A 281998-nucleotide genomic window follows, 5' to 3' on the forward strand; every position below is an offset into this window, starting at 1 on the left:
CCAGGTTCAGGGCATGAGTCCAGAGGATGCAGAATGACTTCATTTAGTGTATAGATCGATGTACAGGCTGCAGCTTCAATCATGCTGAACAAGATTATGAGAATCTCCATCCCAAATCTCCCAGGAGCCTATTTATCCCTCTTCTTCCTCAATCTCCCTGACACAGGAAAGTCTGACAGGAGACTCCAGCTGGTGTGAAAACAACCTGGGGATATTCTTCCCTGGTCCCTCAGGGTACCAAACTGATAGTCTGGGACACCACTGGACAGGTTAAGTCAGAGCAGCCCTCAGGCAGCACAGGACTGACTGAGGACAATTCCTTCCTAAGTCAAGGCCCAGAAATGGCACCCAAGGATACAGGTTCCTTCCCAACCCTGTTTTTTATCAATGCTCTTTTTCATCAACAGCATTGAAAGATTTTCAAGGTAGTTCCTTCTTTCATGACATGGTTTAAATGGAAGCTGTAGCACTGTAAAAGCTGTGACAGTGTAAAGTAGGTATCTATTACCTTTTCTACACAAACCCCCCTCCTTTTTGGAAATGGTATTCACAGTGTGCATCTAACCTGAAAACTCACTCCACCTGCATCTTCCCCCCCAGCAGGCTATAACTCCATGTGGATTTTCTATCTGCAGCCATTTTGAGTCCTCAGTGGAATGTGAAATGGAAGTACAGAAGGGAGTCAGAGACAGGAAATCAGGAGTCCTGCACAGTAACTTCAAGTAGGGTCAGCCAGGGCAACTGAAATAAAGTGAACTGTTGGACCATGAAAAGGTGCCTGCCCTGAGATGCAAAAATATGAAACCTATTAAACATGCAAATGGCTGAAAGGTCAGGTAACTCTTCTGATCCTAAAGCAGCAAGAATATTTTGAGTAAGGATCTTGGCAGCAGAACATTTTTTTGCTTCATCTTTAGGGAGAAGCAGGCAAAAAAGGAGCAAAGTGAAAAAAAGGGGAGGGTGTATGTGCGTGGGAAAAGTATTTACATGCAAGGATAGCAGTCTCAAGGGACAGTGGTGCGAGTAAATCTTGCAGGGCTCAGAAAGTAGTAAACAGTTCAAAAAACCCCAAGTGGTTACTGTGATGTCAGTCAATGCTGACACCTCCTCTCCCTGAAACAGGCTTCAGCTGCAGTTCTTTTGGCAAACTGTTTCTCACTGTGACTATCCAGGAGGAATCCAGTGTTTCCATTTCTCACTGTGACTAGACAGGAGGAATCCAGTGTTTCCATTTCTTACTGTGCTCCCTTCCAGTTCTCATTTTTTCCACATTCTTCCCCTGCACCCCGTACTCAAATTCCCACTGGCACTCCTTTAACAGCACGAAGCTTCTTTAGTCAGCCATAACATCCCACAGCAAGAGTCTACCTACACCTCAGCAGTTCCTAGATGTCCAGACCTCGGCCTTTTGCAACACAGCTAGAGAGCGCTATGGTGATAAGCGAATTATGGGCGAGTGGGGGCTTTTCACAGGCCTTTTCTGGCACTAATGGAAAAGCTCTAGGGGCGGAGCACGGCATAGCTGGGAGGCAGATGTGCACGCACAGGCGGGGGCTGGAGGGGAGCCCTGGGTACGCGATGTTTCCGAGGGAGGTGCTGGCGTAGCCCGGGGTTGTTTGTGCGCCGGGGGGACCCCACCCTGGTGACAAACCCAGCCCCAGCGGTAGGGGGCAGACCAGGGAGGGCAGGAACAGAGGGGTCCGGCGGCGGCCGCTCTTACCTGAGCACTGGGCGATGTCGCAGGATCGCCGCTCGGGGATCCCGGCAGCGCCTTGGATGTAGCACCAGGGCGCGGCGTCGCCGTCCGGGTTCCTGCAGCTGTTGTGGTCCTCATCGACTGCTAGGGAGCAGCGGGCCGTCAGCGCGGCCGCGCCACCCTCCGCTCCCCCGAGAGCCCCTCCCGCCGCGTCCCCCGGCCCCGGACCCACCTGCCGGGAGCGCGGCGCCGGGGCCGTTCCGCACCATCAGCCAGTTGAGGCACGGCGCGCCGCCGGAGGCCACTTGCCGGCTGCCGCGGTAGGACGCGCCGTTGCCGCGGAGGCATTCTGCGGAGAGACGAGCCGAGCCTTGCGGGCGGCCCGAGCAGCCCCCGCCGCTCGGGGCAGCTCTCCAGCACGGCCCCCGCCTTCCCCACGGGGGTGTTCCCCCTCCCGAGACCGGCCTTTGTCCCCCACAAAGCCGGGCCGGCACTCACCCTCGGCGCCGCGGGCGGCCCCCAGCAGCAGCGAGCTCAGCAGCAGCGCAGCGCGCAGCGCCCACCGCGGACCCCCGGGCAGCATCCTCGGCGCGGAGGGCGAGGAGCCGCCGCCAGCCCGGCCGCGCAGCTCGGCTCCGCTCGGCGCCGCGGCGAGACCTGCCCCGGCGCTCCCCTCCCCGGTAAACAACCGCCGGGCTGCGCTTCCCCCCCCCGCCCCGCAGCCGCCGCCGGGTCCTAACGCTGCCGCTGCCGCCGCCCGCCCCCAGGAGGGGAAGGGGCGACTGCCGCGGGGCAGGGCTCGGGGCAGCCGGGAACCTGCTGCCGCAGAGGGTCCTTCGGCCCGGGACCGAGCACGGCGATGGGTGCTCGGTGCTATGAGGTTGTGTGGCTCGAGAGGGCTCCGCATCTCCGGGCTTATCTCCTACAAGTCGCAGGAAAAGTCTTAGACCAGAAGAGGAGACTTTCCACACGGAACTATGCTTGAACAACTGCCTGTGGCAGGAAAAGTGTTTATCTTCAGAGACTTAAAACTGTTCTCTCCCCTAAAGAATTATCATGGACTAAATCCTACTGCCCTTACTCTCCCTTTGGGTTCCCTTAGCTTTAAAGATACGTTATAGCGGCTACACGCTGCCACGGAGGCTGTGCAACTCCACCTTAAAGGGGTTTACATTCTCGCCTCTGCCAATCCATTACTTTTCATTGACTCTATGCAATTACTCCAAGACCTGTGCCTGCTTATAGAAAAAACTCAGATAAACAGCATGAAGATGGTTTAGAGTAGTTCTACTGCAGGCATCCAGCCACTGTGATAAAGCCTCTCTGCAGACATTTCACACGGCTTACAGTAGACACTTCTGTTTCTGAACATGCCAAGGGATTCAGACAGTGCAGCGCCAGAGCCTGTACACAGCATCTGGGGTCCTCAGCACTGTTTCTATTTTACACCAGCGAAAAACAAGCCACTGAATAGCTGGTCCTGTTCAACAATGAGCTTGCAAAGTTGGCCTGGGCCAGCTGATGGGTTTGTAGCCAAGGCACAGGCCTGCAGCACAAGGTGCTATTTCTGGCTTTCCCACAGAGCTCTTCCTGACCTTGGCCAACCTGCCTGCCTCACTTCTCTTTGCACTTTCCCTTCCTTTTTGTTACATGAGGGACAATCAAACCGTCCTTCTTAGAACAGGACAGGGAAGTTCCCTTCTTTTAAAGTTCTTTGAAATCACATGGAAACCATTGAACACATAAGAACTATTTCTATGCCAGGAAGATGCTCCAGTGTTTGATGAATCACTTTTCAAGGCAGTGCTTGGCTGGAGCAGTGGTCTTTCCCTTCCACTCCCAGATGTTTCCATCCTGGCAGTCCTCTCTGTCAGGCTGCTACAGGTAATTGCATAACAAACCTGCTCAACGTTCTGATCCAACCCAACTTTTTCCCCTTTTTGACCAGGTCATGAATACTTTAAGCCATTACAGCCAAGTCACCTGCTGCATCCAGTCCACAATGGAGAACAAAAACATCGATGTACCAGCATGAGAGATGGATAATAAGGAAACCTTATTAATTAATAAGGTCAATTAAGCAGCACTATCACCAAGTATGAAACCACAGGTCTTAGCATACATTTGTTTGACTCACACTTTAACAACGTGATTTACCACTATAGAAAATTTAGTTTAGTAATGTCAGATTTAAGAAAAACATGGTTGCAAAAAATCAAAACAGGAAACCAAAAACCAACTGTATGTGCCAGTCCTGACTGACATCACCAGCTAAGATGCAGCCTTTGTGCAATTATGCTCGTTTTCTGCACAGACACCTTGCTACTGCATTTCTGATGCTCTCCAGTTACTCTCTGTAAAGGCAAGGCTAACTGAAGTCAGCAAGATTTTTTTATAAGGGCTATTCAATCAAGCTGCCTATTTGTAACAGCTCTTCATCAGATTTTATGAGACAAATTCCATTCAGCAGAAACTGCAGGGCCACACATGCATCCAGAGGCACTGCCTGTCCAAAACCTTGCAGATGGACTGCCAACCTCCACAATTAATGTCTTTTTGCTCATTTCACGAGACTAACTAATGCTTCCATGCCACCTAGCACAGAAAGCACCTCCTTCTGTACATACTGATCCAAGAACTGTAGTAATCTCTGTGGAAACAAATCTCAGACCTTCCTAGCTCTCTCTCCTACTATGTAACAAGATAAATTTGCACTTCTCATTACACCCAGCCAAGTTCCAGCAAACAATTTGAGTTTCTAGTCCACGGAAGGACAATGGGGAATCTGGAAGAAATGCAGAAACCTTCACATTAATGGTAAAGATCAAAGTCTTTTCCACAACTGACTTCTAAGCATAATTTTTTTCTTTCATCTCTAGCTTTCTCCAGGATGAGAAAAGATTTATGCCTGGCAGTTTCACAGAGTTAAGTTTAATAGGATGCCAGGTGGCAGCTGTCACAGACAGACTCAATTGCTCTTTGCACTGCTTAGGAATGGGTTTGCTCTTCTTGCTACACTTCTAGAGATTAAACATGACATTATTTCCTAGGACTTGATTTTAAACCACCCAAACTATAAGTACGTTAATAGCTTTGCAGCTACTTCCTCACATAGTTTACACTTAGATGTCTTTTGGTATATACACGTACATGTATCACAACACATCCCCACTTTTTACAGGAGAATATATACATTATTTTTAGGAATGAGGGACATTAAACATCTTCGCTAAACTCAGTGTGAACCAGTTTCAGCTGTGTGCTGGTACCTTTCTTTATACAGGTTCCAGAATAAACAATGTCTGCTTTCTCTCTCTCCTGTCTGTCAGCTGCTCTTTCTTGTTTATTTGTTCTACATTTTCACCTGTGGAAAAATTCAAAGTGTTGAGATTAAAAAAAAACAACAACCAAACAAAAAAAGGAATCTAACAGCACAGCACTCTGTGCCAAGGGAGACAGCCCCAGATCTATAGCTCTGGAATGACTCTGCAAGGGAGCCATCAAACCCATCCTGCTTCTCTGGTCACAGCCAAGTGTGTTCAGATCTTGCCAGGCAGAAGTTCATCTAACCTCCTAGGCAAGAACTAACATGCTTTATTACTTAATCTTACTAAATAAGACACTGAGGGGAGTAAACAAAATGAGTTTTCTAATCTGAGTAATCTTTCCTAGCCAAATTAACATGGATTGCTTAAAATGGAAAAAGTTGACCATTGCCCTCCTTGCAATAGGACGTACGTCATATTCCCATAACCTCCCTTTCTTCTTCTTCTTCCTAGGTAATCAAAATAATTGTTCCAATTTTCCCCAAAACTCCTTTTTCTCAATTTTCTGGTTCTTTCACAAATGGCAATGCTTGAGAATGACGATAGTACAATTCTGAGACTTCACCATGAAAAGAATATTAGAGCAGTTTGTGCTTAAGCTTAAAAAGCTGCAAGCATTGAATGTTAGTAAACACTATTAAGTACTTGAGTACTTGCAACTCTAACAAAAGCAATGGTTTTATTTCTTTGCTGCCTCTCTCTTGATCATGAAAACAACTCTGGGTCTCACCTGTAAAAAGCCTTCTGTAAGCAATGATGTAGGAATTGGAAACAAATGTGTTTCATTTCTAACCTAGATACAATTTGCATGTAATTAAAGAACATCAGGGCTGTAACAAAAGGATCAGATATTGACTTTATGAAACTGAGCCGAGTATAACCAAAAATCAAGACAGGGGCAGTGACTACAAAGGAGTCGCTGTGGAGCGACAGGAGTATCTGCTGGCACTGTTGCATCTGACATGCTCAAGGAGAGGCTTTCTCCTCCCCCTTCAGTCTGACAGGATGAGCTATTGCAAAGTAAATGCCAGCCACAGCCTCCAAGGACTAACAAGGAAGTCTGCAGAAGCAAAACAACCATATGCGATATTCGAACTGGTTCAGACTGGTTCAGAGTTTGCTCCACTAACTCAGAGTGCTTTCTCAGATGAGTTTTCTGTGTGGGCTGTAATAAAAGGCCAGAGGCCCCAGGAGGGCAATCTGGGTCCTATTGTTTACTGGGGAGAAGCATCAAGAGATTATCTCTAAATACTCTCGGCAATCAGTGACTTCAGAAATGTCAGACACTGAGTCCTCTTAACAGCATCATTTTTTTTGTCCTTTTGTGACATGAATTGCCCAGTGCCTTTCCAGTTTTCTCACTTTTAAGGGCCCAAGTGCTGACAGACATCTGTGTTCACACTGGCCCACTGCAGCAGTGGTGAAGGTCCCCATGGATCATCCCTCAGCTCTTTCCCTGGCTGCAGCATTCCAATCTCGGTATCTGGATCACAGATTGCTTCACCTGCTATCCAACCAGTGGGTGTGTCTCATAGCAGGATACCATAAAACCATAGCAGTATTGTTAGGAATTGGGTACAGCTGTCTAAAGATGTTTCAGTCTCCAGCCGCACTGGTTTTTGATGGGTTTTTTGTTTGATTGATTGGTTTTTTGCTACAGATGCAGGCTGCTACTGACAAAAGCCAGAGCACACATTTCTAAGGGTGGAGGAAGGGAAGCTATTCTGAAAGATACTGTGATCTACTCAGATAAAACATAAGTCTGAGCCAAGAGCAGAAGCTTTACTCTCAAATTTTTAATGATCTTTGCCCGACCTTAGCTTCTGCCTTGGTTTCCCATATTAGTATTAGTAATGTCACAGAGGCAGAAATGATTATATGTCTGCAAAGCACTTTGGAAGCTTCAGACATCCAATACCTACCTTACAAAACAGTTCTGTAGGGGAAGGAATCCTGGCAACAGATATACAGGAGATGTTCTCAAGTTCTACATGCGTAGTGCTGACTTAGATGAAAGTACAAATAAGCATTGATGTAGGAATTAATTTAAAGAGGAGAATGTGTTGTTTGGTTGTTTTTTAAGGTATAAACGTACTTTTGTAACTTTCTTATATCTCAAACTGCAGTTGTGCCCAACAGTACCTGGCAAAGCTAAGCAGTCTGATAACCCAGTCTGTTTTTGTTAGAAAATGCCTACCTTAAAATAATTGTTTATTATTTGCACATGAGAAATGTCAAAAGGCAGCATCAAAACAACTGGAGATTTCAGTCAAAAGGAATAAAGATTTCTGTTCTGATATCTGTTCAAATGAACCTCCAGTGAACTGGATGGGATTATAAAATATCCTTCTACCAATCTTTCACTCACTATGGAAGCCAACTTCACAGTGAAAGCCCAAAACTCTGCTGTTTAAACCTCAGTAATAATGAAATATTACCACAGTAAAAGTTAGATTTCATTGTGGAAAACATGAGGTTAAAGTTGCACTTAAATATGCAAAACTCCTACTCTAAATAGCATTACCACTCATGTGACCTCTACCCCAAGCCATCAGAAAGGTTGTAAGGTTATAAAGTTGAACACATAAAAAAGCCAAACATGTATTTTCTTCTCTCTCTAGGGCTTTGGGACTAGGACTGGAGTCATCAGCATAAGAGCAGAAGCAGAGACTCATTTTGTAATGGGTCTCTGTATTCAGTGTGAGCAGAGAAGCAGAGACCAAACCTGGCAGTGGAGTTACTGCTTTTTCCTCATAAAGCGCAGGATTCAGGGACATTTACAGTGCAGAGCTCACAACTCTGGATTTTATTTCTTAGCTGACCTGAAAGCAGATAAAACCACTGGCACACAGGTACTGCGAAAGACTCCACAGGTGTTTGTCTGAAGGCTGTGGGAGAAGATGTTCATTTTGGGAAGTTGCCCTTTCTTTCCTGTTGAAGAAAGGCAAATCTGTGTTTTCTCTGGGTCACACACATGCCATAAGCATGCAGAGATAGCCTTTTTTATGACTGACATAGGCATGTGGACTTTTTTACATCTATTTACAAAAGCAAAGACACTGTTCCTTTAAGTATGTTTACAGAGCAGGGCAAACCTCTGTTGTTATTTTGGTCTTGAGTTTGCCATTCTTTTAGAAAGTTAAGGCTCCAAATGGTAACACCATGAGGTAAAAAGCCAGGAAGAAACAAAGGTTTAATCAAGTTTCACTTAACATTTGCACTTATTTCTTTAGTATAGTGGAGTTAAAACTCTCTGCATTTGACCAACACCCCAGCACCTGAGGTAGGCAGGCCAGAAGCAAAACTCTATTTATATGACCTCTGTTTTATTTCACTGCCATTCGGTGAGGACAATACCAAACTTCACAGATACTTGTTACTCCATCCACTTATGCTGAAACAAGAAATCTCACCACACAGTGCCAGAGAAAGGATTTCCTAGTTGAAATAAGGCAATCCTCATACACAGTTTTGCAACCTGCCCACCACACTATGAATTCTCACACAGAGCTGTGGAAATGTGCAAAGGCAGAACTGTCTCTGAAAAGAGGAAGATTTTGAGATATGAGAAGTCCAGGCCATCTCTGTGCACTCATGGTCTCTACTCTCCATCTCCAGGAAATGAATGCATGCAGCCTGCAGAGTTTAATTCTCTTTTGGTTTATTACTATTTAAAAATCAGGTTTTGTATCCCCTTCTACAGAGGCTTCACCTTCCAACAGAACATACAAAAAATACACACAATAGAAAAAAAAAGATAGGTAGGTAAGTTGCTTTATACAAACAGGTCCCTAAGAACCCAAAAAGGCTAAAACAGGCTCGGTTTCAATAGAAGCAGGCCCATAAATAGGCAAGAGACTTCATTCAAGTAGGGAAAGAGTCATCCATCCTCACCTAAGATCCTTTCTTGCTCCACTGAAGACAATGGGAGAATTCCCAGCAACTTCAGTAGAAGCAGGATTGGGATTCATCAGAGCCAATGACAAACTTTTCTGCTCCTTCCCTTCCAAGGCACTGTCTCTTCCGTATGGCGTGCAGCCAGGGGAAAATACCAGTTTTCCTGGCTCATCCCACACTCATGTTTCAGTTGTTCACTCTACAAGACATCTAAGAACAGCCTTTTATTTTCTCTCTTACTCTGGTATTTGCACTAATTGCAGCAAACTTTCAGATTACAACAGTACCGAAGAAAAATTCTGAGCCCAAGAGCAAGGCTTGGTTGATTCCTTAAGAGCCAGCAGTCAGTCTGACAGCTTTGCAGAGGGCATGTAAAATTTGCCTGGAGAAGGCACCAGTTTGTAGACACAGCAGCCAAAAAGGTATTAGCAAGCATGAGATTGATTTATTATAAAATCACTTACCCAAGGTCACTATGTGACTGCAGGATGCTCAAGAGCATTTATGGCTGCATGAAGTGACTCCATGGTCCACATGGAACACAGGAGCTGGGAGGGAGTCACTGGCACATCAGTGAGTCTCCAGGTACCTCCCTCCTTCAGCATAGCTTGGCTCAGGTCTCCAAAATTGCAGTACAAGTATGGAGGTCACTCAGGAAAAGCTTTGTTCACATAAACCCTGAGAGCAGATCAATAGTGCCAGGCAGTCTTTAAATAAATTTAAATATCCCACCTTTCAGGAAAAATGTGGCCAAATGTTTGTTTAACTTTGCATTACATCTGAAGTCAGTGAGGCCAAACATTTGTGACAGAGTTCAGCAGCATAATTGTGCAGCACAATTTGGCACATCAATTAAACATTGGCACGTTCTTACCCAAAGGTTATCATCATTTCATCTCACAGACAGGAACACAACACAGGAAGAGGCTAGAGATGACACAGGGAGTTAATTCTTGGCAAACAGGCCATCACTGCCTGCCACCACAGAGAGCACAGCTGTGGTTTTTCACTGACATGCCATAACCATTCCAACCATCACCACAACCCCTCACAGCCAGGGCTCCTGCTCCTGGGCTGCATCACTCTGCAGTTATGTCATAGCACTCTAATTTTAAAGTGGTGCTTCTTCTTTTTTCTTCTCAGCCAAATAGCTCCTGCTTTGTTTCAGAGCCAACAGCTCTTTGCAGAGCTGCACACATCCGAGCAGGCACCACACTGCACAGGATGTGTGGAGGGTGAGGATGGAAGCAGCAGGCACACAACACTCTGCCAGTGCTGGGGCTGACTCTGTACCAGTACCTGTGGCTGCAGCCCAGGAGCACTGCCTGTCCCCTCCCTCTGGATCCCAGGCTCAGTCCTCTGGAACATGCTGCCTTCTCACAGGGACAGGGAGCTGTAGCAGATTGGGCTGGAAGCCAAATCTGTTCCCAAGGGCTCATTCACAACAGCTGAAGGATCTTGTTATGAAAAGGATGTTCAGGACAAAAAAACGAGGTTCTTTCAAGAGACACTGGAGCCTTCCAGAATTTGTTTTCCTTTTTAAGTTTTCCTAGTGGGTTTATTTTTTCCCCCTCTTTGCTCATTTGTTTTGTCTCTCAGGGCAGAATTGAGAGCCTAAGCTCAGAGATTCACTGTGAGCTTCTGCTCTGTTCAAATAAAACTCAGGTATCGTGCCCAAGAAAAAGGTGAGCAGTACTAAGCTGGCTTCATTTACATTTGGGTATGGACAATGCTGTTAAGGTATAATCATAATGCTGAAAAATCCAGCACATTGTGTTGTTTGGCACTTGCTCTCAGATTTTATGCCATGGTGACTATTGAAAATATTTTATTATTTTTGTGGATGGTAAAGAAAAACCTTTCCTGTTTCATTACTTAGAATTTTTGTGGCTGTTTTTTACTTTGTCCATTTATCTCTCATGAAACCCAAGGAGAGCTCTTGCTCTCCATTCATTCTTCCAACACTGAAGTCTGGAGTTCCTTTGAAGTTTACTTTGGCATCTACTTCCTCAAGCAAGCACCTTAAAAAAAATTAAAGCTGAAAGTGGTACCCCACTCCCGACTCAAGACGTAAGTTTAGATACTGAATTCTAGGAACAAAGATTTAGTGAAAAAACAAGACACTAAAGTTACAACAGAGCCTACAAAATCTAGGTTAGCTTTCATACTAGCAATTCAATTAGTTGAGTTATAGACATTCAGTTACACAGCTCTTCTATTCAAGTCATTCCTTACTGCTGACAGCAGTTGAGGGAGGAACAATAATTTCAGGGAATACATGGGAAATAACAAATATTCCCTAAGTCACTGGCACTCAAACAGGTCTAAAATTGTGACTGGGCATTTACAATTATTCAAAAGATTGGTAGGAAGACCAACTCCACACCATCTTAATTGTTCTAGGCTTTAAAAACCAAAAAAACCCCATCCCCCCAACATATAATATTTGCCCTACTATAATTAAGGCACTGGATTGAGAGAAGGAAAGATCTGTGTTCAATTTCTGGTTCTGCTATCAATTTCCCATATCATCATGGGCAAATCACTTAGGATTGAGAGCTCACATGCACACTGCCATGTTTCAGGTGAGCCATACTGTTTGCACACATTTAAGACATGACAAGTGCAAGGTCATGTCATCTAATTTAACTCAGTATGGAATAAATTCACATTAAATTGCTTTACCTTGCATTTTTTCTGGATTAACATTTATAAATTCAGGCAACAAAAGAAGCCTGAGAAGTTTATACCCCCACATTTAAGACAACACTTAATCATGCATGCAAGTGGTTTTTAGTCCTTTATCTTTCACTCATTCTCTTATAAGCATCTATTCCTTTCTTGACTGTCTTTAATATTTAGATTATGAATGACTGAAGATATTTTCATCATACCTAATACACAAGGCTTGAGCCTCAGATGAGAGGTTATGGGACTCCTATAATACAAACAAATACTACAAGTCTGATTATATAAATTTGCAAGAACTGAAGTTTCCTTCTTGACATGTGCACCAACTCAAACATTGGCTTTCAGTCCCTCCAAAGGGGAAGGCAAGGAAGAGAGGGTGGCCCAAATCAGAACTATCATCTACACACCAATTAAAAATAAAATGTAATAGCAACAAGCTGCAGCTCAAGGCATGTTACATATTTCCCTTTGAACTCTGAACTGTGAGGCTGAGTTTTCTGTTTGGATCTGTCTCATGTTCTGTAAGAACCAGGCATTTCCCAAAGTACAGAATAGAAAAAAATTTGCGTGTAGATTAAATTACTGTCCAGAAAGGAACAGTATGCCCCAAAGAAGCAAAAAGCTCTGAAAACACACCACAGCTAAAGATCTTCCCAACTTCCTACTGGCACTAGCCTGCACCAGCCTCCTGTGTTGGTACAAATCTCTCCCATTTACACTAGGATGATCTGGAACTGTCATTTCAGGATTGTTAACCCCCTGCCTAATTGTTTCCCTGTCCACTAGACTGAGAAGTAAGTAGTTTTCATTCAATGTATTCATGACAACTTAGTAAGCATTTTCTTTGACAAGCAGAATACACAGTGTTTTCGAAGGCTTCGTTTTCAGATAAAGGCTTTTGTTTCACCAGATCAAATCCTGTAGCATTCAAAATTAAATTCTGATAGATGCAGCCAAAATTCAACCCACTTGTAACACTAAAGTCAGGGAGCTAAAGGCAGGATGAAAGTATTCTATACTCTGGACTTAGCTTTTGGAGTTGAATGTTATGACTAATGCACCTTTGAGTGCATATAGGAACACTGGGGACAAAAACTTCTGCCTTCAACATACAGCCTCAGTTCAACTGAAGTTTCCCTTGTGGATTAATTATGAGCTATTAGTAAATCAGTGACTGCAGCTGCATTTGCTAATCCCAACGAATTGTTGTGCTGACTGGAAAGCCTCCTCTCTCCTGATTTGCTTGGCAGCTTACAAGGTTGTCTCAGCACTAGATTTGTAAGGTACTTTAAAATGTTTTGTCACTTTTCTAAGATGTTCTGTTTTTACCTGTCTACTAATCTTACCAGTACAAGAGCAATTCCATGAAGTTTTAGTGGTGGGGTTTGTTTGCTTCACTGGTTTTTCCTTTTAAATGAGGCTCATACCTATTCCAGGATTCTGGGAGGAGATGACTGGAGAAGAACATGTCCTTCAGTCTCCCAACACAGATTAATAGCAAAACATCAAGTCCACTGCAACATGCTCTCAATTTAGAAAGTGCTGGTGCTATAAAGAGAAAGCCATTGATTATTCACCCTTGATTTATAATAGTTGAGAGCAAGTACAAAAAGTAGCTTCTTACAAGAGGGAATCTGGGTCTTCTAACTCAGTAGAATTTAGAATGTAATTCCAAAATCCATATACTTACAAAGGCCTCTCTAATTGTAACATAAAAACAAATTGGGAATATCAGTTAAGCATCAGCTGCAGGGTTTGGATTAGAAGCACCTGGGCAATGCAGGCTGTGGTACAAGAACACTTTGTGTCTCTGTGCATGTTTACACAGACAGATCTCCTGCAGCAAATGAGAACCTGGTCCAAAGGGTCTGTCCTGCTCCAGCACTGTACTAATCATGGAGATAGATAGTGTTTATGGGATGCAAGTTTGGTGCAGGACATGGGCTCTTCAGACTGGCCATTTTAGAAACATTCAATACACAAAGCAGCTTACCAAATCACTACTTAAACCTTTGCTCAATAACTCTCTCAACAATTGTGATGTAGAGAAGATTCTTTACAGATAGAAAATTAAGGAATAAATTCAGGAAACTGTTCTATGTGACTTTGAGCATCAACAGCAGAACCATAATTAAAACTCAGAATATTCCTAACTCCGAACCCTGTGTTAAACAACATTTATACCTGGGTTTGGTACATAAAACCGTGACTAGTTACATGGAAGGAAAGGGAGGGTCAAGAAAGGACATTATTTCTGCACAAGTGGTATTTTCAGATTAAATGGAATGTCCAACAGCATGGAGTGCAGCTTCTTTGCATTTTGTAATCAATTATTTTTCAAAGATATGCTGTTTGCAATTCCCACCTCATTTGGAAAAGAAAGGATTTACAGTGGCTTTTGCAAACCTGACTAGAGACAGATCAGGAGAGCACGACTGGCCAAAAAGCCCAGCTCACTGAGAATACAGCACAGTGCAGAGTGGGATTCACATATTATTTACTGGCTCTCATTTGCACACCTTTTCGACAGGTGGCTAAACTGCTCAAAAACCAGACAAAACGAGGGGATGCAAAGTAACATACTAACTTCTTTAATAGAGTCCAATCCAATTAAACCAAAATCACTCTGTGAACCCCTGGGTTTATTCACACTAAACAAGTCAGTGGTACATAGTGTTAACCCGATAGCTGATCGTGTTCATCCCCTAGGTCCCCACATGAAAAATGAGCACCAGTCAACCAGACTGTAATGGTATTTTTCCTTCCTTTTTTTTTTTTTTCTTTTTTTTTATTTTCATAAAAACTATTTCTTTCATAGACTTAAAACAACCAACTAGCCAAGTTATTAATTATGGTACATCTAAAAAAAATATCATACTAACCCTAATGTGACTGCTGCTTTACGAGTGCTCTGTGTATCGCCTTAGACTGGCTTTTCAGTAGCAATTCACTACAACAGGTCCTAAAATAATAATAATAAAGAATTAAAAACCTGACAGCAAGTTTAATGGTCAAAAGTAATAAAAACAACCTGTTCTGAAAGGTGATTTTTCTCAGCAGTTCAGTCCTGCTGCAGCACTCACAGCCTCACAAAGGCAGAAGAGGATCAAATTCTCTCACCTTCTTTAAATGTTTCTGGTTTTAAAAGGACAACTGCATTGTAAACCTGCTAGGAACCATGGGGCATTTTACTTAATGTTATATTCAATAATGGGTCTGTTTTTTAAACTTACTGTTTTTCTGGGGGAGTTTAGGGAGGGCAGGGGAATAGAGAGAGAACAAAATCACAGCTCCCTGTAGCTGCAGCTCCCCAGGTGCCTTGATCACTAAGACTGCCTCATTCTCAGACCAGTGCTGGTAACTTTTGATTACTCTCAAAGAACACAAAGAAAACACCACCAGCAGCCTCTAAAGCTCCATTTGTTTTGGGTCATGTCTCCTATTCAAGGCCACCATCTTCTGTAATTTATCAGCTAAAGAAGCATTTTCTCCCTCTCCCCAGTGAAGGTTTAAAGGTGGGGTAGGGCATGAGACAAAGAAGGAAGCTAAAATGAATAAAAAAATTCTCAGCTATAGAACCAAATTTCATTATTTCCTCTTTCATTCACAGCATCTTATCATTATAGCCAGACTGCTGCATTGCTTTGTTAAGATCCAACTGATCTCATTTCCCCTCTGGCCCCATTGGTTGCTGGTCGACCTCTGGATCCACTAGGGATGATGCAAATGCTGACTGGACGATCTGAAACCCAAACGACTCCAGAAGAGACATGTTCTGTTGGGGTGAGAAGGGGGATCCCAGAGCAGGACCCAGGTCCCCCAGTGGGCCACCAAGGGCTCTGACGTGCACTTTCTGTATGTGTTTGTTCAGATAAGACTTTGATCTGAAAAAGCTGCCGCATTCGGGGCACGGGTACTTCTTCTCTCCTTCCATCTCCATTTTGTTTTTGCTGACTGCCAGGTCACACGAGAAGGACCCATTGGTGCTCTGTTTCTCAGGAGTCTTGAGGTCACTGGTGTCAGAGAGGTCTCCATATGAATCAGAACTCTCAATCGGGTCCGAATGTGAACATTTCTGGCCTTCTACGGGAAAAAGAAAAGAGAGAAGTTTTCAGAATCTTGGCTCCTAAAGGAAGATATTTAACATGCATTAAAATAAGTTAATTGGTTACCACCTGATCACATTAATGCCTGTCACAACAGAACAATACACACTTAACATCCAATCCCTCATGTCCTAAAGCCCTTGAGCATAGGTCCCCTTTCCAAACCACCAGGCTGCTATCAGAGCAACAGCTGGGGTTTCATTAGGGATTTGCCATGGTACTGAATGCAACCATACGGGTCCCTAGTTCATATAACACTTCTTCAATCCCAAGGATGTCTCACAATGTTTACACCTCACACACTACAAAGGATGGACCTAATGATGAGTTTTCAACTGTATAGTTCACTTGCACACTTCTGAAATGCCGTTGATACTTTGGGGGAGAGCCTAGAAACTTCAAGAAGTACAACAGGCTGCAGCAAGATGTGAAGAAACCTGGAAACACTCAGCAAAACAGCAGTGAGCTACTGCAATTTAGTAAGTGCAATTCCATTTAGTCTCAAGGAACTCTTTTTCACAAGTGCAACACCCTTAGAAGTTAACTTCACAACCTAAAATTGTTCTATATTTGAATACTGCAGTGTGAAATAGCAGAGAGGTTAGGGATGTTATTTAAGTTATTTGAATATATTTCCTGGCAAAGCCATTGGTATGTTTGGAGTCTTCCCCATTCTCCTCTGGCATTATGCCAAGGAAGTCTGTCCACACTTTTTTGCTCAGTGCCTGTGAATGAGCGTGAGAAACCCAGACGCGCTCACTAAAGGAGTCTCTGAATACAAACAGGCTGTACCTACTATTAACTCTAAGAGACCAAAGAACCACTTGGCACAACCCAAAAGACAGATTTGCTCTGGACTCAGCATTACAAACCCAACAGGATATGCATGAAATCAATACACCACTGAGCTGGAATAAACCTCTTGTTAAGTCAGCACACCACCCAAAACTAAAGGGCTTCTGTAGTAACCCTATCAAGACTTCAACAGAAAAAATTACACAACTTGAGCTTTCTGCTGGCATAGTGTTTGTTTAACCCAGCCCGCTGTGTTCTCCTGGGCAAGAAAAAAAACAGGACAACCATGGCTTTGAAGAATTTTCTGATGTTTCACTTTCACCAGGAATACTGACAGCTCAAACCAAGAAGCAAAAAACTATTCTACACAGGTAAACACACTGCTTTACTTATTCAGAAGTTAAGTACTCCTCAGCTATGCTTACAATAACATCCTTTTATTCCCCCCCACCAAGTTAAATGAATGCCAAAACAAGAAAGCACCAGTACCATTATCCCCCTTCACGTCTTCTCCCCAACAACTGCATTTAGAAGTGTAAGTTTAGCTACAGACAGCTGGCTGCATGTACAGTACGGCTCCTAGCAAAACCAGAAACAGGGTTTGACTGACGCGAGATTCAAGTGCAGTGGGACTAACAAATTTGCCCTCAGGCAAAATTCAGATGCTGACTGCTCCAAGGAAGAGGGTCAAGATGAACTAACAGCTTTTTCAATCTTCCAAATTGAAGAAGCTGCCAAAGCTTTACATACTCTTCTGTGTCCATTTCCTTCCCCTAGACTTGTTAAATCGGCTATCCAGTGACAGGTATTACATCCTACGTGATGCTATGGAATTTCTCTGCATCTCCCTAAGCTTCTCTCCAGTATTTCCCTGTCCTTCCTCCCTCCCCTTTCTCGTGCCCAGCCCAACACCCCACAACACAAAGTTCTGCACAGAGCAGCAAGGTGCAGAGCAGCGAGTCTCTTGCCTTTGATGCCATAGGTCCTGACGCAGTGGAACGCTGCTCCCCCATTCGGGATGGACTCCTGGTGCCTGGAGACCTGGGGAAGGGGAACACCGTGGTGGGTTTTAACATGGACCTTTAAGTAGGAGGCAGAGGAGAAACCTAAACAAGATAAAAGGAGATGAGATCCTGCCACCAGCAAAGACACACATCTGCCTTCCCTGTTCCTTTAATCTTTCTCTTGCTCCTGCTCCCTATTTTAAAGCTGCTGCTCCACCAGTTCCCTCTGACATGCTCACGTAGGAGTCCTGTCATCCTCAGGCAGTAAAGCAATGCACACTTTTCATCAGACTCAGCTTGCTTTTTGTTAGTCACAAAGAGAGAACAGCCTCCTTAAAAACAAATTCTGTCTAAGCAAACCTAGCAGGTGACATGAAACTTTCTGGGAAAAAAGGCAGAAGAGACATCATACAAAAAGGCACCCATGTCTCTTCACCATTTTCCTGCTGTTTTATTTATTTTAATTAAAAATGCTTTTTTCACCTGATAATACATTGGAAGATAGTTCCAATTAGTTGATTTTGTGCTGTTAAGATCTGAAGGAATGCTATTTAGTAACAACCCTTGTTGGTTTAGTGTGCTTTTCCCTTAGGTTTCTATAGCACTTATAGTGACTTCTAGAAGGCAGAAAGCTGAAACTACTGACTTTTTAAGTTATACACTTTTGCTCAATAGTAATTTTAAAAAAAAAAAATTTCCTGCAGTCAGCTCACCCTGAGTTTAAAAAAATATACTAGAATTCATATTTTGTCTACAGTTAACAAAAAGACTAAAAATAAATTTCAGTATTTTGATTAGCTCTGATCTATAAGCGCCAAACACTGAAAATAAAAGCATATATATCAAACAATTGATTTCTGAACAAACCAATTTTTTACATTTGTGCATGTGCTTTTTAAAATGCTTCTTTAAGTCTCGTGTAGTTTTTCTTTAGTGCAATGAAGTATCTCACATATACTTTGGAAAGTTTTCCAATTCAACCTCAGGAAGATTTACTGCAGTTACATTTGGACCATATACGAGGCACAAGGAGGACAGAGTTTTAAAGAGTTCCTACAGAGGTAAAGCTGCCACCACCAACCAGCTTAATTTTCTGTTATACTTTGAACAGAGTATTGTGGCACTTTCATGTTAGAAACATTTTCCACTAACAACTAAGAACATAACACGAGGTTCAGCATCACAGACCCAGAGCTGCAGGTTCCCTTTCTGGAGAGAGAAAACCCAAGCCCTAGATTCCTTTAAACCAATATAGCATTTACAGCACAAGTCCTTGCAAGAAAACTTTCATAACAATAATTTCCTTAAAATATGAGTAGGTATTCTACCATAAAGCCATTTTTATAGTGATATAACTGCATTTACATTTGGTGATATATAATAATATATTAGGAATGCTGCAAACCAAACACTACACACCTCTCTGGGGTGGATTTTCTGACTGCAGCTGTTAGTTTCAGGTGCTGAATTTAATAATGAATGTGGCTTTACACTAGATTTCCCTATGCCTAGCACAAAGAATATCCCTCTACCCTGACTATTATCCAGAGGTTATTAAGAATTATATATACAGGACCTGCAAAGCAAGAACTCCACAGCAACCTGCTGAAGGAAAAAGGGGCAGGCTGCTGAGAACGAACAAGAGGTAGTTACTGTGGACCCCTGAGCTGAAGATAAAAGTACAGAAAGTAGATACATCACAACTGGAGAAACCAAGAACATATGACTCTCAAAATACAATGGAGCAGAATCACCAAGGCCAAGTCATTCATGGAATTAATGTAAAGATATTATCCTCTGAAATAATGCAAGACCTACCCTCAGACACAAAACGCTGCACTGAAAATCTCACTGGGCAGCAAGAGAATGTATTCTTACAAATACCAAAAATTCACTGTAGACCTGAAAGAACCAGTCTTTGACTGCTAGAGAAAAGGGCACAGTGTACAGATATAATGGTGACACTTCCACCGGTGAGGTACTTTCCTTATTTCACACATGTGGCCAATAACCACATGCATGCTGAGATAAACCTCTTTGATGCAGCAATGCATTAAAATCTCACTGCCAACCATTAAAAAAGGACTACAATGCAGGTATTCAGTGTTTTTCTACACCACAACTGACACAGGAAAATCTGAACTTGTCATCTCTGCACACAGGATTTTTACTGAACTCTGCAGTTCTATTTGCAGAGTACATTGTTTTATAGAATGAAAACTGCTGCAAAGTGTGTTAGCTCCCCTTTATGCACTTGGCACATGAACATGTGAGTCATCAACTTCCATCAAAACCATAAGAATACCAACTGTTTCATGGGAAGCTGTTTAAAGGAGACTTTTTGGGGGCGTTTTCATCCTGATTTTTTCCTGAAGCACTTAGCACTGGCCTTTTTATCTCCACCAGACTTTAATTATGAATGCCTGTCCTAGGAAGATGGGGGTTTATAGACCATAATCCTTCACTCTTAAGTCTCTTTCAGAGCAAAGTCAGACTAATCCAGAGGATAAAGTGGCAGTGTTTCTCAGAGCAGGAATGTATTTATTGCTTTACTCATACACATCTCTCCACTTTGCAAGACAGGTTATTTCTTCATACCAGAAGAACCAATATTAAAAACATGCATAGAGAGGAAATGTACTCCTTTATATAAATGGGACCTGCCCCTTGATCTCTTAGATAGTATCTATAAGGAGATAAACTACAGCAATAATTGCAGGATAACTCCTTTATATAAATGGGACCAATGGGACCTGCCCCTTGATCTCTTGGATAGTATCTATAAGGAGATAAACTACAGCAATAATTGCAGGATGCTCCTTGTTCAAAAATTTTAATTTGGGTTTAGCTGGAACATGAGGAGAATGTGTCTTTATTTACTGGACTCTGTCCCTCATGAAATATGCAAGAACTCAGCAGTGGGGGGGCAGGGGGGGAAATTCTCATTTGTGATTTGAATATTTACCCTTTTCCTAACTAATTTGATTCTGTGAAACAAACAATGTGCATGTTTTTGAAACACAACCCCAAACTTCTGAGTTGCAGGTGTCATTACTAAGTACCAAAGTCATTAATCTCTTGAATACTTTGAAAAAGCCCACACAAGCAAATAAAGTTCCTAAGGATGGTAACAGATTGTGTAACAATGCAACAGGAGCATATCTTCTTTATTTAAACTGATTAAAGAGAATTTGTCTAAAAATGTGAGGCTTGAGGATTAGTTTTTTTAAGCACATTTTAGACAAATTCTTTAAGAAAAAAACCCCACAACAACAAATTACCAAACCAAAAAAGAAAAGGAAAAAAAAAACCCCAAACAAAAAAACCCCAAAATCCCAGGGAAAAAAAAAAAAGAAACAACATCAACTCCCAGAGAACCACTTCACTGTTTCCCTGATTTAACAAGATTTAATTACTACCATGATTACTCTAAGCATAAAGACTTGGAGTAAGAAAACAACCTGGAAAAAACATCAAATCACAGCTGGTAGTTTTTTAAAATTATACTGCCACATTGTAAAAGACACAAGTATGATAAACAAATGAACCACATGACATGGCAAACTACTGGCTACTGCTTTCTGCCAGGTACCGAGTTCCACCCCTATCTCCTAAAGCCATTAAACCTTTAAAACAAGATGGGACACTTCATTAAGTTCCACAGAAAAGCCTTCAGTCCAGTGGGATAAACTGAGGGAGTCTGTCTTTAACACCAGCAATGTCACCTTTTCATCCACTTTTTTTTTAAGTGGCCAGCATCCAAAATCCTCTCCACAAGCAGCTGGAGCTTGTAGAGTATTCTTGCTTGACAATTACTATATCCAGAGGCTGACAATTACTATATCCAGAACCAGCTAAGTTTCAGTTAAAAAATACATCAGCACATTAGCCAAGGGAAGAATAAACAAACTCTCTTTGCACAAACACCTCAGCCATAGCACAGCTGTGATGAGGTTACTGTGTGTGGCTTCTGACTACACCAATGCCTATCAAATAGATATTTCTAATCCAGAAATTTTCCATTAGACTTCATCTTGCCAGGCTCTACAGTTTAAAAAATAATTATTTAAAACAATGAACATTATACTTTGATTCTAGAACACCCGAGAGTAAAAATTCTACTGTCATTGATAATAAATCTATAATCAAAACTTAAGAGCATAAAAAATGAGTTTACAACACAATTGTTTGACAAATCCAGTCTGTAGCTTACCATTCCTATGAATTTTCACACTTCCTATGAAATTTAACATTATTTATTATTCATAATTACATTTTTAAAATCCTGATGCAAACTGAAATTCACAGCAGACAATTCTGACAACCCCCATGAAATACACAAACTGTAAGAAGAAAGTAGTTGCTTAAAGTTTGCTGTACAACAGGTTCCCTATCCTTCTACAGAGAAATATATATTTTATTTAAATTCCCACTGTACATTTAGACTTGTAAAATGTGAATAAACCACTCAGTCATTTTATTGTTTGAATGCCGGGTCTGTCTTTGTCACACTGGCTCCATTTCCAAAGAGCTGCAGTGACATCCAGTGGTAGTCAAGCTGAAATTCAAGCTTACAAATCGTGGAAACAAGACAATTCCTCCCAACCCATCTGAGTTTCTGTTTGGCACTATGTTCAACGGAAGGAGAGCAGGACAGCACCTGGATCTCAAACAATATCTTCCATGTTGCTGCCACAAAAAGAATCGGGACAAGCTTAAGCTGTTTTTCAGAAGCCAGGCCTTCAGCTGAAAAGGAGGGCAAGCTTCATTTCACACCATCTACCCGGAGCTTCAAAACGTGAAGATTTTCAACCCAGATGCCTTTTCCATTCACAGTGATAACATCACTTTCAGGATTTACAGACTGTTCAACTAGGAAACACTTCCCTTGCAATTTAATGTCTCATTACTCATCAACTCTATAAGCTCCCTGTACAGTCTGCACATTAAACACAGAAGAGCTTTATTTTCTCAAAAGATTTCACCTCTCTTAAACTAGAAAAAAGAACATGTCAGGAAAAAAGACCCATGAGAAAAAACAAAATCCCAAAACACAGCAGCAATCTCTTCTAACACCTACTAGCCATGTATACATGTGTGAGCCAAAAAGGCATTTTGAAGTTGTGAATTAATCCCTCAAAAAAAGACACCAATAAGTCAAAATAATTTTTCCAGCTTGCCTTACATCCTGCAAAGCCTAAATTTCCACCTCTCTCCAACTGAAGAGTACCACAAAGAGATGGAAAAGCTTCACAAGCTTAGTCATGTGGCTTAGTTTTACATAGGGCTGCACGGAGCATGGAATTGGACCTGGTGATCTTTACGGGTCCCTTCCAACTGTGAAAAGCTGTATTTGTACAAATAAAGGTAAAACCACACTTCTAGTGCTCTTTACAAAGTATGTTTTAGAAATGTATACTAGTACAAAGCAATTAAGAGGGAGAAGCAGCTTGACTCTATTGCACCAGGAGGTTAAGTAAGAGTTAGTAACACAATGTAGATTTATGCTTAGTGTATGATTCTCAACTTGATGTGCATTTCAAAGACACAAAAACATTCTTCTTCCAAACTGACTGCAAGGGCTCAAGTCTAATCAAGTATAGAAAAAAAAAAAGTATGTTGAACAGCAGCAACATAAGGCAACTTATCATGATTATTGTATAGGGATCTGGCTATTTAGCAAATAAAATTTGCTTCAGATTTAAACTGTGTTTCTTTGGGAACTATCTGCCATGTGAAAAGGCCAGAGCTGTACTCCAGCAGTTTCAGGGTTAGGTACTCAGTAGAAAAAGCAGAGTACGTACACAAATAGGGTACAACCTCCTCCTGTTGCAGAGAGTCACGCAGCCTTACAGCTTCCCTCGAGGGCTGCCCCATCCCAGTGGAATAAAAAAATAGTTTCTTCATTACCTCGGTTACAGATAGTGCAGAAGTTGCTTGGTCCTTCACTGTGCTTCTTCAAGTGATCTGCCATATATGCTGCTCTCAAGTACTTCCCACACACCTGGCACGGGACTTTGTCTTCGTGACAGGCCAGGTGTGAGCGCAGCCGGTCACGAGTGGCAAAGGAAGCATTACAAGTCTGCAGGTATAATGAGAACCATGTGACTCATCAGCTCTGCTAACAGCACTGACATTGTTGAATATTTTTAGTATTCCTTAGAGTAAATACCTTAGATACTGTGCGAACACAAAAAATGACATGATGCAGAAGCCTTTTTCCCCCGATAAAAAATTCAGCAAACCAACTCATTGCACAAGACATAATGTTACTACTCAAAAGAATTAAAGCAGCAAGAAAACAGCTCTGACACACTACAGACAGTAAAACTCACACCAAGTTAGACTTGTAAGGTTTTACTCCTTTCTGAGGATGAAGATACTAAAATTTTAAGTAATATTTAACGGAAGAAATAGCAGAAACCACTTTGCTCTGTTTACAATAAGTTCTGCCATTTCACTGAGCCATTACAATCACTTTAAACCACTCAAATGTCCTCTTTGTCATTTGCCTAAATTCTACTCTTTGATGAGATAAATCTAACTACAGTACACAGAATTCTTTTGGAGTGTGAAGACATACAAACAAAGGATCACAGAATTATCTGGGATGACAACATGACGAGAGACAGTAGAAGAGTCGTCCTGGTATCCCACAGCAGCAGTGCAGACAAACCGTAGAAGTGAAGCCTCAAAACTGAGCAGATATCAAAATAACTGCATGACATTGTAATCTGCTTTAACTTACCCCTGGTCAAGGTATCATATTCCACTTACTGCCACAAAACAAGCTTGATTTGGCATAAGATAATATTGATTCTGTTTGCCTTTCCAGCTGAAATCCGTATGATAAGTGAAGGCTCCCTCCCATTTTTATAACCCCAGCAATGGGCAGGCAGGCAGGCTGTGCCCACAGCCTGTTCTAGTGGCCTGCCAGTTCTGAAAGGCTTGCTCTGTCTCTAATGTGTGAAGGGAAATAAATCACCAGCAATATGCTGCACAAGGGATTAGTTATAGTCTAAACCATTTCACAAGCGTAAGAGGAGAAACAAAAGCAAACACACATCAGAACGACCAGACCAAGCCAGAGCAGTGACATTCAAGAGTGAACAGTGTTTTTGTTTATACCAACTTCGTATAAAATATCACAGTTTTAAGAGATATAACCAGAACCACCAAAGAAATAACATGAGGCCATTCACTGTCTTGGGAACTGGGTATAAGCTGTATTTTTAAATATCAGTGTGTAATTAAACCACTGTTTAACAGAGATAAGACTTGTTAAAGTAACAATCTTAGTAAAATTCCAAAATTATAACTCAAGTAAGTGGAACTGATAATACAGAGGAGGATAATGTAATTACATAAAATTCAGTTAATCAAGAGCTTAATCCAAAAACCATTGAAGGCAGCTGAAAAGCACCTATCAATTTCAACAGGCTTTACACTCATTTGATCCTGTGAGATGCTTAAGTGTAGAAAACTCCCATGGAGCTGAGGCTGCTCTGCAGCTAGTACAAGACTTAACACCCCAGAGGATCAGGACTTAATGAAATTGAAAAGGCAACAGTAAAATTATCTGGATTTCTGTGACATACACAGTTTAACTAGGCCCACCAGACAAAGATTTATAAATTACAAGTATTGAGGTTTAAGAGGCAAATTCTTGAACATGAAAGATTTCTCTTCATTTGTAATCTCAGTACACAGCACTGAGCAAAACAGGTGCAGCTTTCACTTACTAAAGCGTTCTTAGAGGTAAGCACTCAAGGCAGGATTGCAGCACTGATACTAATCAATCTGCTGGGTATCAACTAAAGATACATGACTAGACTATCAACAATGGCAGCCAAGAGATCCATCATCAATAACTCTAAAGCTATAGAGCCACAGGAAGGTCCATACCCAAGCATTGGGAGTGCTTTAGCCAATGAGAAGCAGACCAAAGACAAATCACATAAATACAGCGATGCCAGAAGTAAAACCAAATCTATCCCACAGTGAACTTAGCAAGTTGAAAGCTTAGGCAAAAGCAATATAATAATTTATGTGTTTGATTTCTCACTGTTGCTGCTGAGTTGTGTAAAGCTCACCTTTGGATAAGCTATATAATAAATATATCTGCAACAAAGCTTAAAAACAATAATTAAGTCCAGTGGAGAAAGCAAGAACCAGTTTAGCTGAATCATAACAATGGGAGACAGGACTAGGGTTAAAGAAAATCCCAAAGTTAATATTCAAATAGTTAATATTTATAAAAGATATAGAGAAAAAAAAGTTTTATTTTATGAAAGATGTGAAGTGCTAAATGAGTGCTAAGTATTTGTCATTAATTGTTAATCATAGAAGAAAACTCTCCAGTGCTTTCCTATCAAACATTGCACAGGTATATAAATAGATCAAAAAGAATATATAAAGTTTAAAAAACATTGTTTAAGAAATACCTCTTGAAGTTTCAACTTTTCTATGGATGTGGATGTCTCTGAGCTTATTCCATGGTGGCTGCCATTTTCCTGCTAATAGGCAGGAAGTAAGAGAAATTAGGACAGGAAGAAACTCATTCTGCATTGAAATCAATGGGATACGCACTGGACTTGGGATGCCAATTTAGTTGTGCTTTAATTTAACCAACATTTTTCTTTTTTATTTAATTTGCCTGATGAACAACCTGACTTGTCTCGGAGAGGAGCAAACTTCAGTTTTCTCCCCTTGTTCTTTCATGTCCACAGATTTTCAGATCACTGTTTGCTCCCAAACTGCAGCCTGACTTTCACACATCGACGCGCCAAAGCCAACAGCTTCAGCCCATCCCGTGGGGTCAGTAAATGAGCTGCCCCATTCTGGCCATAAAACTGACTCACTCCTTCTCCTACAGCCAGCACTCAACTGTCAGACTGGGGAAAAAAGGTATCAATTCACCAGTGCAACAATCCAGGGGAAGGATCCAGAGTGCCATTTGCCTGGACACCAAAGCAAATTCTTGGATCTGATTTCTCAGCTGCTTTGGCTCTGTGGAGATATGCCCTAATCTGAGTCTGTCTTAACAGTAATGAAAAAGCTGGAGTCAAGACTTTGGCATCAGGTGCTAGAGGTGCTGGAAGTTAGGATACTTGTGAAAGATCTGTGAAGCACAGCCATTATTTTAGGGGAATGAGTGCAGAATTACAAACTGAGCACTGAAAACTATTGCTGTTGCAGGGATCTTCAGCTTAAAATTGTCCTGTTTCTCATACTTTCATTTTTTCTGAAGTTGGGTTGACATCTCCCCACTTTTGTTTTGGTACTCCAAAGTGTACTGTGATGCCACACCAACAAAACATTATATATCACCAGTTTGCAAAGATACCTAAGAGCTCAGGTAAATGGCCAGTTTGTTTATAACAGAGCACAAATTCCAAAAATGCCATTACAATAGAGGATTGGAGTGCTCTGCTGTTTACTGACAGAGTAATTCTCTTTTCCAGTAAACATAAACAAAGCATGACAATAACAGGAATTTTCAACGGGTACTGAACAGATTCAAAAAGGATGCTCAGTGCTTTTCAGGCTGCTCTCAGGAAGAGCTAATCTGCCAAATAAAATCAATGGAAAAAGGGAAGGGAAAATGGGCAAACAACATGCCAATATTAAGCTATTTTCCTTCTTGGTGGCCAGATCCTGTGTTAGATACATATAATGGAACAGATCCATAACTGATTATGAGATAGTCACAGGGAGAATGTCATCAATTTATTCATCAGTTTTTATATCTGAAACAGGTTTTCAGTGACTACATCCCTTCTGTGGTTTCTACAATGTATAGCAGATCTGTGCATATTCAAGAAGACTTTCTAAATCTGATAGGATATTGCAAAGCATTTTCTGCAAAGACACAAAACGTCACTAACAAATTTTCCGCTCCTTAAGATTCACAAAAAATTAACTCTTCAGGGCTAAGCAATCAAAAATCAAGAACAACCCAAGCCTGAAGGACAATCTCAACTCTGTCTTGATGATTGTAGTCTACAGCCTGTACCTTTTAACTGAAATAAACAGTATACAGTATTATGACACTTTAGATACACAGTAAGAAAGACTGTTCTTGGAAGCTGCTATCACAAAATACATGTGTGCAAGGAAATGGAGCTGAGCTCGGGTGTGCCATCTTAGCTTCCATGTTTCTTTACTTCTGAGCTCTTAGTGTATCCTCTGATTCACCAAAAGTTAGTATTTAATATTCTTCAATCAATGGTAAATTATAAAAGAATGATCAGTCATCAGCTGGCAAAGGACAATTCGTAGCAATCCATGTTATCTGTAAACAGTGTTCATCCAGTAATCTTGGTATCAACTAGCAGAAGACTGATGAGTGTCTGTTCATTTTGGGATGTAAACATTCATCATCAGTTCATCCACAGACCTCTTGCTGTCCCCACACTGTGAATTCTTTCTATGAGTGGAATTTTCTGATTTGTATAAATGTGTACCCATAAATCATCTCGAGACACTTGAGCCAATCTAAGGCTTTATGCAGGACACAGTTAAATCAATGTGACAGCTCTACGGCCTGACTTTCAAACGTGCTGGGCTTTCACAGATCATATGGATGTCAACAGAAACCTTTAGATGGCTCCATATGTCTGGAAAACTTCTCAGGATTCTTAAAATTAGAAAATATTTCAAAACTCTCACAATTTGAAGGAAATATAGGTGTGTCAAAACATGCAACAATGCAGATCAGGAGGCAGCAATCATGTAGGATTTTCTAGGTTTATAAAACGTGGTTAAATATTTTAGAAGAAAAAAATCCTCTAACCTTCACTGTCCTCAAAAGAAAAAAAAATACAATCTTGCTTCATCTTCTTGAAATAAATATTAAATCTTTCTTCAGAAGCCAAGCATGGAGATTATTATTAGCCCAACAACTGTTTTAAAAGTTTGCCCAACATCTCTCTGATGGCAATGTGTGATGGTGGAAGCGATTCTCAACTTTGTTTTAATTGATACTTCCAGGCACCTTTTAAATCTTTCTATAAATGGATTACAAAATATCTTCCTTCATTTGATCTTTCAAACCTTATTAACTATAAAAACTATATACAACATTATGACATTGTACAACAAAGGATATTGTGATGTCATTATTCATATTCTCCCTGAGATAAAAAAAGCTTCCAATTTTGCTCAGTGCAATGTTCTGAAGGCTATGCAATTTTAAAAAACAGTATCTTGACAAGTCATGATAACTACAATTTACTAATTTTTTTAAAGTTATTCTGAAAAAACGAAGTCAGCATTGGAGCCTCCTGATGGCAACAACTGCAATTAACAAAATGGAGGGAATCATCAGTGACATCAACTCCAAGCCCGGGCGGCTGGGTAAGAGATGCAGGGTGAGACTGGGACAGCACAGTAGGGAAGAGCACGTGGTAGAATGGGGAGAGGCAGGAGGACCAAAGCTGTAGATGAGGTGAGAGGGGATGGGAGGGATGTAAAGCAGATGTCACTGTGGAACACTGTTCTTTACAAACATTCATCCCAAATCACATATACATGGTATTTCTACTGGTATTTCAAAACTGTCTGCACACATAAATGCAATGCCAAAGATTACCCACAACACCAGTCTAAACCCCTCCGGCTCCTACCTGACACTTGTGAGGTCTCTCTGAGGTATGCACCTGTTTGATGTGTCCATTCAAGTGGTCTGGCCTTAAAGGAAAATACACATAAGCACACTTAAAACAAATACTAAAAATAAAGTTACAATTTTAACATGAAAAAAAAAAAATGTAAAAAAAAACAAAAAAAAATCCCAGTGCTGTATCTGTGACAATTGTAGTGATACTTAGCTTTCCAAGAACCAGATTGCCAACAACTGGGACTCTACCTTGTTATGCACCCTCTGCAACCTGCTAAAAAGGCAGCATTTTCTCAGGAAGAAATCATGACTGAATGATCAGAGGAAACAGGAAATTCAAGTTATGATTTTCAAACCTGCAAGTCCCCATCCAAAATCCTATTTAGATCTTAACAATCAGGGCACTTTGATTCATACTTGCTGAATATTTGAAAATCACACCCTTTTGGTTTATGTCCTAAACACAGATGTAGAAAGCCAACTTTAAGCACCTCTTGCAAAAAGACTATCTAAACTCTGTTGCTGTGACACATTTTCCACCTGCAAGATGAAAAATACTCCTAACTTACAACTTGGTAGGGAGACTGCATTAATACAAATAAAGCACTCTGAGCATTCCAACTAGAAAGTGCAATGGAAGAGCAAATTTTTACTGTAAAAAGTTAGACCGTTCTTCACAACCAGCAAAGCCTACTTGGAAGAAGAAAGGACTGAAGAGCTGCAGCTTGTCCTGGTGGGAGTTTCTCCTAGTGGGAAGAAAGCTTTTCATTGTATGAGACCAAAACTGCTTGGAAACAAGTTCTCCACCCTCTCCTCCCCCAACTTCCCAGCTGCACCAATGAGAGGGCACGGGATGGAATTCACGCACTGCAGACAGAAAATAGGCTGGACTTTGCAGGGGGGTCCTAAACCCGATGCTCCAGCGCTGGGCTGGAGCGGTGTAACCGGACAGACTGGTTGGGGTCCTTCTGGGTACCTCAAGCCCAGCAACCTCACGTGCTGAGCTACTGAATCCAGGAAAGGACACTAAAATTAGACATCACGCTTCCAACTTCCTTTGGCTGCTCCTAAGAGTGAACACTGAAACTTAAGAGTCTCTAGTTTTCATTCATACTTCGGTTTTACAGATACGCAAACGGTTTTGTTGTTAACTTTTATAACAGCATTCCCACCTGTTCACATTAACTTACTGAGGAAAATAAGAACTCAACGTGTATGTCTCACTTCCCCTTAATGACAAAAGCCTTTCATACAGCAACAGCAGAAATCTTTAAGTGTCAGTAAAAACAATAAAACTTGGCACACAATCCCGGGTAGTGCTATAATAAGAAAAGTACTTTCACTTCTAGCCACAGATGAAATTTTCATTTTTGTGACCTTCCATCACTCAATCTGCAGTCCTTATGAAGATGCATCCCTAATTACTGGCAATTTAAAAGAAAAAGGGGGGGGGGCTGCATTTTCATAATTTATTTCAATAACATAAAGTCCCTCTATCAGAAAGAGAGCAGGGGCAAAATGCCACAATTTACACAGCCTGGTGGCCTTTTGATTTGTTTTCAGATCTCAAGTCCTTCCCTCGCGTCAGAGCAAATCAACTGCTGTAGAAAACCGACTGCTGGTACAGAAATAGCAGAGTACATCCCCCTCCCCCCCACTACTTCTACACTCAAAGCGAGTGGCAAACTTCCAAAAAAGTTTCGAATTCATTAACTCAAGACTACAAGATACCACTAACACAACTACGTGTACCAAACTACTTATTAAATTAGCTCCCACAAACAGCGACAACAAAAAATCAGCAACATTAAATGCACAGATCTTACGTATGTTGCAGGGCAGAAACAGGATCCCCTTCAGAAGGATGTAAACCCAAAGGACACAAAGATCATGTATTAAAAGACACTTGATGCTGCAGCCTTTGAAATCTCACCTCTTCCTTCACATTTGGGTGATAAAAAACATTACGAACTAAGAGAAACGAAGGGAAGTTAAGAAAAAGAAAATTTAAAATGGATACGAGAAAAATAATAATCTTGAGATCTATTATTTTGCACTTCAACAGCACCTTCAAGCTACCTACACATCAGCGATCTCAAGACAGTTCTGTGAGGCAGGTAATTATTTCAATACCCATTTCACAGAAGAGTCATTTGAGGCAGAGACTAACTGATTCGCCCAAGGACACGCATACAGCAACTCTGGGACAAAGCTGGGAATGTTAGCCAGAAGCCAGCTGACTCCCAGTTCAAGGTCTTAATTACTTTTAAACCCTTCCAAGAGACTGCAGAATAGCATCTCAGAGGAAATTATGGAAGTCTCATTCCTTGAAACATTCTGAAGTGGAAGTCAAACTATTCTAAGTACATTTCCAAGGGATAAGAAAGTCAGCTTCCTAGGTCTCTGTTTGTGTCAATGGTCCATAGCAGCACTCTCTTACCTGGAAAAGCCTTTTCCACAGCTCTGGCAGATGTAGGGCTTTCCCACAGAGCCATCATGCGATCGAACATGATAGGACATCCTGTCTTTTCGCTTGAACCGCAAGCCACACACCGGACAAGAGTAAGGCTTCTCGCCAGAGTGTGACAGCTTGTGCCGATTCAGGTGGTACACGTCCCGAAAAATCTTGCCACAGATCTCACATGCCACCTGTTTCCTCGTCCTGCTTCTTTTTCGAGGCGCGTCAGGGTCATCCTGACCAGGAACACCATTTTCACCCAGTCGTGGGGGTGGGATGTCTATATAGCCCAGCTGTAAGCTTGTCACCCCATGTTGAGCCTCGTGCTGCCGAAGACGATTAGCATCTGTGAATACTTTCCCACAGAGACCACAAGGCAGGATACCAGCCTCTCGTAGGCCCCCTGGGCTACCAAACATCATGGAGTCCAAGAGATTGGCTTTACGGGGACGCCCTCTGCCCCTCTTGGTGCTTAAAGTGGGGCCACTAGCAGCAACATTCTGGAAGGGTGAGGCCAGCAGCGGTGGGGACAGAGGTCCTGCCACCATGGGCAGGCGGTCCACACCCTGCAGGACAGGTAGGGAGGACTGCGCAGCGCTGAGCGCAGCCCGCGTGGCCTCATCTTCAGGCATGCCAGCAATGCCGTTGCCATTGGGTGCCAAAGTGGCACCGTTGGTCATGTCAAGAGGGAAGCCGAGGTCAGCGGCACCCGGACGGAACAGCATGATGTCAGGGCGTGCGGGGGGCACGAGGAGCTGCACGTTGGACTGCTTGATGACCTCCTGGCAGATGTCGATCACGGAGCGCATCAGCAGGAATTTGGCGGCCGTCATGAGCTCCGGGAAGCTCTCCAGCCGCACCACGATGCGCGACGTGTAGGCGAAGTCCAGGATGTCTCCGAACACCTTGGAGCTGATGGTGTGCATCTCCAGCTCCCGCCCGCCCCCGGGGGCGCCGCCGGTCGCCGCCGCAGCCCCGCCGGCCGCCGCCTCCGCCGCGCTCCCCTCCGCGCCGCCGCCGCCGCCACTTGCCCCGTCGCCGAGCTGCGCGCTGAACACCGACTCGAAGTACTCGCTGCAAGCGGCCAGCACGGCGCGGTGCGCCGGGAAGCTCTCGTCGCCCACGCGTAGGAGCACGTCGCAGAAGCGGCCGCCGTTCTTGCGCTGCTGGTTGAGGCTGTGCAGCACGTCGGCGCTGTGCCGGCTCACCTGGTAGGTGTAGCAGCCCGACGAGGGGCCGCAGGCGGCGGCCTCGCTCACCCGCTCCATGGGGGCTGCGCCGCCCCGCCGGCGCCCGCAGGGGGCGCGCGCGCTCTCGGGCCGCCCGCGAGGCGCTGCGGCCGCGGAGCCGCCGCGGGAAGGGGCGTGCGCGGCGCGGCGGCTGCAGCCGGGAGGGACGGGGGTCCGGCGGCGGCTCCGGGCTGCCGGCTCCGTCCGTCCCTGTGTGTTTGGAGCGGAGGAAAGATGGCAGCGGCTGCACTTCCTCTTGCACTTTCACCCCTGGGGGGAGGAGAAGGAGGGGGCGATACCACCCCCCCTACAAAAATCCAGCGGGGGCCCCCCGGCTGCTGCTCCCCGACCAAGCGCCGCCGCCGCCGGCCCCGGTCCGGGCCCCGCCCGCTTCGACGCACCCTCACCACCGGCGCCGCAAACTTTCCTCTCTTCTTTGGACGAGAAGACCCCCACCCTATTCACAGAGACCCCCCCTCCAGCCACTCTTCTTCTTTCCCACGCCATGTTATTACCAACAATCCTCAGCCAGAGCCAGCAGGCCGGCCCCCACCCCGCCCGCCCGCGGGGGCTGGGGGCTGCAGTCTCCCCCTTCCCCAGCACCGATCCTCCAATGCCGAGCCGGCAGTGAGGCCCCCCCCCCGCTGCTCACGGGGGTGGTGGGGCTGCGCTCGCCCCCTCCCCCAAATATCCGGGCTGCAGCTCGCCCCCGAGACCCCCCTCCCGCTGGAGAGAGGAGGAGGGGCCGGCGGGGGGGGCTGCAGGCAACCTTCCCCCCTCCCCAGGCGCGAATCGTCCAATGCAAACCCTCCCGGAGCTGCAGAGGCGCAGAGCGGCCCCCACCTCCTCGGCTCGCCTGAGGAGAGCCGATCCCAGAGGGGCCAGGGGCTGCAGCGCAGACCGGCCTCCCCCCGGTCTTTCATTGCATTTCTCACCCCCAACCCCCGTACACGATCAACTCTCAGCCTCGCTAGAGGAGCGAGGCGCCGGCATTGTGGGGGAGGGAAGGGGTACAGCGGGAATTCTTCCAGTGCGAAAATGCCCTCCCCTTGGGAGCGGTTGGGAGAAGCGGTACCCGCGGGCCGGGGGCTGCGGGAGGCACGGGCACCTCAGAGCCCCGAGTGCGTCCATGTTGGGGAAGCTGCTGCCCGCGGAGCCCCTCCCGCGCACCCGGGGTTCCCACGGCGCCCGGAGCGCCCCACGCCCAGCGCGGCGAGGCTCCCGCTCCCTTAAGTTACCCTTCCCCGGGCCCAGGTTAAACGCTCCGAAATGCACTGCCGAATTCACTGCGCGGGGTTGCCTGGACTGTCCTAGTGCTGAATCTTCCCCGTGTGCTCGAGGTCTCCCTATGAAGAGCTGCTATTTCAGCATCTTCGTTATTCATTTGCATCTGAAATCTGCTTTCTGTTTCAGAGAGAGGAATTCTTCTCTACTTTTGAAAAAACATCTCTCCCCCCCCCCCCCCCCCCACATCACACACACACACATTCCCCAAACAGAGTTCTTTGTTTTGTTAAAGACGACGCTTGGAAAAAAAGTGTTCAAGGACACTTTTTTACATTTGTAACATCAAGCCTAATTAAGAATGCTTGGACCACCTATTCACTATCTAATATCGTCACTTAAACTATTCTGTGGAAAATAGTGAACTTGGCGCATGTGAGGGCATCACAAACTACAGAGCCTTCCAAAAGCTCAAACCCAGCACTTGAATTAAATAGTGGTGAAACTGAAAAAGCATTCTGGGTACTGATGTGCAAATGAGCGCACCAAGCTTCCAACTTTCAAAATATTACATTAACACTTAAGGCCACACAGTGCCCTCAGCCTGTACACCAGATTTCTTCTGCTTTCCATAAGAACTGTTTGTCTCTACTGCAGTCAGAATATTACCAGTAACTTTTTATTACCGCACTATGTGTGCGAACACCCTGATATGAACATATACTTTGAGAAATTCGAGGCGGAGTGGTAGCAATGCTGACAAACCCAGCTTAAATACACGCTATTATATAGATAACACAGTGCTCATATTCTCTTAAGTCTGTGTGCCACAGACACACAAGTTGTACTTGCTACAGTGAGGAAAATGATTATGTTTAACTCACTAGCCAGGCTGCAAGCACACACAGACATGGAGCAGCTAAAGAATCTGGAATTTGCTTATCTTTCTTAGTGGCTTTGGACAGTTGTGTGCCTTTCCCCCAGTGGTTTATTAATTTGCTTTTCTTTTAGCCCCCAGCCTCCTGATATGGTTCCTGCTTCCTATTTCAGTTCCCTCCTTGCCTGTTCTTTGTCTCTCCTCTAGGCAGGGGGAGGGGGGTCCTGCCTCTCTCACAGCACTTTCCTCAGAACTTTCTCCAGTTGCCACGGAATGTTCTGGTTTCAGCTTCCAGCCCTCCTGTTTAAAAGGCACCATCCCACACACCCTGCCTGCTTCACTGGGTAAAAGCTAAAAAAACCCCAAAGCACGGCTGTTTCTTGGCAAGTGACCCACTCACACTTGCCACGAGGATGCCAGATCAGCACACTGGGAGCTCACACTCCGAATAGTTGCTGGATGCTTGTTCAAGACGACTGCCAGCACCTTGCAGTCGCGGGTAATCACAAGGACACGGACACAGCCCTTTGCCTTGGCTCCTCAGCACTCTGCCATGGCAGTGGCTGCAGCTCTCCTCTTGGTACTTACAGTCTTTGTGCCCTGGCTCACCGCACCCTACAGCTCCGCCAGCACACTTAAAGGACTGCTGCTTAGAACGTTTTCTGGTCCCAAACTCACCCTGTCTCAGAATATAAGACTATCGAAGCAGTCACTCAACTAGCATTTGTTAAAACATTGCCAAATTTCTTCTGAAAATGAACAGGTACTAAACAAACTGAGCAAAAATTTGGCTCATCACTATGAACAGACTTGTAAGGTGAAGTTCCCTAAATTTAATGTGATGACTAAATGGCATTTTTCCATACATAACTGTGTAAGCAGGCAGGAGTGATTACCTTTGAACTCAATTAACCATCACAACTAGCAACTTACTTTTTGAACACAAAGTTCCAGATAATGTGAAAGAAAGTTTTAAATTTCAATTTTGAAATTTATGTTTTCTGTATCCAATATTTCCTTTCCTTTTTAGATTATTCATAATCTATTTTCTTTGATATCCTCTGCACTGGAATGAGCTGAACTTCTTTTGAATCCATTCCTCTTTTAAATAAAGGCATTTTCTTCAGCTACTTTATTCAGCTTCTCACTATTTCCTGTCTCACTTCTGCTCAAGGGAATTCCTGAGGTGTCCCTAAATGTTTTGCAGCTGCCTGGTGCCTGCTGAAGCACTTTGATTGGTATTTCAATAGTATTAATAATCTCCTTTTCTCCAAACATGTGTGTACCATTTGGGACTCCACATTGTACATTGCTCGCTTCACTGCAGATCAATTGCTACTGGCCTTACTCAGAAGTGCAGACCTTAAATTGGTGTGCAAATATAGGAGGTAACAAAAGACTGTTACAGTTGAATCTGTTCAAACATATTTGGGTATATGTTAATTAGAGTTGAGTCATACCTATTTGTTCAACACTTTCAGCTTGTGAATCTGTGTAGGTTTTGAGGCCACTGAAATTTTTTGGAATTATTATACTCTTTAAGAAGGTTAGTCACTATTTCACAGGGATTATAATATTAGCAGAGACATTTGTGCATAGCACTTGTGCCAGCTAATCAGTCATATGAACCATTTCCTTTCTATGCATGTTCCACAGAAATACACAGCACTGAGCAGTTTGTGGCACACGAAATTTCAGTGAGTAGCTGTCAGTTTTTCTGAGCTTTCACTGATATTTTAATTAACTGCTACTGATATAACAAGCAATTAATTCAGCATTACTTATTCGTTGATTATTACTTAAATTTAGTTTTTGAAGCTGGCTCAGTTTATTATTAGGAATCGTCCCATGAGAATGCCAACCCTAGCAGCAAGGATTCTCAGACTTGGAGACAGCAGTTTCCTCTGTAACCCAAACGTGGGTTTAGTGATTTGTCAGCTTTCTCCTCTAGAAGCAGATGAAAACTCTTTAAAAATACCCAGCACTCTCACAAAACTGACAGCAATAGGATGGTATATGATGCTCTGGAAAGTACACAGAAAGACTTACTTTAAAAAGAGAAAACAGCACTGTTTGGTTTTCCTCTTTTTGATCACTCTCCTCACTGCACCCATGTGCTGTGTACTCTGTGTGTTGCATGGCAGCCCACGACAAAGTGTGGGGAGTTGATGTTAAACTATACAACTTTCAGTTGTTATACTAATTTTACACAGTCTTGGAAGCCAACCCTTCATACTTAATCTCCCTTTTGTTCCCCTCATTTCTTCAGTCTGCTCAGTTTAACTTATTCTAGACTGCCTGAAACCAAAGCAACCTGACCCATTCAAAACAAGATTGCCACATTAGAGATCTGTGCAACGTGGAAATACAACCTAGGATTCCATCTCGTTGCCTCCCAGTGAATTAGGCATTCATGCCTACCTAAGCAAACCTGACAGACAACTTTTTCTCCTAAAACATACATTACAATACAATCCTAAATATGCAATGCAAGCACAAAGGTTTGGTATTTACAGATTAACAGCTAAACTACTGTGCTCTTCGCCAGGAAAACTCCTACCGAGATAACAAGTAAACTGGCATAAAAAAATTAATCCTAGAAGACAGCTAGGAATTGCTACATCTTTACATTTTACAACATTCAAAAGAGATGCAACTTTCTGTCTCTTGGTTCAAGAGTTAATTAAGATGTGAATTGCATCAATTCTCAGAGTCACTTCACCTCAGGCAATCAGTATTATGCTTCCATTGAAGATTCAGCACTATTGATTTAAAAAATCTTACCTTTTGATGGAACGTTTTCAAAATATCTTTCCTCCAAACAGTCATGAAGCTGGCCCTTAGTCAACTCATTATAGCTCATTATAGTTTTGTCTCTCCTTCAGCATGAGCAGTTCTTCCCTGAAATACAATGATAGGGTTAATTAGCAGCCAGTTCTCAAATCAAAGTACAATTCGTAGGGTAAATTTGCAAAACTGTAAAAATTAAATAAAACCAAACACCAAAACTGAACAAAAACCCACAGAAAAACCACGTTAAAATGAACCAATTCTCTATATGCCTTAAGCTGCAGTTACTCTTTTTTAATGAGGGAGCTGTGGCAGGTTGGTTACAGTCCCATATCCATAATTCTTAAAATCCTAAGAACTCAGATCACCGTCACTGTTTGATACAGATTATTTTTCCCTGGACGGGCGATCATTTCTGAGAGGATATGAATTTTCAAGATCCTTGCTTCATCTGAAATCATGATTTCATTTCTTCCCTGTCACCTTCTCCCCACTTTCTGAAATCCTGCAGAAATCCCACCACTAATCTAGAAATGCAGTCTGTAGCAAGCCCACAAACACACAGCATCAGCTGATTGCCAGAACAGTCTGCAGCTTCTGGCATGGGGTGAATTACCAAAACCACAAGGGTTGTACTACCAGAGTAGCTCTTAAGCTAAAATGACCTTCTCAGTGCACTGTGAATAAACTTGATATCCACAAGTATTTATTTATTAGAATATAAAAGAGGAGAAAAAACCCTCAAACCTGACTAGGTGAGCATGCATTGCTTATTTTTAACAAGGTACTTTATGTGATTTTAATGAAGCATTACATGACTTATCACAATTAATTTCATACTCACAGTATTTACCATGTATTGTACAATGATAAATTTTACATGGTTATCCAAAACACTTGCAAGCCTCTTCTCAGTACACTTTGTTTGCATCTCACTATTTCATGTAAGTAAAACTCTTAATCTAAAATACTAGTTGTTTTAGAAAGAATTTCAGAATTTGCCCCATAATGAAGTAGCTTATTTAAATTTGATAGTTTGACCTAAAACCTAAATGCATTAGCTCCTAAGCCTTCCTGTGGAAGTGAGCTACAGTTACCATACTTGCAGGGCAATGCTATGGAAACATGACAGTTTCAATCATTCTGCAGCAACTGCACATTCCTCTTGTGCAAAAATAAAACTGAGGCACAAGTAAAGGAAAAGACTAGCTCAAGATCAGTGTCAGCAGGACTGAAGCGTGTAGAAGATGAATTTCTGAAACCCATTTTTCTACAGCCCTCCATCATTCACATCTTGCTGATGAGGTATGTGCCATTTCAGTCACATTCCTGTCACTGTAGCTTGGTGAAACAAACACTCCTGGTTTTCCCCAATCATTGATTCCATTCTGTGTCGTGTTCCTGCAGTGTTTGATGAGACAGCCTTTCCATCAGATGCAGTCTTTGTCCACCTGCTGAATACCTTTTAGTATATTGCTTTCCTTATCTTATTAGAACATTATAAGAGAACTGCTGAGGGGATATACTTCCAGTTATTAGTTAGTCATTCACAGGACTGCGCGATCATTTGTGAGTTTTACTCCAGATCTGAACCTTCCTTCTGTGTCATCCATTACAGGCAATTGGTCCCAGGAGGGACTGACTGTTGTGCAAGTTACAGCCTCTGGAAGTATTCCCTCTGCTGCACTTCATCTAGATTTCCTAATGCAATGATTGCAATTTAAAAAACACACATGTACGTTTTCATAAAAAAGATGGCAATCCACATACTCCATCTTCCATCAGTGCCCACTAGAAAGCTCAATTAACCTTTTGAGCAGATCCCAGTCTCTTGCATCTCCTTTCATTTGCTCTCTGGTTCTACTGGGGGCTTTTATCTCTTCTGACATATCCAATTTTCTATTAATATTTTCCTTGATTTTTCCCCCTTCTCTGACTGACTTTTTTTTTTTCTTTTTATTTAATAAGGTTTTATTATTTGCACTCTATTTTCTAGTTTTGACTGCAGTCCTCAGGGGACATCATTTATCAATTCCCAGTCACCCACCCTTCAGTTATTTTTCCAGCTGTTGCACCTTATTTCCTATGGTAAGAACCACCCTGTTCTCTAAGCACCATATCACATAAACCACCTTTATATTGAAAAATTCACAGCAGTGCTCACAATAAATAAAAGCAATGTTACTCTGTTCACAACCTAGAAACAATCTCTGTTGAACAAGCTTTTCTGAAGCTTAAAAGATGATGCTGTTACAAACAAATATAAACTACTTTAAATATCCTAACCAATTAGAAAGTGTTAATTTGGCTACCAAAAATCAGACTAATTATCTTTATTAATTAAATTCTTTCTCCCTTCAGGTAATTGAGGACAATACTCAACACTGAAGGAAGTTTTTAGTTGCCTAAATTCCTTATACCCTTTGCTTGAGTAACTTTCTGAGAAAAAAAGAATTTAAGAGCTTACTGTGCAGCTGAGTGTTAAGAACACTGTGGAAACACAAACCAGGAACACAAAACCAGCCCGTTACTAAATTTTCACACCATGTGCTTTATTGACATCTTTGTTCATTCAGCCCCCACTTTGAAAAATAATTTTAAGTTAGACTCAATTTATGAGATTTGGGGCGAGTTTGTAAGAACAACTAGCAATAAATTCTGAAGTTAACTATGATCTACTGCACAAAAGAGGGGAGGTCTTAAATCCTGATTGAGCATTCAGAATCTGTATTCTTCTCAGTGTTTTTCCTTTTACTAAAAAGAACCACAAATGTGAACTGATTGTATGGCTGAATTCAGTTGAGGCATAGACAAGTTCAACTCCATCTGAAGTAAATAGGAAAAAAATTGTACCAGGGTCAAATCTCTGTCCCCTGTTGGAAAAGGATGTTGTTGACAAGGAATAATTAGAAAACCATGAACAAATGTACAGAGGGTAGGTGCATTTATATTTACCCTAGCTTAGCTGAACTAACATTACCAGGAATAGCAATTCCATTTTATTTGAGATTCTATTTTAGTAAGCTCTGTATAAGCTTCTATTAATGACAGTTCCTACTAGAAAGAGTTTATGACAATAAAGGCTGCTTTCTTGATTAAAATAAGACAAAAAGGGAAATGCAGAGGCAGAGACCACAAATAGCAGTGTGGTTCCCATTGCACTAGCACTCTTTTTTTCCCATTTCACTGTAAGTTAAAGAAGATTTAATGATTCCATAAAAATTCTATCATTGAAACTGTTGTAAGGTTAGTTCAATTTTGTCAGTGGTAACAAACTCAGAATTCTGTCTGAAGATATGGCAGGTGTGTCTGTACGTGCTCACACTACAGGCCCAGGAGAGTGTAGTTTTGGCTTTTTTCCCCCTAAAGTTAAGTTTTACATTTAGATACACCCTATAGAAACAGACTTTACAATAAGTTGAGATAAAAGAGCTTTCCTGGAAAGGATACCGAACATGGACAAAAAGGTTTATATAAATATTCGAATGTAGACAAAATATGACACAGAAACAAACTTGTAAACCGAAGTCCTGAACAACTATTAAATTGTATTTCCATGTCATAAAAATACTTTTAATTTGAAATCCAATTGTTTGGCTTCTTGTGAAACAGCCTAACGCTGGAAATGCTTGGCATTTTAAAGTGAAGCGGCCTTAAAAAAAAAAAAATCCTTTATTTAATTAGCCTGCATTCAGTGCAGAGTTACAGATGTCCCTCGGGTAAAGTGGTACGGTCAGGGCTCAGCTGAAAGGAGCCGTGAGAAAGCTCCGGCGTGAAGTCCCGGTGTGACAAAGCACCAGCTCGGGAAGGCTCCGCCGCGGGCAGTGCGGCAGCGCCGCGGCCGCGGGGCGCCACAAATACACACCTGGCTCTGAGCACAGCGGGCTGCGGGAAGGACGCGGGGAGGCTGGTCCGGTTTAACCCCAGGGAAGGGCACACGCCACCTCCCTTGGCGGACAGCGAGACCCCCGGCTCCTCTCACACCTGCGGGGCCGCTGCCTCAGCGCCCAGCTCCGTTCGCAGCGTCCTCTCACAGCCCAGCGCCCGGCTTCTCTCGGCGCCGCAGCCCGGCTGCCCCTCACGGCCAAGCGCCTCAGCCTCGCCAGCACCGTCCCCGGGCCCCCCTCAGGGCTCTCGCACACCCGGCTCATGCCGGCTCCCACAGCCCCGCTTTGCCTCGCACACATCACACGGACACGGGTCACAGACACACGGATCTCACACATACACGGATCTCATACACATGGACCTCACAGACAGATCCGAGAGATACATGAATCTCTCTCACACACAGGGATCTCACAGGCACACGATCTCTCGCACACAGACCCCTCACACACACGGATCCCTCACACATACATGGATGTCTCTCACACACACACACACACACACACACACACACACACACACACACACACACACACACACCCCTCCCTCACACTCGCCCCTCACAGCGTTGCCCGCTCTTTCTGTGAGGCGGCGCGCGCTCTGCACACGGCCCAGGGGGCGCTGCGCCGCCTCCCCTCAGGGCAGCGCGCGAAGCCGGCGGCGCGCGCCGCGTGCCCTTTCTCGCCCGCCGTCTCTCGCGAGAGGTCGCCACGCGCGTGCGCGGCCCCGAGCGGTGCGCGAGGAGCGGCGGCGCTGAGGGGCGGCCGGGCGGGCCGGGCCCGACGGCACCATGAGCGGCACCCTGGCCAAGATCGCGGAGATTGAGGCGGAGGTACCGCACCGCCGCCTCCGCGGGACGGGCCGGGCGAGGAGAGCCGAACGGGGCGGACGCGGGGCTCGGGCCGGGGAGGGGGACGGCCGCTGGGCAGCACCGTGGAGGGATGGCGGGGCCCTGTCCCCAGGCGTCGCGCAGGGGCCGGGGGCGGCAGAGCCCTCCCGGTGTGAGCCCTCGGTCCTGTGCCCTTGCAGATGGCCCGGACGCAGAAGAACAAGGCCACCGCCCACCATCTGGGGCTGCTGAAGGCCCGTCTGGCCAAGCTGCGCCGGGAGCTCATCACCCCCAAGGGGGGCGGCGGCGGCGGCCCCGGCGAAGGTGCGTTGTCTGTGCGGGAGGTGTGACGGAGATCGGTCTAACGGGGGGGCTCTTGTCCCACAAATCGTGTCAGGTTGTCTGCTAAGCAGTCATAGAATCACATAAGGGTTCGGGTTGGAAGGGACCTTAAAGAGCATTTCGTTCTACTCCCCGTCATGGCAGGGACACCTTCCACTAGCTCGGAGCCCTATTTAACCTGGCCTTGGCCACTTGCAGGGATGGGGCAGCCACAGCTTCTCTGGGCAACCTGTTCTGTCCTTGCTTTCTTTTGTCCTACCCGGTGCAGGGCCTCTAACCATCATTTGTGGCCCTTCCTAGGGCTGTGGGCTGGAGCACTTCCTGAAGTGTAGATGAAAGTGCTTTTGTATTATGGCTCATACAGTCTTTGCAGAAATGTTAAGGATTTTACACAAAGAAGCACCTTTGCAGCAGTCACTTGTTTTTATATATAAAGGTGTGAATTTCCTAAGCTGCAGTGCTTAAAGGGAATGCTCCACTTACACCGAAGTCAAACACAGTCCACTGTGAAGCTTTGCAGCCAGGGTTTGATTAGACAGGTACATGGCATGGAGTGTTACAAAGCGGTGCAAGGCAATAAAGACTCTGAACAATCTGTTTCCCACCCTCATCCTTCTTCTGGGATACTTAGGCTTACTTAGCCTTTTCTCAGGCAATATTAAAAATAATAGTGTGTCTGCTGTCCAGAACATTAGAAGATAGAAAATGTCAATAATTAGACAAATATTTTTACTCCTTATTTGCAGGTTTTGATGTTGCAAAGACAGGTGATGCCCGCATTGGGTTTGTGGGTTTTCCATCGGTGGGGAAATCCACTCTTCTAAGTAATCTTGCTGGTGTGTACTCTGAAGTGGCAGCCTATGAATTCACTACACTGACTACTGTGCCTGGAGTCATTAGGTACAAAGGAGCAAAGATCCAGGTGAGATCTTGTGTCTGTGAGGGAAGGATGGGCTATACAGGTGCTGTGCTCTTAGGGTTGAGTGGTCTGGCCTGACATCAGCAGGATAGAAGTGGTGTGTAAAAGTGCTTGAGAATACCTTGGAAATGTTTCCATGAGGTATGGATTTTTCCCTGCTTTTTACTTGGCTCTGTTCCTGTGGTAGTTCTAATTATTCCCTATGAGATAATGTGTTCCACTGGACCAGTGGGGCACGTGGGGTAATAGAAGATGTAACAATCAGATGGGAAACAGTCCTGTCGTCCTCTGTTCAGATTTGCAGTAGAGCCAGCTGGTTTAGAAGGGTAAAAGTAGGATTGATTTAATGAAGAATACTTTTCTCATGTGATACTTTCCTTCCTGCGAACAAACAGCTGCTTGATCTGCCAGGAATTATTGAAGGGGCCAAAGATGGCAAAGGCAGAGGACGGCAGGTCATTGCAGGTATGTTGGAGCTGGAGACAGCAGCCAGTCACTGCTTCATTTAACACAGTGCAGGAGAATGGGGGTTCACTCACTGTTCTGATGTCTTTAAAAAGCTGGATTGTTTGCTGGACTTGAGCTGTCTGCTGAGAAGCAGTAGCTGCTTTCATGCTGTTTTCAGTTCTGGCTTTGTGCACTTGCTGGCTTTGTGCTCTGCGCTGACACTTCAGTGAAAGCACACTGCCAGTTTTGCAGGCAGATGTGATCCCATCCTAAACAAGGCTGCTGTTTCCATTTCCTCACCCAGTTAATTGTCTTCAGTCTGGTGTCTGAATGGAGACAGGAAGATTTTTTCCAGCCTCTGTCATTCTTACAGCATGTAAAGATCTGTCTATCAGTGGTGCTTGGCCAGCACAATAAACTTCAGTCCTACACTGGTATTTTAAAATAACCAGTATGCTGGGCTTCAGGGGCTTTGTAGTGTCACCAGTCCACCCCATATTGTGGTTGTTATGTCTCAGGTTGTGTGAGCATGCTTCTTGAGAGGTGACTTTCTTTTTCTGGTTCTTAGTGGCTCGAACCTGTAATCTCATTCTGATTGTTCTGGACGTGCTGAAACCCCTTGGCCACAAGAAAATCATTGAGAATGAACTGGAGGGATTTGGAATTCGTCTGAATAGTAAGCCCCCCAATATTGGCTTTAAAAAAAAGGATAAAGGAGGCATTAACCTTACAGCCACAGTAAGTTGGAAGTTTTCTTTAACCAAAATTAAAAAACAAATTGCTTGAAGAAAGGCATTTGTAGTTGATGGTATGTCTGGGACCATGCTGTGCTGTGACTTCTTTAGGAGCTGAACTGCTGTACAGCTCTGCAGTCAGTTACTTTCCTTAGAGGAAAGTATCCTTTATCCACACCTCTCTGGAGCCTGACTGCTTCCTTGCCCTCAAAACACAGCCTTGGTGGCTTTCCACACATAACAAGTTTGAGATCCAAAGGAGAGTGTGCAAAAACTGCCTCTTACTTGGTGGCTACAATGTTCTTCTTGAGAGGATTGCTCAGAGTTTCAGGCCTTGCAACCCATTTACCTGACTCTTTAAAAGCATAGAAATAGCCAGGGATAGCAAAAGTTGGAACTCTGCACTCTAATACCTAAAGTGTAGTTGTCTGGGCTCTGAACTAGAAGGTACTTGGGTTTGTGTTGCAGCTGGTCCCAAACTGAAAGGAAGCACTGCTTCTGAAATGTCTGATTGCAGCTCTCAGTGGGGCATTAATGTAAATGAAGCTGTTAGGATTTAGGTCTGTTTTCCCCTCTCCTCAGACCAGCTATGGTGAAATCAGAGTCGTGTCCAATAACTTAAAATGCAGCTATTCTTTCTAGTAATGTACATGCAGTGGTTGCTAGGTGACAGCACTGCTAATTGCAGTGCTGGATTTGGCTGTTAGCTCTGCCTGCCTTAGCACTGTGCCTGTGTCTGTTCAGTGTCCTCAGAGCGAGCTGGATGCCGAGACGGTGAAGAGCATCCTGGCAGAGTACAAAATCCACAATGCTGATGTCACCCTGCGCAGCGACGCCACCGCCGACGACCTGATTGACGTGGTGGAAGGGAACAGGTACTCTGGCTTCCTGCCTGTGGCATTCCTGCAGTTTGTGTTACACAGAAAAGATTTGTCTTTGGAGTTTGCTTCCCACAGAAGCTGAGCCAGCAATGTGGCATCAGCATAGAGATAAGCCTTTTAAGAACATTTTTTCTTTGCAGTGGAGGTAGCAGCGTGCTGCTGTCAGGTTGCTCTGACAATTTCTTTCTCTTTGCAGGGTTTACATCCTCTGACAATTTCTTTCTCTTTGCAGGGTTTACATCCCATGCATTTATGTCCTCAATAAAATTGACCAAATTTCCATTGAAGAACTAGATATAATTTACAAAGTACCCCACTGTGTACCGATATCTGCTCATCATCGCTGGAACTTTGATGATCTGCTGGAGAAAATCTGGGACTACTTGAAACTAGTCCGGATGTGAGTCAAAATTGCTGCTTTCTGTGGAGTTAAGTGCATGGCTGAGACTAAAAAAGGTCTCAGGAGTGGATGAGGAATATTTTATAATGCTCTTCTACCAACTGGTGTTTGCTTTGTAACCCAGAAATTGTGCTCATCTTAGCTGTTGTGTGATAGCCATAAGTACTGTTTTGAATTTGTAGGGGAATTAAAGGAGAACTTTGTGAAACCAAGACCAAAGCACATCTTAAAAACATTCCTGAAAACATGGAGCTCTAGTCAGACTTTGTGGTAGCACTGTGATTCCAGATGTAATCAACTCTTCAGTCTGTCATGGATGCAGCTCTCTTGACAGAACTTAGTTCTTAATGTAGAATTTCAGAAATTTTTACTACAAGTTATTTCAGGTTTACCTCATAACTCTTAGGCATTTTAGATGAACCTATGAATGAATTTACTAATACTCCTAATACAGTAATTGTTGTCTTTTAAATTTTTATCTATCTTATTGTAATAATGTAGAATGTATTGTGAAAAGGCATTTCACAATTCCTGGTATCTGTGGTTTAGGTATTTATGCTGTAGACTTCATCAGGTGTCTTTGAGATTTTTACAGGAAAAAAAAAGGCAAGTTGGAACTATAATACTAAAGATGTTCTTTTCCAACAACTCTTGCCATTTGCTTTTTTAAAGCACCTTCAGAAAGCTCACAAGTGAGGAACCTTTGCAGTTACAAGGGAGAACCCTCTGCAGCCACTGGCTGCCCAGATGCATTTTCAGCTTAGGTCCACCAAACATTTTGTGGTGTATCCATTGTCACCACTGGAGTAGTGGGACTTGGCCCCCGTGCTGGGGGTGACTGTAAATCACTGATGAAATATCATGATGGGTTTGAAAAAGAAAGTTTTGGTATTGACTGATGGTTCCATCTGTGTTACAGCTACACCAAACCTAAAGGGCAGCTCCCAGACTACACCTCTCCTGTGGTACTACCTTACTGCAAGACCACAGTGGAGGATTTTTGCATGAAGATCCACAAAAATCTCATAAAAGACTTTAAATAGTAAGTATTATTGTAAAAGAATATATGGAATAGAAAATAACTTGCTTTCAGATACATTATTTAATCTTCTTCTAAACTGGAAGGGAATACCAGGACTTTTTAATGTTAAATTGACTAAATCTGCCTATGATAATCAAACTTAGCACTTCAGTTGCTGTATTTGATGTTCTCATGCTCTCTGCTACATGAATGTCCTCTGTGGAGACAAATGCATTTTGCTATTTAGAAGGAGCACTAGACACAGCATTGCAAGCCATTGTCCCATGCACTTGGGTACCCAGGACAACTTCAGGCTTTGTTTTGGTGTTTGTAGCCCTGGTTCACACCAACCACTCAGCCAGGTACTTGTAGGAGAATAAAAATAGCCCTGAAGCATTGCTTTCTGTGTTAGCTGTGTGACAGAAATAGCTGCTCTTCTGCTTGCATATCATACTTCTAAGCCTTTTAAATTTGATTTTTCTTCTTTCAGTGCGCTGGTCTGGGGTTCGTCTGTTAAACACAACCCTCAAAAAGTTGGTAAAGACCATACTCTTGAAGATGAGGATGTTATTCAGATTGTGAAGAAATAAAGTTATTCTTACATGGTTTGTTGCTGTGCCTGAAATTTGTCATTAATTGTAAGTGATAAGCCCCCCTGCCCCCTCCCAGTTTATATTTAGAAATAGCCTTTTATTATAGCACCTTGCTGCATGGTAGAAGTGATGTTTCTGGGCAGCTTACACTGCAGGGGCTTGTTCAGCAGAACTTGCAGATGAAAAACTCTGGTTAAATGACTTTCACAAGGGCAAAAATCTTACAGCAAGCTTTGATTGCAAGGTTCTGCTGCATGTATGTGTCTTTCCAAATTAGAAAAAAGGTCACACATCAGGAATCATTTTGTTCTAAGAACAAAATACGAAAAGCAGAGGCTAGACAATTATATCTTGTGAAACAATGCTAGAGGACAGAGTTCCAGCTGCCTTTATCTGAAAGTGTTCCTCTTGGAACACTTCAAGGCTATTAATAGTCCTGCAGTTGTGGAAAAGCTGGTCACTTCTGCTCAGGAGCAGTTGCTTTTTCAGTTGTTTAGACTAGTGGAAGTGAGCTAGCTGCTTGTGTCTGTATCACTGGAGGCTTCTAAGTTTCCTTAAAAGAATTTCCTGCCTAGATAAAGAAGTAATGTGCCCAAGAGAAGCACATTGCTCTTAGAGTGGTTCTGTTGCTTACTAGAGATAAAGAAGCTTTTAACTCATCAAGAGTGCTTATCAAAGCCTCTAGCATTTGCTCTCCTACAAAAAGGAAGTAGGGGTGTTTAATTATAGGGGTGTTTATTTAGATGCATAAAAAACCACTCCCCCTCATGTTGTTACACATTCAGGAAGACAGTGATTAGAGACACCCACTCAAGCACTAAGTCCTTGGAACAGTGGCTGCTCTTCAGCCTGGTAAGGAAACATCCAAGCTTTGATTCTGCTCCAAGCATTTGCACCTGTACTGTTTCTAGATCCCTCAGAAGTGAGCTGAACTGCAGGGTGCTTGGTTATGAGCCTGAGTGCAAGGGGTTGCTCAGATGGGGTTTCACTGCTGTTTCCTCACATTCACACTTTAACTGCAGGGTGCCTGGTTATGAGCCTGAGTGCAAGGGGCACAAGATGAGGCTGTTGCTCAGATGGGGTTTCACTGCTGTTTCCTCACATTCACACTTTGTTTAGAGCTGGTTAGTTTTACAGCTTCTAATACACTGAGCCTCATTCCTCACATTTAGCTGTGACATTTAAATGCAGCAATTCCATCCTGGGACATCAGTGAGGACAGTCACTCTTACCAAAGCAGAGTGATCCTCCCCACCCCTGGACTAACTGAAGTTTCCTGCATCTCAGCTCAAACTCTGGTTCCATCTGACCCACAAGAACAGGCCTAAAAGTTAATCAATACTCTGACATAATTTAGTACAAGAGCAATTGATACAGAGAGCTGGTAGAATCAACTTTATTTACAGAATGTTACTGGGAAAGTGTCAAGTTAAAAAAGTATGAAAACAATCTTACAAGGACAAGCTGGTGATTGCATGTTTTACAGGGATTGTTTTGGGAACAACCACTAGAAGAATGGGTGACCTCCAACAGCTTGCACGTTGGAGATTGCAGCTTGCTATTTCCATACAACTGTCTCTGCTGGACTGAAACAAACCCACCACAGCACACTGGCAAGGGTTATAAAATACAGACAAGTGATTTTTTTTTTTTTCCTGCTGCTGGTTTTGCTTTCAGTGAGACCTAAGAAAGAGCAAGTCTGTGAGAGTTCTGGTTTTACTTTCACCTCCTAAAAGAGCACAATGGCCTAAGCTAGGTAGGACATGACAGCAGTACTAGACTCAACACAAGTGAGGGAGTGAAGTGAGGAACCATGCACAAGGATGGAAGAGAACATTTAACTGTTCAGGGAAGTGAAACAGGCTTAAAAGGAACATAGTATTTTAAAACCAAATATACACAGTAAGATCACAAAACTACCCCATCCTCCCCCTTTCAAGCCACAGAACGAGACTCCAAGGCAAGTTTCACAGTAATGGCATCAGCAGATGCACACTAGATTGAGGGCAGTTCTTGGGACTCCCTTCTACGAACAGCATTGAAGGCAGTACAGAAGATCCACAGCTGTGACTGAGGAGTTGAAGGGTGAGGATTCCAAGGCTCCATTTTGATGACCTTTAGTAACTGGCTTGAAAGATTAAAACAAGGAAAATACTGCAGCTAAATAAGGAACAGCACCAGCCCTCTTGAAAGAGCAACAACCAGTAGGTACCTACAGACTGAAGATCTGGCTTTATCATGACTGCACCAGGTCCCATCCTCAAGGCTTTCGAAGACTAAACAATTCTCTCATTTGGTGGCAAGAGTCACAGGGAATCAGACCTTTGTTAGATAGACAGCAAGATGTGGGCTTTTACTTTGACACTTTAGCTACACTGAGTGCACAGTACGTGACAGAAAAATGTGAGAGGGAGACCTAGAGGAGATGAGCAGCAAGAAAAGGCAAAGCAACTTCATCCTGTTCACTCACACTTAGGATATGCAACTTTAATCTTAAACAAAGTCCCACACGTACAATGGAGAAAGGTCCAAACCATAGGCACAACTAAAGCTCAACTGTTATCAGCTACTCTTATGTACAGCTGTATAGATTCAAAAAGGCTATTCTAGGTGTGTATGTACAAAAGATTGTTTATACACAAGTCTGTACAGAAGGGTCTATACATGTAGTTTTCTGCAGAAGGAATCCATAGCTGCTACCTCTACACTAGAGAATATCAGCATTTCATTCACATATCTTACAAAAACAAACAAAAAAAAAAAAATAGACACTTCCAGGATTAAACTGGCTTCGTCGTGCATCTAAATTTCTTCAGGCTTCACTATCCAAGCCATAATGGATCCTTTAGTCTTGATGCAGACATGAGACCAGGACAGGTGCCATGTGCTTTAGTCTCTCAAAAGGAAATTCTGCACAGGAGTGCTAAAAATAAAAGCCCCAAAAAACCAAACAGAGGTGAAGTCCTGACCGTGGACATTCTCATCCAGTCTAAAGAATCGCAAGTGTTCCACCCAGTGGTCACTGTTCACTGCCGGAATTCCAGTTCATCGACACTGATGACTTTGGATGGCATGGATGGAAGAGGCTGCTGCAAGACATCTGAACCAAACCACTTGGCAAGGCCAATGGGAGAGCCACTTCTCTGGCTGGGGCGATGGTCAAGCTGTGTGTGCCCGTGAGATAATCCAGTCCGAGGCAGCACATTCTGAGGGGCTGTTTGTGCACCAGCAGGTGATCCCTGTGCTCCAGAGCCTGTGAAATGTAAAGCTGTTAGAGGTGCAGTAATACCCAGCACAGATTTGCCCCCGAGCTATCACCTGATAAGGCATGTGAGCTGAATGTGGCTTTTATTCATTGTATGAGCCCCAGGAAGTCCAGGTACCACGTGTTTATTTTCATTAGTACTCCCATAAATGGCCTGACACTGCCAGTTCCGGACACAGACGGGTTTGAAGGGAAGACCGGGATCAAATAGCATTTCCCTGGAGAAGGTGGGTGGCCCGTGGCCCAAGAAGGCTGAAAGCCTGCACACATGCTGCAAGAGTCAGATCTGTCAGTAGCAACACATGTTCTGAAACCAAACACTTCACTTGGACTTTGTTCTGGCATAACAGCTTGCATTAGCCCAAACCACTTGAGACCCACACAAGGTCAGTGATCATGAATAACTAAATTAAAGCAGCTTCCTGCTAGCACAGTGCACTCAACAGCCCAGAAAGCAGCCTCCTAGAACTCACACTTCTGCTGTCTGTTCTAGCCTACCTGATCGTTGTAGCTGCTGCTGCATCATGGCGAGCTGCAAAGGCGTCCCCGAGCGTGGATTTAAGATGTGATGGCTTGCTGTTGGTAGTGGATAAAAAGGCTGGCCAAGGATGGGAGCAGATAATCCCTGCAAGTGAGACAGGTCCACTCCAGGAGGAAGCATACCTGTTGAAAATGAGCAAGAAAACTTCTTACCTGATAAGCATAAGGAACTTAATGCAAAACAAAACATACGTATTTAGATGGGTTGGAATTTATTGTCTGATTTTCAAGTTAAGTTCTGATATAATGAAGACTACCAGTAGTATCAGTTTGTGCTGCTCCTAACAATCTCAAAGAGAACAGGCATGCACAGGAAAAAAGTAAGGATTACCTGCTTGCAGCAGAGGAAGATGTTGCGGATGGACCCCCTGTGCCATCATTCTCTGGACCAATCCTGGGTGCAGTTGATGAGCAGGTCGTACGAGTGGTACATGGGGAACAAGGGGTACTTGATGAACAGGACGAAGAAAAGGGCCTCCTGGTACTGGGGAGGCCATTGTAGGAGTCTTCCTACCAGCTGATTTGGGCCTGTAGTCTTGCTCTTTGGTGCAACGATTTGCTTGGGTAAGAGGTGTGGAACATGCAGAGCGTTGCAGTGCAGGTAGTTTGGTACCTAAGGTGGGCAAAGTTCCTTGATCTGCATTCTCCACAGAACTAGACAGTAGGTTATCTGTAGCTAGAATTGAATACAGCTATTACAGTCCACAGCTAGAGATTGCACCTAATGAAAATTAAGCTTAATGATTGGATTTGATAGCCAGGTTCCAGAACTAGCTGAACTGTAGTCATATATATTTAATAGTAAGCATCTTTTTTCTGGATGCTTATGGCCAAATTATTTCAAAAAGAGTAATGAGAAGGAATATATTCCACAGGAATCCCTGTATAGGAAACTTAAATTAGTTTAGAGTCAACAGTAACTCTGTTAACTTCTAATTCTTATTTTTCCTTCTGAGGAATTTTGAACTGGCAGCACAGATGAGTCAGTGCCAAAGGTGATGGGAGGTACAAGAGATCCTCCCTAGGCAAGATTATAAGTTGGAGTTGTGCCAGAAGTCTGGCCAAAGGTGGTTTTTCAGTTTAGCTGTGTTTGGGGGTTAACAGCAACCTTCTACATCTGACATCTGCTTAGCAAGATTTGGAACACAGCATACCTCCAGAAGCTACTCCCACAGACCGTCCAGATGAGTTAGAAAAGGCCTGAAATACCCTGGCATCAAGTACTACAGTAGAGGTATTTCAGCTGGACTGCTACCACAAACTGCAAGCTGCCTCTGCAGCTACCAGCACTGAAGCACAATCCCAGGCCATTGGCCATGTCAGTCTGACTGGGTCAGGCAACTGGTGTTGAGCATTTCTTTTTAACAGCCTCTTATATCAGTTTGGGTGACAAAATGCTTCCCTGGTCTGCTACACTTAAGAGCTTAATTGGTCTCAGCTTTGACTGTTCAGTTGTCTCAAGACAACTAAGTTTTCAATCATTGGTGTAGAGAGCTATGGCAGCATTGTCACTGCGCTTTTCATCAAGAAAAGTTGCAAACAGTTATGGTCCAGCCCTCTCAGTGTTTCTCAGAAATTGACAGGAAATAGAGATTAAGCCCCAGCACTAGTGGAAGTGTATGCCCTCCATAGCTCTGGTCCCTCCTCATCTCCACAGATCAGGAATGTCTAAAGGTAGCCTGGGTGTATTATGTGCTGAGACAATCTGAGTCTATTCCAAATCCCTTTTGTCTGTGGTATTTGAAAGCCATTACGATACCTTCATTTGGTCTCTGATTTTCATCTTTAACATCACTGATTTTCATTTTCCCAGAAACTGGATCCTCTTTGCTTTTCTCTTTGCTCTCGTACATCTTGCGAATCACCGAGGTAGGTGTGAAGGAAGGAGACAGCTGCAGAGAACACAGGAAGAGGCAGTGCTCACCCCGTGCTCATTATGCAGGCCACAGTATCTCAGCTGTGGGAGGACACCAATTCTAGCACATCCTTTCCATTTAAAGCTCTTTTGAATGAGCTGCTGTGTGCCCATGATTTTACTTCACCTCATTTCACAGCTTTCACAGTTTAAGCATTTCTCTTTATCTTTTTTGCAAGTTCAGTATCAAAATCTGCAGCTGTTCTCAGTTAAACGTACCTTAACAGGCTTGAAACCAAATAGCTGAGCTGTAGTGTAAGTTCCAGCTGTTTCCTCTTTGCTATTGGTTCAGAAGAGCAACTCCATAGGAATTCCTACAGAGCTGCTTCATCTGCATTAACTCAGGGCTGATGTTCTGCAGAGAGCTATTGCCTCATTTGGGTTTCCCCCCATTCAGAGTTCCATAGCACCTGTGGAAGTCACTCATTGGGAATATAAACCTGGATTACTTGTTTCCTTTGGCAGGTAATGGTCTGTGTCAGTCCTGAGCTGCAAGTACCTGATTGACTAACTGGAAAATTTAGATCAAAACTGCATTCTACACAGTACTGAAGGCAGAGAGGCAACAGCTTGGCTTGAATATTTTACTCATTTTCAAAGTAACCCTGAAGGCATTATTTCAATCCACAGACACTTAGGTCAAACACTTCATACCCAAAAACCAGTGTTCTCTAAAGCATCTCATGGCTTTCTGCACTTGTCTTCTTAAAATTTAAGTACCAAATTATGATGGCTTGGTTTTTCATAATCACCTCCACTTGGTTTCAGAACATGAGGTCAAGGTAACATTAACAGAATTTCTTTAGTTTTAGGTAAGACAGGGGTCAGAAAAGGCTCTTTTCCAAGGTGAGCACAGTCAGTTAAGCATGAAAGAAAACTTATTCCTGTGTCACATGGATACAACATGAATGTTATTAACTCGATGGCCTCCCTTTGTCCCATCGATTACCACTGCTGTAATCTGGTAACTGCAGACACTTGGACAGCTCTCCCTACAACCACTGAACACCAGGTACTGACCATGCTGGTAATGGATGCTGCAGGGGCTGGAGAAGATGCATTCCCTCTGTGTCCTGGTGCAGGGGATTTAGTCATTCTCTGCTGCCTGTGAAGGGACAGGGAGTCAGAAGAAGCTCTGCTCTTGGCACAGAATCAAAGGCAGCACTGCCAAGAACCAATGCAATCCTGAGTGACTAGTGCTAATGTCTAGTGAAAGACAATACTCACATTAAAAATCAGTTAACAGCATACCCCTTACATTTTGCAGTCAGACTCTCACCTGTTTCTGTAGCCATCTCTGCTTTTGTCCATTTGTGGTTTACCAAAGCCATGCTGATAGAAATTTGCTGCATGTATGGCCAAGTCATGTGGGAGTGCCAGTCCCTCTAATGCAGCTTGCTGGATCTCCAGGGGACTCATCTGAGGTAGAGTTGGATAAAAACCACACAAGTCAAAGCCTGTATTTAGCTGGGTTTTTTTAAGATATTGAAGATTGATTGCTACAGCTACTAATGTCTTCACCAACATCTGCCCACCAGCAGTCTCTGTTTTATTAACAGGCAATAAATATTTCAAAAAATTTTGTACTTCAGGTACTCTAAGATGGGCCAAATTGCAATGAGGTTTTGAGACTATACTAAATTAGACTTTGCACCCTCACACTCAGAGTAAACTTAAAGCACAAACATCTGGGTGCAACTGCTAAGCACAAGTTAGCTCTAGACCACAGAAGACAAAGACATGCAAATACATTAAACAAAAAGAATGTCATCTAACCTGTGCAGCAACTGGGCTCATGGGCTTCCTTACACCTGGAAAGGGATCACCAAGCAATTGCTGAGAACCTTGTCCAAAACCTAAAGAAAATGTAACGGTTGTATTCAAAAGTACTAACAGTTTCTTTCAATACACAGAATACATATCCCAAAGTAAAATAATGCTACATTAATTAGGATTCCTTGTGAGGACTCTCAGCTCATCCCTTACTCTACACAGAGCTACATCTCTTCCTTGTCACAGAGCCACAACAGAGGCTCGTGGTAGTGTTATGTAGTACAGATGACCAAGTAGACCTTGGAAGTTATTCTTACACAGTAGCTTTGCACATTATTCCTCACCAGAACTCACTGTGAGGTCTGGGTGATGAATTTAACATTAGAAACTAGTAAGTGAAAGGGCACTTAGCACTCAAAAGGCAGACACTACCCTAGTTGCCCACCAAGCCCCAGGAAGTTTTTATAGTTCTGTAAAGCAGTCTCAAAAATCCCTCAAGCAATAAAAACCCACTTTGCAAGCAGCCTCACCAATGGGTGAAGATATCCTGTGGCGCAGGTAATCTGCAGAAGCAGCTCGTGCTGGGAACACAGGAGGGATGGGGGGAGAGGGGGCTCTCTGTGTCAGCAGAGAGGCTGCGGGCTCCAAACCGCCTATCAGGCCACTTAAGACATTCGATGAAGCAGGTCTGGTAATGGGTGGACCAAGAAGTTCCTAAGAATAATTAAAGAAAGAACATTCAAAATATGACAAATTTACAGAAACCAGCTCATTTTACTACACACCAGACTGCCCTATTTATAGCAACTTAGAGACAAGGGGGACTTGTGCAACCAGACACACCAATCCTGGTTTGCCCAGAATTAGGCACTCAGCAAGCTTTTCACTTTCAAGCTGTAATTACAGGAAGTAACATAACAAGACAAATTTTTAGGTAAACTGATCTAGTCCCTGGCTCTTTCTTTATAGTATCTTGTCTGACTGTTGATCCCATAATTGCCTGAAATGCCTTATTTTCAAATAAAAGCATATCCTCAATGGGAAAACAAAAATTAAGTACTTCCCTCCCCCCAGTAAGAATACCTGCAGAATATTCTTTGACAGAGGCTGGCCTGACATTTCTGGAGGTGACATTAAGTGGCTTTCAAGGCTCTGCTAAGAAAATGAAAACACTGTAAATTAGACATAGATACAACCAAGCTCACTAAGAGACTATCTACATTTGTTTCAGTGACAGAAATAATTTCATCTGTTGTGTTAGAACAGCAGTTTATGCAACAGCCAAATAAAACTTCAGCAAAGTTAAAGGCTGAGCTGGCTCACAGATTTCCCCTAAGAAAAATGCCTGCACTAGATTGCATACAGATATTTCACTGTGCCTCATTCAAGTCTGGGTCAAATATATGAATTTACGTAATTGTGTAAACCAGAGATGGACTATTGAGCCATTGGTTAACTGAAAATAGGTACAAACAAAAAAGTGTTTGTATGTTAAAGAAATTATTTAAGATATTCTTCTGTGCATCAAAATTGCACATTAATGTAAAGAGACACCCAGAAACAAAAGTATTGGTTTAAGTCTGAAATCAATCTGCAAATTCTTCACAGGGCAAATTCACATTCTTCACTATCTTTTAGTGAAGGGGGATAAGTATAAAAGTCCTTGGACACAGTTTGGCAGGAAAACCACATGCTTTACACCTACTTGGTTGTTAGAAGGATCTTCTGGTGCCAGAAATATTTACTGACAGCTTCTGGGTCAAGCATACTGCTTAGGCAGTTAGTGGCAGGATGAAATTTCATCCTACAATCCCTTGAAGTCTAAACCTTACTATCATCTGTTGTTCAATACTAATCTTCCAGCTAACAAGTATTCACTTCAGTTTCATCTTAGTACAAGGGCTGTTAAAAGTCAAGTGCAAAATAACAGCCTGTTCATTGACATACCTCTCCTAAACAAAGGTCACTAAAACCATGTGGGCTCCAGTAAGGGCTGGCTGTTGCCCCCTGTAAACACAGGTCCCCAGAGGCACTGGCTGCACTTACACTGACTTTGGGCTGCGAAGGCAGAGTCCCGCTTGCCTTCATGCTGCTGACGAGTTTGTTAAATGCAGTCATATCCCCATCCTTCTTCATCTGTCTGGAGCCACTGACATTCAGGGCTTCTTCCATTTGCTCAGCCATAAAGGGAGTGGCAATTTTCCCCTCCTGATCCACTTTCAAACCTTTTAGCCCAGCTTCAACTTCCTCCACTGAAAGTACAACTCCTGAATGTGCTGAGAAATACAAGAGAAATACTGGTAAACCACAGTCCTGTTCTCAAGTGAGCTAATAATTCCTGTGCAGGTGTTGAATAGAAGTTGTTAGAAGACTAGGAACAGCTAAAAACTTATTTTTTGATACTGATACTAGCTGTCAAACCATGACTGATCTGGGTTTAGACTGACATTCTAACATATCCAAATTCAGAGAACTGACATGCACAACTACTGCCACGTAAAACTTCACAAGAACCTGTTTAGGCTTCAGCTACTAAATTCTCATTCTTTCATTTATCCTGCAAGAAACGTTGTTACTACATTGTACAACTTTGTCTGCATTCAACAGAGAATAGTCATGTGACAATTGAGTTGTTTCTTTTTTCAATTAGGAAAGTTTCATTTATATTACACTTCAGGAAACCAGATGATTTTACAGCCACAGTGCAAGCCATGTCAAATTTCTGAAGCCATCATAAGCAGAAAGAATACATACCTGGAAAACCTACATAGACTCAGTTACACACTTAAGCTCAGTGTGTATAAAGTTTGAAGTAGATTTTTTGCTCAGAAATTAAAGCCTCTTATAGAAAGATTTCACTGGCATAACCAGCCAGCACAAGGTACAGTGCTCTTAGCAGTATTTTTTTTTCTGTATATGCATATATATACACATATATAAACACCTACTGGTGCCTGACATCAAGGCTAAACATGCTTTATGGACCAGCTAACACACATCACAAGGTATGACACCTTAAAAGAAAAGAAGAGACAGAAGCATGCCATGGGTTGCAGATATTGGACCAAAGAAATAAGATTTACTGGAAATTTGGGCAAGGAGGTGGAAAAAAGAAACAATGATGCAGACATGCAGCACAGAACATGAGTAAATATGATGTTGGTGGAGAGGAATTGATCTGAAAACTCCACAACACTTGAAGAGCTGTACAGCATTTTGTGGGAACGCAGAGCCCCACATCAGGTACTTTTGAGTAAATGGAAGCTTCCCCACAGATTTTTGTTCCTTCATCCTTGGTTTGTGAGGATCAAAGTTGAAAAAGTTTTTAGTAGGAAAGTCAGACTAAGCAGAACAGAAATAGAACTACAAGTCTTTTTAAAGTGAAATTAAGGAAGTTCTCCACATGTTAGCCAACACTCCCTACTCCCAGACTGGATGCTTAAGAATATTTGCAGTGCTTAGATGCTTTCCTTCCTAGCTGCTTCACACTAATCAGAGGGCCATCACTTTTTCTTCAGTCCAGTTTACATGGCAATACATGCTGCTTGCCAAAGAGAAACCAATTTGGAATTAGACCTCAAGATTTCACAGAACACATGCATTTTGTACATTCCATGCATGCTATGGGCCCAGACATGCAAATCCCTACACTGGAGGCACCACTGAAAAAAAAAAATCCCATTCTCAAGCCAATGTACAAATCCTTAGATACTGACACTTAATGGATCAATGTGATCCATTACAGACACTGTCAAGGATGACTGACACTGCCAGTTTTTGGTAAAGCCAGAGTTTAAATGCCACAGTTTCAGAGCTGACACCAGTCACCAGTATGAAAAAACTGCAAACGCCATACACAAAGTTGGAAACTCCGATCAAGACTTGCATCATCTCATAATTGTTTCTGGCCACTAAAGCAGTCTGATAAAGTGATGTCATCCTGTGATTAGGATGAAAAGAGTCACTGATGATATTGACACAATTGAGAGCAGCTGAATACTGAGTACTGGGTACTGTAAGTAAATCTATAACACTGTCTACTCCTGGATTTGGGCAGTTGAGGTTTCCAGAATACCAAGCCTCTTGCTGGGAGATACTGCATCACAAGAACTTGACAATAGCTGAAGAGGCACTTACTGCTCTCTCTAAGCTTTTCCTTGTTGGCTGAAAGACTTGAGAGAAGAGGTTTTAAGTCCACTTTGGCTTTCTGTAGCATTTCTAGGATGTCCACTTTGTTTTCAGAGTGGTCTTCCAATGGAATGGGAGCAAAGTAGTTTCCAGAGTTCTGGCCAGGGGAGAGAATGGCTTGCTCTAGACCTGAAACAGCAAAACCAGGAGCACTGCGACATCAGTTTACCAACCCAATGGCTCAAGATGAACACACACTGGCAACCAACTTCAGCATGTCACTGCAAAGTTATGCCTCACACCCCTTGCCCAAGATCAGCTGGAAAGTCATCAGGAAGCACTGACAAGAACATTTATTTAAAAAGAACTTACAACTGCTTACTCTAAGAGCTTCCAAAAGAACGCCAAGTGCTTAAACTGTGGGAGAATTCACTGTCCTAAAGCTTTATCTGCCATCTTCTTATTGAATGAGTAAGAAAGAATGTGGAAGGAGGATACCTGACCTGCACTGTCCTGCAGCCTTACCTGCTAGCCTCTCCAGTTCCTCATGAGGGGTAGATCTCAAGCTGCTTGACCGACTTCCAGAACGACTGGGATTAGAAAACCACCTGCTGAACCTGCTGGCAGACACTGAACCTTCCCCCAGCACATCCTCAATCATCTAAGGGAGGGAAAAAAGAAAAAATCTTAACATAAACAAGATCAGCAACATCTCTGAGAAGCTTTACTGTGCAAGCAAAATTCTTCTGCTGCAAACAACTAGATGCTGCTCCCAGAGTTTCAAAGCTTTGATGTGCTTTTGTCCTGCAGACAGTTAATACAACCCAGCATACATCTCTAACTGACACCAAATATTTACTCTCAGTAAAACTGTAACTGAAAAAGAACAGTCAGAGCACCCAAAGACCATTAACTACACCATTTTAAAGTGAAAGTGTCAAAAGAACCCCAAGTATTTAAAAAACAGTGCATTATAAAAATATAACAAACTAAAGCTTCTCCTATCCTGCAAGGCAGTTAAAGCCTGGCTCAATAGGAGTTTCAGGTAGCATGTTTTCTTTTAGACAAAAGGAAGAGCAGCTTCTCCCTCTCAGAGAAATTGTTTTGTTTTGTTTTTACTGAAACAAGGAGCACTCAACTATTTACAATAGAAAAAATAGTATTGCTCCATTTGGTTTTGATTGTTTGCCTCTGACATATTAGAAGAATTAAGACAAGAAATGTACAAACCTATGTAACACCCGTCACAGACATAACACCAGTACAAAGAAATTCACTTTTATGACAAATTGTAACATCTGCCCACAAGCTTCATTAGCAGGTTTTTTCACTTGGGAAACCCCTGCTTTTAAAATGAGTAACCACCTCACCACCTCGCTGAAAATCAGAGTATCAAGTCTGAAGAACTTTAAACTTCCATAGGGAGAATGAACTCTCCTCCACGTATCTGTCAAATCACTGGCACCATATAATGACTCTTTTCTAATGCAAGCAGCTTGTCCACATTAAAGATTAGGTCGAAAGTCCATTTGCTTTTAAACCTCAACATTTCTAAACCATGTCAGTCTGTTTGTTTGCAGTCAGAACCCAATTTTTGACTTTTGACTGAATTGGCAGGCTTTGTTTATTCAACACAGGAGTAATAGTTCTAAAAAATTTATTAACCTTTTAAAGGCTTAAGTAATAAAGATTCAAACCCTTTCAGACATACATCCTTTCAGGCACTAGTGCCTCCAAGCTCACTGCCTGCCAGGAAGTCTGCTCAGGAGATCTGTTTGCTGCATTTCCCAGACTTAGACAGAAAAGGCTGTATTCAGCTAGAATAAATTTATACAGTGAATCTTCTCTAAACAGATCTTTAATAATTCCAAAGAAGCTCCACTCAGAATATCAATTTTAAGCCTTCAAGTAATGACCAAAAGAAAGGAAAAATGGTCAGCTAGTCTGCCTCCAACACTTATTCTGGAGATGGAGCCAGTCCCAGGGATAACACCTTGGCAGAAACACCCTAACACTCCAAAGCTAAATCTCTGCAAATTCATCTTAAACTTACACACTTCATAAAGGAACTGCCACAAAACAAGAAATTTTAGCTTTTACAGAATGCAGATGCAGCAAAAATGCTTCTCATGAATACACCCAGTCTTAAACCCCAAAAAACTCACTGAAGCCAGGCCAGGAACACTTTTATCCAAGTTAAAGAACTCATTGAAGTCAAACTCTCCTGGAGCTGGTTCTTGTAAAACAGCTTCTCTAGGAACTTCTTGATCTGCTGGAGTTTCATTGGCAAGGACAGCTTGCACTTCATCCTCTTCTGCCACTCCACCATTGCATTCTATGCCTTGAAAAGAAAACCAAGTGACTGCTGAATCACTGAACTTGACTATTTCCTGTGGGAACAGTGCCTGACAGCCAATGCACTTGCCCACGGATTAGAAGCACAGGCCCAAAAAATCCAGCCCCCAACTGATACCTCATCAGTTACGCTCCACTGGCTCCTGCAAGAGAAAACAGCACCCACTACAACTCCTAGCACACAGCTTCTAGTCTGGTAAGACTATCTAGCTCAAAAAAACAAGAAGTGCCATTGAACTGTGCACAAACAACTGCATCCTGATCAGCCTGGGCTGTTATGCCACACCAAGCACATACAGCTGTTGCAGCAAGTCAACAGCTGCTGCTGGTTTTCCATCAAGAATCCTTTGGCAGCTCCTGCCTTCTGGACGTGGGTTCTTAATAGTCACCATATAACAAATACTGCTTCTCCTCCTTCATCAAGAGCAAAGCACTTCTCACTTTAAAGACTTCTCAGCAAGCTTGCACAGGGCACTGCAAAAAAGCTGTGACATGGCTACAAACTCCTGTGCTGGGAACTGTGCTACAATCCAGTTCTGTTGTCCACCTGCAGAATTTCTAGCACTAAAAAGTCATCTCTCTTGCCGTACTGCAACTTGGTTTTTTGTCATCAGCCAATGACTGCACACAAATTTAAATTTACTAATTCAGTTTAAAGCTATGTTACTGGAAGCTGTATGCCCAGATCAGTGTTCCTAATGTTAGTATTACCATAAGGAAAAAAAAAACTTCAAGTAGCTCAGATCATTAGCTTAATTTAAACAGAGCCTTCAGCACCCAGCAGCATACACAAATTAACAAGACTTTTAGAGTAACCTGTCAACTTCTGATATCATTCAGCATCCATAAAATGTTTTTTTCCCAGCCTCTCAATTCCACCTCTTTGGAAAAAACCAATAATTTATCACCTAATTGTTCTTTCAGATTACAAATACCCATCATAGGCTTTACATCTTGTGCTTCAGGATGACCAAAAGCTATGCAGGCTTAAGATAAAGGCTCTCATTTACACTTGTCTGGATCTGTAACAGTCATCTCCACACCCAGCAATGTGCCCCGCTAGCAGAGCTTTTGAGAGATTTGCCCTTACCTTCTTTCAGCGAGGCTGTGCGTCTCCTCGTACGTTTTCTCCCTTTGTGATCTTCCTCCAGAATTTTATCATCAAAGCCTGTGAGCTCAATGGTTTCAGACTGACTTGTAGGCCCAGCAGAGAACCACTCAGGTTCCTCTTCAGTGTAGGAATCATTCCTTCTTCGCTCCCCAAAGACACGTTTGCTGTCACCAAATTCCCTCTGAAGGTGGATATTAAAAACATTAGCCTTAATAAAATTCTTCCCCGACTTCCACCTTTCACACCAGTTCTGTGTATTTTCACATGTGTATACAACCTCCCTGTATGTTCTGCAAGCTTTTAAATTTAAAGCTTCACAGCTGAATTTCTGCTTCATTACACCAAAAGCTATTGATCTGCAAGTGCTTCCATAAACTCAGTTTTGTAGCCTGAGAGTAAGCAGTTCCTTTTTTTAAAAAAAAAAAGCCTGAAAGCCTGGAAAGCTCCCATTTGCTGAGGTTAAAGACAATGCTTGCTGACAACTGCCAGGTCAAGAACTACAAATGAACTATTCTACTTTTGAACTTCTTGCTAGCAAAAGTCAGCCACGGGCAGGGTTTGTCTGATAAACAGCATTACATACATCCCTGTGAGCTCGCTGAAGGAGTGTAACCAAGTTTCCAAACACCAAGTGCTCACCCTCCACACCCTAAGAACAAAGGGCCTGCTTGCACAGAACACTCAGCTGCTGTATGCAGCTCACCTGCCCCAGTGCTTTTAGTGCCCAGGCGTCCAAACCCCCGATTTAACACGCAGCCAGGAAAAGAAGGAACAAACCCTGAAGCGTTTATCTTTGTAGTCCCTGTCACGATCCCGGTCTCTCGCGTCCCTGGAGTCACCGCCCCGATGGTCCTTGTCGAAGTTCCTGGAGGAGATGATCCTGCCACTGCCGATCCTGCGGCCGCCGATCACGCGGACACCGTCATCCTTCTCCAGGGGGCTCCCTGCCCGACGGGAGCTGACCGATGCAGTCACATGACAGCCACCCCCAAAGCTTCGCCTCTGGGGACTCAGGACTACGTCCAAGTCATCTTCTTTCACTCGCTCTCTTGGATCTGCAAGTCAGAGATCACACAAAAAGCACTGAATTTAATGTATTAGTAAAGACAAGTGAGTTGCCCGTACAGCAGCCCTCTGTTCTATAGCCTTGCTGCTATCCCAAGGCTTTTAAAGGAAAATGCTCAGGATTTATTTCTGTGAAGCTGATCTAGCTGACACCACAGGAAGTGCAAACAAAAAACTTACAGCTGGGTATTGAGGAACTACTGTGGTCTCCTAGAAGTACCTGCTTTCCCACTACAGACTTCTAAGTGCTCAGCCTCAAGTTGCAAAGAAATTGTCCCAGCACTTGCAGTTACATATGTATTCACAATTACATGGTAAGAACAGGAGGACATAACTGACTGTTGCACAGGTTTGTTCTTAGGTCCAGAAAACCCACTAAAGTCTAGTTGGGACTACCAAGATTTCTTTGACACTTATCCTGTGCAGTCAATTTTCAGGGACTTTGTTTGGCCTCCTTTGTGTTATCCCAACAGAGAAGTTTTGCCAACAGCCCGGGTTCAGTTTTGAGCAATGTGCTGTAGAACACACTCACCTACTATCCTACGCATAAGAGAAGTCCGGTCTGAATCCAGATCTTTTTTAAAGCTTTCCACTGGTGAAGTTCTTCCTGAAGTTGGATATAAAGATGCATGCCACTTCTCTGGATCCCAGACACCATCACTAGGAAAACAAAATTGCAGGATTGTTTGCTACCTTATAGTCTAATAAATACATAATGCTGCTGTGGGAAACCTAGGATTTACTGGTTAGAGACCAGTACAAGTGAATTATCCTTCATACTCAACTTCTAAAGCTGCCTTACTATGGCTTATTACTTCACACAAAGTATTTGGACCTCTTCTGTAATAGCAGGGAAGTATAATACCCAGTATCAGATTTTAAAAGACTAGTTACTGGCGAAGCTTGCCTGGTACACTGAAAAACAGTTCAAGCAAATCATATGGTGCTGCTCTTAAGCATTTGGGTAATTTTATCTCAATCTCATGCTTTCACAATAAATTCATCTGAGTAGTAAAGAAACTGCTGCTTAATAAACTTGCAAACACCAGCCAAGAACGCTCACCGCCATTTTTCAGTGAGGTACAGTGACAACATGGGAGAGTAATCCACTAAGCAAGGCAGCTTGTTACAGCCTGACCCAGTCTGTACTACACACCTGTCTATGTTCTTGGTACTTTTTTCTGCAAGTCTGTAAGACTTGTGTTGTGGGAACTTATGAGATCCAGCAGCAAATAATCTCTGTTCAAAGAACAAAATTCTTGGCCAGAGCATTGAGCCTTTCCTAGCAGATTAGTACTTCTGAAAACTGGACTCTGTAGCAGTCTGAACTTTATGGCATGTATACCTCCCATCAACATAAGAGCACTTCTTAGCTAAGAGTTTTTTGCAATTTAAACTTTTACTTTGAAAGAAATGTATATAGCCTTTGTATAACCAAGAAAATACCTGTCATATTTTTCAGAAAGACAAGAAGGTCTTTTCTTAGAGTAGGGACGCTCTTTAATATCCAGCAGTTCCTCCTAGGAAAAAAAAAAATCAAAAATCGAGACATGAGTTTCAATTCACACACAGACAAGATTTAAGTGACTCAAACCATCGATTCCAGAGTGCCCATTCAATTTAGTGTTTTAATTTGACAGCCCAGGTTTCCCAATATGTTGTTTCCTATACTGTGAAATACAGCACTGAAAGTTTATATTTCAGTTGTTCTACCAGTGGCCACTGACCAAACAGTTATTCAAAGCACTAAGCCTTACTAGGCCAGGTTCAGTTTCTTGTGAGCACTCCAAGGCTGCTCACACCATAAATGTTTATGTGTTCACTTCCCTGGACAGTTCAGCTTAAAAGCAACACAGGCATCATGGACACCAGAGCTGCTGAGTCCTCAAGAAGGAATCAAAACTGCTGTGGTTAATGCTACATAAGGTTCAGCAGGTAAAAAAAGCATTAGCACAATTTCAGTTACTGGTGTAGATTTGGGAATTCTAAACAAGCTTCCCATTTCTGACCATCACCAACTCCAAGATATTATGATGTGTTACAGCATTACCCATTCCACCCAACACCAAATCAATGCTGAATGATAACTTATTTTCCCACTTTCTACCAGCTTTGAACAGCCCTCAGCTTACCACTGCACACCCTGAGCAGCCAGTCACTCAACTGGCAATCAGTTCACTCCCACTGCAGTTTGCTACATTCAGAAAGCATTATCAATGATGTGACCATCAGTCCTTTAAATCAACATTAACTCTGCTGCAGTTAAGATGCACATTTCTAGTTACTCATTCTCCCAAGATCCCCTTTCTTCAACCTGCCTCACTCCCAACTGTACTGAATTGACTCAGAACTGTGCAGGGATCAGTGGGCAGCTGGAAGGATAAAGAAAGCCTAACAGCAGACACCATACATCACCCAAACTGAAAGATCTCTTTACCCTTTTCCCCCAAAAATACAATATCCTTCAGAACTTTTACATAATTTTTTCCCCACGTTTTAAAATTTGATTAAATTGATAAAACTGATTAAAATCAGTTCATTAACTATGTGAGTTTGACACTTGCTCTAGATGGCAATTTGGTAGCTGGACAAAACATCACCCAGAGCCCAGGCATCACCGTGTATTAGACCTCAGCAAAAAGAGTGCCATTAAAGGGAGCCTGGCCTCCCTGCCCACAGCTTCCCAAAATAAACCTCAATCTGTGAGGAACATCAGTGCTGTAATACTATCAGAGCCTGATGCAGACACTACAGGTATTAACAGCCCTGTCCATCACCAGATTGGGAACGGGTTGTTTTGCTGGCCACGAGAGGGAGTCCACAGGCTCTCATTCACATCCTATCACAATTCTTCCACTCAAGTGAGGAAAATTTGAATTGTTTCTTGCCTTTCACTCATTAGCTGTGCACCCTTGGGGGAACAGCTTCCCAAGAACTAGAGAAGACACAGCTTAAACTGTAGAGCACTCCTGTAACAGAGGAGATAAATGCTGGCACTTCCACCTGTGGGGTTTTAGGTTTAATTCACATACATTCTAAGCAGGCTGAGGGGAAAATTGTGCTTAGCTGTTATCATACAGTTTTAAGCAGACAGCTTAGAACTACTCAGAGAATGAGCCAGATTTTTTCCCAGTGGTAGTAAGTGAATATAAATCATTACAGGAAATCACTCCCCTTTCAAAATCAGCAGCACATACCCCAAAACAGTGATCCCTCAATCCCTAATCAGTAGGAAACTGGAACACATGAAAATGCCCTACAATGCTGATTACCTCACCACCTTAAAATATTTGAGCTGTAACATGTAGAGAAACCATATGATGTAAAGTATTTTAACACAGACTGATTTCTGGTACTTCTTGATTTAGGCTCCTTGGAAACCAACTGATAAACAAGACTAGGCACCTTCTGGCACTAGTTCTGCAACTTTATCCTGGTCAGAAACCATAGGTACTGAATTAACAAAACTGAAGCTACAAAGGCATTGCTTTCAGCCAACAGCCACTAGCACAGGCTGAACATTGCCCTAAAAAGCAGAGCAGAAACCACAGCTGAATTCAGTTGCTACACAAGAGGACTTAGGTAAAACTGAAAGAGAATAGAGACCACTTTTTCAGCAGGGGAGCTTTAAAAACAGCTCCTCTCTTTCACTTAGCAGTTAACTGACTATCCAGGTCTGAATGACAGTATACTTTGCATCCTCAAAAGTTAAGGGCACATCTTTTCTAAGAAGTTAGAGAGATTTAGAAAGCTGTACTATTCCCAAGAAGTTTTGCCAATTCTGAAGTACATGGTTTATTGTTGATGTCTACTTAAAATAAGCTAGAACTCTACTATCTCAACAGAACACAGCAACAATGATAACTTCTTTTTCCTTTAGAAAACAACCTACTAAAAAGCCAACAGCTCTGAATTCCTCAAGAAAGATAACACAGTCAGCAACAATAAACTATCTCACCCTGTTCCACACTTCAGGCCATTTGCTGCAAAGTATCTTAACAGCTTTTCACAAAGCAATGACCACCTGTTCCCACAGCTTGCAGCCATGGGAAAATCAACCACCATTACAGACACTTCCCAAAGGCATTTTCAGCAGTGGTACCAAAACCCCAAACAAAATTTGAATCCTAAACCCTACAGCATATCAAGCTCACTTAGTACTGGAACAACCTTTTTTATTTGCAAGTAATTTGGCCCTTCTTCCTCCCCTCAGACATATATTTAGGCATCACAGTTAAACAAAAGCACCTGTGTTAACGTTTGAACACTAAGCCTTGATTAGAGTCACAACTGTTTAAGCTTCCAGCAATCAAATATGAGCAATTCTAAGGTTACAAAAAGCACCCAGTAAACATATGAGAGGTACTGATAAGATCTAGTGTGCTACACTTTCCCAGGAAATGGCATCTAATGCAAGAAAATATTTTTGGTCAACTTCTCAAAAGAACACTGCTGAAAACAGAACTATGAAGTGCTTGAGAAAGCTGGTAGAACAACATACTTCAGTCTCTACAATAATCTCTCAGCACATGCTGTGGGATGTTCAGATATTAAAATAAGGTGGTGGGAATCAAAAGCATATCGAGGACAAGATTGCACAACTGCATCACATTTAACAAGCTGCTCATTTGATACCACTTTGTAAATCCTAATCCAGGCAAAGGCTTTTCAGCTTTCACCTCACTGTTTCCCTCTCACAGGAGCCTCCACCTCCCACTCTACTCCTGTGACCGAGACTTCCACGCACAACTCGGAGACGAAAGCAGATGAGCTGACCTTTGTGTAGCGATGTGGGTATTTAGTTGTAATTCTGTTCAGCTCCAGGAAAGCATCGCCATTTTCAGTTTCTGTTGCACCTCCTCTTTTATCCATGGTTACTTCAAAGTCTTTGACCGCGGAGCTAATTAAAAAAAACCCATCCCATCAGATTTCAAGACGTACCTTTCTAGAGGGTGCATTTTCTTTCCAGCCCGAGTCAGTTTAGCACTTGGGCACAGCAAAGTAGAGCCGCGCTCCCCAGCACCGCCTGTCCCCTCCCCACCCTGCCGCTTCCCCCGGCCCAGCCAGGCGGCTCTCGCTGAAGGCTCCGAGCCGCTCCGGCAGCGCGGCCGGCCCTACCCCGCGCTCCAGCGGCTCCAGCACAAGGAGTGTCGGTGTGCGGGCAGGGCCGGGGCGCGCGCCCGCCGGGACTCGCACCCCCACACACCCCGCGGGGCCCTGAGGGGCCGGGGAGCCGCTCGCCCCGCGGCGCGGCGGCACCGCGGCCCAGGCGCCGTCCCGAGGCGCCGGAGCCGGGGAGGGGAACGGCGGCAGTGGGGCAGGTGACTCAGCGGATCCCCGCCCGGCCGCACTCACCGGCGGGTGTCCCGCGCCGCTCCGCTCCGCTCAAGGCCTCACCGCCGCCCGCGGCGTTTCCTGCTCCGGCCGCCGGCCCCACTTCTCCCCCGCCCGCCGAGGAAAATTTGAATTCAGCCGCCGTAGCCGGGGCCTCGCGCCGCCCGCTCCGCACCCATTTAACGTCCCGCGCGCAGGCGCGTCGGGCGCGCGCGCCGGGGGCTCCCCCGCCTGCCGCCTGCCCGCGAATGGGCGGCGGGAAGCGCTGGCGGCGGCCGGGCTGCGCTCCCGCCCTGTGTCCCCGCCGCCGGCCGCCCGCGGAACCGGCGTCTCACCCTGCGAGCGGTGCGGTGGATGAGGAGAGGCGCGGGGCTCGGTGAGGGCCTGCAGGCAGTCTGGGCGGGCAGCCCTGCGGGGAGGCGGCCGCCGGCGGGATGCGGTGCGCGCCATGTGCGGGGCGGCGGCGGGATCGGCTCGTCCCTGTGCTGGGACTGTCGCCGTGTCCCCGTCTCGCCTCAGGGGCAGCGCGGGGTCAGAGAAGGGCGGGAAGCGGCGGGGCGGTCGCGGCTGAGATGGGCTGGGAGCGCGCTCGGCGGGCGCTCCCCTCGCCCCGCGCGTTCGCCGTGCTCACGGCGGGCTCGGGGGGCTGCCCGGGGGCGCCTTCGCGTCCCGCCGTGCGCGGCCCGGCTCCCGCGGCTGAGAGCGGCGGTCCGGCCGAGCCCGCCGCGCTGCCCAGCCCGGCAGTGTGAGCGCAGGGTCCCGGTGTTCTCAGCCCGCACCGGGCTCCTGTCCCGTTGGAGTCTGGCGTTCTGTGGGATAGCGGGACTAGGTTGGTGCGGTCAGCGGAGCAGCTTATTCGGAGCACAGCAAAAGTCTTTCAGTTTTTGCTTATGAGGAGCAGACACTGTTTTCAACATCAGTTTAAGGAGTTCACTGGGCGAGATCGCCTGCTCCGTTTGCCCACAGCTCTCCACAGGAGCCCAGCCGGGCCACAGGGTTTCCAAACACCCTGGGCAGCGAGGTCTGTGTAGGAACAACGAATTTCGTGTGGGATCTGGTGAATAAGGTGTTCTCTTCCCTGATCTCTAATGAAGTTGAATACCAGAATTTAAATCTGGTTACCTATGGAATGAGAGAAATATACAAGACATACATTTCTCACTTTTTTTGTGACAGAGTGCTGCATTATTAATGAGACAATACTGTAACTATTGCCAAGTCTCCTGAAGCCAGCAAGTGCTTTCCAAACAAATACACGGGGAGACTCCATAGCAACCGGTGGGCCACCAGCCTCGAGCTGAGTGGTTATTCTGAGATGCCGTAGGCTTTGAGAAGGCCTGAACTATGTTGTGTTTCACTGTCACCTTTGTGCACGTCGCTGTTGTGAGCTAAACCAGGTTTTTTGGCTCCCAAAGGCACATCTGCCACAGGTGCCTGTTACTTGATGCTCACAGCAGAAATGTCCAGTGGCACAGAAGTGGCAGAACACAGTTTGTTCCCAAGTGCAGCAACAGCTCCCTGCCGCGGCCGTTCAGTCCCTTTTCCTGCAGGGGTCGGCCCGTGCCTGCGGTCGGTAAATCCCGGTCACACCGGGGCCGGGACAGCGCTCGGCCCCGCCCCGCCGCACGGGGGCGCCCTGCTCAGGGGCTGGGCGGGGCGGGAAGCGCCCGCCCCTCATGGCGGGGCCGCCTCGGGCAGTGCTGGTGTATGCCTCCGCTTCTCTCCCGTTTGCGGTGATTTCTCCGCTGCTTTCTGCTCGTCTCGTGTGCCGGTGCTGTATCCGCCAGTCCCGGGATCCGTGGCGGCTCCAGCGGGGCGGGGGCGCCTTACGCGGCCCCTCACGGCGGGGTTGTGGATCTGCGTCGTGTGGGTCTGCAGTGTTTGTCCATAAACACAAAAAGCGTTCAGGGTACACTTGCCTGCTGAAGGGAATCTAGTGCAGGAAAACCAGAAAAATCTTGTGGGGTTTTGTTTTGTTTTCAAGCTGCTTTTGTCTGGTTGTTTTGTTTTTGTTTTTGTTTTGTTTGTTTGTTTTGGTTATCCTTGTTTTCAGAATTTTTGTGTTTTTTGTTTTGTTTTGTTTGTTTTTTTTTTAATGGCTTAGTGTGTCACACCATAACCAATGCTTATAGAAGAATCCAGTTTGGATCTCACACTTAAAAGGAGATGCCTGGCCGTAATTCCAGGTGCTTTCATGAAATAGTTTCAAAGGGAGTTAGGTCTAGTAGGTGTGTACAAGAACTTGTTGCTGAAAACTGTTTTGCATCAATTTTAAAGTGCCTGAAACTCCTCTTCAAACGTGCATAGAGTTTCCTTAACTGCGCATCTTGATGTGAACAATTCTCTTGTTGGCTGGACAGGGCAAACCTCTTTCAGAAAACATTCAGATAATATTTTATAGAACAAGAATTTCTCACACGAAATACAGGTCTTGTTTTCTTCCATTAACTTTTATTTTTAACTCTTGCCTGCTGGAACAAGCCAAAAATACTGTATTTCCTCCCAGTGATTTGTTGTTAATAGTGGTTATTCAGTTGAACTTTTGAAATGTGCATTGTTCCAGTCACTTTGTGAAAACAACATTTTCTTCTGGCTGCAGCCGTGTTTTCCCTAGCTCAGTTCAGGAGATCATTAGAGTGAGATTTCAGATTATCCTCCTCTTCTGGAACTCAAGAATGTGTTTGTGTTTCTAATGTGCAAATTTTCAGGGTGGTGGCAGCATTTGTTTTGGGAAAGAAGCTTCAATGGAACCGGTGCAGCAAGTTTTATCTGCATAGGTTTTTTTTTTTTATCCTTGTTTTCAGAAAATTACTGAGAAAAATATTTAGAATTCATAAAAACACACTTGTTATTTTTCAGATTAGAACTACACGTGAAAGTAAACTGTGTGATAGAAAAATATGTCTAATTTTGTTTTGTAATGATGAATATGTAAAAACAGGAAGAGATTTTCTGTTTGTTTTTATTTTTAAGGAGAAACACAGTTAAAATATGAACAAAACTAGGAAAGAGCTTGTAAAAGAGCATTTTATGTTAAAATGGAAATCTCACTTCAGTTCACTAGTGCTCAAGAGAATTTATCAGCAGTAGGCAGAATACCTTGATATGTTTGAGACTGAAAGGCAGAAAAACACACTCAGAGCTTCTCTGTCAAGACACTCTGTGCACACACAAATGTATTTCAGTGATTTTCTCGTTTCAACTTTAGAGGAGAAAAGAGTTGTCTGTGACATGATCACACTGAAATGTATCTTCCTGGTTGTGGTGGGGAAAGTTTAAAATTCCAGATACTGAAAAGCACCTGATAAAGAAACAAAAAATGTTTTAGCATTTTGTAGCTGTCGTGTTCTGTGTTTGATTAGATACCTTTGTTACAGACCAAGCTGTTGCAATAATGCCACTTCTTTGCAGGTAATAGTTTTTTACAAAATTTTTCTTCTTTCTTTTTAAGTTCAAAATCCCTGATGATGGATGAAATCCAGCAACCACCTGAGCATCAAGTTCATGCAGCTGGACAATCTGTTGCTCCCCAGTCTGCACCACATGAATTTCAGGACAGAGATCATGACAAGCCAGGTCAAGATGGGTATACCCAGAGTCAAAGAAGAATGTTAAAAAAATTCCAAAGCAGGTGATAAGTACAAAACATATTTTTCACTAAATGGAGCAGGGGATCAGACCTGAAAATATCTGGGTTTAGTAGTACCAGTGTAGGTTGCAGTAGAAGTTTTAGTTCATGGCCATGACAGACAGTTCTGAGGATGCTTTGTGGTGACTTGAGGACAAGGATTGACACTCAGATTTCATGTATTTTTTACTTTCAAAGGTAATTTTAAAAATGGCTATTTAATAATATCCTTTGATGCACTGCCAGAGGTCATGATTTCTTCTTGCCCTTCTCTAGTGTTTTTAATTTACTTCTTTTGTTTGTTAACAGAACCTTGACAAAGGTGGGATGTAATTGTGTAGAGATTAAAAAGATAAAAAGATTTGTTGAGCAGCTCAGACCTACTGAACCAGCTAGGCCTCCCTTCCTGGCTGAGTGCTGTAACTAATCACCTTGTGAAGCCTTTGGTGCTAACTGGGGCCTCCATTTGCCAGCTAACTCTGAAATTCATTGGGAAAAGAGAGGGGAAGGGTGATAGGGTCACAGTAACACATTTGTGAGCTGAGCTGGTGTTGGGAGAAACTTGTGGAGATGTGGAGCTGCTGAGGGAAGGTGGGAAGAAGGAAGATTTCCTGGCTTCAGGAAGGACCAGACATTAGATTGGCTGAAGTATTCTGGACTCAGCTGGCTGACCTGAGGAAACAGTGATGTTAGCACATTGAAACCTCAGAAAGGGCTCCCAGCCAGCCAGCACCCTGCTCAGCAGTACCACTGGGCAGAAGAGGGCTGCTTGGAAGGCATTTTGGCTACCCAGCACTCCTAAAGAAGTACATCCCAATTCAAGTTTTGCAGTTATGCTTGGGCCTCTTTATGCTTTATGAATTGCTCTGTTACAGGTACTAATTTCAGGGTCTAAATATTTCATAAATGCATTGATCTCTGAAAACTAGACCCTTACTTTTATTACTGAAACTAATAAAAATTCCTATTTTCAGTACTGCCTGGGAATTTGCAGAGGAGGAGTTCAAAGGCAACTAATCTTTCCTTGTATTCCAGATACCTAGCAAGGAAGTTTTTCTATCAGTGGGCAAAAATAACATTTGGACAAGTTCTCCCTTCCAAAGCCAGGTAGATAAAATTACAGAACTCAGAGGTGGAGTTATTTTTGTTTGTTGTTTGTTTGGTTTTTGTTTTGTATTTTTAGTAATTTTTTTTGTTCTCAGGTTTTTTGTTTTGTTTTGTTTGTTTTTTTTTTAATGGCTTAGTGGTAAATCACTGGGCTAAGAGAGTACTGGCTGCCAAGAAAATGTTTGGATGTATTTTGAGACCACTTGAAGATTTTCTTTGGGTACTTTTCTTGCTCTTGTTTTTTTTTTTTTTTGTTTGTTTTTAATAATCATGGTTAAACTTCTATTAACCAAATTCATAGAAACTGTGTTTTGATAAAGTTAACCAGTATGTGCATATAAATGATGGGATGTGATTGGGATACCTGCTTTAAATTTAGTTATTTCCCAAAGTTATGAAGACAGATTTCACAGACTGTTCTGAGTTGGAAAGGACCTACATGGATCACTGAGTCCAGCTCTTAATAGGAAATTCAGTTAATAATACTGTTTGTACTGTTGTTCTTAATGTATATCTGTGTATGTTTGGTATCTGTCTGACTTGGAAATACCTGTGGCAGATAATTCCTTTCTGCTGTCAGTGTTCTGTGAGCTACTGAAACCCCATGCTTTGATATCCATTTCTTGTTTTGCATTAATTTGCATGTTCATTCTTGCTTGACCACACCCTTGGGAACAGAAGCAGTTCCCAGTGGGAAGACTTCAGGTCCTTAGTCATTCAGTTTCATTTTTCTGTATCAAATATATTCTGTTTCTGCCTTTGTTGATAAATGGAAGTTGTCCTGTGAACCTCACCGTTCCTCTTGTCCCATCTACTGAGTTGGCACTTCTTTGGCTGTCTGTCAAGTCAGCACAATGATGAATTTATTTTTTAGGGGAAATAGGTTTTATAAAGACCAGCAAGGAGCACAAGCAATAATGAATTACCTTTCTAGATTTAAAAGTCCCCAGTTCTCCATAGCTGTAATACCTGTTAATGCATGTGCAATACTGTTAATACACCAAGTCCAAAAAAATAACATATAGTTCACTTCTTTTTTCTTTTTTTCCTTTTCTGCGTGAGTGCTTGGGATGACTTAACAGCTTGGCTCGGGGTAGGTGGCTGTAAATTGCAGCTTGTGAGAGGATTGATATGTTTCACTGAGAGACCTCTAGGTATTCTGGGTCTAATTCTGCTCTTATTACATGATAAAAACATCAGAGTATTATAAAATCTGTAGTAGCTTTTGTATTTATTTATATATATATATAATATTTTGTGTTAAAACAGCAAAGAACAAAATTAGAAAGGAAAATACATGTATTGTTATCTACTGTTCTGGTTGTTAGAGTAAAACCCAGAACTGAGGACAAAAGATGTGACTAGGTCTCAAGTCAGCTGGTACTCTTATGTTTAACAAGTTAACAACATCTGTCCTTTATTCCTTGTCTTTATGTGAAGTATTTACAGTCAGTAGAGTGATTGCTTCTTGCAGTACTTCGCAGAGTCTTGAAATAAAGTGTCACAGTAGGGAAGTTTTAAATGCAATTAGGTGTTGTTAGGCTACAGGCAAGCCTGGAGAAGAGGTGGTGTAATCTTCGTTAAAACTGATTTGTGGTCATTCTGGAAACCTGTATGACGTTTCTTCTGTCCAAATCCTTCAACTGTTCAGATGTTTTTATGGTCAGAAGATTCTTCAAAGGACTTCTGGAGAGTGGAAGGAGCAGTGGACACTTTGCAGAGACAAGGAGCTCAGCCTCAAAGCAGACAACCATTACAGGTTAGTGAAATGACTTCCCTGGGGTGTGTATGAGACATTTTCTGAAGGAGTTTTTAGTACCAGTGAGCAAGTTCCATCCATGGTACATCTAGGCCGAAAGCAATCTTTTCATTGCTTATTTTAATATTTTACTGAATGGCACTTCTTTAAATTTTTCAGGCATTCACTCCTTAATTTGATATTCAAGGCTTGGAGAGCCTATGTATGCCAACAGCAAGGAAAGAGGAACAAGTATTATGTTGCAGAGTCTCATGGTAAGTGAAGTGATGGTAATTAGCAGTATTTGGGGGCATATTGAGATGAAGTATCCACAGGGAATTTTTTACCAGAATCTGTGTCCCCGGGGCCTGTTTGCACCCTGAGCTCCCCCACCCCATGGTAGTGCAGTGCTTGCAGGAGCAGATGGCAGGAGGGTTCTGTTGTAGGGGTGTAGCTATATAGTAATTTAGGGATGTCAGTGAATAAGCTTAAGAGCCATCTGCTCTGGATTGCACTGGTTGTTTTTCAGCAGGTGGCTTGATTTTTGGTTCGTTTCTTGGTTTTTGGTTTGTTTTGTTTTTTTTTACTTAATCACAATATGTTTTTAAGTAGATATTTTTTGATCAAATGTTTTACTGGAATTCTCTGTCAACTGTTGCTATAGACATTAGATAGTAATTCCCTGTGCTTTTAACAGCACTTATTTTATATCTGTTGACTGTTCCTTCCAGCTGGTGTCTTGCAACTGAAAGAAGCCCAAACTTTTGAAGTGCCCTTTGTCTTATTGTGAGTGCCCTTTGTCTTATTGTGTAGGTTCTTTGCTCTGCAAGAGATTTGACTTGGATCTGTCTGTACTAGTAGCAACTTTCCTGGGTTCAGGGAATATGTTTGGTGAAGGGAGATTAACCCTTGTTTAGAGATGATACTGAGGTTTTGTTATTTGAAGAATAAGTTAACTGCTCTCTTTGCACATGAACGTAGCCTCAGAATGTCCCAGAGACTGGCACCTTTGGACACAAACTGACAGGCTACCCAGACTTCTTTATTACTGAGTGAGGCCAGAGTATTTACAGCAGAAGCTGTGTGTTACTTGGTCAAAAACAGAAAAAGGTGACTTGTTTCAAGGTAGGTTAATGCTTGATTCACGAGGAAGTCCTAAAAAAGAAAAGCTTGGGGTTCTTTTATGTGTGCATGTGAAGTGACATAGAATCAATGTGAGTTTTTTCTAGTAACGTTGCTTTAGTAGTGTCAGTTCTGACAAGCCAACCTGCTGTGGGGAGAATATGCAGTGTGCTGCACTAAGTGGTAAACTGGAATTTGTGACACCACTTCTGTTTTTAGCTGCATGACCAGCCTGCTAAATAAAGTTGACTTGTTTCTGGTTCATTTCTCTGCTTGTAGGAGAGAATAACTCTTGAAAAGCAACTGATGAACCTGATACACTTTTTTATTTTTAAACAAACCAAAGAGAATCCTCTAATTCTTACCCAGTACAGTCGTTATGCTGACTCTTGTTCTACAGTTATTTCCCTGTAAGCGCTGAAGACAAAGCGGTTATGGGCCATTGTCCGATAATTCACGCTGCTCTGAACGAGTGCCATGGACCGTGCTGTCAGCGATTCTGAGACTTCTCACTGTGACACCCTCGACCAGAGGGAGGGTCGCTGTCATTTCAGGCTTTTCCACAAGGTGTCCCTGCAGGTTGAGGACACCGGGTCGGGGGCGAGCTGTGATGGAGTGTTTGAGATGTGCCACATTCCGGAACTTAAGATGCTGCCGTTTTTTGTTATGCACAGCAAAGAAGCAAACTCTGCTCAGGGCCTGGCAGCACTGGCTGGTTTATGTTGATGTTCAAAGGACAAAACATGGGATGCAGTCTGTGGCACTGGCGTTCAGGACAAGAAGCTGTTTGTGGTAAGGATGGAATACAAATGGGCAGAGAGGCACTGACCATAAGGCCATGGCTTTTATCTGTGTTATGTTATCTTTTCCTGAAAGATAAAAAGTCACACCATGGCTTTGTTCGGTGTTTGATTTTTCTTTTAAGAATTCTGTTGTTTCTGGGATGTGTGAGTTCTTCTGGCACACCCAGACTGTGATTTTAAGAAACATTATACAGCAGCTTGCCAGTGCCTAATGGGAGCCTACAGGAAGGCTGGAGAGTGACTTTTGGAAGGGCATACAGTGAGAGGACAAAGGGGAATGGCTTTAAGTTGAAAGAGGGTAGATTTGGATTGAATAGTAGGAAGAAATTCTTTACTCTGAGGGTGGTGAGGCACTGAAATCTGGAGATTACCCACAGATGATGTTAATGCCCCATCTCTGGAAGTGTTCAAGGTCAAGTTTGGATGGTCAGTTTGGACTTGGAGCAGTGTGGGAAATGGAAAGTGCCTCTGCCCATGGCAGGGAATTGGAACAAGATGATCTTTAAGGTCCCTTCAACCCAACCCATTTGGTAGTTCGTTGAAAGGATTGTTGTTCATACCTTTTTCCAGTCAGATGAAAGTGATCTCTTGCGCCAGATTATGGCACCTCTGTTTGAACTCATCTGTAACATTGTTTTGGCAGCATTTCATGGGCAGTGTGGAGAAGACAGCACTACCAGAAATGCTCTGGACATAAAATGAATATTTTGGCTCTGCAACATTGGGCCCAGAGCCTGCAATTTCGAGTAAGTCTCAGGAGCTTCAGCTACTGCCATTTCTAATGTTTAACTTGCACACATGTGAAAATGTTGCAGATGAAAAAAAATTAGGCCTTGTACTCATTTACTTTGAAAATTGCAGTACTTATGATGGAATATCATATCAGGACATGGGGAAATGCAATGAAGCTGTGTCAGGGCAAGTTCACACTGGACATTAGGAAAAGGCTCTTCCTGAGAGGGTGGTCAGTCCCTGGAACAGACTCCCCAGGGAGGTGGTTACGGCACCAAACCTGTCAGAGTTCAAGGTGCATCAAGTCCAACTTCCTTCTTCTTGCAGGACTACTTAAAACTAAATCAGATGACTGAGAGTATTGTTCAAATGGTTGATCTCAGCTGAAGTGAAAACAGCATGGATTTCTTTTTTTCTTTCACTGGAACTGTGGCTTTTTGTCCATTTCATTAAAAGAAGGCATGGTATTTAATTTGACCTGCACTGTAAGATGCAGCATGGCAAATGCACTGTAAAATGCAGTGTGGAAATTTGGCCTGCACTGTAACATGCAACAGTACTGAAGAATAGTATTGTAGGGCAGTATTCTGCTAAGGAAAGAAACTTGTGACTTGGGAAGTCTTATAGTATCTCATGATGTGATTCCCTTTCATATGAAAATAATCTGAAAGAAAGCCTGTTGGCAAAAGAAAAGTATTATATTGGTCTTTTCAATGGGAAAAAGTGTGAACGTATTTAAAAGAGTGAAAAAAATCTTTGACGCTTTCTATGCTGACATTGCTTTGGTGTTTGTTTGGGTTTTGTTGGGTTTTTTCCCCTTTTTTGGGGGGGAACCTCATGGCTCATGGCTTTCACCTTTAGAACTTACATGGAATTTCTTATTGTGTGTGTGTTCTTCCTCTCTTTCTCTTTGTTCTACTTCCCTAATCTTGTCTGTTTTTTCCCATTACTTGTTACTGCCCTTAATTGTTCCTTCAGGCTTGGTTGCAGTGGCAAGAGCTGTATTCACACACCCAGAATGAAAAGCAGAAGTACACCAGGGCAGTAACTCACCATCAGCACTGGGAATTGAGGAGATGCATGGGAGCATGGCTGGGATACCTGAACCTCCACAGAGTAAAGAAATGCCAGAATGGTGAGTGAAAATGGTGAGCTGGGACAGAACAGGGCTCAGCCCCTTTGCTGAGGGCACGGTGATGGCTTTTTCTGTTCTAGGAGGCACTGCAATGTCTCTGCCCACCCAGGTCCTGAGATGCAGCTTGGGCTGTACACTGTGACAGACTTGGCTGGTTTAGTTCATATGCTGGACTGCCAGGAAGGTCACCTGCTTTCCACAGGATTTAAAACAAAATGCTCTACAATTCCCTTCATGAAAACTTGTGTATTGTCTCTTGGATTTTGACTGAGATATCTGTGAGAAGAATGTATTCAAGACTTGGATCAGTCAGTCTGTGAACTTTCTTGATAATCGGTCAAATCACAACTCCTATAGGATGGTCAAGATTATTACACCAGTTCCTTTGTTTCTTCCCTGGAATTTAAATGATATTTGTATGAATTACTTTTTGATTGTGACAGATATTTATATGAATTGCTTTTTGATTGTGGCAGTGGAAAAGAATCCAGCTTGGATGTGTAGGAACTAGTATGCTGAAATGCAAGCAAGTTTGAGTATGTTGCACAAGTAATGCATTGTCCTAACTTCCCTCTCTTAAGCCAGCACAGTAGGTTACTGCTTTAAAACTGCCTTTGTGATCAAAAGGAAGAATATGATCTGTAGCTGAGCGTTAATGTGAATTCTTGTAACCATTTCTCAGTGTTAGAGCTCATGTCACTTGTGAGCCAGTGGCTCAGATGCCAGGATCTCATCTGATACAAATGAACCTAGGACAGAACAAGCCATGAGTGATTTGTCTTTGTCTTCCAGAGCTGGCCCAAGAGTTTCACCAAAGCAGGGTGCTCCGGAGGTGCTTCTCTGATTGGCAGCTGTCATGGGAGTGCAGGAGAAGAATGCATGCTCATGGAAGGGACCTGGAAAAACGAGCAGCAAGGATTGCCTTATGGAGAGTCTTTGCACACTGGAAGCATTGTATCCAGGCTGTGTTTAGTCCCTAGCAAAGCCATGTTAGAAGCATTCCCGAAGGGGGAAGATCCAGTTAATAAGCAGGAACGTTGTACAGTAGCACGAGTGACAACAAACATGTTGTCATTAGGTGTATGTAATGCCATACTAACAATTAAACTGTTGTAATTACAGTATATTAGCAGCTGTATAAGAGTGTATTAGAGCCTGCAGAACATAATTTATGGTTGTTACTTAAGAGTGAATCAGAAATATGTTGTAATAAGTCAGCAAAATCTAAAAGTTTAACTGTAGTCAAAACTTCTGCAGATAGCAGTGCTGGACATGCAAACATTGAAGCCAATTTAGATGGAGATGTAGTGCCCCTCTGTGGGAGAAGGTTGTTCTGTGTAAAACATACTTTAACTCAGTGACAGATGTGCTGTGTGTGGAAGAGGCTCAGCAGTGTGAGCTGGCTGAAAAGCACTACAAGTGTCACCTGTTGGTAAGAGCAGTCATGTGCTGGGTGGGAGGGGCTGTGGAGTGTCCCTGAGTGTGCAGTGTAACACTGACAGTGGTGAGCGGGTCTTAAGTGGGATATACACCATGTTTCTAAATTTCAACTGTTCTGGAATCTGCCAACTGAATCCAAATAGGGAAACTGTGCTGATCTCCAGAACAGCTATTCATCCATTAGTAGATTGAGAGTGATGGGTTACCTGCTCCCTGGTACTCCACCATGAGACTGACTTTTCCCCTTGATTTTTTCTTTTTCTTACACTGTTTGCTACAAGAATTATTTTTATTTCTCTGCAGTAATGTGTGCATGGTGGTTTTCACAGGAGACCAAAGATAGCTTGTTGCAGGCGCAAGTAGTTGATGTTTTGGGGTTTTGTTTAAGTTTTTAGGATTTTTTTAAAAGAAAAAATAAATCCCTGAAGGCTATCTGAAAGGTGGGCACAAGCAAGCCTCCAGCTTTTTGGAACTGAGCTATTTTCAAGGTTGGATCAGTATGGGTCATTAAAAGAATACCAATAAACTGGTTTGGATCGTGAAAACATTAGTGATCATAAAAGCAGGATGATTAGTGATTTGAAGCAGGATGCTCTCATAATGCTATTTACCATGTTCTGCCTCCACTCAAGGGATTCTAGGGTTGCACATCAATTCTAAATTACCTGATTTGGATTACAAATGAAAGTTGTGTTTATTTCTTGTGGTTACAGGAACTTGGCCTTAAGGGTCTTCGGCAGAATGTCCTGGACACTCGTCTTCAGAGAATGAGAACAAATCTGTCATCCTGTCAGCATCGAGTTACAGTGAGTTGGACTTTCTGTCAGTTGGTCTTGAGCTGTCTGTTGACTTCCACTGTCACCTACAAAGTACTTTTTTATTACAGCAGTAGCTTTAAATACTAATAGCCACAGAAAATCTGTGTGAGTTAACTGCCACTCTTATGTATGTTTAGTTTTTCATTCCCCTGTGTTTATGGTGGATTTTTTCTTTTACCAGAAAAACTTGTAGGAGGTTAAAAAGTTTGGTATATGAAGCAGTGCAGAAGACAACCATTGCAATATGCAGTTTGTTAGGACTTCAACAATTTATTTATTTGCATTCTTCTCCTCACTGGAATATCTTAGGGGGGTTTTGTGTCTTTCTTATTTTATTTCAGGTGCTGCAGAAGTACTGGAACCGTTGGAAGTCCCGTTTGGAAGACAAGGAGGAAGAACAGCAGCAGGCCTTAACAGCAGTGGCTCATGCCCGTTACAGGTATGCAGTGAAATATTAATACAGACTTGTACAAATGTGGAATCTCTGGGCCTTTGGTTCTCTTCTTAAGCATGGTAGTACCTTTGGGGGCATAACTTTATGGCAACTGCTCTGACATTTTCTGTGAGTAGTGAACAAATTATATCTCGTGCTTCTCTCTGGATGTAAGAGGGAGATTGGTTAAACCTAGCTCTGAGATTCATTTAGTCAGATGACATTCAAAAGACCAGTATGTTTTCTGGAGGAATTGTCTCCTGTGTGCTGACTTTCTCCCTTTTTGCTTGCCAGGAGGGTGTTGATGAGACAGGTATTTGACACATGGCTGCTGAAGGCCTGCAAGCTGCAAGAATATCGAATGGGAGAGAAGAGGGTAAATGTAACTCTTGTATCTTGCTTAGGAAATAGAGGGGATGATTTCATAGTCACTGTCTGAATATGAGTTAGCATGAGATGGACTTGGTTGTTGTAAATTCCTTTTCCCTGGTGAGGGAATCAAGTTAGGGGAAAGGGATTACAACCAGTATTTACTGATGACCTTTTTTAAGTTAAGCAGCTTGTTAATAATAGAAACAAGTTATTAGAGAATTGCCATTCACATAGCTCATTCAGTTATTCTCTCACATGTAAATGTGTGTGTGCTCTCTCTCTCACACAATCTCATAGTTACTTTGTTGAAATAATAATAATATTACTAAATGGCCAACCCCAGTCATTTAAGAATTGCAGGATTGTACTGAGAAATTAGCTGCTTCTAGGTAGGTGTCCATAAAGTTCTTTACAGGGCCCTTCATTTTTTAAGGGTGTGTGTGTATATATGTATATAGTCCTGGAGTCTTTACATGTAGCAGACACCATGGCCTTTATGTGGTCTCTTACAGAACTCCAAGTTGCCAGTAGCACGTGTGGGTGTCTGTGCAGATATGGCTCACCCTTGGTGAAGGGAGATTATCAGTTCTTGTACATTCAACAGGACTAGTTTCTGGAACTTATCAGTTCTTAGGAGTCCTTCACATGCTATTTATCAGCTTGTGTTTTTCCTCTCTTTGGCTTGCTGTTTTTTGGTAACAGCTCCTCCACCCACATGCACACAGGTACCTGCAGAGCACGTTACGTAGCCTCACCACAAAGGGGCTTTGGTGGTGTGTCCATTGCTCTTCAACCTCAGAAAAACAAACATTGGACAGTTCCATGCATGTCATCTTTAAGGAGATGCTTCTTGTTGTTTGTAGCTGCCTGTGCTGTGCATTCATTGCCTCCCTCCCTCCATCTCAGGCTGTCCTCCATTTTGAAAGGCGGCTCTTGCGCTGCTCGTGGTGCTGCTGGCGGAGAAGAACAGCTGCACGTTTGGAGGAGCAGGAGGGCTTGGTTCATGCAGGAGATCACTACAGTAACCAGCTGCTGCTAAAGGCCTTCTGTCTCTGGAAACAAAAGACTCAGGAAAGAGAAACAGAGTAAGATTTATTTTGAAACAGAGAATGATTTGGATTGGTGCTGTGGCAGCCTCCTTTGGACAGCATTTAATTCACAATGGTGCTCACTCCTTTTTTGTGCTTTGGAGTCTACTGAGTTGTCTTCAGTAAGTGAATTACTGAAAATAACAAATGTGGATTCAAGTCTGTGCTAGAGGTGTCCAGTAACATGGATTGCATTGTAGGACAAATAATTATTTTTCTTATAGGAGGCGCAAGGAGACAGAAGCATTAAGATTTCACTGTTCAAAGTGTCTGCAGCAGACTTGGAACAAGTGGAGAGAGGTAAGAGAGTTAGCAGATGGGAAGGAGCGTGAAGTCTTCCTGTTGTGTTTTAATTGCTTGTACCCATATGGCTAGAAGTTAAATTGTTTATTTTAAACACTAGTCATTCCTAAGCTCTCCTCCCTTTTCATATGGATAAAACCAATTTGATGTGGGTGGAACAGGAACTGTGTAGGGAGAAGAGAGAATTCTTTTTGTTTATGTGTGTAGATATGGTGAGAATAGGAATATGGTTTAGGTGCACCTGGGAATGCAGTTGGAGTTAGTAGACAGTACTGACTGTCCCTAGTCAGTACTGGGTGTGTTCTTCTCAAGAGTTAGAAGTTTGCAGCCAGGACTTTGTGTATGACCTGTATTTGTATGACAGGTTGTCACAAACACAGAATACTTTCATGGTGGGCCTCTTTTCCTTACCATGATTTGAGGTACCAGATGTGCCTTGCAGCATGTCTTGAAAATCTATGAGAAATTTTATAGTTGAAGCTATTCTGTTGGTGCAGACCTGCTAACTTGAGTGGTTTACGTCAGTCTTCAAGAGGATTCCTACAAAGGGCAGGAAAAAAAGGGACCTCAGATAGGCCTTTTGGGGACATAGGAGAGTGCAGCACCAGTTTGAGTGAAAAGCTGTTACAGCAAAGTGAAGGATTGATTCTCCAGAGAATGGAAATGGTCTTTTTCCCTCCTCTCTCTGCCATTACTTGTTTTCCCTCCTTCATGTGTACGTATCTTTTGTTTTTTTTTCATTTCCTCCTTCTAGTATGTGAGACATCAGCGTGAGAAATGGAGGAAGCTGGTGCAAGCAGACCTGCACTATGGACATGTGTTGTTGGGCAAGACCTTGGCAGCTTGGAAGGTAGGATGGAGCAGCCAGCCTTTTTGAGACACTTGTCTGTATGTGCTGTAGTGTTTCAGTGAGAGCTGAAGAGCTCCCACGCTGCTTCACTGGAGGCACATACACACCAGATGTGCAAGGTAGAATGGAGGCTCTTGTATGTAGGGCTCTATGAGCTCTGGTGCTGCTTTTTGGAGCAGAAGAACCAAGGTAATCCTGTAGCACTGGTGAATGGTATATCACAGCTAGCATTAACTATTGTGTAGTGACTGCTTGCTACAGCAAAACAGCATTTGGTTTTAGTGGCTGTATTTTTTCCCCTGTACTTTACTGCCAGTATTGAATTATTGCCATAATTCAATACTTATGAATTAGTAAGAGTTAGTTAGGTGCTAGTTAGAATTTCTAGATGTTTCCTCACGGGTGTTAACAGTTGAGGTAAATTTACCTCTCAATACTATTTTTTTCCAGATTTACCAACAAAACGTGCAGTGCATTCTGTATCAAGTAGCTGAGAAGGAGAAACAGCACACTCGACTGCTGCTGCGGTGAGCCTCCTCCTGGGCAGCATCAGAGAAGTGACTGCACTGCAGTCAAATTCAGTACTTCCTTTCACTGCCACCTTTGTAACTTTTTGAATGTTCAGTGCTGGGAGTTGACTCTGCCATGCATTGCTTTTTCTTTGCAGGAAGTTCATCTAGTTAAAAGAAATCAACCTCTTCCTGTTTGCTATCTGTTTTGCTTGAATATTTTTTAAATCCCTGTTTAGTCCTGCAAGAGTCATCAGACAGCAAACTGCATCTTTATGCTATTAACTACATCTGTTATAGTATTAAAGCAGCCTGGAAGATGCAGAGCCTGTCTTGCATTACAGTGAGGAGAGTGATTAAAGATACTAGCACATTGCATTGGTTGTAGTTATTTAGTTACCTTATTTTAATGCTGTACAGCTTGAGTCACTTGCAGAGCCTGGCTGGCTCAGCTGAAGCTGCTGGATTTCAGACTGTGTTCTGTTTTGCACTGCCTTCTCTTCAGCAGAGACCTGAAGGGGCAGAAGTTGATTTGCATGACTGAGTTTATAGCTGGTTTTGGTTCCCTTGTGAGTAGGAAAGTACCAAGTGAACAAGTAAGAATCATTCTTAATGGATTTGTTTTTAACTTTTGTGTGTATTTTTGCCTTCAGACAGGTGGTGTGTACGTGGAGAGAAAATGCTCTTGCTCTTATACATGAATCTGAGGCAACTACTCGGGCAGATGAGCACTACAGGAGGGCAATCCTGTCAAAGGTAGGTTCTGTACAGCAGGTGTCAAGATCTCAGTACAGCTGCTGGTTCAGGCAGGGGTCAGATAATACAATTAGAAGGACCAAAAACTTAAATCTGAGAGCCACTGCTAGGAGAGATCTGCAAAGTGGGAGTCTCATCTTGTTTTTACAGGTGTCTCTGAATCTTGTCTTTGTGAGCTCATGGCTTTTTTTCTTCCTTCCTCTCATTCCTTAGAAGGAAGGAGAAACCAGTAGCATGATATAGCATAGTAGAATTGGTGAGTGGGGCAGGGAGGGGATGGATGAAAGCGAAGAGCGCCTTGAAAAAGGCCATGGGGACTCTCTGAAATACTTCTGCCTTTAATTTGTAGGAAATTCTGTCTGATGAGCCTTGTGTGAAGAATGAGGTGGAAATGGTTATGCTACCAGTGATGTGGGGAGCACGCTGTGTCCCCTTCCATTGCAGTGCCAGTCTGTGTCCCATCTCCTGTTTGCATTGTATCCTTAGGTGCTGCTGCAGTGGAGAGACACTGCCTGGCTACGAGCGTGTCACCGCCACCTGAAGGTGACAGCTGTGGTGGAGGCCAGAAAACAGTTGGATTTAGGTGAGCTGATGTAGATGTTGAACTCTCAAAAGTCCTCATTGTCTGTGAATGAGCCAAGGGCAGTGTGTTGTGTCATCTGTACAGATGAAGTGACTGGATGATCTGTTGTTATGAAGGATGTCCCCTCAGAATGGAGAGTGAATTGGGACTCCAGCGATCTGCTGAATGCTGCTTGTGTTACTTTTGTTTCTCTGTTTGTCCTTTGTGCTATATAACGGATGGTAACACTTCCTTCCTCAAAGGAATTTTCCATTACTAATTTTGAGAACCTCAGACATCTGTTTTGAGGGCAATACGGGTGGTCTTATCAATTACTGCTTCAGTCTTTCTCTAGTAATTCTTACTGAAAGACCCTCAAATTCTGCAAGCATTTTCATGGTACCGTGGTACATTCTTGACACGAGGACTCTGAAACACAGAGGGCTTTCCTAAAGGTTGTAAAGAATGTCAGTGGCAGCAAGGAAGACTTGCAAGTCACAGCTCCCTGTGTGTTACATGAAGTTTTTCACAGTTCTTCCAATACTGAATACTGTCAGTGCTGAGTGTTGTCCAAGTTGAATATTGCTGAAACAGTTGGGAAGAGTAGCTGATCACTTGACACTCTGAGATTAATAGTCTCCTTTTGGTACATGAATTAATTTATCTTACCCTAACAGTGCGTTTACAGAGCCTGTTTCTGCACTGGAAGGAGTTAATGAGGGATTCTCTGATGCTGAGGGCTCAGCACCACAGGGCAGTGCAGCACCACCAGCAGCACGTGCTCCAGAAGTACCTGGTGAAATGGAAAAATTATCATCAGCAGTGCCTTGGGAAAAAGGTGAGAAGGATCAGCAACCTCCCCAGCCTGTGGGAAGTTATGCGTATGGAGGAACACACTGTGCTCCCTGGTGAAGGGAATGGCAGTCTGGGCTGAGAAGGAGCAGCCAGTGTACTCCTTTTGTACTGAGGAGGACGGAGCATGGCTGTGTCTTGCCTGAAGAAACTGATAGAAGTAACAGACTTAACAAGACAACCTGAGCTTACTGCGAATGAAATCCCTGCTGGGCTCATAGATGTCTGCACATGGGATTATTCTGTAGGGCACTTGGGTATTGAGGGTGGCCTCAACAGAGCAAAGCAGGGTGATAAAGGCTGTTTACTAGCTGTTCTTATAGCATGTGGCTAGATAAATGGGGTTTGTCTGCAAGTGACTCACTATTTTGGTTGCCTTTCAGCTGCTGCAGAGGAGGGGAGATGAACTAATGACTCATAGACTTTGCTCTGCTTCCTTCTCTTGCTGGAAAACTCGGGTAAGGAATTTTCCCCTGGGTAGACACCTAGCTCCTTACTAGTCATTTTCTCTTCTCCTTCATGTTCTGTTTACACAAAGGCCAAGAAAAGTTTATTTAAACATTTTCAGGATTTTTTGGTTCAGCTAGCACAAGAGACACCTTGCCATAGACTGGGTGAACTGAGGGTTTTTCTGCTCTGTCTCTACCATCACTTCCTCCTTGCTTGGTGCTTTGGCTGGTATTCCTGGTGTTGAGTATGTGAACTCCTAACCTGGTTGCTGTGCATTTTCTTTCCCTAACAGCTGTTGCAGCAGCAATGGGAAAAGCAGAGGACAGTGCAAGCATTGTGGCACTGGTCCCTTTCAGTGCAGAGAAAGGTAAGGGGCTGTGCAGGGCAGGGGCAGGCAAGTGAGTTTGATGATGTGCAGATCATGTGCAGATTTGGCTGCAGTCAGCAGAGTGCACACTGAATGTCTGTTTCCTTTCCTCTTTGGGGTTCTGTATGTTACTTTGGGATGCTGGAAGACCCCCTGAAATTTCTTAGCTGATTAAAAAATATGCACATTTTCCCCCATCTGGCCTCAGCTGACTTAAATCTCTGTCCCTTTGTTGTTGTGGCAGTGTCCTGCTGTTGCTGCAGCTCTGCTTATTCCTATCCAGTGGAAGGGAGAATGTTGCTGTCTGCAGGGGGAGTGCCTGGCCTGGAACCTGTCTGTGTAATAGCTCTCATTGTTCCTGTTGTAGGTATTTGATGCTTGGCTCAGGTTTGCCAAGGGGCAGCAGGAGAAGAAAGATGGCACTGAAAAAGTCACAGGAGTTCACCACACAACTCCTTTGAGAGAAGGTGTAACCTGTGCCTTGAGAAACACTGCTGGCATCAAACAGCTGCAGGGACAGCTCCATACTCAGCCCCAGGTGGAGGTGAAAGAGAGATTGCTCAGTTATATATCCAGAACTGGGCTGCTCTGCTCTCTGCTCTGTGTGTGTGTGTCTGTGCATGTATGTATCTTGTAGTTCCACATCCCAGCTATTGTTTAGATCCTACATGCACTTCTGTCTCTGGTTCAAAGCATTTCATTCATCTGAGACTAGAGGGTTTCAGACTCATTAGGAACCTTTCTTAACGAAACTATTTTAAAACTGGCCAATTTCTGCCATAGCCAATACTCTTGATTGAAACCTTTGCATGTGGGTCAGGTCTCTAAATTCTGTGCTAGAATGAAGCATTGGAGACTACATCTGATCTTGTCTTAGCTTCAGCACTGCTTATACCTTCATATGTGGGCTTGTGTCACTTCTGCCTATGAGTATCAGCCCAGCTCTGTGTGTGAAAAGGATGCCTGGATTGACTGCTCTCTTCCTGCTTCTGGGCAGCATTCCCAGCTCTTTTCCAGGTTTTCAGGATACCAGTTGTTCCACTTGCTAATGTGCAGCTTGCCTTGGTGCAGAAGTACCCAGTTAATTCTCCTCACTCAAATGTTACCACAGAGGACCTTTTGATTTAGTTTAGAGAGCTGGTATGGCTTGGAGGGCATCAGAAATCTTGGTTCCTTCTCTGGTGCTTCCTGCTCTCAGCCATCAGATACTCTGCTATTCTTTGTGTTGGCAGGGCAGCCTGCAGTCTTCACCAGTCATTGTATTGTTGTGCCATGCTGTGGAAACAGAGGCTGTCTCCCAGAAATTAAATAAGCCTTTTTCTTTTTTATCATCTCTGAAGAAGCAAGTGACATTTAAAAGGCCTGATGTTAGTCCTGAGACAAGAGGACATTCATCAGAGGAAGAGCCATGGCCTTCAAAGTGCAGACATCTACCACTGCACCCTGCTGAGGGAGACTCAGTGCTCCGTGGCCTGTGAGTGTATATTTCCAGTCCCTCCCCTGTTTCTCTGGCATATAAGTAACTTTGCATATGTGTAATCCATCTACACATGTCTCATTTTTGTGTTTCCAAGTTTTCTCATTGATGACTTAGTTCCATGCATTCTCCTTAGTGCTGGCTCTGTATCATGTGGCTGGTGGTACAGAGTTATACAAGAGCTGCTGTGTAATGCAAACATCAACCCACACATAGGGAATGTATTTGTGACTGTACTTGCCACTGCCAGGTAGAACCAGCTCAGCTATGGACCTTCCACTTTGTGGTTTTTTAGGCAGAACTGAATTTGTGGAGCATTGGCCGTTTGTCATAGGAACAGTTATATAGAGAAACACTGAAAAATACCTTTGATGGGACTTCAGACATTGGGAGAGCTTATCTTACCAAGTGACCTACTGTCACTGGAGCTCTTGTTTTTTGCACTGAAGTCACCTGATGAAATGATGAATATCAAGATCTTGGTGTATAGAAGTTGAAGTTTCTTCTTGCCCCTTTCTTTTCTCTGTGGAAGCTATTCCTTAAAAAATTCCTATTGATCGTGGGACAGTTGCAAGGAAGAATTGTCTATGAATCTTCTCAATGCAGGACAGGAACTCTACAGGGAAATAAGATTGTAACTTCATATTGCTGTAAGCAAGTATATGCTGCCAAAAGAAGAGTTTCTACCCTGTTCAGTTGTATCACTTCTATCACTTCCACTATTCTTTGTGTTGGCACCACCATTCACATGGTGAACTAGATTCTCACATTAATACAAGTTGACGTTTAATCTTCAAGAATCAGGATTGCATGCAAGGAGAATGTTGCAGAGCAGGGATGAATGATGAAACAGGACTGTTTCCTTAGCTGCAATGCCAGCTCATGCCAGTTTACAATAATCATAAGTCTGGAGCATTCTTGGTTTTGTTTTTCTTTTCAGAAATGCCATTCAACGAGCCAGGTTAGCACCACGGAAGCCTGACTTCCCTCTGGAATCTCTAGAAAGCAAGGAACTGCTGGGACCTCCTTTTATTAGGTAGAAAATCTAATTTTAGAAGTAAAGAGGTTGACTTACAGTGGGCATCGTAGAGCAGCTAACTGGAGAGTTGTATGCAAGGGAATGACAGGAGTCTCCCCTTTTTTGCACTGACCCAAAGGACAAGGCCAACAAGTTGCAGTGTATAGTGACCTTATCCTTCTTCCTGTACAGGTCAGAGGTGCCCTTTCAGCAAAAATCTGTGAATAAATGTCCTGCACAGACTGGGAACTTCATGCTGACGCCTCACACGGAAGAAAGTACCTGTAAATGTCTGTCTCAGATGGACGGTGCTGCTCATCCCCATCCCTCGCTCACTTGTGCTTCTCTTCCCCTGTGGACACAGGACAAGCACAGAGCTGGGCAGGGGCCAGAGCTGTGGTCTCCTGCATCTTTCATGTCCCACATGAAAGCTGGCTCAGAAGAGGTGAGTGCATTGCTGAAGGAACAGTTAGTGTGTGTGCTGGGCTGCTGCCAGCAGGCCCATTGCTTGCTGCTGTGTTTTCTTGTGGTTCTTCTGAACTGCCCTGGTTGAGCTGGTTTTCACTTGTTCTAGATGTTATCTTTAAAGCTGACCAAGTGAACTGCCTCTGAATGCCCAAGAACTGTTTACCTCTAGTCTGAAGCAATCCACATGTGGGGTTCTGTATTTCATGTCTTTTTCCTGTTTGTCTTCCTAGCCAGATTTTTCCTAGCAAGAGGTGTGAGGGTGCTGCCTCTTTGGAGTTCAGAGCAGTTACAGTTTGCTGTCCAGATTGCAGGGATTTAAGAGAAACTCAGCTTAGGAGCAGTGTGTGTGTGTGTCTGACAGCTTCAAATAATTGAAAGTTACTTAACCTGCAAGTAGGTGCTTGCTTTTTGAATTCCTTGTTCCACACAGAATGGGAAGTTTTAATCTTGGTGAAATATTTCCATGCTAGTAATCAGAGTCCATCTTTTAAGCTATGCTTCTTCTGTGGGATTTGATGAGAGGGGCTTAGCACCTACAGGAGTTTTCTGAGTGGGAGTAGGACCAAGTAGGTCAGGCATATCCTACTTGTAGGGTTTACTTAGGAAAACCCTCTGAGGAAAACCCCAATATCATTCTCACCTTCTAGAGAGGAGGTCAGCCTGCCAGTGGTCACAAAGGAGCCCATTCCCAAGACTCGCAACAGAATTTTGTGAAGAAGTTGCCACCAAATTTGCAGCCACATTTGCTGTCATCTGAAGACTTGGTGGGAAAAGGGAGTCACCAGACTGCAGGTATATCCTCAGATCCAAACTGTAGCTGTTGCTCATCTTCCTCTCTAATCTGTGTGAGACTGCAAGTCCCTGCCACAAAATGTATGGGAGACAGGGCAATCTTGTGTGCCATCATCAGGAGGTACAGGGTACCAGTACTCCTTTCTGGGAAGGTAACTGCAGTTGTGTGGATTCTGCTGAGTCTGGGGGCTAAAGCCCTGCTCTAGGCATTGAAGGATGGGAACTGCTTGAACATTCTTTTAGCAAGAATGTGCTCAGGTGCTGGGGTGTTCACATGTACAGCAGAAACTTGCCTCAGGACAGAAGTTCATCCAGTAGATGAACTCTGAGATGTCCCTGTACTTACAGTATGGCTGTAAAGGGGACAGATGGTGTCTAAGTACCTCCCATTGTGGTATTTTAAATGACATCAGAGCATGACATTTGTTCTGCAGGACTACTGTACTTAATTACTTAATTACTTCTAGACTAAATGTGAAAGACTAAATCCTGAACAGGCCAAAACAGTATCTGTAGTACTGAACCAGAGCATTTTGTATCTTTTGTGTGCTCAGACTGAGTCTTCAAGAGCTTATTCAGTTGTCAGAAGTCCTGCCCTCTCACTGTACCTGATTCTTTGGGGTGAACAGGCACATGTCACAGGGTAACCAAACACATGAAAAGCAGTTGGGAGGGTTCCTTTTTTCCTGTCATTAAAAATATTTTCTGATTTTTTTGATAAGAAGAAAGAGTGGATGTCTGTTCTACCTCCATTGCTTGTGCCTTATATCTTCCATTCAGCTGAAGGGGAAGAGAGAGAACACAATTCCAGAGAAGAAATGATGTTGGAGAGAAAGGTGGAAGTTGAACTCTGGCATATGCAGCAGCAGATGCAGTACTACTACAGCAGGAAGCAGGAACTCAAGTAATGCCCCTTTAACCAGCCTTTTGTCACGTTGTCCACTCTGTTGCACTTTTTCTGAGTATCTACCCTAGAAATAATCAGTCTGTCCACAGTAGAGCTGTGAATGACACAGAGAAAAGTTCCAGAGGTTTTTATTTTCTCGAGTTCACTCCAGGTGAAGGAGAGTGTGTGCATAACTACTTCTGTAGTCAGCCAAGTGGTTTAATTACACCTTTGGCAGCTCTTGCAGAAGCATGTCAGAGGTATCACTGGGTGTAATCAGGAGACTGTACAAATGAATAGGGCAGAGCAGTTGAAATTTAGCTTTCAGTTATTTTATCAAGAGGAGTGAGGACTGAGCTTTTCCGGCTTTCAAATAAAAAAATTAAATATGGCTGGTATTTGATAACTGCTCTACTAGAACAAGAAAACAGAAATGCTCAAAAGAAATTGGGCTTGGGGGGGATTTAACTGTCAGGAAAAGAAGTAGTCAGGGGCTAGAAGCAGGAGGTGGAGATGTCAGATTTCTCTGCTTTCCAGCATCTTTTGGGTTTTTTTACTTTTTTAAAAAAGATTTTAACCATTGACTGGTTTGAGACAAAAAAATGGGTCTTATTGCAAGTATCAATTGCAAGTCTAAGTTGGCTCAGACTGTTGAGCTCTTAATTTGGATAAGAATCCTTCTAATCCATTTTATCAGGTGCTGTCAGCAGCAGGCACAGATTCTGCAGCAGTGGCTGGAAATGAGCAAGCAACCAGGAGCCCAAGATGGCATGCAAGGAGTTCAGGAAGAATTGGGTCAGGTGTGTACACAGCATTTAAATTGAAGCTACTGAAGTGATTATCACTGTGCCATGCACTTAGCCTGAAGGCTGATAGTAGCTGCAAGGAATTGTGTAGTAAGCTGTTAGTAAAATGCCAAGGAAAATTTGTAGTCAGAAGTAGGCTGAGAAGCAGAAGAGGCTGTGTAGATGCCTCTTCCTGTTTGTTCAGAAGTGTAACTCCTGCTCCAGTAGACCTTTCTGAGGCTATTTCCAAGTATGGATCAAGCTTTCATAGACTCAATCTCAAAATTTTTCTGCAATTTCTCAAGACAATTCCCTGTGTGCAGACTGGACCTGCACTGCTTTCAGGCCCCAGGTTCACACAGCCAGGTGTGGGTACTGGTACTTGACTCCAGCCAGTCCTGAGCTGTTCCTGAGTGACACAATCTGTCATGTACTGGCGCTCAAGTGAGAGAATACAAAAGCTGCTGGAGCAACTCTGGCTGTCAAAAAGACTAAATATTGTCTCACTGTACAAACTTATGCTGATGCACTTGTGTTCCTTTCAGTTGCAGGTGAGGATCAACGCTCTCACCAAAGCACAGCTGGCTGAGAGACATCACGTGCAGGCCCTGCTTGCCCGCCTGCAAGATATCCAGCTTGCCCTGGGTCTGTAGTGCACCTTCCAGCTTCTCAGCTCAGGGGTAGGACTTTATGCCCCTTTCATAGCAGGGGACAATGGAAGAGATGTATCCATTCACTTAGTTCTATGTATGGAATTTATATTTGATAAATTAAGTGAAAATAATTTTGCTTTTTTATTGTTACTCTAGCTGATCAAAACCAAACTGGAGCTACATCTACCTCATGCTGCACTTGCAATACCTAGTTTACGTTACCTGTCATGCCACAAAGATAAGCAACACAGATAAGACTCTTTATTTCAAAATGTTTGCAATTAAATGAGTTCATGTCAGTAAGTCATACACTTTGACGTACAAAAATACCGTGCTACTGATACAGTTGAATTAAATGGATTCTCCATGCAGGAGAAATTCACAGCATTATCAGTACCCTTGAGGAACTTTTTCACTCCTGGGGTGCATTGCTGGCCCCTGCATCACAAGCAGTGTTGGTTTATTAGCTCGCTCTGCACAGTATTAAAACCATCATAACAACAGCCACTTGCATGCTGAATCCTCTCTTTCTTCTGAGATTTCTAATAAAGCAAACATCAAGCAACCCATCCTCCATCACTAGGCTAATATTTACCTTCAGATACTATAGATGATGCTGCTAAGTAGGAAGAAATTAAAGCTTAAACTTCCTTTGGCTCTGTCTGGATGTCACAGACCTCAGTGGAAAAGAAGGAAAATATTCAGTTGTCTTTTTCTCTCATCTACTGGAACAAATTTGCTTTCTCTTGTTAACATGACATTGACATTTAATCAGAAAGCTGACTCTAACTTTATCCTCTTGGTGCTGATATTTGCCTTACTCTTTTCTCTCTCTCAAAGATTTAAAAAGACTTGTATCTGATACTATACTGCTGCAGGAGTAAACTTGCTAATACCAAGAATTATACAAGATAGGTGGCTGAGAGCCACTTCAAGCTTTCAAACTCCTCCCTGTGTGAGGAAACACTGACTCCTGGAGCCAAATGAATTTTCTCCTGCTTGTCACCCAAACAGCCACCCTCATCTGACTCACGCCTGGGCTGCATCACTTAGAGGCAGTCTGTCATCCCTTCCTTCCCGATGACAAGCTAAGCATACAGGACTTGGCAAACTGGACATTTGTACAACAAAATTATATTCTATCTTCTGCAGTGCATACAAAGAAGGGTTTCTTTAGGAGATCAGAGCTCGTCAAAGCCTCTCATCTCCTTGAAGTAGCAGAAAAGAGCTCAAGCAAGGAAGTAGTAGGAGAAATCTTTCAGAAAGCACAAAGGCAGGTTTCATAAGCGTGTCCACTCCAACAAGCTCTGGATAGCAAAATCAGTTCTAAATGTTTGAGTGCTGGGACTTGAAACAGTTTATTCTCAAAAAACAATTTATACATTGCTTTAAAACTCAATTCCTCTTCACTCTGGCAGTGGTTTTTGTCAGTGCCACATGCAGTAGATCCAAGGTGTCAGATTTTAACTCTTCTTGATGTGAAGTCACAAAGAGGCTTTAAAATTTTACAGCACAGATTTCAGCCCCCAGCACATTCCTAGCATTAAGTAGGAGGGTACAAGTCAGAGCCAGTGTGGTTTTTTGTTTTGTATTTTGAATAAGATGAAGTTGTTGCCCAGTTAAGGGAGGGCCAGATTGGTACCTGGGAAGTAACATGGGGTTTCTTTAAAGAGCCATAAATATTTTAAACACAGTCAGTGCATAGGCATAGGGCATTTCACTCTCTACAATAAAAATTGGTCCTGAAGTAGCTGAAGCTGTCCTTTAAGAGAGGAACTAATTCTTCAATAATTTAGTGACAAAGTAACAAGATACATAGCAGAAAGAAAAAGCATACTTTAGTTGCCATCACATCACCCAGCAAAACTATGCCCTGTGTCTTCTAACTCTTTAATCCAAGAGATGAAGTTAACTGTCTTTCATAAAGACAAAAACTTTAAGGCCTGGAATAGCAAAATAAAACAAACAAAACAATGGATTAAGAAGAGGACACAGAGCTGTGTCTGTCTTAAAAGAAAGAAAGAAAATCTCAATATGACAAGTTCTGTTGTCTGGAATGTAGACACTTTTTCAGGTTTAAAATACAGTGCAAAGCCCATTTTTAAAGGGACAATGTCAGACAAAAGAACTAAAGTTGTCTAACACTACAAAACTCAGGATGAGGGTCACTCATTGTACTGACTGACTGTTACACATTTTGCTTTGTTTGGGCCATGAAGCCACACCAGCAAATTTTACTGTTTGGCCATCTGTGAATTCAGAGACTGCTTTTATCTAGCAACTTGGGTGGAGTTTCTTAGAATAAAATAAATATGAGAATATATTCTTTACTCAAGGTCTGAAAAACAGATACTGTAGAGAGGAGGTACAAGGTCTGACTCACCTGTCAGTGTCCCTTTAAATACAGGTAATCTCTACCTCCACCCTTTCCCACTGCACCTGCCTAGGAAGGCTTAAAAGGGACTTAGAGGCTCTAAGAACATAATTATCCTGTGGCACATTCAGGGGAGAACATGAAAGACTACAGGCACAGGGTGGGCCTGAAACCACCATGGGCAACATCTTTAAAGGCAGCTGTACCCGATACATCCATGATCATTCAATTCAGTTTCTACATTCAGCAGCAGGTAAATGTAGACCAAACACTATCAAGTTTAATGCAGCAGTGACATCTTCCTCCTCACCCAGGTCCTGCTGAGTGATACAAACTTGATAAGTGAAACACTCAATGGTGTGAAAAGAGTCCCTTTTTATACAAAATCTTCTTGCTGAGACAGTTCCTATAGAGAGCCCAGTGCTTCTCCAAAGCGGATTTTCTGTCCAGCTTTGAGGTTGAATCTGAAGTCCTTGGGTGCCTCAAAGATTAGTACGATCGTAGAGCCTAAGTTAAATTCCCCTAAATGTTCCCCTTTCCTCATGGGGATTCCCTCCTTGTTGTTGTTGGATATGAAGCTGAAGTCATTGTAGGAACCTTTAGAGTAACTTGGACTGTTCGTGTGCAAGTCCTGTACAGAGAAGGAAGAAGAGAAGGATTTACTGGAGGATTTCAGTGCTCTGTATTCATTCATCACTACAGCCATGGACTGTACACACTTGTGCATTTTCCATGCATGAACTCACAGTTCAAAGGTGCAATAGGAATATTTTAAAAATTGTCTATATTGGAGACAGCACTGTTCAAATCAGTCTTAGAATATCAGTACTGTGAAACACCCTAATTTCAGGGTAATAAATTTCTTTTTTTAGATTTTGTTATGCTGCACCAACCTCAATCATTAACACCAGAAAGGTGCCTGCTATGATCCTGCTCACCTGGTCGAAGTAGATGCGGATGGAGCCCACGTTTGTTGCTCCTACAGCTGTTAATGAGAAGAAGCCATGTTTCCAGTCACCTGTAAGAACAACCCGTTCATTGTGGCAGAACAGTTCCTTGATCCAGCGAGCAACTCCAGGATTGACAGACATCAGAGAGCCTGAAGAAGTGAGAAAATATTCAGGTTAGCTTGTCTGGTTTGTAGCAATATTGTAATGCCACTCAGATGGTGTTTTCAGTGTAACTGGAGCTGATCCAGTAAACAACTCTGTCAGTTACTTGTAGGAAGAGAGGCAAGTGCCAGGCAGAGCAAATGAAAGAGAAGTCTGTGCTGAAAACAAAGGGGTCACAGAAGGATGCGTGTGGTGGGCCAGTCTCTCTCTCATGGTGTTTGAAACCAAATCCAAATACTTAGGGTTTTGCTAGATACCAAGAAGTAAAATATTTTTATCTGCAAGAACATCCAATCCCAGCTCCAGTAGTGTAACTGTTCAGTTGCATTTTCTTTGCCAAGTACAAACAGAGATCATACTTTAGGCTACTGTTTGGTGTGATCTGCAGAACTATCTATATTTCAAACTGAATAAACATTGTTTGGAAACGAATCAGGTCAACATGAATCCAGGGGTACTTCAAAGAACTCAAACAGTTTGAATACAGTATTGCTGTTTTTACCATTTTTATGTGATTTGCTCTGGTAAACTATACAGCTGCAAAACTCATTACTGTTTGAGACTAATCACTTTTCTACCATTGTATATCATGTTACTGTACAACTTCTGCACTGCTGTGTCTCATTCTGCAGAGGCCCATAGCAGTGCTTCCCTCCATAGCTGCTCTGCAGCTGTTTCCTAGGAACAGAAACCAACCTGGGAAATGCCGTCGGTGTGACACTGTCCAGTCCGTGGGCGAGTGGAAGCAGTGATAATCCCCTGGTGCAAGGTAAATTACACAGTGGTAGAGCTCATTCCCCTCCTTTGTGACCAGTTGTTGCTGAAAAGAGTTACCAGGTGGGGCTGCAGAAAAAGCAGGGAAAGGAAGGGGTTAAAGATACTCCTTCTCAAGTCACCTACCATAGCCAGGCAGTCTATGTTGGAGCCAGTGCAATAGTAGAGGATTAAATGCACCCCACGTGGATTGTGAGGCTACAAACATAGGTTTCATGCAGAAATCCAGTATTCCAAATGTTCCTTTCCCTTTACAAGAAAATTAGTGAGGCTGCAAACATAGGTTTCATGCAGAAATCCAATATTTCCAAATGTTCCTTTCCCTTTACAAGAAAATTAGATCCTGGATTGTTTCAATCACAGTGAAAAATTTTCTTTTGGAGTTTGCCCTTCCCTAAGCAAAATAGCAGAAACCGAAATCCAGTACAACAATCCAGAATTTTTATTAAAGCTACCCTTTAAGAACAGAATTTGTGGAGAGTCCTCTAAGTCATTAGAGGGATAGTGCTTGAGCATGGATCTTGTTAAGGAGTAGCTTATCCAGTTTTTGCCAGCCAGTGCTTGGGCTCATTTCAGTGTGACAGCAGGACTGCTGCAGCCATGGTATAGCAACGGATCTTGGAGTAAAGTGTAGGAACCAAGCAACTCAGTTCAGATAATCAGAATGAGCCAGGCATGACTGTATAAAGCCATTGGTGAGAAAGAGAAGAACTAGAGCAGCAACACGGTTACCCGCAAATAAAACAAAGCAAAAATCAGACTTGCTTTTGTTCCTGACAGTGCAAGAAAGTGTTACTTTTTTCATCTCTATTAGTCTTATGATTTCTGAGAACACTGAAAGGGCACAGCAGAACTGACACAGAACTCACCCTGGTTAAAATGCATTTCCTCTGTGGAGATGCGAGGTCCCAAGAAAGATTCCAGAGAATAAGTAACCCCCTTTACTTGCTCCACTTCACAATTTTTTACCTGTCCAAAATTAAGGATCTTTCCATCAGAGGGACTAATCTACAGCAAAAAGAAAAAATGGGAACAGTTAGCAGTTCATTATTTCCTCACGAAGCAGTGCCATTGCTCTGGGGGCTGAGGGAACTGGCAGTGCTGGGTAAAGGCCTCCCTTCCTTTCACTCACCACACTGTGCACACAGCACACCGGCCGCGCCTGCGGTTTCAGCTTCCTGCGGAAGAACTCGCTGAGGTTCCTGTAGTGATGCAGATCCTCCACAGCTGCCTCCTTCATGTTCACCCCGAAGGTCCAGATGTACAGGCTGTACACCGGCTTGCGCAGCCACGTGGGCAGCTCCACCTGGTTCAGGCGACCCCAAGCCCGGGAGAGCAGCCGCGTTGGCACCGACTTGTACAGGGCAACCTGAAGGGAGAATCGCAGCGGGTCAGTGTTCTCCCCACTGAAGGCCTCCTTACTCCTCCCCGTAACACAGGAAGGATCAAACTGTTTCTGCAAACCCCTCCCTTGAATTCATGGGTTACAAGCAGCATTTAGGCAGCAAAAAATGTGCACTGCACTTCATTCCCTCCATGATGAGAGACGGGATGAAACTTAATATAATTTTAAAGTGAAGCCAGAATTTCCAGTCCCTTGCAGGCTGAAGCTCCACATTGAAGTTATTGGAAACTGCCCAATGTGGGGCTTACAGAAAAAAGAGACATTGCACATATTATAGTAGAATGCTAATCAAAAAGGTTTAACATTACCAATGTATAAATTTTTGTGAATATTGACTGGAAAATGACTTCTCAGTGTTGGATGGCATGTTCCTCAGATGCAGCTGCTACTGAAGGTGTTTCCCACACCCAGTACTGTGCTGTATGCTCTAATGACACAAGTACCATCAAAGAAATGTACCCACTGGATGCAGCTACACAGGCGTAAACTTATACCGGCCTTACTCCTTCTCTCATGACAATGGGAGTTGCTAATTACAAGAATATTAAGTGCCTTTACTTCTCTAGAAATACACCTTTGGACTTGCACTAAAACCCAAGTTTTAGCAAGGAAATCAAATGAAACAAAGTTGGCAAGAGTTATCTGCTGTTGATGGAAGTGGAGAGATGACAACATCTTTCTGTTGATAATTCCAGCAGACAACTCTTCTGGGGTTTGTGGTACTTGCTGTCAGCCAGGAAGCTCACATGGCTATGATGTAACTGGGGGAAGCTGGGGAATATGGACCAAGGGAACTGAGCACTCTGAAATCAGCTTTGCAAAGGAAGTGATGATCTGCTGACTGGTGTTTTTGAACAGCTTGCAGATAAACCTTGGGATTTTTCTTAGTGAGAGTCATTTGTTCTCAATCATATCCTTCATTATTAAGTCTTGCAAAACACAGCCATAAACACAAACAGAAGTATGCACTGGCTCCATCATACCAAATACAGCAAATTAAGATTTTACTTACAAATAACCATCCTGTGTACATACAGGGATATTTCAGAAAGGAAGTACCAACCTAATCTTACTTCAGATAAAACCTTCTAAATGAACAGCGCTTTAGATTATCTAAGCTGAAGGATTGAAGAAAAAAAATATTTCCATTTTATTTGACATGCCCTATACTGGATTAATTTCTAAAAATTAACTTTGCTGTTTTCCACCAACACCAAAAATGTACATACAACTATACAATCACACCGATTGTCAAAAGCAGCATTTCCTAGCAGCCCCTTCTCTTCAATGGAGGCTGGTTTTCAAGCTGATGGGATCAAACAGAACAGATGTTCAATGAAATAGGCTTAAGAATGGCAATTTTGTTCCTGTTTGCAATCAAAATACTTACTTGGTTGTTGGATTCTGAAATTGCATTATTTGTGGGGAGAATTACTACATGCAAGGCATCCCATATGCCGCTCTCAGCGGTGTCAGAGCAGAGATTTGTTTATCATTTGGACATACTGGACTACGAATGCTCAATGAACTTGAGGAACAAACTCTCTTGGTGTGAAAATAACAAAAAACAAGAGACCATTTCAACAGGACCAGGAAAAGGAACTTGCCAGAAGGTTTGGTCTTCCTTGTCCTAACCCTGATAGTGTGAGGTGACTGAATTCCTTCAGAAGTTTCTGTTGACTTTCCCTGACTGTTAGAGGACAAAGTAATTCTCTGCTCCTGAAAAAGTCACTTGTCTGTGAGGCAGTTAATCAACACAACCACAGCAAAAACTAAAGAGACGCCCGAATTGCACCTCTACTTTCACACCAGTGATCACCAGGCTGTCCTGCATGCAGCAGCTCTCCCCCCAGCTGCTGCCAGCTCCTCCAGGACACAGCTCCCAGACATGGCACACGAGAGACCTGCTCACACTTACCCTGCTCATAGGCCTCCATCCCACTCTGGTCAAGGGTTTAAGAGCACCGAAAGGCAGAAGGTAATAGAGAATAGTCAGAGGCCAAGAACGGAGTTTCAGAGCAGGCCTAGACATACAGCTCAGCTGGCCCAACCTTCGCCTCAGGGCCAGCTGGGGGAATTGCAACCTGAAAGATTACATACACAACATCAGAGGGTCAGGCATCTCAGCTTCCCACAGCTGGGGTGAGTTATTCCTGCTAACGTTTCTTAATCTTTGATACTACAAGTCTTTACTTCTTGATTTCGATCAGTTCTCCCCCTTCCCAAAATAGAAGAACTGTTTATCTAAAAAATAACAGTCTTCTATCCAAATAATGGTGTTCCCCCTCACAGGTCACATTTTAGGAATGACACCCTCAAACATTAAAGGTAAGACCAGTTTCCAGGTCTTAAAGCCTTCAGTGAATATCCTGGTTCCAAATAGGGAACATGTGGACAAAGCCAATATTGCTACTAGGCACAATTCAGTGAGTAATCCTGGTTCCAAATAGGGAACGTGTGGACAAAGCCAATATTGCTACTAGGCACAACAATCTAGTCTCCATAGCCCCATAACCAACTACCCTGCCTCAAACCAGCTGTATCTCTGATTTTTTTTGTTACATGGATGTCCTGACTGAGAGAAACCTCATTTTGCACAAATGACCATGAGGAGAAGTTGACCTTCTCTCACAGGGAAAAGCTACTCAGCTTCTTAGCAGAGGACAGGGCCGCAGTTCAGACCCTTGCAGGAGGTCTGGATGCAAAACCCTTCAGCTCCTCATTTATTCTTTGGCTTCTGCTCATGAAAAAACCACTGATATTTCCAAGGTCACATTATCAAATGGAAATCTGTCTACCTGAGGGCAAACTATTCAAATGACTGACTGAACTCCTGGCTAGGAGACAGTTCTGCCACCAGGACACAGCGACATGCACACACAAACTGAAGTGGCACAGTCTGCCTGCTCCCAACAGCTCGCTCTCTCAGGGGATCCTGTGACATGTAAGAGGAAGTACAAAATACTGTGTATGTCTTTCCAAGATGGAAAGAAGCTGAGAATTTTAAAGGAAATTTTCTTGCCAACTTGTTATTTTCAAAACTTGGATCAGAATTGAAATATCAGGCAGACAGGTATAACTGTCACTACTTTGGGATGCAAGATGGTGCTTTTGGCTCAGAGATCTTTTTTTTTCTGCAGTGAACACAACTTCTTTCCTCTGAAGAACTAGTAAACAGAGAATGATCTGTGCATCTTAATGCAACGGCGAAAAAGAACCCTGAGCAGAAGTGCTGTCTTAGCAGAGTTAATGCAGGCTTCTCAGCAGGAGGTAAGATTGACTGACATGGGAATAGGAAGGGACACTTCCCATTCTCCCTCCCATCCCTACTCCCCAGCAGCCTGCAAGGGCTGGCGGGCCGGGAGCCGGGTTGGGCCCTGTTCTCCCCCTCCTGCTGCTCTCCCCCCCTTCACTGCAGTCGCTCCTGGACCAATCCCTGCAGAGCTGCATCGCGTTGGAGCCCTCGGGCTTCTCACTGCCTTGGCCTGGTTTCAGAGCGGCCCCTCAACTAATTTTTCCATTCTCCTAGTGATAGAGAGTAGAAGGGAAAGGAATGAAAGCTTCCCCATTCCCCTTGTCATGGAACAGCATGCCCTTCTCTGCCAATACAATGTATAAGGAGCTTTATAGTAATTAGGCCAAACAAAAGCTTCGCAGACGGCTCCCGCTCCTTCTGCCCAGAAACCCTCCCAGCCTCCCTCCCGCTTCAGTCACCATTCCTGCAAAGCAGAAAATACTGAACTGTACCTGAAACGAGTTCTCCTACTTGGTGTCCCACCAGCAGAGCCAGCTGGGCCTGGACTCTCCAGCTGTGGGTGCTGGTCCCCGGCACAGCTGCTGCTGCCGCCGTTCCCTGAACGCAGCCTCCGGACATGAATTTTAACTTTGTGGAGGTTGTAGCAAGAGGGTGGAGGGTTAGATAAAGCTTTGTAGCATCTCACCATTTCCCTGTGTGGAGCTCTGGTCCCTGCAGGGTGTTTGACTGACACATCGTCAGGGTGACGGCTGTTGCAAGGCTCAGTCTTTTTTCCTCTACCTCTCTTTCCTTTGCTTGCTCCGGCACAGGAGAGAGGACACGGCGTCACAGTTCCTAAATCCCCCGCTGGTTTGTCTCTGGATTCCCTCTCTGTTTCCCACTTGAATCTCTGCTACGAGAGTTGCAGCTATTGCAAACAAACAGGCATTGTGTCATATTTCAACATCCCACTACAAAGCCGACTCTGCACACGATAAAAATGAGCTGTCCATATGAGCAGTCCTTGCTTCTTGCTAGTCCGGGTGGCCATTGAAGCCCAACTCCCCAAAAAACACCCTGCAGTCTGTCCCAGGCTGCTGGGCAGCAATGCTCTAGTGAGAGGAGCAGCCAGCTGGCCTTGCACAGCTCATCCCAGCGCCAGCCTGAATGCAAGACTGGGAGGAGGAGCGGGGCGGAGAAGAAGAGGAGGAGGAGGAGATAACTCCCAGCTTCAATTCTGCAGTGCAGCAGCAGCTGCTAAGAGTTCTGCACTGTTGGGCACCAAAAATCCTTTCCTGCTCTTAGTGTCCAGCTTGTAAAGAACAGAACAGAAAGGAATGTCTTTCTATTTTACAACTCTTGCCGGACACAAACATCCATCTGCGGAAATCTCCTTCCATCTCAAAACACTCAGTTAAGGGAACAAGTAATGGACATTCTTCTACAAATAACCAGACACGTACAAAAAAAGCCAGTTTGAGGGCCAGCTTGAGAATTGGGTAGAAAAGAAGTGTTACGTGTCTATTATGTGACTTTCAGTACTGTCACAGTTCTGTGTCCAGTAGAAGTAAAATACAAAACAGTAGGAAAGGAAGCTGCTTTGATTTTTAACGACAAAAGGCTGCACTGTTTCTATCTAAGAGAAATTTCCCTCTTTACTCCTACAGAACACACCTCAAACATTGGTGACTAGGTTTGGATTGTTGAGCCCTGCTTCAAGAAGTGGAAGTCAGAGAGCTACATATCACCTCAAGATTAAACCAAATATTCAGGACAATTTCAGGGCTAACTTTCTAGTGGTTACATTTCACTTCTGCTTTCTGCTAAATCTGGGCTGAAAACAAAAAAAAACCCTCCTTGTTTCCAAAGCCTTCTAAGCACCATGAAAACTCTGTGGCTAACAGAGTAGATCAAAAAGAGCACTGTTGCTCTGATTGAGGGAAAGGCTTGTATTGTAATAGGGATAAGGCAGAGGAGTGGGAGGACCAGCAGGAAAAACGAGAATTAACTAGCTAATGGCATCCTAGTCAGGCCTCAAAAGGAAAATATTCAAGCAGTAATTGTGTATTTTGATTGGCCTTCAACTCCAAATATTACAGATAGTCTCTAGAAACACCTCTGGAGATCCTGCAGTAGAGTATTCTTCTCGGGTAGAAAACCTCTGCATGGTATTCTGTGTGTCAGGAAGTTCCAAGACGTGTGTGCATGTTGTTCAAGCTAAATTTGAACAACTGCAAATTAAAAAAGAAACCCAGCTAACTGAAAGAAGGGAAATTTAAGTTCAATGAAAGCACTCAAAACATACTCCTTCCTCCCTGAGCCTTGTGCCAACTCTTTTTGTTTTCCTATTTAAAATATCATTTAGTCTTTCTCTGGCTGGCACAAGAAACTCCTACACAACAAAAATGATGCCATCTGTATAGTAAAATGCTAAAAGCAGTTAGCCAAAATCCTATCAAAATTCAAAGAAAAGCAACAAGGAGCACAGGGGACTGCTTCTCGATTCATGGGGAACATTAGAAATTAGTAAATACTTAATTTTAAACAGCAACAAGCTAAATCGACAATGTTTCAAAAGAAACTTCATCTGACAAAGACAAAATTATTTTTCACACTGAACACATGTTCACAGAACTGTGGGGAGAGAATTCGTTTGGAGCTGGGCAGGAGCAGCAGAGCACCCAGCCCAGCAGCTCCTGCAGCCAGCGTGGAACCTTGCCCCCCATCCCATCTCCTCCTGTGCAACCTTCACCCTTGCAGAGAGAGAGAGCAAACACATCTTATCACTTCTACTTCAGTGCTCTTCCCTTCAGGATAAGGGAGGTAACCCACAAGCTCTTGCAGTAAAATTCAGTTTTATCCCTCAAAACACTTTTAAGGAATTATTATATTCCCAGCTGCCTAACCATGATTCTGTGGAAGCATGTAGCCAGATAAACAGCTGACTTGCTCCCTACAAAACCCAGACACTGAAATGTTCACCAGCCTGATGAAGTGGGTAGTACCACCTTTCAGTCCAAAACAAAAAATGTGGGGCAAGAGAGATTCCTCTCCAGGAAGGGAAAAACATGGGTGTTACCAGTTTTTTTCCTCCACTTCTTAAAAAAACTGTGCGCAGCCAAGTAAGAAGTTTCTCTTAAGTTCTGTTCTACTCCCCTCATGACCAGGATGCCAATACCTGAGTCCTGCTGAGGTGCTGACATGCCTGCTCTGGCTGCCCCAGAAACATGCAATTCCTACAGTGTAAGAAGGCTGAAATGAAAAATCCACCCTGAATTTACCTGTGTTCCATGGAGAAAGAAACAAGAACTGCTCCTCAGACAGCTCATGACAGAGGAACTCATATAATGGCATTTCAACAGCTAGACCTCTTGGGATGTAGGCAGTGCCCACAGCCTGTGTCAGCTTAGACATCATCAGCTTAGACAAAAGTCTTTAAAATGTCTGGTTTGTAGGGGTTGCACACCATTCCCAAACTCCCTCGCCTGTCTGAACTCACCCAGAATCCACACTGGGCAGATGAAACAGCAGTTACCAGCAGGTATGAATTCACAGAGAATTATTATCTCATAGAGAACTGCTAATCTGCCAACTATGCAACAGCTTCTACTCTGTCAGCTCAAATAAGCATCAAATCCAGTGACCTCTTTTGTCAAATAGTTAACCACTCAAATCCTCATCTCAAGTTTTAAAAAATGACACAGCAAGGCAGTTGCAAGAAAGACTAATATTCAATCGAACTGCAAACCTGTAGCCTCGGTTTTAAACCGTAAGCATGAATCACTAGGCTTGGAATGTGCTGGTCAGTGCTCAAAGCCCTCTGGTCAAACTTTCTACATTTGGTCACAGAACTACTGTTTAAAAAATGCACTGAATGCATCCCAGTGCTGTACTCAAGTGCCAGCAAAAACTGCGGTCTTGCGCTCAGGGGCGAGGTGCTCGGTGACGGTCGTTAAAGGTCCCGTTCCTTTCCCAGCAGTAACTGTTTAATATCACAAACGTTTCCCTGCTCCCACCCAACCTTCTCCGCAGGCGTCCCGGCAGGACAAACACTGGATACTCCACACCCAGGCAGGAGCTCCCGGACTCCGAGAGCACAACAGAACCGCCCGATGCGGCCGGGAAACCTGAGCGCAGGCTGAGCGTCTGCCAAGGCCACGGGATTGCTGGGCAGCGCCCTCGGGCCGGCGCTCCCGGGAGTTTTCCAACGGGACCGCTCTCCGCGATCGACCAGCGCTGGCTAAAGAAGCCTACCGTGCTCGGCTGCATCTACCCTGCACTGTACTGTCTGAAATTCTTTACTTCTCAATACATTTTTACTTTCTATACATTTTCTCTTTGTGTTTTAGGAAAAAACCTTTTTATTGCTTTCCCCTAACTTCACAATGCTGTTTCAGTTACTTTGTATAAATAGAGCAAGGAGAAAAAAAGAAATTTTTTAGGATAGCCTAACTGGACGACTGGGTTCTGAATTTTTTTACACAGTCTCAAAGATCTTCCGTGAAGCAAGGAGATAAAGCTTTATTTATTTTACAAAGTGACATGAAATTTGATGGCACGCTTTTAATACTTTGTAGTAGTAATTTCCAACTAATGGTTTAGAACAACACTCCCCCAGTACCACCCCCTACTATCGCCCCATTATTTTAGTTCAAGATATCACTAAAGCAAGCTCTCAGCTCTATAAAGGATCCCTAAAGGAAGCATGAGCAGCGTTACATCCTCCCCACACAGCAGCGGCCGGCGGAAGCTGTGCAAAAGCTCCGGCGGCTCCTCGGCCCCCTGCCCGCCCCGCGGGACTCTGGACTCCGATAAGGCTGGTCCAGCAGACTCGTTTTGTTTAAATCTACTCAAAGATTACTCATGAGTCGACTTTGGAACATCACCTGAAACTTCCAGCAAGCCAGAGTGAATCACCCCTTGGCCACCAACCCTCGCACATCTGCTCTGCGGTCCGGTAGCCCTTACCTGATGCCCAGGGAAGTCTCCTTCGTCCCGGCTTTCCGCCTTCAATCGCCAAAATACGACACCGACCCTTCCTTTCAAAGCAGTTTTCAGACACGTGAACAAAGTTCAGCGGACTGCGAACCCCCCCCCCACCGCACCGCAGCCATCCCGCCCCCGGGGCCCCTTCTCCGGGCAGGGAGCGGAGGCGGCCACAGCCGCATCCCCGTCCCGGCCGGTCCGCTCCTACCTCCCGCCGCAGGCACCGCTCCCGGCCGGCCGCGCTCCCGCTCGCTGCGCCGGGCGGTGCCGGCCCGTCCCAGCCTTAAGGAAGCGGCGCGGGCCTAGCTCTGCCCCGCCTCGCCTCCAGCCACTGGCGCTGCTCGGCGGCTCCTTCCCGCAGGGCCCCGGCCCCTTCGGAGGAGGGGCCAGGGCAGCACAAACGCAAAGGAAGAAAGAGCGGAGGGCTCCTGAACTCGGCGGGATAAGGGGCTGCCCCGGGAGGGTCGGGCACTCCTGGGGATCAGCGCTCAGCTTCCCAAAGATCCGCTGGCCCGGACAACGGGGAAAGAGAATTGTCGGGGAGCAAGGCAGCGGTGCGGATTCTGTGCATTGCACAGCTTCCCTGAGACAGCTTCCCACCGCGTGTCCGGGAACACAACCCACACAGCACTGGCAGCCAAAGCAGGAAAGTGTGCTCCAGTCTCACAAACTGCTTCCGAAACGCTCAGATAAACTGCTCCATAAGCCCAGCAAGACGCTCAGGAAGATGCACAGGAAGTCGCACGACGCAGAACAGACTCATCTAGTAAAAAGGCCTTCCCACTGTTTAGATTTAAAAAAAACCCCACAAACCCAAACTGGTTTTATTTGGTTCCATTGTCCAGGACAACCGAGAAAAACATTTACACCACTGCAGCCTTTACACAATCTGATGCTGTTGAAATACCACTGGTTTTAACATTTTCTGACCATCTTTCTTGTGTACTTGAACCACTTTACAAGGATTTTGTGTTTTTTTTTTCTAATTGCATAGATGCTCCAATAAAACTCCAAGCATCAGAATCTGGGAGCAAGAATGAGGAATAAGAGACCAATGAGATTATATTTCTTCTGAAGTCAAATTAAAAAAAATAAAAATCAGATATTCTTCCATTATTAGCTCTTTCCTGAACTTGAAACACACCTCTTACCATAACACTAAATGTCTCCCTTGGGCCAAGAAAAGCACCTTCTGTATTGTACTGCCATATGAGCTCCAGTATCCTGTGTTACATAAATACAAGCACTTCCTGCCATCACTAGGAAAGGCTGTTGTTCTTACCTCTGAGAATCCAGATCCTAAACCTATCCTCAAACACTTCCCATGTGAATTAAGTTGTTTTCAAAAACTGGCCTGTGACAATTAGCTGCAGTCTGAACACTGCAGCTCACTTCCAGAGATGTTTACTGTGCTTTCCTGGCACATGTCACTCCAATGTGCTTTTTCCTTACACAGAACAGAGCAAACTACATGACCAAAGGACAGCTACAAGTTCCACTCTCAAAACTCTGGTTCATCTGGTCACTCTGTTCCTCCAAACTCCCCCTCTGGCCAAGCTTTCCCACAGTAATTATTTGATCCTGTATCAACAGTGCCCTGGTGCCCAGGTAAGAAGAAGCAAAATGCCTCTAGTTAGCATATGAATGGCATGCCATGCATGCAGATCCCGGCCAGGAAATGTTCTGTGACAGCAAAGATTTGGAACAATAAGCTTCCATCCATCTGATAAACATCCACCTGTCTCCCTCCAAGCCCTCTGCTTTACCTCATCTAATTAAATGAAAGCTGATCCCCACTGGTATTCACAGTAGGAGACACTAAGGCGTTAATCAGCTCAAGCTATTAGCGACAGAATGTCTCTAAGAAAATTACACAAAGAAAAGGTCTGTGCCAAAGAAACAGTAGTTCTGTCTTTCCCTGTGGAGAAACTTAAGGGACACTTGACTTGACCAGATTAATTTCTCCCCCCATCCTTTTGTGAAGCTCAAGCAAAACAAAACCATACAGAAGAGTACCGACTCTGTAATTCAGTCAAAAATGATGCACACCTCAATGAGGATCCCAGCGTGTACCTCTGCTACAGGGAGAGCTTCCCTGCCAGCTCAGCAGGGTTAATACCATTTAGTATCTGTCTTCTCAGAAGCAGGGCAATGTGCCTCACACACAGAGCTGGCAGGTGGAAGATGGTCCACACTGCCACAGGAACACGAGGCTGGTGCCGTGGAATCAGCACTTCAGAGCAGCGGGCTCGGCAGTGAGGGCACAGGCACCAGTTCCTTGTTCTGTATTACTCTTTCAAAGCCCACTCAGCCACTTGGTCTCTCTTTGCCTATGCAAAGGCTTATTCTGCCCTAAAAACAGGACAACACCCCCCCTTCCACACCCCTTAGCATGAGCCCAGTGATGCAAAAAACCAAAACAATGGAAAATGATAGGTCAGCAAAAATCCCACTTCACTCTACAATAAAAAGGAACAATGCAGCCCTTATTTTTCTTGAATCCTTCATTGTCTGGAATATTTCTTGCAATGTCTGACAATAGTTTCTCTTTTTCCTCAAAACTATTGAGCTTCCTTTCCCTCCCACAGAAGCATTCAACAGAACTCAAACACATCAGGAAGGACTGGGATGTCTCGTTAGTCTCCTACTAGGGTCTGCTGCATCTGGGGCCCTGCTTATCAGTTTGAAATTCTTTGTGTGTTTCCCCACTGTAAAAACCAAATCCTTTAAAGCTGTTTTATCAAAAGCAACACTCTTAGCTTCACCAAATAATAACAAAACAGCATATCAGTATAATGAAAGAAGGCAAATGCAATAAGAAAATTACCCAATTTCAGTCCAAAAAGTATGAACAATAACAAAATAATATTTTTTTTCAAACATCAAAATTGAATTGACATTGCCTTGTTAAATAAATACTCTGTGGACACTTACCAGTTCTTTTTTTAATCGGAACCCATTTGAAACAAACTTCAGCAAGAAAAGAATATACAGAAGACAGATTTACAGACAGATTCCTCATTCAAAAAAGTATGAACAATAACAAAATTATATTTTTTTTTCAAGCATCAAAATTGAATTGACATTGCCTTGTTAAATAAATACTCTGTGGACACTTACCAGTTCTTTTTTTAATCAGAACCCATTTGAAACAAACTTCAGCAAGAAAAGAATATACAGAAGACAGATTTACAGACAGATTCCTCAGGAGCTATCACAGGCTAAGCTGTTAGCATCTGGACTGTCTGGATATCTGGTTTTGGTCACTACTGAGATTTAGGGATTCCAGCCTAGTCTCCCACAGGCATGTGGCCAAATCACTCACACACTGGCAGTGTGCTCAGGAATGCAAAGAAACTGGAGTGCCAGAGGTCACACTGAAGCATCTCCTACACAACCTTACAATCCTAGAATCTTTAACTCCTTGCCTTCAGAAGTGGCACTGAAGTAGGCACTCAGCTGGCTGTTTGGAAGAACACCACATGTATTTTAAACTGTCCAACACAGAGCTGAACAATATACTTAATATTTCAAAGGCAATACAGTAGTTACAGGAAGTCATGAAGTGACTTCAATGCTGCAATGGGTGTTTGACCCATGACTATGATACACACCGCACAGAGCTGAACAATATACCTAATACTTCAAAGGCAATACAGTAGTTAAGGAAGTCATGAAGTGACTTCAATGCTGCAATGGGTGTTTGACCCATGACTATGATACACACCACCTGCAATTCCACAATAATTTCTCAGTTCCTTGGAATCCAAAAGGAAAAGGCAAAAATCCCTCAGGATCAAGAGGAACTATAGACCTAAGTGAAAAAAAAAACCTATGAAAAAAAGGTCTTGCCGTATATTCATTCAAGAAACAGATAAATTTTTATTAACCAGGCATTCATTCCATCTCAGCTTTCTTGTAGAGCACATATGGTGTCAGCTACACTAAAAGATGGAGGAGTTGCTGGCAGTTGCTAATGTATCATGACTTCAGCCAAATGAGTTACTGAAGTGACAGAAACTTTATTTCCATGAGTTGTCAAGAACATACTGTCAGTAGAGGCAAATTCAAGACTCCTGTGTTGAAATGGAAGCAAAGGAGCTTTGTATCCAACGTGGCAGAAGTAAAATTGCCCAAATTTTCTTACCTCCCATTCACTTGCAAGCTTCACAGGCACCTCTATGCCCCTCTTCTCCAGCTGTTCCAACTTGTAATCCTCATATTTTCTGTATCCTGCATATCCTCCACCTGTAGCTACCAGAACATGGAAGGGTCGCAGGCGGAAGACTTGTCCCACCGAAGCAGTGTGAAGCTTCTTCCTGTCTGTAACAGAAAAAATCCCAGACTTCAGGAAAGAGAACAGCTACACAGTAGGGAGAAAGCAATTCTGTGCAGTGAGGGGTATGAGCTTGGGTGATGAAAACGTGATTAGAAAATAAATCTGACACAGAAGGTATGTACAGATGCTCCTCAGTACTCCAGTTATTGCAGTTTACCAAGTTACTGTAACTCAACTGACCAACACTAATTGGTCATCCGTGGTTTTAACCTCATCCCTGTCCCTGCCACCCCACATGCTTCCAACATTCTTCACCCCAGAATATGTATGAACTGTGCTCCCTGAAAGCCCAGTGCAGAAACACATAGAATTAGTGTCTGACAGCACTATCACAGTTTCCAGCTTTGAGAACATTGGTACTATGTGCTCAATCATTTGCTGGGGAACAATCTGTACTACTGTGAAGCTTTGTGCTTCTCAGTCATTAAAGCTTTCACTACAGTTAGGGAATCCCCAGACTGTACAGCTAACTGAAGAGAGAAGGAAATGATGACTTGTTTCAGAGTATGTGGGGTAACAGGAAAACAGGCCCATTTCTGCTGTAATACAAGTCACCACGTGAAACAAAGAAATGTGTAGTATTAAACCAGTTTTTTACTGAGTAACTACCAAGCTCCTCCTGCCTAAGTCCAGCCTTGCAGTCACTGTGAGACACAAGGACACGGTGTGGTCACTAGGCAACAGACCACGGGGCAGGCACAGCCGTGGGAGTATTTCCCTTGCAAAATCTTCACAAAAAACAAATCTGTCCAGGGCTAAGTCAGTATTAGACTGTGCTGCTCGTGTCTGTCTGCCAGTCAGTCAGAAGTTCTCGGCAATGAGTAGGAGTCACTACCTGACAGAAAATGTTCAGAACCAATTCTTGATACTGATTGCTGTCATTTCCACAGCAGTCAGTAACTTGCATACACCAGAATCAAACCCAATGAACTTTAACCTGCTCCATCAAAGTCAGGCTTCTTAGGGCTTGACTCTGTAAGGATGCATTAGCAACCAAAAGAATTCAATCAACACCAACTCTATTTCTAAGCACACACAGAGACAAAGCACAATTGTTCTGAAGTCTGGAAAGCTTTAGTTCTAAGGAATTGAGTTGATTAGAAGCATTCAGCCATGATACTGCAAAAAGATGCCAAATAACAATAATTCTTGTCCACATTTTATTAAAATATTATTTCTTAATAATTTCTTTCCTACATTTGTGATTTAAAATATTGCTATATATCCTAAATGCATCAGCTTTGTTCCTCCTTAAAATAAAAAAAGAAAATTTCTTTTCTGGGGAGAAAACCAAACTCAAAAAACAAACAAGGCAGCAACTACAGTTATAGTTAAGATTCTAAAAATTATTCTTTCCTAAAGAACAATGCTCAGGGAAGGAGAGGGATCATTTAGAACAGCTGAATGTTTAAAAATACTTACTTGAATTTACAAAGACTCTACAACCTTTCAACTTTGCATCACTATTTCAACAGAAATGTCTGTACACAGACCAATGGTACTCTTTAGCCCCAAAGCCTTTAACTCCCTTCCACCACATCTTTGGTTCTAAGTTAGCAAAGCTGCTCAGCTATTTCAGCAATTTCACAAATTCCCAAACCAAAACCCCTCAGCAGGAACAGCTTTTTCTGGTTTGGATCCAGAGAGAGGCAGTTTCTGCTTCAAAAGCATTGATTGCACCCATGTGAACATTTCTCTTCCTGTAACAGTGACCAAACCCTGTGGTGTTCCACAAGCCACAGCAAACACAAGTTAAGTTGTTGATAAATGAAGAGTTGACTTTTCCCCATCTCCAGCATTAATGAAACAGCACTTCTGTAACTGGTCTCCAAAACATTATCATTGCAAAGGCATCCAACATGCCACTGTCGAGCTTTTTTGCCCTGACAAAACAAAATTCCACACCTTTCTCACACAAGTGGAATTCACACAAGCGTACAAATTCTAAGACAAGAACACTAGTTACTGATTCTGGCAAGAGACCCAGGTTTAGGCTGGCACTGCTGAGATTTCAGCTGAACATCATGTTCTCCAGTGATGCTACTGCTGCTCCCTGGAAAGCAGCATGAGAGTGTGTGGAGAGCTCACACCTTGGTACAAGAGCCACCAGAAACAAGGCCAGGGCAAGAGGAAAAAGATGCAGGACTGTCAATGTACTAATAACAGTTTTAGATCCTACCCTAAATCTGAAGCTCTCACAGATAAAGCCAACTTCTTCCAGAATTCTGTCAAACACTGAGTATATTCAGCAGAGAATAAAAATTAGTAACAATTTTCTTCTCTGGAACAGGTGAAAAAGACACATTCCCTCCGAAATGCTGGAAAATTCAGGATGAGAAAGGAAACTGAATAATGGCAGGAGTTTATGCAGATGCATAACTGCTGCTAGTTTATCCAGATGCATAAATGTTAGATGCAGTAACACAAATGCTGCTTCATTACTCTGACCAAATTCAGAATTTCTTCCAGGACATGACACAAACACTTAGAGGAGGCCATTATATGGGATAGAGATAAAATTAGAGAAGAGTTATCTTTCCTTTAAATCCAAATCAGACTCCAAACTATCAATGAATTGGAAAATGTCAGGCTAAAAAATTGACTTGTTCAAAACTCAAAGCTAATTTTGACTAAAATGACCTTTTCTTCCTTGTGATCAACAACTTTGCATTATGTCTCAACTTCCTTTTTTTTTTTTCCTGTAATGACTTTGATTTTAACTTTGCATTATTTCTCAACTTCCATTTTTTTTTTCCTGTAATAACTTTGATTTATAGACAACAAAGAGCTGCTGTTTCTATTCATCTGTATAAGCATGTTTTTCAATAATGAAATATCCATATATGATATGCCAGACAAAGCACTTGGACAGGCAAGTTAACCCAAATAAATGGTTTTGGAAAATGGGACCAATAGCTCAGCTGGCAAGGAAATCAAAATTGAAGACAACTATTTGTGATACTAATATCTGGCAATGCACATGCTACAAGTTTCCAAATATTCCTTAAAAACAAACAATAATATTTGATCTTTACAGCATTACCCAGCTACAGAAACATCAAGTGCAAGTACCATTTTAACCAAGTCCTAAACATTTCATGTAAACCTACTCTGATTTCCTGATCTATTAAAATTATAAGTACAGATTGCAATATAAAAGGATATTTATACCTTTTCTTTCTTATAGGGCTGTTAAACTACTGAAATCTGAATCTCTCAGACTTCTGAAGGTGAACACCTGGTAAGAGCAGCACTGCAAAGCAGGTAATACAGTTGAATATTATAAATATGCATAAGTTTGATGTTGCCCTTCCCAGTCAGTCGCTTCAGTAGGTGTGGAAAGTACACAAATTACTGCTCATCAAGTTCAATTAAGTGGGTTTTAAAATGTAAAAACACTGTCCTAACATGAATCTTTCTGGTAAATTATGCTATGTTTTTTTAAAAAAATGTTTGAACTCTACACTCCTAAGAAAACTAACTAAAGTGCAGGAATTAATTAAGAAAAATAAACCTATGACTAATGGGTTTTAATTTGCTATGCAGGAATCATCTGCACTAGAAAAGGTTTCAGATGCTTTGTAAAGTTTGAAAGCAACAAACAACAACAGCTCATAATGAGTCTTATGAAAAAGGTAAAAATACTTCTTTTATTATGTGGAAAACACAGTTTGCAAGCTTGTGTCTACGAAAATGCCATTAATTGGTCTTTGATGCTGGACTCCCACTCATTTCCAAAAATTTACCTTCCCCAATATGAGACCACAATTTGCCTGACTGTGAGTGACCCTGAATTTAAAACCACTTGTAGCTACAACCCATCACTTACCACTGAAAAATGTCCTTGAAGGAGGCTGCTTCCACAGGACTCCAGCTCTAACACACAGGTTCTTATGCACCAACAAGTTACAGCTGAACAGCAAGCTGCAAATACAACAAACAAGAAGTGGCTGCTTAAATACAAATGTTTAATAATGCAAATGTCAGCAGTTCAGTGCAGTGACCATCTAATATTTAGCAGCTGAGTAACAGAGGGAAAAGTCTACTCACATTATAATAAAATTTCCACTGAGCCTAGTCCCTTGTGGTCTACTCCTTTCCTTAAAAAAATTGAAAAATCCAACAATCCAACTGCTCCTGCAGGTATTTATTTAATGATGCATCTTTATATTTTCTTTTTCTTAAGAAATATTGACATGTTCCTCTTGGGCTGCTGTAACAGTGATACTTTTCTAATATTGTAGATCCTAATCTTGCCAATAGCCCTTTTGCAAACAACTATTTATGTTACCAGCATGTACTGTATCTTGGCCTGTTTGGAGCTCTGAAATGCAAATGGAGTGGTAAATTCTATAATTATTGTTTAGTACTTGGGATTATTCCATTTCCACCGAGCTGCTACAACTTTGTCAATTAAGAACCTCCTACAACAGCAACTGTCTAGAGAGACATTTAGGATTTGGTTCATGTAGCTTTTACTTTACCATGCTGGTGGGAAGGAGGAAGAGTGCATAGAGAAGTTTTGCATTCCATGAAGAAGTAATGGCATTTATTAGACCAAGTGGTGCAGCTGAAAAAGTAAAAAGGCTGCCAGGCGTAGCAGCTCTTCTTTAGAATTTACCTTACCACTCTGTTCACTGGTGAACTCCAAGTGAGAGTCATTCTGCCCCTCTGAAAATACATAAAATAGACTTGGGACTGGCCAATATAGAGAAAGGGTTCACCAAGGACTTTTTGTGTGTTTAATACATAACGTTTAATTTCATGTTCATAATGAATTTGACAAGAAGACATCCAGTTGTACAAGAACTGTTCCAAGCACATTTAAACAAGTATTTGACTGTAGCCTGGCAACACCCTGCTGTCAGACCGGATCACAGGGAAGAGAGGGGCAGTGTTCTCACCCCAACAGGCTCAGACCCTTAGGAAGAACCAGATCTTTGTGCAACCTGCTCATTCTCAGGAGGCAATGCCACAGCTGGGATGTCTTCATCTGCCCTCTGGCCTTTCATCTGCTCTTGATCAGATATGTGGAAGACACAATTACTTCAGTAGCTTACAAGCTATTGCATCATTTGGGGCCATTCAATCTCAGGAAGTAATTATTAAGAATTTAAAGACTTAATTTCAGGTGTCTACTGAGTTACATATACGCACCATCCCTTTATTTTAAAGAAGAATCTACAGATTTCTTGTCTAGAAGTCACATCATTATATCAGCACACTTGGTAACAACTGTGCTTTAACATTAGCCAAGGACCAAGAGCTAAAGTCTTCTCTTATCCCTATTGCAACAGTGTCACAGTATCTCACCGTGCCCTTCAGCTTCATGGTCTCTGCTAAAATCCCTGCATTAACCCAAACGTGACAGGACAGACCCTCCCCAAGCCCCAGGTTCCTGTAACCACGTGCTAAACATGCCCCACTGCTGCATCATCTCCCAGGATGTTATTTCCTTGGCAAGCCAGAAAAAGTGTTCCCACTGCTGCAGAACCTGTATGTTCTACAGAGCAACACGTCGTGATTTGTCATGAACAACCAGGTCACCTGATGCTCTTGGGTCACACCAGGCCTACACTAATTTGTGGACTTACGAGGCCTGTTTTACAACATATTAAAACACTTGGGATAAAAGGAGCACTTGCTCATCAGAAAGCTGGGAGCCTGTGGGCTACTTCTAAGAGATTCAAGAAATAAAGAACTAATCAAATTAGCATTAGACTTAAATTTAGCAGAAGAGTTTTCAAATCCTGAAAAGTAATGGAAAGCATTATTAAAACTTAACTGCAGCCTAAAGCATGAGTATTTGAGACATTTATTAGCCTTCCAACATAATATCTATACAAAAATGCAGTCAGAACAGAATGAGTTGTGTTGGCTTCACAGGAGCATCCAGGAGCTGTTCCCACTGCTGAGGCAGGGCAGGGCACCTGGGACTTGGTACTTCCTCAGACAGTGGAAGGACACAACACCTAACCCTAAGCTCTTACCAAAATTGCTTTTGCTGTCCAACACTAAAAAATCAATTTCCATCTTACTCTGAAATCTGCCTAAAAACAGGCAAAGACAACAAAACTAAACAGTCCCATCTTCCCTGCTCCTGACAGCCTGACCTTGGTGGGTACAAATGCATGTTGGAGTATTGACCCCCTGCCTCTCCCACCCGACTGGAGACTGATGGAGAAGGCACAGCCAAGGAATTCCATGTTAACTGCAGCCCTTCTGTGTCTTCAGCCATCTCTGGACGAGGGACAACACTCTGCTGAGTGTCCTCTGCTGAGGACAACACTGAGGGCAGAGGTAAGAGAACAGAACACTCTGTGCACAAGGTGTTTTCTCCAGGTTTTGAGAGAGAGGGTGGAATAAGGGGACTGTATGTTCTATCCAAGAGCAGGGAACTGTGGCCGAGAAACAGCATTCCTTAAGCTGTCTGGTTGCTATGAAAAGCACAACCCGTAAGAGGATATCTCCTGCAGAGGAGTATCAGTGCCCGGCCAGGTGCTTCTCCTCACAGCCATGGCCCCGCACTGCATAACCCGAGGGGCTGCAGCTGCTCCCCATCTACCGACTGCTGCTCAGCACCTACACACTGACAGCCAGACTGCAAAACCGAGTCACAACTACACAAGGCCACAAGCTTCTCATTCTTAAAATACTTAACGCCCTTATCGTCCTTTCCAGCTTGGAGAAGGACGGCAAGGCTCCTTACACATGCCAAGGGCAGGGCCAAGGCTGCAGAGACAACCGCACTCACCCCGGTAGGGAAACGTCAGCGAACGAGGGGGGCGAGAAGGGGGCGGCTGCGGCCCCCGGCCCGGCTCCTCCTCCCCCGCGGGGTGCCGGCTGTCAGACAGGGCTGCCGAGACCAGACAAGGACAGTGACAGTGACAGCCCCAGCCCCGCCGTGCCCGTACCTGCTCCGCGCCGCGAAGGGGGCGGCTGCGGCCCCCGGCCCGGCTCCTCCTCCCCCGCGGGGTGCCGGCTGTCAGACAGAGCTGCCGAGGCCAGACAAGGACAGTGACAGCGACAATGACAGCCCCAGCCCCGCCGTGCCCGTACCTGCTCCGCGCCGCGACCGCCGCCATCTTCCCACGCCGCCGCCGCGTCCTCTGCCGCGTCCCGCGCGGGAGGGCGGGAACAGCGCGGGGGGCGGGGCCAGGGGCGGGGCTGCGGCCGTGAGGGGGGCGGGCGCTGCCGGGCATGGCGAGTGTGAGGGCGTTTATTCCTGAGGGATACGGTGTGTAGGGAGGGGTTTATTCCTGTGGGGAGACCCGGAATAGGGATACGGGTGTGAGGCTGTTCTTCACAAGGGGGGGGTTTGATCTGTGAGGAGGGCTGTTCTCTTGGTGCGGGGGAAAAAGGGGCCGTCGCTGAGGCGATGTGGAGTGGGGATAGGGCCGGCCCTGAGGGGAGGGGATGTGGGGACATTTTCCAGGGGAGGTAGAGTGGCGACAGGGTGGTGGCTCCTGAGGGTTTGTGCTATGGGGATGGAGCTGCCCCACGAAGGGCTTGTGGGCTGTGCCCAGCGGAGGAGGCCGCTGCTGCCGGGAGTGCAGGATGAGGCAGGTGGGGTTCAGCTGCCTTTCCGCGCTGCTGTTGACACTCAGGTAAATTATTTGCCCCGGCTATGGGACCAGCAGGAATATTAAGGCAGGGATTTTAGGGAGATGACACGCGGCATGAGACAAACACGATGCTGTTCCTCCAAGTGAGGTGTCTGGTGGGGTAGTGCAGTAACACCTGTTCCTACTCTGGGGTCCGTTGCCTGGCTGCCTGTTGCCCACAGTGAATTTTATAGAGGTTATTTGGTTTTCCACTCTCTTATATGCATCCCTAGATGAATAAATGCTTCACTGCTGGGACGTAGCTAATTACCTTTCTCTGACGGTGGCAGAGAGGTAGTTTCATATGGTGAATCAGTAGGAAAAGAATTCAAAAGTCCTGGCTGTGTTTCCACATCCTCAGTGCTCTAGGACATGGTCCTCAGGCAAGCTGATTAATTTAATTTAAATTCCTGAATTATGTTTGTATTTTTTCCTGACCAGGCCTAAATGAAGTCTACAACACCTTCATGTGGTTCTGCCTTTTTTTTCACATCACCATAGGTAGTAGTATCTGTATAAGTATCTTAAACATGTACAGGAAAGCCTTTCATGTGCAATTTGAGGGGAAATCCAGATACAGACCTCATGAAACAGTAATATTAGTAACTGACTGAATTGTTGGGATTTACATAACCTGTACATAATGGTAAGATTGGCAGGAAGTTAAAGATGGTGGGATTTGATGCTGTTAGGTGCTTTGGTACAAGCCTTGCAAGAAGCATTAGCTTTGATGTGTCAGAGCACCCCACGGATGGGCCTGACAGACAAGTTTCCCCAGAATTGACTGAGAAGTGATTCAGAGGTTAAGGTGCAGCTAAGTGTAACGTACTTGTTTACAGTGTAAAATAATTACAAGGCTAAACTGATTAATAATCTGTCCTGATCTAATCTTTCTCCTTGAAATTAAAAGTAAATATTTGGACATGTAACTATTTTAAAATTACTTTTATCATGTGTCTTATTATTAAATTTGTGGGCTTTTTTAACACCTGGTAAGATTATATAGACTGCAGTCAGGGAGGGATAGAACTTATTTCCCTAAGGGTACTGAGGTGTGCTAGGCCTGTGCAGCTGAGCCGAGTCAAAGAGGGGATTAGTGCCACAGCTCCTCCAACAAATGAGAGACTGGAGATCTTGGGGCTTGAGAATGTTTGTTCAGGTGATGCCTTAAGTTTTAGCTTTCATATTTTCCAGATTCTGTACTGCCATAGTGTGTAACTCTGAATTTCGTATAAAGTGTTAGCAAGTTCTCTTCACAGTTTAGTCAGACAAAACAATCCTGTCCAGCCTGAGAACCAAAGATACCATTGCAGCTTCAGGCCCAAAAAGTATAAAGAATTGAGAATTGAGGAGAGCAGTCTAGGAGGATGGGACTTCATAGCCTGAAACTGTAATTGCACAATTAACCCCAATATGTAAATGGACTAAGGCTTATAAAAGTGTGAAAATTCGTGACTGGTTGTCCATCTTGGGTCTGTCTTCGGTAGAGCCACGGCCAGGCGCTTGTACTGGCCAGGGTGTATCCTTTGAAGGCCTTTAATAAATACCTACTTCATTCCTTTAACTCTGTCAAGCCTCTGCTGCAGGTAGTGCAGGAAGAAATGAGGAATGCCTCAGGCTGGATGGGGCTTGGAGCAACCTGATTTAGTGGAAGGTGTCCCTGCCCTTGGCAGGGGGGTGGAACAGGATGAGCTTTAAGGTCCCTTCCAACCCAAACCATCCTGTGGTTCTGTGTTACTCCTTCTGTAATCAGATCAGTGGGAAACAATGCCTCAACAAATGTTGCAGGTCTAGAGAGGGAACTTGTGAAACTCAAGAGATGTGCAATACATGAGTGTGAAAGAAACAAGTGGGGAATGATGACTGAAGCACTAGGGAAGGCAACAAAAGAAATCTGGGAAATGTATCTGCAAAAATACATGAGGTAGACAAAGCACCAGGGAGATCTGTAAGGTGAAGAAGGAAAAGTAGGATAAAGATACTATTTCTCCAGAACTCTGGGAACAGTTAATTCTTTCCAGAACAGAAAAGATTAAACCATATTAACAATATTTTATGCATCATCAGACACTTCTGCTTATATATAATACATAAGTAAATATATTTTTTCTCTCATATATAAGATATAAATAAATGTATTTTTTTTCTGCTATAGAATTAATGATGTTAATAGCTGCTGTAGAGTAATTAAGAGGTAATAATACTTCAGGTTAAGTATTAGAAAATAGGAGAATAAAGCAGTTTGGATGAGATAGCTGGGCTGGAATGGAATGAAGAGAATCAAGACAGTTAAAGTGTCCCAGCTCTGTTCTGAATTCTTAGGGAGGCATAGGATTACTTTTTGTTTAAAATTACTCAGTAGATAAACCATTATCAGGTGAAAAAAACAAGGTAAGAGGCACCCTTCAGTATTCTGCAGAGAGATATGGTGAGTAGTTTGCTTTAGGTATCTTTTTTGTAAGTTAGGTGTAATTCTTGCCTGTCTCCCAAAGGCTTTGTGTGCCTTTTGAAACAGCAGAAGTACTATTTCTTTTTAAAGCAGAGGCGTACATTTCTTTCTATGTCTGATAAAAATAGAGCAGAAAATGCATGGATATTATCTGTCTGCAGGTAGGAAAGGGACACTGTCCCTTTCTCCTTTGCATACAAGGATATACCATCCTCTGACTGTTTTCTTAAATCTTGGTTTATCCTCGTTGATGTCTAAACCCCCCCTTCTTATCTTCCAGAAGCTTTTGGTCATCACTGTGGAATTCCTGGTATGAGGAGGCAGAGCTTCAGGGTAGAGAGAAGATCCTTGCTGAACAGCTGTAATGATGAAGACAGTGATTTTAATTGTCCTAATCACCTTCTCTTTGCTGGCTTCAGGTAAGGCTGATGCAGAGAGGGAGAGAGAGGTTGCCTCTGGGTGGGTGACATTCAACTAATATATGCTTTGGTTTTGTTTTCCTCTGTGCAAAGAAAGGCGTTGCAGTTAAAGCTGTGCCTGTATTTTTTCTATTTGATCATTGGCAGATGGTGACCTTTTAGTTTTGAAGCAGCTTGATACACAACTTCCTTAGTAATTCAGTGAGGCTTTGTTTCCTGTGAATGGTTGAGATCTGCGTACGCGTTAGCAGTGTCAGAATGAAGCAGGGGACCTCCAGCTGCTCCCCTCTAAAACCACTATGGATTCTTCTAGGAATTGTGCTGAATTAACACCAAAACAAGTGGAGGACTGATGTCTGATGCTATGCTCAAAGAAATAAAAACTTCAATGATTTAATTGTGCACATTGCTAGTATTAATAGTTCTCCAGAGAGTCAAATACTTAAACATCTGGAAGTGACAATTTTAGAGATATTGTGGCATTTTCTGTGCTTTCAGTCCTGGTTTTCATTACATGGCTTAAGATTCTCTCGAGTTACATAACTGCATGCTATTTTTGTGTACAACAATCACTTTTTTCCTCCTTAAATGTCTAGTATCTTCTTGGAGATGCAATGATGATATATTTCAGAGCAATAATACAAGATGGAGTAATTGCAGCCTAAAGCAAAAGAGGAAATTTTGTTGGCATGTCTGGATTCCTGTAAGATGTAGCTTTATAGTTGGTTTAAACCCACTGAACCTGCAAGTCCTTCTGAAAAAGGAAGTTTCACCTTCACCTCCACCCTTAATTGCATCTTTTTGGCGTGTTGAAGCACCAGAGGAAACAGCAGAGCAAAGGTTAAAATAATGGCCTGTATTGATAACCAAGGACAGCAGTAAAACTGATAAACCCCAGAGAATGCATGTTTGCATCAAGGTTGGAAGGTCTGTGCTCTGATAGAGTCACATCCCAGTTGACTTGTTAGGAGAAAATCTGCACTCTGGTAACAGGAAGATGGTTGCCCTACGTTGTAAGTGCCATTCCTTCTCTTGCGATCCCAACAGGAGAACAGGGGCCATAGCCATAAACCCATCCTTACCTTTGCTTCCTCCTAATTTTGGGTGGAAGCCTTACCTAAGATTCACTAAGGTTGAAGCAAGGGAGACTCTGTGGCAGAAGATTCTGCCATAGTAATTGCTGATTCTTGGAAAATCTGCCTAAAACTATTTGGTTGCTTTCAGTCAAAAGGAAGCAAAGAGACATATTAAAGATTCAGCATAAAAAATGTTATCCTCATGCTGGGCAAAAGTGACCTTGGTCACATGTGGGCAGATCTCTTGGGTGCCTCTAAGTTTGTGGGTATGTGAGTGTGACTGACCACAATCGAGCTATTGGGAAGTTAAATAAAATAGAATAACCTCTCTCTTCCATAAGGTGTTAAACTGAGGGTTTTTAATGAAATCCTACAAATCTTGACTTCTTTTTTGACCCTGTAGGGAAGAAATTCCGATGGTGCACCCTTTCTGACCTGGAACAAAGAAAGTGTGCTGAGCTCTCCAAAGCTCTTACAGCTGTGCTGCCCCTCACTACTGCTGCCAGTTCTTTTACTAGGATTTCTTGTATCAGAGCCCACAATACCTATGACTGCATTGATAAAATCAGGGTGAGTTCGCAGAGGCTTTAAAAAGTCATTTTGTGTCCAAATCCTCTTGGAAAAGTAACTGATAAACAAAAACTATGGGAAAATAAAATGATACTGAAATAACTGAACTGCTTATATACCAACATATATGCTTATATGACACAGTAACTTGAGAGGCAAGAATTAAATCCTGTGAGCATCCTACCAGATGTACTGTTTTACCCCAGCTAATTCTTTGCAATCTCCAATAAATAGTGAAAGCTGCTTGGAAATAAATAGACAAAAGCAAACTACTAAATTAAAATTTGTTCAAGCAGAAACTATGATCTTGAACCTTCTGTTTGTTTCCTTGTAAACACACTTGTTTTGAGGGTTTTGGTGTTGTTTTGAAGGCAAATAAAGCAGATGCTGCCTCCTTGGATGCTGGAGATGTTTACTCTGCTGTAAAGCTGTACGGTTTGGCAGTGGTGGCAAAAGAGATCTATGATCAAGGTAGGCTGGTAAAGCTGAAGAATAAACTGTACTTCTGGTTTGGCTAAGAAATGGCTTTAGATTTCTTGGGGGGAAAAAAGCCAATATGTTTTTATTAACTTTGTAGGAATATGGATGTGGCTAACAATTGTTTCTAAAATACTTAATGTTGATGAATAAAATACTAGTGGTGCTTTGTACCCACAGCCTTTTGCCTGTGGTACTGACAAACTTGCATTGTTTGTTTGACAAGGTGCCATGTAGCCAATATATGGTGAAGTTCCTAGCACAAGTACCTACATTGAGTAGGCCTAAGATAATTTGTTCTTTAGCTATGTTCACTGAAGTAGTTCAGCTTCTCTTCAGAGATGGAAGCTATAGAATTGAGATTTTTTTTTCCTGTTACACATTTTGTGCTATTGCAGGAAATTGTGTGTTTGCTGTGGCCATTGCCAAACGAGGAACTCTGGATATGCAGAGTCTGCGAGGTGTGCGCAGCTGTCACAATGGAGCCAGGTGGACATCGGGCTGGAATATTCCACTTGGCTTTCTCCTTGCAAGAAATTATCTTTCCTGGGATGAGGCCCAACCTCTGAGCCAAGGTAGGTGATATGAGCCATAGGGCTACCTCTGGCCATAGCAGATGTAACTGAAATGCCAGCAGATGTAGGATGAACTAGTTATGGCCATGATATGTTTGGCCCCTTTTCCTCTTCTGATTTTTTTTTCCCATTTGACTTTTTTCTTTGTTTTGTTTTGGTTTTTTTTCCCTACACCTGCAGCAATTAGTGAGTATTTCAATGCAAGCTGCATCCCTGGGGTTGGTGTTGCTGCTCCCCGATTGTGTGCTCTCTGCCAAGGTCAAAAATCCTATGTCAGAGACAGAAACCACTTCTGTGAGACAAGCAGTAATGAACCCTTCTATGACTCTGAGGGAGCCTTCAGGTGAGCTCTGGGACACTGGGCCTGAATTGGCTTTTGGGGGAAAAAGAACTTTTAAGGACTTTTAATCTTTTAAGCCAGGTGAAATGGTAATAGGATGGCATTTGTCTTGCTGCAGGTGCTTGAAGGATGGAGTGGCAGATGTTGCCTTTTTGGATCATCTAAGAATTATGAGTGCCACAGGTAATCTTAAGAATGCGGTTTTCTTTTAATCTCTGGCTGTGCTCTTTCCTGTGTGGATGTTTGAGGGATACGCCTATATTTTTGTTGTTTCCAGGGAAAATTCAGGGTATTTCTTGGCTCTCCACACAACTCAGAAAGAAACAGAACAGGAAAGTGTGAGTGAGCAATGATTGCTCACAGGAAACTCTTAAAATGGGAGCAGACAGGTGATTTCATTAGCTGTCAGTATTTTATTTGCCCAAATTACAAGATTCCTTTTAAAATTCAGCATATTGAGCTGCATAACTGTGAAGTTGCTGTACACCTACCTTGTACTTTTAAACTCAGTTGAGCTCTGTGCCAAAGGTGGTTAGCAGTAGTATTTGCAGGTTAAGTATTTTTAAATAAACATATTTACAGTGGTACAGCTTAAAGAGCATTTTGGAGCAGCTCTGGCTGAGGTCCCTCTCTTTGTTATAAGAAATACTTACCGAGGATGACTTTCCCAAGTGTGCTTGGTACACTGTGCTGCCTGCATAACCTTTAGCAACCTGCACTGAAAAACATTTTATATTCCATCTCCATGCCTGCTGGGAAGTCATGGCTCTGGTCACAGACTGATGAGTGTCTCCTTGTTTCAGAGTCAGAACAACAGGAATATGAACTCTTGTGTCCTGATGGGTCCACAGCTGAGCTGACTGAATACAGCACCTGTAACCTGGGCAAGGGGCCTGGCCGCGGCATCGTCACCCGCAACAACTTCCAGAAGGTCACCAACAAATTTCTTAGCATGATCCAGGTGAGTGAATATTATGAGCTGTCTGTGTCCAGACACAGTTTTTTCTTTTGTCTTTGTGTGGCAGTCGTGATCCAGGTTGCCTTTTGTCTTGAGAAATTTATAGTTAGTGTGAATAAAGTGCTAAAAATTATTTGTTCGGGGGAAGGATCTTGCATTGGCTTGTGTAAAGTTTTGCTTTTTCCTAAAATGTTCTTCTGTAGGAGGCTGAGAATAAAACAGTAAAGAAGGGGAAGATGCCATAACACACAAACTGGAAAATGGCTAATGATGTTCATCCTGCCGTGGAACTTGAATCAATTTTTATGTAGCTGAGGGAGACTCATAGGTTCAGGCAGGGCTCACTTTTCTTCATCTCTTTTTCTAAATTTATAAATATTTGATATCTTGACCACTGATACAAAGGGAGGGAATGTTGAGGCTGCGTGTTGCTGGAAGAATGAGCAGATTTGTTGAAATTTAAAAGTGTTGTTCTTGTCCTAGCGCCTCTTTGGGCATAAAGGAAAGGAAAGAGCCAGATTTGAACTCTTCAGTTCAGCACCATTTGGGGGAAAGAACCTGCTGTTCCAAGATGCCACTCAGCACCTGCAGCTTCTGGAGGAGCAGCTGGAGATTGCCTATGTCCTTGGTCTGGATTATGTAGCTCTCCTTAAGGGACTCGGCCATGAAGGTGAGAACCATTCCAGAGGACTGTAGCTAAGGAAAGGGAAGAGAAAGTTCTCCTTCCACATTATTCCTCCCTCCAGGCACAAATGCATTTACCTGAAAATCCCCCTAACATATCACAGATTGCTGCACTGGTGACGTGATCTGCTTCCATTTCAGGGAGCTCTTTGGACAACAGCATTGTGCGCTGGTGCTGCATCAGTGATGCTGAGCTTCGCAAATGTGAGGAGTGGGCCCTGAACATCAAATCCGACCCGTTGGTCTGTGTCCAAGCAACTTCCATGACCAAATGCATTGAAATGATCAAGGTAGGAGACTCCTTCTGCTCAGGGCGTAAGACTGCACAGGGTATGTATGTCTTGTCTGAACTAAAGAGAGGAAACTAGCTTGAGGAATAAGTGGGAATGAGAGGGAATTTATGCAGGGGAATTTCCAGCCAGTGGAGAAGTCCTGCTGCTTGGATACTCAATTCATGCAAATCCTGTTTTTGTTATTTTCTCTAATGCTGCTGGCAGAGTAGTGAGGCTGATGCGGTCACCCTGGACGCAACACACGTGTACATTGCAGGGAGATGTGGGCTGGTGCCGGTAGCTGCAGAATGCTATGGTGAGTTCTCATGTGACCTTATCAAGAAGAGAGGGAATCAAAAGTACTGTTAAGAATATAGTTAAATTTCTACAGTTTGTGATGTTTTGTGAGGGAAGCAGGAGTCAGCATAAATGCCCAAATACTCCTCCCAGCTCTTCTGCTAACTGGCTCTAGCATTTGGTCTGTTTATTTTATCCCTTCTGTTAAAAGGACAAAGATGCTGACATGGCTGAAGAGGATCACAAGGGTTTTGAAGGAATATTGCCATGTAAAAGGAATGACAGCAGTTGCAAGATCCTTAATGTTTATTTCTCCTTCCAGGGAGAGATTGTGCCCCAGCAGCTGAGACCATGGAGAAAACAGGGAAACTAATTAATCTTAAGCACAAAGGTAACAGAAACTTTCTAGGGTTTATGCAGGAATTTATTTGCCTGTCGGTTTAGGAAAGAATTTTCTGTGTAAGGACAAGAACTTCGTGGCTAAGCAAAGAGTGTAGGTCCTGTACTGTAACTGAAGATACTGTGACAAGATGAGGGAGGGAAGGGGGGCTGTACCCTTCTGGAATACTTAATTGCCTTGGTATAACTGGTTGTTGTCATTGTTTCACAGCACTACCACCAGTTTATGCTGTTGCCCTAGCTAAGAAAAGTGCCAAACAGATTCACATCCATAACCTGAGGGGAAGGCGATCCTGCCACAGTCACCTGTACAGTCCTGGAGGATGGTTACTTCTGTCCAGACACACAGTGGGAGCTCAGCAGAACAATACTGAGAACTGTGATATTGCCTCTGGTAAGGGCTGCCTCTGGGTTCTCTCTTAAGTAGACCATGAAAATCTGAAGCTTAAATTTTTGAATAAAACAGAAAGGGGGCCATGAGGATCCAACCAGGAACTGATGACTACAGTTTCAAAGGGTGTTGAAGCAGCTTTTCCTCCTGTTTAACTGTGTCACACTATTTAGCCGCTGTCTTGCTAGTTGTTAGGATGAAATTTCTTTCCTGTCTTTTCCCATATGTGAAGAAGCTTGGGAATACCTTGCCTTAATCTCATCTCAGTTTTCTTTACTCAGCTTATCAGAATTACTTTTGGAAGGGCTGCATGCCAGGAGCAGATGGGAACCTGTGCAAGGTGTGCATTGGAGATGGTGAGGTGGAAGGAGCTCGAGTGTCCAGCAGATGTGCTGCAAGTCACAACGAGCGTTACTATGGCAATATGGGAGCACTCAGGTGAGCTTTTTGTGAGAGTCAGAAATGCAGAGCAACAGCCAGAATTGCCTTATTATTTTGCTGATTTTGGTGGTTTTTGGAAGTTTTTTTTTCCTCTATTTGTTAAGCCTCTGTCTGTATAAACTTTTGCTAGTGTATATTTTTTTTGGTTGCAGTTGCTATGGGATGTTCAGCTGACTGATGGTTTAAAATGGTCATTAAACCATTTCCAGAGCAAGGCAATGCTTCCAAACATGTATGGCTCAGAGCATTGGTACTGACTCATTAAAGGGAAGGGATGCAAGAAGAGCAGAGGGCAGAGGTGCTCTGGTAAGAAGCAGTGTAGCATACAGGAGGTGATTAAATAGAGAAATAGAGTGTAGATTAAAAAAAAATAGTTGAAGACAGAGAAAGAGAAGACTATTAAAGATGAAACTTTTATGAAAGTTTATGAAAGCACTCTTATGAAATGTACATAATGTATTTAGTTGAATTCCACTCTCTTTCCTGCCGAGGCATGGGTGAAGGTGCACGTTGTGCAGCAGCTTTGACTTGGAAGCTGCTGTAAGGAATGAAAGGATTGTCTTAGCAAATCTCTATGGTGAGATCACTGACATACTCCAAGGGATTAGAGATGGGAGGGATACTTCCAGCTACTCCAATTTTAGCTTCAGATGACTGTTCAAATGTCAGTCACCATGTAGTGCTGTCTTTTATCTCTTTTTTTTTTTTTCTTGTACTAGGTGCCTAGTTGGCAATCCCAGTGGAAGAAGCTTTGGAGATGTAGCTTTCCTGGAACACTCAAACCTGCTCCAGAACATAGAGGGTAAGATGCAGATATTCTCTTTCCTTTGATAATGTTCATTAATGTCAGTTACTTCCCATAAAGCAGCCATCACTCATGAGGATCAGCCTTTGCAGGTTTAATCTAGGTCCATGAAGTTGTGTTTGTAAATGGAAGATTGCTAGAAGCTTTCTGCATGTAGGTGTTCCAGTAAAGCTCAACATACAGATACTGTAAGAGAGGAAAGAATCACTCAGTGCAAAGATGTGTGTTGGAATAATCATCCTTGGAGACTGCACTAAATTTCTGGAAGCTTTAAATTTCACAGCTTTAAAAGGCAAACCAAAATATGTTTTTCTTAGAGTCAAGGAGAAAAGAAACCCTCATGAAAGCAAAATAAAATTCTATTTTAGGCAATTTCAGTAAGAGAAGAGATTTTTCTGAGAGAGGAATCTCTCTAAAATCAAATTAAGATATAAGGGGCTGGAAACCCACAGGAATTCCTGCAGCAATTAGCACTTTGTTTGGGGAAGCAAAGGGCATGTGGGCCAAATCCCTTTGTTTCCAGAAAGGGATGTGGTTACAGATGCAGATGAGGCATATGCTGTTCATATGCCTTGATCTGATTCTACTTTAGTTGATAGGTGCAGCTTAAGTTCACTGACCTCAGTGAAGACACTACCCTGGTCCTTATGATTTTCCTAAGAAATGACCACATAGCACGCTGTTTGTTTTGAACACATTGACTAAACTCCCTCTCAAGTTTTAACATTTTATTTGAGATTCACCCTCTCTTCTGCTTTGCTTTTTTGAAAGGATTACCTTTCATTTTCTTTTCAGATCTGGGCAGCTCTGGTTGGGCAAAAGGTTATAGCCCCCTTGACTTTGAACTCTTGTGTCCGGATGGAACACGCGCCGCAGTCACAGAATGGGCAGGCTGTAACCTTGGCCCCATTCCCCCCAGCACAGTCATGACTCGACCAGTCACTGTCACTAAAATCTCTGACTTCCTACTGAAATCTCAGGTGTGACAGGTAACAGGGAATAGCTTGGCATGTTACTATTTGTTATGTACAACTGCTGAAAACCCTTTCAAGATGAAAAGCTTTATATAGTAGTGCCTTCAGATCCAATACAGAAGAATGAAAAATGTGCATAGGAGATTGAGAAAATAGTTATTTGGATTCTCTTAAGGGGTATTTTGGCACCAGTTCCCATTCTACAGAGGCTATACTTTTGCTGAGAAATAAGGCACTGCAAAAGTGCATTGTTTTGTACTAATATGAAGAGTGCTAGATAAAAGTATTATTAATGACCCAAGCTGTGAAACTTTTATTCCTTTTCTGTTCAGGAATCTCTGGGAAGCAAATTGGATTCTGAATTCCAACTCTTTCAGTCATGGAAGTATGGTGAAAGTGATCTGCTTTTCAAAGACACCACTCAGCACCTTGTTCATGCAAGTCAAATGAGCTATCAGGAGATCCTTGGAGAGTCTTTCCTTCAGCTGGCAGAATCAGTGTTTAATTGCACTCCTGCAGGTAAAGTCAAGTTCTTAATTCAGATTTAGAGAGAAGTGCAGCAGGCAGCCTTCTGTGCACAGCTCTGGCCTTTTTGTTTAGACTGCATGGAGATGTATGTTCTACCTAATCCTGTTCATAACAAATTTCTAAGGAGTCCTGTGTTAGACTTCTGTGAGATTTGGTAATTGCAATTCAAAAGGGGAATTTGACCTCTATTCTGCTGTTTTAATGAATAGCATCTGAAGAACTTACTACTTTTGATAGCTGATAGCATCTCTAAGTGTATACTTTCTTACTGGTTTGTAGGCATCTTGGACTTCTGCAAACAGGATATCTGTGCATCCTCATCCAACTGACAGCTCATACAGAAGCTCTGCAGAGCACATAACATCAGCATCGTTGCTGAGAACAAGGAAAATGTGCAAGTCCAACCAATCCAAAGCAATCAACAAGGAAACAGTCATCTCTAGAAATATATGCTGAACACCTTCTTGTCTTTTTTTTTTCCAGCAGATTTTATGTTTATGATGATGTAATACTGCTCATATATCATCCCTTTCTTTTTTGGAGCACGGCAGCATGGGGAACAGCACAACCAACAGCACAGAACTAGGATCAGCATTGTGGAAAGAGCAGGGCCACTACCATGGACTAAAATACAGACTGGTATGAGTGGTACAGGTTAGTTGGTAGCATTTTGCCTTGTTTGTCTTATAAAGTTTCCATGCAAATACCCCAATCAACTGATACTTTGGTAGTTGCAACATTGTCTTTCTGTATCTGTGATTTTGGTTGCAGCTAGATAGCCCCTGCTGAATGCACATCTATATTTCTTCTTAACCAGTGATTTTTTACTAGCAAATCAAAACATTTTTTTCCTCACAAATAAATGTATTAAGACATTTAATAGCCAGCAGAACTGGATGCTTGCAGCAGTGGATATTCCCCTTTGCCAGACCATTACTTTATATTGGTGCTTTGAATTTAAGATTCTCTGAAATGTCAAAATACTATTTGTCAATTACACACCACAAGTTTTACAAGCAGAAACTGCCTGAACATGATATGAAGCCTTTTGAACAGAAATCATCTGTTCATCATCTGTATGCCATCTTCTCCCAGTATGGTGACAGAGCCAAATCCTCAGGTGCATTTGCAGCCAGCAAGCTGCAGCCCTGAAGGAGCAGGGGAAAGAGCAGGATGCTTCTTTAGGCCTCTCAGATGTTCCTGCCTTTCTTTCCTGGAGCTTCCCTGCCATCTGTGGGGCCCGTGTGACACTGCACTTGGAAGAAGGCAGCTGAGAACACAGTGAAGAAATGCAGCTGGCAGCCTAGCTTTGCCAAGACCAGCCTGCAGCTGATCAGGGATAAATTAAAAATCTGGGTTATGTACAAGATGTTATGGGTTGGGAAGGCAGGGATGTTGTTTTCTGACACAGACGTTACCGACGCTTACTAGGCCTTGTGGATGATCCCGTGCTCCAGCTTTGATTCACAAACTGTGTGCTGCCCTGCACAGCCCGTGGTACCTGAACCACTGGCCAGCCTCAGCCTTGAATCTCAGCTCTGAGCTGAGCAGGAACTGTTTGTGCTTTCTGTGCTCCCTGGCTCCTGCTACTCTGCTTTCTGAAGAGATGGATGCTGCCTCAGTATTCTGAATAGCAGGTGAGATCATGCTTAATCTCTCCCAGGCTGGGATGAAGGAACACCAGAACTGCTGCTCTGTGTCTCAATAACAGCACACCCTGTTACCCAGCAGTGCTGATCTCTTTGGAGATTTGACCTTTCCCCCCTGCACGTAAGACATACTATCATGCATATTTACCCATACAAGCCTAAAGGCCTTAAAAACCTGAAAAGTTCTCAGAAAAATTTATTTCCATAAATTAAAAACACACACAAAAGAAACAGTAAAATTTTAGATGCACACAATATTGAACAGAAACAAAATGCCAAGAGCATGATGGAGGCTAATGGCACAAATGTACAAATTCTCATTGAGCTATTTGTTACCTTGATAGCATCATACAGACTTTTAATCCACAGTTACTATCCATACTCTAGAAAAGCACCTGGAACATAATATACCAAAGGCCCACCTGAAATAAAATACAATGAATGAGAACTGCTTGCAGGAAATCATTTCCAGCAAGCACCACAACTCAAATGTATGCAGACACAAGCCAGCCAGGCAAATGCTGCTCCATACACTAAGGAGCCTTAGCTGCTCCAGTCATAGCATGATGAAAACAATGACTTTTTTCTTCTTCTTTTTTTTTTTTTTTGAAAATGATCCTTCTATCTCTGACAATCAGCAAATTTAGCAAAGAGCTGCTTGGCTCAACTAAGAGACAGGACATGGCAAAAGCTTTGCAATCCTTCTCAAGCTGTTCTGGTCATCAGTTTGTGATGTACTTTCCATAGTGATATAAAAACATCCCCACTGGAGTGGATCCACTTAATGAAAAGGCAAGTGTACATATCCTTCTGTTAGGGATATATGCAAGACCTCAAAAGATTAATCCTCTACACTTTTTTCTTTTAATTAGCTGTGACAGAAGCAGCTCAGAATGGCAAATGCCCAGCTTTTGCCCAGTCATCACTCCCAGTGTACAAGCAGCAGCCACAAGGAACATGGCTGTTCCATGAGTGCTGTAAACAGAAACAGAGGTGGGAAAGGAAAAAACAAAAAAGTGCATAAGCAGGACTGACACCTGTATGCTGGAGAGGGGAAGAGATGCTTGGTCTCCTCTAGCTTACACTGTCATACAAACACTAAACTAAAGAAATAATGCTGTGTGTTTGGGTTTCCACAAATTAAGGTCTGGGAGAAGCTGAACAACTGCAATATCATTTTGTAACTCCTCCAATTTCTGTAAACCAAAGAGTATTTGAGTGTTGTCTCTGCTCTGCTCTCTCCACTGCAGCTTGTAGGAAAAAAAGTTCATAAATCTTATTTCAATGCAATCAGAAACAAGAGAGAGCAGGGAAGAAAATTAAAAATAAAACAACCCTAAACAAAACAAATAAAACCCAACATAACCCAAAGGAAAAGACTCAACACATTCTATCTTTTGAAGCACATCAGAGGTCTGAACTTCTCCTGGATCCAAGTCTCTTCTCCCCCCCCCATCCCAATCTTTATTTCCTTGAAAGCCCCAGTAAGTTTACTGCAAGCCTCCCATATGAATAGAAGGTGAATGAATGCTCTGTAACAATCCCATTCTATAGCATAAATCCATAAAAATATATCTCTCACTCTTGCTACCACTGCCAACTAGTCAATAATTGGGCTAATAAGCCAACCTAGGGAAACTTTCAAACATTTTTTAGGAGGCAGTTGATCTTTGTTTTTTAGGAATTTCTTTTTACAAAAATAAAGGGGGTCAATTAGAATGTTCTATAACAGCCCAGTAAGTTAACCAGAAAAATACTATGTCATTATGTTCAAGGTTTTTCTTGTTATTTTACCCTCAAACTCCAAACACTACTACTCTAAGTGTGCACTCCTCTCTTTTCTTCAGTCTTCTTGATTAAAGATAATTAGCCTTCAAAACAAGAATATAAACTTCTACAAATCCCAGCACAAGCTGGGAGCAAAACAAACCCAGATCAGATTTCTTTCAAGACTCAGGCACACACAGTGTAATAATTCTCTTCCATTTCTCTACTCTCAAAGCTCTGCAATTCAACAGATTGCTTGTTAACATTTAGTTTTCTGTTTGGTCAGTAATAGAAGTGGTAGAGCAATAGAAGATAATGATGGTATTTGCAGTCCTGCATTTATTGGGACTTTATAAAAATACCCACCCACTAGATATTTACTCAATTTGAAGGTAAATAGAAACTCTATTATATGGGTAGATAAATAAGAAAGTGCAAGTTCAAGTGACAAGTGAAAGAAAGAACAGACTAATTAAATTTGAGCATCCCAGCAACAACAGCTTTGCCTGAATAACATCTCTAGGCACTAAGGGACAGAAATTACCTGAACAGCAGCTAGCATTGGAATTTTGCTTCAAGTTAAGTTTAAGAGAAGTTATGCCAGAAGGGAGCTCTCTTCCTTCCAAAGGCAGAGCTGAGAAATTGCCCAGTGCTGCATCAGACAATTACATATGGCCTTACCTAACAAAAACAATGTCCACGTACTTGGAGGCTCTTTGTACAGCACTGGCTATTACGTACAACAGTGCTACACAGAGAATAGCTAATTATGAGCTACAGGAATTGTAAATCTAAAATGGTAAAAAAACCCAAAAAACCCCCCCCAAACCTTCTTGTTGACATTAAAATCAAGTTAGTGTGAATGGAATTAAAATAATTTTAAAACAACTATCAAAGATTTTGCTGGTCTTCTCTGCATGCAGCAGCTCAGCTCAGTTAAATAAAAATCTCTGCCTATGTATCCTGCAGCTTAACACCCTCATGGACCAATTATCTTTTCCTCTGGAGAAGTTGGCATCAGCCAAGTAAGTAAAAAAATCTGCTATTTGGGAAAAAATAGTACTGGGCACCATTTTTCCTTAAAAGATCACCTTTTTTGAGTTGAATCAAGTTAAAAGAAGCATGTACAAAGTGCAAGTTATTTAATGTCTAATTATGTGGGGCTTCTGCTGCCTGGAGCCTGGAAGGGCAAAGAAACTTAGAAGGACCCTTCTAAGTTAACAGAAGGAAGAAACAATTGAACATAAGCCTAGACAGCTACTTTTAATTATCAAAAGGTTAGTGGTATATATCAAGAAGGTGTTTGCTAGAATTTTTCTTTATCAAACACCTTATCTCTTTTGTCAGCTTGTTAAAAATAGCCATTACAGTAACAACAGCAGACTCAAATGTGCAAATGATCTGGAGTACAGAGTTCTAGCATCACTGAAGGTGCACTACTTCCTCCTTGACACTCCTACTCTACCCCCAAAAGACATATAAACATAATTAATTAAATATAAGCAGTTATTTTCAGAGGTTGAGAAAGGAAGGGTAAATTTCATGTGGCTGTGTTACACTCAAACAGGGACTTAGAAGAATCCCTCCAACAGCATTAAAAAAAATATAGCACCTTAAAGAGGGTCACAGCCAAAAACTGATTATCAGATGTTAGAACAGAGTGGCAGAGTAAGGTATGAACAAGTCAGTAGATTTCTCCCAAGAAAAAAAACATTAAAGAAGCTGACTGGACCGTTTCCAGCTAAGTGACTCCCTCAGATGCTGGAGGCCTGCTCCTGCTCAACCTCCTCTGCAAAAAAGGCTTCAAGGTCCATTAGCTTCTGACTCAGAAGAACATCTAACTCTGCACTCTGCAGTGCAGCTCTTTTTGCTCGGGTGAAACTACCCACTGCTTTGATTTTGCCTCGTGTCTTCCTTTTCCGGGGAAGAGTAAAGTCCTGAAACTCAAGAATCCGCTTTCTCTTTTGCTGGCTGACAGAGATCAAGTGTCCATTCTTCTCCTTGGGCTCCTCAAAAATTGTTTCCAAGCTCCTGGTTAAAAAAAGAACAGAACTCATGAATACCTTAGCAGCAGCCACCTTACACTGACAGGGAGACTGGGGGATTTCATAACCCAGGTAAACACACCTCTAACTTTGACATTTTTACAGCCCCTCCACACACCTTACACCTCCTACAATGCACATTACTGCCAGCTGAGTTGTTATTGCTGCACAGACATTTGGATAGAATCTCTTTGTATTTCAGTTCTAAAGCACAATTATAGAATCTTAATTTTACAGAATAAATAAGTTTGAACATTTGATGACAGGCCAAGATTGTTGGTATTTTAAACAACATTAATTCCCTTTGAATTTTGGAAAGTAAGTGCTGTACTTTGATGGAGACTGGAATGAATGGATAAATGAAAAAATATACAAATCCATACTTAAACAGCTGCAAATTCTTAGTTCACATTCTATTTCACTTTTTCACATCCAAACTATAAAATATACTATTTTTAAATTAACTTTCTCTAGCAGTTTAAACTAGACCAATTTTAAGAATATATCTCCCTCTTAGCTTTCATCTCCTCCTCCCCCCATCCCCCTCCCAGTTAATTTACATTTATCTCAAGTTTTCTTATAGGAAGCAGAACCAACCTGGCAGGAGGAGGGGATTTATAGTTCTTATTTGTGTAAATTTCTTCTAAACTAAATTCTTTCTTCTTAAGCCTGAAAAAGTAATGACAAATCAATCTAGAAGGAAGAATCTCAAAACAATCTCTCTTCACAGCAAGCAGATTTACAAGCAACAAGTACTGTTTGCATTCTGTGCCTAAATGCTAACTAATTATGCTTTAACTAACTGGGGACAAATAGGAATGAAAAATGAGCTCATGAAGCACATAATGTCATACAGTGTTTTTATAAGGTTGGTGTCAAGACTTGCACTTTCTGCAGAGATCAATACTTCTTCCAGCATTCTATGATGCTTTGAAATAATGATGCTCAAAAGGGGAAATCCCCTTCACTTTTTTGTGAAAGCTGAGAAGTCTTACAGTTTAGCAGATTAATACTTCATCTCTTGAGACTGATTTTAGTTATTGACAATTACCAAGGCATCTCTGAAGAAATGCATTCCATTGTCAAAGGTGGTACCTGTGTTTAGGACAGAAGTCACACTAGATGAAGTATGACTGATCTGACCAGCAGGAACACTAGATGACTGATTGGAAAACTTTATCATCATCTGGCACTGTGATTCCCCACACTTTCACTGAACTAATGCTTCCCTAAGATCACACCCCAAACAAAGAAACTGTGAAAAACTCCAACACAATTTGCATCAACAGAACTTCCTAACAGATAACTTCATCTCACTGTGCACTGCAGGTTGACTGATTTTCACTTTATCAATAACAACTTCTTTCTTCTTTAGAAAAATGATTGCATTGCAGCTTGCTTTTTCACATTTTGCTAAACTCCAGTCAGTAATTTTGATTGAGTTGATAGAGCTGTGTCAGTCATTTCTTGTAAAGGAAGTAAACATCAGATGTCACTCAACTGGGGCTGTATAAATAGTGTGGTAAGAGAAGCATTTATTGAAATAATTACATTCATAGGCTTTGAGTCCATTTCAGAGGTACTGCTCACCTTTTTGGTTTGGGTAGTCCCATTGGAGTAAGGTTAGGGTCTGGCTTAGGAACAGTTTTTCTGATTCGGATCTGTGAGACTTTCTTTGGCCTCTTTTCTGGCTCAGTCTTAAGAAAGAAAGATGGAAAATTAAAATCAAGGAAATTAAAACCATACTAGTCAAAAGAATTCCCTTTTATTCTGAATACACATTATTTATAGAATAAACATTCCTCTCTGGCTTGCCACCTTCTTTCTGCTTGAATCAAAGCAAGCAGCAGCACAGAGTAGGACCTGCAGCCTGTTTTCTCTCCTCATCTTTAACAGTTACTTGATAATATCCAGCAGCTTCAGCTTCTGGAGAACCAGGAGTCTGAGAGATGTAAAATATAAAATGAACTCACTTTTTTCAGTTCTCTGTCATCTTGGGATCTCAGACAGGGTGGAACAGAAGCATCTGCTTCATCAAGGGCAGGGATCTGGAGCTCAGATGCTGAAAGCCTGGGGGGAGATGGCAATGACTCTGGAAGTGCATGAGGCTTTGGTAACGGAGGAGGGAATGAAGTTTCCAGACTGCAACAGAGAAAGAAGGGAACACATGTAGATTGATACCCAACTGATAATGCAGCAGCATTCATGGTCTCAGGAGATGTTTCTAAATTGCAGTATGGGCACAAAAAACCAACACATTTCACAGAAATTGCCCAAGTAAGTGAACTCTGGTACACAAACACAGCCCAAACCTGCTGCATCCCACATTGATACTGACACCAACTGAACTGCCAGAGTATTTGAACATGTCTTTTAAAACCCACTCTTTTAATACAGCTAAACAGTACACAGCTCTATATATCGACTGATAGAAAGGGATCAATCCTCCTTTTCTGCCAGCAAATTTATTTGACACAACTATTAATCACGCTTTTTGTTTACAGATGAAATGTAGCTTTGATACCTGCCATCCCTAAACTTAGAAGGAATATAAGGAAGTTTCAGCACCTATTGTCCAGTTGCTAAGGCAGAAAGGACTTCTATCCAAGTAAGGAGTCAAATTTCTATCCAAGTAAGGAGTCAAACTTCTATAGTTTCACACATTCATTTCATAAGAAGTGGCACAACATGGCTGGAAGTAACAGAAGTGTTCTGTCCAATGTTCTATGCGGTGTTTGCATAACTGCCCCTCCGCTCCTCCATTTCATCACTCAGTCAGCTTACCTCACCCACTCCTTAATCAGAAAGCTGTTCTGGGAGTGAATTGCCAAAAGCAGAAAGCCAAAACGACATTAGCAATGGCTTTCTGAGGAAGGTTATGATCCCACTACTCAGGATAAATACCAGCATCCCAGGTACTCACCGTATCGCATGGCCTGTGCTCTGCAGTGCTCCCATACTCTGTACAGGTGAGTGTGGTAACATGGCACAGCTGGGTCAAAGAGGAATGGAAAAACAAAACAAAACAAAAGACAGAAATTAGGTCTACACTATAAAAAGATGAGGGAAAAATTATTAGTATAAAATGGACTGTAAGACAAGATGTTCATATCAGGAATGAGAATGAAAGGCTAAAATGATACAAAAGAAAGCCACATCTGCTGTTTAGGCAACTAAATTTCATTGTTAGGGAAACTGTCCTGCTTTCATTTTAAAATGCTAGTAATGAGAAAAGCAAATCAAGGCACAGAAAGAGAATGAGACAGTAATATTAAAAGTCATAATTATTTAGTCTAAAAATTGTAATTCTTTCTATGAAAGTCTATTTTCCTTATTCAAAACCCCAAGTTTTTACAATTAAAGTAACCAAAAACCTTGAAGGATTTGGTTACTAAAGAAAATAGTGCATAATGGCAACAGTAACAGGTAAAAGGAAGTACCTCCATTAAATTAACTCCCTGTTGTCTCCAACTCCCACAGCCTGCAATACCCTTACTTGATTGGAATAACCAAAGGCCTTTCCATAAGGGTTTGTAATTACCAGAATTCTATGGCATAAAAGTCAGCACAGCAGCTCTAAGTCTTTTGATATTAAGCTTTATTTTTGTGCCCACACTGTTAACAGCAGGAAATCACTTGGGACAGCTTTTATTACATTCAACAGCAATTCCTGTATTTGCTGTTCTCTCTAACCAACAGTGAAATGCACTTCACTGTTCTAAAGCAAAGATGTTACAGCCAGACTGGAGTTCTACAAAGGAAATGAAAACCAGCCATGCTGGAAGCACAGGGAAGTCCAACTACACATAAAGAGGTCAGAAAGACCCACATAGTGTGTTTATCACTTATGTCAGAACTGTAACCTTTTGTTTCAACATTCCACCCATTATTCCAGTGTTGCTGGAACCTGTATTGATAGTGCAGCAGAGCCCTCTCTGTTACAGACAGAGCTTATTGTTATATGCAATAATACTACAAAATTACAAGGACAGAAGGAAATCACTTTAGAAATTTTTAATTCAAATAAGCATTAATTTAAAAAAAAAAACTTCACTGAAAGAATGCTTTTATTATTCACAGTGGAAGGGACAGTGGAAGTTAGGTAGGGCAATACTTTAGTTCCTTGTTCTCCTGGTTATTAAGAACACTAGTTGTGGGTGAAATATTTTAAAGAGAACAAATCTTTTGCAGATGAAAATGGCCTGCAAGGAACTTTATTATTTTTCTGATTTTAATTATCCTAAAACAGGCAAGAATTTCTGTCATAGGGGGAGCTGAAAAGGTTTTTATACTGCACCAAACATACCTCTTATATTTATGTACCAAACATCTGAGTGGGACAGATTTACATCTGCCTCATACACATAGGTGCAAGGTATTTTAGAGAAAAAAAAAAAAAACAACCAAATTGAGGTTTAGGGTATTTTAACTCAGGATTGTTTTTCACTTAAAGTGAAAACGTTTGATTTGAATACTCTCCCTTTGGGAAAAAGATCACCACTCATAACAAAGCACGCTCTTTTCCAATGACTCCTTACGTCAGGAATGAAATCCTCTTAGACATGAGCTAACTGGATATGCTGCCTGAGCTGCTGAGGAGCCTGCAGACCTAGGGATGGGGGGAAAAACCCCAGGTTCTGATCTCCCAGTCCAAGGAGAGCATGCCTCAGCAGCACAAAATACTGAATTCACCTTATACACACAACTACGTTTTAAAAAGACGTTTGTTTTGTTTTTAACAATGTGTTATTTTTAAGTTCAGTTCTCAAACTGTACTTTTACTGGTATGATCACTTTCAGAGTATGGAATGAAAATGGAAGCAAGTCCCATAGAATGTGCTGCAAAAGTTGTCTCTATGCCATTATTCAACTTAATTCTTTTAGTGCAGACAACTCCAGAATGGAGTAGTGCTTTCACAAGCTCACTCACACCTTTGGCAGACATAAGAACTTATACTAACAAGAGATAAACTTTTAGGTATGATACCCATTTATACAAAGCAAAGTGCATTTGTTATCTGGCAACATTTTTGGTTACATTTGTGTCAATCTCTGACATAGGCTAAATTCAACAGTTCTCTACAGACTACCACACTAATCAAAACAATTAATTAAACAGACTTTGGTACAGTGATCATGAAGCTCTCTGCCCAGTAATTGCAAGGTGACAAAATCAGGGACTGGACTTCCTTATGTTACTAAGGGATAAAGGGCAAAATCTTTGCTCAAGGGCATACAAAAATCCTGTAACAGAGCTAGGAACTTCTTTCATTCTTTTTATTAGCAAAATGATCTTAAATGCTCATAACAAAGTAAAATTAAATATGCAAAGTAGATTTCAGTCCTCTTCCTACTCGTAACAAGATTGACACACAGAGAAAAATTCATTACCAATGTTAACTGGAGCTACAATTGCTTGTGCCAACATCACATATGAAAAGCCATAGCATGCATAAAGAGGTTTAAATTAGCATAGAATGGTCATGGAATACAATTGAAAATGTTACTGAATGACACCCCCCGCCCTTTACAATTCTTCCTAACCTGATATTGAGCATTTCACAGTGGTTCCAAGGAGTATTTGTGGCTCAGACCTCTGAAAAAAACTTTCCTACCTCAGAAATCCAGTTCTTCTGCAGTCACTCTGAATAGACCTAATGAAGTAGCTCACCTTTTGCATTATATACTCTGATGCATGGTGTGTATATTTTGCAAGGGAGAAGAAAATAGAGTTAGCCATTCTGCTGAAACAGGATAGTATTAAAGAAGTGAAGGCAAATATATTTCAATTCAGCTACAAGACTGTTCTGTAAGAAAGGATCTTCCACATTGAGCCATTCCTGGAGCAGAATGTGTCGATATGGAACAGGAGAAACTGACCCTCCAGCGCAAGCTGCAATTACCCTCTCCCTCCCAAAAAGGAGCAAGAATATACCCTGCACACATTTAATCTCAGAAATAAGTTGATGGGTTTTACCTGTTCTCGATGCCCACACTTGGCTGCCACTTGCAGTGACTGGAATGGAGAGGAGTGATTTCGGAAGGACGGGCAGCAGGACCATGCTGACTCCATATGGACAACACCCTGCCCAGTGAGTATGGCAATGAGGAGACGAGCTCATCGGATACACACCTCGGGAACCTGTCCCCTTTCAAACCCTGCGCCAACTGCGATATAAACAGTCTCTGGATGGTAGGAATATGACTGGTTAAGTTTCTTCTTCTTGTCCAAATCCTGTAACATCCAGGGGAAGAAAGTGCTAACACTGTGTGAAGGCCAAGCGTGGAACAACCTCCTCTTCTTCCAGCTACAGTGTTTCTTCCAGGGTCAAGATGAACAGCAACAGTCCTGGGGGTTGTTGTGGAGTGTGAGGAATGAAGCTCATTATTTACACAGGAATCTTCCCGGAAAGCTGTTGTTTCTGAACAGCTCTGAGACAGGAGAAAAGATAAAGTCCACTTTGAAGCTGGTGCTGGAGTTTCTCTGAAAACTGGGCTGTGATGTACAGAGTGCTGGGATGTAATCCCTCTGAGGTCTGTCACAGGACTGGAGTCCAATTTTATGTGAAAAGAAATTGGGAAAACCGAGGTGTCCAAGAAAGAGGCTGGAGGTTTGTGGCTTAAGTCTGAAGAAAGTATTTTGGTAGTTTCTACAGGATAAAGTGCCAAAGGCTGAAAGCTGAACATCTTGGTGCACCAGCTGTCAGCCCAGCGTGAGTGTACGTTCCTGTTAATGCAAGAAAAGGCTTCCAAGAGATTTTTAGATCTACATTGGCTGTACCTGTCACCCACTGGAAGAATTTCAGAAGAATATGGCAGAGGTTCTGAGTTACGGCTGCTTTTGGCAGGGGCCAGGAGCTTGCTGGCCATTGCAGACAACTTGCTCAACAATAACAATACTGGTTCTTTGGTACATTTTCTGAATTTCAAGCTGTTCAACAAACTGCACCTCTTGGCCCTCTGTCTTGGCATATGTGCAAATCTCATGGCTGTTTCCTTTTCCACTGTCGGTGGTTTACATGGAAAGTACAAAGATTCCAGAAGTGGGTTTTCCTGTTTAGGGAATATTTCCAGGGGAATCTCAGAGACAGGTGAACTCTTAATTTGTTTTATTTTTCTTATGGTTTTTAGCTGATACAATGTGGGAACTTTTTTGCATGTCCTTCCAGGTTGTATTTTTAATGGAAGAGGTCCTCTTAGTTTATTTGTAGTTCCTCTTCGTTTATTTGTCGTTCCAAAGGCACCAGGGATCCCATCATACCCTAAATTAAGGTTCAGGCTTTCCATTTCTGAATCCTGAGTCTTCAAAAACTGTGAACTAATAAAATCTGTGGTAATCTTTGGCCTTTTAACTTCTTGTAAAGTGCTACATGGTTTACTTTCACTGCCTCTTGCAGCAGCAATCTCCCCTGAAGCGCCTCCAAACTTTGTATTTCTAGATGTCATCAACTCAGCTGAAGAGCTGCATAAGAGTTCAGAACTGTGCAACATATTTGGTTGCAGTATGATTTTTGCTTTCTCCTGATGTTTTAACTTCTGTTCTTGTTGTGCCTTGCCCAACTGATGTACTTTCATCTTTCCATACTTCTTCTGTATAAATACTTGACGTTCCTCTATTTGATCAAGTCTCTCTGAACATAAAGCCCTATTTTCCTTGCAAACTGCACGAGTTGGTATTTTGTCCTGACCTTCTGTTACTTCCTTTACATTATCTCTGCTCCATGCATTTAATTTGTAAGGCACACACACTTCACTGCAAACCACACAGTTTGGGGATGGTTCTTTGCAACTGTCTGATAGTGTGCTCAGAGGTGGAGAAAATGTGGGCGTTGTATCATCCTGCACTTCTGGGGCAGCCTCTGTGTCAGATACAGCTCCAGGCTCACAATCATGCACAGTTTCTGAAAGTACACTGGTACCTGCTAAGTTTGGGAGCTTTGTATCATTTTGTTTTTCTTTTGAAAGATTATTTAGTTTGGATCTTGGGATTTCTTCCAAAACCTTTCCATAATTCTCAGTCCTGAGGGGGACTATTTTGCTACCAGACTCTTTAGAATCTTCCAACAAGGCCCATGGACAGTGTTTGGTCAACCTTCCTCTAGGGGGTACCTCTTTTCCTATCATCTCTTCTACACAGGTATTCTTAAGTTTCTCTTCACCAGGAGGACTTTTTGGTGAGCTCATGTCCACGTCTTTCATGGTTGGTGTGCAAAGCCCTTCACCTTTCAGACTTTCTTTGCTGTGGGCACAAACTCTTGAGCTTTTGGCACCATTCAGAGATCCAGCTGCTGATTCATTCCCTGAAGATGGAACCTCAATATTGCTGGATTTTTTCTTAACAGAAATTGTTACAGAAAGAATTTTTGTCATTGAAGTATCTTTGCTGAATTTTTTGTCTGCAGATGAAACATCTCTTTGTGTATTCTCAGGTGACATACACAGCTTTTCTTTCTCAGGCAAAGAGATGTGAGAGTTCAGAGCTGACACAGTTTCTGAATCCACCCAAGTCTTACTGGAAGTTTCTTGGATGTCAAACTTTTCAGAATAGGATGCATGAATACCCCTTTGATCATCAGTTTCTTTACCAGGCTCAAAAGTTAACTGCAGGCAAGAGTTATTTAAGATAGGATTTACACTCAGACTTTCTCTGTTTTCCATATCTGAAAGCACATTTATATTTTCTGGCTTATCTGTAGCCTTAAACTTCTCTTGACCAGGAGGACTTTTTGGTGACCTCATTTCCATGTCTTTCATGGTTGGCATGCAAAGCCCCTCACCTGTCAAACTTTCTTTGCTGTGGGCACAAACTCTTGAGCTTTTGGCACCATTCAGAGATCCAGCTGCTGATTCATTCCCTGAAGATGGAACCTCAATATTGCTGGATTTTTTCTTAACAGAAATTGTTACAGAAAGAATTTTTGTCATTGAAGTATCTTTGCTAAAAACTTCAGCTGAAGATGAATCATAATTATCTCTTTGTGTATTCTCGGGTGACATACACAGCTTTTCTTTCTCAGGCAAAGAGATGTGAGAGTTCAGAGCTGACACAGTTTCTGAATCTGCCTGAGTCTCAACACAAGATTCTTGGATGTCAAACTTTCCAAAATGAGATGGACCAACACCCCTTTGAGCATCAGTTTCTTTACCAGGCTCAATAGTTAACTGTGGGTGAGAGTTATTTAAGATAGGATTTGTACTCAGACTTTCTCTGTTTTCTGTATCTGAAAGCACATTTATATTTTCTGGCTTGTATGAAAGACTCCCATGAATTGATGAAGTGGAAAGAAATTGAGCACTAATTTTATTTTCCTGGTTCTCCACCAACCACTTTATCTTTGGCAAAGATTGCTGCATTTTGCTTCCTGCAAACACCAGCTCTGCTTTCTCTTTTGCACATTGGATAAAACGAGCCTGCTGTGAGCACTGTGGTTTGTCATCAGAAAAGTTTCCTTCAAGAACTCCTTTATTGTTTCTTTCACATCTGTTCTCATGTTCTTGTAGTCTGATTGTCTTCTCTTCAATTAGATGACTTATGGAATCCATGTATCCTGAAGAATCTTCATTTTTCACACCAATTAAAGAGTCCAAACCCATTACATTCTCTTGTACAGCTCCTTTAAACCTGGCTTCTCTTGCACCTTTATGGTCTAACAGAGGCAGGTCACCACCTGTTTTTAGCAGAACCTCTTCACTGTGATTAGGATCAGTTTTGTCTCTTTCCACAGAACTTATGGTTTGCAAGCCAGTGTTTGGTTGGTTGGTTAAACTTTCTAAATGTTGCTCACTGCCCAGCACTGGGACATCAGGCTCACTCTGACGTGGATGAAACTGATTTCCCAATGGACACAGGGTCTGTTCTGTTTGGCCAGCATGTTGTGTTGGAATGTTCATGTTGTTGAGTGCTGGCTGTGGATCACAGGTTGAAGCGCTGCACTCGGAGGGATCAGCTGTGAGCAATGGCATTTCTTCCTGCTCATGTGTGTCAAGTTCTCTCTTCCATGGGCCTAACAGAGAGTTATAAAATCCAAAATTATGAGCACAGGTGTTCTTGTTCAAATATCTGACTAATAGCCGTTCACTAGTCCTATTTCTCTTATTGCCTTCAGGAGCATTTGGGGAATCCACAGCTCTTGTTTTATCAAATTCATCTCTCTGGGAAGCACACATGCCAATGTGTCCTTTTGGCTCATCTCTGTCACAAACAATTTCACTGCCCGTTACTTTACAAAGATCAAATTGTTCCACAACCTCCATATTCTTATTTGAGACCTCATCTCTTGCCAAGGTAGCAGTAGACTTCTCTGCAGTATATGCTGAGCAAAACATGGTTTTTCCTGTGGGAATATCATTTATCCCATGCAGAGCTATACCTCTGTTGCCCCAGTCATCTTCACAAAGAAGAGATCCACGTGCCAAAGAGGAGTGTGCTTCTGGAAAGATGACTGACTCTTTACTGTTATATCCTGATGAAGACACTCCTTCCAAATTATCATTTTCTTCAATCTTATCAACTTCAACACCAAAAGAATGACTGTTCAGGAAAACTTCATCCACATGTGCACTCCCTGATAAAATACAAGAAGTACTGGCAGCTGTACACTGTTTTTTTATACTCTTACTATTACAAAGCCATGTGTGACAATGTTCATTTTCTAAACCAGTGATCACTCTCTCCGTATTTTCTGCAGAAGATTTTATATACATTTGGGATACTCTGCTTGCTGTATTAGGATTATCAAAAGTCATGGAATTTACAGAAGACTTGAATTTGTCTTTATGAAGCAAAACTTCAGCGACTTGTTCCGCTGCAGTTCCAGAAGCACCAATTAATTCTTTTCTAGACCAATTATCCCAAGCATTGTCCCTGCATGAAACTTCATTGTTAGTACAAGGAAGACACTCATTATAATGAGGTTCTCTTGACTTTTGTAAAACAGGAGGTAGAGTTACATTTAGTGTATAAAACAAATTTGTTTTCTTCCCAGTGGATAAGCTGTCATTACTATCAGCTTCTGCAGCTCCAACTAAACCACCAGCCAACTCTTCTGATGTTGTATTGCTCTCAGATTCATTTTCAAGCAGTTGTGCCTTGGGTGACTCTTTTTCTAGCTTGGTACTAAGATGAAGACAGCTGTGGTTACTGAGAGGAGGGATTTTATTGCCAGTACTATAAAAGCATGTGTCTCTCTGCCCAGTTTCATGGGAAGCAATGTTACTTATTTCCACCCACAAACTATTTTCTTGTATATCCTTCTTGCATGGGTCACTGACAGAGAATTGCCACTGGTCCTTTTTCAATTTATCACCTTCTGATGGGAATATTTTATATTTCTCTTTTGAGAACTCAGGAGATGAAGCAACAGAACTAAAAACTGAAGAATGACACTGCTCAGAATTAGCAGCCTTTTGAGCTTCAGGCCAGCTACAAATTTCAACGTTATCTCCCACAGCAATTTTTCTCCAGACTTCAGCTGCTTCTTCAGATTCAGAGCTGTATGACTTTCCTATAGTAGCATTTAATTCCCTAGGATCAGTTTTTGCACTAGATAATCCTTTTTTCGTTACCACTGAGATCTGCTCTACTGGTACAGATGTGGAGGTTTGGTTTTCTAAAAACCCAGTTCCATGATCATAACGAGTGTAATGTTTGATGTTTTGGGGAAGGTACTTCTGGGGGGTTTCACTGATAATTCTGTGAACTGCAGAACTGCTTTGTGGTGGCACATTTCCAAAGTCCAGATAACAGTTGCTTTTCAGAACTGGACATAAAACTTCAGAACTTTGTGTGGAGAGTGTTCTACAGCTGTCTGCTGAGAACGACTCATGAGGTTCATTTTGTTCAGGTACAGGACCCTTAAAGAAGTCATAAGCATCATTTTCTTCATCCTGCTGACAAGTCTGGCAATTAGCAAATGACGTATTGAATTCATGAAGAGGATTTAGTCTGGATAACTTTTCTTCTCTAACCTCCAAAACAGATACACCATTCCCCCCTGTTCTCAATGGCATGGCAGCATGGGCTTTTGACCCACTATAGTCCCTTGTTTTTTGTGGATGATCTGTAGCTGCTCCAATGTCCATGACTTTTAAAGGTTCTAAAAAACCTAAGATGCTGGTTTCTGACACCCCAGCTCTGGCCATGACTGTGTCTACGTCTGAGCATTGATTGCTCTCAGGTGGAAGACCTTTACTCACTCTGTCATTCCTGTATCCTGATTTACTAAATATCCTAGTCCCATCAGCCTTCATACCTTGTACTTCTTCAGTGAGCTTTGGCAGAGTTTCAGCTGTCACCTGAACATTTGCTTGGTTTTCTTCTGCATAAGAAAAAAATAAAGCAAATCAGAACCATTTGCTAAATTTAGAAAGCATTCAGCTCATTAAGTACCTTTTGTTGTACACAACACTCCATGCAGTGTTGGTTATCAAAATGTTCTTAAAAGTGATAATTGATACTAACAATTTTACTACAAGTCTTTAGAGGAAAAAACAAACTACTCTACCACAAAGCTAAGGCAACAAAACCAATCCTTTTCACTACAGAAATTCCCATGAGCAGCAAGCATTCCAAGTCCTGTACATTTCAGATTCCTCTAATATCAAGGTAGGTGAATGCAGGTCCTGTAATTTAACACATAGGGAGCCATGGCCAACATTAAAATAATGCTTATTTGTAACATCAAAATTCAACATAGGCTGGGACTTGATCTGCTCCAGCCTAGAAACAGGCTGGAATTGTGTGGCCCTTTCCATTTCTTCTTCCTTGGAGACATGTCTGTCAATAACTCATCCATAGGAAAACAAGACATATCTCATCTGCCCAAGCAATTTGGATTATTCATAAACTTTTTGCTGTAAAATCACAAAGAAGGTGCTAATTAAAAAAAAAATACAGTTACTGTAGAATATCTTCATACCCAAAACTTTACAGGGAACATATTTACTCAGACTTCTGCAGATCTTTTCCCTATTTTCTAGCAAGCAACAAGACTAGATGGCATTTGTCAGCTAAATACAAGTTTAGGTAAAGATAGCAAGGGGGGAAAAAGAAAATAATTACTAAATTCAGGAAAAGTGACCAAAGTACTTGGAGCTATAAAACTATGGAGAATTATAATGAAATTAATAATTACTTTAACTGTCCTCTTTCTGCTTTTAATTTTGTTTTTTAGAACACTCAAAAATGAATGAGTAATCCTTATATATATATATATATGCTATTACTGTTCTCATACACTCCATCTTTGAAACAAAAGGAAATGCTAAACATCTACTATTAAAAACCTCTTGTGCTTTGGAAACAAATAATTAAAACACATGTACAGAAAAGGTCTTGAGGCAAGTACATACCCTGCCAGGAGAAAGTAAAGCATTAATTTTTGATAGTGTTATAGTTACACAGGGTAATACTTTCTAAATGAGCCATCCCACAATCACTCATCTGTTTTAAATCAACAATAAATAACTGGGAGAGAAGCAGGGGCTGGATAGGGCTGTACAGCTGAAATAACTACCTGTGTTCCTCAGAGATCCTGCAATTTCAGTGCAATAAGTTCTCAAAGACTTGGCCTCTTGCTCTTTTAAGCGAGGGTTCTCCTGAAACAGGACAGAAATATGGTTAGTTATGGTTAGATAGAAAAATGGTTAAATTTTCTGAAGTGTTTCATGTCTCAGGGACTGCACCTGCTCAGCTGAGTTAGTTCAAAATAAGAAATTCACTAAAAAACCTCCAGACACATCAGCCTTAGCCAGAGGCAGCCTTCACAAGGGCTTCACACAAGCACTGAGGATGTCTCCCCAAAACATTGCTGTATTTAACAGCAACGAAGTCTTATGATGTGGCAGCTAAAATGTAAGCACATGGCTTAAAATGCAAATTGTTGAAAATTGGAATGAGAAGAGTAATCCAGTCTCCATGTCTAGTTTACATCCCTAAACCACTACCACTAGACTTCTGGAAAGATGTGTGCATTTTCTGTCTCTATTAGAACTTGCCTTCTACTGTTCCTTTGGCTCAAAACTACAAACTCTGGAAAAGGTGACCTAGATCTGCCAGCAAAACCACCAACCCATGATCCCACAACCAAACTATCTGCATTTAGAAATATGTCAAAATTCACCTTGAAAACGGAATGACTATAAAGAATTTAATAATTTTAATTTCACAAAAGCGATAAATCAATTTTTAAAAAAAATTCGGATAAATCAAACAGATATGGAAATTTGGGACTAAACACACAAAATAATGCAACACCCAATAATTAAGGTAAAGCACTCAGCTGTGCACCTTCTTCTGTTACATATCTGCCTTACACCATTCCAAAAGTATTTAAGCAAGCAAAAACACTGGCACTTTAAAATACTGCTGGTCTGCTGAACTACTGTCTAATTTTTCACTGGACCCACAATAATCCAGATACTGACACACACACCCCCTGGATGTGCCCAAGGCCAGGCTGGACGGGGCTCTGAGCAACCTGGTCTAGGGGAAGGTGTCCCTGCCCATGGCAGGGGGTTGGAACAAGGACCTTCAAGGTCCTCCTCCCACCCAAACCATTTTATGATTCTATACTAAGAAATTTTATGACTCTATACTAAGAAGACACAAAAAAGAACCAGGAAACCCACTGCCAAACCCACTGCCCAGTGACTCTAACCCTAAATTCAAATTATCACGCAGGGATTCATTTCTGCATTCACTTACTTGTTCTGACCAACTTCCCCCCAGAGTTAAAGGGCAACATTCAGCATGATGGTCCTCAGCACCTTGTGCCTCTTCATCTTCTTTCTGGTATTCATAACTAGAACAGTCTAGTTTCCTAAAGTGTCTTTTTCTGCTTTTTTCATCCTCTGCAAGGTCTCCAGCCTGTAATAACTCTTCAGGAAAGGATTCTGCTGGCCCATGAGAAATCACCTGGAGCATATCACCCAAATCCTCTGTCTTCGGGCAGAAGTTGCCAATGGCAGAAGTCCATGGCCCATCCCTGTGTGCCAGCACGGGTACTGGCCCATCAGACTGTGCATCTAAGCCAAGGCTGGGCCCCGGCACTGCCATGGGTTCCCTGAAGAGGCTCTCTGGCAGTCCAGTGTACAACTCCTCTATTGCAGCAGACACAGAGGAATCAAGGAGAGACTCCACCCCAGATGAGAGCATCAGGGCTGGTGAAGATCAATTGCCCTGAGCTTTTCAGTTTATCCTAGAAACAAAAGCAACATTAAATCAACGTACATTGGATTAACCACAGAAAACCCTGAGCTGCAAGGGACCCTCAAGGATCACTGAAATCCAAATTCTGGACTAGATTAAAAGGAAAAGCTTCATTCCTCAAGACTCAAGTATATATGTTTAAGAAAGATACTTCCAAACATGTCTTTAAGAAAGGAGCTGAGAAAGATTTGAGTATCTAAGAAAATTCATCATGAACAAATGAAGAGAGCAAAGCCAAACAGATATTCCAAAGCCTCATTTTCACATTCAAACATCTCCCTGCAGATTTAACCACATCTTCTGAATAACCTAAGAAGAGATTATAAAGCAAATCACTGGGACTTGTATCAGACATCCTCCTCCTTCACTAGAACTAAAGCAGTGTTTGATTTCCTGGGATTTTCAAGAATTTCTAGTCTTTGGAAAAAAGCTCCAACTTTTCTTCACATTCTCTGCCTCAAACGAGCACTGTCTAAGCCATCAGCCAGCAGACTGTGCCTCTCATGTGAGCACTCGGTGCTGTCCCGCAGGACACAGCCCCGCTCCCGGATCCTCTTCGGCCCAGAACGGAGCGCCCGGTGCGCGGCAGCTGCTTTGAGCGCTCGGCACAGGAGCTCCGGCCGAGCTGACACCGCTCCTGTCGGCACCGGGACAGCCCCGACGTGAAAGCGCCGCCGTCAAATCGCTCCTGGAGGCTCACGGACAGGAACGGGCCAAGCCAGGCCTTTAGAGGAGCATCAGTCACTCAGTTTCCCTCAACACGGGCTCATCAGCCGAGCGCTGTCTGCACAGAAACCGGTGGAACCGCAGCAGCCTCCTGGGAACACGCGAGGCCACTCGTTCCCGGGAGAGCATCACCCTCCCGGCGGTGCCGCCCGAGCCCAGCCGCGGCGGGACCGGGGGCGACCCTTTGTTCCGAGCGCCGCAGCAGCGCCGACAGACTCGGCCCCGAGCGTCGCTCTTCTCCGCGGCAGCAGCCCCCGCACCGGCCGGCGCCGAGGGTCCGCAGCCGCCCTGCGGCGGCGCACCGGAGATCGCCGCTCTCGGTAATTACACAACCGCTGGTGTCTCGCCCGGGCTGGGCAGGGCCCGCGCCGGCCACTCGGACTCGCTCCAACCCCCAGCCGGCGGCGGCGCGCACAAGAGGCGGGCCCGCGCCGACACACCTCCGCGCCCCGCCGGGGCGGGCCCGCGCGCGGAACCGGCAGCCGTTCTGTGGCCCCGCCCCCGGCAGTGCCCGCCCCGTCCCCCGCGTGGCCACGCCCCTCACCGACCCGTGTTCGCCCCGGCCCCGCCCCCGCGGTGGGCGTGTCCCGCCCGCTCCTTCCCGCGGTGGCGGCGCGGGTGTCACGTGGCGCGCGGCCCCGGACGCGGAAGTGCCGCGCGGTACCCGCGGGACGCGCACCGGCCGGTCAGGGCCCCGCGAACAGGGGCGGCCGTGCGCTGCGCTCTGCTCGGCTGTGGCACGGCCGGCCCCGGCCGCGCTGCCTGGGGCTGGCTGGGCCCGCGGCGGCTGTGGGCGGCACGGAGCGTTAAGGTGTCCGGGCTCCCTGCGCGCCCGGCCTGCGCCGTTCTCCCCGGTGTCCTTACCCCGGGGCTCTGGCGTGAGCCGCCGCGCTGCTCGCTCTGCGCTACTGCCCCCCGTGCGGGTAAGGACCCTGGCGGGCCCGTGTGCCCGAGCGCCCCTCGCCGCTGCTCCGGGCAGGAACTCGGGTGTCTCGATGCGTTCTCGTTCCCTGTAAGCGAGCGGCCGGATGGACGCAGCGGTTCCATAGCTGCTTAGTGACTGTAACTGCTTGGGTTTGTTTGCTCTCCGCTCCGGCCCTGCTCTTTGTGGCGTCCCCGGAGCGGGTCTGCCGGCTCGCAGCAACAAGCGGCGCTTCTTTCCAGACCCGCGTCAGTTCCAAGTTATAGAGCTTGTTTTAAGATTTTAGTTGTACGGGTCTTTTTTTTCCCATCACGACTCTGTATGTAGCTCGGTAATTGACTTTCTGCAAAGCACATGTGCAAGCTGAACCCTTTAATCTATTTGAAAAGCACACTTTTAGGTCCCTCTCTCCTTGTGCCTGTACCTGTAGCTGCCCCGCAGCCTCCTGTGCTGGGCGCAGCTCTGCCGGGACAACGTGCTGTGTTCACGTGCACAGCATACACAGTGGGTTCCCATTGACAAGAGATCTGTGTTTGTGCTGGGCGCAGCTCTGCCGGGAGAACGTGCTGTGTGGGTTCCCATTGACAAGAGATCTGTGTTTGCTTTCCTTTCTATGTTAGATATGCAAGATGCCTTCAACCGTCTTGGATCGAAGTGTCTGAGAGGAACTGGAGCTCAAGATGAGAACCAACAAGGTGTACAAGCTCGTCATACATAAGAAAGGGTTTGGAGGCAGTGGTCAGTATCTCCCAGGTCATAACAGTGAGAACACTCACTTAATTGAAAGCAATTGTTTTATCGATCTTTTTAACAAAAGAGTGAAGATGGTACTTTGATGTAACAAGTATTTCCAGCCAGAGTTTGGAAAGCTCTAATAACAGGATACAGCAAACTAAATGAACGTTTATTGGAAGAGACCAAGACTGTATCTGAAAATAAAATTGCTTTATTTTTTCTTCCTCCCCTTCTTTTTTGTCACACTTTTCTCTTAATCTAGTGTTTCAGTCACCCGAATGAGTGACATATATGTCATGACTTATGACTCCACTTAGATGTGTTTCTGAGGAGTAATAACAGTGCCACTGATTGGATTGCTCCCTACTTCTAGACTTAAAGCACATTGATAAGTCTTGTTGGGTTTCTATAGCTGCCGACTTTCCTGCTGGTGTTTGTTGTATGAAAAGTACAGAAGGTGATTCTGGTTGCCTACATAAGACAGAGTCTTTTGTGAACATTTCTTTTGTAAAAGTTCTGTTATTTGTTTGTGCCTGCAGGAGTGGCTGGGTAGGGACCCTGTCATGTGAGGAAGAGAAAGCCTCTTGCTGATGTGTTAATCTTGGTTTGATATATTTATGTATGCTGTGCTGTTGTGTGCAAACCTGCAGTTGTCTCTGTTTAGTATGTATCTGTTCACTGCCCTCATTCATTTATGTCTTGTAGATGATGAACTGGTGGTGAATCCTAAAGTATTTCTTCAAATCAAGCTGGGAGATGTTGTGGAAATTGCACATCCCAATGATGAATACAGGTAAATTCTCCTTGCTGATAACAGTGAGGTTGGAACGCTGAAAGGATCTGTTAATGTGTAGTGGTTTCTAGAGTGAGAGGCTCTTAGGGCTGACATAACTTTGCTCCAGGATGCTGCCATGATTTTTTTCTGCCTAAAGAGAAGTAAAGAGGTTAACTTTAGCAGGAGTGCTTCCTTAAAATTGATGAAATTCGTTGTGTTTGGTGTTAGTTTGCTGATCTTCCATAGGCCAAGTAACACCTGAATATAGAATTGACAATGCTGTATGCTCTTCCTAGATCTGCTGTTACTTAAGGATTATTCTCCTCTCCTAGGCAAAAATAAAATTTTGTGGCCTTGTTGTATGAACCTGTTCACCCTGCAGCTGCTGTCTGAAAAGCATCAGTACACTTGTGTGAGGATCTGAGAAGTTCTTGTGTGACCTGGTTTCCCATTTGTAGTATCATCTTTACCTCAAGAGTACCTTATAATTATATTTAGTGTAAGAAACAAGACAGAGAGACAGGTGGAGAGGATGGTGTATGAAGCTTTCTAGAAAATATTCATGTTTCTTTTTAGCTTATCCTCTAGTCCATGTTACTAAATAGTTTTGTTACCAGAGAGAATGTTGGTATCTCAACTTGTCTACCTTTTTTCTTTAGCTTATCCTCTAGTCCGTGTTACTAAATAGTTTTGAGTGTGTGATTTACCAGAGAGAATGTTGGTATCTCAACTTGTCTACCTTTTTTCTCTTCTCCATGCTAGTCCCCTGCTTCTTCAAGTGAAGTCACTTAAGGAAGACCTGCAGAAAGGTAAAACTCGAGATTATGCACAGTAAAATCACAGGAAGGGTAACATGGCTGGGCTGTACCTGTGACTGGCTAGCATGTGTATCATAAGAAAGTCAATGCTTTGTCTGTTTAGCAAGGGAGGGACTAGAATTTTAACAGAAAACAGGCAGTTAGTTCTAAATCTGCTTTTGTTCGGGTAACATGAGTATGGTTTAAGGAAACCTGGCTTTTTAGCCTGAAATTTGTGTTTCATAGCAGTCTGACTGTGCTGGTTTTGTACCTGTAAAGCCCTTGGAACCTGCTGGGGACATTGGCATTGCTGTCCTTTCTCGTTCTCTGGCAGAAACGATAAGTGTGGACCAGACAGTTGCGCAGGTGTTCCGCCTGCGGCCGTACCAGGATGTCCACGTCAATGTTGTTGACCCAAAGGTGTGTGGTTTTGTCACTTGTTTCCATCCATTCCATCACTTGACTCAAATCAGAGCCTTGTGACTTTCCATCTACAGTAGTCTGGGAGGAAAAAAGGCTTTTATTTTTTTGAAAGATATTTAGTCTTCTTCCCTAAGAAAATGAGCCTTGGACTTTTGAATTATTTTTTGGTTTGTTATGTGTCTCTTCTCTCCCTACAATCTCTGCTCTCTTTTTGAACTCTATGATCCTGCTTCAACAGAGCTTGGTAGAAATGTAGACATTTCACATATTTTTAAATTTCACAAGTTCATGATAACCAGGCACAATAAAGAAAAACAGAAAGTAGCCTAGTCAAAAGAAGAGCCATGGCCTGGATTTGCCTTATTTGGTACCACAGAGCCTCTTAGAGGCATTTCCTGTAAGTGTCCCAGCTATTAAAAGAGCTGCAGTCAGAACTTACATTCTGCACAAGACAAAAATCTGTAGGAAATGAGGCTTACTTAATGTCATGAACAAGGGCAGTAATTTGTTTTATTTCAGCTTTCAATATGCACTGAGACTTGTACTACAGATTTAGTTCTTGGGCTTTTTCTGATCACATTATGCAATGTTTTGCAGCTCACAGTAGTTGAGGTACATGGACAACTTTGTTATTTATTTGTATGGGCTTCCCCTTTATCTTGCAGTTTTAGGGATATTGACTTGGTTTTGAATGGCCCTTCTTGTAACATTTGGTTATTAAATGAACATATTGCTGGGCCCTTCCTAAAAACAACCAGTAAAATCTAAGCAGTGTTTTTTATCCATTTCCCAGGAGGTGACCTTGGACTTGGTGGAGCTGACATTTAAAGATCAGTATATTGGGCGTGGGGATATGTGGAGGCTGAAGAAGAGTTTGGTAAGGCCCCTGCTGCCCTTGGGCAGGGTGCAAGTGGTGAACCTTATATTTTGCTTGCTGTGAAAGAAAAGAAGTGCTTTGCAAAATGCAGAGAGCCAAAGACAGTGTCTGCGGCTCCTGAAGGTCTTGTGCTGTGAGTGGCACATCAGAGTTGGAGAAATGGGTGTAAATGTTGTAGAAAAACAAATCCCATCATTTCCTACTCCATTGCTGTAATGGTGATTACTGCCTTGGGCATTGAAAATGCTGTAGGGAGGTTTTTTTTGCTTATGTTCTGAATTTTAATGATTTTCTACATTTGGAAGGAATTGAATCCAAATGTTTTTCAAGTAGAAGTATGCTGAAGTGTCCTCTCTCTGAGACTACCACTTAATAAGCAGCTATTAGAATATCTTCTGCCTGCATCTCTGAAGTGCAGTCTTTAGCTCCTCTAAGTGCAGTGAATTAGGCAAATGATCCCAGTTAGAGCTGATCTGTGTTAAAAGTGATTTTCTGTTGTCTATTACAGAGGTTCTGTAGGCTGAGCTGTTAGTAGTAACTGCACTGAATGGATTCTGTGACTTCTGTCGTAAAAATCGTGTTTGAGTGCAAGTGGTTTTTATGTACATTGTTCTTCTCACTCTGAGCCTGCTCTTCTTCTAACACATGTAACTCTTCTTTCCTAGGTCAGCACATGTGCCTATGTCACCCAAAAAGTTGAATTTGCAGGTATCAGGTCAGTGCCTCCTCTGAGGGCTTACTGTTACTTATTGCTTTAGCTTGATGAGTTTTAAGTATCCAAGTGGAGACTCTGTGAGAAATCCTTCATGTTTCATTGTTCTCTTACTCATCTACAGGTTTCTGTCTGCACCATGGGGTGGGGGAAGGCTTCTATCTGGTTTGGGGTAAAAGAAACTAATAGTAGGGCAGCCAGCTACATTTGTGGCCTCTGATGGAGGGCAAATAATTTTCTTTTTATCTCTTAGAATATTTGCCCCCTTCCCAAGCTGTATGAATAGTTCAGAGGGGATTACTCCAGTTGCTTTTGGGGTGACACAGGGACCAGGAAATCTGCAGAATCAGAGGGAAATGGCTGTTTGACATCTTTTGGGTTAAACATCAGGTTTTAACCAAATAAGTCATCCTTGACTGCAGATTTTGGTACGTCTCTTACTTTCTCAAATACTGATTGTCTAATCTTCATATTCAAATATTCTGTACTTCTTTTCTTCCAGGGCCCAGGCAGGTGAACTGTGGGTAAAGAGTGAGAAAGTCACTTGTGGGTACATCAGTGAGGACACCCGGGTAAGAGTTCAGGAAACAGGGGGAAAGATCCCTTGTTTTCCCTTGCCTGCCAGGATTTTTCTAATTCTGTCTTGCTTGCAGATTTGTATGGATCATTGGAATTGTCTGTGTTATAAAGTGAAGAATGGCAATAAGTTCAGGACAATAAATCATTATTAAACTTCAGCTCTGCTGTGCTGGCAGCACTAGGAATGACTTGTTAGAGGGGAAATGGCAACTCCCTGTGATGCAAGGGCCCTGTGATGCAAGGGCCACAGTTGTATGAATTGCTGTGTAGTTAGGCTCTTCATTTGGGCTTTCTAATGAATGTACTTGGTTTTAAATGAGGTCTTGCCTTCCTTTGCAGGTGGTCTTCCGCTCCACTTCTGCCATGGTTTATATTTTTATCCAGATGAGCTGTGAAATGTGGGATTTTGATATTTATGGTACGTAGGTAACTGTGACTGTGGATGGTAGCAGTTGTCCTTTCTGCCCCTACCAGAAAACTGCCACTGCTGTTTCTTTCTGCCACTTTGGCCTAAGCAGTGCTCCAGGGTGTGTTGTGGTCTTTCCTTAGATCCTTCCTTGCAGTGCCACCCATTACTGTCCCTGTCTGTGCCATCCTTCTGTCCCTGTAGAGTCTGGATACCATTATCTCAGCCACTAAATCACTGTGAGCATTGGAAAGGTTCTCTATGGATATGAACGTGTTGGGTGATGAGGGCAGGTGCAAATTTGTGAATCCTGAAGCCAGAAATGTGTGGAAGTCCTGTGCAAAGAGGACCTTGAGGTTTTAGATTTATCTAGACAGTGGTTTATTGAGGAAGTGAAACCTGCCTTAGCCCAGGTTGAAGTTGGTAACTTCAGCTGGAAGAATTACAGCTTCAGGCATTAAGAATGAGTCACTTCTCTGTGTCATCCTGGTTTTTTCTGGCTTAATTCTTTAGCAAACCTCTTGCTACTTCCTCTGACCATGTGTTCAGGCATATGGAACTGGGCAATTATTCAAATCAGAGCAGGGGATCAGTTGTGCATTCTATGCCTAAAAGACGGTACAGATGCTTTCCCAGCATGCTGCAAATTTGTTGGAAAAATGAATTCAAGGTCTGATCCTTCTGGCATTATGTCTCATGTTTACATCCTCTGAAAAAAATTATGCTTTTAAATCTTTTTATCATAAAACAGTCATGCTTTTTAATATTTTTACCCTCTTATCTTAGCAGTATTGTCCTTTATTATGCACACAGCTGCTCAACATTTAATAAATATAATTGTCCTAGAATCTTAGGGTTAGATATCCCCCATATCTTACTTCAATAGGTGAAGTAACTATTGTTATCTGATGCTCAGGAAATTTTTATTTTGCAGGGGATCTATACTTTGAGAAAGCTGTGAATGGTTTCCTTGCTGACCTCTTCACAAAATGGAAGGTAAATAGTTGATTGAGTTCAGGTTTATTTTTTTATTTTTCTGTAATTGTTAGGGACATCTCTCTGACCAGTAACACATCAGAATATCAAATTGCTGTGGGTATAAACAAACTGTGTCAACTGTCTGTTTTCTTAACAAAAATCTTGGCAACTACAGAGAGGAGCTTCTTTAGAGACTAGTGGAAAGTGCTCCTGGTAAATGTGATAAAGCCAAGCAGCACAGAATCTGCAGGACAGACTATTTGTTATTTCAGAGTCAGATGGAAAACTAATGCAGATCCATTAATGCAACAGTCTATAGGTTTTGTTAGTTACTTTTGTTTCTAGGTATGAGGGAAGAAAGGCTGTTGCTATATGTGCATATACATGACTTTCTACCAAATGTGGCTTTTAATGTTTTCTTTTTGCATTTGTTCTTCCTGGACAGGAGAAGAATTGCAGCCATGAAGTGACAGTGGTTTTATTTTCAAGAACATTTTATGAAGCAAAATCTATAGGTATGCAAATTCTATATTTTCATGTTTCCATTTTTTAAGCCTATCTCATCTCTTGAAAGTTGGTCACAGGCTGACAGGGACTTTTTCTCTTTTTTTAATTGCCTTGTTCAAAGTATCAAGCACAGTAGGTACACAGCCATTGTTATGGAAATACTGCAGTCAGAACCTTACACAGAAAAGTGCTGCAAATTTTCCTCATCATACTCAAGTTGTCATATTGGTTTAAAAGCATTTTTTTATTGTATAGGAGATCTGATTTTCTCCAAGTATTTTGGTTTTTAGTTTGCTTGCTGGAGGCTTTTTGTTGTTTGTTGCTTGTTTATTTTTTAATGGAAATAACAAGCTTTTTGCTGGAAAAGATTAGTCATTTCTGTAGAAGAGTGTGAGATAAGATCTGCTTTTCCTTCCATTTCAGATGAGTTTCCTGAAACACATCGTGCATCAATTCGGCAGGATCACGAGGGAAGGTTTTATGAAGATTTTTACAAGTATGTTTTCCTCCCAGTTCTTTTCACCTCTTGTCCCACAGTGTATGTGCAACCCAATGCACCCTTTTGTGCATTTCTTTATAGTTTGTTCATCCCTTCTCACCTCCCTTTATAGCTTCTTTCATGGGCCTCATCAGGCTGTGTTTTTTCTAGAGTTGTAGTTCAGAATGAGAGGCGGGAGGAGTGGACCTCCTTGCTTGTGACCATTAAAAAGCTTTTCATCCAGTATCCTGTGTTGGTACGACTCGAGCAAGCAGGTACAAGAATCTTCCTTTCCCTGCTTTTATCCTTTGCTTCTCTTTTTATATTTTAAAATTTGTGGCTTGTCAGTGAACTATCCATTTTTAGTTGGAGTCTGGTGTCATGTTATTTAGTGCTCTCCTGGCTGGGCAATTTGCCTCGGTCTTTCTGTGGAACTTAATAACATCAATTTTGCCTGTAATTTTTGAACCAATAGTATTTAGTACAGATAAATTTTTCTGTGTTTTTTTATTATATAAAGCTAGTATACAGGAATTATGATTTTTTTTCTCCCTTCTGAATACTTTTCCAGAGGGCTTCCCTTCAGGTTACAATTCTACCTCAGCACAAGGGAACTACCTGGAGGCTATAAATCTTTCATTCAATGGTAAGTTACGAGCAATAGGTAAAAATACAACCACTGAGGCAGCTGCTGGTAAATGGCTGTGGACTTGTTACTTTTTCCTTAACACTGTGAAGAGGAGGGGAATATTAGGGGGTCACCTGCCTTGCTCTGAAAGAAACATCCAGGGTGTTCTGACAGTATTGCTGCCTTCTCTCTGGCAGTGTTTGACAAGCATTACATCAACCGCAACTTCGACCGCACGGGGCAGATGTCGGTGGTGATCACCCCCGGCGTGGGGGTGTTCGAGGTGGACCGGCTGCTCATGATCCTGACCAAGCAGCGCATGATTGACAACGGTGAGTTGCTGTGCCTGCTGCCTCTGAAGGCAAACACGGGCTTGGGGAAGATCCAGCTGCTTCTGGCTGTGAAAAAGTGTCTACTGTAAGCTGCGTGCTCTGGGAGGAAAGGTTACAGCTGCAAGACTTGTGTCTGCACTTCGTATTGAATAGAGCAGATTTTCAGAGTACTCACAGGCATTTAGTGTCTTTTGTTTGTGTCAGAGAACTTCACCTGTCTGTGCAAACCTTTCCCTTAAAGGATAATCCTGCCTGAGTTGCATTAGTTTAGGAAAATAATTTCTTCTATCCCCACAGGTACTGTTGGTTTGTAGCCATACCATGAGACCATTAACTACCATATTTTTGCCTCTTATAATATGATGTGAATACATGTTGGGTCTTCAATTCATATTGATGATCTATTTGGTCTTAGCATATCAGTTCTGCTTGGATAGCTGAACTCTACTGTTGTCTGTTTACAGGGATAGGTGTGGATTTGGTGTGCATGGGAGAGCAACCCTTGCATGCTGTACCACTCTTTAAGGTAAGGCTGCTTTCCTTTCTCTTGTTCTGCTGCAAACATTACTCATTTTGTGACTGGCTGGATGCAGGTAGTTGCTTCTGAATTACTTTTACAGCTCCATAATCGTTGTGGCCCTGGTGATTCACGAATGGGTGATGACTACAATATCCCACATTGGATAAATCATAGGTAGGTGAATTCTCTCAGCTTTTGCTAAACACTTATGCTTTGCTTTACTCCTCATAATCTCTTGATTTCTCTTTCTTCTTTTATCTCCTCTGCTTTCCTTGTGAGGCAAAGGAAATACTACATTAGTCTTGCAGAACTCTGGGCATTAATGCAACCTAACAGAAATGACAGGATCTTCAAACACCTGGTGTGAATCACTACAGTTGTGTAAATCAGGAAGAGTTGTGTAAATGGCACAGTAGAAGTGGATGTCTTTGTGCAGAAAGAGAAAATGAACTGAGCAATGCAGGTTTAAGGAGTGTCTAGACTGAGACTGTAGAAGTATCAAAGCCCTGTCTTTAGGCAAAGAGTAGCTTCTCTCAACCATCCCTCAGTGTTTTCCATACTTTTTTAATGCACAGAAAGCTATCCCTTCTTCTCTGTCCAATAGCTGACTCAGGTTTCTGGTCTGCTTACTGTGTAGTAAACCAACTGTGTAGAGTTCTTAAAGCCACACTATTTTTTCTTTCAGTTTCTACACATCCAAAAGCCAACTCCTGTGTAACAGTTTCACTCCACGGATTAAACTGGCAGGAAGGAAGGTGGGAATCTTTCTGATTTATATTTTCTTACTAGCTTTTCTGATAGCTCTTCTCCGCCAAGCATCACAAGTATTCCAAAGCTGAAACTAAGTTTCTGTTTTAAAAGGCTATGAAAGCAAAGCTGCAAGGTTTGTTGTGGGGATTGTGAATGAGAGGTAGTTTGTAGGTCTTTCCTTCCTAGATAAAACTGGGTGAGAAATGTTTTAGCCACCATAAAAATTAGTTTCATTCTGTAACAAAGAACTGTATGGAGAGGAAGAAAGGTGTTGAGCATTGTGTTTTTCACACAGGTTTGTGACCAAGTATCAGTATTTAATATTTCTGAAGCTGTCTGGCTGCCTCACTGAGTCAGCAAACTGAATTTTGTCTTCTTGGTCACGCTGGGGATGTTTGCTTAGAACATGCTGACTGATTCCCTTCTCTCTGTCTTTTCTGTTGCTCCTTTTTTTTTTTTTTTTTTTTTTTTTTTCTTTCTTTCTTGTTTGTTTTTTTTTTTTTGTCAATTTCTCCATCCTTTGTTGGATCCTCCAGCCACTGACGGAGAAAGCAAAAAATAATCGTGATGCCTGTAAGTAATTCTGTTCTGGAATGATCTGTCCCACTGACTCCCAAAAGTAACAAACAGCTGCAAGAAGAAAATGACACTTCAGCACAAGGAAGGGACAATTGTTACAGAAAACCATCAAACTCATATTTGAGTGTTTCCTATATTTGTTACTCAAGATGCTAATGTGCATGTGCCAGTTGACTTCTTGGCAGTTCATCATTTAGTGTTTAGAATGTATGGGGGAAAGACATTATGGCCTCAGCCAATCTGATTCAGAGGCACCAAGTTTGATAATTGAGCTGCTCCAGCTGCTCTGCTTGTGACACTTTGGGATTTCTTTTGGAATGGATACTTTCCTTAGGGGTGAGAGGTGGATACTCTGCTTGCAGATCTTGAACATTCTTGAAAGATGTTCCAGTGCTGTATGACTTCTATTTCAGCATTAGGAGCTCCAAAGGATGCTGAGAATGCCTTGCCTATCCAGGTAGATTATGATGGCTACGATGCCCAGGTGTTCCGGCTGCCAGGCCCAGCCAGAGCCCAGCGCTGTACCACTTTCAGGTGAGAGCCTTGGGAGTGCACTGCTTCTGGAGTAGCCATGTTATGTGTGCTGGATACATAAAATACTTGGAGAAATACAAAGGTAATTGATCTCCACGTGCTCACAGTTGAGCAAGCTTCATCTGTACCTGATCTTCGTGACTGGTTGTCTGGTGTTTTTCTTCTAAGATAGTGTGTCTAGGAAAAGTATAGTCTAGGAAAAGGCATAAATATATGTATTTTTCTTTAAATCTTTAATTTTGTTTGAAGTGGAATAAAGCTAGTCTTTCTAGCAGATTTTGCAAGGGAGTTAAGAAAGTATTTGTACATTAGACTTGCACAGAGTCGTAGAAGTAGATTGTTCGATGCACTGCTTAGTAACTTGTGAGCAGAGTGGTGAGGAATCCTCCCTGAAAATGATGCCTGTCTGAATGAGAGAAGAGGCAGAAAAGCTGAGTGCAGGTTCTCAACTATTCCATGTCCTTTTGTCTGAGGAGAAAGGCTGATTATTCTCAGGTCCTTGCCAAATTCATTAAATAAATGATAAATTTCACTGCTTTATAGGAAATGCAGGGTTGACAAGCTTGTTTTGAAGTTCTTCTTTTACTTTGCTTCTTTCAGTAGTATTGCCTAACTCTGAGCATGTGGACTCTCTGGTTAGTATGTTCATTTGAGCAGCCTGTAGGAACCCATGCTGAAAGATGTCAGCACAATTTAAGCAGTTCATAATTCCAAGTAGTTTCCCTATAGCTACATGGTTCTGGCACTGTAGGCTGAGGTCAGTAGGCTAGGCCACATCTCTACCACGATGGTGTGGTGTCTGTAGGATTACAGAGGGAGCTGAGCAGGTCCTCTCACAGCCCTTGTGCTGGAAGTGTTGCAGTGTTCTTGTTGTGTTGTGTGACGCACAGAAGTATAAATTACCCAACCAGTCAAAAAAGACAGTGATGGCTTCCCTGTAATGCTCTTGAGTTCACCTGCTGAGCATCGAGTCTTTTGCGTGACTTGGGCCTGAACCAGCCCCCTGACAACCTGGGGATTGATCTCTCTTTGCTGTCCCTGGCATCCCTCTGGGCAGGTCAGTGAGGGAGCGGGAGAGCCGCACGAGGAAGAGCTCCAGCTCCTACGACGTCTCGTGCAGCCCCTCCCTGCAGAGCCGCGCGCTGCCCCCCGAGGAGGTGAGGAGCCAGGCTTCCGACGACAGCTCTCTGGGCAAGATCTCCAACATCCTGATGATCCCACGGCCTCACCTGCACCAGTGTGAAGTCAGCAGCTCCTTGGGCTACACCAGCACCAGAGGTCAGCCTGGGGCAGGTGGGAAGGTGCCTTTGGTGGGGAGAGAAGGGGGAAGTTTTTGTTGGCCACTGCCAGGCCAGCACAGTGGAGATGGTGCTTGTATTGGCACTCGTGGTACAGCTTTTCTGTAGCTGCAGCTGGGTGTGCATTCTCCCTTTGTCATCCTTGTCCAATTCCATTGCTTTTTTTTAATAGCTTGTCCTAAATAGAAGTGTCCTGACACTGATTTGCTCTTTTCCCTTGCCTATTGCCTTCTTTAGTACTTGACTATTCTCCTGTGCCTGCCTGCAAGTGTGGACATACACAAGGAACTTGTATTATCCAGGTCACCTATAATCTATTGAATGAGAACTGGCCTTAGCAGTGAGCCCTGGGGGACCCTGCTTATAACGTTTCTCTGTGGGGATTTGTTGTCATTAAGACTCACTTTCTGAATCTTTCCTTTTGACAATGCATTGCTGAGCTGTCTCAGTCTGTTAGCAGTGCTGGCACTCCTCTTTTCTTCCTTTCCAATTGAATTTTGTTCTCAGGCAGTATGCACTATCTTCCACAAACACAGCTCATTTCTAGGTAAATTGTATTCCTCCTGCAACTGCTTCATCTTCTATAAAATTCTATCCCTGAAGGCTCTTAATGGTTTTTTCATGCCATGCTGTATGACACCGATACCATATTTATCCTGTCACAGGAATCGCAGTTACTGGTGTGGAACTGCTCTCACACAGTGTAGTTGACATCACATCTACCATTCATGTTTTCCCCTGCTGTCAGTTAATACAACTCTTTTCTTTCTTTGGTATTTCTGTTACTCCTTTAGTTTAAAGGATAGTTGTGTGACCCAGCTGAAGGTGTTCAGCAGGATGTGTGTGGATTAGGACTGGCAGGGAGGGAAGAGTCAAAGAAACTGAGGTTTTCCACATGTTGTATTTGACACTATAGAATGGTCAATGAGACCCTTCTTTTTCTTTGGGATTTTCACTTGTTGGGCAGAGTAATTGCTACTTATCTATCTGGTATTTTTTTCTCCATTTCTAAATAACTGCACTTCTGTTCTACACTGACTAGTGACAACTGATATCTTGTGGCGATCGTGTTCCACGTATTCTGGGAGTAATCCCTGATTTCAGTGCTCAGATCTGAGTGTTACAGAAAAGACATGCGTACACGGTGAAGCTGTGGCTTCGGTACTCATCCTGAAGTTTTTATGTCAGTCTTTTGATTTCTCAAGAATTCTCTACGCTCTGAGTAGCCCTTCATACCTGGCTTAGCAAGTGGTTTCTTAATGGATTCATTTAGTATAAGTTTACAGTTTACAGCAGTGCTGCAATGGCAGAGGGACTAATGCTTTGTTGTTGTCTGGGTTCTTGTTTACATTGTAACTTTCAGGCTGGATAGAAATTGCTTCAGCTTCTCTTCCTGCTTATTTCTTAGGTCTCCTTATTTCCCTTACCCTGGTATTTCCCTTACCGCTGAGCAGTTAATTCTCTTGTGCTTGGCTCCTGCAGGACCTCACGCTGGCTTGGTTGTGTTTTGCAGATTTCCTGGAGAACATGCTGGAGTCGCAGCAGCGCGACTCCAGCGCCCCGGGGCGGTTCCACGTGGGCAGCGCGGAGTCGCTGCTGCACATCCGCCCGGGCGGGTACGCGCCGCAGCGCGCCCTCATCAACCCCTTCGCCCCGTCCCGCATGCCCATGAAGCTGACGTCGAACCGCAGGCGCTGGATGCACACCTTCCCCGTGGGTGAGCTGCCTCTTTGTAATCCAGGATTAGCCCGGCAAGAGAGCCAGTGAGAGCTCTGGTGTGTTAAAGTGCTCTACACACTACACTCATTTGTGTGCAGGCCCGAGCAATCCTCTTTTGGGAAATACCTCTATTTGCAAATGAGCAGCAACAGGTACAGAGCAAGTCCCTGTTGCAGGGAGCCTAACCCTGTTGAAGGGAATTGTAACTACAATTTGGGTTCGTTTTCTGATGCTGAATTGTTTGCATAATTGTTTAATGCCTTGTAAGTAGGCACTCCAAAATATTTTAAAGAATATTTTGCTTCACTTGTTTCAGAGGAGATGTCAGAGGTTCAAGGCTTTGAAGATTTTGTGAACATGCTTGCTTAATGTCCATTAGCTCGCATTGCTTATGCTGTTGGCAAAAGAGGGGAATAGCAACTGAGAAATCAGTGCAGATGTGGTGATCAGTGATCCGATTGTACCTGTGCAGGTCCCTCAGGAGAAGCTATCCAGATCCATCATCAGACCCGGCAGAATATGGCAGAAATGCAGGGCAGTGGGCAGCAGGATTTGACACATTCCTCTGCAGAGCTGCTGGAGCTGGCTTACCATGAGGCAACTGGCAGGTGAGCCATTTGCTCCTTCAGTGTTGGGTTTGTAGACCATGAGATCAGGTCTGTAGATAACCAGCTAAGCTCTGTTTCTCTCCTGAAGGATGCGAGTAGCTGGTTCTCTGCTGTCCTGCAAAGGCAGTGTTTTGGTTCCCGCTGGAGGCAAACAAACAGTATGGACATTTAGGGAAGGCTGTCACAGCCTTCTCTGTGCTGCCCTTGTGCCGTTATCTCTGCCCACATCAGTGAGGAAGAGCTTGCTTCCAGCCTGGGCTGGGCTGAGGCACAGGGGCTCAGGGCTCCTTGGTGCATTTGCTAAAAGCAGAGGATGGCACGAGTGAGGAAGGCTGCACAAAACAGGCTGCTTTGTTTCTCTGCAGACACGTCAGCTCTCGGCATCCAGGGGAAAGTGGCTCCTTCCTGAGCTTCGGCGGGGCGGAGGAGTACGGGAACGGGCTGGGGGCCGGCCCCGGCACGGGTAAGGGCTGGGACAGGGGGGCAGGGACTCGTGGGGGGACAGGCACGGCAAAGCAGGAGGAGTCGAGAGTGGGAAAACAGTGACCTGTTCGTGCACTTACTTGGGCTTCTTGGTGTATGGTTGTTCTTTGGGTTGCTTTGTTGGTTTTAGTTTTGTTTAATTGTCTCTGCTTCTCTAGGTGTGTATTGTAAGGTTTGTTACAGAAAGATGCTCATTGTTTACTGATAATAAGCTCTCAGGCAGCAACTGAGTTCCGTAATAACAGAGCAGTGATGTTCAGACACAAAAAATAACTAAATATGCCCTGGTGTTCAGAAGCTTTTTTTTTTTTTTTGTGGGGCTGCCTTAAGCTGTTATCCTTTAGAGAAAAGATGTGTCTCTACTTTCTATTAAAAATTACCTCTATTTTCCTTAACTTACCCAGACACCTGAATTAGTGAAAATTCTCAACATTTCTTTTCAGCCCTGTAAATGGAACAGCATGCTATGTTGTATGCACAGCATTCTGCTGTGTTGTCTGTTTGCTTGTGACCTACCCTCTGCTTTTGTGGAGATGCATTTTAGTTGGGCGCATGGAAAAAAGTTGAACTTTTGGACTACAGCATTGAAGACTTATTTTCTCAAAAATAATTTGACGTTCTTTTCTCAAAGCCAATTTAAAGATTATTTTTTTTTTAAGAATAAATTTGCCCTTCTGAATTACACTGGATTAAGACATTTTTATTTTCCATTATGCCTTGCAGAGCCATAAAGAAGTTAGCAGACTTAATTTTCTTGTGCCTCATCTTGTATTCTTGTAGTCACATTTAAAATTATTTTCTGTTGCTTTCTTCTGTGAATTTCTTCTGATTACATTTAATTTTCTTGCTTTACATTTTTGGTATTTTCTGGCTTCCAGATAGGCTCTGTTTGTTTTTGCAATTGCCAAACTGCATTTCAGCTGGCTGCAGTTTGCACACATGTAGATGCAGAGCATGTCCTGTCAGTAAACATGCTTGTATTTATGGAATTTCTTTGGGTCTGTAGACCCTCACCTATCTATAGGGGCCACACTGGGTACTCAGTGATTGGGCTGAGAGCTCTCCCTTATGGTTTGAGTCACCTATGAAATGAAGCAGTCTGAGGGGCTTTTTGTTTTTTGGAATTTCCAGAAATGCGGTTTCTTAGTGAGTCTGGTTCTGCCCTGCTGCCTGCGGCATGGTGTGGTGCATCACGGCCTTCAGAGTGAAAAATGCTCCCCTCTGTTTCCCTTGGGCTGGGGACACTGTGCTGCTGCCCCGCAGATGGAGGTGGTAGCTCAGAGGAGATGCTGCGGTTGCAGTTCCCGGTGTGGATGGCAGATGGCAGGAGGAGCTGCTGGAAGGTGAAGGCCGCTCAGAGCCAGCTCCCCTGCGGGTTACTGCCATCATCACCTAGCAGAAATCCACCCTTTCTCTTACAGGGGAACAGCAACGGTGCTGATTACCAATTTCCTGGGTAAATCTACCTAAGCTAGTTTTAAACAATAGTCCCTTATAAATGTTTGGAGGCTTAGTGAAATTTTAATTTTGAAAAATGGCAGTTTTTCTTGTCTCCTTAGCATCTCGTTTTCTGTCATATGCCACACCAGCTGTTTATAGGAATTTATAGCATCTACTTTTCAAGATGTTTCACGGTTTTGGTGAGGAGAGTTTTGTTTGGGTGTTAGCTACTGAGCACTTCTAGTGAGATGTTCAAGTTTGATCCAAGATATATTTTTCCCCATTAATTGGCTTAGTGTTTTTTATTCCTGTGTAGAATCCTGGGATTTTCCATGCAGAGAAATTCTGTATCTTAAAACATCATCATGCTTTTGTTTTATTTTTATTTGAAATTCATGAGAAGCGCATAATTGCTTAAAATGAAAAAAGCCATTTCTTTCTTGTAGGGGTGAACCTCAAATCTCAGAACAAGGATTCCTTGGAAGATGCTGTCTCTAATTCTCCAGATCCAAGTAAGCAGGAGACAGGTTTGGAAGAGAGTTTGCATAGGTGGGAAGATGGGGAGGGAAAGGGCATGTACATATATAGAGGCATCAGGAGGTGGTAGGCAAGAAACTGAGGAGCCTCCTTGGCTTTTGGCAGAGGTTTATTTTGGCCTGCAGTAATTTGCAGGATCTGCCTGTACTGTCTCACTGTGATTGCAGTTCCGTAGTTCTTAAGAACATGTGAAGCTGTTTGTTGTGTTACAGCTGAAATTCTTTCCTAACCAGACACTATTCTGCAAAAAGCTAAAGCTGCTCAACACTTATCTGCCTCTCAGTATGAAAAGTTTGTTTGGTACCAGCTTGTTGAAGTAGAATTAGTACAGTCAGTTTCTGAATTTGGTACCATTTACTGAGAAATATGTGCCTTCACTTCCTAGAGAAACAAGTGTGTCATTGCTTAATAAAGCATTTTCTTTGTAGTAGTCTGTCATGGATTACTTTCTTGTGCAGTGTTCCTGCCATTGGTGTTAACAGTTTTATAGTAAAATAAATTTCTGTCTGTAGGAGCTCTATGACAAGAAGTTAAGCATCAGTAGGTGATACAGATTGTTTGAATTGGGTCAGAATGTAATGCAGTGGTGATCTGATGATTTGCTATCATCTAGTTAGCTTTTCCTTTTTAATGTCTACTTTTACATCCCTGTAATTTCAAAACTGCAGCATAACTCTAGGAAAGGGTGTGGGAAAAGATTGCTTTCCAAGTTACTATTTTTCTGATCTTCCCACCCCTCTGGATATATCTTCTGTTTTTATAACTGTGGGAATACTCCCTTTTCTGCTGTTGTACTGTTCCAGAAAGAGGCTGGTCTGTCATTCTTTCTCTCCTCCTCTCCAGCTCCTTCTGCAGTTGTCTAGGATGCAAAACTGGTCTGATTTTCTTGTTCAGACTTGGAATGTTGATCTGTTTATTAATAATCAGTAACTGCACCTGACTTGCTGTAATTTTGGAAGAGCAGTGGCTATGTCAGCTCTAGCTTTCAATCAAGAGGAAATTAAATGTATTAACTTTGAATGCCTTTTGCATGATGGGATTGAATCAGCATGTGCACTGCGTTGTTTAACAAACTCTGTCTCTTTCTCTCCCTCCCTTCTTCCCATCCTATTTTCTTTTTCCCTTCCCATTCCACACCCCTTTTTGTCCCTGTTGACTTTATGCCAACTGTTTTTCATCTCTCATTCTTTTAAACTCTCCTCTTCGTGCGCTCCTTCCATCCTGCTCTGCACCCTGTTTTTCCATGGATGACCACACGTGCCCCCCTTGTGTGCCCCCATGACACGACGAGGCAGTTCTGACGCTGTCTGCTCCCCCCATAGTGCCAGGCTTCTGTTGTACAGTTGGAGTGGACTGGAAGTCCCTGACCACCCCGGCCTGCCTGCCCCTCACCACCGATTACTTCCCCGACCGCCAGAGCCTGCAGAACGATTACACCGAGGGCTGCTACGACCTGCTGCCAGAGGCTGACATGGACAGGTTTGGCCAGCACCTCCTCTCTACAGTCCTGTGCTTAAGGAGCAGGTGATGGAAGAGGATCCCTGCAGCTGTGCAAGTGGATGGTGGATTGCTAACAGAGCAGCAGAATACTTAAATTTTTCTTTTTTTTTTCCTTTTTTTTTTTTTTTTTTATAGCTTTGGACATTTTCTGATGTTCCCACTTGACAGTATGGTGTGCTCTGTAGATTTGATCTTAGAAACTGTTTGGATACAAATTCTTGTCTCTTTTCTGTCATGTTTTGATCAAAATATTCAAGCTATCATCTCTGTTAATCTACAAGTGTTTTGGAAACACTAAATTGGCAAATGCACGTGGACACAGTATTTAAGATGCTTATCCTCACTCTAAAGGATATTTAGTTTAAAGAATCTTGTTGGAAAACACAATTAGACCTGTTTAGAATTAGAACTTCTCTGCTTGTCTCAGAGGTCTCTGGTAACTATTCTTTAATAGGGTTAGTTTGATTTTTACTGAAGCAGTCTCATTATCTTAAATTTTTTTCAGTCTTTCCATAACTTGTAAGACATCAGAAGACCTGCTCGTGTTGCTGCTTTATGGGAGCAAAGCAAAAGTATTAATCAGGGTGGTTGAAATATATAGGAAGTAATAGGATTAATGAAGAAACACATGAAAGAAATGTCAGTAGGAAGGCAAAGTTCAGAGCAGGAGCTGCACTAAGATGAATGTGTTCTCTAACCCCTCCCTGCTCTCCACTTCCCACTGTGGGAGAGGCTGGAGCATTGCTGCCCACTGGCATTCTGAGCTCTCCTGTGCATGTACAAACTGCACTGAGGCTGCCTGCAAAGTGCTGGAAAAGTCATCTTTGGGGAATTTATTGTTCCACAACTGCGTAGGCATATTTGTTACTGGTTGCCAAACTGCTTTCAAAGGCAGCAGTAAATATTGCCAGGCAGTTCAACACCCTGTGTCAAAAGGTGCCCCCTTTCCCTCCTGCTCCCACAGGCAGGTGTTCCCAGGCACAGGGCTCCAGGGCCCAGGGCCCAGAGCAGAGCTAAGAGCAGGTGTGTGGTCAGCTTCCTTATTCTACTCTGCTTAACCTTTGTGTCCAGGAGGGATGAGGAAGGAGTGCAGATGACAGCCCAGCAGGTGTTTGAGGAGTTCATCTGCCAGCGCCTCATGCAAGGCTATCAGATAATTGTGCAATCCAAGCCGCAGAAGCCGGCCCCGGCCGTGCCGCCCCCGCTCAGCAGCAGTCCCCTCTACAGCAGAGGTGAGTCACCTGGCCTTGACAAGTCAGGCTTTTCTCTTCTGCCAGTCCAGTAACCTCAAATTGGGCACATCCACCAGCTGCTCATCGCTTTACCTTGGCTGTTCTTTGGTGGCTCTGCCCAGGGAAGTTCTGAATGGGTGGTGGATGAATCCCAAGTGCTCTTCTTTGCTTATGGTATCAGCAAATCTTAACTGTAAGAGCAAAAGACTCCTTGTGCAACTGCTCCCTAGAAATGTGGCCTGAAAGCTGGGTTTTAGGTTGTGCTGAGACCAGAAACCTGCTTCTGGACTCCAGTTCTGGAGTCTCTTCTGATAGGCACAGTTTGTTGATAAAGTTCTGAGTACTGCAGTAAGCTGAAAGGGTTTTGCTTTTTACAACTAGGTCTTGTGTCAAGAAATAGACCTGAGGAAGAGGATCAGTACTGGCTGAGCATGGGCCGTACTTTCCACAAAGTCACCTTAAAAGACAAAATAATTACTGTGACTCGGTACCTGCCAAAGTGAGTAACTCTCTGCTTGAGCAGTTTGCTGTCAGTGTTCAGAGGAACATTCTTCTGCAGCTCTGTGCTTGCTTGAAAGAACACCTTTCTTGTTAGGAGAAAAGAGAAGCATCAGTGTCAATAATACTGAGGTTAATGCTTGTGTTTGATCTTTTAGGTATCCATATGAATCTGCTCAGATAAACTACACCTACAGCTTGTGCCCCTCACACTCTGACTCTGAATTTGTCTCTTGCTGGGTAGAGTTTTCCCATGAGAGACTAGAAGAGTACAAGTGGAATTACTTGGATCAGTATATCTGCTCTGCTGGCTCAGAGGATTTCAGGTGAGAGCTTCTTTTCCATCCAGACTGTTCTGTGTCCTAATTGCCTCTTTTTCTTTTTGACCTAAAATTTCATCATCAAGTTCAACCCACGAATGCTCAGTGGGAGAATATCTGGCCTGCTTTCACTGTCAGCTTCCAGCAGCTGTTGCCTTGTAAGAGCCTTGCTCTGTGTTGCTGCTGCTTAATCTGACCTTTGATACAGACTCTTGATCTCAAAATTCAGCACGAACTTCTTTTCTCCTCTGCTACAAATGCAAAGAAACAAGATAGCATTTTGTACCAGATGTATGCTTTTCTTGGCTTCTTACTGATTTCTGGATCTGACTCAAAACTTCCATTTATTTTGAAGCTGTTGCAGGTTTGCTTGAGTGCTGGGCTTGACATGCAGTCCTACTCCTAAGCTGTGGAGCAAGTGCTTACCAGAAATGTGGAATATCTCCACTAGTATCAATAGCTTTTTTGATATCTTCTCTCCACACAACCAGTCTTTATCATCTTTTCTTTTCAGGTCTCAGTCAAAATACCTCCTACGCTAATGTGCACCTTGAAAATTCCTTTTTGCTTGCATATTTTTAGAGAAAAAGCCTTTGGGGCCTATCTTTTAGAGAAAAGAAAGCATATCTCTGTGTGATAATTACTCTGAGGATAGCCTTGCCAGTGATACTCAAATTGCTGACCATTCCTTTGCACGTGTGCTCGTTCTGTCTCAGGGATAGCAGCGATGGTGGTCGCTGCACTCACTGAAACGTGCAGCAGGTATAAAGATTTACACTTTAGATTCTGGAAAACCCTTCCCAGGACGGTGCTGAACTCTCCTGCCTTCCACATTGCCGCAGCCTCATCGAGTCGCTGAAGTTCTGGAGGACGCGGTTCCTGCTGCTGCCCGCCTGCATCAGCGCCACCAAGCGCATCATGGAGGGGGAGGCGCACTGCGACGTGTACGGCGACAAGCCCCGCTCGGACGAGGAGGAGTGGCAGCTCCTCGATGGCTTCATCCGCTTCGTGGAGGGCTTGAACCGCATCCGCCGCCGCCACCGCTCCGATCGAATGATCCGAGTGAGTCCCGCTGGGGCTGGGTGTGACCCGGGCCGCAATGAGGCGCCAGCAGGGAGACCCGAGTGCATCCCGGGCAGGCTGGGGCACGGCGCTGTGTCCGTGTCTGTGCCATCCGTCCCTAAAGGACACTGCTGACCCGTGGGCTGGGCCAGCTTTCAGACACTGGGGCTTAATGTACTGGTTTTGCAGCACAGAAGTGATGTTTTGGTAGAGGAAACGGAGCTGTTTCCTTCAATGGCTTGAAGGAAATTTCCCTGGGATGAGCATCCCGTGCTGCTGTGACTGGACCCAGGCTCAGGGCAGTTCTTGCTCAGGGACAAGCCAGGCTCTTCTGCACTATCTTGGCCTAGCACTGCTCTGTTTTGTACCATGGCCAGTCTTTTGTTGCCCAGGAGCTTGGTGCCTCCTCTTTGCAGGTGTGCTCTGCTTTGTGCTGCAGGTGGGATTAGCCTGGGTGCACCACTCTGCCTTGTGGTGCAGACAGCTCATCCAAAGGGGTCTGAGGTAGTTAAGCTGGTCACTTCTGGGTTAACATGGATTGGTTCTGTGCTGCACATTCAGGAGAAGAATTGGGAAAAGAGAAATATGTGAGTGAATTTTTTGGTAAACAGTAGTTTCAAGAGGCTGAAGAGAAACTGTGTTAAATCCTGTTCCCATTCTCACAGTAGACAGTAATTTATTTTGAAGCAAATTCACCTTTTTCAGAATAACAAATAATTCATTTTCAGAATAACATCCACAAAAGACACTAGGCTATTCCACTTCTTGTGTACCAGTGATTTGACTCCATTTTAAAAATGTGCTTAATAAAGCCCTGATAACATTGAGGTCTTGTGTTCTTGCTTACTAGTTAAGCCTAGCTTGACTAAGTCTTTGCTTCCATTTTTTCTTTGTTAGAAAGGGTCTGCCATGAAAGGCTTGCAGATTGCTGGTCCAATCCCCACTCACTCCCTGGAGCAGTCTGGGCCTCCCATTGGGAAAAAAGGAACCTCAGCACTCTCAGCTCTGCTGCAGATGGAAGCCAGTCAGAAGTGAGTCTCTACAGGCTGTGTGAAGAGCCAAGAACATCCTTCCTGCATATTGCACCTGGGCTGGCTAAAGCACATTTGGGGAACTTTTCCTCATGTTGTGTTAAATTCATAAGAGATTAATATTTTTAGTGCTACATTAGTATTACACATGCATAATAAAACTGAGTTCAAGGGTCCATGTTGTTTGTGGGGGTAAAAGGTACTTATGGAATGTTGGATCTGTGCCTGTGTGTGGGAAAGCAAATATCTGAAAATACACCAGTACCCCTCTGCAGCAGTTGCCTTTGGGGGGAAGCTGACACAAAGTATGTTTGAATAAACTCTGTATTCCTTCCTTTTCTTTTAGGTCTCTAGGGGAGCAGCAAGCAGCAATGCTTTCTGGCAAGAGCTCTGGCCAGCCTTCAGAGAGTGGGAGCATTGCTATCACACCCACCTATATGGACAGCCCTCGGAAGGTAAGGACTTCCTGGGCTTTCTTTGGCTGCTGTTTCTACATAACAATTCCTCAAATAATCAAAGATTATTTCTCTGAGCACTTGCCTACATCATACACATTTTACTCTAATCCAGCAAGGGCTGCTCCTGTACTGGCCTTTGTGTGCAAAGGCAGAGGAATTAAATTCTGTAAGAGTGACAGTGGGGTGGAATCCCTGGGATGCTGTCTCAGCATTTTGCTGATCTAAGTGCTGTTTGCTAATTAGTGCATTTCCTTTGCTGGTAGCACATTTCATTTCAGTCATGGCTTGACTGTTGGGTGTAGCAGTACAGTGCTGTGTGCACCTGTGTGCAGGCTGTCTTGGAGAGCAAAATCAACCTCTAGATTGTGACAGTGTGAACACTGAGTGGGATTTTAACAGGAGGAACTTGAGTGTCTTGCCTCTGTTTAGAGGAGGGGGTGTGTTCCTGAGAAGTGATTTAGATGTCATTCCTTCACTGGCTGGACTCCAGGCTGGAGAAAGTGATCTTCCTGGAGCTCTCTTGAGACACTTAAAGAAAAGACTGTGCTGTCCCTCAGCCTTTCTGTCAACTGTCCTGTGAGACCCAGGAGAGCAGGAACTCCACCTCCAAGTCCAACCAGAAATATCTGATTATTTTTCTGTGTTCTGACATGAAGGTCTTTCAACTGAAGTAACAAGGAACTGAATAAAGGTAGAGGACTTAAATGTGACTTGTCTTTGGGTTCAACAGTTCAAATATTGCAAAGAAAAAGTTCTCAGATTCACCACTATCAACCACTTCTTTCAGCATTTTTCTCTAAGCATCTAATGTTTCTACATCCACTGTTTTGTGCCACCACTAGGAACAAGTATTGTGTTATCCTGGAGACCTAGATACTGAAAGTTGAAGTGATAGAGCAAGTGTGATCATCTTAGTACTAGACACTTACTCGTAGTATCAGTGTTTGGAGAGCACAGATGAGTCTGGAGCAGGCTGTGCTAGGCCTGGAAACAGCAGGTACTCAGACTGACTTGAGGTGTGTGTGCAAACTTCCACATCATAGTTCAGGCTTTGCATTCTTCTCTTCTACCATTTTGAAAAATCAGTTTCTCTCTGTAAATACAGAAATCTTAAATGTTCCTCTCTAGCAGTAAAAATTCCATGTGAGAAACAGGAGAGAAGAATGTTATGTCCAGTTGTTCTGTGTGGCAGAGGGGGCAAGAGGCAAAGTGGGCTTCCCTAGCAGTGGCACAGGAGTGTGCTGGGACCAGATCAGCAGAGTTTGTGCTACCAGAAAATGCCATTGTGAGTAATGTTAAAAGTAATGTTCAAAAGCCTCTCTGGAAGGCAGACTGGAGACTCTGGAAGAGTGTGTTATCAATTGAAGGCCTTTCATGCTGCAGCAGTAAACACTTCTGTAAGTATTTACACACAGGGACTGGGAGATAAGCAATTGCAATCTCCTAATTGATGGCTTATGCCTGTTGGAAAGATGCCAGTGGGCAGGCAGCATTGTGCTCACTTGGGAACAGCAGCCAGAGTGTGCCTCGTGTCACAGCCCCTGCAGGGCTCCTCAGCACAGGGAGGTCTGGCTTTCCACACACTTGCAGCCAGAGAATTGACAAATTATCACAGCTGTGAGCTCTGCCAGCAGCCAAGGGAGCAAGTGCTTTTCTAGGATGTCCTTCAGTGCTTGAGTTATTCCAGATGAAAACTGAGCCGCTGGCTTTGCATCACTTTGTTTCAGAGTAGAATTGACAAGTCACTTGAGCCAGTTACTGGGCAACACTGTGGCTTTAACCCAGTGAGTTCACTTGATCCGTGATCTGTTTGGGAAGTCTTTGCCCTTATGGATCCAGGGCACTTGGCTCTGCTTCTGCACAATGTAAATTGCCAGTCAGGTAACCCTGGCATTGATTCTTCCCAAAAATTGTTTTATAAGTTCATACCAAGGTAAGCATCATCTTAACTGCAGGCTAGACAAAAATATTTTGCCAAGGGAACAGAATAAAGAATTGCAAATAGGGAATGAAAATCTAGATGAGTTCCACTACATTGTCTTGTGTGATAAGAGAATCGTGACACATCTTTGAATAGCAGCTGGGGATAAATTCACCAGGATTTGTCAGTAGGCAGGAGCATAGCACAGGCAGTGTCTGTTCAATTTTGCATGAAGTATTAAACACAGTGTTGGAAGGATCTTGTGATGAGTTTTTCTTCCCTTTCCTTTGCACCATACCACACCTGCATGTAAGAGGAAGAGGATGCTTCCTGGAAACAGCTCCTTTGCCTTTCCCTCTTTATCATTTGAATGTCTAACAGATTAGAAAAAAATCTGTCCTTTGGATATTTGGCATTACACCTGTGGTTTCTGTATTTCAGTTTTGTATTTGGGATGGAAGCCCCCATACTTCAGAGTTCAAGTTTTTCTCCTTTGAAGTATGGAGGGAAGGCTGCAGTTTCAATTGGCTTCTGATCAGTGTGGGTTTAAAATTTTTGGTAAAGCATCTGTGCCAAGGGAGAGCAATGTCTTGTTACAGAGAGAGAAAGTAAAGATGTGTGAGTGAGTAGTTCCTGATGCTGTGCATTCTGCTGCATCTGACCTTCTGGGTCTGGGATTTGCATTCTCCTCATACTTTCTCTCTGTGGTCATTTCATACTTGCACAACCTTGTATTTGCTTTTCTTGAACTCCTTGTTGCTGTTGCCATTAATGGGCCTACTTCCTCTGATGCCTTCAGGATGGGGCCTTCTTTATGGACTTTGTTCGCAGCCCACGCACAGCTTCAACCTTCTACTCCCAGGTTAGTTTGGAATGGCTTTTTGTCATCTCTGGCTTTGGATTGAGGTGATGGACAGCATTTGTGTCCTGGGCTTAACACACTGGGAACCTGTGTTGGTTTCTAGGTACTCTCATTGGGAGTGAGATGTACGGTATTGGCAGAACAAAGTGGCAGATGCAAGCATTTTTCTCCACCATTCCATGTCTGTGCTGTGTTTTGGATGTTCATGTGCCCTGTCTCACTGTCCTTTGCAGTACTGTCTTGTCAACTACTAAAGCTGCTCTTTTTGGTTTTCAGTAAGTGCTTGTTTTCCATCTTCCCTCACTGAGGCAACAGCTCACTTGTCTGGTTCTTGGCTAAATTTCTTCTGTGGTGTTTGACAAGTGACTCTGGAGATATCCAAGTCAAATTGTCTCCTCGAATTCCTGAACAACTGAGGCTGAAAATGTATAGTATCATCTTGATTTAAGAGTCCTTGTGACTGAAGTCGTTTGTCCACTTAACACCAGTTAGGAATTAGCAGTAACACAGTGTGGCCATAGGAAATGCTGCTGCTTGAAGTGAGCCCTGAGGAGGGAGAAGGGCTTTTGCTGGCTGTGGAGTTGACCCTGGAGCATCTGCTGGTTTTGGCTGCCCAAAAAGGGACATGTGCCATTAGAGATTTTTGGGGTGTGAGAAGTGGCATAAATAAAGGACTTTTGGCAGTCAGACCTAAGTCAAGCTACCAGCTTTGTGATTTTTAGCTGTGTGTATGCTGTGGATTCATCACGGCAGAGCAGCCCCCATGTTTACACCAGCTTGAGTTAGAGTTCCTCTGCCGTTCGTGTTCTCTCCCCCACCTCTCCAGCTTTTATATAATGTGCCTTTACTAAACCATACGTGTTAATGACAGATGGCAATTACAGCCTGTACTTAGCTGAATCCTTCAGCATTCATGCTCTTTCTGAAATTATGTTATGTTAATTTTGTGAACTATTCAGTCTACCATTGGAATAGTGCGAGTGTTCCTGCGGGAGGAAAGTGTTCCTGTTGTCTTGGCGACATAGGTGTGGGTGGGTGTCAACCAGCCTTCTCATACTGCCCTGAGAAAGGAGGCAAGATGAGCTGGTTTTTTTTTTGAGCATTATGAAACTTGAATTCGTGTGATACATTTGCATATTTTTGAGAGTTAGACTTGAAACTGTATTTGCTGAATGCTTACTACCTTCCCAAAGTGATAAAGTGTCCTGTTGTGTGCTTATAATCATAGTTATTCCCTTGGCTTGAAAATGTCAGGTTTGGACTGGTGTTGCTGGTTTGCCAGTAGTTCTCTCAATGCAATTGTTGCTGGGCTGGTGATCTTCATATTTATTTGGGTCTGAATTTGTTGTTTGTCAGGAGCTCTGTAGTGATGACAGAGTCAGACTGTATTTATCCCTTCTGCATATGCCTGTGCTTCCTTAGAATATTGCTTGTTGTTGACTAACTTGGCCTGAGGCATGGATGATGTGGGGAGGGGAGAAGATGGGAAATGGATTACAAGATGGATTTCATAGAGATGTTGCTGTGTTTGCTCCTCCCAGGTCTCTATTGATCAATCAGTTCCTGCAACCTCAGATGGCAGCACCTTGCTACCCACGGGGCAGGTCCCTGACAGGGGCAGCAGCCAGGCCCTGGGGAGCACCCAGAATGCTGCAGAGCCAGGATACAGCTCAGCTGCTGCTGCAGAGGGCAGGTAGGAGAGGCACAGCAGTGCTGTACTGCAGAGCTGTTCAGTTGCAGCCCCTTGCTGGTGTCAGGGAATGGGCAGTTAAACAGGAGCCTGGGAACAGGCTGTGCTGTGCCTGTCAGCACGAGCAGGCACTTGTCACAAGACCTTACTGCAGCATTTCCACGTGCAGACAGAGTGGTAGTAAAATAAGCCCTGCAACCCAGTTTTCCAGAATTAAATGAACACAAGGCCTGATTTCTCCACCCACAAGAAGGGCTTCATTCTTCAAGAAATTAAGAAATTCCATTTCTGAAATCTGCTAGTAGGAAACCAGGCTTTGAATTGACATTGTGGCTGTTTTGGCAGGGGATGGGGGGGCTGCAGGTCTAATTGGATTGAGTAGGTTGATGAAATCCAAGAAGTTCTAACCTGGAAGCAAGACACCACGGAGGAAGCAATATTGAAAATAAACTTTATTAGCACCTGTTTCCTGTGGTTTATATTACAGTAAAAAGAAAATTAGCCAACTTCAAAATGTTTGCTCTCAATTGCTGCTGAATATAGGTAGATGTGACACATTGTGCACTGGGTCCATATAGCAGTATCCTGGTGACCTCGGGGGGGAAATACTCATCTGATGCTTTTGGTTGTGCTTGAGATGAAAAAGGAAATAAATGTGGCAAAGTCATTGTGGATAGGAGAGAGCAATTTTCTTCAATGTACATATTTGAACAAATCTAGCAGCTTCCTTGATTTCTGAATGTGCTCCTGTTTACCGCCCAGCTCTCAGCAGTGTTCAGCAAGTGCTCTGACTTCCTCCTCCACTTTGGTAGAGATTCTTGAAGCCATGAAACACCCCACGTAAGTTTTTAATATAAATGTGCTTAACATGTGACGAGATGTTTAATGAGTGGACATGAGAAGTGGAGTCACTCAAAGGAGAGCCCCATGTCAGCTGTTGAAGGGTTTTAAACTTCCTTTTGTTATTCAGTTCCAGACTCTCTAATAAGGAATTTTATAGAAATTGAGATACAAGCAAAGACTTCAACTATTAGAGTCTCAGAACCTTGTCAAATCAAGAATTCCCATTAAGTCTCCAAAGTGCTGTCAATGACAGCTCTTCATCTTGTTACCAAAAGCCAATGAGACATCACTCCAGGGGCACTGTGCAATGCTTGTCCTGTATTCTATCCTCCTTCTCTCTTTTTTTCTTTCCCCCAGCAGTGATTTTTGTCTTTGTTCCTTAAGAGAGCTCTCGATCAGCCTGTGTTAACCCGTGTGACTTGTGTGCTTCAGCACAGGGATCCAGCTGCTCTCTGAACAGAAGGGCCTCTCCCCCTACTGCTTCATCAGTGCAGAAGTTGTGCACTGGCTGGTGAATAACGTGGAAGGGGTGCACACCCAGGCCATGGCCATTGACATAATGCAGGTAAGGAAACTATCCAGGAGCATATGGAGGGCCAGAAATGCCACAAGCTGTGAAGAAAGTAAAGTTTTAGAGGAAAGCATAGCAATAATTTCTCTTACTTATTAAAACCCTCTTATGGATGAGCATTGAAAGCAGTGCTCAACAGAATATGAGGTAATGATGACATTTTTTGGATTCCCTATCACAAAACAGGAACATATTCTTCACTAGTAATACATATTTTTTTCCACTTACATGATGATGGTTCTGTTTATAACCTCCAATTAGCTGCTACTTATCAAGTGCTCTGCATTGTGTTGGAATTGAGGCACTGGGCTGTGATTTGGTTTTCCTTTCTGATAATTAGTTAATAAAGTTGAAATGAACCCAGCATATGACCTTTCAGATCTGAAGCAGACACACTTTATGCAGGAACACTGCTTGTATTCATCAAGGGATTTTTCTGTATTGAACTGTGTCAGGGGCAGAAGGTTGGAAATGTTCTGGAATTCATTCCTCTGCTGAGATCCCATATCAATTAACAGAGAACTTAAAATGCTTCCAAACTCTTACCTTCTATAAATCCATCTGTAAAACCAGAGCAGGGTATGGGAGGAAGACAGACATCTGTAGAAAGGTCAAATGTAATTTCTCAGAGAGATAAGAAATTGCTACATTTACTGAATATCAAGAGATAACTTTCTGGTACTCTTGTTAGGCACGTATCTGGACAAAAAGATGAAAAAAAGGAAAAGAAAATTACTTCCTAATGTTCTCTAGCAACCTTTTTATGTAACTGGAAGAGTGATTTCTTTATCATGTTTGCTCTGTTCTTTTTTCTCGTTCAGAAAATGTTAGAAGAGCAGCTTATTGTCCATGCATCTGGAGAAGCTTTACGAACCTTTATTTATGGCTTTTATTTTTACAAGATTGTTGTGGACAAAGAACCAGAGCGAGGTCAGCATTGTTATTACAAGACTTTCCTCACTATCCCTTTGCATAATCGCTCGGCTGTTCTTGATTCTCAGGAGTGCTGCAGCAGGAATGCATTTGGGGAGCAACCAAAACCATTGATCTCAAGAGTCTGAGAAATTTGGCCTTTTTAGTTAAGGAGAGGAAAAAAAAATAGCAGAAAACATAAATTAATTTTTATCCTGCCTCTTTTTCATCAAGAACATTCTCTGTCTGAGCTTTGTCCGCTTGTTTCTAACTGGACATTCCTTCCCCTTCTGCAGTGGGGCTGCAACAGCCTGCCATGTGGCACACAGCTGCCATGGATGACTTCTCAGCCTTCCAGAGGAAATGGTTTGAGGTGGCCTTTGTGGCAGAAGAGCTGCTGCACTCGGAGATCCCGGCGTTCTTGCTGCCCTGGCTGCCCAGCCGCCCCGCCTCCTATGCAAGTAGGCACAGTTCCTTTAGCCGCAGTTTCGGAGGACGGAGCCAGGCAGCTGCACTCTTAGGTAGATGCACAGCACAGGTGACAGCTGGGGAAGTTCCAGGGGATAGTTTGAAAGGGGAAGAGCAGCCAGCCAAGGGTATGATCTCACGTGGACCAGCAATAAAGCTGCAAATTTCATGCTGGCCTTACAGTGTCTTGCATGTGGACTCGCTCTCGTGTGCTGGAGGTGTGTTTCACTGGCTGGGCAGGAAACTTTTACTTCAGAGTACTGGAATACAATAAAAAGTATTTCTTAAAATACTCCTTCTTCCTGAACCTCTACAATTTGGGGAGGAAGATACTTTGTCTCCTCGCAAATCCAGAGAGACTGTTCACAACCTGTAAGGAGTATGGAGGGATGAGTGGTGAGAACAGCAAAGAAACCAAACTGTTCTTAAAATTACATATCTAATTGCTTCCTCGGGGCAAAAGCCACAGGGAGGTCCAGATGTGTTAGAAGTTTTCTGCGATGTGCTGGAGGCTTTTAGCTAATCTGAACCAGACTCCTGACATTAATGAGTCTGTGAAGCCCAGCTGCAGATGATCCCTGTGGTATGGAAGCAGTAGGAAGATCTTGCTGCTGGGCAAGATCCCATTAGTATCCAATGTTCTCTAATGTGTGGAGAGTAACCCTGACTGCCTCTAACAGCCCATGAAACACGCTGGCTGCGTGACTGACCCTGTTGCTTTGTCAGCTTCTTGTTACATTTCCAGGCCAGCCTGAGTCACTTGCTTTTGTTCTCCTTTCCTTGTTTAAAAGAAAAATCATTGCTATGGAACTGCAGCTTCAGGTTTATTTAGATGCATCTGTTAAAGGCCTAGCAATTAAGGATAAGGAGAAAAGTTTTGCTTTTCTCCTGTTGTGTATATATGACCTTCTGAAGAGAAGTGCCTTACTGCAGGTGTAGTATCTCTTAAACCTGAAGTCACAGTAATCCTTGTGTATTTCTGAGAACCTTGTTTGAAGAGGAACAGCATCAGAAATCCGAAAGCATTAAAGATGGGAAGTCTGAACCAATGGTTAATTCCCTGAAGTCAACATATGCAGGTTATTTTCCCTGTCACATGATAAATCTGTTGCCTTGGCTGGTATCCAACCTCATTAGCTCTGTGGCTGGCTAGAGCTGAAGCCTGAACTGGCTGGCATGAAAGTATTGTGGAGGCTGGAGGCACTGGGGCCAAATCCTCTTCATGGTTTGGTCTCTTACTCACTATTTAGCCTGAGAAAACCAGTTCACATTCCTCTGTCTGTGCTGTCTTGTGAGCTGAGAAGACTGAGACTCAGCAGGCCTGCACCCCTGGGGATGAGTAGAAGTGTGCCTCAGTGTCCCCCTCACCTTTCATTTAACAGCAGCCAGGAACAGTGTGTTCCTGCAGCATGTGGGTATTACACCCCTGAGTAGCTCTCCTTTTCCTTTCAGTTGGGATTATGTTCATTTTACTGTTTCACTAATTTGCAGCCCTTGATGAACGGTGATAAATGCCTTCAGATTGCTCTCATGCAGTCTGGGTTTTCAAGGAATTGTAGTTTCTTGTAGAAAAATTGAGTGTGGAAGTTTTTTCTTACAAAGGAACTGGTTTGAATGATGCTTCTGTGCTGTCCCTCTTCTAAACAGTATTCCAAAAAACCTTCAGCAGTTCATCTGAGGTAAAGAGCTTTACTAAACCCAGATGACCCCTGGTCCACGTGACTTCATTTGTTCCTCTCTTGGTCTTGATTAGGTTGTGGTTTTTATTTCTTCCCCTCCCCACCTTCCCTAAATGTCAGGCTGTGACATAAAATTGCATGCAAGCATTGGGAGCTCTGGAACAAGCTCCATGTATCTCTCAAATCTTTATCCCTCCCAATTTCCCAATCACTTGCCCAGTGACTGTCCCCTTTCCCTTCCCAGTGGAAGTCTGACCTGTGATACAGCTAATTTTGTCCCTTTGATTTATAGCAGTGCATGCACTAGCAACTGTAGTCATGTATGTAGTGGAGTCTGACTGGAGAATAACCTGCCTGCTCCTCTCCGATTTGCTTAGTAAATCATTAGTTACATTCTCAATAGTAGAAGACAATTGGGAAGCAGGTGAGTCCTCTTAAAGTCTGACCTATGGAAGCCAGAGTATATTCTATTAAAACAAGCTGGTTTTAATCAGGAGCTTCTGAATTCAGACACATGGACATGTCTCATCAGTGTTTAATGTATTTTTTATTAGCTCACCTTGTTGGACTGGTTTCCTCTGGCTTTGCCTTTGAACTGCAGCTGCAGACAAGGCAGAGAGAGTCCAGCCCTAACAGGGAGTCTGCACTGGGAAAAGCAACAGTCTAAGGGAGCAGGGAGCTCATTCTTCACAGTGTGCTAGTTTGGGCACACTGGGCTGTGGTGTTATCACTGACCTCTTGGCTAAAGACCAGCACCTACCTGACTAAGCTGCTTTGGTTTCACAGCTTCCAGGATGTTGTTTTCCAACACACTTTGTTACAAATTTGGCACCATAACCTCCTGACTGCAAGTATGGTGTTCACAATATCCCAAAGGAGCCAGAAAAAGAAACTCACAGTGTTGGTCTGACAATACCAGATCAACTCAGAAATTGCAAATGACACATTTCACAAAGACAAAAATGGGTCTTATTTATGAAACAAAACTGTGTGATGTTCTTTCATTTTTGTTGTGTTTTTATTTTTCATGTTCTGTGCTGCAATAATAGCAGTGTAAAGGGTTTCCTTATAACCTTGAAAGTGCCTCCAGGTAACTTGCAGTAGCAGTGAAGGTGGGAACTTTCCATCTACCTTGAGGAAGGATTTCAGGTTGTTTTTTTAAAAAAATACCATCAAGCCATCACATTATAAGATAATTTAAAAGCTGACCCTATCTGGGGTGCACATCTGCTTCAGCAAGAGGTAACATGCATCCCTTATGCATGCAATAATAAAAAGGGTAGAAGTTTTCTCATAGAAGCCTTGCAGCCCTTTGTTTTCTGTCAATTTTTAACATTACAGAAATGTTAAATTATGTATTTGTCTAAAGAAAAGTTGAAGGTGGTGTGTTTATAGCAGGACTTTGGTCTCCAAGTCAGGAGATCTGGGTTCTGTCCCCAGCCTTGCAGTCCTGTGTGTGACACCAGCCAGGTCACTTCCACTGCTGTGCTTCTCTCCCTCTCCTGCCTGATGCCTGAGGGTTTCTGTCACCAGGATGCTGGGGCGTGGGGCACAAAGGGAGCTGCATCTTGGGCACTATCCCAGCCCTTACTGCAAAGCACTAGGAGCTGTTGCAGTGGTCAAAGTGCTGCTGCATGTCTTGGCTGACTCTTCGTGCTTTTACAGAAAGTGTTGGATGTGCACTTTCAACAATGTGGTAATGTGGGATATTGATACGGGATTAAAGAACCAAGAAGTTTAACTTCTAATCTCCTTTAGCTGTGGAAAGTCCTGGAATGCTCCTGCCCCATGTAACAGCACCCTGTTGTGATTTCTGGTGGAGGCATATAGAAATATTTGGAATGTTTTGGGCATGAAGAAGCTGGTGTTGTCTAGCTATGCATAATTATGGCACCAGTTGCCTGTTGATTAACTGCTGGATTCTTGGTTCTCTCTCCTTATTGCAGCTGAAATGTCTTTTGACTGCTTGGGGAGGTGATTCTGTAGCAAATGGCCATGACATGAGAAATACTTCAGGATTTTTGTCTTTTGTGATCTGGATGAGCCGCATTCTGGGACTTTTCTGCCAGCCCAAAAGTACCTGGGGAGGAATGGGAGGAGAAATGAATTTCAAGTTACTGATCTTGGTTCTTCTGTTCTCTTCATCCTGTCTGCCACCTTCCCTTTAATGGCCCTTCTGAACACTGTCCCTCGGCTGCCCAGCTGCCACGGTGCCCGAGCAGCGGACGGTGACGCTGGACGTGGATGTGAACAACCGCACGGACCGGCTGGAGTGGTGCAGCTGTTATTACCACGGCAACTTCTCCCTGAACGCTGCCTTTGAAATCAAGTTACACTGGATGGCAGTGACTGCAGCTGTTCTTTTTGAGATGGTGAGAGCCTGGTGTTCTGGACAGCCACAGAAATGCCTGTCTGGCCTCTGTGTCCCTTCGATAAGTGGGGACATTGTGTTAGGAAGTCTTAGGGAGAGAGACAGTGGCTTGCATCTGCCTTTATTTCCATAAGTAATTTTCCTGGTGGTTGTTAGCGTTGCTGCATCTGGTCAGCATTTATCACACCAGCTATAGTCATTCTGTCTGCTGAGTGTGTTCTGCTTTCAGTGGGTTTTATGCACAGTATGCAGAGATCAACACAGGTCAAGGTGATAAATTTAAGTCCCCCTTAGGCAAATTTTAAGCCCTGAGCCAGGTCTTTGGAAAAAAATCTGTTTCACATTACATTCCTTCTATCCCCAAACCTTAAAACTTTAAATCTCAGTGGAATTGCTTTCATAACAGGGCTTTTCCAGGCAATGTGGTTTTCCTGCTCAGGAATGTTTTAGGTTTTTTTTAACTTGCTGAAAACATTTTGAAATGAAAACATGTCACTTTTTAATTTTTAGATTAAATTTTTAGATTAATTTTTAGATTTTTTCCCTAATGTAGCTTCTGTAAAACTCAAATGATTTAATGCCAGGTTTTACCCCACCCAGCCAGACAGCACTTGGTAGTTGGTTCTGCTTTTATTTAAAATCAATTGCACTGTTCCAGTAAAGAAGAAGTGTTTAGCCACTGGTGATAAGTAGGCTGAATCAGTTCCTGAAAAATGTCCTATTTTAAAGTACTTTCTGATTGATGGAGCACTTCAGAAAAAGGAAAGCCTGATGTCTTGTGCTTGTACTGCTTTGCTTGCAAGGACGTTGGTGTGCCTGCCATGCCGAGCAAGCTGAGCCTGGGGAGAATTGAGCATGTCTGATCTATTCTTGGGGAATGAGTTGCTCTTCTGCACATAAGTGCCCTCTGTCAGCTGGCGTGTGTGTGTGATTCATTGTGTGAATTTCTGCTCAGGTGCAGGGTTGGCACAGGAAGGCCACCTCCTGTGGGTTCCTGCTCGTCCCAGTGCTGGAAGGCCCCTTTGCTTTGCCCAGTTACCTCTACGGGGACCCACTTCGAGCTCAGCTGTTCATCCCACTCAACGTGAGCTGCTTGCTGAAGGAGGGGAGTGAGCATTTGTTTGATGGTAAGAAATGCACTTTCTTTTAGCCCTCAGGGTACTTTGTGCAAACGGGTCACTGTTGGTGCAGAGCTGACATAAAGGAGCTCCTTTACCAGCCAGCCTTAGGTGGCTGATGGAGCTGTTTTTGAAGGTCAGCAGCCCCTCAGGAAGGAGGTGCTGGAGGAAGCTGTGCTGGCAGGCTGATTGTAGGCAGCAGGAAGCACCAACACACAGGAAGGGTGGTCTCCCCAGTGATGCTTACCCTGTGCACTTTCAGACCCGTGTCCAGTAGCTGTTGTGTTTGACAGACTCTTGTGTCTGTTTTGCTGGTAGACCCACAGCTGGTCTGCATTTGTATCCTGCATTTGTTTATTCTCCCCCTCCCTAAGATTGGGCTTTCACCACTGCCATCCTTCTTTTTTTGTTGCTATGGTTACTTTAATGGTTACAGTGTTTGCACTTGAGATTAAGCAGAGAAACTGCAATCTCCTTTTCTGCAGTGTGACCTCGCCCTTTCCAGTGAGCCTGTTGTGGTAAACCTCAGGTGGAGCCACAAGATAAGAGACCTGTGCCCATGCAGAGAAGGGCAAAATGCATCACAAGGAGGGACAATTAGCAAAAGGCTGTTTTAACATAGTAAATTTGATATTTTCATTAACCCTTGACTCAGTCCAGGTGTAACTGTACAATGAATGTGACAAATCCATATGCTGTGAGGTCACCATAGCCCAACTGACTGAATTCAATATTTTCAGAGCACTCCTGTGATACACAGCAGCCCACTCTTCTTCCCTGCCCCCTCCCACACCCCCCCTTTATGTTCCTCTCCTTCATCTCAAGAGACACAAATAATAAATTCAGATATGAGTCCGCTACTGGAGTGCACAAGACACATCTCTAAGAGACACCTGACAAAAAAGTGTGACTGAAAGAAATGGTTAGGGGGAAAAAAAGAGTGCCCTGAGGCCTCCTGAGGAAACCTGAAGTCTTTAAAAGGAAGGAAATAAAGTAGCTTTACTAGATAATTGTTACTTTTCTATTTGTTTCAGGCTTTGAACCAGAAACATACTGGGACCGAATGCATCTTCTCCAGGAAGCAATAGCACACAGGTGTGTCTGCAGTGGAGTGGGGTGACCAAACAGTTCCTGTGTCCCTGGACAGTGTGGGATGAAGGCTGGTGCTGAGCAGTCACTCCTGAGTCACTTGGGTTCTGTGCTGTCTCCTCTCTGAAGTCTGCTTACAGACTGTCAGACTGACATACAGCCTCCATGCCCCAGGTGCTTCTGTGGGTGCAAGGGGCAGCTGTGTGGGGTTTCAGCCTGTCACTCCTTAGGAACCAGACTCTCCTCCTAGGGAGAGCCTGGCCTTTGGAAAGTGCCCTTATTCAAAGTTAGAAGCAGAAAGGCTGTAAATGGATTCTTCCTGAGAAGGAACAATTATTTCCTTCTTGTGTGTTTAGCACAGTCTTGAACTGGATGACACCTGATGAGTGACAATAGGCAGGAGACTGGGGTGGGAGCTGTGCAGAGGAGGTTGGGCCCAGTTTTAGAAGGAATGGTTGGAAGCTGTGGATACAGTCTAGCCTTATGCCTTTGTGTGATTGAGCTGCCAGTTTCTTTCATGGTGTAGATGCCAGGGTTTTTTCATGACAGAGAGTGCTGTCTTTTGTAATGGACTTTAGCTTAGAAATCAGCTTTTATTAGTTTTGAAAGCAGGAGAAGAGCAAGTATCCTACAAACAGCAGAGAACTGCCAGGTAAGCCTCTTGAAGTTCTGCATGGAACATTGCACATAATGAAAATAATAATGTTGCAGCTTGAAACATGCCTAGGGAGCATCTGTCTTGACTATTGCTCTTCCCTCTTTCATGTGCAGCTGCCCCATTTTGTCAGAGACTGCATGGAGCTGCTACTCTTGTTTCCAGCTCGAGTCAGGACAGGGAGCAGTGTGGGGTGACAGGCCTGAGCAGTGTGGGTGACAGGCTTTCACACTGTGTCTGGCAGGGGCACAGAATATTTGGAGAGGCTCAGCTCTTTTCATCCCTTTTCCTTTTGCCTTCAGGCCGTAAGAAAGGGATAGTGGAAGGATTTCCTCTGGTGCCCCTGCCTTTGGTTGGAGAATTCTACCTGGAGTGGCTTTTATCTTTTTGTTTTCTTTTCTTTTTTATTCCCCTTGTCTCTATTTCTTCAGATTTGGATTTGTGCAAGATAAATATTCGGCCTCTGCATTCAACTTTCCTGCAGAAAACAAGCCCCAGTATATCCATGTCACAGGTGAGCAATATTTGGGAGGCTCTGTGGCAAGGAGCCACAAAATGAGAACCATTTTACATGTGGTTTGTGTTTCGTGTCATTGATGTTGGTGCTGTTCTGTCCCTAACCAGATGACAAGTAGGTGTGTCAGAAAACACAAACCAGAAAACTGGAGGGGGCAGTATGAAAAGCATGAAGTGTTGCTGCTAATAAATGGTGTTGGTTTGAAATCCTGCTCTACAGCAGCTCTGAAATTTTTCTTTCCAGAAGATGAGGAAATTTTAAAAAATAAGGCAAAGTTTATTCCAAGGTCAACGTAAATAAATGTGTACCCAGAAGCAAGAAGGAAGGAAAGGTGCTGGGACAATTCAGTGTTCTGTTCTCGTGTCAGTGCTCTATTCTTGTGCTTAAGGTCTGTTGTAGATGTATCTCTACCCATACACACTGCGTGGGAGATAGATCAAGCATTTAGGGTCTGCTTGCTGAGACGTGAAAACAATGACAGGAAGGCAGTGTTTGGAAAATTGCAGAAGAGAATGGAAATGGATGGGAAGTTAGCAAGATGGATCAGAGCCTACATCTTTGCTTCATTCTGTGCTTCTAAGAGAAAGGCAGACAAAGTGCACTCCCTCCTGGTGTTGTAACATACAGGAAGAAGTAGCATCTAAGGGCCAAGGAGGAAAAGTGTATCCCATTTTCTCTTGCTGAAAGGCAATTAAATGAAACTCAGGCCACTTTCATTTCAGAATTTAATGACACAGCTACCAGTAGTAGGGACTTAGGCCTGCCTCAGACTGAAGTGCTGTGTGTTTCCTGCAGGGACAGTGTTTTTGCAGCTGCCATATTCCAAGCGGAAGTTTTCCAGCGGGCAGCAGCGGCGCCGGCGCAACTCCACCAGCTCCACCAACCAGAACATGTTCTGTGAGGAGCGCATCGGCTACAACTGGGCCTACAACACCATGCTGACCAAAACCTGGCGCTCCAGCGCCACCGGCGACGAGAAGTTCGCAGACCGGCTGCTGAAAGACTTCACAGACTTTTGCTGGAACAAAGACAGCCGGCTTGTTACGTTCTGGACTGACTGTCTGGACAAGATGCATGCTAGTGCCCCGTGAATAGGGTTCTATCTCTTAGGGAGACAGCTAGAAGCTTTACCTTGTGGCAAGGAAGTAGAAGTGAAGAGTCTCTCTATTGGATTCATATTGAGGCTCCAAGAGGACCTGAGCGATATTGGTGTTGATATTCAACAGAATTTGATTAAGTGCTTGGAAAAAAAGAATTTGAGCTCTTGGCTTGCCAGTATCTATCACCTGACCTCAGCTTGGTTTCAAGTAGCTACAGTCCTTGGTTGCCAAAACTTCAGTTAGAGCAGAGCTAAAGGAGGGAGAGTGCGAGTGGTTTTCAAGGGCAGTTGGATTCAGCAAGTGTGATGGTATCAGCTTCCAGTCGCTGGAAATGATCGGTGCCAGTTGGCATCTGATGTGCCTGGCAGCAGCCTGTCCCTTCCCCTTCCAAGGTGTACCTGATTGTGTGAATATGTAAGATAAGATGTGAGAGATGCTTGTTAAATTTTCATACATGTAAATAAGTAAAATGCAGAAAATGGAGTGACCTGATGTTTTGTTGTAACTCCACAGACAGCAATACAAAATTGGTGAGTAAAAGAAAACAATTGCCAAAAGAAAATACTGTTTTCCGTGTTCAGCTCAAACTTCAGTGCTGGGGCTTTGTCTTGTAATCATGCAGGATTTTCTGTCTTCCTGTCTGGATCTCGAACAGAGTCACACAGCAAGAGCAGAAGTCAGTTACTGTCTTTCAAGGCCAGCACCAAAGCTGGTGCTGGTATTTAAGGAGAAATCAAGAGCCACTGAGCACACGAGCGTTGTTGGCAGGTTGTTGTCGCTGCCGAGGGTTCCGGGCAGGTTTTTAGGATGTGTCTGCATCCGCAGGAGGAAGCTGCCCGCGCTCAAGCGTGTAGCCTTTGTCTCTGCGGGGCGTTGGCACGAGCTGGATGTTGAAGTGCAGGTTCAGGGTGGGTCACAGCCGGCACCCAGCCGTGCCTGCCTGGGGGCTCTTGGCTCCTGCCGGCTCCTCGTTGTTACATGTCCTCGGGAAACTGGAGTGAGGGGCGGACCGACACCTTGTTCTGATGTGATTCGAGGCAAATCGTAGCTGCTTCAGTTTTTTATCCCCTAAACTGAGTCAGGATGATTCATCTGTTTTTAGACAGCACCCACCTTTAGAAGGTGGGTTTGATCTGTGTGCCTCTTCATTCAGTCGCTCTAAGTGTGTCACAATTATCAGTGCTTGTCTGATCCCCATTAACGACTCAAAAATACTCTTTACTATGGAAGGAACTTGCTGTCATCCATTCTATACCGTTCTCCATCTCCTCTGCACTCCGGCAGTCCTGTGCACGCAGCGGGCTGGGGGTGGAGTGCAGGGGCAGCCTCGGAGCCCCGCCTGGGCGGCGTCTGGGAAGCCGACGGCGGCTCCGCACCTGACCCCGCAGTGCCCTCGGCGCCGGGAAGCGCTCGGACGCCGCTCGAGGCTGCGGTGAGGACGGGGAGCGGGAGCGGGGCGGCTGCGGGGGGAAGCAGAAGGGGCTGCCGCGTGCAGCTCCTGCTCTTCGCAGCTATTTCCCAGCTTCTCCCCGTTTTGCCCGGCGGGGCTGGAGCTGGCCCCAGGGTGCGGGGAATCGCGCCGGCGCCCTTTTCCCAGGAAAAAGGGCGAGAAACAGCCCCGACGAGGGCTTTACATTTTACGGTAACTGCCGTCCTGTCACGTGCAATTTTGAAGAATTTTCACCGAATTAATTTCACCTGGACTTAATGTTTTGTAATTTTTAACTTGTAAGCAGTTAGTCTCTGAGTTTTGGGAAAAGTTTAATGTGTCTTTCTGAGCTCAGTTTTCCCAACTGCAACCCTGGTGTCTCTTTAGCTTTTCAGGGCTGCTTTAGGCCTAGGTTTATTTTAAGCATTTTGAGGTCCTTAGGCTGCTTTTAACAGCACAGTGAATTTATTTCCTTAAAAAAAAAAAAAAGCATACCATAGAAGCTAAAAATAGGAGATAAAGAGTTTTTATCTAACCACAACTTTGTGCATTGCATAGAAAAAGCTTCCAACAGGACATGATGATGAAGCAGTTCATGGCCATGTTAAAGAAGAATGAAAATAAGCATCCCCCACCCACCAAACTGCTGAATCTAGCAGGACAGCTTTGCCGGGAGCTCCAGAGCTCTTCTCCCAGTCTGGAGAAGCTGGTTGGAGCCATGATGGAGTGCAAGAACAAGAGAGATTTTCTTACTAACATCCATGTTGTTCGAGCTTGTGTGTCCGTTCATATCCATAAAGGGCAGCATGATGCAGCTTGCAGACTCCTGGAGGTAGGGATGTGTTCTTCAGTTCTTCATGGAAACAAAACGCCATGGTAGAAAAACAGTAGTTAGGAGTCCTTAGTGCTGAAGTACCTGAACTGCCACACATGGAGCACTTCCAGCTTGTGTAAGGCAATGGAAGGTGATAAGTGTGCATTGCTGACCTGCCAAAGGCTTTGCTACGGGCACTTAGAGTTAATCAGCCAAGGGGAGAAAGGTAACTGGGTGATTACGGAGTTGGCTGTAGCAGGATTTTTGTTCTACTGTGGTGGTTCTTGGAGTTTTTCACAATCTTAGGGCTCAGGACGTTAAAGTGTTAGGAAGCCCAAGATTAGGGGGCTTGGCAGGGTGGGAATATTTGAGGAAGGCTGGATGGTACCACTCAAGGTGAGGGATTTTTGGCCTCTAGATCCGGCAATGCAGACGTTTGCAACAGGGAAAAAGAAGGAATTCGGCATCTCCCTGTGTACATGAGGGAAGGTACAGTGAGCCATGTGCTTAGATAATGCTACCAGCTCTGTCAAACCAGTAGGAATCCCTGAGTACATTTCTGTTGAGGGTTTTCTCCTTTATACACAGTCTGAGTGACTCTCTGGAAAGGTTTGCTTATGCACAGTTTTGTTTTAGTATTGCGAGGCAGAAGAGAAGGAAGAACTGGTGCAACTTTGGCATGAGATTCACTACCGGAGGGTTATGGAGAAACAGCAGACAGATGTTCTGACAGCACTGCAGAAATTCCGTTGCAGGAAGAGGTACTGCATAGTGGGGAAACCAAGATTTTTTTTCTCTGAAGTTTCTAGATGTAGGGGCTACAGATGCAGAGGCTGGTTTTACACCTCAAGATGCTGCTTCTTAGAGCTTGGTTTTTCTTGGTATTTTGACCACTTCTGGCAATGTGAGAAAATTCCCATGAATGCGAATTATTCCTTTTGGGTCCTTTTTAATTCCATTTTCTCCTGTGTACAGGAATCCTCCACCTATTTCCCTTTGTCCTGAAGGTTTGAAGAATCGAAACTATTCAGAAGAAGTACGCCAGCACCTGTACAGGTTTGCTGCAGAGGTGACAGCAAATCCAGACAAGAAACAGCGGGTAGGGATATGCTAGGGATACTTCCAATCAAGTCTCTTTGTCACAGAAAATCAGGACACTGCAATCTAGGGTCTATAACTGGTTTAATTTCTAAATCCTTGTTTTCAAAAGGCTCACTGGGGCTGGGATTCCTCATATTTGATCTTTCCCTAAAGGTTTCTTTTAAAAATCTTCAGGTTCATGCTAAGTAATTTCACTTGCTGTGGACAAAAAGTTGAGGGGCAATAAATTCCTCACTGGGTTTTTAACAGTTTTAATTTTGTAGTGATTGAGCAGAGGCAGCCAAACAGCCATCACTCAGCAGAGCTCTATTACCATGATAGATAGTTCTGACTTGACTGAGTAACAGCCTATATAAAATTGCACTTTGTTCATCAGAACATATTTTGTGCTGACTTTTCAAATGCTGGTAATTTGATGTGATAACACAATAGGCTCTGTTGGTGTATGCATGGATCAACCTTCTTTGGACAGGGACAGGTTTGTAATGGAAGAGATGTGTAAATTAAATCAAAAAGCACTGTTGATCACTACCTTGCCAGGTGAGGGCTTCAGACTTCAATGTCTGCCTCTGTGAAGCTGTCATTCTGTGGGAAGAGCATGGTTTGTTGAGGGCATTATCTGGTGAGCAGTACAGAATAGCAGTGGCTTCCTTAGCAAACAAATTGTCTGGGAGTGCAGGGTGGAATTTGTATTTTCTCTCAGCTCTGAGTTTATAAAATGGCTGGCTTTGGAAGGTCTCCTGCTGCACTGCTTTTGGAACTGAAGGGAAATGCTTGATCATTTGGATGTGATTTTTTCCATTGATTTCTCCCTGCACCTGGTTTTGCAGGAGGGATTGGCTCAGGCCTTGAACCTGCAGCCAACTCAGGTCTATAATTGGTTTGCAAATTATCGACGACGTCAAAAGTCCCGCCTCCGTAATGGGGAAGAGCTGAACAATTCACGTCCTGAGAGGGCTTTGGCTTCCCAGAGAAATGAGCCACAGGATAAAGGATCCAACACTCCACAAACTGCAGGTTTGTCTCTTCCTAATGGGTTCAGGATGTGGTCCAGAGAGGTGAAAATCAATTTAAAATTCCCTCAGGAAGGGAAGGATATTGCTTTTTCAGAACAGCATTATGTGCTGATGGATCAAGTGGATGCTGGAGGACTCTGCTTCAGTGGAGTGCCTCATTGTTGGCTCCAGGCTGTCACTCCAGAGAAGCAGACACTGCTAATGCCTGTGCAACAACAAGTGAAAAGAGATGCCTGGCTTTAAGGAGGCACCAAATGAAAGCAAATACATGGGAAGCAGCAGGTTTTAGCTCTCAGATTTTGGAACCAGGGCAGTGTACTCCAGGAAAACCCAATATTTCCATGTCCTTCCACAGACACTTAACAAAACTTCAGTCACAAGGAGCACAGGGGTCTTGCTGCATTTGGCAGATTGGACTTGTTTCGTTGCCTTTTGGAGTAATCATTAGCATTGTTTCACCTGCCTGGCCTGCACCTTTCAGGTGGATCTCATGTGGACATCAGCCCTGAGCAAACAGAGATAACCCACACGCCCTGTGAGCCAGGATGGGAACAGTCAGCTGCACCTCTGTATAAGCCTCCTGAAGGAACATATTTAAAGATGCTGCAATCCAGGTGATGTATGGCATCTTTACAGTGACAGTTCAGAAATGAAGCAACATTTAAATGTATTCATGGAACTGACTTCTGTGTTGGTTCCTTGGGGATATCACTTGGGAGCCTTGCCACCGCTGGTGGAAATGTTCCATGTCAGAGCAGTTCATCTCCCAGCTGTGGAGGGCAGGATTCAGAAGTTTAGCTGGGGGTCCCCTTTTGGCAAAGCAATATGTTTGGCTGATTCATTTTCTCCATCATTGCAGTTGTGTGCAGAGCCCTGAGCTGTATGAAGCTGGAACAAGCAGGGCTTTCTTCACCACTCACAGCTCTGAACAACCTGTACCTTTTGGCACTGAGGCTGTGATGGAACCAGGAACCTGCTTTGGCTCTCCTGTGCTGCTGCCTGGAGAAGCAGTGAGCAGGGCTGCTGCCAGCCCCTGGCAGGGGAGCTTTGTCCTGCACTCTTACAACTCCTTTCCCTCTGTGAATTATTGGCTGCCCGTGTGGTGGGCCCCTTACAGCACTGGTGGAGTCTCTGCCTCTGTGTGGACCCCAGGTGTAGAAGGTTAGTAAAACTGCACCCAGATTGTTGACCTTAAGAGTTTCCAAGCTTCTCTTCCCATTGCTGTAAACACTGTTGCTCACTTAAGTAACATGATGAAGGAGAGCAGGGCTTATTTGGAGCTTTGGAGTTCCTCTTCCATGATAGATCAGTGAGAAAATCTGTTGATTTAAGGTGTTGAAACAGACACTCTTACCTACTCTTTTCCCTAAACTGCAACCACTTCCATAAGACAGTGGTGGATTCCTTTTAGTGTTTCCATTGAGAGACTTCCTCCAGGTGTTGTCTGCTCACCTTGCCCTTTTGCAAGCTTCTGGGTTTTAATGCCTGTCATCATTAAAATATTGCCTGAGAAAAGTCTGGGAACTTAACAGTGACATGGTGCTTGTCTTCAAGCACATGTTTTCAGTTTCCTCTCCCTCTTGCTATTTTTTCTCTCTTCCTCTTTGTCTTCTTCCTGTCCAGTCTTGTTCCGCGTTCCCACCATCTCTTTTCTTCTCCCTGTTCTTCAGAATAAGCTTGATAGGATGCCTAAGTGATGCCCACTTGCTTTTGCTGCAGGTTTGTGGAGCAGGAAGGGCTGTAACTGCCATTCACCCAGGCTCTGGTGAATGTGGAGCAAGGAGAGAAGGAATAGCTGGGTCAGAGGTTGGGGCCATGTTATCTGTATCTCTACTTGTGTTTAATTTGAGCATTTACTTCAGCAGGTGTCAGAGTCCCCTTGAGCACAATCCCTCAAGGTGCCTGTGTTGAAGCCAGTTCAGAAAGAATCATTCAGCAGTCAGATTTACAGGATGAAAGCTTAATCCTTAGAGGAGGACAGCTAGGGACCCTGGGATCTATTCTTCACAGGTAAAAGGGAAAGCACAGGGCTGCCTAAAGGCAGGAATAAAAATTATGCAGAGTTGAGCCATGTCTTGATATCCTGTTGAAGAGAGTTGCAGAAATAGTGACACACTATTCATTCCCAGGGACTGCTTCTCCTTGTGTCCATCCTTCTTTGCCAGTATTTATACCTGCACATGGGTAATCTTGTCTAAGTATACAAGTGTGTGTGTGGCACAAAGGAGATTTGGAACCAGACTAATCACAGAAGATATGACCCCCTGCTTTTTAGGCAGGTTCAGTTTCTGAACTATTTGCTTGCTTTTGGCAGAAAAGCATAACCTGTACTGATCCAGTGAGGGCTGGTTCTGTTGGTTCTGTGGGCTGGGTTGGTAGGGCCTGTACTTAGTCCTAAAATAGTTTTTGTAGCTTCACAACCTCATGACAAGCTTATTCCATCGTGCAAGCTTTCCAAATTGGAAGACAGAAAAACAGCCACTGTTCTCTTTCTGTTTTCCACCTATAACAAAGGTTTCAGATTTTCTCTGGGAATTGAGATAAATTCAGAGAATGCAAAACAACAAAAAAATCGTGCCATTTTCCATATGTTATACAACTTCCATAATGTCACATAAAAATAAACACTGCCAGACATTATAGGCTTCCTTTAATTTACTGATCTGCAAGACAGAGCAGGAGCAGCAGCCCCATTTTATAACCCTTCTGTTTGACACTGACCAGTGTTTGTGCCAGCATGATGCTGTCAGTTTGTCAAAAAGGGAGGTAGAAGAAGCTTTATTCCCACTTTAAAAATGAGGGAGCAGAGGCACAGAAGGCTTTGTGGCTTGTTAAACAACAAGCACATGGAGTGATTCACTAGAGATAAAGATTGGTGAGGCTTTGGTCCCAGCTCCCTGCAGAAAACATTTCTGCCTTTTGCCCCTGTTTCTCACTTGGCCTGGTGCCTTGTTCACATTCATGTCAGACTCCTTGCTCTGAATTGCTGGGGAGAACCCAGGTCAGGCACTGTAAACCTCAGGCTGTGTTTTAGGATTCACAGTTTTAAACAGTGGCTAAAGATCATGAAAGATCAGCAAGGCTTGCTGGTAATATTTTGGCTGGATTTAAAATTGCATGTTCTGACTCTGGAGTGAGCTCATGTTTATTTTTAAAATATGTTCTGCCAGTAGAAGAAATCTATGGTGAATGTCTCCTTGTTGGGTATGTCAGTGTGCCAGGCATCCACACACCCTTATCATATTCCTGTGAGGGGCAGGACTTGCTGCTTTGTTGGCACCTTTTGGTGAGGACATAGTTATTTGAACCCTATTTGTAAACAATGTTTAGTGGCCTGGTCCAGGTCCTCCCAAAGCCTTGACCTCCTCAAAATTCCAGGAATGCTATGGAACATCAATCTTTTTCAGAAGTGAGTGACGCTTAGGCTGCAAATTCAGGAATTTCATTTTGCAGTTTCTCTCTAGGGAGCCAGGAGAGCTTGTGTGGGTAGTCTTGGGTAAGATCACTGCTCAATCAGTGGGGATCACCTGTGTTATAAGGCAGAGCCTTCTAACAGAGTCAGGGATTGGAGAAGAGTATTGTTACCAGAGTCCTCTTGAGCAAACATGGTGCAATGAGCATCACTCCTCTGGGGACTCCTGGGGCAAGAGATCAAACTGGCTGGTCAAGGCAAATGAGTGTTGCTGTCCTGGAAGGACAGGGCATTGATGTTATCCTGGTTTTAGAGATAAGAGTAACACAAAGGGAAGGAAATTATTTAGTCAAGATCACCTATCTGGAGTGGACTCACTGTTATGCTCTCCTTGCTTCCTGAGCACTGGGATAGAGCTACAGATCAGCCAAAGGACCCTTAACCTGCTTGTCTCATTTTTAAAGATGCTCACCTGGAAAGGATGTGGCCTCAAAGCTTATCAGAACAATTCCTGTTGATTTCTTTCATGGGCTTTTTACAGCCACTCCTACACACCTGGGCTGTGTCCAAACCTCTTCTGATCTCCAGGGTTGTGAGGTGGGAGTGTGAGAGGGAACCAGGCTGGGAGCTGACTGTCTCCATCTGCTTCTGCTGCCTGAGAGGAGGGTTTGATCCAGCAAGGGGACTGGAAGCCCCTGTGGGACACCAAACAGATGCTCCCTTTTACAGATAGTGGTGGTGTATCCTCTTCACTCTGCAAGTGTCAGGTGGAATGTAGCCTAGCTAATGGTTTGTGCAGAGTGGAAATCTTGTGCCTTCCATTTCAGAAAGAAAAGCATACTGAGCTCTGTGGAGCAAGGCATTCTGCATTTATGAGCCAGCATATTGATTTAGAAAATGTCAGTGCCGAGATGTTCATGGTAGCTTACAGCTTCTGCCTGCATTTCTGGGATTCCAGCTCAGAGTGCTGGGAATCCTCCTGCTGTTGGGCTCTCCCCTTTGGACAGCCCAGCATCCTGACACTGGCAGGCAGCAAGTCCCAAACCCACCAACAGAGGCTACTTTTTGGTATGTTGCATAACCGAATTGCAGAACTTGTTGCTAAGGGCACTGTGCATGTCGGTGTAAGTGGGCTGTAAAAAAGCATGAGACAAATGCTTGTGAGAGGGTGGGAGAGGGAGTTGAGCCCATTTGTCATTAGGAAATGTGACTCTGAATGCAGCCTCCAGCAGAGGAGTCCCAGGGCTGATCGCTGGAACCTGGGGAGGATTCCAAGGAAGGGCAACTTGACACTTACCCTGTTGGTTCTACTTCTTTCCTGTACTCTACTATTGGGCACCACTTGTCCGTGCCCACATGGGCACTCACACCTTGGGCCTGGTGGTGGTATGGGCATTGTTGTTGCATTAGAGAGACTTTTGAGTTGGCAATGATGGGAGAGAACATCCCATTCTTGAGTACCCAGTGCCTGCTACTTGATCCAGTACCCACAGACTGATCTGTTTTGGGAGGCTGGCAGAGCCTCCAGGGGGGTGTGGATGGGGAAGCTGTGTCCCCAGACTCCACTGGTGGCCTTGGAAAGCTGTAGCAGAAGCATAGCCAATGTTGTGTCTTTCTCTAAAGCCACATATTTTGACTCTTAAGGTCTCTGCTTTTAAAACATATTCCAGGAGCTTTGGTAGACACCTCCTTGTTTATGGAGAGTGTTTCTGGGGCAGAAGGAATGTTGCAAATTGAAATGTGATTCCCTGTATACTGCTCCTGGTCAGGGTAGTCTTCCCACTGCAGAACCTGTATTTTCAGGCCATAACAATTTTGAGAAATGGGGCAGGCGTGTAGACAACAGAACTCTATCAAATGAATAGTCTTTACAACAACCCCTCTTGTCCTGCTGCAAAACATTACAGTAAGTGGCAAATACATAAATACAAATGCACTTGTATATAATATTTTTTCCAGTTCCTCTCAGAGTGTGTTTGGCAAGCCTCAGTGCCCACCTGTTTCTGCACCCTGTGTGGAAGAAAGCCAAGCCCTGGGACAAAGCCAGGTAAGAACACATCTAAAGTTCAGAGAAAGGAGCTCTGTACACACAATCCCCTGCAGCTCTCTCAGAGGAGATGTGAAATCTCATATCATATTTAGTATGAAACATGTTTGATCTAAGCACAGCTTCTGAAGTCCAGTTCAGAGAAAGGTGGGCATTCCCTGGCTAACACCCAGCAGATAATAGAAGGAAAGGTGGTTTTGTTTTTTCCTACTTGAATTGCTGGTCAGACCCTAATTTTACTAACTGTGTCATTGAAATGGTGGCCAAAAGATCCTGTGTATATCCAAAGTGTCATTTAAATTTTCAGCAATGGAGGGCTCACCTATAGAACAATCACACAAAGATGTCTGCTTGAGGTCCTTCCCGCTAAGGTCTATTGCACAATTTGACTCTGTTCTCTCAGATCTCTTAAAATGTTTAATGTAATTTTCATTTGCAAGTCTGTGTAATTGTTGAGGAAAAGGGATTTTGCACTGCTTGAGATGGCTGATGGCAGTATACAGAGCAGTGTGATTATTGGCCAGGATAAAGAAGGTAGTTCCATGCTGTGGGTGCAGTCTGCCTGCCTTCTGATGGGGACTTCAAGGCAGCAGAGAATACAAGTTAGAAATCTTGTGCTTTCAAGGGGATGGGAGCACATCTCTAAATTGTTACCTAAAAATAGGACCCAAGAGAACCCTATCTAAGCTGTACATTGATGTATTTTTTGGCTTTACATGTGTTGGTCCAACAGTCAGTCAGCATCCATTGCTGTTTCTCCTCCAGTGTGAGCTGCTGGGGAAAACCTTTTCAAAAGAGATAACAAAAAGCAGGACCCATATCTGCTGACCTCATTATGAGATGTGGCTGAGCTCTGAGGGCAGTAACTGAACCTCTTTTGAGCCCCTGAAAGCATCAATATAAAGATCTGTATCTTGGAAAGTGGTCTTTTTACCAGCCATAATGTAAGGCAGACGAGAAGGAAAGCTTTGGGCATTAATAATGAATGAGCCTTTTCTAAGATTCCCAGAGCAGGCTGTCTCTAGCTAGTTTTCATCTTGCTGTTCTGCATCCTTGCACTGATTTTTGCAGTGGTGAAGAAACATGACACTCAGTACACTATGGGCTGGGAGCAAGGCACTGAGTGATGCTTGTAGATGTCAAATGGGACATCTTCAAATCTTTGTAATAATTACCCAGTTCAAGAATTCAGAAAAGCAATTTTTGCATGTTTTAGTGTGTGCTCTATGAAAAGGAAGAGCTTGAATGGATAAATGATTTTACAGCATTCTACAGACTTCCTGGGCACTTTGCTTCTTGCTGAATCAGCTTACTCTGGGCTTCTGGCAAGAATATTCAGATATTTGGTTCCTATGCCTGAACCACAGAGGTGCAGGTGAAAACTGTCTTTTGTCCACACAACTCAACTTTTTTTTTGGCTTGGTCATGCATCCTATTAGAACCAAAATGAGACTATAATGAAAACAAGCAAACAAACAAAAAGTTAATTCATTTTGGAGATATTTCTTTCTCTCTCTGAGCAGAGCTCCCTTGTTCAGGACATCACTTCCTAATTATTTAATTACTGTCTTACTCTCTGTCAGTTACTGGCTTTTATAGGAGCCAAAGCCTAGGGCAGAGTGAAGGGAATTGCTCTGCTCTGAATTCCTGGGAGTTGGATTGGGCATGGATTGTGCTCATCACTTCTACACCCACTGATGGATTACTCTGCCTGAACTTGGAGGGCAAGCAGGCCTTTGCTGCTTCATGCACACAGCCCTGACCAGTCCCTCCCATCACACACCTTGTGCTGCTGTCTGCCCAAAGGAGCTCTTCCACCATAACCAACTGTGTTAAAATCATACCTGGTAAGGCTTTGGTTCCTTCCCGTGTCTTTCAGGTCCTGGAGGATCCAGCTGTTGGCTCACTAGCCAACGACATGTTCCAGGCAGCATGCCTGCTCTGTGAATTTTCTGACAGTGGACGGATGTGACCTGCCTGCAGATACACTCCATGTGCCTGCAGCTCCCCAGGAAACACCCCATTGCTTCCTTTTTTTCCCTTTTTTATTTTCTTTTTTTAAATAGGAGTCTGACAGGGAGAGGAATAGAGTGAGGGAGAAGGAAGGATGGAGGTGTGTTCAATGGTTACAAAGTTTGGTTTAGCTACAGTTTTATTAAGAGTTTTGCAAAGGATAGAAGAAAGCAAAGGTGCGCTGTGGACTGTAGGTTTTTCCTGGAGCTGTCTGAAGCTGCACTGTAAATGTTAAAATTATCAAGGCACTTGTTCTGTGGCAGTAACATAGATTTAATCATAGCACTGACCAGATCCGAGTCCTTGGTTGCATCATGAAGGTAAATGAAACTCCTGTACTCACAGGAGTAAAATTTGGTTACATTGCCTTGCAGTGGATATTGGATAACCTTTTCTCAAGCTTGGAAAATAAGGTCTCAGTAAGTGCTGGTAAAATACTGCTATTTCTTACCCCTGCCTTCCTGTTGTACTGCAGGGTGTAACTTCTGGAGTGTTCCATACTCCGTAGTGCCACAGGTGACACAAACTGGAGCACAGCAGAATTCTCAGTGCTAGGGCATGTCAATGTATTGGTGTTTAATACAAGTAGCAAGGCAGACCCTTCATGCAGGTTTAAAGCTAATCCTGCAAGTTATAGGGTGGGGTTTTGGGTGTTTTCCTGAATGTTACTGTTTTTAAAAAAAATCTGTATTGCAAAATGCATCCCCATTGCCAAACCTCCAGGACATACAGGAGGAAGATGCTTCCCTTACCTTTTGTTACAAAGTTTTCAAGTAAAGATTTTCACTTACTGTTTCTCCAGAGTTCATTCTTTCAAGGTGAGGATGTGAAGTGATAACTTTCACATGGCAATTATGTATTAAAAGGCAGGACCAGCTGCCCTGGGAACACTTGTGGGTGCTGAGAGCCTGAAGCCTCCATTATTTTGGTGGATCTCACTAGGAATAATCCCTTTCTTGTTTGTATTTGGAACAGCGGTGTTTGGAAAGGTCACACACGTTATCGTTTATTGCCGTCAACAGCGGGACCGTCAGTGAACGGGCCGTTTCGACAGGCAGCAAAGATGCCGGGCTCGTAGGGCCGTACGAACACCCGTGAGGGACGAGCCCGCCCTGCCCTCACAGCCCCGGCCACCGCCCGCCCACTCTCCTCCGCTCGGGGCCGTTCCCGCCGCCGCCGCCGCCTCCCCATTGGCCCTCGGACCGCCCGCCGCCGCCTTCCCATTGGTCCGCGGCCGTTGGCAACAGCGACAGATATATCCTGCCGCGCTCTGATTGGCTGTCGCCTCCCGCCGAGCCATAGCAACAGCGGGGCGCGCGCGGGGCGGGGGGACTGAGGCTGAGGGAGCGGCGGGAGCCCTGAGGGGCGGGCGGTGCGCTGGGGCCGCCGCCACCGCCGCGCCTGGGGAAAGCCCGTTCTTTGGGCGCTGTCACATCCCTTCCGCGGCCCGCGGTGGGACGGAGACGCGACACTGTCCCGAGCCAGCCAGCGACGCGGCTCCATACAGAGGCAGCAGCCCCCATAGCAAAATTCCCACTGGATCTTGCTGGGCTGCTGTGTGAGATCCCAGATAAGGTACATCAGTTTTCATCCCTGCTGATGACGTGTCACTACAATGACTCTGACTTAGGCAGCCAGTGGTACATGACACATGTGGGTGAGAGCCGGGGAGGTTACACTTCCCTGCTGTTGAAGATGTATTGGAGTAAAGAGGAATGATGCCTCTCTTACAATAAGATGTATTTTCAGTTCCTTTGAAATACTTAGTTCTATTTCCTGTCAGGGGAGATAAGATTAGATTAACATTGCCTGTATAGAAATTTTAGATAGCTGTCATTCTATATCAGTTATTTTTGAAGAAAGCAACCCATGCTAGGGAATGCAGGTATTTTGGCTTGGCATATAAGTGACCTTTGTTCTACCACATGAACAACACCAATGTCCTAAGACCTTGTAAGTTTTAAAAATAGTTCAAGAACACAGTTGTTTTGAGTTTTTAGTTAAAAAGAAGAGGCTCAATTCAGCAAAATTCCTCAGGAGTGCCAAACAACAAGTCTCTTTTCCAAACTTAAATCTGAAAAAGGATTTTCAGCTAAAGCAGAATTAAGGCCTTTTCTCTTACACTTAATGAATTTCATTTCTGAATTTGGTACAGTTGCTCTCTGGAGGACAACTGAATTTTCTAGGTCATTTCCCAGGTGAAATAACTTATTACTTTTCTGTAAATTTATGTTAGACAATTCAAAGTTTAATATGTAAAATCACGCAAATTAAAAGTATTTCCCTTTAAGAGACATAAAGTCAAGTGGTTGAAGTACAGTGTATTTTGGCCCACTATTGCCCCGTGTCACCTGGATATTGAACCTGCACAAAGCACTTTTGAGGAGCTAATTGCATTTGGACAGGAATTTGCAAGTGGTGCCCTACAGATGGTCTCACAGGGCTTGGCCGTGCTGGGTTACAGGGGGCTGAGCAGGATTCAGGGGTGCTCTGCTGCTTCCCCATCCATGAGCCAGAGCAGATGGGATGCCTGGCCATGCAGTAGGGGAAGAGAACAAGGGAATCTGTGCTGAATGCCAGTAGTGCTTTTGACCTTCCCTGACTCTGCTGCTGGCTGGTGTTAGTCTTTCAGGGAGAGCCTAGTGGAGTTCTTTCCATTGTATTGGGGTAGCAATATGTTCAATTTGTCTTACCTCGTTCTGGTTTCCTGGATGTGATTTGTGTTCCCATCATGTTCTGCTTTCCCTATCCTACCATCTGGAGCAAGCTCTGGATGTGTTTGTGTTGTTCTTCCTTGGAGCTGTACTTGGAAGCACGCTGAGCACGTGGCTGACCTGCCCTGAGCTGAATGTGCTGTACCTGCTGTTGTCATTCCTCCTCCTCCACATGGCTTGTCCTAGCAAAGGAAGGAGCTTGCCCTAGATAGAAAAAAACCCAAAGTTATTTTTATCCTAAAATGCATATAAGAGCCCAAAGTACAGTGCCTGTATGTGTTGATTGGTCACAGAAGAGGAATGGAAATCTAGGAGCACTTTTCAGAAGTTCTGTTACTTGATCCTCCCTGAGGTGAGAGGGACACTTTCCCCATAGGCAGCATCCATGTTTTCCAGCACTGCTGCTAGAGGTGGCTTTTCTCTTGGCAGCTCAGCAGACAGCCCTGAGCCTGGCAAGGTGGAGCCTGAGGGTGGTTCTGCCCTGGAAGTGTGCTGTGGAAATGGCTGTGTGGAGATCCTGCACGGCAGCTGCCACGAAAACTTCCCTGAACAAATCCTTCTTGCTACAGGGGATAGAGGATGTGAGCAGCAGCTTTTCCTGCTCGCAGTCCCTTTGGCAGTTCTGCTTACTGTCACTGGTGCATCCAACACCCCCTCAGGACAAATGCTGGGAGACACAGCTTCAAGGAAGTGTTTTCAGACCATTCTGGATGCCTGGCTCGCCTTTCTTGGGGCCCCATTTTTAGAGGAAGAGTCAGTGACTCAAGTAGGGCACCCAGAATAAGAGGCCACTTTTGAAAATGTCGGCAAAGACATTTTGTTTTATCTCTGCACTTCATTAGTCTTATCCCCAAAGTCTTTCATGTTATGTTCTACAGTGAAAGGTCATTGTTTCAGATCAATCATTTTCAGTGGGATTTAATCCAGTTCTAAGTCAAGCTAATCCACTTTGGTAAAGGTTGAAGGGCAGTAAAAATTCATTTGTTAAGACAGATCTGGTCTTATTTTTTAAATGTGGCTGTTGATGCTGAGTCCTTAATTGTTTATGCTCAGCACGAGGTGTCTTTCAGAGAGGTTCCAGAAATCGTAGGATTGAGTTATTTTGTGTTCATATTGGTTTTTTACTTCTAGTATTTTCTGGTTGTAACAGAAAACAGGTTCTTTCTTTTTCCTCTTACCTGTAGAGCCTCTCTTCAAAATGGTGCTCTGGTGGCAGTTGCTAATAAGTAGGCTTTTTCATGTTTTCCTGTTGAAGCTTGTGAATCCTGGTTACTTTCCCCTCATTATATAAAGAGTACAACTGCATTCTTCTACCTGGGAGGACTAGCAAACACTGTAGTCTGAAGTAGCTCATGAGGAGTTAAAGCTGTTTTCAATTAGCTACTGTGTTCTTGCCACTTAAAGGAACCCCCACAGCTGAGCGTGCTTGACAACCCCCTGTGCATATCCCTGAATCATTCTGGCAAGGAAAAACTGCCATCATCTTTTATTCAGACACTGTGCTGTTTCCTCACTGGACTCTGAAATGAGCAGGTGCTGGAAGATAGCACATTTTGCCAGAGAGTTCTGAGGGTTTATCAGCTTGTGTCTGCACAGGATTCTGAACATGCAAAAGGCTACTGCGTGTGAATACTGAATGGTATTAAATCACTGCAGTGATCCCAAATAGGCTTTGGGGTACAGACCTACCCTTTCCCATGAGGGAGCAAGAGCTTCACAGGATTTGTACAAATCAGTACTCTTCTGTTTTAAAGTGCAGGTTGATAGATACACAGTGTACTTCACCACAATGCATGGCATGAACCCTGTTGCTGCTGCTGAGCAGCACTCAGGCAGTGTCATGTTTCTTCATTCTAGGATTTACCCTTGAGTTATGAGGGAGGGAGGTTCTGTGAGTGATTCAAGATTAATATGAAATTGAAATATGACAAAGAGTAGAATATTTTCACACACTGTGACAGCCTAGAGGCTTGTTAAACTGTGGTGTATGGTTTGGCTAGAAGTGTGTCACTGAAATTACAGTCCCTTGTGGTTTGGGAGAGAATCATCACACTACAGCTACACCCACTGCTATCTCGTGCTCTGATCTTGTCATTGGTTACACCATCTATCCTCCTGGTGCACATTTATCTCACTTTGCTGAGGGAATGTGCTGCTAGAATTCTAACTAAAAACTACAGATAGTCCTAAGCCTCTGGAAGAATCTGTCCCTACAGCACTATGTGAGCATCATGCCCCATGTAAGGCCAGTCACAAGTATTTCCAAGATCAGATGTTAACAGATTCCATCTCTTTCTCTTCCACAGTTGTCTCTACTTCATTTGCTGTGATGTGGAAGCTGGTTAACCTCCCCCACCAGTGGGTGGTTTCTCTTCTCTCTCTCTGTTTTTCAGTATCTTGTCCCCAAGACTTTCATCATTTAGCAGTTCCCTAAATAAAACATTTCCTTGCTGCAGAAAGGAGAGGGAAGTTCATTTTCTCCAGGGATCAGGAGGATGTTAGTGGCAGGGACTTTGTAGCAGCACTGCTGTAGTTCCATGAGTCTCAGAAAGTGGCACAAAGTGTGTGTGCTCCCTCAGTGCTTCCAGGACAGCCAAAGGGGAGGTTTTCCACCTTGGGGAAGGCCTGGGAATGGCACATGATGGTTTCCTTGTGGTGTTGCCTCTTCAGCAGTGTCCCTGCAGCTGAACATCAGCCCTGGGGAGGCACCCTCTGAGCAGCTGTGGTGTCCCCAGTGCCCCTGTGTGAGTGAGCACTGAACTGGAATGGCATTTCAGCAGGAAGCTATTTATGGAACATGGGTGCTGGCCAATAATCAGATATGCCTGTGGAGCAGAGCCACTGCCTTAGGTCACAGTGCAATTTTCAGTGCCATAAATTTCTCCATCTACAAATTCTTGCTGGGTGTGGTCACTTTGTGAACAATTCTCAGTCCTGCCTCATGAGAGCAGTATTCCTGAGCTTTGATGGGAATCACGGAGTGATGCCTGGCATCTGAGCTCAGCAGGGGAACCACAGTCAGGCACTGCTTGCACCCCATTCAGCACTCTAATAAAAGGCCTGCTGATTTTTCATTTTCCTTTCCATTTTTGTTTTAAGACATTGTGACTTATAAATATTGTAGAAGATTATAAAACTCACTGTGTGAGCTCTAATTTCTGTTTCTTTGTACCTCTGTGGAAATGTGGAGCCTCTTCTGAGGGTGAAGATGGAGAGCACTAGGCACTGTATGCACAGGAGAACAGAGGTACTCTCCCCCACTCTTGGTGTGAAATGCAATCTCTTCCCTTTCTTTAGCTTACAATCACACTGTGGAAATGCTGCACACAACGTTGCCTTATTTTAGCACTTTTTCTTGAAACTGTTGAATTTAGATGTGTATCTGTTTTAGAGCAGTGAGGTTATACATGACCTCATGGATTCAAGGTTAGGAATTTTTGAGATGCCTTAGACTGAGAAATAGCTGTTTTACAGAAGCCTCAATTAAGGAAACCAAAGCATTTAATGAGAATGTTTTGTGCATGTGTAGATATATCCACATATATTTGGCAGATTAATGCAGATTGGTTCAGTGGGTGAATAACTCGTTTTAAAAATACTTTGTAATCCATTTCCCTGGGGAGTCTGAAGCTGCTGTACAAGACTAGAAAGCTGCTGGTAAACCCTACATATTTTCAGAGCTGTTGGAATGCTTTGCAAACTGACTAATCTCTACTGAGAAATTATTGCAACTGCAAAGGTTCCCAGCTGAAGTGAACTGGGCAAAGAGGATTGGCACGTCTGTCACTACTCTTGCCTAAGGGTCAGATGCATTAAAATTTGTATTTGTACACGGAATCGTATATTTTCAAAATCACATCTTTGCTGTCTATACCTAAACATTTATTCTAAGGTAAAATCAATTCAAGTTTTAAAATAATTATGATAATAAATTGAACTGATGCTTGGGATCCATTCTGTTCAGGGTTTGGATGTCACTGCCTTCTCTTAGAAACAGTGAAAACAAAATTCCAGTGGGGAAAAGCCCCATTTGGCTCGCTGGGATTCACGCACAGTGGTGTATGTGCTTCACACTGCTGCAAGGGCTGTTTCCAGAATGTTCTGGCAATCCATTTATAACTTGCTAAGTTTTATCTTTCATGCCTTATTACACATCACTATAGTTTATTCTTATTTATCATATTTATTTATGTCTTTTAACAAGCGATATTAATCTAATCCCTTTTAAAACCACAGCATTTATTTTAAATGGCATTAGGGTTTAATGCACAAAAGGCAGCAGCATTAGAGTTAAGGCTAAAAACTTTTGTCTGACACCAGGGACGGGATTGACTCATTTGAATGATGTGAGAGTACGAGGGTAGTGGAGAGCATGGGGAGGAGTGAGAGCAGCCTTGTCCCTGCTTCCCGGGCGTGCCAATGGACTCTTTCCTTCTCTTTGGCGGTGAGGACAGATGTGAGCTTAAATTGCCACAGGTGCTCTGGTGCTGAGCTGTCTGCAGGTGAGCAAACCTTTGCTCAGCTGTACAGCAGCTCCCCACACCTTCGGCAGTGCAGGCACGTTTACATGCTGGCCAGGGCTGACTGGGAGAAGTTAATCTCATTTACTGTAAGAGATGAGTAACGTGGCTCCCAGCGATTCTGTGGACAGCAGCAGCAGTTTGTCTGTGTAAAGTTCTTACCTTGAGATAATTTTTATATAAGAATGGTAGGCTGTCAATTTATGAAAGAGGAGCTTGACTAATACACATTAAAATATGTAGTAAAATTGAATTTAGCTGCATCTCTTAGGTAAGGTAGTAGAATCGGTCCGTGGTGCCACCCCCACAGCTCGGGCTGTTTCCAGGCAGCCGGGATGCCAGATACACTCATTCCCCCAGGAGGCACAGCCGTGCCGCTGCTGCAGCCTGCGGCCGCACAAAGCAGCCCTGGGGCTGGGCAGGGTCGCCCACGTGAACGCGGAGCGTGCTCACCCCGGCCGTGGTCAGAGAGCGGCGGCCCGCCCGTGCCTCTGGCGCGGCCGGGCAGGGCGGGCGCGGCGGTGGCGGTGCCGGTGCCGGTGGCCCAGCCCGTGTCGTGCCCCGTCCCGCAGTGCCCGCGCCCCCCGCCCACCTCCACCTTTGCAGCAGGAAAATGCAGCACTCCCAGCGCGCACGCGCGGCCCGCGGCCGGCGCCCCGCGATGGCTATTTATAGCAAGTGACGTCACCTAGAAATAGAGCGCGGGGGAGCGGCGCCCCCTCCCCTCCCCTGCAGCACCGCGGCTCCGCCCCCTCGTTGCCTTCCCGGCGCGCAGGCGCGGGCGGCGGCAGCAGCGCGAGGCTCCGAGCCGCACACGCCGCGGTCGGTCCGGGAGCGCGGCCGGCGGGCGAGGGAGCGGCGGCCAGCACAGCCCAGCCCGGCACAGCCCAGCCCGGCACGGCACAGCCCAGCGGGCGGCTCCGCTTACGGTTCCTGCTCCCGCCACCCGTGCGCGGCCAGCCGCACATCCCCGCCCGCCTTCCGCTCTCTCTCAGGGGCGCGCAGAGCCCAGCCCGGCAGCCACCACGGAAGCGGCCATGGGGGACCGAGAGCAGCTGCTGCAGAGAGCCCGCCTGGCCGAGCAGGCGGAGAGATACGATGACATGGCCTCGGCCATGAAGTCGGTGAGTGGGGCCGGTAGCCAGCTCGGCACAGCCCAGCGGGCGGCTCCGCTTACGGTTCCTGCTCCCGCCACCCGTGCGCGGCCAGCCGCACATCCCCGCCCGCCTTCCGCTCTCTCTCAGGGGCGCGCAGAGCCCAGCCCGGCAGCCACCACGGAAGCGGCCATGGGGGACCGAGAGCAGCTGCTGCAGAGAGCCCGCCTGGCCGAGCAGGCGGAGAGATACGATGACATGGCCTCGGCCATGAAGTCGGTGAGTGGGGCCGGTAGCGTGGCGGCCGTGGGGCGTACTCGGGGAGGAGTGTGTAGGGGAGTAGTGGCGGGGGAGGGAGGGAGAGGAAGTGCGGGCTGGTCCGAGGCGGGGTTGGGTCCGGGGAGGATGCGAGCCGCCGGCTCCCACCCGTCGCGGTGAAGAAAGGAGGGCGGGAGCGGGAGCCAGACCATCCCGCCGGGACACCTCGCCGCCGTGCGGGGCGGTGCCCAGTACTACCTGCCTTGGGCAGAGATGAGACAAAGAGTAGCCGGTCCAAACCGGACCTAGCACCCCCTTTCAAAATGTGTTTCCTTTCCCCCCTCGGTCCCTCCGTTCCCCCGTAAGGGCTGTCTCGCAGCCCTCCCGCTCCCCGGCTGTCCCACCCCGGGGGTGTGGCTGTCCCCATGCCCTCCTCTCCGTCTCCCCACCGCGCCAATCGGGCTCGCAGTGCGGCCATTTGAATGCCGCCCGCCTCTCCTCGCGGCGGGAACGCTGTGCATTCCTTCCCTGCTGCAGACGGGGCCCATCCTCGCCCACCTCCCTCCCACCCCGGCCGGGTGGTGGGTTTCACCTTGGGCTGCGTCTCCCCTTCTGGGCGTCCGCCAGCGTTTGGGGGCGCTGGTCCTGTGGCATGGGCGCTGCGGCGGGGGCTGTCTGGGGACACAGCAAGAGGAGCCCCTTCCTCTTCTAGACGTTTCTATTGCCTCGCTGGAAAAGACGCGAATAGAAGCCTCACTCACTAGCATCAAAGATAGTAGCTGCTCCAGGTGTGAAAGCTACCCCCTGTTCCAGGAGCGTTTCCCGAGCTTTAACGTTGCCTTTTTGCCTCTTCTTTGTAGGGTAACAGTTTCTCAGTGCATTCCGTACCCTGTTGAATACTGAAATGTGTTTAAACAATGTTACATTTGCAACTTTGCTCCTTTCAGAACCAAGCATTGAAAATTATTTGTACTGATCTGACTGTACTGATCCATAATAAAATTGTAGAATGATCAAACCTATTTTGTCTAGTCCCTTTTTTGAAAACAAAGCATTCACACGGTCCGAATGTTATGGGTAATGTTAATGCCACTGGATGCTTAGCAGTGTCTTTCCATATCAGATTACAGTTGGTTTGTTCTTGCTGATCTGTCCTTTGTGAACACCAAAGGCCCCAAGAGGAAATGTTTCTCTTGAGAGTGCTGCTGTTTGAAGGCAGGATTTTAGTTTGAAAAAGAGCAGCTTCAAATGGAGTCCACATTTTTGTTGTAAGAATTAAATGATGGCAGTAAAAAGACACTAATTTTGCTGCTTTTGTTCATTTTTGCTATTATGTTGTAATAAATGTTACAACTAGTCCCGTTCAAAAACAGTGATACTTCTGAGTATCTCAACACCAGAGCCACAAGATGTTAAAATAAGGTGCACTTAGAATTCTATCTCCAAAGTTTTTGATACAAATAATGTAATAGTAACAGCTCTTCTTTCAGTTGGTAATTTTAAAAGATGAAAGAGAGAACCCACTAAAATATACTGCTCAAGAAGACAATTTCTAGCTGTTGCTAGTAGAAAGTTTTCTATTTCTCCAAGAACTGCAGACCTACAGTGTATGTGTGGACTCTGGGCACGGGTGGAACCATGAGAACACAGTTGCTTTGCCTTAGGAAGTGTGTAAATAAAGTATTTACAACTAGTGTGTATGTCCAGTTGTCTTCAAACTGTTCTAATTGCTGTGCAAATTTTCATTCATCTGGAGCTGAGGTATTCTCATCTGTAAGGTGCCACCTGCTCACAAATTAGTTCTGTGATCATGAGCTTCTGTAATTGGGAGCTCGAGAACATTTGTAAGTAAGTGGAGTCTTGAAACTTAGAGATACTTTTAAAATACCAAAAGCAATCTGAATTTAAAAGCAACAGTTCCCTTATTTAGAGCTGGTCACAATCTTGCATGTCTGTGATGTAGCATCTGTTGGTTGCTTGGCTTTCCCAGGTGTTCACTCCAACACAGCAATTTCCAGAATGCTCTTCAGTGTTGAGGTTGATTTTGTAGGTGTGAGCATAATCTGTGGAATGCTCTGAGGGCTGGCTCTCCTCACAGCTCCTGCTTCTGTTTCAGTGATTGCAAATAACTGAGAGATAATTCAGAGAGCTTTTAATCCATATAGGTTAATACTGAAGTCATCTTGCAATCCAGAGAATTTAGACTTCCTCCAAAAGGAAGGAATCAGTATTCTAACTCAGAAATCTATTCTCCAGGATGTCTTGATTTGAAAAGTTTATTTTAATTTTTTTTTAATCCCTGAATGTAACGCATCTAATACTTTTTAAAGGTGCTATATGAAAGTAGTGTACTTTCAGTGGAAACTGAAATCTGAATAATTAATTTCAGTTTTAGGTATTACTACACTTTACAATACAGAATGTAGCCAACAGCATGGTAGTTACTTCAGAAAAAAAGTAACAAATACTTGGTTTAGTGAAAGTGTATTTGCCTGATTTTTGACTCTGACACTGGAGAAAAAAATGACAAGGCTGCAGCTTCATCTGTCAGCATAAAGCTGGAGAAACATTCATTTTTTATTCCAATCAATTCCTCCTATAAAGAAAAAAGCTAGACCAAGTAGCAGCTGTGGCTTAAATAAGGAATTTACTGCTCAATACAAATTTTTGTTGTTGTAAACTTTTTTTCTCATGAAGGAATTCTAGTATTTTCAATTGTACTGTGTGAATAGGAGAGGAAAATGAAATAGTTGCTGTTAAAATAATTTGGTTTAGTTTACTAAACCCATGAATTTGTAACTATTAAAGTAATTTTAATAGCAAATACAATCATATGTAAATGGCATTCTTCCATGGGGCATGGTATTCCCATTGCATTAAATGCTGCTCCAGGATTCCAGCTGCTTCAAATAAAGCTTACACGGTAGGTACAGAATTGTTTCTCAGCACACTGGAGAAAGATGCTTTGGGTGTAAGTGTGAAAGGTTCTCAGTTCATGCAACAAATGCTTCAGCATCCCGAGGTTTCAGGAGTACTCTTTGGTTTAGATAATTGCAGAAACCATGAAAAATTGTAGCTGTGTAAGCCCTTGAGTTTTTGGAGAGTATTAATCCTAACAGGTAGTGCTTAGGACCTCTACTGATTTATGTTGCTTTTCCAATATAGCTACATAGTGGTAAAAAATAATTTACTGTTTAAAATTGGTAACGTGGGTGATGTGAGATACGGAATTTTAAAATTAGTCATGTGAGGAATACTACAAAGTGAAATAAATATAAGTATTGGACTAAATTTTTGAAACAAAATAGCTTGAGGTTCTAGTTTGCTATGTAGGCTTTATCTGTATATATAAATGGACTTAAAAACTGTGGGATATTCTATATTTTTAGTACCTATCCCTGAGTGTCTGGTCTGGGGTTAATGAAGTGTGTTTGTGTAGGAGAGGGGAGTGAGTTGTCTCTAATGGAAGCAGTGCCCTCCCCTGCTGGGGGATGACTTCCTTGTGGCCTTCTCTGGAGTACCTGTGGCTATAGAGCTTCCAGTTCTTGGTATAGAGCTCTGAACCCACTTGATGCAAGAAATTCATCTGGTTTAAATTCATTAGGTGGTTTCTATTTGTTCCACAATGATGGACTGCATACCTTTGCATCAGGCAAGTTTTATTACTTTAACCTGGCTCTATACTGGCTCAGGTACAGCTGGTTTTGCAGCACCTGGTTCAGAACTGGCTCTAGCTGGGTGATGTGCTCTGGCTGACAAAAGCAGTATGATCACAGGCCACTGACCTGGGTCAGGTCATGGATCTGCTCTCCATTGTGGGACATTCACTTTGGGGTGTTTTCCATGGGAAGGAGCTCAGCTTGGTGTATGGCCTGTGTGGGATCACACACAGAATTAATTTCTGAGCTGATGAGTAGTGCCACACTCATTAGCTTGTGCAGTTAGGAATTCCAGGCTTATAGTCAGGATTCCTTTTATATGCTCTCAGTTTGGTCACTAAACAGTGAAAGAACTGTTAATGTCTTTACTAGAGAAGATTCAGGTAGGTTGTGGTGGAGATTGTTGAGGAAAATATTGATTGGGACCTATGATGAAGATTCTGAAGATGTCATTAGAGTTTATTCCTGTGCATTTCATCCTCTGTAGGTTGCCTTTTATTCTATTAGGACAAGCAGAGCAGTGTCTTTTGGGAGTTCATGTTCCTGAACTGTGGAAAAAATCATTTTGGAGATAAAACTAATTGACTTAATACATTTTAAGAACAAAACCTAAATTTGAAAGTAAGTTCTCTCTTACTGTAAAAGTTATAATTCACGTGAAGTAGTTTTTTGGATCTGGAAATAAGCATTTGTTAGAAGGTTCACTGCCTACACCAGCAGTCTCAGAATAGTGTAAATATTTGTGACTTGATTGTTTGTAGTATGTAAGTATATGGCTGTGAATACTGGTGCCTGTCAAGAAGTGTAAATGTGCACATTTTAAAAAAGAAATAGTTAATGATTTTAGCAGTGTCTGAGCAAGGACAAGTTTATTTTCACACCAAAGTACCTATCCTTAGAATTCTAGTGACTACTTTTAAAGCAGTAGGTCAAAGGTAGAGGAGTTTCATTTTTCATCCTAATTCCTTTGAGTTTAATTTAATGCGTATAAATTTTAGAAAGTAGAACAATTTCAAGTGACCATGGGTGTGAGAGCCTGAATTAAAACATCAAGTGAAACAGGCCTAAATAAATATACAGTATTAGAATATTATCCTTCTGTCTCAGCTTTTTGAAGCAGCAGTTCGAAGCTGATCATGGCTTCGTTCCTGATTTGCTGTCCTATTTCTGTGCAGATTCTTTCATGTCCTGTCCCTGGAATTTGTCTACAGCCAGTTAGCAGAAATCAGGGTAATTTTTGTATTACTGTATAAGCACTCACTGTGTCTGAAACAGACCATGAGACACTAATTCCATTTGTGCTGTGCAGAGCTTAAAGACTGCAGTGCTCCCATCTCTGCTGTCGAATGGATGCAAGCAGCAGGAGACAGAAGTGTGAGAATTGCACCAGCTTCCAGTGTCGCTGCAGTGCTCCAGATTCAAAAAACTGGTGTTCTAGGTACATTTAAATTCATCACTGGGTGTGTAGTCTGTGTAATTACAGCAGACTTCCTAAAAAACCTGAGCCTTCCTCTGTGATTGCTTCTCCATTACACAAGCTTGGCTCACTTTTATTCAGTGTATGTTCTTTGCAATGGCTTCTAAATATCCCTTCTATTACTTCAAAACTGTGGGATTTCTCTCTTTTAAGTCCTGATTGCAGAACAGTTTTAAACTTTCAATGTTACAAAGTTACTCCTGTGTGGAGGGAATTTTGGGTTCTAGAAGAAGTTTTGAATCTTGCACTTCATGATGAAAGTATTGACGGAGGTTTGCACACTCGTGTCTAAGGCAAACCCTTTAAATTTGCTCTTTGTCTGTATTTTCAGGTAACTGAGCTGAATGAGCCCCTCTCAAATGAGGATAGAAACCTGCTGTCTGTAGCCTACAAGAATGTGGTCGGAGCCAGACGGTCCTCCTGGCGTGTCATCAGCAGCATAGAGCAGAAGACTATGGCAGATGGGAATGAGAAGAAGCTGGAGAAGGTTAAAGCCTATAGGGAGAAGATAGAAAAGGAGCTCGAGACAGTCTGCAACGATGTTTTGGCTCTCCTAGATAAATATTTGATCAAGAACTGCAATGACTTCCAGTATGAGAGCAAGGTCTTTTACCTGAAAATGAAGGGGGATTACTACCGCTATTTGGCAGAAGTTGCTGCTGGAGAGAAGAAGAACAGTGTCGTGGAAGCCTCAGAAGCTGCCTATAAAGAGGCTTTTGAAATCAGCAAAGAGCACATGCAGCCCACTCACCCCATTAGGCTTGGGCTGGCACTCAATTTCTCAGTGTTCTACTATGAAATCCAGAATGCCCCTGAGCAGGCCTGCCTTTTAGCCAAACAAGCCTTTGATGATGCCATAGCAGAGCTGGACACACTAAATGAGGATTCCTACAAGGACTCCACTCTCATCATGCAGTTACTTCGAGATAACCTCACTCTGTGGACGAGTGATCAGCAGGATGAAGAAGCAGGAGAGGGCAATAATTAATAAGCTTTCCTCTGATCCCTCTTTCATCCACTTGGCCATCCCCATCATCACCAATATTTCCTTGCCACAGTCACACTAAATATCTAGTGCTAAGCATATCTGTATTGTACAGCTGTTCAGATCTGCTGTCCACTGTATCGAGAAGCAGTTTCAGATGAGTCTTCATGGGCATTGATGGATTGATTGGTTTATTGGCCCTATTTATCTTAGTTGCACTTGAGCAGTGCAGAAGGAGGCATTTTTAATTTGCCTGTTGATTGGAAAATATGGAAAAGAATAATGGGAAGTGATTGAGGATAACTAGAGTCCAGTTAAAGCTTTCCGTTTGAAATGAGCTGACAGTTCTGTTAAGCAGTACATTTTGTGCATGCAAAGTAAATTAGCCACCCCAAATTTTTTTCAGTCAAAGAAAACAGTTAAGCTGATGTGAAATGACAACTCTGTTCATCAGTTTACAATAAACTGTTTGAAATGTGAGGTTTCAGTAGCAATTTGGTTTTTTTGCCTCTAACTTATGTGCACAGTTTCTTTAAATGCAGTGCATCTACCTAAGAGTTTTGATACTTGTAACCTTTTGCAGTTGTTTTGAAGAATCATGAATTTATTTTTTGTAAACTCTTTGGCTGTTTAGTTGTCTGTGTATTCTGACAACTCTATGTCAATATTTGCCCATGTTAAGATGGATGACTGGGAAGCCAGACTTCTAAATTAAATGTTTTGGAATTAAGTGAATAAAATAAAATGCTGCTTCAGGGATGTTATCTCTACATGAGCTGTCCTGTCTTTTGTTCGGAGCAGAGATAGAATTATCCAACACAACACTGATGGGTTAAAACACATTTAATCAAAAGTTTAATAAGAAGCTGACACATGCTAAACAACACAAAAACACAACCCGGTGTGCTGAAAGAAGAAAAACCCAAACCCACAAAACCCAAAAGCACCTGCAGTGGGGGTCACTTCTGTTAAAGTGGATTTTCCCAAGGTGGTATATTTAGTTGTTTGCTCAGTACTGGAGCTGCTGGACAGTTGTAAAGCACAGAACTTACCAATGCAGAGACTTGTGTTTGCTTCTGTCCACTGCAACTTCTAAGCTTTTTCTCTGAAGTGCTGATCACCACGTCAGCTTTACATGTGAATATCCCAGTAGCTATTTCATATTTGCCTGCTTCAAACAGAAGCAATACTTGTTGCTAAAGACTGCCTTTCTCTATTTAGCTCACTTTAGTCTACAAACTTAACACTGTTTTTGTTTTCTCCCAACAGTTAGAGTACATGCACGTTTATTGGTGCTGTACACACTTCATGGTATGTCCCAGAAGCAGGAGAAGTTAGCTGTATCCAGACTGCCACTGGCACCTGAGCTAGCTCAAAGGTCATGTAAGTTCTCATTTATCAGAACTGATAGTTTTTAATTATAGAAATATTACTGGTCAGAATTACCCACAATGACTGCTCATACTTTTTAAAAGCAGCTCACTGTTTTTTTTAAGGATCCAGAGTTTTAGAATTTTCAGTGGTAGATTTGTGTGCATTTATGTATTCTATCATCTTAGAGGTAATTCTAGCTTTCTTATATCAGTAAAATTGGCAACAATTGAAAGAGTAATGCAACATCTGAAAAAGGTGAAAACACACTTACACACCTTCCTACTGCCCCTGTGGAAACAAGGTAAAACTTGGCCATAAGATTGCCTTTTTACATAGAAACACTCTGGATGGTTAATAAAATATTGGCAGTTGGTAGGTTTAATTCCCTTTTGATAGAAGTACCTGTCTTTTTGTTACCTTTTTTATTTTTTTTTAATTCAAAAGCCAAGGGGTCCTTTCTCATCTTAGTTCCTGTCTTGTGCAGACCCTTTATCACAAACCCATGAGCATTATGTAGTTTGCAAGTGAGTCAGCAGGTCTGGCACCTCTGGGCTGGCAGCTGAAGGTTGGCTGCTGCCCTGGTGCAAAGGATCCCAAGTGGAGACCAAAGCCATTCTGCAGAATGATGCTGTGCAGCAGTGGATTGGATTCCCAGTGGGAAAGCAGTTACTTCTCCCACGTTTTCCAGCTGTCAGGGAATGAGCCAGTGACATGCTGAATGAGCCAGTGACATGCTGAGCATGTTTTTGTGGTTGTATTTTGGCAGGAGTTAGTAGAAAGTTTTCTATGGAACAAGAAAAATGCTCCAGTGCAATCCATATCCTTGTTTACACTTCAGCAGCTTTTTAATTTCCTGGGCCCTGGGATTGCTGAATGCTTTTTTGTCATCCTTACTGTGATCTGGAGGAAACCAAAGCTGATCTATAGCACATGTTTATTCCAATACTTTTCAGACCATAGGATTCAGGTATTTTGGAACTGGTATTTCTCATAGGTATCTCCCAACTCATGTCTTCTGCCTACTGCTCTCTAAAATAACTAAAATCCTAGGCTATGCCCAGTTTATTGTTTGAAAGCACCAGATGTATTCACCAAAGGTGCTTAGTTAAAGTTCACAACATTGTTTGAAGCAGGGGTAATTCCAATGGAAAGACTCAAAATTGAGTGACCTTCCCCCTGTTCCCAGGGGGGACTTCTTTATGTGTCCTTGAAGGCATAAAAGGTTCTTTGCTGCTCTTGACATGGTGAGGGTTTCATTAGTGTCCATCTGAGCATTACTCTTGCCCAGAACCACAATTTTCATGTCTTTCACAGGTAATCTTTGTTGAGAGGTTCAGTCACTCTGAGGATGCTGGTGTAATGTTAACAAGGCCTGTGCATATCCTTGAATTTTTAGCATCCTGACAGCTGCTAACAGTAAAGCAGCCTTTCCTGTGATGTTAAAGGAACTAAAAGGCTATAGGGGCATATCTAGCCCTTAAATTAATTGTGTGGTCTTTATAGGGTCAGAGATGCTTTCAGTCTATGTCCTAATCTGCTCAAACATGTTCAAGTTTCACAGAAATGGTTGTGTTCGTCTCTCAGAGTACAAAATCACCCACACCCTATTGAACCCACTAGAACTAAATGTGCCAATGCTATGGGACACTAAAGCATGTACTGAGAGGCTGTTCTTCAACATGAGCAGAGCACTGAGGATGTGAAGGTTCTAGGGAAGGAAAGGCCTTAAGAAGAGAGGTGAGAGTGGAGGTAGATGCGTAACACATATCAAAGGACCACAGTTCCTCTGGTAAGTAACCATTCACTCTGTTACAACTTGGGTCTCACTATGGGTTTGAAAATAGATTTTCCACATTGCCTTTCCCTTGCCTGTAACTTCAGGCTGTGGTTTTCCATCCTTAATCCTCACACCTGTGATCTACGTCTGTAAGTTGGATGGACTGACTTCCAGAGCCCAGTCTATTTCCAAAGGAGCATGAGGGTATTCCCTAACCTACTCTCAGGGTCTCTTCCAGCAGCTGCAATAGGCTGCTTTTTTATAATCTAGAAAAAAATTATGTGAGTACACCTCACACTGAGGAAAATAAAAAGCCTGGCTGTATTTTAAGTCATGTAAGGGAATGACTTAATGATAATGGAAGTTAGAAGGGTGAAAACTGATGTTTTTATACATTATAAAACATTTTCTGTCAGCATGGAAACAACTGGAAATCTTTCAATAAACCAATTTGAGTTTAAGGACAGAGAAAAACCAGGAAAAATATTCCAGTGCTTTGTGTTCTTGGTTTTTTGAAATTCTATCCACACCACATATTTGAATTAATTTAACATAATTGATGAGGAAAAATTGGCTAAACCACTTCAACAACACAAGAAACCTATTTGGATAAATCTTAGGTTCATTGAAGCAGCTCCTTGAAATCAGTGGCAGATTTTGAAGAATGTGAAGTTGATTATCCACATAATTGACAGAGGATGTTTAGATCTTGTTCTGAACAAGCCTACAGTACTTGAAGTTCCATAGATGCAGATGGTTTAGTGTCTGAGCCTTAATGATTTCTGAGATAAATGAAGATGTTTTCTGAACACTGAGGTCAGACCAGGTAAATTTTTAATTGATGTTAGAAATGGAACCATCTGTTAGAAATAACAGTGTTTATTATGACTTTCCTATATGCCAATTGTGATTTAATATTGAATAAATGTAGTAATACACTTACATACATACATATATATATATACATATATACACACACACTTCAAGTATACACATTTTTCTGAATCTTCAGTGTTACTTGTCTTGTGTTTTAGTGTAAATGGTTTTAACTAATGATTATGAACCAGCTTGGTCTGTCCCAACTCCAGCATTGTAGCCAGATTAATTATTTTCATTCAGTTGGGTTTTTGTAAACCCCGGAGTGCACCAAGGCAAAGCACTGTGAGTACTTCAGCAGTAAATATATATATTCTTTTTATGGAGGAAATCATTAAGAAATCACTTATGTACTGTAATGCACTCAAATTAGTATGAGCTATTTTCACATAATTCGATAATGTGATCGATTCCACTTTAGGACTCAATCTAATAGTGGTTGAACTCTTCCATCTCTGAGAAATTAAGTGGTTTAACAACATGTCTAAGAGAAGAAACAGATCAAAATATACTGTCCATATGACTTTCAGTGATGTTTTGCCAATTATAAATATTAAATATAATAATTATTTATAAATTATCATAAACATGCATTATTAGAAATATAAGCCTGTTATATTTGCAGTAATTGTATAGAAAGTCTGTGGCATTTAGAGAACTGCATCCTTGTTTGAACATCTGAGGAATGTCCTTTATTCAGGGATTTCTCCAGCAGAGGCTACTGAAAGAGCAGGGCTGGCAGAAGAGCACTGATTCCTTTCCCAAGCACATAAGGCACGCATTGGAAGGAAGCAGGAATTGCAGGGGGTTGGCAGGAGCAGCCTTTTCCTAACAGGCTTTGTGACTCTTGTTGTGCCCTTCCAGCACAAAAGAACATCTGACTCCAGCAGAGGGCACAGAAGTAGATGGATGACAGTGATTAACTGCTTTCCCTGCTGAGTAAAATGGATCGTGTTCTCTGCCTTTGCTTGTCCATGTTTTCTGTGTTTTGACTCAGAAAGAAGGCCAGTCCCTTGTTTGTGTTGTCTGTGCAGCACAGCCCGGTGGCTCCAGTGACACACCTGCCCGGGCTGTGGGGCCTTAGAGCAGCACCCAGAGGGACGCAAGGTGTGGGCACCGTGCTGGGGCAGCCTGGCCACCATCTGTAGTGGCTTCCTGTCTCCATGGCAGCCAGAGCCAGCCTGGAGCAACCCTCTCTGTTCCTGTCACTGCATCCCAGATCCAGGGCAGGGAGCAGAGGCTGGGCCTGCCTTTGGCAGGAAATGGCCCAGGTCTCTCCAAGTGTTTCCTGGCTGGCTGTCCGAGGGCTGAGTGAGATTCCAGCATGTCCTTAAAGGGCAGAGACATCTCTGCTCTCTTGTGCCACCCCAAGCTTTTTAAGGACTGCTGTTTGCCTCTTCTGAAACAAGTCCTGTTAAGCCCCTGTGGGCTCTAAGATGGTATGGAAGGATTGGGAAGTTCAGACTTTCTGTCATTGATATCATCAGAGCCCAACACTGCCCAGAGATGAACATGCTTTGGTACCACTGCTGAGTCATTCTCTGGGATTCAACAGCTGACACTTCCTCACTTTGAGATTGGCCACGAGCCTAGGCTAAAAGGGGACAGAATTAACTTATTTTTAGTTAGTGAAGCCCAGCTTTAGCTGAGCTTATTAGCCCATTGTCAGCTGTGTTTAAAACAATTGCTTTAAATTTTTACTAAACACATTTTGTGTGTATGTATGCTGTTAATCTGTTAATTCTGCCGTAAAGATTATGCTGAATCCTTGGATTAGGAACTGATTAAGAACCACTAAAGTGCCAGATCTCTGTGTAAGGTATAATGAATTATTCATTCTGTTATCCTAGTGCAATCACAATAATGTCTTGGTGCTAATTAGCAGGTGGATGGGCTGACACAAAGTAAGGAATACCCAGGAGATATTTTATTCAACCTATATTCTGATTCCTCGTGATAAATATATTTTTCTGAGCTTACAATTTATTTCTTACTCAACAGAAACAAGTCTTATTTTTCTCTCTGTTATTTCAACTTTTGGTTTTTTAAATCTTTTACATTTTTAGGGCTAACTAGCCTGAGAGCTAAAGCTTTTAAGAGCTTCTGGGACAGCTGCTGCCAAGTTTTACTGTTATTCCTCACTATAACACTTTGTCCATATTGGTGAGCTGCATGTTACCATTTCTTCTATTATGTGTGATCTTAATTGTCTTGTACCAATCAGAGCAGAATTGCTCTTATTCTTAATTAACCTAGAACTTGTATGTGCATTTGTAAAGCACGGCGCTTACTGTGGGAATTAATTAGATATTTGTGCATATTAATCTTTATTACTTAAGGCAACGCAGTTTATAGCAAATTTATTTTTGCTTGGCCATTAGTTATTACTCTATATTTTCCTCTTCCTCCCTTTTAAGTAAATTCTCAGCATTTTGTTTTACTTAATGTTGTCATATATCATTGTTCATCAAAGAGATTTATCAGAAGTCAAACAAAAGGACATTATTTTGTATTTTGCCACAGTTGCTTAATGCAGATGTTTCAGTCTCACAGCTCAGCCTGAAAAAACCCCATCCTACAACCAAACCAGTCCTCACCACCTATTTCCCACTTCTTTTCTTCTCTAGCAGTTCTTTTCCTTAATTATGTGCTGACCCTGCTGAGCTTCCTTTCCACTCCCCTGCAGAAATAATTCTGATAACTTCACGAAGATGTAACTGGTTTGTGAGACCTGTTGATTGTGTGGGAATGCCCAGCTTAGCCTGATTTTTGTGTGAGATGTGCAGCTGGCTGCTCCATGAATATCTTTTGATTCAGGGAGGAAGTGTATGAGGACAGAAGAATAACTTGGGGGAGCCACTTCTGGCCTTCTTTGTGTCTGTCTCTGGTGTTTGTGTTTCTGCTCATCAACAGCATGAGATATTTATTCTCCCTTTCCTCTCCTCCTCCTCCCCTTTTCCTGTTTCTCTCCCTTGGCCACCACATCCTTCCTAGTGCTGCTTATCTCTGAGAATTTTTCTTCCCTCTCTCAGTTCTCACTCTGCTGTGATTAAGCACCTGGAACATTTCCAACCTAATGACTGCAAGGTTTTGCAATGAAACCCCTTGGAGATTTACTGAGTGGGCTGCTCTGAAGGAGTCAGACTTTATGAGCCCTAATGCCTGCCTTTGTAGAGATTTGGAAAGTGCCTGGCATATTAAATGCATTGTTGCTATCTGAGTAACAGCAACAATCTCCATGAGGTCTTGAGGTACAAAAATGTTTCCTTGTGACAAACTGTGCGAAGTCCTTTGTACAGGAATGTGCTCTTTTCCTTTGTGCTGAGCTGTACAGACAGCTGAGCTGGTGGGCACTGCTGCCAGGGACTCCTGGGAGTCTGTGGGTCAGTCTGAGACAAAGATCTCATCTGCAGCCACACTCAAATTAGGTTTCTAAGCTTCACATTCTCTGAAGTTTGGGTCTGAATAGACCAGCTGAGGTTCATCTTCACTTCAACTGTAAAAAACAAGTCACTTTTAGCAGAAGATGTCACAGCTGCAACCCTGCATTGCTGAGCTGCAAAGTTAAATCACAATCTCTACATTAACCCCATCTGAAAAGAGTGGTGGAGAACAATAATTGTGCTGAGTAAACGATACTAAGGTTTTGCTTTATAGAAACTATGTGAGGATGCCTTGCTGGATGCTGGATAGAAAAGTACTGTCTGATAGACCTGGAAGCTTTCTGAGGAACAGTGCCCTAAGCTTTTAGCCTGCAGGCTGTCCTCAGAAGGCAGAGATTTTTGTTACTTTATCTTGCACTCAAGGCTGTATACATGGATAAAACACTGTGTATCAATAATGCTGGCCTTTTATTGCCAAGAAGCTTTTTCCCAGGGGTTTTATAGCCATTTAACATAAAGCTGGCAGTAACATTGTCTGCTGGCTGAGACTGGCCAGAGCTAAAACAGGATTGAATGCAGAGAGGGTATTTGTACTCAGTAAATTCAGATATTTAGGGGTATAACAGAACTGGAAGATCTAGAATATTAAAAAGAAATGACACTTCCATCTTGGTGAGGGTCTGAAGGACCCCTTTTACCCTTTCAGTAAAAGGAAAACACGTTTTCCTCTGTCAGCTGGCCAAGTTCTTATTATTGTGGCTTCAACTACAAAGCAGAAGGAAGAGGGCAAAGGAATCTTCTCCTCGAGTCCAGTACAGGTGTGGCAGCAACACCTGGTTATGGGCAGTGCTGTGACAGAGCCCTGGGTAGTCAGTCAGAGAATGGAAATATATTAGAAAATGTACCCATATGTTCTGTGTAGTGTGATTTCCCTCAGTGTCTCTCTGGAGATTTCTGACAGTTTCTTCTGGATTGTCAGAAGTCCCTTCCATTACTCAGTGTTTGAACCATGCTTAAACCCCCTGTGACCATGCATGCTTTGCTTCAGAATCTCTGACCTAAATAACATATTAGAGATTAGAGAATTAAGACTTTTTAAAAATAAAGTGTGGTTCAAATTACTTAAAATGTCTCCTTTTTTTCTTCTGTCCTTCAATCTGTCCATCCATTCCTTTTCCTTGCATCTATGCTTGATACAAAGTTCATATTTTTACCTCAATTATCTTTTATCCTGCTTTTCCCTGAGCCCTCTTTTGTCCTTTCTGACCTATCTTCCCACTTAAAGTACTTTCTTCCTGGCCTCATGGAGCATTGCCATGGTGACCACATGACATCATTGCACTGGGAATGGTTGCCTAGGAAACCATATGATGTCATTGCACTGGAGGCAGTTGCCATGGTTACTGAGTTGGCTGAGGTAACTGGGAAAAAGGGTTTGTCATCTGACGGGTGCCAGGAAATGTTCCCATAAACTGGAATAAAGGAGAGACTTTTATTTATATTTTTATATTCCAGGGAGGGCTGCCTGTGACTCAAAGACCCCATTGCTTTATGTCCTCCTGTACCTTCTCTGGCTTGGCTGTTTCCATGGGTTTCTGGGATCTTGCCCACCTGTTTCTACTGTTGAATGTTACTGTGAGCATCAAACCACAGGAAAATGGAGAAAAGCTGTGTTCTCCTGTGGTTCTGCATAAGATGGGATTGCAGTTTCTATTGCTCTTTGTTTTTTCCTCTTTGGTTCCCTTGGATTCTGAGATAAATAGCCCAGCCCAGTATTTATCCCAGCAGACATCAGAGGTGCTGTAACAGTGAATGTCACAGCCTCAGCCTGCTGCATCTGCACCAGGCTCCATGTGTGCCTGTAATTTGTTTTCCACTTCTTTCCTACCTTTCCCAATTTCTGTTTCATCACTGCTGACATGTACCTGTCTTGTTTTAATAATTCCAGCAGTTCCCAGAAGTGTCCTATGTGAAAGGTGAAGCAGAGGTTAAATAAAAAGTAGGAGGCAGCTATTAGAGATGGGAAAGGTACTGAAGAACAAGTTTAGTGAGTGTGTGTGATTCATGTAAGGATGTGGGGATGTAAACAGTGGTTAGCACTGTTTGTGATGTGCAGATCTGTATCTCTGTCAGCAATTGTGTATGTACATCAACATACATGAAACTGCTCTGTGATAAATAAATAACTTTTAATGAAAATAGATTTCCAAGCTTTCTGCAATTTGAGAGAATTACGTGTCTAGGGCATGTTAGTCAAGTCATGCATGTGTGAATGTGACTGCCTCCACATGTCAAGTAAAATCTCTGCTCTCAGTAGCCCTGCAGATGCTCTGGAGTTCACTAGAAACTAGTTACAAACTTCCCACTGAAGTTCATGGAATGAGCCATTCTTTAGCCCCACTTTGTGCAGTCATCTTCAGGCTGAAAATCAAAATCCTTACAATTACTGTGGAGCTGCAAACAGGAATGCAGCCAAAGAAGATAAGGAGAGTGCTGATGTCAGGCCAGGTAACTGAGGAGTTTAGGGGCACCTGAACTATTGACTGAAATCCAGGGCTCCTGAAATGTTGGGAGGAGGCTGGAATGGGGGTAGCAGCTCAGCTCTGGCAGAACTAGGAGGAAAATCCAGAAGAGGAAACGTGACTTCATTGGGCAGGGAACAGAATTTCCACTTAGGTATGGGGAGAAGAAAGGGAATAGAGGTTGGGGGTTTTCCATGTTTGTTTATTTTGGATTGCCCTCCTTATGCTTTACAAGTACTGCTTGATTGACTGTTTATTTGTTCAGCGTACTGAACAAAGCAATCTCAGTCTTTGTGCCTGGGTAACTGTAAAATAAAGTTGTGCTTCATACCTGAAGTCATTTAATGTCATTTTGATCAGAAGGCAAGGAACAAAACAGCTCACAGAGGGGGAAAGCAGCAGCCAGTCAGTGCTCAGGGCTTCCCAACGATCAGGTGAGACATGAATGTCACTTGCTTGTGCTTGTGCTTCAGATCTGTGTGTAAATCCTTAAATTCTAGTTTGAAAACAGTGTTTAGTTAATTGCCATGCAATGGTGGGGTTTGAAGATAAGGCTGTTCTGTTCATGGTGAGCCAAGGGACTTGCATCACTGTAAAATATGTCAGTAATCATGGCCTTCCCTGGCCTTTAATGGGCTGGAGCAGCCTTGCAGGTACTGGCCTGGGTGTTGCTGTATCTGTAATTGAAGGGATATTTGATCCTACTATTAATGGCCACTTGTGTTACTTTTTCTGTTAACTGAGCTTCAGAATGGCCCCTGAACTTGGGTTGGTTTTATTTCAACATTCTACCTGGCAATTTGAGGTTATTGTATTCAAGTACGTTTTAAACATTTATGTTTGGATGACATTTACTGGTAAAATATGAAAAAGCAAGCAAGAAACTAGACTGTGTTTGTTTAACTGTCAGGGAGCTGTGGGAAAAGGTTGGTAGAGCTTATGGGGTTTTGGTAAATTTTACCTGAAATCCACATTTTTATGATTCATACTCCAGCTTTTCCTGTCTCTGGACTACCACCAATGTCAGGTTTCTGTAAATATTTAAATAAAAATTGTATGCTGTGCTATAGCAATACTGGAGATCTCAAGAGGTACAGAACTGTAGATTTCTTTTCCACTAGTGGGAAGCTCTTGGGGTTTGTACCTGGTGAAGTTCTGTGAGCAGCAGTGGAGGTGCTTTGTGGTGCTGCAGGACAGACAGTCCTGTGAGAGCTCAGCTTTTGCTGACTAATGCTTCCATCTGCTGGAGGAGTTTGTTTGCACAGCATTCACTCTGTACTCAGAGAAATAAAATCTTAAAATTAAACCCCCAAGGATTTAATCATCATTAGTGACTATAAGAAAACAAGTTCCTCTGGGATTTTAAGCAGCTAACACAAATCACTTGGGTGCTCTATAGCTTTACATCTAAAAGATGTAATTCTGCCAAACTGGAACCAGTACTCTCATGTTTTATTCTAAAATACCATCTCTTTCACAGTAGTAATATAAGCTAAAGTACAGATTCTACAAACATCTTCCTAGAGGGCGATTTTGTGACTTGTGACTCTAACTGCTGCTTTCACAGGGACTGCAGAGGCTGCAGGACTGTCCCTTTGCACTTCATGGCTGAGCAGGATGGGGCAGATACCCATGGGGACAGGATGGATTTCGGAGCTGGGACTAGAAAGTTCACTCAGTATTATTTATACTGCCACTGCACATCAGGGCCTGGGCTCCCACAGCATGTTTTTAATTGTGGAATTAACTTGTTTTGCAATAAACTTGAGAACTTTGAATAAAATGTGTGTCTGGAGACACTGTAGCCCAGCTAACAGAGTACTTCCCTGCCCACCTTTCTCTCTTTTTCCTGCAAGTCCATTGATCTATTGAAAGAACAGCATGAGATGGTTACTCTTTCTTTGCATTATCTTTTTATTCTTATTAGGTTGTGTAGGAAAAGTGTACAAAGAAAAAAACCCCACCCCAAACCATAAAATTTGTGGAGAACAAATTTTTTGTGTTACTTATTGTTTATGACAGTGTTGTTAGGAGTAATGATATCAGAACACCTTTGGACTTGATACAGAGGCATTACAAATAAATGCAACATTCTTATGTTCCATAAAAATGGTAACTTTATCTATAAAATTAGATGTAAAGTAAATTATAAATTATATATAAAATATATAAGCTTATCTATAAGATTAGATGCACTAGTTCAGGATAATTTTAGAGGAAGTAATAAAAGAGATGTAGGTTCTTATATATAATACAATCCTGTATGAAGATTACATACTGAGATATGTCTATTTATATTTATTTAAATATATTAGTTCACTAAACAATAAAAAGGACAATAAACAAGAAAGCCAGAGCACCTTGCCCCTGCCTCCCTGCAATCTCTGCAATTCTGTGTCCTTTGGGATTATCCAAAGGATAATCACTTGATATTTCACTGGATAAAAATTATCCACTGTACACGTGAAAGTTTGAGATGGCCTTCAAGAGCCAACCCCGTGGAACCCATCAGCTCCATCTCCTGATCTCTGGGCTCCACAGGGCAGCTGTCACTGGGGTGTTGGACTTGGCTGTGCAAGGATCACCAAGTGCCCTCAGCTTTAGGGCCAGGACTTGGAATCAAGGCCAACCACCAAAAAAAGAGATGGATTTTAGAGACTTAATGTTTTTAAAATGATGAGAGTGGTAGGAAATACAGACTTTAGATTTGCTTTTGTTGTTCTTCTACTGCTAAGGAGAAATAATTCAAGATGTCTTTCACTGATGAAACTTATATGTTTTGTAAGTAAATTGGCCATATGTGTGACGGTTTGTGCCTTTTTGAAAATAAACAGCCCAGTACTTCTAGGCAGCAAATATTCTGCTCTGGGTGTTGAGAATGTGGGAAACAAATTTGTGAATGGTAGGAACATTACAGTCTAGGACCCAAATCCGTCATTTGTGTGGACAAATATCTACTGTTTACTTTAGCAGCCATCAGAAGCTGTCTTTGAGTAGGATTAATTGAACTGGATGTGCAGTTTAAAAAATCACGTGGAACCCAGAGGCAAAAAGCTTAGGCAGTCATTGTTTTCCTTGTGTTGTTACTTCACTTGCAGGAACAACAATATCTGAAGCTGTCATTTTTAGTAATTTAATAAAGAGGATTTTCTTGGATTTAAAAAGAAAACAAAAACCAACCCATGCTGTCCATCCATCACGTTATGTATGCAAATAAAGGCAGAAGTGCTTTTCCCTGAGTGTCCCTGCAGGAGCACATTCCACTGCTGATGGCTGTGCTTTGGTCCTCAGAGTGTTTTGGCTGTCAGTATCTTTATGGCTCACATACCTCAGCAGGCTGTAACTCACACCTGCAAGTCTCTGCACAGGGAGATGGAATTTCTTTTTGCTACCTGTGAACTGAGATGAAGCTACTTACTCTCCTTGTTAATGGATGCATTTGCTCTTGCTGCTTCAAATTGTTTTCTTGAGAAATTATTAATAATTTAGTATTTAGCCAATTGTCAATTCTTAATTTTTGTTTAAAATCTACTTAAAGTGGCCTTAATTGCCTCTTACATGATGTCATAGCTTTGGACAGTGCCATATCCCAGGGAAATTATGTTTTTTATGTGCTTCATGTGGGATTATAAACACAGAGGTGTTGGGATGTTGTGTTGATGGACATGATTCAAATCATAAATTGCCCTAAAATTTCAGAACCGGTTCCAGCAGGTCAAGAACATGAATGCAAAATTGTCACACCCTGGTTGTCAGTGATCAGATTCACAAGAACTGATGACAAATTTTTCGTTGGATAAAGTAATAGGCAGAAAATATTTTCCCCTGAAAAATGTATTTATACCACATTAAGCACAGTAATGCTCCTTAACTTTGGAGATTATATTGTTTATTTTAAAGGAAGAAAAATGTCTGTGTGTGTACAGGAGGAGGGGAGGGTGAGTATTGATTTGAGCAGTTGAGTCATGGAAATCAATTTACTTTTCAGTTCCTGGAGAATGGCATTGCAGCTGGTGACTACCTCATCCTTTGTGTCATTGATGGGGCAGAGAGCAATTCTGCTCTCAAGCAGGAGGTTGCTATGCCTTGGATGCTTTGTTCAGCTGGGAATAGTTATTTGTTTCCAGTGGTTGAATGATGTCAGCAACATTCACAGGTGAAGCTGTGGCTGATGTACCTGTTTGCAAGCTTTCTGCATGTTGTCTTCTCTACACCCTTGTGATTATAGAACATCCTGAGCTGGAATGGACCCACAAGGATCATTGATTCAAAGTCCTGGCTCTGCACAGGACACCCCAAGAATCCCACCCTGTGCCTAAGTGTGTTCCCCAAATGCTTCTGGAGCTCTGGCAGGGTTGGCACAGCCTGGGGATGCTCTGTTGTGTGGTGTCAGGGCTGGTTTTCAGTCTCATTCTTTTCCATCTTGGGGAGCAGCAAACTGAGGCATTTCTGTAACATTAAAGGTTCAGTGGTGCTCAGCTTGGTGCAGAAGCAGTGGGGACTCCTGATTGCACTGATCAGCCCAATGGCAGAGAAACAGGACAGGGCTCTCTGCCCACACAAGCTTGCCTGATGGAACAGTTTTGCTGCCCTGTCTCCTTCCCTGTGCCACCTGTGCTGGTTCAGTGCACGCCTTGGCTGTTCATATCGATTCTGTTCAGTCTGATTCACAAGACACCTCTCATACTAATTGTTCCATTGTAAATGTTGGTGTTTCTTCCACCTTCTTTTTTCCTCCCTATCTATTAGATCGTGTTTCCACATGTTTAATAATCCTTTTGCTGTGTTTCTTGGTTCAGATGCAACAGTAGAACACTCTTTTTCCATGTTTGGAATTGTTTCTTTCTAAGTTTCTGATTGCTTTAATAAATAAGCCAAACAGATGAGTGGTGATTGTAACTTTCCTCTGATTTTTGGTCCTGATGCCAATGGAAGTCAGCCTCCCTTAGCTCTGCACTGCATGGATTACTGGGTAGTAAATGTTTTAAGGTGCTTATGGATCACATGATTGTACTCTTCACTACTTGCTTTAGCTACTATGTGAATGACAATCTAAGAATATAAATGAGTTAATTACCCAGTGCTTTGTGTTAGAAGTTCAGTGTTCCAGAGTTTGCTGTTTTCAGAGTTAGAAGGTTGGAGCCAGCCAAGATTTAAGTGGTGTTAAGTATGTTACTTTTTTCCATGGGTGTGGTACAAAAAAAAAAAATCTTCATCTCCTATCACTAAACCTTTCCAGAATTGTACATGGAGCTTTTATATTTCTTGTGAAACAAAATGTTAGCAGTGCTTCAGAGTGGCACTGTGATGATCTCTGCTGACATCAGCCATGGGAGTTAGCTGTGCATATTCACCACAAGTCTGTTTTTTCACCAGCACAGTTTGTGTAGTTTAGGATTTCTTTTCTGTGGATCTGGGATACCCTCTTGTGGATCACAAAGCATGTTGAAGGTCTGTAACAGATTGCAGCCTATTTCCTGTAACAAGTTGTTCTGTAGAAAAACAGGAAATAAAATAAGTAGCTTGTTTTTTCTCCAAGGTTTCTTCAGGATAAACCACAGTGCAGCCTTACAAATTTAATTCCTGGGATATCATTCTGGTTTGGTTTTTTTGTGTGTGTGGTTTTTTTTTTTTTTTTTTTTTTTTTTTGTTTTGTTAATTGTTACTTCTCTGGATTTAAAATCTATAAGCTGTATTTGGATAGCCAGGGAGTTAATGCAATTTACTGATGTAAAAAAGTGAAGATGGTCTTTGCATGAATAAGGACTTAGATAATAAAAGCAGGAACCTGCAGTTGGAGCACCTTTATAAAGACTAGGGAAGGCTCTTGCTCTTCTGCCAGTGTGGTCCTTGCTTTTTCAAAGGGTAGATCCACTCTTCTGAATTCATAATGTTTTAGAAGCCTTATCAGCAGGGACCTCTGGCATGGTCCTGTACAAAGCTCATGTACAAACCTTATTAAAAGCACATGATATGTTTGTTGCCAAGGAAACATAAGCCATTAAGCCCTAGGAACATATTTCATAAAAACAAAATTTTAGCTATTAACATCTACTTTCCCCATTAGTGCCACGAAACCTCCATGAAACAGCCTTGCAGTCTCCAGCTAATGGATGTGACATAACTGGGAACGAGGAGGGAAACGAGGAATTCACTGAGCTCACAGTGAGGAGAGGGCAGGACAGGTTTGTTCACAGTGAGGAGAGGGCAGGACAGGTTTGTTCACAGTGAGGAGAGGGCAGGACAGGTTTGTTCCCATCTCTTGTGCTCATGAGGCACTGAGCACCTGTTTGTCCCATCCTGTTACTGCTCATTATCAACCACATCAAAGACAAGTCTTTGCTAAGCAGGGAAAGATCAGGCCTGCATTTTCATATTCTGTGTGGAATATGAAAATAAAAACTTGGAGTGGGAAAAGAAAAAGGGAAGTATTTTGTGTTGGTTTCAGATTTAATGTCTTAATAATTTTAATTGTTACTTCTCTGGATTTAACATGTGTATTCTGTTATAATTAGCTAACTCACAATGGGTTTAACATGACTTGTGCTTATAGATAGCATTTGAAAATTTTTTGCTTGTTTTGATCATTCTCAATTTGCTCTTAAAATCTATAAGCTGTATTCTTCCTCTTCATTCTTCTCTTTTTAGCAATTAAATTGGATTCGTTAATTTTTTTCGTCCTAATACTGCAAAGTACTTAGAAATTTCTTGTGAAGAATCCACTGTGGCTACCCAGATGTTCTGTGCCAAAATTCCACTGTACTTGTGTTCTAGGAAGCATTTCTAGGAAAAAAAACTGAGGAGTAAAATGAATGTGGCTCAGTTTTTGCCTGGTCTAAGCTCTTGGTGCCACTCTCAGGTGCTGTCCAGGACCACAGCCAGGATCCCAAGGCTGGCCTGAGTTATTGTTGACATTTTGCAGTCAGGCATGTTCAGCTTTGGGATCAAGAAGCCAAAGTGAACTCAGGGTCATTACTGCACTTTATTCTCAGCCCTTCCTCCAGTTTTGAGCCATCATTTCTGTATTTGAGAGCAGAATTAACATTGCTGTCTGCAAAAAGTGCTGAATTTACTGGAGTGGGGTAAGGCTTATGAATCACTGGGATATGTAGCCTCAGTCTGCAATCATCCATCAACAATTTAGTGTAATAAATCAGTTACAGTCAGTTGATGAAGTCCATTGCCAGCTTTTCCCAGAAGTTATTTGGACACCTCTCCTGCAGCTCTGGAGAGATCTGTGTATGAACTGAACAAATGGTGATTAGGAGCTCCCAGACTTTGCCCTCACAGCCCTGCTGTGGTTTCAGTCAGCTCATATGCAGTTTCTGCTCAGGTTAGTCACAATGAAGTGGGGATCTGAGGTGCACTCTGCTTTCTCCGGGGTTTGATGGGCCTTGCCTGATAATAGCCACAAGGATTTGGCAGTGAGTGGTTAGTAAAAAATTAGTATATGGCACTATTGACTTTTTCAGCTCTGTAACTGTAAGAATTACAATTTGTCAAATCTCTGACTTGTGAGCCTGTGAGCAGAACTGAGTGCAGAGATGAGCTTGTCAAACAGCCTTGTACAGCAGGGTAGATTTAAAGAAAAGGAAACGTGTCAGGGATCTCCAGATAACATAACTTGGTTTGAAGTGTGCCTCCAGAGAACATGAAGGGCAAGGCTACCCTCAAAGCTAGATCAATTGCTCAAGACTGTCTGATCAGATTTTGAAAACCACTAGCAACAGAGATTTCTGTCTTTCTAGACAACCTATTTCAGGACTGTACTGAATTATTTTCTCTTCTATATCCACTCGTGATTTCTCCTGCCCCAATCTGACCATTGCTACTTGCCCTTGCACTGTTATCTCTAAGAAGTGTCTTTATCTTACATGTAATTACCCTTTAAATGTTTGATTACCACAGTTGGATTCCTTTCCCAAACCTTCTCTTCTTGAGGCTAAACACCCTCAGACCCTCAGCCTCTGCTCACATGCCATGTGGTGCAGACACTTCACTATTTAGTGACCCTTCCCTGAGCCCCCTGCAGGTTATCAGCATCACCTTGGTGACAAAAAGCCCGGGGTGGGACACGGTGTCCCAGTGCTGCCTCAGAGGTACGAGCAGGGCTCCCTGTGCTCTGCCGGTGCAGACACTGCCATGGCAGTGTTGGTGCTTGCTCTTAGCACAGTGTACAAAAGGATGTCCTCAAACGATCTGTGGCCTGATACCCGTGTGTTTTCCTCTGCAAAGCAGGAAATCAGGACAATTGTATAACACAGAAGTTTGTGGAGAAGTTTCTTCTTTCATATTAGCTTTTTTCCAAGTTCAGTGTCAGGAAAAGCACGGAGCTATTGCAAGGACACTTGAGCCTCATGAGTGCCTGGGTACTGTACTATTTCTGCTCTCCCATTCAAACACAATGTGCCAGGCTGTGGCAAAAAGCGTCCTGACACTGGGAGAGACAACATTCCTGTCACTGGTGGGGACTCCAGTGCTTACTGGGCTAAACAGCAACCAGCGTGGAGCAGGGACTAAGCAGTGAGAAGGGAAAACCTGGGCCTGCACTGCACTGTTCTCAAGCAGTTTGGGACTTCAGATCTGCCACCACAGTCTGGGAAGTGACCCCAGCCATGTGGGAATTTCTTGGCCTGTTGTTATGGAGGCACAAGTATTAGTAGCAGCCTTCCTTTGTGCAGCTGTAGGGAGTTACCTTTACTGCTCTGACAGTGAAGGTGTCCCCTCCTGTCCCCAAAATGTTGAAGAATTTTGTCTTGATGGATGTTACTGAACAGTGATTTGCACATTAAGGTCACCTGGGCTCTGACATGGTCTGATCATGAAGCATCTGATCATGATGAAAAGTCTTACATGGTAAAATGAGTCTCCTTTCTGCCAGTTGTTCTGGACTCTTAAGGAATCATTAACAAGTAGTAAAATAATAGCCACTCTAAATCACTCTGGTGTCCTGTGATTGTACAACAATGATTATAATTCTCTACCCCTTGTGATCTCCTTGGAGATGGTACAATTTAAATACTATTTCAGTCAAGTGAGGCAATTTCTAATGTATGAACATGTAAAAGTAGCTTTTTATGTGTTTCCTAATTTGGATACTCAGCTTTCTTATAGAAACTCTTATCACTGATAGATTGGAAATCTCTCCAAAATTTTCAAAGTGGCAATATAATGTAAAAAACTGATGTTTCAGGATGTGGAAAAAATTCTAAAAAGTTACAAGTATAGTTTTTCAGCAAACACATGTGCTATTCCTCCAAGAACTGAAAGAGCCTCACTGGTATTGTCATTAAATTATTTTTAAAAAATTAATGTGTGGTTTGCTTTCTCTCTAAAGTATTGAAATAAAATTTTATCTGTGAGCACAAATGGAAGCTCAAACTCTTAACTGTCCCTCTGGGCTACACCCAGAGTGTTCTGGAATGTGCATCTCCCATTCTATCTGTGATCTCTGCATGATGTTCCCTGAACATTCACTCTTCTTTTGCATGAGCTTAAGGGAGGACCACCGACGTTTGAGGAGTTAGAAGAGATTTTTGCTCTTCTGAGGCAGATCTGGCAGAGCAGATTGTGAGCTTGTATTCCAGTGGGATGTATTCCCTCAGCATGTGAAATGTCTGGGTGGTGTTGGAAGCTGCATTCTTGCCTGGGGTGACTTCAGTCCTCCCCCTGATGTGCACAGGTCACTCTTACAGTCCTCAACACAGTTTTCAGTAAGCAATGTCCTGATGATGTGAAACTTCTTAACTGATGCTGAAAAATGTGTTCCAAATTTTACACGCCCTTCTTAAACATAGTGTTCTACACGGTGCAACAGCATCTGAATCACCCCAGTTCCACACCTGCAGGGTTGTGAAAGTGCAGGGCTTTTCAAAGCTCTCCACCTTCTCCCTCTGCGAGCAGGCACAGAGAACCTGTCATCAGTGCTAATCTTCCTGCCCAGCTGCCACCCTGCTACACCCCCCACCTGTGCTATGGGCCAGGCTGCCAAAATCCATCCCATGATCCTTGTTTCTGATAGATCCACATGTGGATTTTGTGTGCTGTGCTAGTGTGTGAGGGGGAAGCACAGGAATTATTGCTGTAGGGACAAAGAACAGAACAAGTGTAGCTGCTGAACAGGCTGGATGTTGCTATGACCTGTTCTGTGGATCCATCACAGGTCCTGCTGGGTCCGGAGCTTCCTGGCAGCTGAACAGGCTGTCAGAGCTATCCAAGCCCACAGGAGCTTTTCCTTTCAGCAGTGTTATTTGAAAAATAGATGAAGTTGTTATGTTCTGCTGCTAAAACTCTTCTTTATTAGGGTCTTATTGATTTCCTGCTCCTACTTGCTAATAGTATCCTTCTCTGGCTTTAGAGAACTAAACTGCAAATGTGGAGTCCCCATAAAACCAAGATTATTTTTATGAGGGTTTTTTGGAGGGGTGGGAAGCAAGGGAAAAGCATTCCAGAGATTTCTCTCTATTCCTTTAGTATTGGTATAATTATCCTATATGTGGATGTGTCGTTGTTTCCATTTAACACTGTTGAGCTGAATAATTTGGTGTATGATAGTAAATGTTGTTCCAGGCTGTAGCTATAGATTGTGCCATGGATTGGATGGATGAAAAATATTGCTGTAATCACTGGTTTGGTACAGATGATAACTTTGTATCAAATCTTGGAGGAAGAGCCTGGCACCACTGAAGAGAAAGAAAAAAGGATACAATGCTGAATTTTTAGTTGCTTTATGGTAATCCTGGGATGGCAGGAAGGCACAGAACTGCTCCAGGAGGTGAAGAACATTTCTTCTGGTGGAAGAACACCCATAACTGAGTCCCCTGCCACCCCCTGTATTCGCTGGGCTCTGTAGAGCTTTGGGGAATACTGGCTCATCCAGTCAGTCGGGCTTTCTGCGCTTTGCAGCTCGCAGATAACAGAAAGATACGGCTTTTGAAGCCAGCGTATTCCTAAATATTCCCCTGCTTGTGCCTGAGCGGTGCATTCTTAGGCGTAATCAGCCTCTGTGCTCCTGGAACAAAGGAGCAGGTGGCTCGAATTTGGGAATGCTGATGGTCCTCGCTGCTGGCCCTGCTTTGAGCACCGCTGCGAATGACCCAGTTTGAAACGTGAGGGTCAGAGCATCAGCAGGCAGCCTGCAGCAGCCTTGGCTGTGCCGCAGCTGGGGGAGCTGCTTGGCCCCAGCAGCAGCCGCACGCCTTGGGAAGAGTTTCCTTCCGTGAAGGGACTGATATTTAATTATCGGTTTGTCTGTCTGCTTACATCACCGTGTGAGGAAATAGATCTTGCTGCACCTGCAGAGAGCAAGTAGGAGTTTTCTGATGCTCTGCTGTCGGTAAACACTCAGCTAAAAATGTCAGTGACCAGCTTGTGCCTGAGTGAGAATCCCAGAAACAGCCACACCCAGCCGTGGGTCACCTTCGTGTGCCCTGGTGTGCTGGTACACCTGGAATCCTCACCTGAATGCACACGTGGGCTGAAAGAACAGATCTAATGGACCAAACTATGATATCTGGGGTCCACGAGCCGTAAATCCTTTCAGAAATGTCCTTCTTTCTACAAAATGACCTTTTAAGTCTATCCAAAGACCGCATCACACTTGTTTTAAGGGAGGTACCTCTGCAGAACTGTACCTGATAATTTATTGATGTTTTTTGTTTTCAGATATCAGTATATTTTTCACACTCTTCTTTATTGCCATTTCTCTCCTTTCTTTTTCCAACAGCAATCTCTGTATAATCTGGTGGGTTTTTTGGTTTTTTGGTTTTTTTTGGTTATTTGTTAGCTTTTCCTTCCCCTTAGTAGGGATTTGTTTACAGGCAAATTTTTCACTTTTATCCTGACCAGAGATTCCTTAAAGAATATGTCCCCAGGTTCTCTCCACTGTTTTCTGTTTTCTCTCGTTTTCAAGAAGCTTCATATATATATGTATATATATATAATTAGAATATTATTTTGTCCCCATTTGTTTTCTCAACTAAACACTTTACAAATACTTTTAACTGAAGAGCCCCTGGGACCCTGTGCAGCAAATTGGACATTAATATTAGCCTATGACATTAGTAGATTATGATCTTTTCCCCCCTTCACTTAGATTTCTTTAATCAAATTAAACTGTCAGAAACAATAAATAATAATGTAATTGTGGCTGTTTATTGCTGTAAGGCAATCAAAACATACCCACAAAGGCTGAGGCTGTCTGTTGTTCAGGAGTAATTACATTGGGTTTGAGCAAATCAAGTAGGGCAGCTCAGCTTTCATTGGGTCTCCTGGAAAAGTGGGGAATTATTTCAGTGCAAGGGGCATCAGCAGCTCAGCTCCTGTTCATTTCTCTCCTGTATTTTGTACAGTTGAGATGCTGTTTTCCCTAAAGTGTTTCTGGAACGAGTGTTAAAAATACTTGTGAGAGTTGGGATGATGATTATGCAGCTCCTTTGCATAATTCCTTCTGTTATTTAGGTTTAGCAATAGTTGAAGTGGCAGGGCAGCATGTATCCGTCTCTGAGAAATGTTTTTCTGGACACATTATTTCAAGGGAAAGGGAAAATCCAAAAAAGGGTTAGCAAGACTCTAATATATACAAAATACAACGGATTAGATAATGAGGATAAGGCATCATCTCCAGTGTTATTTAGTCTATTATTTATGAGATAATAATACTTGTGTTTTAATGAGAATACTACTCAATTGAGATGTTGCTTGTAGGGATTAATTTGCCCAGCTATCAGGTAGCTAAATCTGTGACAGCCTGCATTGGCTTTGGGGAGTCAGTTTTAACCTGTTATTCAACTTTATTAGTCCCAGTGGAAATTTCAAACCCATCTCTTGCCATTAGTCCTCCCCTATTAACCTCCTTAAATATAAGAATTAATAAAACACTAATAAACAACAAAAAAAAAATTATTTGCTGTCTTGGCCTGTTTTGTAGGAAGAATACAGACCTGAGATTGTTGTTTTTATAAGATTGGCAATGCTGAGATACAGCAGGGATGAGTGTATACTTAGTGATCACACAGAGATAATTTAATCAGTTGCTGAAGAAGTGAATGTATTTCCTTGCTTCATTTCTGTTGGTCTATCTGCATATACACCTATTTTTATGTCCTCTGATATTTCTCTTCTGTAGAGATACTAATCAGAAAATTAGTCTTGAAAGTGTTCATTTTTGTAGTCTCTTTTGTCTCTTGGTAAATACGTGGTTTTGTTCATGTTTCTTAAGCTCATCCTCTCAGTGAATAAGAATAGAATGACCTTGCTTTCTTTCTGATAACCTTTTAGGAAAACACCTGTTTTCCTGCTGATTTTTTTTTTTAAACTACGTCACACCTACTGGACTTCAGATCTTTTTTCCTTTTAGTAATTCCTCTTCAACAGATTGCACATTTTAGTTTCCCACATGTTTGTCATCCTTCTGTGACTAATTCTTCAAATTAGAACCAGGTTCTGCTCACTTAGTCAAGATTGCAGAAAGAGAAGAAGGACTTTTGGCATCAAAAAAAGATGTTTAACAATTCTCTAACTGCCACCCTCCATTATTAGGAAAGCTGTGCTGAGAGCCTGAATTATACTTTGTCCACTTGCAAGTATGAACTCTTTTCCAAGTGCACACTGCATGACAAGGAAACCATCAAAGGAGGGTTGAGAATTTACTGACATAGTATATGGCCTGCTGCAAATAAAATAACTGCAGTTTTTTGTCTGTGTTTGTGCTTCATTACTTAGGATACTGTCTAAGTTAGCATTTCTGAAGAACATCCCCAAAGAAATCTACCTGCTTTATCAAGAGATGTGGAGGAATGCCAGGGAAAAGATTAGAGGAGTTCCTCTGTGGGAGGTACTTTGCATGCTGATGCATCTTTCTCTTTGTTTGTAGTTTATTTGTTTTCCCATTGCTTTATCATTTGTCATCCTCAGGAGGAAGACTTTTACACTAAAGTTTGTAAGTGTACTGGCCAAGTGCCAGTACCTCTCACATTTTCTGTGCTACAGTTCTATTTTCTGAGGGCAGCACAGCAATTGCAGCTTCTACACAGTTCATGAGCCCCATCAGACAGTTGTGCAGGTCAGCTGGGAGTGCAGATCCATGACATTTATCCCATTTGTTCTCCATCCGCAGCCTGGGGTGGGAATTTGAGCCCGTTCCTGGCTGGTCTGTAGCTAACTGCCCTCTCCTCCATTCTCTGTTTTGTCTATCAGGTCTGGACAAACATATTCATGATAAGCTTAATGTCACCAGGCTCTATCCAGAGGGGAGCATTCATTATAGACATGGATCAGAAGCACTGTGTTATCTTACTCAGACTATTTGGTTTTCTCACTCTCGTTAAAATCTCTCTTACTTCAATAAATTGCCCTGGCTTACAGGCAGAGCTAGAGAAATACCTTCAGTATATCAAATTATTTGTCAATTTGTCTAGTATTGGAACCCTAAAACTGCTTGAAGAGACCCTTCAGGATGTTGAGAGACCCACAGAAGCACATTGCTAGCTGAGAGGGAGGAAAAGAAATGACTGTTGTGTTCTGACGTGGTGTTCACTCATCACGTCAGCAGAGTCACTCCTGCTTGTTTTTGAAAGCTTTAACACAAAGGAAGATTTAGCCTATTTCCAATCTGAAAACCTGCCTGACCTCTCAGTGCATGCCTTTTTATGCACTGAATTTGAGCAGTGAATCATTGGGTACACCAACAACCTGCAGTGCTTCCAAGGTTTCTCTTTGGGCTGCAGATATGAGGATGTGGAGATGAGATATTCAGAGCCCTGACAGAGCTGCCTCCCCTTCTGACAGTCTGGTAGGTGATGTTGGTTTCTGCTTACTTTCTGTTTGTGGCCTACAGAAATAAAAAAGTAATTAAGTTTGTTTCCACTGTACATAAAGATAGGAATTGTGTGATTACTATTTTTTAGATGTTGATTCTCCATTAGTTTCAAACCTTGGAATTTTGTTGGTGTGGCCACACTAGGAGCTGTGGACAGAGGCTACAGTATTGCTCAGCCCCTGAGCTCTCTTCTGCAGAGGCTGGGGTGAGAACACAAGGCACATTAGGGTAGATCAGTTCCTGACTAATGTTTTCTTTTGCTTGCCTCTGTAGGCTGACGCAGAAATGGAATTCACGAAAGCCAAACTTTTTGTTAGGTGCAAGGACCCGGAGGAATATGCGTCAATCTCTGTAAAGTGCCATCTGCAGCCTATCTTAGGCAAACTGTTTCCTGATAATTAAGGTTAGTAAATAAGTCTTTTATTTTCCACTGAAATACACAGCAGGGAAGGTCAGAACTAATGGGAGTTTTGGATGCTCAGCAGCTTCCAGGGTTAATTTTTTCTCTGTTGGATTTAAAGCTAACATTTCACAGTCATGTAGGACAAACTGAAGAATGTGTTTGGGAGAGATGCCTAAACTATCAAAGGTAACACTGTTTTATAAGAGTATAGGTGCTCAAAAAATAGAGAGATTTTAAATTTCACTCTTTTAAGTAATCCCATTGTATTATAGGTTCTTTGCTGGTTTTTATTAGCCACAATTACCACAGGGTAGTTTACTCAGGAGAAAATCGTTGCCAATGAACAGAGTGCCAGCCCTTGATTCCATCTCCGAGGAAATAACACCTGCAAGATCAGTCAGGCCTGCTGTGCTTCCCACGTCCTTGACTGCTTGTTCTGTTCATTGTCACTGCAAGGTCACATTTTACACCCAAAAGGCTGTAAATGGATAATGATTCCCTAATATCAAGCAGGGAATGGGAGTCTCAGATATCCTCACAGCCCAGAAATGTGCCTGGCACCTGGATATATTGTTCTAAATACCCTGGATTTCTCTGACCCCTTCTAGCTCAAACACAGGATCATGGGCATCATTTGGGGAAGCTTCCTTACTCAGAGCTGTGAGGATCTGTCTATAACCAGGGTGTTCCACATCTTTGTGACCACTTACTTTGCTTAGCTTAATTCTGAAGTCAGAGGAGCAAATAAAGGGAGAGCAGACCCAAGCTCTGATGAACTTTGAACTTACTCAAATGTGAAGCTGATTAGCTACAATAGAGAGAGCCAACACCATGGTCTAAACAGCCTGAATTTCAGCCCAGTAAGCTCCTGGGTCCAGGTCTTCACATGCATCTTTACCTGTATCCATGTGAGAGATGGAAGCAGATTCAAGTTTTCCCCTTCCCAGAAACACAGGACTGTTTCCCCATTGAGTAATGCTGCTGAGCTGAGAGATGACACAGAGGTTGTCCCAGATCCTGGACCCCTGGGTTTTCCCCAGGTGCCAGGTCACTCCTCACAGATAATTGCTTACCATCATCAACTAAAAGAACTACATCTTCCATGACTAGATTTACAGGTACAACCACTTAAAAAAAAAAAAAAAAAGTATTCACCCACAGTGAGGTAAATATGCAGGTTTATTGCAGCCAAGCCACTCCTTTCTGTGTCATTCCTTCTCAGACATCTGCTCGTGGATGTTAAAGCCCCGAGCACCTTGGCAGGGACACTGAACTGTGAAATCTGCAGCACCTGTAACAGAGGAGCAGTCTTTGGGAAAGAGTTGTCCAAGGAAAAGCAGCAGCTTCAACTTGTGTCCCATTGGAGACAAGTGAATCTGAAGTTATATATTATATAAGACGTAGGTGATGACAGCAGTTTATCATTAACCTGAACTCTGCAAGAACCACATAAGGAGAGAAAGAAGAAGAAAGCCAGAGAAGCAGCCAGGATGGAATCCATCATAAGGATCAACAATGCTGCAGACATCTCTGTTATTGTTCTCTACTTTTTGGTAGTTCTGGCAGTGGGACTATGGGTATGTTGGGATTTTACTTTGTTTTACTTAATGAGCAGGTAGATTATAGAGTCTTGGCAAAATAACTTAGTAAGGAAGAATGTGTAATTTGATAAAGATTTTGATGCTTAATTGAAATAGTTAACAAGTGCATGGTGGGCAAAATGTGGGCACTTGTTTCCATCAGAGGGGATGGTGACCGAGGGAGGCATTCCTTTGGGTGGGTGAATGGAACCAGTGGGGAAGGTGGAGTGATGGGGTTTGTGTGGGACGGAGAGGGTGAAGATCAGCCAGGTCCCTCTCAGAAACAGGCGGGACCCGAGAGGTGGCATTTGGCCACGGAGCCCTGGGGTGCAGGAATTGTGGTGTGAGGTGGTGCCGTAGGAGATAGCGGGGAGGGGGAGCTGCAGGGCTGGGAAGGGAGGGGACGCCGAGTGCGGCCGGGTGGGGGGCGGTGCGGCAGCGCTGACAGCGAGGGGACAGGGACGGGACAGGGACAGGGACGGGACAGGGACGGGACAGGAACGGGACAGGAACGGGACAGAGACCGGACAGGGACGGGACAGGGACCGGGACAGGGACGGGACAGAGACCGGACAGGGACGGGACAAGGACCAGGACAGGGATGGGACCGGGACAGGGACAGGGACCGGGGCAGGGACGGAACAGGGGCGGGACAGGGACAGAGGCCGGGACAGGGACGGGACAGGAACGGGACAGGGACGGGAAAGGAATGGGACAGGGGCCAGGACAGGGACGGGACAGAGACCAGACAGGGACGGGACAGGGACCGGACAGGGACGGGACAGGGACGGGACAGAGACGGGACAGGGACGGCAGAGCCGCCTCGGCCGAGCTGCGGGTGCCGTCGGAGGGCAGGTGCCGGGGCTGTGTCTGCAGGGGCAGCCCCTCTGCAGGGCGCGGAGCAGCCCCAGAGCTGTGGGCAGGAGCAGCCCCAGGTCTGTGAGCAGGAGCAGTCCGGGGCTGTGAGCAGGAGCAGTCCGGGGCTGTGAGCAGGAGCAGCCCGGGGCTGTGAGCAGGAGCAGCCCCAGGTCTGTGAGCAGGAGCAGCCCGGGACAGGCGCTGGCAGCGCCTCTGCTCTCGGGCCGAGCCCCGCGGTGCCTCCAGCGCTGCCAGGGGAGCCCCGAGCCCCGGGAAACAAAGGCCCGGCAGCCAGGGGACAAAAGCAGCGCTGGGACCCCTGAGCTGAAGCGTTTGAGAGGATGGCCAATGCCCTGAGCCACCGGGGAATGGCACTGAATTCGGGGTCCCTGGGGCGAGCCCTCCTGGCCACCTAAACACCCGACCAGTAAGGAGCAGAGAGGAGGGATTGCCCTTCAGGAATCCTCTGCTTTCCAGGAGCATCCCGACAACATTTCACAGTGCAGAAAAGCCAGCTGCAGGGCAAACATCCCTTTCTAACAACCTGGCAATATTTTGAGGGGCACCAACAATTTACGGTTTGCATAGAGTGGACACAACCTTTTCTTTGCCTCTTCAGCACAGGAACAGAGGCCAAAAATATAGCTAAAAACCTGAAGCCTCAGTCCACCAGAACACCTTGTCTGGCAGGAGGGAGCTGGGTCTTACCATGAGAGCCTGGCTGTTGCTGTAGTTGAACTTCATGTTAAAGATCTCTGACAATAAGGGGCTGATCTCTGCCTTCTCAAGCCATTGTGTGCTCAGCTAATTCCTGGAGCCTTTTCTTTCCAGCCATGAAGACATGGTTACTGGACAAATACTTACTCAGTTGCTGTGTGTAGTTAAATGTAAATCCATCATATTTACTTCCTTTCTTCTATATCGGAAGAAAATATATGGATATTTTTCCCAGGCCTTCTTTCTCTGTTTACCTGTTCAAAGTCCATCAGAGATGACAATGGAAATCCAGTAAATAACGGCTCAAGGTCATTAATAAAAATTGGAGGAAACTTCCCTCTAAGGCCCATCCCTTGACAAAGACAATATGAGTTTGTAAAAAGGAAATTTTAGCTGCCTTCTTCTTTTGGAACTTCAGAGGAATCAGACACAGTGCTGATATAACAAGAAAACAGATACCTGTAGGGGCAGGATGGTATTGAGTAAAAAAGCTGCATATTTTCTGTAAATAAACTTGCACCTTGTAGTCTATTTTGATGCCTGGAAGCAAAGGCTTTTCACTCCAATGAAAAATTCATGTGAGCTTTTACTTGAGTGATATTTTTTTCTTGGTTAAATTTAATTTTATTTAGTGTTTCACACTATAATGAAAGGTAAAGGAATGAAACTTGAATGGCTAATGCAGACCTAGATAAAAGAATCATTGTTCCATTGTATAATTTTCTTCATCATAAGGTTGTTCTCTGTTTTTTCCACTTTACCCTGCCCGTGTGTTTTTTTATCCCTTCATTCTACCTGTTTGTTCTCAGCCTGTGTACACTTGAACTATGATGAAAACTTTCTTGTTTCCTTTTTTGCAGGCTATGTACTCCACCAACCGAGGCACAGTGGGGGGGTTTTTCCTGGCTGGACGCAGCATGGTGTGGTGGCCGGTGAGTGCTGTGTGTGAAAACGTGGGATGGGCATCTGCACCCTGGCACTGCCCAGCCTGACATATCCAGAGCTCTGGGACACTGCCCAGGCTCTGATGGCTTTGTTGTGTGGCTGCAAATCCAGCTCTTTCTCCAGCCCTGGTGTCACAGGGTAGACTGCACAAACAAAGCCATGGGATGGGCAGGGGAAGTGTTGGGGAGGTTGTCTGAGCTGTCTTGATTATGTGATCAACTTGTTTGAACATAAATGCATTGGTAATGTCAGTACAGACAAATCCAGTGCTTTGCCTTTCATCCCACTTTAAAACTCTCCAACATTTGGACTCTGGTCTTTTCATTGCACTCAAAGAATCTGGCTCATTTTAAGGGTATCACAGACAGGAATTAGTTTACTGAAATTTTCCCCTTTATTGCTCTATTGTTTCTACTTTTGGTAACAAATTCTGGTCTGCACAAGGAGAAAAATCCTGGAAATTGGTAAAATATATTTTAAGTGTATTTAAAGATTAGCTGTGTCTTACCTTGATTGTCTTCTGTGGATCTCTATTATCTTCTAAGGTAGAGAATGGGAGTCAAAGCTACAAAGTGGTTTTAGCCATCCATTCCATTAGGCCATTTGGCAGAAATTGTATTAGAAACAATTAGCTGTTTCTTCCTGATCATACAGTCTCTTTAATATGAAAAGCAAACAACTTAGACTGACCTGCATTTTCTGTACTTGGAATACAGGAAATGGAATCGTGTTTTACATGATTCTGTTTGTTTGAATGAATTCCTCAACACTTCTGATCTTGCATTCAGTCTCAGAAAATGTTTCTGCACTTCATTAAGATTTGGGAGTCAAGACTCCACACACATTGATTCAATTAGAGGACCAGAAGAGTGAGAGTAAATATTGGTTCCCTGAAGATTTAGGATTTTTTTTTTGAAGTAGGCTGCAGAAATACCTACACACCTTTCAGTCCTGTGCTTCAGGGAGCTGCTCTGTGCCTTTAGAAGGCATTGGGACAGCCTCTTTCAGGACATTAAAGGATTAAAGGCCAATGACAGTAAAAGGTTTCTTCATCTGATGTGGTAGGTCTAAGAAAATTCAGGTTCCTTTGGAAGATTGAGGAAAGAGAAAGTTTCCAAGTTATTTTAAGATAAAAGCCATTATTCTGGGAGAGGAGAAGAAAACCTAACAGATTACTCTTAACTGTAACCAGGGGGCTGGATTTAACCTTGTGCAGTTCTGTCTGCCTGACAAGGGGACATGAATATCCTTTTGTGCAGATGTAAATGGAGATGGAGGGAGCAAGGCAGCCAAGACTCACCATAGGAAAGTTCTGTCTTGCTCCAGTGGCACTGAGAACTCCTCATGATCCCCCTGAGGCTCGGGGAGAGGATCTGCCACCGAGTCCTCTGCCAGCACAGACCCAACAGACCCAGCAAGCTCCCCTCCTGCAGTGGGGAGCCTGCAGGGATCACCCCACAGTTCCTGCCAGGATCCCCTCTCTCCTACCAGACTCTGTGAGCTCAGTGTGGACAAAGTGCTAGTCCTCAGTGCAGTCCTAGATCTCCTCTTCAGTCCTTCCCTTTGGAATGCCAGGAGTTGCTTCCCATGCCATAAAAATGAACCCTTCTTGCTATTCTTCCTCGTATCACTCAAAATAAACAAAGAACAAGCACTCCAAAACCACAAACTAAATAACATGTCAGCAGCACCACCCTGGAAAGTTTGCCTTGGTTCCAAAACACCAATTCTCACAGCTTAGCAGGTAGATGGGATGTCAATCACCCAGAGCAAACTGGGCTGAAATGATGATGAAACCAAGGAAAGTATAGGAAGTTTAGTCAGAGATGTGATCTCAGCTCTGCAATTGCTAAAGCTGTGTGTGATGTTTTACTTTGTGCTTTGACTTCTCTGTTGTGCCAAGTCAGATCTAACCAGGGATGGTTCTGGACAGCCTCAGTGCATTTCCACAGAAAGGGTGGGGGCAGTTGTTTCGCAAGCGGACTCTTGTTTGTCAGATTTCTCCCCTGCCATTTCAGGATAATGACCCTTGTCATGTAATTGCTTTCTGGAACAGAACAAAATGAAGAAAAAAATCCTTCCACAAACTTGGTATAAAGTTAAATCCCCTCAACTAACTGTGTTTTTCAGTTGTTGTCTGTATTCTATGCTCTGCAGGGCTTTTCTGACCCTGGAGGGAAGGAGGCTCATTAGCAGGGTGTTAGGATCTCTTAATGACAAACTGGGGAAGGGATTGTCTTCACTTAAACCATCTCATATCTCTGGTTTGGTAGACTAGAGGAGACCCTGGTGATGAAGAGCTAGAGATTATTCCTACTTTTAGTGTGGATTTTGAATGTTTTAGTCACTGGCAAACTGTGATTTTGATTTGATTTCTCAATGTATAAAGTAGGACCAAGACACATCTTGGGCCAAATCTGTCCTGCTTTGGCTCTGGTTGTTCTGCTCCAGCAGAATCCAGGAAAGTTGCTCAGCATTTTGCAGAACCAAGCCCACAGAGAGTTTTCTGGCTGATGTGAGAGTTCACTTCCCTGGAATCACTGCCCTTATGCAGTGGCTGAGCCATTTCAGTAGTTCCACGGTTAATTAGGGATAAAGGTATATAAGAACATTCTCCCAGATTACCCGAAACTGAAATCTTTTGTTGGTTAGTCATAACCTAAGAAATGCTTACGAAATGCTGTGCCCTTTCCACCGTCTTTTCATAGAATCTGACAGAAGAATCTTCAGGAAACTGGTCTTGGTCTCTTGGGCTTTGAGGGAAATATCTTCAGGAAAGGCTCATGGCTCTTTAAATCCTCTTAATCAGCTCTGCTTTTTCCAAAAAGACACAGAGGAGTTCAAGGCAATGACAGCTCTGTAGCAATGGGCCTTGCCAACTTCAGCTTCCTTTGCCAGATGAAGGAGTTGGGTTCAGCCAAATTCTCCCTGCCACTGTAGGACATGAAGTATCTGTTCCTGCAGAGCAGTCAGCTTTGGTAGCAGCCACTCTCACAGGACTGACAGCCCTTCATGCACAATTAAAAAACCTCAAACTTTTGAAGCTTTCCTGCTTTTGAATTTTCTTCTTCAGGTTCTGTAGTTTTGCAGACAGATCTGCCTGCACAAAATTATGGGTTACCTTCTATACCTCATCTCCTGAGGCATGGATGGTCTAGGACAAAGAGTATCTGCTGGCCATGTGAAGGGCAGCTCTGCTAGAAAGATTTACTGAACAGCAGTGCAGGGTCAAGGGCACTCCAAAGAGAAATGTAACTCAGCTTGTTTCTGGTCATGTACATCTAGATCTTTGTGAGGCAGATAAGAATTAGGGGAAAAAACCCAACAGATTCTTGCTTCAGCTGTGCACAGCTAATCTTTGTGGCCATCAGAACTGACCACTGGCATGATTTCTCTGATCCTTGCAGCCAGGTAAGTTTCACATAGTCTCAGGTGTTGCCTCTCTATCCTCACACACTCAGGATTTTGCCCACTTGCTGAATCTGACACTGCTATGAGGAACCAGGAACAACAATTCAATTCTGCTGTGAATAAGATTTGCATTTCCTTTTCTTAGGTAAAGTAGAATGAAAAATTACCTTGTCAAGTTCCATGCAAAAAAAAAAAAAAAAAAAAAAAAAAAAAGGGTAAAAAAAAATGAATAGTTTTCAGGGTAAAAAGAAGAATGAAGTAATCAAAGCAAAGCTCTGATAGAAAAATAAAAGTTCAGTGAAATGGATTTCTATAGAATCTGTGAGACTTTCCAGCTGGCTGGGAGGTGTTTTTTCTGTCTCAGAGTACAAAGTGGGGAGGTGTCAGATCCTCCTGAGCCTGAGCTGTTCCAGGTTTGTTGGAGCACAGACATTTTGATGATTATTGTCCATCCATCCCTCCTGCTTAGTACACTGGGAATTGTAAAGATGTGGCTTAATTGGGTAATAATGCAATTCATAGAATTTTCAGATTAATTGGGAAAGAAGAATAAAACCCCACACTTCCTTCTTTGGGTCTCAGAGCCCTGGAAGTGTGGCAGTAATATTGCATTGTACTGATTTTTCAAAAGTGACTGAGTGTGATCCCAAAAACTCAGGTAGGAAAAGTAATGCCTTTGCATCAGGTAAAGTCACGTGTTGCAGGGTAGAGCTGTTAAAGAAAAGCATGAACAGCCTCAAGGAGTAGGAATGAGAAATGTGTCAGGGAAGAGGGATTTGGGAACAGCTTCTGCAGGGGTGATACCTCAGGGATGGCTCAGGAGCCTGTGGGTGAGAGGAGCCCCTGCTGCTCTAAGAACCAGTGGGAAGAGGTTTGGTACTGAGCTCATGGCTGCAGGAGGGTGGCAGGGGGCAGGGGGATGTGCTGGCAGGGACAGGAGCCACAGGCTGTGCATTCTGCACACTGCCACTGCAGAGTGCATCCACCCAGCTGGGAATGGCCAGGGCCAGGATGTCACTGCATCCTCCACCTAGTGAGAAGAGCAAGGTGAAAGAGTTAATGAGTAACAGGAAAAAACACAGTGATCATCATCTGTTTCAGGGTGGTGGTACTTCTGCTGAACAGAGTGCTCTTGTTAAGGCCTGACCTCTTAAAATGTATTAAAAGAGTTAATGTTCCACGTTTGCCTCAGGTTAGTTCAGGTTTTTCATCCTCTTTCCCTCTTAGCAGCTTTTGTCCCTTTCAACCAACTTTCTTCTCCACCTTGCCTCCTAGATCTGTCTTTAAAGTCAGTTCACTCACACATTCACTGAGAACAGTTAACACTTGCAGAAGATTGTTTCCCTCTGCCATTCCCAGTTTCAGTTTTTAAGATGTTCAGCAGCATCTACCAATGGCAGATCAAGAATTCCAGTAATCAGCCTTTCCAGTACAAAAATCCCACAGCAGTAAGTTCTTCCACAAGGCAGCTTGGGCCCAGAACCCATCTGCTTTCTTTCCTCATCCTTAAAATATGGCAGATGGGAAATTTCTCTTTCCCCCCTGGCATCAGCAGCCAGTGGGCTGTGAGGGTATTTGGTCAGCACTCTTCTTGCTGTGACCATGCTGCAGATTTAAGAGTAATCTGCATTTCCCTGGCTGTGAAGCCATGTTCTCCCTTCCCAGGTGTATGACATAACTGAAACCTATTTTTAAATTGCATCCATTATTAGTATATGTTGATCTTAAAGTTCTGCTGCACTGGATGTTCCCTAATTCAGAGAAAAAAATTTAGGATGCGAATGTGGGATCTGCATTCACATTGTTTTGTCCTAGTGCTGGTCCTGAATATGTTGGTAGTTTTGCATTAGTTTGGTTTGGTTTTGTATTTTTCTTTCAATACAATGCTATTTTAGATAAATTTGAGAACACAGCATGAGCAGCATTGCCTGCAGCATGTCCTGGGGTTTCAGGCACTGAGCCAAAGCTTGTGCCTGTCAGTTCTCAACGTTCTTCTTCAGCCGCTTTTGTTACTTGGATCTGCCTTTAAGCTTTTGAACCAGGAGAGGGAACACATTCAATAAAATCAGAGATTAATGTGGTTAATATTTTCTGGTGATTGCATTTCTAGTAACCTAGATTTAAGTTTAATTATTTATCTCCAAGGAAAGCATTGGGCAACAGTGCTAATGCTTGGTAGAAGTGGCACTTTTTTCTTCACTATCATTTCTGGAAAACTGTTGCTGTCACAAAGAGGTTAGAAGAAACAGAGGTCTTTTGTTTGTTGCAAAACTTATCAGTCCTGTAGAAATGTCATATGACCAACTGGTTACAGTTCTGTAGGGCACAAATGGCTTTTAGAAATGTGTAGAAAAACCCCAAATCCAGTAGCGAGTGAACTTAGAAACATAAATTTCCTGTCCCAGCAAAAGAACAGTTTGTCTGCAGAAAAAGACTTGAAGAAATCAGGAGATCAAACTGAGGGAAGAGAAAAACAGTAAGCCTGGAAAAGAAAGAGTGGAACCCTCTGAATTTTATTTGTGTGTTGCAAATAAAAATAGGGGAGGATAATCTATTTGTTATCAGAGATCAGGATTGTGGGTTGAAGAGTGTGCTTGCTATTTCTGGCTATGCCATAGCTCTGTAGAATAAATCTGCTCTGCAGAGGTGGATTTCTAGGATGAAATCCTTCATCCTCCCAAAACTCAGGAGATCATCCCTGTGCTCCCAGACACATTGCTTGACTATTTGCTGCTATTCAAATCAGTTGGACCCAATGATCCTTGTGGGTTTCTTCCAACTCAGGATATTCCATGAATCAAAGAAGTGCATTGGAAGAGGTCAGCAGAAATTCCCTTGCCTGCTTTCTATGTGGTTTTCTTTTTAACCCTGTTTATTGTTGTTGTTGTTGTTTTAGCTTTCAGAGGATGTAAGAAAAAAATAGAGAAGAATAAAAAAATGTTCACTTTATTTTTTCATCTCAGAACTCTTCCAGCTTCCTTGTCCTCTGCCCACAATACTCAATCCAATCCAACCTCTTTTTTATGCCTGACTTCTCAGCCTGCATGCTTCAGTACCTGATCCAGTAAATTATCACTGGGTATTTCTGCTGCCTTTAATGTGTTCATTTGGAGGAAATGAAGCTCATTCCTTTTCATCTTTTCTATTGTCTAAGACACTTGATTAAGAATTATATCTTTGTGAATGGCTCCTGCCTGTCTGTAAACCAACAGGAACCTTTCATTTTTTTAATCTTCCCTGTTCATCAGTTCCCATGTTCTCCCTAGTGTTATGCATGTACTCCATACTGTTTGTATGATAAGTGCAATATTTGGGGGTCTTAAAGATCCAGCACTTCTTAAATATAACTCCTTGATTTACTGTTTACTGTTACTCCTAGCTTCCAGAGGCATTTTCTCAGCAGACATTCCTGCTATGCAGCTTTCAGGATTTAATTCAGTAATCAAATACCTTTTGGCTAAAAGTGAACCGAGTCCAGCTCTCACCAATGGCACATTTGGATGCACAGGCTGTGCAAAGTGGAACAGGGAGTGCAGCTTTGACAGGTGGGGATGCCCTGGTCACTTCCTCCTTGAACAAGGAGATCACAGTCTTCTTCCCTGATTGCCTGGATATCATCCCAGTGTCTGTTTGGCAAGTTTTGCAAACATTTTAAAATCTATATTGGTGTAATATATTTTTTTACTCAACTGGAAGATATTTTATTCAGCATCCTATTCTCCCTCACTCTTGTAGATGTGATGGCTGGAGGCTCTGGTTTCAGAGGGAACAAGTGGGAGTCCTGCAAGTTCTCAAGGAAATCGATTGTCAGTCATTGTCATCACCACCACCACAGACAGGCACGAGTTCAATGTGCCAAATGAAGGGGATTTTTTAGCAATTCCCATGAACATAAGAGCCAATTTTTGTTTTTTCTCTTTGCAGATTGGTGCTTCTCTGTTTGCCAGCAACATTGGCAGTGGGCACTTTGTGGGAATAGCAGGAACAGCAGCAGCTGGAGGAATTGCCATCGGAGGATATGAGTGGAATGTAAGTGGCATATATGTCAGGGAAATACTTGTGACATCTGGATTATCTGCAGAGCTTAATCAAAATAACATTGCCTAGTAATTTAGGACTGTCAAAGTTTGTGCTTGGCAACACTTGTTTTCTGTTCAGACCAGTAAGAGCCAATGTAATCTAGCATTTCTAAACCACTGGAAAAGGTGACACTTTTCAGTTGAGGCTTTTTAGAGGAGCATTTGAACCAAATAAGCTGGTGGATTTTCTTCTCTATGCATGTATTTTATTACTTTTAAAGTATTTGTGAACAACATTTTCAGACTGCGGGATGCTGGGAAGAATTTATCAGGTAATCCGTGGTAATTTTTGCAGCATTTTGCTATGTAGAAATTATTGAAGAGGCTTTGATTTCTTCACAGGCTGTAAGGAATTTTGAACATCCTTCACAAGCACCTGCATTCCAAAAACCTTTTCTTCTTTACCTTCTCCTTCCTGTAATTCTGCAAGTGTTTTGCTTATGTTTCCAGCAGAGGGTAGAGACATCCGGCACATGTAATTGATACAGAAATGAGCTTCCCGGAGTGCCAGGGTCGGTGTCAATGCAGCAGACTCCCCTGAACGAGTGCAGTCCATTTCCTTGTGCTGTCAGGCTCTGAGGGTGCGGCTGACAATGTCGCTGTTGTGCCCAATTCACCCTCGGGGAGGGAATTAGCCATGACACAAAGGGTTGAAAGAGCCTCCACAGGTCGATACTGCCCTCGAATTTACTGCTGGGCAGCGAAAGAATCCTCCCACCCTGGGGGATTTATTCTGTTCCTTTTAGCAAGTAAATGGTTGGTGCAAATAATCAAGTACTGGTATGATATAAATGTTTAAGGAAACGGGACAAAGCTTAAAATGAACTGCACGAGATGTGCAGTTTCTGTCAGCTCCCTCTTTTTGGTTATATCAGGCCTATGGCAGACCTGATTCTCCTTCTTTTTCCAGCAGAACAAAGCAAATCAAAACAGAACACAAATCTCTAGGGCCCATATCCTTCTTCAGACACCTCTAACCCTTTATCTCCTGAGAGGTTCCTGCTGGAGCAGCATCAATACCCAGTGTCCAGCAGTGGTGGCTGGGAGCAGCAGTGATGTCCGTGGGTGTTTGGGCACACACACTGCAGAGTTCATGACTTACAGTGGCACAGTTAACACACTTAACAGAAGCAATGAAAGTGATGCCAGGTTTGACTGTTGTCATCCTTGTGTGTCCCTGTTCCATTCAAATTATTTTTATTTTGTATCAGAATGACAGCAGAAGCTGACCCAGTATTTCTTGTCCATCTTACAGTTTTGACCTAAGGGCAGAACTTAAAAGATACAGTTTAAAAGCCCTCTAAGCCCTGTGGACAAAATGAATACAGAGTGCAGCGCTGAGGGCAGGAATTTGTTTTGTATTTGTTGATTTAGGTATGTGCAACTCGATATTGGACAGCATTCCAGCCATTTAAGTCAGAAAACTGTAGCACTGCTATAAGTAAGATCAGTAGTTCACAGAATACACATGGACACACAAAATATATTATTAAATTGCAATATAAAAATACAAAATATTTTACATGTGGTGCATCCTGTACAGTCAATGAAATTGTTGTAAAGCATTCAACCATCCTGGGCTTGCTCTGAGGAGAGCTGGGGTAGTCTGGTGCCTCTGGTGGAGTTGTCATTCAATACTAGAGGGCAATCCTGTGAGGAGAAATCAGCTGGTTTTGTAGAAAATACATAATCATGTGTGCTTCTTTGGGACAGCTAGCATGACACCTAGGCTGCATTATACCTGATGAAGTTTTTAGCCAAGATTTCATCTCCAAATTTTCAACTGTGAATCAAAGGACAGAGCAGAACCTCCTCCCCCACACCCCTGCAGTACCCAGGTTTTTGTGATTTCACTGGTCTCTAGCTGCTGTTGGCTCTGATAAATGGTCTTTGGGAGCAGTGTCTAGAGACAGGAGGCTAATTCAGCTGCTCTTGTCTTGGCTGCAGGCTCTGATATTTGTGGTGGTTCTAGGATGGATCTTTGTACCCATCTACATCAAGGCTGGGGTAAGTCAAACCACACCATTGCACTTGTCTTGCTGCTCATTTCTGCAGCCCAGGGCTGGAGTACTGCAAAGTCATTATGAATGGCACGAGATCCCAGTGTGCCAGAGCAGCACTTTGTTGTATCTGTGTACTTGAAAAATGAGGATTCTCTGTTCTAAGGCCTGAGCTGAGAAGTACTTGGTGCTCTCTCCTTGTTCTCCTTTGATTCCTGGAGCTGCTCTTCCTTGAAACTGCAATTACAGTCTCCTAATTTTGTGCTCCGCTCTCACAGTATCTGAGTACCAAAAATCTTCCTGTAATTTGATTTGTACCTGTTCCCCATGAGCTGAAACCTTCTCTGCCTCCCCAGGTGGTGACAATGCCAGAGTACCTGAGGAAGCGTTTTGGTGGGAAGCGGATCCAGGTCTACCTGTCAGTCCTGTCCCTGATCATTTATGTTTTCACAAAGATCTCAGTAAGTGAAACTTCTACAGCAATTTCTTCCATCCTACACTGACCTAAAGAAAAGAAATGCCCTTTTACAATATTGCTCTCACAACTGGTCAGCCATTTCAGGTTTGGAGCTCTTGGCTGAATCAACTTCTGTAAAAATATGATTTTGTGTTTTATTTGTTCTGTCCAGTGAGACTCTGTGCTGCAATCAAAGGTTTTTTCTTCCTGGCAGTGTCTCTTGCTGCTTGTTGTGCTTGTCCTCTTTTTGAAGTTTTAGGGTTTACTTTTATATTTGCTCTCTTCTAGAAAACATCAGAGTGGAGGGAAATTTGTATTGTATTATGGTCTGTTATCTTAGAGATCTGTGAAATCCAGGGCAGGAATTTTTGTCCCTAGATTTCATATTTATCTGTTTTAGTATCCTCTGGTGAACATGCCATCAGTAATATAGATGAGGGAAAAGAGCAAGGGGACTATGGATAAAAAAAGAATAACAAGAATTAGAAAATGTAAGAGTGGGGAAATGGAAATGAGGGAAATTGTAACAGCCGAGGTGAAAGGAGGGAAGAGGAGATTCTTTTAATGGGCAAGTGATTGGTGTAAACTTTAAGGTACTATGAAGTTAATGTTTATTAAGTAAATGGATGTGTTTCTGTGGAGTAGTAAAGGGAGCTGGTATTTTCCATATGTCTTGAAAGTACCAAGCTTCTAAGGAAGTCCACAGTTCAGGCATACTTCAGTCTGTTGTTTTGCAGAAGTTGTCATGGCAGATTAGTCTTTGCCCTCTGAATGGGAGCTGAGTGATAATAGTGCAATTTAAGCTAAAAGATTGGCCTTTTGCTCTCATTCTCACATTATAACTGATCCTTAGAGAGGTTATAAATTAAACAGGTTGGTAGGATGAGCTGGCCTCAGAGCTGGATTTCTGTATATTTCAAAAGGATTAGAGACTTTGCTGTGGTTGTGCTCAGCTCTCAGAATCAGAACTCCTGGGTACAGCACAGAGTTCTGGAGGTTCCAGCAGCAGAGAAACTCCTCCAGTCAGAGGCTCACAGCCCTTTCAGCAACACATGCTGGTGGTGAGCCTATCAAGGTGCTACACAGGTTCTGAATTTACTACCCAGCTTTGATTTCCAGCCTGTGTCATGCCTGAGGCTCTCATTACGGGATTTTTCACCATTTCAGTTGGAGTGTCCTGTTTCCAGGAAAAACAGGTTCTTCATTTAAGCTTCCAGTGTGGTCATGAGGATTAAACACCCTCTCCATAGTTAAGGGATCCACACAGCAGCAGCTTACCTGGGCCCCACTCTAGCACTGGCCCACCCCAGCTTCCCATCAGCCCCTTTATTCCAGGTGTTTGTGGGGAGCTGCCATGGTCTCTGTGCTGTGCAGGGGAAAACATGGTGTTCCATTTCCTCTAAGCATTTCTTTTGTTTCCCCCAGCTGCCCTGAGCAGCTCTGGCAGTGTCTGTGCCTGTGCAGGTGAGATTCCTGCAGTGCACAGACAGGGCTCTGCATTGCTGCCTTGTGCAGTGCATTTGGACGGGCAGGATCTGCCCAGGACTGATTTATTTGCTCTGTCTGGTTCAGATTAGGCAGAGCAGCCAGTCCTTGGAGGTTTCAGATGCTGTCAGAGGATCTCAGAGTAGGTTTTGCTATGCCAAGCTGTGCAGCCCCATGTTCACACGGTGGCCAGAGCAGGGAGGGAAGGGCTGCAGGGAGCTGTGCTGTGGGGAGAGGCACAAGCACAGGGAGGGAGCACAGCCTCCCTCCCCACAGACACGTTGGAAATCCAAACACATCCACGTGTTGACAAGCCATTGTATTTTACTTCCCGCAGCGCTGCCTTGGCAAACACTCCCCTGTGATCACTGGGGCGCTCTGGGATTTGATAGAGAAGGATGGGCTGCTGCCCTGCCCAGAATGGGAGGTCACACCCACCAGCAATTCTCACTGCCTCTTATCCTCGCAGAAGAGAGGCATCTCTTGCTTCTGGGGTAGTTATTTCATGTGCTTCTTCCTTGCTGTGTTGAAATATTATGTAGCATACTTAATAACATAATTATAACAATGCTTTCTAGGGAGCAGTATCACATACCAGGTGGTGTGACTCCTGCTGTGCTTTCTGGCACAGTGCCACCACCCTCTGAGGATCAGATTCCCTTCACACACCTCTACAGTGTCCTCACCATTTCTCTTTCCTTGCACATTTTCTGTGGGTTTTCTTGATTTCTTACCTTGCTTTGTGGCTAATCAGCCACTTGACAGACAAGGACATGCTGCAAGGAGTTCATCCTTGGGATCAGGACACATGTGATTTTTGAGCCCAAAGGATCTCTGTCATACAGGGACCTCAGCTGTTCCTGCTCCCTAAGTGTGCAGCACATTATGAGTAGTGCCCACAGCAGCTTGCAGAGGCTTTTTAGCCACTAGTGTTGATGGTGTTGGTCATTATGCCAAAGGAAATGGTCTGGGAAAAACAAAGTCTTGGTGGATAGTAATAGACTAAGTTATGACAAGACAAAAAGGAATTAAGGTCTGAATGTTGTTGAAGAAATCAGAAATCATAAACTGAAACTTCTAAATCTGTTACAGCATTGTCTCTCTGTTCATTGTGCATAATTTCAGTAGGAAATCTATGGGCATAGACTTCCCAGGGGAAAGAGGAAGAGAAGAATAACTTTCTCCTAGGAGTGCACAGTGCAGGGGTTAGAGTAGGTGCTCCTGCTCTGGCACCCACAGGATACACCCAGCTGCACTTGCCTGGCCAGCTGTCCCTTTGTGATCCCTGCCTTTGCAGAGATAGCCTGTAGTGTACAGGAAAGAGTGACTCTAATTAGAGATTAGCTAAAGATTGTCTATAAAAGAGTATGAATGGAGAAACAGGGAAGTATTGGAAGGCAATAATCTTACTGGGGAGGAGGAGCAGTGAAGCTGGAAGATAACTCAGCAATTTGAAGACACTGATACGTTTCTCAGAATGCTCAATAATTAACTATACATTTCTTGGTGGGAATCATTTTAGGCCCATCGATATTTAATGATATGTAGGCTAAACTAAAGCCAAGAACAATAAAATAAACGTCTGGAACACAGACTGATTAGTGGTGTGAAAAGATAGGAAACAAATTACCATAGAGAGATGGGGCAAAGGATATGGTCCGACAGCCACTGGGGTAGGAGCTAAAGGTCCTGGTTCCCAGTGCCAAGGGAAAGCCTCTAAGGAATCTGCTCCAGAGGCACTTTTGGGAGTGGGAGCTCTGCTGTGACTCTGCTGCACAGCAGTGGCTGTGTGCCAGCACAGTGGGGCTGCAGAGGCCCAGCCCGTTCCTCCTTTTCAGCAGGAGCCAGGGAGAGCTCCTGCCCTGCAGGCTCATTTCGGTGTCTCGGGAATGAAGGTGGTTTTTCCCTCTGGCATCTCCCAGGCTGCATCCCTCCCAGCTGGGCTGTGACCCCCGGCTCTGGCCGGCCCCTGGAGCCCCCGCAGGGCCGCGGGGGGACGCTGGAGCCCAGGGCTCGGGCAGAGCTCTGTGTCTGCTTCAGCTGGTGGCCCCCACGGGGACTTGCTGCCAGCTGAGCATGGCAGAGCCCTCCATGGCGCTGGGGATGCAGAGCAGCCTCTAATGAAAGCATCATTTACAGTAAGGCACCACAAGTGCACCGGGGCAGATTATTCTGATTGCAAACTTGTGTAAATAACACTGATGCCAATTATCTCTGAATCAGGAACTGATTTAATGGGATTAACATCCCAGTGTTACTCTGAAACCTGAACAATTCCTTCCTTACTCAAGAGCTAAAGGTTTCCTCTCTTGGCCAACCACTGTCAATTCTTCTGACAGGAACTGAAAAATGGAAACCATGTAAGATGTTTGCCTTCAATGCAAATACAGTGTTTGTCCTGAGCCAGCAGGACGACCTACAGCACACCTGAGCAGTAAAGGGAAAGAGATTTGTAGGTGACACTGAAGGAAGAGAACTGTCCTGGAGGTGTCACACAGTCCAGCCCTGCACACAGCAGCAAATGAACTCACTCAGTTTTAAGCAGCTTGTTTTGAATCTGTCTCTTAGTGCCTAAGTACTGAGCAGTGAGGTAACTGTCTAGAGAAAACAACCCTGGTAAAAAAGGCCTGGAAATTCTCTGAGAAGTGTTACACCTCTTGTACTAAGAACTCCACAGTTCTGAGGGGACACTGGCAGGTGCACAAAAATGGCTTCTATTTTCTCTTTGACTTGTGTGTGCAGTACTACAAGGGGCAGAGTTGTGTATTTCAGTGTCTTCATTATGGAACTATAATGTCACCATGAACCTAAACGTGGCTGAACCTACCATTTTTTCTTTTCTAGGCTGACATCTTCTCTGGAGCTGTATTTATCCAGCTGGCCATAGGGCTGAATCTTTATTTGGCCATAATTATCCTCCTTTCTATTACTGCTCTTTACACCATCACCGGTGAGTTTGCAGAGCAGTCTGAAAAATCAGAGATGTTGAGGGAGGCAGAAGAAAGAGAAGTGAAAAAAAGGGAGAAATGAAAACCTGAAAGGGGGTTATTTATAGTGGTCCTTGAATGACAGTGGTGGTGAGAAAAGGGAAGAAAAGAAAAAAGCATTTCCACTGAGACATTTGCCCAGGACTAACTTATTTGTCCTGACTTCTCTGCCATCAGGTGGCCTGGCAGCTGTGATTTACACAGACACCCTACAAACATTCATCATGGTATTGGGATCCTTTATTCTCATGGGATTTGGTAAGTAAATCAGATGAATTAAACTGGAATGTTCAGCCACAAATCTTGCAGTGGCTACAGGAATGAATCCTGCAGTGTGAAACTGTCACCTTAACCAGGAGGTTTCAGCTCCTGTATCTATTTATCAGGGAAGAAACCAGGCATGTTGCCAAAAGTCAGGCATCTTTAGTCACTGAGTCTCTGTCTCCCAAGCACAAGTGAGTGTGTAAGGTAACAAACAGCATCCCATGGCAGGATTTTTATGCCCACATGAAGGAGGCTTTTCTCCTCACACTCTCAGGCTCTGAGATTTCAGTAATAAATCCTTTATTGCCACTTTTATTTTCTGTGTTTCAGCATTTGCTGAGGTAGGAGGGTATGAGGCTTTCATGCAGAAGTACATGGAGGCCATTCCCTCCAACATCTCCTATGGGAACACGGCGGTGGATCCCGCGTGCTACACCCCCCGCCAGGACGCCTTCCACATCTTCCGCGACGCCACCAGCGGGGACCTGCCCTGGCCAGGCCTGGTCTTTGGCCTCAGCATCCTTGCCATGTGGTACTGGTGCACTGATCAGGTAATGTGGGAGCCCAGCACCTTGCAAAGGCCAAACACAGAGCTCTGTGCTCCAGGGTGAGCTTCCCCTGCAATGCAAAGCTGGGCCACAGAACTGGCTGTTGTTTCAAGACTGGTCAGTGACTGTTCAGTTCCTGGTTTCAAGGCATCTCTCACATGTAGGAAAATGGAATGGGTGTTCTTTCAAATCTTCCTGCACACCTCTGCCCAGCAGATACCACATCGGCCTCCTTTCTCATTTTTTATGTGTGGCATTGTGTGAAAACAGAGAGGTTGTGTTGTGAACACTTACTTAGGAAGCCATGGAACAAATGGCCCTTGTTAGACTGGGTCTAGATACCATTCCCTTTTCAGTAAGACAAGTTTGTTTCCTGTATATGCAGCTTTCATCTTTCTTGCATAGTCTTGGGGGGATGTTCTTTATATGTTTGGTCTTTCAGCCTGGAGACTCTTCCCCAGTCATCCTTCCTTCTCTCTAAAACCTACTGTCCAGTTTCCTCAAGAGATAACACTGACATGAGTAAAGAAAAAGGTGCTCCTGCAACATGTGAATGTGTCTCTAGCAAATGATCTCTCTGTATCCTGAATTGTGAGAAAGATAATCTTCATGATTTTGCATCAAATTAACAAAATCCCAGTACAACTGTATTTACTGCTCAGTTAAACATTCTATTCCTTTTTGGCTTTTTAGTCTGTCTGCTTTAAAAACTTCTTGTGAGAGAAGTCTTACCTCTCAAACACACATTGGATAAGTAAAATTTTTCTTTATCTATTTCAAACATATTCTTTGATTTTCATATAGATTTCACTTTTCCTAGTGGCAGAAATGCTAAATAGGCTCTTTTGCTACCACAGAAGTTAAGAAGTACCTTGTATGTGGAACATGGCATGGTGTGACCATGGAAATGTTATAGCTGCCACATGTCATTGACAGGTTATTGTCCAAAGATGTCTGTCGGGCAAGAACATGTCCCATGTGAAGGCTGGCTGTATCATGTGTGGGTACCTCAAACTCCTGCCCATGTTTATCATAGTGATGCCTGGAATGATCAGCCGGATTCTGTACACAGGTATGACACGGATACAGAAATGCAAAGTTCTTGCTGCCTGCCTTTCATTGCCAATCTCTCTGTCCCTTCCAAAGTACCTGTTAGATTGTCATCTTCTCATCCAGATAGTCCAGGGACCTTCAGCTAACTGCACTGTTAGAAGCCACAGGCCTTCCTTTTTTCCCTGATCCCAGGTTCCTGCTAATACTATTGCTGTCTGTTTTAGGGGGAAGAAATTCCACAGGGTCCCTCCCCAGCTGTCTGTTACAGCCCCACTCTGACTGAATGAGTGGAAAATGCTGTCCAGGACAGATACTGTGCTGGCAATTGGAGGGACAGGGCCATCAGTCACAGACTGCAGGGTTTGGGGCCATGGGCAGTCCCAAGGGCAGCATGGGGAAATGCCACTTTCCTGTCTCCCTGACCAGCAGAGATTTTGGCTGTGTTTGGCAGCAGGCAGAGGAGAGAGGTTCAGGCTGCAGGGAGTGGGCTTTGTGTTCCTCTGCTTGTTTTTCTACTTGGTTTCCTTGTGTTGTTCAGCCCTGGTCTGACAAATGAGCGCTGATTTTCTTTTGACCTGCAGCACTTGTCAGTATCCTTTTAGAGAGGAAGGGAAGGGAAGAGGCTTAGAATCACCTTCCTCCTGCCAGCAAGCCAAGGATGAAGTCAAACGTGTCAGTCTGGTGGCTCAACACCGAGATGCATTCTAGAAGCTCTGTTAATTTGGGAGCAATCTGTTGTTTACATGACCTTGTCTCAGTGTCTCATTATCCTCTCCTCAGATGTGGTGGCTTGTGTTGTGCCTGAAGTCTGTCAGCGCTACTGTGGCACCGCAGTGGGCTGCACAAACATTGCTTATCCAAAAATGGTAGTGGAGCTTATGCCAAATGGTAAGACACTGTCTGTATTTGTTGTTTCTTTGTTTTAGGAAAGCCAGACTGTAAAAACAAGTGATAGAGGGAGTCCAAGACCCATAGTTAGTTCCAAAATTCTTGCTAGAATTATGTACTATTAACCAAAGGGGTTGTCTGTATTAGCTGTAGGTGCAGAATGGCTCCACACTGACAGTGTCAGCCCTCAGCTGGCACTGACTGCATGCTGAAATGGTAAATGAGCTCCTTTTTTGCGAAGATAAAATATAACCTGCTTGGCCAATGATTTATAAAAGACTCTCTGCCAGGATCTCTGAGCTGGAGGCCTATTCCTGTGGTCCTCCTGCCAACCCCAAAGAGATGGGTGCTGGCTCATAAGGCAAAAAAGCCAGGTTATGATATTCCAGAGACCGTGGCACTCCCCTGATGGCTTTGGTACTTTCCCATCCTTGGATAACTGTTATTATAATCCTGCAGTACTTCCCCATGCTCTATGGCCAGACCAGACCACTTGGAAATGTGGTTTACTCTGGTTTTCAAACAGTAAAAGAAACTTGGTGGTTTTTTTGGCAAATAACTGGTTCACAAATATACTATAAGCAAGTGAGCACTTTCCTGCAAACAGAAGGAATTATTTTTAAAATTGTTGGGAAGAGTCTGCTTAATGTTATTTTATTTTTATTCCAGCCTTTAATCAGCCAGAATTCACTAAAGAAGTACCTATGTGCTAAAAGCTCAAGAGTTTCCCTGGCACTGCTGTAAACAGCTTTTTGCAAGCTCTGCTTGCCCAGCAAGGGAATGTCAGGCAGGATTTTGTGTCAGGCACATAAATGTGCCAGACACGCTCAGGGCTGGCCGATAGAAAGGGTCGGGCAGACAGCTGGTGGCAGGTACTGAGGCTGTCCAGGGAGCGCTCACCCCCAGTGTGACACACATTGTCCCCATCTCTGTGCTCATCCCCGTTCCCATCTCTGCCTCTGTGCTCATCCCTGTCCCCATCTCTGTGCTCATCCCTGTCCCCATCTCTGTGCTCATCCCCGTTCCCATCTCTGTGCTCATCCCCATTCCCACCTCTGTGCCCATCCCAGTTCCCATCTCTGTGCTCATCCCCGTTCCCACTTCTGTGCTCATCCCCGTTCCACCTCTGTGCTCATCCCCGTCCCCACCTCTGTGCTCATCCCTGTTCCACTTCTGTGCTCATCCCCGTTCCCACCTCTGTGCTCATCCTTTGTGTTCCAGGTCTGCGGGGTCTGATGCTGGCAGTCATGCTGGCCTCCCTTATGAGCTCGCTGACATCCATTTTTAACAGTGCCAGTACTTTGTTCACGATGGACATTTACACCAAAATTCGGACGCGGCCGTCAGAGAAGGAGCTGATGCTGGCGGGCAGGTGAGCTCCCGGCGCCTCCTGCCCGAGCCCGGCCGCTGCCCGGCCCCTGCGGCTGCGGCCGCTGTCCCGCCCGGCGCTGCTCTGGGACACACGCAGTGTGCAGGAAGCAGCCCGGCCGATTGTCACTGCTTCCCACTGCTGTTCCAAGGAAAGTCTTTTAAAGTGTCTTCCTGGGCTCCGTGCTGCACCAGGCTGCAGCATCAACGAACTGGTTCTAGTTCATCTGCTATTGATTTGTCTCTGGGCATGACAACCACAGGAGAAAAGTGATTTTGTATGTTTTGATTGCATATTTAACCATGTGCTGATGGATATTTGACATACACAATACCCAGCTTGGATTTCTTTTGTTTGTTCAGTGCTAATTTGCCATTATAATTGATTTCACTAGTTGAAATGCAAAGTGAACATGTAAATTATTGATTAATTGATGTTCTTTTTTCTTTCTGATAGATCATAGATACTTCTAAGCAGATGGCTAATTGAATATCTGGCTGTGTTTACAGGGCATTTATGTTACTCTTAATTGGCATCAGCATTGCCTGGGTTCCCGTGGTGCAGTCAGCTCAGAGTGGGCAGCTCTTTGATTATATTCAGTCTGTTACCAGCTACCTGGGACCTCCCATTGCTGCTGTTTTCCTGCTTGGTATCTTCTGCAAGCGTGTCAATGAGCAGGTAAGTGCAAATTAGGAAACAGGTATGCCACGTGTTCCTTTAGGAATTGGGAGAACTGGGTTTTTTTTTGTTATGAGCAACTTCTTCCTGTTTATTTTAATCCCAGTATAGCCCAGGGATTTTGTGTCTCCATACCCCAAAGCCTGAGGTTTCAGAGATGAGTTGGATAAAGTTCTTTCATAGTCTGATAGATAAACAGTCACCTAGGAATTCATAGATAGCTCTGAAGCTTAGGTTACCTATCACTTTGCCAAGAAATGTGTTAAAAGGATAATCTATGGACACATATTTGAAAGTTTTCATTTAGGATATTGGTCACCAAGCTGCTTTACCAAACAAACCACCTCTTACCTATCCTGTCCAGTTGGGTTTTGAATATCCCCAAGAGTGGAAACTGCACAGTGTCTCTAGGCAACCTGTTCCCATGATCAAGCACCTTTACAGTAAAACAACAAAAAATTTTGTTTAAACAGAATTTCCCATGTTTCAGTTTGTGCCCACACATACCTGTGTGTCTGTTACACCAGGCACCCATCAACAGTTCTGAGAATTAAATAACTACTCAGGGCCATTAGCAGGTAAACCAAACATACATTTCAGGAAGGATGACACAACATTCTGGCTGGTTCCATTGTGCCAGAGCTGTCAGGGATTAAGTCTTCAAAGGTAAAAAGGTATGAGAACAGCCCCTGGGGTGTGCAATCCATGGCTGAAACCTGTCCTGTAGAAGGAGGCAGTTGTGTGGAGGCAGATGGACTGTGAGAAATGGTCTGGATGCAGTGTCCTGAGGTGTGCCTGACATCTCAGAGCTGTTTGTTGCCCCTTTCAGCTGGACTCATACACTGAGCTGTAAATAAGGTCACTGAAAGGCTCTGGGTTAAAACCCACATGCCAAAGCCATTGTAGCACATAACTACATCCATGTTTCCTCCAGCAGCTGTTTGAGAGCTCAGAGTTTATTTCCACACCTAAAATGACTCATTTTGATCCCTTCTTGTCACACCCTTGTCTGCAGGGTGCCTTCTGGGGCCTGATCATTGGGCTGCTGGCTGGACTCAGCAGGATGATTGCAGAGTTTGCCTATGGAACCGGCAGCTGTGTGGCCCCTTCCAACTGCCCCTTCATCATCTGTGGCATTCACTACCTTTACTTTGCACTGATCCTCTTTGGGGTTTCTGCCATCGTCATCCTGGCAGTCTCCTTCATGACCAAGCCCATTCCTGATGTACATGTGAGTATCACTGCAGTCCTGCTCCTCAAGAAATGGAACACAATGAAACCACCAGTTCGTCCTTGGTGTGTTACCCCTCAATACTTCAGCCACCCCCAGCATACAGCTCTTGTAAGAAAGCAAAGGAAATAGTCTTCATTTACCTGTCACAGATCTTCAGTGGCTCCTGATAGCCTGGGACATCCCAGACATTGGGGATGCTGTGGCCTTACAGCCAGCTCAGGTGCTGGCCAGGCTGCCTGGTCTCTGTGTAGTCAGCCCATGATCAATTCAAGTCCTTTTGTTCCATGGCAGCTTTACCGCTTGTGCTGGTCCTTGCGGCACAGCAAAGAAGAACGGATTGATCTCGATGCAGATGAGGAGCAGGACAGAGCTGATGAAAAAGATGCTGAATCAGGTAACTGTTGAATACCTAGAGATTTTGTCATATATTTGAGTGTCCCTGTTTCATTCCTGAAGGAACATTAACATGCTTGATAGTTGAAGACATCCTCCCTCTCCCCAACAACAAATCCTCAGCCCCCACAAATTTAAATGACTCATGAGCTGCCTTTTCCTATCTCTCAAGCTCAGTGTAAATCAGAAGTGAAGTGGATTTGAAGGGAGAAAATCTTATTCTCGTGGTATCTGGGTGGCAGCTCTAGGACTAAAGCAATGGCAATGCTGTGGGTCAGAGGCACTGTGCATTGGCAGAACTGTGTGTGACTCCAGCGCTCGGAGGGAATTCACCTGTAAATAGTGGGTTGTGGTCAGGATTGAAGGCACCATGAAAGCAGACTGCAAACCCACCTGCTCTCTTTACTGGGTTTCTGGTTCTGCTCCCAAGCTCCTTTTCAGAAATATCCTCAAATTAATTTATTTGTCTTTCAATTAAGAGTGTAGAAAGTATTGAAAAAATGGAGTTTAAGCTTTGAAGCAGTTTGCTTCTCCAATACCAGGACAAGACTCTGGGCTGCAAAAGGCCCAAGTGTCTTCTGCAGAAGGCTCTCTTGGAACATGTAGAAAATCCTGTGAAAACATAATATTAACTTGATTCTTGTACTGTTTTGTACTAAAATGCTTCCACTGAATTACGACCATAAATCAGAATGGGAACGTCCCCAGTCCCAGAGATCAAGTGTGTGCCATGATCTGTACTCACCTTTCCTGACCACAGTGTTATTCCTTCCAGTTAATGAGGAAAACCAGGAGGACCCAGGATGCTGTAGGAAAGCTTACAACTGGTTCTGTGGCTTGGACCAACAGAAGGGCCCCAAACTGAGCAAGGAGGAAGAAGAGGCACTGAAGAAGAAACTGACAGACACCAGTGAAGTGCCTCTGTGGAGAAACATTGTGAATATCAATGGCATCATCCTCTTGACTGTGGCTGTGTTTTGCCATGCCTACTTTGCATAACCCCCTGATCACAGTCCTGAAATTGTACTGCATTGTTCAAGCAAAAATGATGGTTTGTAGATTTACACAATTAGATACAGATTGTATTTTCATCATCTACATTTGTAAAACACCAGAGTGATTTACTCACTGATTTTGTGATCATAATTTCAACAATTTAAAGATGAAGGCCACTGGGATTTCAAGAGAGAGAATTTCTATTTAGACATTGAACCAATCAAGGGCTAACTGAGGTTCAGAATTTCCATCCAGTATTCTCTCTGCTCATGATACATTTCATATTTTAGGTTCAGAACAAGGCTGTGTGAGCCATATTTCATATCAGGTTTTGTGAACTATCTTTTAGGGTTCACAATACTATTTTGATTTTCAACCGTTCCTCTGATCATTCAATTTTCCTTTTCCTTTGGCTATGATAATTTGATTGCAAAAAACTCACAACCACTGAGGGACTGTATTACAAACTCAAATTAAAACATTGCTTTTGACCCCCTACCATGGGATATCTTAAGTAAAGGATTTATGTATATATCAATGTATTTGATATTACATATAATTTTCCATTATCAGTTTTCCCCCCTTTTTCTCACTTTCCACTGGGTTGTGTTTCTCAGTTGTCAGTGGAACACTAACCTCTGAATTGATCACATTTTGAAGCTGAGGAACACCTGTCTTGATGATCCTAAGAAGAATTTTGCTTACAGTAGATTATCTGTTTAAGGTTAAGTTCCAAAGGTCCTCCTCTCTTGATATTTTAATATATACCTTTACTTGAATGTGAAGCTTTTTATACAAAATACATGTATTATACATACACAAGCAATACATTATGTATATGCACTATATATATTATATATATTTAAAATATGTATTTATGTGTGTGTATATATATTTATTTCTTGCTGATCAATTCCCACCCTGGTGTGTCAAGGCCCCCTTAATGTGGGCTTGGAGTCAATGTACTGCCTCTGTCTGTGGCTGTGCTGCAGACCAGCCCACGCCCATGGTGAAACATCCACAGCATTGGCATGCTGGGCTGCATTGTGCAGATACATCCAAGGGCTCTGTACTGCTTTTCTGCAAAGCTATAAATCTTTCCTCTGAAGATTTCATTGAGAAATAGGATTCCTGCTGCATGGCAGCATGAGTTAGCAGTTCAGGAAGGAGAATAGCCACAGCTGTGGGATATCAGCTAAACCAGGCTGATTGTCCCCACTCGATAAGTTTGGTACCAGCTGGGGACACAGGAAAAGACAGATTTAACACTTCAAAGCAAAAAGCAATAGATCTTCTTTTCATCTCATTCAGCTTCCTGGGGAACCAAGTGTAGAAAGAAGATGCTGGTTGCTCAGTCAGGCAGTGCCACAGTCCCCTGCTCCTTTTTGCACACGTTGGTGGGACTGCGCTGTCCCCTCTGTGGCTCTGCCGCAGGATGCTCCGGGCTGGCAGCGAGCGCAGCCGGAGGGGAGGGCAGAGCAGCCCTGCAGTGCCACAGCACACTGCTCTGCCTCCTGGGCTGTCACCACTGCCACTTCTTCATCTCCTGGCAGGATCTTTGCTTCATTAGGATCTATCCCCAAATGCTCTGGATTCCAGCAGAATTGCTGCTCTTCAGTAGAACTGGTGCTATTCAGCATAATCCCTGCAGGGTCCTTTGCATACGCCAGATCAAATCAGTACTTCAGAAATACCAGTGCAAACCTTAACAGTGATAGAGTATTTTAAAGACCATGGAATTAATTGTATTTAATGAACGATGAAGACTTGTATGTATTAAAGTAATTGTATGTTTTGAACTATTTGGTGTCCACAAAGTGATGGGATTCTTATATAATATGATGGAAGACAGAGAAACTTCATTTGGTGTCTAGGTTTTGGCTCTGGGTAATAGTAATGGATGAAAAACAAACAAGGAAGGCGTCACTGAGGATTGCCCAGGTCCCTCTTTGTCATTCTTTGCTACAAAAATACAGTGAAATTATAAAGCTATTTGAATAAAGACAAATAACACAAGTGATTTCCTGGCAGTCTGAGCAGCCTTTGGATGACCTCCTGGTTAATCAGGCATCATTGCATGATTTTGCTCCTCAGAACCACAGAGTTTTGAAAATCTAATGCACAGTTTCCCAGGGATATTCACTGTATGTCCTCAGCAACCTGATTCATTCTGGTCTGAAGGTGGATGTTGTGGAGGGAAGAGCTCAAATGTTTGGATAAAGTTTGACAACTACTGTTGACTCCTGTAATTTTGTAGAATTTCAAAGAAAAATTGCCTTATATTGTGAACAGTTGATAAAATTGTAATGTTTACTTAACATTAAATGCCAAGTCAGGTTGGTAACTATTGCATTCATGATTTTAAGAAAGAAAATGACTTTCCTTCAGTTTTCAGGGGAGCTCTGTCCATGAGCTGTTGTTGGGGACACTCAGCTAAAAGCAGTAGCTTACACTGTTCTGGGCATTGTCATGCTTTAGAGGTGGGAGGTGTGAACACACCCTTTTCCCCAGTGTTTGATTATACATCTGAAATACCTCTGGTTAGTGCTGAGACTCCAAATAAATCTCTGGCTCACAGCACAAGGTACCTGCACGGCATGTACAGCATAACACAGCTCTGTTTCAGGGGACCTTGAGGCATCCCAGCTTACCCTGTCAGGTAAGATATATGGTTAAACCTTATTTTAGTGAGCTTTAGTTAGATATACTGAATTATTTTAATAAAATAAAATAAAATAAAATAGAATAGGCAGTAGCATTGTCAGCAGATTGTGACACTGCTCTGTAAAGAGCACACACTAAACAAAATCATCCATTTAAGAAGTACTACATAGTTCTCAGGAAAAATCCTGGAAAAGGGTAATCACTGTTCATTGTATCCAAGTATCTCACAAATCTTTAGTATTGATGATGACGAGAACACCCTGTTCTTAGAACTCAGAATTTGGGTTCATTCCTATTTCATTACTGAAAAACCTCATGCACTGAGATGCCAGGGGAGGGAAGGTCTGGGACTTTGCCTGGAATCAATCTGCAGCAGCCATGGTTTGGTTTCTGTAGGCTGTCTGGCCATGCTGAATGAGGCCATGGCACAAGGCTGAGCTCCTCAGGTGCAGCTGATCGTGGTGATTGGAGCCCAGCAGCAGCTGGGACTGCCAGGGACTGCTCCCTGACCTTCCTCAATTGGCACCACCAGGAGTGTTCCTGTAAAGTAAAAGCCCACACAAAAATGAGGAGCAAAGCTAAACAATAAATCCAGGTACTGTCAGTCATTGTATTTGAAGGGCACTTGAGCTCATTGGTTTGAGGTGTGGAGCCAGAGGAGTTTAGAGCTGACATTTCTTGGGGCAGACAGCACAGAAAAGGGCTGGGCAGAGGCTGAGGGTGACAGCAAAGCTGCCCTCAGGAAAGCTGCTGGGTGCTTTAATTTGCTTAGTGGCCTTATGTGCCAGCTGCAGGTGTCTGTGCCCTGCAGTGTTCTCTGGGGGAGCAGAGAACCCACAGAGAGGGAAGGGAGCAGCAATCAGAGACCTTCCCTTGTGCTGCACCGAGAATCTGTAGTCCCAGATTCAATAACAGCAGGCAATACACTGCTGAAAGAGATGGGAAATACAAAAAAACCCTGGCTTTATCTGGTGATTCATGGCATTTGCTCATGGAGTGTGTATTGTAGGCCTGTGCTGGAGAACCTGAAGGACAGACAAAACTTCACTCCAATTTCTACCAGTTGTTCTGATGCAAGACAGTATAACAGTGCCTCTAGTTATCATCCTTATTATTAAAAAAAGAGGTTCCCTTTCTTGTGCCTCCTGAAGAACATTCCTTCTTGTCCTCTGCTATGGGCAGCTGTGAGAAAGAATAATTCCCCTGGAGCTCCTGAGCCCACCCTCCCCTCACCTGGCACAGCTGAGGCCAGAGCTGTGCCTGCCTGGGTCAGCACCTCCACTCCTTTTCTGAAGGTACCTGGAAGAGCTTCAAGCTGAAGTGTGGGTTTCTTGTCACTCCATCATGCATTTTGTTTTACAGAAATGGAGCCTAGAACTTTAAAAGTGTAGCTTTTATGCAAGGTGTGCTAAAACAAATTATTAAAATGGGTTTTGTTAATTCAAATTGCAAACTTTGTCTTGCTAAAAAGAAGTCCTGTGCTTTGAGCATATTAGCTTTGTGTGTAGCTGTCTCTGCCCTTCTGGTTTAATGTCATTAGCCAAATCTGATTTTCCCAGGCTATTTTGTCCTTAGACAAATTTCTTGCTATATGATTTTTATATTTTTTTAACAGGAAAGGTAGTGGTGGGAAACAAATATACTCCCTGCTTTGAAACATGAGGAGGTGGAATTAAAAGTTGTCATTTTCCAGAGCAGGACAGAATGGATTTCCACCCCTTGGCCTTCTGAAAGCGTGCAGGGACAGGGAAAATGAGTCTATAGTTGCAAGAACAAAGAGCCATAACATTCTTAACCTTCTGGAAACTGTTAGAAAAAATTCAACACGACCTCTGCCTGGATGGGACACAAGACTCCACAGGGAAGTCTTGTTTCCCATGGATGCAGCTGTCTTGTCTTCTGGTGCTGCTGGGGACTGCTGGGCAACTGGTTTGAAAACTCAGCCTGTGTAAAGTGTAAGTGCATTAATTCCAGTATTGACTTGGGACCATATTAATTATATCTGGGCCTTAATAATCGTTGGCTTCAAGCTAAAAAGGCAAATTGATTTCATTGATGTTAAAAATTTGCCTTGGTGCTAAAGCCATCAGAGCATAGAGCACTGGGGAGGGCACAGTGCTAAAACCAGAGACAGCATTTCCTTTGAAAGGGTGAGTTTAATTAGGGTGTGGGTACCAGATCCTGAGATGTTAATTTAAGTATTTGTAATGTGTACAAAGCAATTCCAAAAGATCTTCAGTATTTTTGTGACCAAGTCTGTGGTAGCTTTATTATGGATTATTCCTGACTGAAAGCTGTCAGTCCAGGGAAAGTGTTCATCAGCTGTTCCTTTGATTTCCAGCCAATTGTTTTACTGACACCTACAGTGCTAATTAATTCCCAGCCTCATGAAATGGGGACTCTTGTCTCTCATCCCAAAGCAGGGAATTAGCCCTCAGCACAGCCTGTGACTTTTGATTATTATATCTGCAACCACCTTTTTGTCAATAATGCAGCTTTGCAAGTAGAAAACCACAATTAACAGTGGTTAACAGTGGCTGTTCCATACAATGACTTTAAATTCTGGCATTTGCCGAGGCAGCACATGGTCAGTACAGCCCAAGGGAATTCTTGTCGTGCTTGGAGTATGGTGCTTTCATGTTGTCAGGTGTAACAGGGCCAAAGAATTGCTGAGACAAAAGCTGACATTGGGAGGGCCCCAGTAGTGTCCATATCTCAGAGCTCACCTGAGGCTTCGTTCCATTTCTGTACTGTGTGTGTAAGATGAGAACACTGATCCATGCAGAGGCTTTTTTGGGAACAGTTTATATTGTCTTTAAAGCATTGATCAGGCAGATACTTGGAACACACTATTTAAGTCCAATCAATTTCTTCTAGTCAGAGCAGTTCAGTGTAGATGATCTTATTTCTGCACCTGAACAAGCTAATTATATTGGAAACTCACTGAAGAGTGATACCTGAATTATCAGGGAAGGCTGTGACAAGGTTGGACCTGGGTTAAAATGCTGATTGTTACCAGCTTTTCCTGCAGTTCTGTAAGAGCAGCTGAGCCTACACTGTGCTGCTCTAGTCCTTTAGCATGTTATTAAAGCTGCCTGGCTTCTCTTATTGAGTTGGATGCACTCTGGCACCAATATGTATTACGTACGAGTGCCTTATGTGTTTAAAAGGCAGAGTTCCTCCAAGATCCTGCCTGGAGGGAATGAATCCAACTGACTCAATACTTTTAAATCACATCTTTATAAGAGAGGAAATTCACCCTTTGGTTACATTATGGAAGAGAAACATTTTAACTGTAATCACTCCTACAGGAAGAGTTTATCCTGTGTTAAGGGTAATGCAGTTTGCTGTGGGACTGTGGGTTTGAATGGAAAAGCAGCTCTGACAAATAACCCCTTTATAGACCTGATGCAGCTTCTTTGTAGCTACAATTCTGGATATAAAACTCCCATGTGAGAACAAAACCCAAGTGAAAATAAATGGGACTTGCTGTGAAGCTGTGCCAGCCACCCTGTCACATCTTCCTTGGTGGCTGAGAATGGCCAAGGCTGTCCTGCTCATTTGTGTTATTTCTTTGCCCAGGCCTTCTGTTGAAGCCTCTTAAATTACACTCCTGTAACTGCAGACAGAAATTTGCAACATGTCAGTAGTGACCAGCCTTGAACTCCCAGTGAATAAAATGCTACTGAAACTTCCCACCACTTCCACTGCCCTTCAGCTCAAGGTGCTGAGGTGATTTTGTTCCTTGTTACAAGTAATTTCAACTAGGGACCAGAGCCCTCTCCTGTTGGAGAGGCCCCAACACAGCTTTACCAAGGGCTATCCTGGTAAAGGCTTTCTGACTTTGGTCTGAATCCCACGTTCAACAAATGTTTGCAGCAAAATTCACGTGAATTCCTGTTGTTAGATCAATTTGTCAGTATGGACAAATTGCTGGAGGGGTTAATTGTGAACCTTTCTAATATAATTAACTATTGATTAGTGTTTGATAGGCTGAGGTTTAAAAAAAAAAGGAGAGAACATTATGAAGAAAACAGGGTTGCTGTCTTGTATCATAGGGAAATTTGGTAATTTGGGCAATTACTCCTCGTGGACAACTCCACACTTCTTTTCTTCTCCATTTTTCTGCTTGTGACCTGCAATACAGATGTGAAAGTGTTGTCAAGTAACTTTTCAGGAGGAACTAATCCAGAATAAGTGAGGAAGAGAGCTCTGGTGTTGAAGGTCTCATGTAATCATGTACCTTTTACAGCCAGACAACAACAGAGGGCAATAGCTCGCTAGAAAATATCTCGGCTGCAGAAGGGTTTCCAGTCGATCACGGTGATGGCGATCTCGGCAGCTCTTTGCACGGCCTCGCTGGGATCACCCAGGCAGCGCTGGAACGTGTCCCTGTGACCCAGCAGCGCCTGGCGGCCCTCGGGCAGCTCAGCCAGCAGGGTGAGGGCTTTGAGTGCATTCAAACGCGCTTTGCTGGTTTCCTCAGCAACCAGCGGCAGAAAAGGTGGAATGGCTTCAGCACCCATGGCTGTGGATCTCCCTGCAGGGAAATAAACTGGCTTTGAAATGTGACAACTAAGCATCATCCTCCTGGACTGACATCTTCTATTCCCTGCCTGGCTGCAGCTCTGAACAGCCCTGGAGGTGCAGTGCACAGAGACAGAACATGCTCTTCTTTCAGAGACCAAGGCTGGTTCCCAGCTGTTTGTTTTTAAGGAAAAAATCTTTCATGCTTAACTTTATCTGCCTTGCACATTAGTATTTCATTTGCAATAAATTATCAAAAAATACACGAGGCACTATATGGTAGAATAAACTATGCTTTGGAGGGGGGTGAGGAGCGGAGTTTGTTACATGCCCTTAAGAACATCCTCCAGTCTTTCATTTCTAAAAACACTTCAAAGACCGAGATTCACTCCTGAGTTGTCTTTGGAAGCCCGAGGAAGGTTTGCAGAGGAGGACTGGAACACAACTGCTGTTATTGAGACTTTTATGTCTAATTACTCATTCATCACACTGGAAATTTAACAGTTAGTATTTTCTGTGTCATGTAAGTTACTTGGATTGGTACAGACCTTATTAATATTCATTGCTCTCCCAGCTGTGAGAGAGGAGCTGCCTCTAACCCAGAATGTTTCCGGAGAGCAGCACTCCTCTGCTGAGCACTGGTGATCCAGGGCAGCTCCAGCTTTCTGGATCTCTGTGTGCTCTGGACTTGAATGGAAAATGTTCCCTCTCTGGAGGGAAATGATGCAGGTGAGGTAGATAAAAACTTCTTGACCTACTTAAGGGAACGAAATGTGAACTATCCTGTCCCCCCTAGGCACTGTGACGAAGCAGCAATAGTTGCTAAAGACAGTCATAAAGAAATGTCCCAGTCTTAGAGTTTCTTGAGGACCATTAACACTCTCAGAAACTGAGGACTTGGGGAGGTGGGGGGGCAAATATTTTGTTACTTAGTAGCCCTAGAATTGGATTTCCAGGAGGTACTCCAACAGAATTGCCTCTGTCTCTCACCCTGAGGTGCCACAAGAGCAAACATCAGCGCTCCTGTCGAGCTGACTTGAACTTCGGGCTGGGTGTCTTCCAGCAGGCTCAGCAGCACAGGAATCACCTCTTCCTGGCACACGGCGATTTTCCCCTCAGCATGAGAGCTGTGGAGAGAAGATGGTTCAGCTGAGTGAGCCCTTCAACTGTGCCTGCTACCTGTGCAGCCCTGTGGAAGTCCAGGGCACTGGGAATATTTCTCTGTCTGCTCTGGGGTGCCCTGACCCCCAGGGGAGCACTGACTTTGACCCTCATTCATGGAGAAAGTTTCCTAGATTTCAAAATAGACTAGAATCCATGAAAGTCTGAAATAGATTATAGAGAGTAGTGTAGGTGTATCACCTGGTGGGAAATTGAGGTTTTTGGATTTTTTGTATGTTGTGGATGGAAGCAAGATGGAGTGCACAGGGTGCTGTTCTGGGTTTCTTCTTTGTGATTCTTCTTCTTGAGTTTGGGTGGCATTCTGTAATTGGGCAAAAAAGTCTGCATTGAGGCTCTTTGGGATCAGTTACTGGGTTAAAAGGGAAAATAATCTAGGTGTCAGTTCTTAATTGGATAGTTTAGTCTTAAAAGACCTTGTAACAAGAGCTTGTTAGCCATTCTGTGCATTCTAATGAAAGGCTGCTGAACTCACAGTAGTGAGACTGTTTTACTGATAAGAAATAATAAACACTTGAGTCCAAAAATGAACTACCATCTCAAGTGCCTTCAATGCAGACCCAGAGAAACCCACAACTGCTACCCCCCCGGTCTCTGGCCATGCTGGAGCCGCAGCCCTGTCCTGGTGCCACCAGCACTGTCACAGCTGCTGTGTCCCCCTGGAGGGACTGTCCTGCCCCCGAGGCACCCGAGGGATGGCTGTGACTGTGGCTGCTGAACCCACCTGCTGATACAGGCCTAGGACACCACACCAACCTGCTCAGACGAGCTTCACTATATTCTAGGTTATTTTTAGGTGATAGCTGGATTTTTAAAAAGCATTCTATGGTACACTGGACACTGATGGGCAGCTGCATGTAACAGGATATAGGATTAAGGGTGTTGCTGGTCATAATTGCAACAGAGTTACAAACCTGGCTGGTGAAGCCTCTAGAGATTTAAAAACCTGCTAAACCAGAGGACTAAAATGAATTCTTCTCCCAGATCACTTTTCTCTCTTTCTTTCCAGCCTCTCTAATGAGGAGAATATTTAATGTGGCCCAGCCATTGCAGGGACCTAGAATATAGCTCATATGCATATTTCAGTTGCATTTTGCTTTCTTTCTATGACTCATGTTAATTATACTCTTTTCCTCTAATACCTGTCTTTATTATAGGACACAAGGAAATGTGTAGTGCCAGTTGATATGTAAACTACATCAACTGCAGACCTTTTTAAATTAAGCATTTGTTGAACACTTATATTTTCTGATTGTAGTACAGTGGACTTACGTTATTCCTTTCATCCATTCTCTGATACACAAATTTAATATAAAGATTTTTTTTTCTGATCCATCACTGATGTATGTGGCAGCCTGTGGCAGAAAACTATTTCTGTCTTCAATCACAGTGAAAGTTTCCAAGGATCTCTAATTTTCTGAGAGAGAGCACTTTTCCAAAAACCTAAGGGCTATTCTCCCTACCTCCATAGTGGTCAGAATTCTGTTTCTACAAGATTTTTCATGTAAGAATTTTTTCCTAGCAGTGCTGTACCAGGAAAAAATCCTGATTCACTGCCAATACTGAAAACAAACAGAAGGAGAAGGAATGACTGATCAGCAACTGCTTTCTTCAGTCATTTATAGCAGTTAGGAATTTTTAAAGGCCCATGTGTCCCATTTTGTTTTACCCATGTGTGCATTCAGGCTGATAGTGCTTTACATGTGAAATGTGGCAGCTTCAGTGTGTAGTGGAACACAGCTGTAAATGAATGGCATTTATTTATTCCTGAATTAGTTCTGAATTTACTCCTGAATTTATTCCTGAAAGAATTAGTTCTTTCTTGGACTTAAGCATTAGAGAGGTTTCTTTACCTGATTTCTAAGAGGACCCAGGCTGCTTTGCTCCTGATGGCTGTGGAGGGGTGTGAGAGCTTTTCCTTCAGCACAGTAACAGCACCAGCTGCCAGGGCTTCAGAAATCTCCACACGAAGGCAGTTGGAGAGTGTACCAAGGATTAGCTCCTGGATCTCATCCAACTCTGTCTTCAACTTCAGGACCAGTGGGGGAATCAAACCAGCCTGCAGGACACCACCAGCCCCTGCAGAGGGGACAGGAAGGAACGTGGGTGAGAGCTGAGTGCAGTTACCATTGCTACTTGCACCTGGAATTTCTTCAAAGGATCAAAATACATGTGAGGACTCATTTCCTTACACAGAAGTGGAATTGAGAGATGGAAACTACTCCAACATTCCCCTGTTTATAAATGTCATCTCAGCACTGCTTCTTTGGGAAGCTTCCCCAAAAGCCCTCCAAAGAAATCAAACCAAGTAATAACCAACATGACAATTGCTTTGATGTTCCCAGTTTCTCTGTAATATTTCTCCCAAAATTATCCTTGCAAGGAAAATATAGGAAATATACATACATACAAAGTCACCTCCTGTGCCGCCTTTCTAACTGTTCTCAACATGAACAGATGCCAAGAGAGACAGAGATGTTGCCTTTAGGGCTCGTTCTTTTACTCTCATGGTGGTTTCTGCTGGGGAGAAGTCAAGATTTTGGGAACTGTCAGCCCTCACACATTTCTTTGTAGTAGTTCTGTCAAGGCAAAAATTTAAATCCTGAACTTTCCAGCGGTCAGTACTCTTGCACTGGCTCCTAAAATATAACATCAAAGGCAGAGAGATCATACCTTGCCCAGCAAGTGATGTCTTTGCTATGAGCCAGGATCTGATTTGTACCATTTCTCACCCTTTACTAAGTCAACACTGCAACAGCAATGCCAGGGGAAAGCAGAATGTACTGTCCACAAGTAACTATGTGAAAACAAAATTCTCCAGCTTGTCTTGTTGCTAAGACTGATTCTTTGGTTGCTATGAGAAATGTGGCTCCTTTCAAAGTGATTAATATATGGTTAGATAAGGAAGTTTTGTGGATAAGAGTCATCAAGGTATTTTCAAATGAATCTTCACAGCAGAGACAAGTGGCAAAGACATTTTAATGACCCTTGGTAGTGCATAAGAGAAATCCCTCACCTTGATAATTGGGTGAAAAATAGGATTCTAATCTAGAGTTATTCTGTTGTACATATTTCTGAGGCTTTGCTAATACTGAATAACTTCTTATGGTACTGACTTCTTAGGATCCACATTACAATACCAAGGCAAAGAAATGCCTTGGGGTGATATTACATCTTTTCTACCTGTGCTAAATTTGGAGGTCA

General features: G+C 43.5%; 13 protein-coding genes across 59 annotated transcripts in view; 7 read left to right on the forward strand and 6 right to left on the reverse strand.

Annotated features, from left to right (window-relative positions):
* PIK3IP1 (phosphoinositide-3-kinase interacting protein 1) overlaps positions 1–2578 on the reverse strand; it is a 6835-nt gene extending 4257 nt beyond the window's left edge. Inside the window, exons 1-3 of one of the 3 annotated variants that reach the window (XM_041420559.1) lie at positions 2195–2569; positions 1929–2045; positions 1721–1840 (exon numbers count right to left, since the gene is read on the reverse strand). In XM_041420559.1, the coding sequence (XP_041276493.1) occupies positions 1721–1840; positions 1929–2045; positions 2195–2279 (322 nt within the window). In that variant the 5' untranslated portion in view covers positions 2280–2569. Of the gene's footprint in view, positions 1–1720; positions 1841–1928; positions 2046–2194 lie in introns of all 3 variants that reach the window. The other 2 variants (XM_041420560.1, XM_041420561.1) reach the window with 2 other exon arrangements.
* A 12696-nt stretch (positions 2579–15274) lies between these two features.
* PATZ1 (POZ/BTB and AT hook containing zinc finger 1) lies at positions 15275–32861 on the reverse strand. 3 transcript variants are annotated; one of them, XM_041420464.1, is made up of 6 exons: positions 31576–32861; positions 29143–29206; positions 25960–26031; positions 23426–23597; positions 17480–17617; positions 15275–15693 (listed from the first exon to the last, which is right to left on the reverse strand). In XM_041420464.1, exons 1-6 carry the CDS (start codon positions 32859–32861, stop codon positions 15275–15277), a joined length of 2151 nt encoding a protein of 716 aa, XP_041276398.1. The 3 variants fall into 3 exon arrangements, with proteins under 3 accessions (XP_041276398.1, XP_041276399.1, XP_041276400.1); XM_041420465.1 differs by lacking the exon at positions 25960–26031; XM_041420466.1 differs by lacking the exons at positions 17480–17617; positions 25960–26031.
* A 9443-nt stretch (positions 32862–42304) lies between these two features.
* DRG1 (developmentally regulated GTP binding protein 1) lies at positions 42305–47780 on the forward strand. The gene is made up of 9 exons (XM_041420515.1): positions 42305–42433; positions 42631–42754; positions 43519–43694; positions 44087–44156; positions 44707–44876; positions 45617–45747; positions 45986–46153; positions 47073–47195; positions 47665–47780. Exons 1-9 carry the CDS (start codon positions 42392–42394, stop codon positions 47762–47764), a joined length of 1104 nt encoding a protein of 367 aa, XP_041276449.1. The 5' UTR covers positions 42305–42391; the 3' UTR covers positions 47765–47780.
* A 1370-nt stretch (positions 47781–49150) lies between these two features.
* On the reverse strand, positions 49151–69372 carry EIF4ENIF1 (eukaryotic translation initiation factor 4E nuclear import factor 1). Of its 4 annotated transcripts, none has more exons than XM_041420420.1 (19): positions 69275–69372; positions 68696–68819; positions 65366–65439; positions 64452–64579; positions 63632–63909; positions 62834–63035; positions 61554–61729; positions 59914–60049; positions 59398–59577; positions 57307–57536; positions 56344–56412; positions 55791–55974; positions 55264–55343; positions 54767–54906; positions 54508–54592; positions 53332–53464; positions 51904–52248; positions 51531–51695; positions 49151–51020 (listed from the first exon to the last, which is right to left on the reverse strand). In XM_041420420.1, the coding sequence occupies exons 2-19, from the start codon at positions 68789–68791 to the stop codon at positions 50794–50796; spliced, it is 2928 nt and encodes a 975-aa protein (XP_041276354.1). In that variant the 5' UTR covers positions 68792–68819; positions 69275–69372; the 3' UTR covers positions 49151–50793. The 4 variants fall into 4 exon arrangements, with proteins under 4 accessions (XP_041276354.1, XP_041276356.1, XP_041276355.1 ...); XM_041420422.1 differs by having other exon boundaries at positions 51904–51966; positions 56344–56415; XM_041420421.1 differs by having other exon boundaries at positions 51904–52185; positions 56344–56415.
* A 104-nt stretch (positions 69373–69476) lies between these two features.
* SFI1 (SFI1 centrin binding protein) lies at positions 69477–97806 on the forward strand. Of its 17 annotated transcripts, none has more exons than XM_041420574.1 (31): positions 69477–69629; positions 72705–72884; positions 73917–73988; positions 75640–75747; positions 75907–76001; positions 77523–77640; positions 78295–78397; positions 79362–79518; positions 80311–80472; positions 80883–80950; positions 81672–81764; positions 82118–82215; positions 82504–82585; positions 83488–83666; positions 83894–83969; positions 84727–84822; positions 85273–85349; positions 85985–86087; positions 86574–86670; positions 87327–87487; positions 87885–87959; positions 88244–88318; positions 88686–88862; positions 89659–89792; positions 90736–90831; positions 91006–91258; positions 91929–92073; positions 92854–92977; positions 93657–93759; positions 94290–94424; positions 97683–97806. In XM_041420574.1, the coding sequence occupies exons 1-30, from the start codon at positions 69502–69504 to the stop codon at positions 94395–94397; spliced, it is 3543 nt and encodes a 1180-aa protein (XP_041276508.1). In that variant the 5' UTR covers positions 69477–69501; the 3' UTR covers positions 94398–94424; positions 97683–97806. The 17 variants fall into 17 exon arrangements, 16 of the variants coding, with proteins under 16 accessions (XP_041276508.1, XP_041276509.1, XP_041276507.1 ...); XM_041420575.1 differs by having other exon boundaries at positions 97644–97752; XM_041420573.1 differs by lacking the exon at positions 97683–97806 and having other exon boundaries at positions 94290–94528.
* On the reverse strand, positions 94637–119732 carry PISD (phosphatidylserine decarboxylase). Of its 8 annotated transcripts, XM_041420595.1 has the most exons (10): positions 108492–111105; positions 108266–108336; positions 104004–104225; positions 103810–103926; positions 101981–102146; positions 99790–100026; positions 99527–99665; positions 98580–98726; positions 97710–97870; positions 94637–97402 (listed from the first exon to the last, which is right to left on the reverse strand). In XM_041420595.1, exons 3-10 carry the CDS (start codon positions 104051–104053, stop codon positions 97178–97180), a joined length of 1242 nt encoding a protein of 413 aa, XP_041276529.1. In that variant the 5' UTR covers positions 104054–104225; positions 108266–108336; positions 108492–111105; the 3' UTR covers positions 94637–97177. The 8 variants fall into 8 exon arrangements, with proteins under 8 accessions (XP_041276529.1, XP_041276525.1, XP_041276531.1 ...); XM_041420591.1 differs by having other exon boundaries at positions 103810–104225; XM_041420597.1 differs by lacking the exon at positions 103810–103926 and having other exon boundaries at positions 108492–111097.
* Positions 119733–119811: 79 nt separating this feature from the next.
* On the forward strand, positions 119812–133673 carry LOC121344383 (melanotransferrin-like). 2 transcript variants are annotated; one of them, XM_041420279.1, is made up of 18 exons: positions 119812–119859; positions 122956–123094; positions 124574–124740; positions 125112–125211; positions 125616–125792; positions 125973–126135; positions 126251–126315; positions 126936–127093; positions 127574–127760; positions 127916–128064; positions 128272–128362; positions 128666–128734; positions 128954–129136; positions 129415–129571; positions 130294–130376; positions 131175–131359; positions 131686–131872; positions 132161–133673. In XM_041420279.1, exons 2-18 carry the CDS (start codon positions 123040–123042, stop codon positions 132208–132210), a joined length of 2226 nt encoding a protein of 741 aa, XP_041276213.1. In that variant the 5' UTR covers positions 119812–119859; positions 122956–123039; the 3' UTR covers positions 132211–133673. The 2 variants fall into 2 exon arrangements, with proteins under 2 accessions (XP_041276213.1, XP_041276214.1); XM_041420280.1 differs by having other exon boundaries at positions 131731–131872.
* A 37-nt stretch (positions 133674–133710) lies between these two features.
* PRR14L (proline rich 14 like) lies at positions 133711–153701 on the reverse strand. Of its 2 annotated transcripts, XM_041420278.1 has the most exons (9): positions 152047–153701; positions 150857–150938; positions 149594–149659; positions 143320–147346; positions 140266–140334; positions 139316–139484; positions 138933–139039; positions 137940–138011; positions 133711–137328 (listed from the first exon to the last, which is right to left on the reverse strand). In XM_041420278.1, the coding sequence occupies exons 1-9, from the start codon at positions 152494–152496 to the stop codon at positions 137052–137054; spliced, it is 5319 nt and encodes a 1772-aa protein (XP_041276212.1). In that variant the 5' UTR covers positions 152497–153701; the 3' UTR covers positions 133711–137051. The 2 variants fall into 2 exon arrangements, with proteins under 2 accessions (XP_041276212.1, XP_041276211.1); XM_041420277.1 differs by having other exon boundaries at positions 143320–149659.
* A 210-nt stretch (positions 153702–153911) lies between these two features.
* Positions 153912–193335, forward strand: DEPDC5 (DEP domain containing 5, GATOR1 subcomplex subunit). Of its 14 annotated transcripts, none has more exons than XM_041420302.1 (43): positions 153912–154199; positions 154819–154936; positions 155639–155726; positions 156471–156517; positions 156840–156925; positions 157722–157805; positions 158471–158520; positions 159020–159089; positions 159436–159514; positions 160437–160498; positions 160926–160995; positions 161411–161483; positions 161637–161740; positions 162037–162111; positions 162291–162425; positions 162890–162951; positions 163046–163119; positions 163631–163700; positions 164232–164268; positions 164688–164808; positions 165866–166086; positions 167620–167823; positions 168298–168433; positions 168799–168896; positions 170803–170868; positions 172189–172372; positions 173465–173625; positions 174007–174124; positions 174282–174449; positions 175286–175505; positions 176403–176536; positions 176883–176991; positions 179715–179777; positions 181319–181470; positions 182230–182307; positions 182743–182875; positions 183703–183811; positions 184090–184314; positions 188143–188312; positions 189267–189438; positions 190464–190524; positions 191605–191687; positions 192486–193335. In XM_041420302.1, the coding sequence occupies exons 2-43, from the start codon at positions 154879–154881 to the stop codon at positions 192779–192781; spliced, it is 4806 nt and encodes a 1601-aa protein (XP_041276236.1). In that variant the 5' UTR covers positions 153912–154199; positions 154819–154878; the 3' UTR covers positions 192782–193335. The 14 variants fall into 14 exon arrangements, with proteins under 14 accessions (XP_041276236.1, XP_041276238.1, XP_041276237.1 ...); XM_041420304.1 differs by having other exon boundaries at positions 184090–184254; XM_041420303.1 differs by having other exon boundaries at positions 172216–172372.
* An 870-nt stretch (positions 193336–194205) lies between these two features.
* Positions 194206–205358, forward strand: ANHX (anomalous homeobox). The gene is made up of 9 exons (XM_041420449.1): positions 194206–194222; positions 194778–195051; positions 195670–195794; positions 196009–196132; positions 196965–197151; positions 197632–197764; positions 198010–198311; positions 202522–202609; positions 204489–205358. Exons 2-9 carry the CDS (start codon positions 194797–194799, stop codon positions 204517–204519), a joined length of 1245 nt encoding a protein of 414 aa, XP_041276383.1. The 5' UTR covers positions 194206–194222; positions 194778–194796; the 3' UTR covers positions 204520–205358.
* A 7204-nt stretch (positions 205359–212562) lies between these two features.
* Positions 212563–220099, forward strand: YWHAH (tyrosine 3-monooxygenase/tryptophan 5-monooxygenase activation protein eta). 2 transcript variants are annotated; one of them, XM_041420336.1, is made up of 3 exons: positions 212617–212851; positions 213101–213229; positions 218676–220099. In XM_041420336.1, the coding sequence occupies exons 2-3, from the start codon at positions 213143–213145 to the stop codon at positions 219330–219332; spliced, it is 744 nt and encodes a 247-aa protein (XP_041276270.1). In that variant the 5' UTR covers positions 212617–212851; positions 213101–213142; the 3' UTR covers positions 219333–220099. The 2 variants fall into 2 exon arrangements, with proteins under 2 accessions (XP_041276271.1, XP_041276270.1); XM_041420337.1 differs by lacking the exon at positions 213101–213229 and having other exon boundaries at positions 212563–212980.
* Positions 220100–245969: 25870 nt separating this feature from the next.
* SLC5A1 (solute carrier family 5 member 1) lies at positions 245970–270427 on the forward strand. The gene is made up of 15 exons (XM_041420384.1): positions 245970–246059; positions 248498–248569; positions 255918–256022; positions 258020–258079; positions 258429–258533; positions 262859–262964; positions 263179–263259; positions 263596–263816; positions 264750–264885; positions 265647–265754; positions 266976–267126; positions 267633–267801; positions 268817–269032; positions 269327–269429; positions 270204–270427. The coding sequence occupies exons 1-15, from the start codon at positions 245973–245975 to the stop codon at positions 270425–270427; spliced, it is 1944 nt and encodes a 647-aa protein (XP_041276318.1). The 5' UTR covers positions 245970–245972.
* A 6941-nt stretch (positions 270428–277368) lies between these two features.
* Positions 277369–281998, reverse strand: part of RSPH14 (radial spoke head 14 homolog) — a 72008-nt gene continuing 67378 nt past the window's right edge. Inside the window, exons 4-6 of the mRNA XM_041420402.1 lie at positions 280648–280873; positions 278606–278742; positions 277369–277628 (exon numbers count right to left, since the gene is read on the reverse strand). Of these exons, the coding sequence (XP_041276336.1) occupies positions 277369–277628; positions 278606–278742; positions 280648–280873 (623 nt within the window). The remainder of the gene's footprint in view (positions 277629–278605; positions 278743–280647; positions 280874–281998) is intronic.

The sequence above is a fragment of the Onychostruthus taczanowskii genome, unplaced genomic scaffold (genome assembly GCF_017590055.1).
Source record: "Onychostruthus taczanowskii isolate IOZ18803 unplaced genomic scaffold, ASM1759005v1 scaffold64, whole genome shotgun sequence".
Classification (NCBI taxonomy): Eukaryota; Metazoa; Chordata; class Aves; order Passeriformes; family Passeridae; genus Onychostruthus; species Onychostruthus taczanowskii.

Bases quoted from the DNA above. Each gene is read 5' to 3' on its own strand.
- PATZ1 (XM_041420464.1), bottom strand. From the start codon at position 32,861: ATGGAGCGGGTGAGCGAGGCCGCCGCCTGCGGCCCCTCGTCGGGCTGC. The intron at 17,618-23,425 runs GTAATGAAGAAA...TATCTTGTTTAG, and splicing joins CTGCACTATCTGTAACCGAG to GTTTCTCCTCTGCCTCCTAC. The intron at 15,694-17,479 runs GCAAGAGACTCG...TTTTTCCCGTAG, and splicing joins CAGGACCTATGGCATCAAAG to AAGGCCAGAAATGTTCACAT.
- PISD (XM_041420592.1), bottom strand. From the start codon at position 104,006: ATGGTGAGATGCTACAAAGCTTTATCTAACCCTCCACCCTCTTGCTAC. The intron at 100,027-101,980 runs GTAAGTGTGAGC...TTCTCCCTTCAG, and splicing joins GATGGAGGCCTATGAGCAGG to GTTGCCCTGTACAAGTCGGT. The intron at 97,403-97,709 runs GTGAGCAGGATC...TTCTCTGTACAG, and splicing joins TCCGCATCTACTTCGACCAG to GACTTGCACACGAACAGTCC.
- DEPDC5 (XM_041420302.1), top strand. From the start codon at position 154,879: ATGAGAACCAACAAGGTGTACAAGCTCGTCATACATAAGAAAGGGTTT. The intron at 162,952-163,045 runs GTAAGGCTGCTT...TTACTTTTACAG, and splicing joins ATGCTGTACCACTCTTTAAG to CTCCATAATCGTTGTGGCCC. The intron at 175,506-176,402 runs GTGAGTCCCGCT...TTTCTTTGTTAG, and splicing joins GCTCCGATCGAATGATCCGA to AAAGGGTCTGCCATGAAAGG.
- PRR14L (XM_041420277.1), bottom strand. From the start codon at position 152,496: ATGCTCTCATCTGGGGTGGAGTCTCTCCTTGATTCCTCTGTGTCTGCT. The intron at 150,939-152,046 runs GTAAGTGAATGC...GTCCTGTTTCAG, and splicing joins GGGGAAGTTGGTCAGAACAA to GAGAACCCTCGCTTAAAAGA. The intron at 137,329-137,939 runs GTTGGTTCTGCT...TTTTTTAACCAG, and splicing joins AAATCCCCTCCTCCTGCCAG to GAGCTTGGAAACAATTTTTG.
- ANHX (XM_041420449.1), top strand. From the start codon at position 194,797: ATGATGATGAAGCAGTTCATGGCCATGTTAAAGAAGAATGAAAATAAG. The intron at 195,795-196,008 runs GTACTGCATAGT...TCCTGTGTACAG, and splicing joins AAATTCCGTTGCAGGAAGAG to GAATCCTCCACCTATTTCCC. The intron at 202,610-204,488 runs GTAAGAACACAT...CGTGTCTTTCAG, and splicing joins AAGCCCTGGGACAAAGCCAG to GTCCTGGAGGATCCAGCTGT.
- EIF4ENIF1 (XM_041420419.1), bottom strand. From the start codon at position 68,791: ATGGATAAAAGAGGAGGTGCAACAGAAACTGAAAATGGCGATGCTTTC. The intron at 55,344-55,790 runs GTGAGGCTGCTT...CATTTTCTTTAG, and splicing joins CAGGATATCTTCACCCATTG to GTTTTGGACAAGGTTCTCAG. The intron at 53,465-54,507 runs GTCAGTACCTGG...TGTTCTCTGCAG, and splicing joins CAGCATCCATTACCAGCATG to CTGTCTCCTTCCTTCACACC.
- DRG1 (XM_041420515.1), top strand. From the start codon at position 42,392: ATGAGCGGCACCCTGGCCAAGATCGCGGAGATTGAGGCGGAG. The intron at 44,877-45,616 runs GTAAGTTGGAAG...GTGTCTGTTCAG, and splicing joins GCATTAACCTTACAGCCACA to TGTCCTCAGAGCGAGCTGGA. The intron at 46,154-47,072 runs GTGAGTCAAAAT...TCTGTGTTACAG, and splicing joins TACTTGAAACTAGTCCGGAT to CTACACCAAACCTAAAGGGC.
- SLC5A1 (XM_041420384.1), top strand. From the start codon at position 245,973: ATGGAATCCATCATAAGGATCAACAATGCTGCAGACATCTCTGTTATT. The intron at 246,060-248,497 runs GTATGTTGGGAT...CCTTTTTTGCAG, and splicing joins TTCTGGCAGTGGGACTATGG to GCTATGTACTCCACCAACCG. The intron at 267,802-268,816 runs GTAAGTGCAAAT...CCTTGTCTGCAG, and splicing joins GCAAGCGTGTCAATGAGCAG to GGTGCCTTCTGGGGCCTGAT.
- YWHAH (XM_041420337.1), top strand. From the start codon at position 212,894: ATGGGGGACCGAGAGCAGCTGCTGCAGAGAGCCCGCCTGGCCGAGCAG. The intron at 212,981-218,675 runs GTGAGTGGGGCC...CTGTATTTTCAG, and splicing joins TGGCCTCGGCCATGAAGTCG to GTAACTGAGCTGAATGAGCC.
- SFI1 (XM_041420574.1), top strand. From the start codon at position 69,502: ATGGGCGGCGGGAAGCGCTGGCGGCGGCCGGGCTGCGCTCCCGCCCTG. The intron at 69,630-72,704 runs GTGAGGGCCTGC...TTTCTTTTTAAG, and splicing joins GAGGAGAGGCGCGGGGCTCG to TTCAAAATCCCTGATGATGG. The intron at 83,970-84,726 runs GTAAGAGAGTTA...TCCTCCTTCTAG, and splicing joins CTTGGAACAAGTGGAGAGAG to TATGTGAGACATCAGCGTGA.
- LOC121344383 (XM_041420279.1), top strand. From the start codon at position 123,040: ATGATGAAGACAGTGATTTTAATTGTCCTAATCACCTTCTCTTTGCTG. The intron at 129,572-130,293 runs GTGAGCTTTTTG...TTCTTGTACTAG, and splicing joins GGCAATATGGGAGCACTCAG to GTGCCTAGTTGGCAATCCCA. The intron at 131,360-131,685 runs GTGTGACAGGTA...TTTTCTGTTCAG, and splicing joins ACTTCCTACTGAAATCTCAG to GAATCTCTGGGAAGCAAATT.